We start from the raw sequence: 236,818 nt of genomic DNA on the forward strand, positions 1-236,818 counted from the left end.
CCTGGATGGCTTATTGGAAGAGCGTTTTATAGCTGGGCACAGGTTTAGTGACTCCCCACTGGCCACTTGTATTTTTCTGCACAGATAATTACAGGGCTAATACAAGTTATTAAAGAGATGGTGTTATTTCTGTCATAGCCATCAAAGCTGAGGTGTTGGTATTAACTAATACCCAATCTATTATGGCTTTCCTAGGGATTCTTAATGATTATGCTTTCAAAGGGGCACTATCTGCAGCCAGGATGGTGTCTCTTAATTGGGAGTAGTAACTGCAAGGAGCAGAAACCATGTGTCTATAAAGGGTGTGTTACTCTTTGCCAAACTGAGCTATAAGGCTCTGCACAGACCAAATACCCACAGGAGAGAAAGGGAAGGCTGGCATAAAAGTGGTACTTCATTAAGAATGAGCTTGGAGCAGCCATGTAACATCTTAGGAGGCTGAATGAATATGAGCCCATTGTGGGACATCTAGTGGGACAACTCCTGAAAGTTTTGGGAATTTTAAGTAAGACTTTGGGAAGGAAATTGCATATTCTCCCCTGAGGTGTCTCTCAGCTGAGTGATAGGCCCTTTGTGCTTGAAATAGCTGCAGTATCTCAGCCTGTGCCTTGGCCAGCTGTGTCTGTGCTGCAATACCTCACATAGTAATATATTACCCCTTTTTCTCTCCCTGGCTGCTGTGCCAAGCCTTCTCCCTGCACCAGCAGAGTAGCATTCCCAAGTAGCATTCCCTTCTCTTTGGAGAAGGTGGGCTCCCTCTGCACCCCCTGGCTTTGGAGCAATGTCCCTCAGCAGGTGATGTAGTCTGGCTGTAGTAGCCAAGCACTGAATTTTCCTCATGGCACCCCTGAAGTGTTTCTCAGGGCTCAGAAGCCCCAACCAGCACCAGAGGGGACACCACTCTCAGCAGTGCCTGGGTGACAGTGGCTGTGTGTTCTCTGCAGTGCAGGTCCCCAGTTCTGCTTGCTGGGCAGGAAAATGCTGTGTGGGAAGGCAGTAAGACACAGGGTCTACTTGTAACACAGATTCTGTACAAGCCATGCTGCAGCTGGGGGTCTGTTGCACCCTCTATCCTTTGGGCTGGGTGTATCACTGCCAGCCCCACGTTGGGCGCCAATTGCTGGGATGATCTGGAGCTTCCCTCCGGCTACTAGAAAGAAGCCCAGAGCCCTGCAGGAAGGAGGTAAAAGAAACAAAAGAGGCTCTTTGCCTTTCTTTATTGCATGGTGGTTGCAGGGCAAAAGAGGAAGAGCATCTCAGGTCTTGGCTTTTTCTAGGAAAGGGTCAGGGAGGGGATTTCTGGCTGTCTGCCAATAGGATAAGGACAGGAGGGACTGGTAAGACCTTTCTTATACCTCTGGTATCGGATTACAACATGTCAGCTCACACAAAGAAGCTTTCAGCTACTACAGGATGCACGGAAATGAGACACCCGTGGCTGGAGGTGTCAGTCAGACAGCACAGAGCCATTGCTGCTGGCAGGAAGCATGAAGGCCCCACTGGTGCTGGGCAGATCCATGGCAGCCCTTTGCTGCTTGCAGCTCCCTCCAAAGCTGGCTGATTCCGAGGGGGATGATGATACGCTTTACCAGGTGGAGGCAGTGATGTCAGTTATCAGATTCTGTTGTGGGGGCTGACAAGGCCAAGCTCAGCCATGCAGAAACCTGCCTTTACCATTGCTTGCTTCTAGCCTCTGCACCTGTGCTGGGCTAGAGAACAAAATCACCTCAAGACTCTCCACTAAATTACATGTAGAGTATCAGCTTGGATGTGACCCTAAATACGTGTTCCTCTATTTGAATGGAAGAGAGCTAATCAGTACATCTAGGTGCCTTGGAGGTGTGAGGATTTCTGGGTATACTTTAATGTAATTGACTGTAATGAGAAACAGCAAATCTGTCTGGCCCTTGAAAGCATTTTGTGTTTTCCAGTATGAATCTAAAGAGCTAGAGAAAAAACCCAAACAGAGCAGGGCAGTTGGAAATGAAGGTTGTGTTCATATTTGTGCTGGTATCCAGTGTGATGGGTGTCTCAAAATTGACTTTCAGCTGTGCATAATTTTGTGCCCTTGTGCCTTATTTCCAGTGTGTCTTGTACTCCAACAGACCCTGGCTAGGAGAAGAAATGGAGTGCTTAGCCTTGGTTAGCTGGCTGTGTCCAGATCAGCTTCTTGTGTTAGCATAGCCAGCAATGTGCTGGAGACAGCTCAAAGGTGGCTCTGGGTTCAAAACTGGTCATATGGCACAACAAACACAGGTTACTGGGTGACTGCAGATGAGACAAAGAAATGTGGCCTGTTGTTCCTCTGAAATGGAAATAAATGTTTTCTGTGCATAGTGACTGCCTCTGCCCTTTAACTCAGTAATGGTGATGTGTTGGTAATAGTGTTGATCCTTAGTCATGCTACTCATCCTCTGGGAATATTTGGTTGTGCGTGTGGTTGAGCTTATGGATGAAGTTCCTTCTCCTCAATTTCTTTGTACTGTTGCTAGTATTTTACAACTAATGGAAGTCAAATAGTCTCTCCTCTTGATCCAAGACAAGACCTTCCCTATGGGATCTAACCTGGTGAACCACTGGGAGATCTGTTTGGATGAATGTATGTTAAACCCACTCTTAAACTTGGGTAAATCTTGCAGGGACATCTTCCCAGCCTCTCTGCCAGCAGAGTTGGACCAGATCACAGTTTGTTTCTGGTGGAAACAATGCTGGCTGTGGCTGTAGCTCACCTTCATGTCCATCCATAAGGACTCTGAAGCAAGTGACCCTGTTGATTTCATAGAAACTCTCTTCCTCTTCTTTCTGACCCCCTTAAAATGACAACTCTTCTTAGTGTGCCTGGCTTTCTAAAAACCATGTTGTTGATTGGTGTTTAGTGACAGTACCATGTGTTAAATTGTCCTCTGTGCTGTCAGAGTGTTTCAGGTTCAGGCTGTGGCAGTGTTGCAGTGTTAGTGGAAGAGGGAAAGATTCATTCTGCTAATTAGCTTGGCTTTATCCCAGGGACAAGAATGCCACTGGCTCATTGAAGGTCCAGCAGAGTATGTCATAAAGGTAATAAAAAGAGAAGCTGCACTTAAACTTCTGCACTAAGAGCTGTTCAGGGGAGCAATTCAATACAATCCTGCCAGAAGCATCTGTGACGCACAAGACTGTAAATTGTAAAGTTTCCAGGTCACTGATTCTTTGCAGGGTATATTTTGTCAATTAGACATCACCTTCTAACTCCTGTATGGGAGGGCTGTGACTGTTGTAAGTGCTTGAAACTTGTAGCCACCAGGCTCATCTCAGAATAGCTTTTTCTTGAAGTCCAGCACAGGTCTGAGGGTAAAGGGAAGGTAGAGAGCATGTTGCAAACAATAGAATCTGCCTTTTTGTCAAGACAGTGTCAACCCCCCTCACAAACTACTCCTTATTCCATACCAAAGTGTCTGCTTCTGACTGTGCATGGGCTGTCTGATACTGCTTCCCCCTCCTAGTACCAGCATCTCTTAATTCCTATTAAGAGGTAAGTGAGGAGAGGCACCAGAAGCTGGGAGGGAGGGTGACCAGGGCAGCTGACCTGAACTGGCCAAAGGGATATTCCATACCATGGAATAGTGAGCCCAGTATATAAACTTGGGGGAGCTGGCTGGAAGCTGCTGATCACTGCTGAGGGATAGATTGAGCATTGGTCAGTGGTGGTGAGAAATTGCATTGTACATCACTTGTCTGTCTTGGGGTTTATTCCTCTCTCTGTTTTTCCTGTCTTTACTTTCATTGCAATTACTATTTTAATGTTTTATTTCAACTGTTCTTATCCACAGATTTTTTCCTTTATTTTTCCCCAATTCCCTCCCTCATCCCAGCAGAGGTGGGGAGAGGTGGTGGTGTGTGAGTGGCTGGCTGTGTGCTGATTAATTGCCTACTTTGGTTAACCCAGGATGCAATGTTAAATCTAGGGATGCTTGAGGATATGGAGACCTTTTCCTTGGTTTGCTGCTGCTCTGTTGCTGTGAGAACCTGCAGTCAGAATTAAAACCCAAATCAATGAATGAAAAATCAGGCACTTGCCATGCTTGGAGAAAAAGCTCTTGTAAGGATAGTCCAAAAGGGGTACTGACCTTTCATGGGTGCAAGGCATTGAGTGCTGCAGTAGATGACATCTAAAATGCCTTAAGACAAAGCTTAGGCTAGCACCATCCCCTGCAGACCTGTCTGTAGCCCTGCACAGGAAAGAACAGTCAGACTGAGATTGCCAGCAGACTGTTTGGATGAAAAATGTGGCATGCTCACCAAGGGAAGTCTTGCCCAAATACTTCCAAAATCTAGCTTTTCCCCAGCCCACAGTTAAGAAGTTTGTGTTTCCATCTTTAGAATCCCCTCTTTCTTGTGTACTTTGCAGCTGCAGCTTGAAAACCTTGCTGTGGAACTTAGCCTGGCTGCATTTATGATGCAGTTACTATTTATTGTGAGGAAGAAGAAAACCAGCTGTGTGAGCACTAATTGTTTCAGACTTGAATTAGCAATCCTGTGGAGACAGGCATGTTTTATCACCAAAACATGCTGTCTGGTAACATGGGACTCTGTACCTCTGGAGGGAATTCTGCAGCAGCCTTGAGTCCTTCTGCCTTGCCCATCACAATGGCCAGGTGTGCCATTGGCACAGAAGATCCCACACCCTGATCCAAGGTCTTGCTTTCCCATAAACAGCCTGCTGCCTTTGCAGGGCAGGGTGTGGGACCATGGCTCAGGTTCTGCTGTAGGGCCAGTGCAGTGCTCAGGTGTGTGCTGCTGGATCTGGCTTTGCTCTGCTTTGCTCTCTCCCAGCAGACTGCAAGAGAATCTTGCTCTGTCACTGGAAATGACAAATGTTCAAAGAAAGGCAGAGTGAAAGGGTGGTTCTGGGTGGGTGCTTAATCCTCCTGAAACGGATTCTTAATAAACTGAACTAATTCTGTTGGAAATTCATTAATGAAAAATTGCTGACCTGAGGCATCTCTTGCCCACCCTTTTAGAAGGAAATATTTTTTAACTTCTCACTTTAAATCTGCTTCAGTTTTATCAATATGGAAATCTTCAGTGAAAGAAATGTTCTTCACTTTCCTTTAATTTTTAATTTCTGTATTTCCAGATGTTCTTCCTACTTGGGTGAAAAAGCATATTGTAATAGCCTGGGGTTTTTTTCAAAAAACAACTTCTGCGTACCACTTTTACAGAGCCTGGTATTTATTCTCGAAGTGAAAAAGCAATCTTGTGCTCAGAAGTGAAAATATTTGGATTGAATTCTGGTTATCTCTTTACAGATCTGTATGTCAACCAGAAACCAGAGTAAAGTGATCAGGGGCTGGTGTTCTTTCCTTTTTACCAAATAAGCTGGATAAGTGGCTTGAACTGTCTTGGGCTTGCTATTAACAAGTGATCTTTGGCAAAGGGTTCTATGTTTTCCCTTTTTCTATTTTTCATTTGGTCTGTGTAAATCTGTTTTTTGGTGGTAATTTCGTTGCATGTGTTTACCAAGTGCTGCAAGAGTATTAGCACTACATTGCAAATGGAAATCTGGTTTCCATTGGAAAGTACTATTTAAGTGAGGGGGAAAAGGCTGAAAATTTTGGATCTGGAATCTTTCATGAGTGAGATTTCAGCATCCTGGAGTATTTCCCTTGATGCTTTCCAGCACAGCTTTGCCATCAGAAATTCAGATTCCTACAGGAAGGCTCCTCTGGAATAAAGTGCAATCTTCCTATCCAGCTGCAATTACAGGACTCTCAGATGTTCTGCAGACTGAATGCTCTCAATAGGAAGAAAAGTCTGGCAGCTGCTCTCCCTGTCCTTAACCTGGATATGCAGACTGTTCTAGAGAGACTTTGCTTGTGGTGGTGGCCAATTCAATTCTCAGGTGTGGTTTGGAGTTCTGTTTTGTGCAGAGGGACACTCAGCCTGTGTATTGAAGATTACTTGTAATTCCTCTATAAGAAAATTAGGATTGATTTTATGTATGTGTGGCATAACTATGGTAGATTAATTCTGACTGCTCTTGCTTTCTAAAAATCACCAAGTCTCTGGTTTGGGATTTTTTAGAAACCTAAATTAGCTAAATCCACAGGTGCTTACAGGATGATATTTCTCATCTTTAAAATACAGCTTCCTGTTCATTCCTGCAGGTAATCTCTGTGGATTCTCAGCTCCCAAACCAGTGCTGAATTCAGAGAATACCATGCTGGCACATCTTCAAAGTGATGAGGAGAACAGCTTCAGAGAGTTTAGAGCCTGGCTCACTTTTGTGCATTTGTTAGTAGAGATGCTTGCTCTGTCTGACAATTTCCACATCATCTGCAGCCATTCTTCAATACATGAGCTTATTTTTCTGGCTAATCTTGCTGCAATATGGAAAGTTAACTTTAAAACAGAATAGTCACTTGTAGCAGAGCTGCCTTTGCTGAATAAGGGAGATGAACCAAGTGCTTTTTTTCTTATTTTCACTGAGAAATGAGATTACTAACATCTGTTACCTGAAGCAAGTAGTCTTGTTATTTCTCTCTGTCTGATATTTCCTTTGAAAACCTCACTATAGAGGAGAGCCTTGATCCTGGGGACCAGTTTGCTATTGTTGATTCCTACTTTCATGAGTGTGTGCCAGCTGCTGCTTGAGGGGATGAGTAACTTTTACCTTCCAGAGTGGGACTTTGAGGGGACAAGCAAAACATATTGACTCAAGTCAGAGTTGACTCTTACAGAGAAGGCAAGAAGAGAAGGTTCAGGATTAACTGCACCAATGTTGCATTTGGAGGATGTCCTCTTAGGTAAAGAAATTAAATTTGGCTCAGTTGATTTGATCTGAAGCTCTTTCCTCTAACTTTTAAGAGAATTATGCACTGAGGCAGTTCAAGTCTCCTTTTGTGCACTTGTGTGGATGAAAAGTGATTCATAGCTACTCCATCACTCATATCCATACCTGTGGTGCATCCTCTCCATTCTGGTTGCCTGCACTTCCTACTGGGAGCAGGGAACCAGGATGAAGTGTGGGAGAGATCCTTTTTCAGTACCTGAGCCTCACTAGCTCCCTGAAGGAGCTCCTCCTTAGGATTCATGTTTTCATTTACTGTTTTTTTCCTACCCCCACTACTTCCAGACAGAGCAGACATTTTCTCTCTCCTACATCTTTGGCCTTGCTGCATCCAAGGAAAACAAGAAATTATATATCTAGGAAAACAAGAAATTTGCCTGTCAAGGTATGGAGAGTTTTCTGGCTCTGTTGCAGACACCTGTTTTTTTCCCCAGTGACTGTTCAAGCATGTCAGTGGGGCTGAGGAGGCTGTCCTCACTGCTGCCTGAAGCTGCTTGGAGATTGCCAGTGTGACAGGGATGTCATCAGCCACTGTGTGTAGCTGTGAGTGTGACCAGCATGTTCCCAGGCCCCCTCTGCTCCTCTCACCATGCTATGCACTCCCCTGCTCCTCCAGGCTGGGGGCACAGCTATAAATTATACTCACACCTTTTTGCCCTCTGCAAAACCTTTCTTCTGCCCTTTCTCCATGAACACTGATTTTTGAGATGGGAACAATTTGGTCTTCCTTGTAGGAGATCCATTAAATTTAATTGGACTATCTGAGCCAGAACTGATGCAACACAGTTGTCACAGTGAGAAGCTCTTGCTCAGCAGTCCTGGGAATAAGTGACTAATTAGAGAAGGGCCAGAAGGGATGTGTGCCTGCTGAATTAGGAAGCTCAATGGCTGGCTGTAAGTAGCTCCAATATGTTTGCTTTCATCATACAGGTCCAATAAACCCTGGCACTGGACTGTGGCAGCAGGAGACCATCTCATAGAGCTCTGAAAGAGTCAAGCAATACCATTAAATGTGCTGACTTTGGTGTATTTGACCCTGCAATGTTTCTCAAAACAGATCTGTATGTACAGATAAAAGTATTGGCAGCAAGACAAAATTACTGACAAATAGCACAGGTTAAAGAATGAGAAATGAAATCTAGTAACTCTGGTTTCATTCAGCTAACTTGCAGTGTAAGGAAGTATGCTTTATACCTGGTTCTTACTACTGGCAGTAAAAAGTCTTAACATCGAATAGAGATGACTGTATCCTCAACATCTTACAATATATCTGTTTATAAAAACCTTGCTGACTCCTGCTTCCTAATGGGGAAGAGGAAGAAATACATATGGGAAAGAAACTCAAGTGACTAGGCTTCTGCAAAGCCTTAGTGGCTTGTGTTTGCAGGGTGAAGCCTTCACTTTAGAATCAGGAGGTCCATGTAATCTGTCCCTCTAGTCTTCTCAGCCGAGTGGAGAGGTAGGGAATTTGTTTTTCAAAGTCCTTGCACCTTTTCAAAATTTCTTTTCATGACCTCTTTGGAGGTTGATCATAATTTGTGGGATTGTCTTCCCCTTTTGCTTTACAAGTATCCATTCAGGCTGCCCTTAAAAGGCAGCTTGTTCATCTTTGCCCTAGTCATATATAAGACAGGTGAGGACCACTGTGGTGCATTCCCACCCTGGCATGCTGAGTTATGACTTCAGCATTTCCCTCAATGCTGCTGAAATTACATTTCTCTCAAAAGCATTTTCTTCTTCTGCCCAGACCTACCCTCAAATTTATTTCCCAACCAGATGGGAGCCAAGATAGGTAGCTGCAGCAGACATGAGCACCTGTACTTGAGAATGAAGTCTGTGAGATAAATCACTACTTCAGTCACCCTGGAGGGATCACTGCCAGGATCCTCTGTGCTGGCTTTGTTTCTGTGGGAGGCCAGGATGCCTGTCAGGGGAAAAAATATTAGAGGTGAGTGTTCTTGAAAGTGTCTGCGCATGGATATCTGTGGATCACTTAGGGAAAGGGACTGGAAAGGACTTGTACTTCCCAAGACACATCTATGATCCCAGTGAAACAGTTCCCATTGTCACTTGCTTGGAACTCTTTTTCACAGCACTCTTTTGTCAAGGTAAACTATAACTTATATTGTTTTTATATAATTCTTGTAGCACTGTTGAAGAATTGACCAATCTTCTCTAAAATCACAAGGCAAGTCAGTAAGAGCAGCTGAGAAAATAAAAGGCAAAGTCATTCTGACTGAGGCATTGTCAAGTTAAAATGCAAGCTCTACTCAATACTGTAATCTTATGGTGGACTAATAAATTGTGTAATACTAAAGAGAACACTAATCATATTTTGTTTCAATCTGTGCTCAGTCCTCATTCAATGATAACCAAGCCTTTAAATCAGTCTCTTCATTGCAGGCTGCTGAGTTGCACCAGTAGCTCTATTCCCAGGTCCTGCAGGAGGGCTTTTCTGGGCAAATATGATTCCAGTAGTTCCTTTCTTACCTGCAGCAGTGCAGAGGCAATGAGATCACAGTCCTCTTGGTTCCTAGGATGGTTCTGCTGGCCCTTTGGTTTGCAACATGGGAAATGGACCATTTATACTTTACAGCATTTCAGATGGGGTGTTGGCAGGGCTAGCCCAAAGAAACCACAGGTCTATTCAAGGGCCAGGATTTTCCTGGACTGGATGGGTCTGCTGAAGAAAGGTGAGCTGTCTTTGGCTTTTTAAGACAATTTAAGATGAAGGAAAAAAGATCCAGGTGATTTCCTCCAGCAAGTCTCTACTTCTTTCTTTTCCTCCTAAGTTTCCCCTAAACAAAACTTCCACGAAATCAGGAATTTCAGAAGCATAAAACTTGTGTTTTACACTTCTGACTCTCAAATTGAGAATAAACCTTGGACAGATACTTTTCTTACTAAAAAGTTGCTGCTTGTAAAAATGCCTACCAGCCCCGTGCTTTGATGGGCAGGAGAGTTTGGGAAAATGCTCTAAACTGAACTTGTGCATTTATGTATCTAGATATAATTAGCACCACATTCAGAAGTCTGCAGGATAAATTTTGCCAGAGAAAGAGTAGCATTTGCTAGTGAATAAGCACTGATTGCATGAAAGTGATGGCATCTTACAAAAAGAAGAGGCCCCTGTTCTTAAACTGGAGGGCTCTCATACATAGAACTGGGGGGAAAAAACCTGTTTGAAGTACTCCACATGACCCCAGCATTGTCATACTGCTTCCCTGCACCAGCTCTCTCTCTCACTCCCCAAAAGTTTCTTTCCTTCTGAGCCTACACAGGTCAGGGTGAATTTGGCTTTTTGGTTTCACTGGCAAATGGAGAAATCCACCACTTCATTTTGTGTAATGTGATGGGATATCAGAAATGTTCTAGACACAGCTCCAAGTCTCTTTTTGAACATGTTAAATAAATTAATTAGTCATTCCAGAGAAATGTTTCCCTTTGGCTCAGAGTAGTTGCACTAAGAAACTGCTAATGCAAAACCTTTGTATTCCAGACTGTCACCCCTCTTCCTTCCCTGCATGTGCCCATGTGCACATATACAACCAGCTATGTTAATGAATAGGTGGGATTGTCTCTCCCCATTTCTTAAAAGGAAAAACCTTATCCTGGACAGAGTGTTTGTGTTTCTGCCCATCCTACATTTTATCTATTTCTGCCAGCAAAAAGTCGAAGACTTCAGCTGATAAGAATACATTTAATCTTTTTTCCCCTGCATGCTGAATAAAACATGCTGCAATTAGGAGCAGGAAATTAAAGTATATATTAAAGAAAAGAGCATGCTGTGGATCCACTCTCAGGTCAGATGAGCACTTGAACTCTCCTGTTTTGTGCTGCAGTTGCCTTTCTCCCTTGTGACATCTTCCTTAGTCCCAGACTGACCTAACAGAAATGTTAGTACAGATGCTAAGGAAGAATGTTCTCCTTAGCTAAAGCCAGTCACCAAAACAAGTAATCATTTTTATGGTAGGCAGGCCATCCCCACAGACAAGCTGGGAGCTGGCTGGACATCCCCTTGGGTCTGACACAATTGGCTGCTGACCACTGACTCTGAAATGGCTCTTGGCCAGGGAATTGCTCAGCTCTGTAGTGTAAATCTTTCTCAAGGGTGGAGGCTGTGGCAGCATACACAGCTCTCACGTGCTTTTGGTTCAAAGCCCTGAGTGTCCTCCAATTGAGATACTGACTCAAAGGTTCAGTGTACAGGTAGCTGGCCTCTTTAGCTGACCTTTATGTGATTGTCTTCCTGTTGTGGGAAGTAGAGGAGTAGAGATCTGTTACCACTGATGGTACAGATTTCCTGTGCACTTGGGTATGCTGCTTAATCTGTGTTCTCTCTCTCTCCCCCTTACCATCCTTGAAATATGGAAGATAAAAAAACAATACCTTGTTTTGGACTGAATCTCTTATACTTTGCTTAAACAGAGCTGTGGATTTGGATGGGACACTGTCAACTTGCTGTTCTTTCTAAAACACAGCAAACAGCTCTGTCCTACTAATGAGCCTCCTCCTGCCTATTAAGCATCTAAATGTTTCTCCACATCCAATACTGTGTAGGAGGAAGGATGATGAAAAGGCTGAAGTACCCCTGAGCTGCCAGCTGACATGAGCTTTGGCAACAAAGTGGAGCCTGCAGTTGCTCACAATTTAAAGAGCAATCTGTTCAGGAGGGACGTGCCCCCGGTGCTGCTCGCAGCCTTGTGCAGAGCCAGCTGGTTGGCAGGCAGGCAGTGTGTGCTTTCCTCCTCTTCCCACTGCCATCCACGCTGGAGCTCCACAACATCACACCAGTGAGGTGAAAGTAGGCCCCTGAACTGGTAAGCAGCAGGAGGTGGGGATAATTTCTCTCCCCAGGGAAGTGCAGCACATCCAACTGTGGGCACGTCATTAGCAGCTGGGGACTGGTTAGCAGAGGCTGGAACCATGCAAAAGGCTCTTGCTCACCCTGAAGCAGGCTTGTCTCAGCTGAGCTGCTCATCTCTGGATGAGGTAAAGCCATGACAAGCTCAGTAACCTGAATGCAAAAGCATCTACTAAAATGAACCTAGAGACGAGCTCTAAACCTGTTGGGCTTTATCATCTCCCAGCCTGCAGCCCCCACACTACACTGGTGTTCCCTGCCATCCCCTGATGCCAGCAGAGGGACCACATCCTCCAAAGGCTCTGGCTGTGAGCAGGAGCCCTTGTGTGAAACTGTGTGGTTGGCTCATTGCTTTTAACCCGGGCAGTGGTGGAAGAGCTTTGGATGTTTTTGAAGCCTTTCTCTGTAAGAAAGGGCACCTCCCCTGTAACTCAGCTGGGCTGAGCTCTCTTCCATGAGGGTTTAGGCACTGTGTGCTCCCTCTCTCAAATGCTGATGGGCAGAGCTGTTCACAGCACCTTCCCCAGGAGACAAATGTCCTTTACCTCCCTTCTGGACTGGAAGGATTTCCACCCAGCAGGAGGGCTCAGCCCTTCCCTCCCTGCACTGCTTCCCAGGCAGGTACACAGAGACATGGCATGGTGTCAGCATCCCATCTGAGCAGAGAGCTCATAAAACCTTGGTGTGGGAGGCAGCACACTTACACAGAATTTAAGCTGCTCTGCAGAGGGTATGACTTAAAAAATGGCTTCCTTGGGAGGCAAACAACCCCATTATGCTTGGTACTAAAGGGACACACAGTTCTCATTAGTGGTCTTGTTTTCTCTCCTCCTGCTCTGTTATAACCACCCAGATGCTTCCAAATATTTCCCTGTTGATTTAGTCTCTTATTTAACAAGTGTTGAATCAGAATGCACTGTGTGTACATGAAGCTATAGGCTAGCCCTGCTCTCCTGTGTTTCTGGAGAATCAGGGACTTCACAGACAAAAGTATAATACTTAACAACTCTTCTCAAGAGCTGGTCACAAGGTCAATTAAAAAAAACCTCACATTTCTTCCTCAGCAGTGAGTATTTGAGGTTGGTAGACCTTTTAGCCCAGGTGTGTGACCAACCTGGTATCTGTTTATCTCTTTCCCAGGCACTGATTTTAAGCACAGCTCAGAGCAAATTTACAAGCAAATCTGCTTTCCTCTAAGGCCCAGCAGCTCACCGCTTTGTGCTTCTAGCCTGTATCTCTGTCTGGGTCTCCAAGGTTAAGGTAACAGGGCTGCTGTGTGATCATGTACACTTTGAGAGCTCTTACAGACTTGCACCAGCTTGAATGCTGAGCCCTAAGAAATAGTGCAACTGATCAGAATGGGTTTTTAAATATTTTTAAATCTACAGAGAGAGAGATGATGTATATAGGTTAAGCTTTTTATCACTTTGGCCTTTCCAGTAAATAACTGTGCTCTTGCTAGTGATATCAGGATCTTCAGGCTTCCACCAAGTCCAGTAATACTGGGGCAGGGGAGGAATAGGTTTAAAAAATAAGAAAAGAAAACTAAATATTTGAAACCTATTTCACACTAACTTTATTGACTTGCTAGACTCTCTTCAATCATGGGCAGGGCTGCCAGGTTTTGTGGAAAGCTCTTACTGTCTTGTCTTAATGCTTTTATCACTGAAGCACACATTTATCCACAGAATGGGCATCAGAAGTGAAGCTAGAAGAGCCCCAGGGATTTATATCTGCTCCTTGCTCATCACGTTATGTGGGAAGCACAGAGTGCTCTTGGATACTCTGACTGTCTCTGAAGGGCATGGCAAAGATTACTGTAAAGTACCCATCAATAACATCATTGCTGAACTGCCAAGAGGAGTTTCTTGTGATTCATAGAGTCAGAGAGGAAGAGAAGTTCCAGGTAACAACAAACAATCCAGCTGAGGACATTCAGTCCTAGAAATTTCCCAGTTCCACTGGGGCCAGTTTCAGTTGCACAGCTCTGATGTGTTGGCAGCCTTTAAGTTAAGCTGCAGAGCCCAGGCTGTAAACTTGGCTGAAAACCTTAATCCCTCTGTCAGTGTGCTGCATTGATCCAGCAGGAAAGCAGCCCTCTCAGGGCCTCAGAGAACAGGGAAAGGGGCTACAGAAAAATAAGCTGTGGTGTTTGGGCACCCTTAGGGACACTTGGCCACATAAGTGACCTGTGACTTCCTGTATTGTCAGCTTCATTTGCAAAGGTGAGCCCCATGCTCCATATCCTCTGAGACAATGATGATGCTCAATTTTCCTCTTGGAGGTGGAATGGATGACACTGAGGGATCTGGTGTGAATCTTCATGCCAAAAAATGTATCAACTTTCATACAGAATGATCTGTTTTCCTTACCTTGGCCCTGCTGAGGTGCAGTCCCATCACTGAGACAGTAGTCAAGACAAACACAATTCACAAATTAAAAGAAAGCTAAATTAAAAAGAATGTGTGAACTTCAATGCTGTCTACTAGCAAATTTAAGTTTCTGGAGGCCTTTCTATCTGCATGTGTATGGGATGCTGTCCAGTTAAATAAAATTTCTTTGGAAATGCAGTGAGGAAGGAAGCAGGAGTACGTCAAGGTAATTTCCATTTTAAAATACATGGTGGAAATGCTTTTTGTTTCCTGCTTTAAAGGGTCTGTACACAGTGTAGGGGGAAAAGTGCTGTATCAAGTAGCAACTTGGAAACAAAAAGAATTAACTGGAACTTGTTGGCATAAAAGGTAAATGAGGAAGGAGGAAGTAATAGGAAAGGAGTGAGAAAAAACTCAAAGAACTTGATCTTGCAGAGATTTTATTTGGTGTGCTGAAGGTGTTCCTTCTCCCAGCATCAAACCATTTCACTCTGGGCTTTTTCCTTCCCTTCCCTCATCCCCGTTTATTCTGCCTCTGTGTGGATTTAGTATATTGTGTTTGCAGATGTCATACAGAAAAACTTCATCTCCATAGGCAGCCACACTGATTTGCTGGTAGGCAAACTGTGGTGGAGAATTCCACCAGCAGCCTTTGGGAGGACTGCGGGTGAATTTTGGTGTACGTGTTTCCCTAAATATTTTCAAAATTAAGTCATCCTGTTAGCATCACAGCAGTGGTGATGGCTACTGCTCTAGAGAAGAGGCCCTGTTTAACTTCTGAATGGGTGTGGTTGAAGGCCATGTGCATGTTCATTGCTCTCAGACGTGGGGAAGATGGTTTTTTCCCCGACACTTGAACATGAACACTTTTGTTGCCAAATACAGTAGTGGTGCTTCCTCCTGAAGACTATTAGGGTGATAGAACATGCTAGACATATTATTTTCATCAAGAAAACACCCACCACCCGCCAAATCTACAGTTTAGCAGGTCAGTTAACTCTGAGTTGGAAGTGAAAGGACAGGAGAGGGGAAAAAGAGAGGAGATGCTAAGGATCTCTTGAAGCACTCCACAGTTATCTTCCTCCAAGAGCTTATTTGTAAAAGCACACAAAAATTCTAAAATTGTATCTATTACAGCTGAGAACAGCAGTTTAGCTATCATAACTATTAACATGCAGTGTAGAGGAAAATGCTATCAGAAATGGGGCCATCACTCAACGTTTTGCCTCAACAGGAGTCTCACAGACAGCTCCCTGGAGCATCCCCCAGCACACAGGCTCACTGTATGTAATAGCATTTGTTATGGCTGGCAGTTTTTCAAGACTGGTTATATTAAACTAGATTCCAATGTCTATGTGCCAACATATTGAAACAGCCTGATTTCTCCTCCCCCCCCCCCCTTCTTCTCTAGAGCTGGTGAATAACAGAAGTTTGTAGTTGTCTGTCTCTAAAGCAAATTGCTTTTACCCAGCAGCTAAAACATAGAATTGGGCTTTAGTGTCAGAATGAGCTAGAACTTTAGGATGATGTTATGACAGGGGAAAAAGAGGCTGGGAAATTGAAAGAGTCAGAAATTAACCAGAAAACAATTTAGTGTGCATAACAAGGGAAGTACCTATCAGTGGAGATGCAGTAAAGGCAAAATGCTGAAGTCTGAAATGAGGCTGAAGTGAATTTGAGTTTTGTAGGATTATAATGAACAAGGCCTGGCCTAGTAACATAGGAATGTGGTAGTTTCCCTAATTGGTTTGCCATCTAATTGAACACATTTTTTTTCCCAGATGAACTTGTGGAATTAGTATTTTAGGATTTTGCTCTTTAGACTATCTTCAGCTGTGATCCATCTGTTTCAGTGAGGGTCATATATAGGAATTGTTCTAGTACCTGGTGAAAATCCTTTTAAAACTTAATATTAAAGCCGAATTTAATGCTCTACATTCCTATTCTTCCCTGGACAAAACCTATCAATGCCCCAAAAAACCCTGAGATGAGCTTGACATGGATAGCATCATTCCAGAATGGGAAGGAATCACGCAGTCACTGGGATACCCCTAAGGAGACACAAATGCCACCAAGTGAGCATTCAAGTTCTTCTAACTCCCCTGTGAAAATCTGCAAACATCTGTGGTGTCCTTCAGTGCCTGTTAGAAAACTGGGCACATTCCTCAGAGAGGGTTAGGAAAGCTGGTGGGTGCCAGTTATCTTCCTTCCAACAAACAGCAGACAACCTGGCTCCTCTAGGCAAAGCTCTCACCACAGAGCATGTCAGGGGTCTGAATGTGGCAGAGCTGAGGGGCTAAAATAGCAATGCTAACTATGCCACTAAAAAATCTTCTGGCACTTTCATCCATTTCCCTTATCATGTCTAGTTAGGGTAAGAGATAAATTTTCATTCATGTGGCAATACCTTAGACTTCTAAACCATATGAAAGATTAACTTCAGAAATAATGAATAATATGACCAAAATAGATTTGGACCAGTATCCCGTGTTTGATTTTTTTTCTTTTCTCTTTTTAAAGGGTATTACAATCCCTTTTGCCTTTGCTCACATTTTGATAGCTATCCCTAGGAAATAAGAGCCAATTGTTAAATATGCAGCATTGTGACTTTGTTCTTTGCTTTGTGCAGCTGCCACAGGAGAATTGTAGCCCCATTAAAATTCGTTACTCCCCCTGAAGTCCTGAACTTTCTGGACTGAAAGAAATCTGTCTAATTGTCATGGCCATCTGATGGTGTGCAAAGGATTTGGGCTAACCAAAGAGTTACTAAGTGGTGAGAGAGAGCTCACATTAATGCTGGGGTGAGAGAAATGGAGGAGCTTAACCAAGGTTTTTTTGCTGACAGATGAGGGGTTTTTACATGGCGCACTTCCATGTTCCTGGAGGGATTTCTGATAACACTTGGAGTTATGTCAGCTAGCCTAATACCTTTCCCTTCCTATAAATGCTTTTGCAATCAAACTTGTGTGATATGAAGTCCTAATCATAGCATGGCTGTGCCTTGGAACTCTGTGAGTCTGTGTAGGATACTCTTTCTCAGACTTCAACTTGCAGAAGGATAATTTGTGATGTGTGTCCAAAGCTGTTTGCCAGAGACAAGGCAGCAGGTCAAAAAGGGGGCCAAGAGGGAGAGAGCTTTTCCTACAGCTCTTCTGAGTGTGAGGAGGAACCTACCTGACTAAAGAATTGTTGATTATGTAGGACATTGTGAGGAAAGTGAAATTGTGCAAGTATCCTCTGTACATGGAAGAAAAAGCATAGACTGGAAATTTAAACTGTTAAAACACTTATGAAGGTTCTTCAGTGCCAGCTCTCAGTTATGTGAGACACTCCACATGATTTGTTCCCCTGAGGATATGGATGTCCTGCAATCCTGTGAGCATTGCTTGGTGTCTTGCACAAAGGAGCCTGAGGGAGGGGCTGCCTGTCAGGGCAGGGATTTCTGCTGAGCAGAGTGGTCCAGGCAGTGGGAATTTGCCACTAGTGACTTGTGGTGGTTACAGTGGGTGTCTGCAACCCTTGATCTGTTTGAGGAAGGCCACCATTCCAGTTACAAGTACAGCCAGTTCTCTTCTGGTCATGTCTGCAGCCTAATGCATATGCTCAAAGCTGAATGACATGATGATTTTGTGTTAAGGGGGTTTTAAAGAGGGAAATACTTTCTGACACTGCATTTTGAAAGACTATGCTTTACAGCTCTCAAGAGAAAAAGGTTCACATCCCATTCTGGTCTTTTTTACGGGCAACTTCTGTGGTGACACTCCTGTCTGTCCATAAAATTTTGAGGTTCAGCAGTGACAGTGACCTTCCTTCAAAGGGCTGTGGCAGCTATGAAAGGCTTTCTCTCAACTTGCACCAAGCAGTAAACATCATCTGGTAAGTCTATTAGGATGTTGGGGTGAGGATGGAGAAGTAAAGCTTAAAGTATGGCTAAAAAAATTAATCTGACTGTTCTGAAGAGAAATGGCCATTAACAAGACGAAACTTGTTTGCAATCTCAAGTATTGATGAATGCATGAGTAGTGATCTAATTACTGTACTCATTTCCCAGTGTAAACCTGTAAAAATGAGGTACTGTCTTAGCTATTGCTTTCCATGTGCCCCTTAGCATTCTGCTCTACAAAACCAGAACCCCCCTGCTCAGTCTGTTAATGCCTCTATAACCTCTCTTCTCCTGCTTCCCCCAGCTGGGCACTAATGCTGCTGGGTGCTGCTTTACCACTGCTCACCTCCCCAGCCTCCTCCTCTGCCACATGCCCAGTTAATTGGGCTCTGAGCTTAAAGACAAAAGGAAACCTCCCTGACTCCCTTGTTTCCCTGGCAAGGGCACAGCTGCTGACACAAGTGGACAGTTTTCTGTGTGAAGAGCAGAGCTGTCTTGGCACCATTAAGCAAATTAATACTTTGATCCCTCAGATCAGAGAAACTTGGAGTTTGGAAAGATGTGTCCAGTCTGTCTCTTCTGTTTTGTGGAAACAAGCTGTTTTGCCTTTCTAGAAATTTGAGCCATGTCTAATCTCCCCCCACCCCCCTTTCTTCTGTCTTACCTGTGTTCCTCACCTTTGTGTGAATGAGCACATCTGCTTGGGCAACTTGGGCTTCAAAAGTAAAACACAGCAATTAAATTTCTCAGATTAAAATGCATCAGACTTACAGCACCATCAGCATAAATCTGTTTGCTTTTTCACGCACACACATTTCTGAGGTGAATTTCAAACCCTAGTTCTGAAAATTATGAGATACCTTCTCCATTCACATATGTCACTGTGCTTCTTTTGGCTGGGGTTGAGTTAATTTTCTTCACTAGAAAGTAGCTAGTAAGGGGCTGTGGTTTGGATTTATGCTGGAAAGGGTAGTAGAGATGGTTGGTAATAGAGATGGTTTTGTTACTGCTGAGCAGGGCTTGCCCAGAGTCAAGCCCTTTCTGCTTCTCACAGCTCCCTGCCTGTGGGAGGAATGAGAAGCAGGAGTTGTGAGGGGACACATCCAGGACAGCTGATCCCAACTGACCCAAGGGATATCCCATATCTTGTGGCATCAAGCTGTGGGAAGAAGGAGGAAGTGGAAGAAGTGTTTGGAGTGGTGATGTTTGTCTTCCCAAGTAGCTGTTACCCATGATGGAGTCCTGCTGTTCTGGGATGACTGAATGCTTTCCTGGCCATGAGAAGCAGTGAATTAATTCCTTGTGTTACTTTGCTTGCATGCATGGCATTCGTTTTACCCATAAAACTGCCTTTATCTCAACCCACGTTTTCTCACTTTCACTCTTCCAATTCTGTTCCTGATCCTGCGGGTGGGGAAGCAAGCAAGTGGCTGCTGGGGCTTGGCTGCCAGCTGGGGTTACACCATGACTGCCACAAAGCAGTGCTGCTGTTATAAAAACGTTTATTTGCTGAATGTGCTTTGCCTTAAGATGCTATCTGAGATCATTCCAAGATACTCTTCCATGCTCTGATGTATCCAAACCTGTAGCAAGTTAATTCAGTGCTCACCCCAGGCACTCCACATAGGTGGTAGTCCTCTTACCTCTGCAGTTTGCACTGCCACCAAATCAATTACAGAAACATCCCTGAGGAATGATTGACTATTTAAACTCGGGGTTTTGTTGGCTTGGGTTTGTTTAAAGCAGGTGCTTATGGGGAGGGATGATTGGTCTCACCATGGAACTGACCTCTGATTAATTAATAACCACTGTCTGAAACCTGACACTAAATGGGAAGTAGAGAATAAACAACTTAAGCCATCTGTGTTAACTTCTGCTTGAGAGCTTGGCTGCTCTTATTAGATGATTGTGCTTTTTCCTGGGGCACACAGAAGGGGTAGAGGGAGCCCACTGTGAATAGGTCAGTTCCCATGACATGACCCAGAGTGCTACTGAAAAAGGGGAAGCAGAGGCATGTGCTGTACCTTAATATTCTCAGTAGATTTCTCTGAATCAGCTCTACCAATGACAATATTTTAGTGGATTAACTTTGCTAAACTTTATTTCCCCCTCCCCACCCAGATTCATCCTCTGCTTTACTAGCTTCTGAGGAAAGTAAATATTCCTCACTTCCAGGTTTGTTCCTTTCCTTTCTTATGCCTCTTGTGATCAGTGGAAGCTGGTGGGTGTGTGATACAGGCTATTTATGTACTGTTTAATTTGCTGTTGTTTCTGGAGGTGGTTTGAAACACTTTGGCAAACCAATTTTGGAAAATGAGGATTTACTGTAATGGAAACACTTTGTGAATACCACTTTGACTGAAAAAGCCAGGAAATTATTCTTATCCACAGAACCTGCTTCCCTGAAAAATCTGCGGAGAGCTGTTTACCCAGGACATGTTGCCAGCCTGTACACATCCTGCTAGCCTCCAAACAAGGGATGTTTCTAAGCCATCTTGTCAATCCTGGCAAACAGATGGGCTTACTGTTTCCCACAGGTCTACATGCATCCAGAGCTGCCCTCCAGCAGAATTAAACCATCCTGTGCTGCTGCAAGTGGTGGCAGCAGAGATGGAGTATGCACTTTGATGTGTACCTGGTAAATAATATTAGGTTGAGGCACCACATGCTTCTTTTGAACCTTTATCTCTGTTTTATGGGATACCTGAATGATGGTGGCATAGGTCTGGAATGTTTCATCAGGATCTGTAGATTTGATGTAGGCTCCATCTGTGTTGGGGTCTGGTGGCTGAGAAGGTGAGTGTCTGGTTCACCTCTGGACTCCCTGTGTTGATCACAGCAAAACTTTAGAGTACAAGTTAAGGCTCTCTGTCAGCACAGCACAAAGAGCACTGGGACCTCACTGGTATTCCCAAAAGTGTCCCTGTGATGTCAGGTTGCAAGTGTTGAAGCATGAGTGTTGTTTGGCAGCAGATGTTAAAAGGGAAATTTTGACTGTGCCTGTTGTCTGAATTATGAGGGGGTTTAGACAGAAAAAAATGTATCCATTTTCCTTCTTCCTTGCCCAATGTCAAACAGAACAGTTCTAGGGATAAAAAAGTATGTGTTGTCAAATGTGAAGGATGTCAACCCTCTGTTTGTGAAAGCTGTGTGCACACTGGTTTGGGTGGGTTTCCTCCTGGAAGTGGCCTGGCAGCCCTGGAGCTGCAGAAACCCATTGCAACAGGTGCCATTTGGAGCCCCACCACGTTCAGCTGTGCTAGGGTTAATGATTATAATAACACTCTGACAAGGGGCACAGCGCTTGTGTGTGATGCTAAGAGTGAAATGAACAGCAAGCCTTTGGGCAGGCTTCCTATTATCTGGTTAAAACACAGAGTGAGGGTCAGAAATGTGACTTTAAGGTATAGGTGTAGGCTAGACAAGACCTAGAGAACAGCAAAGATCACCTATTCTACCTGTATCCTCAACCTGTCAGAGCTGTGCTATGACATTAAAGTTAATGAGCCAGAAATGAGCAGGCATGTCCCTAGAGAGCTGTTCTTTTTCTTTTTCTTTTTCTTTTTTTTTTTTTTTTCCCTCCATAAAGACTGGTATGCACAGCACTAATACTATATGCACCTCTGTGCTGGTGGTAAATTATTGTCTGAGGTGGCAGGAGCTGGAATTTAAAAGAAAGCTTTTAAGTTGAACCTGTTGTCTAAACCCCAGGATACTCTTTTCTTCTGCAGCATTTAATTTAGATTTTGTATATATAAGATATATATATATGTGTGTGTGCGTATAAAGTGCAAAGGTTGGACAGAACTGAGAGAAGTTACTCATTTCAGTTTGTTGTGCAAGACTTGGGAGAAGGGAAGGAAAGAACTGAAGACAAACATTAAGCAGGGAGAAATGTGATCTAGACAGAGCCAGGGCATGAGCAAAGAGTGTGTGAATAAGGAGACTGTAAAGCACATGGATTTCACCATATTCTCCTGGAAAATTCCACAGTTCTTCTAAGAATTCTCTAACTATATGCACTGATGATGAGAGGCTTCTGCACTGAAGGAGTGATGTCCTGGGTCAGGCTTGCCTGAGGAAAGTGTCTTCCCTCAAGTCTCCAAATTCATGTCTCTTTGGAGGGTCTCATCTTCTTAAAAATAGCCTTCAAAATATGTTCCGTTTGACTGTGCTGTGGCCCCAAACAATGGGATTAGTAGAAAGCTGTTCTGATTCATTAAAACAGTGCTCTCAGGCATCCAGCAAGTACAGCAAGGGAATGTATACATTATTAAAGCTCTATTTCATCTGTTCTGCAGTGTTGATATGGGATATTTGGTGGGATGGAGAGATGAGGCAGTGAGCTAAGAAGCAAGAAAAGCAGTGGGCTGACAGAAGTAAGAGCAGGAAAGCTGTACCTGGGGTTGATGGGAATTTGCTTTCCAGCATGGGTAGATCTGTGACAAAACCCTGCTTGCAGGTGGTGGGGATGAAGCAAACACTGCTGTGAGATGCTTAACAGGATGGGGAGAGACAGGAGCTGGCAGTAAGTGTGGGTTACTCTGACATGGGAGAGTACCTGTGACTGATTGAGGGCAGTGACTGCTCAGCCTGGGAGCACTGCCAAGAGAGATTTCCCCTGCTCCCTGAATGTTGTCTGCAGTGTGTGGAATATTTTTCACCTGGAAGCCAGGCTGTCTCTTCTATCAGGAAGCTGGGAAACTTTGGTAAAGGCAGAGCCAAGATGGAGGCTAAGCAAAGGGCAATGAACTCAAGGGAGATGAGTTCACTCTTGTGGTATCTCAATGCCCATGTCACTCCTGCTGCTACTCAGAGCATGGTCGGGAACTCGTGGTGCCACTGTCTCCTTGGGGCACCTCAATGTCTGGAGGGGAGAAACCAGCACCTGTGCCAAGCTCTGGCCCTCTCCTTTTCCTTTTTCAGGGAGACTCTTGGTGTCCACACATCTGTTTGTTTGACAAGCATGACAAACTGGCCAGCAATTGCAGTCTGGGGCTTTTGTGCATTTTTCCTCAATGAAAAGGTTGTCATGTGTACTGGGTAAATGTTTGTGAATCAGGTTGCTTCCCTCCAAACCCTCCCTGGATGGAAGTCCATACTTGAGTACCCTGTTTCAGAAATCATCTTTTTACCACTGTAAACCTTGTTGTGCTGTAGTGCTCATATCTGTTCATTTCCTGAAATGTGCCCAGGAAATATCCTTCAGCATCTGGTTGCATGAGTAGTGTCAAGTCCTGTACACAAGTGGTACTCATCTGCCAAAGCAGAATTGATAGCCCTGTTCCTCTGGGATAACCTGATTGAACAGAGGAAAGTAGCTGCTGCAGTGGCACAGGGAGCTAAGATGGACTGCTCTGGCTGCAGTGTTATCTTGCTGGAAAGAAAGTGATCTGGAACTTGGTGTGCTGGCTTATCCATTGTAAATATGCCTTCAGGTTTCAGAGAGATTTATCTATGCCAAGTCTTATTCTTGTCTCTCACATTAGGGAGGCCAAACTGACACGATTCCAGTTGCCAAACAGTTGTTTTTTCTCTGTTTTAAGTGAAGGGCTTTAGATTTACCACCCTGGGGGAAGGAAGGGTGATGTCTGACTCAAAGTTTCCTGTGAACTGATGGCTAAAAATTAGACTTGGAAGTGAAGTGTATTTGTGAAGAAGGATTTTAATGCTCAGCCCTACATCAGCATGTATCAATCAATTACAAGCCAGGAAACCTCTGCCTGCATCCATCTCCTCTGGTTTCAGCACTTCTGTGCACTACATACCCATCCACTCTTTAAACAGAAGATGGCAAGCTGTTTTCCATCTCTGCTTATCATAGTCCATGTAAATACTGAAATATAAACATAGGAGTGTAGGTGATGAAGCAATGTCTGTCTCTAAAGCAAATTGCTTTTACCCAGCAGCTAAAACATAGAATTGGGCTTCAGTGTCAGAATGAGCTAGAACTTTAGGATGATGTTCTGACAGGGGAAAAAGAGGCTGGGGAATTGAAAGAGTCAGAAATTAACCAGAAAACAATTTAGTGTGCATAACAAGGGAAGTACCCATCAGTGTAGATGCAGAACCTGGCAACCATCTGCTGCTAAATGGCTGGAAAATTTCAGCCTGCCCTTACACCAGGTCCTTCTGGTGCAATGGTTAAAAGATCATGTGGGTAACTTTTGATTTATTAGATGTACCACATATTAGTGTTTTGTTGCTTAAAAGAAACCTTTCTTTCTTCTATCCTCATCTTATGCTGCTTTTGGAAAGAAAAGCTCATATTCTAGCACAACTCAGAAAACATCAGTCAATCCTTACCAAAATAATAGTTCCCCTAAACTAGCAGAGCTGTAAATTGCAGTATTTTGTCAGGCTGCTGTTGCTGATGACTGACATGTCGTGTTATAACCAAGTTTAAAAAACTGCTCTGCCATCATGACAACGAATGTGTTGGGGTTTTGGCTAAGAGATGTGATTTCCCCAATGTGTCTTCAGCTGTGCAAATAGAGCAGCTTAGTGTTTGTAATTTAGTGCTTTATCACAGACCAGGGAAGCTTCCTGTTGAGAAAATGTGTGTGGCATTAGGGGAATAACATCCTGACTGAAACCTTCCAAGAAGTGGGGGCAGGATGAGTTACCACGCCTGCTCCTGGTAGCAAGGAGCTAGGCAGAAGGAAACCTGTTCTCAGGGCTCCTGATGTGCCAGTCAACACTTCCTACATCTAGAAAGAGGATGTGCTACCCAGTGAAGTGACAGCCTCATCCTAGACATGGTCCTCCCCATGGCTTGGGATGTGGACAGAGCTGCAGGGTGAAACCAGGCTCCCAGGCATGCTTGTGCTGGTGACAGAACCCCCTGGCCTTCCACAGGGGACTTTATACCTTAAATTTCTGGAGGAAGAGGGTTAGGAAAGCTTCTGGAAAAGCTGAAGGACAGCAATTAATACTACTCTGAACATTGTTTTCTTTCGTGACCTAGAAATGGGCATCCAGGTGCAAGGGATGTAACTACTGAACTGCTAAGGAAAGTGTCATCACATAAAATAATTTGTACTTCCCTTGCAAAGCTAGAATTGAAATGCATGTAGGGTATCTGCTGTTTATTTTGTCCCTGAAGATCTGTTTCATGGTCTCCTTTTGGACCATCTGTTTGATACAGAGACATTTGGTAAGAAAAGAATCACACACAGTCCAGGCTGAGGTGCAGCACTTTGTGCAGAGGAGTTTTCCTTCTCCACCTTTGTACAGGTGAGTCTAGCTCTTATATTCTAAATATACCTGTGAGGGAAAGGGAACAGCAGAGCCAAGAATTATTTACATCTTTTGAAGGGAGAGGCACTGCAATACTGAGGAAGGAGTCATAGATGTTGAGGGAAATGAGGGTTGCATAATTTAAATGGGACAAGTAGTTCCCATTAGTGTGGGCTCTAATGAGCTCTTTTCTCTAGTTCTAGACTTGTTTGAAGCAAGGTTAAATCATAAATTAATCTGCACAGCGTTGCTGCTTTGTTTTTTTTGGTTTTTCAGAATAGGTCTTCACTGCAGCACAGCAGGTTTACCACACTGCAAATATTGCTCCTGATTCATCCCTTCAGGAATACCTCATGCACAGGTCCCACAGCACTGATGATTTTCAGCTTAAAGAGGGCACAGTAAGTGTTTATTGCACCAGCTGTAACTCTTGTATGCCATGTGACTGTAGTGTCAACACAGGAATTCAAAACCAGGAGGAGGATCTCCTGACCAGCAAATCCTCCACCAGCCCAAGCTGCAGTGCAAACTCACCTGGCTTTCTGGGTCCATAGTTTCTGGAGGTTATATACTGAAGTTGTGAGAGAGAAGAAGGGCTTCTGCCTGGCAATAGTTAGATTTGCTTAAATGCTGTGTGTGACTATTTCACAGCACAAGAAATGGGACTATGAAATCCCAAATAGACTTCTCATCACAGTTTCTCAAGTAGCCATCCTGGTGCTGCCAGAAATGTCCTTCTCTTTGCAGTTACTGCATCAAGATGGTTGTCCTACCAAAGGGGGAAGTTCTGCTTAATTGCAATAGAGATGTTCTCCTGATTATTTTTCTCTCTTTGTGGATTTTTTTCTCTTTGCTTAAAAGTAGCTTAGCAAGAAACTACAAGCTACTGATTTTATAAACAGGGATTTAAAAATTTTTAGCTAGTGCTAGATTAAGACGAGTGGTGTGAAATATCTTGTGTTTGATATTGGGGCTCAGATTTCTTCTTTTTTGTGCTTTAAGTAGCCTATCACATTTGTATGTGGACTGAGAGGCCTCCAAGAAGAGTCTGTAACACTGACATAACTAAAATCTTACAAACTCAAAAGCAGATCCGTATATCCTTGAAGTAAAATAGCCTGTGCTGGCTGGAAGCTGTGTTTAAGCATTTACATTTCCTTGCAAGAGTCATGAGTCATGTATGAATGGTGTTTTTGGAGGCAGAATGAATGCTCTCATACACCAACAAGGATCAGTTGCTATTTCCTTCACAGGACTGTACAGGGTTTGATCTATGCTGGCTGCACTCTCTGTTCTCCCTTAATTTAGTGGCACTGTTTATGTAATTGCAGCTTTCTGATTAAAGTGCATGAGTACTAGCTGAAGGTTTGACACAGGCAGTCCAAGTTTTTAATTGCCTTTAGCTCATTTCTAGCTGTGGCACATCTCTTTGAGTGCAGCTGACTCATGGGAAAGTCTGGGAAAGAAATGATACCCTTTTTATTTATGCTTTTTCTCTTGCAAAATTGCTCTGTGCATTTTTATCACCGAATGGTTTCTCTGACACCTTCTAAAACTGTTCAGCTTCTCACCAAGAGACTATTTTATATGAGACTTGGGCCAGTAAACCATTTCTGTGATCTGGGAAGTGCTATGCTTCCTTCACAGAGCAATCCATTTTGAAATTAGCTGGGCCTGCCTGCTCAAAAGGAACTCACAGTTGCTGGGTTGCTAGTCCTGAATGGACCTATTAAATGCCATATCTCTGTAAAAAACCAGAAAAATCTATTGCTGACTAGCAAGTCCTGAAATTCATGCATGTCAAGGGTAGCATAAATAATTTCATCATGCAGTTTTGGAGACAATAGTGGTTTCTGGCTTAGTAAATACTAACTTACATCCAGTCTATTGAAAAAGGTGTTTATATAAGGTGGAAATCAGCTGGGGCTTCAGCAGAGCTGGGAGGAACAGACTGCTCTTCCATTCAAAATGTCTTTTAAAATTCAAAGCACTTAGTGATATGGATGTTAGCTGACTTACCCTGTCCTAAGATATGTCCAGCCTTGTTTTGCTTCTCCCAGGTGGTTCCAAAGCACAGATAGATTGAAGGTCCAGCTCTTTTCACTTCCTTGTCTAAGACATCTTACAGAAATGCTATCACCCTGTATTGCTGCCATTTATGTACAAGGGTGATGGGTCATTGCTGCTGCCTCTGATCAGCCAGGTGGACTTGTGCCAGATTTAAGGACTTTGAATTTGAGTCCAGAAATCAGTGTGTTATGGGTAGGTGTCTTCTCACTACAGCAAATTATAATGGCACACTCCTGGCCCAAATTCCTTAGTAAATGTCCCTCTCCTCTCCCAGCAGCTGCTCAGGAAATACAGCTCCTGTGAAAAGCCTGAGGAGCTCCTTACTCTATCACTCCCTTCTCTAACTCAAGTGGAATTCAGTGCATTCTTTTCCTCCAACATAAAAGCATGAAAGTTAGCAAAAGTATATGCTGTATCCTGCTCCTCCCTTGTAACTCCCTGGGAGATCTGCTCACAGGTGACCTGGCTGGAAACATCCACCTGGCCCACTACCAGTGAGAAGTCTGGGGACTGCTGGGGGTCCAGGTTGGCTATGGGAACCTTTCTAAATGGTGAGGCAGAAGGAAGAATGCACTCATCCAGCTTGCAAGAGAGAAAGCAGAGATGCTAACTTTTTAAAAAATACAATAGACTCAGTTATACCACGTTTCTCAGACTACAAAACCGTGATTTGCTTGTTTGAAGGTTTTTCTTGTCCCCCTCTGTTTTTACTAATCTCATATTTCTTTATTCCTAACTGTGACAGATGAAATGGTTCTCCTGGGAGAGAGAAGGTGAGTGTGGGTGTGCACATGGTGAGGAGCTGGGGAGTAGCTGTTGTCCCAGCCTGTTGTGTGGAGGATGCTGGACAGTTTAGGTTTGCTCTGGACCACCCTTGTCTTGTGGCCTCCACATGAGGCTGTGAAGCCAAGCAGGTCCCTGCAGCACATTTTTTTTCCCCCATCAATTCTTCCATCCCTCTTGACCAAAGGCAGGTGAGCTGCAGGTTTCTCTAAAGTTGAGATTTTTATTTCCCAGAGTTACAAGCAATAACAGAGCCTCTTTAGGGGCAAATGCCACTTTGCTAATATATGTGGCAGGCTGCCCACCTCACTGTGTTTGTACCTCTGGCTACAGGTGAAAACCTTGGCAGGCCTTGCTGCCCTTTGCCTGCTCTTGCTGCTCAGTTGCCAGCTAAAATCTGTGCCTTGCTTCCAGGCACTGCTTGGGTGTTGGGGGAATCTGTGGGGTGCAGGAAGGAGAACCACTCATAGAATGGTTTGGAAACATTTAAACTCCATCTTGTTCCATGGTGTTCTGCAAACAGACTGCTGCTTTTCCTCTTTAAGGCAGCTTCACTCCCGAGTAGTGCCAGGTGAAGATGTGCTTGTTTATTGCAGTGGTGTTTAGACCTCACAGTCTTCCAGCAGGGTTTGGGCAGTCACGTTGGATCACAGCCCTAATTTTGAAGGTGCACACTTTTAGGTGTGCCTCTAACTAAGAAATGCTTCAGCTCGAGTTACTAATATTTGTCTTCCCGTAGCTGTTTCTCACTTTGCTCCTCTGCTGCCACCACGTGGGCACGTCTTGGTGTTCATTTAAGGTTTATATTAATCTTTCAGAAGAATACCCTCCATCCTTGATTGGGTTGCAGTTTTCATCTGTGCACGACATGTTTCTTCATTTGCCATGGAATTCAGCAGGGGTGAATCTGGCACGTTAGAGAATCTCGACCATGTTTTTCTTTCCCATCCTTCTACTGACAGACTTGCAGAAGGTGTACATTTTTCAGCTCTAGAAAAGGTTATGTAGAAGTAACTCAGTGTGCATGGCAAGTTACAAACCTCAGACAGAAGTTTCACAGGCATCTCAATCAAAAGCCAGGCTCAAGCCTTAGCAAATTTTATCCAAAGGGCTGTTCCTCAGGCAGTTGTATGGAGAAGACTCCGTGTCACTGAGGGCTGATTGAGCAGCTTTTATGTGCCATCCTGAAAAGTGCACTCGGGTCTCAACACCATTTATGCACTTCTGGAAATATTGTTTTGAGAGCAGAACTGTATTAATACTACCAAAATGGAGTTCTGGAGTGGAAGAGGGACTCTTGGAGATGTCCAGTGCAGTTCCATGACAGAATATCTTTGGAGCAGCAGTGTGACCTGGATGCTGCTCACCTTGGGGCTTAATCAGCCCACAGCCAAGTGGATAACTATATTTGAAACCGGGCACAGACAAGGATGATCTAATTTTAGTTTGAACTATAACTTATTTTCCTGTATTTGTCCATCAGTAACTTTCAACTGGTTTCATCAATAAATGAAACATTTATAATCTGCTGCTATATAAAAAAGCAACATACAGATGCAATTCTGTTAGAAGTGATACATTTTGCTGGAGCAGGGCCTGCAAATTCTGCTTTTGTGAGGTTAATTTGTATCACTATTGCACATGAGCAAACCACTCATGAGCTCCTCACTTTGCCAAGTGGTTGGGCTTCAGAACAGTACCTTTTCCCTCTGCCATCAAATGCTGAAAGCAATGAAAATTTTGGGTAAGGGGCTAATCTTCTCCCCTCTCCCCTTTTAGTCCAGGGATAGTTGCTGGATGTAAACACATGAGAGTGCTTTCTTTCTTTTTGTACCAGAGAAAATCCTTGTGAGTGCCTGGGCCACATTTGATTGTTTTACAGTCTTGTAAAACGAGGGGGGAAAGGTTTAAATGAAACACAGGCTTTAATGCAACAGATGCAGCTCTAGGGGTATGAAAAACTGTGCTGAGTCTAGTTTTCCAGAGTTATAGGTTAGCTGCCAGGACAGATTACAGCTGGATTCAGTCCTTGACATTAGCTACATAGCAGGATATTCCGTGTGGTTACAATATCTAAAAGAATAACTAAATATCATATGGTTTTATCTGTTACAACAGCTCTGAATAAGTTTGGCCCCAGGGCTGTCAAGTCCTGGTGCCTGTATGAGAGAGAATTGCTGTTCAGCCTCAGAGAATCAAGATTTTCCATTTTCTCTCTCATTTCTCCCTCTACTGGCTGACAGAGTAAGATCATAAAGCATTCAGAGCTTTCTTTTGGTTTTCAGAAACATCCTAATCTAGAATTCATCCAAACTTCCAGCTTTGACTCAACTTGAAGGTTGAATTAAATGAGCCAAAACAGCTGCATCAAAGACCTAGACAAGGTGATACACAATGTGCTGTTCTGGGGCTAACTTTGGTTTCAACCCTTGTCCAGCAACAATCACAGGAATATTCTGGAAAGCTCGGTGTCCATCAGTGCCTTAGAAAATGCCCTGGGAGTGAGACTGGGACTCCTGACTGCCTGGCTGACCATCATCATGCTGGCACTGCAGGGCACCAAGGTGTGAAGTCTCTGAAGTCTCCAGCCTGACCCCTGCTCAGGGCAGGGTCACCTGAAGCAGGTTTAAAGGGCTCTTTCTAATGAGATTTTGAATTTTTGGGGCTCCAAAACTACAGGCTTCCTGTTCCAGTGTCTGTCCACTATTGCGGTAAAAAATCTTTTACTTATGTTTCATTGGGATTTCCTATGTTTGTGCCCATTGCTTCTCATCCTTCCAGTCCAGCATGCCAAAGAGAACCTCACAAATGCCTCACAAATAAATGTTTTAACACCCCAGACTTCTAGCCTTTTTCTTCTAGATTGCCTACTTTACATTTTCTGAGAACCAGTCCCTGATTATGAAATGAGATGATATAGCAGCAAACACTTTTTAAAAGTCTGCTTCTCTGAAAGAAAACCTGTCCAGCTGCATTAAGAGAAATATGAGCCTCTTAAAGCTGCTCACCTCTCAGACAGAAGGAAGCTGTATTCTGCTCCACCTTAGACAATTTAGAGCAGCCATTTCAAAAACAGCCTTTAGCATCCTGAAAGCAAATATTCTCTCAACAAGGCTTCTAAAAAATAAATGGGACCCCAATAAAAAGCCTGAGTGATAAAAGAGATTTTCTTAAAATAGCTGGTGAAATAATGGGAGGTATCCTGGACTAGTGTTAAATTTTGCTATTTTTCTGACTACTGACGCCTCAGTACATGGGGTTTCTCTCTCTCCTGGACCGTGGAGGAATAATTTGGAACAGTCCTGCTTTAGATTTAGTACACTTTTTATACTGACACTGAGAAAAGCCATCTTTAACTATCTCTTTCACCCTCAGGAGGGCATTTTGTCTTTCTTCCCAGCTACTTGGAAGTTTTTAGTCTGTGGCAGCAAAATGTTTCACAGCTTTTCTGCTGAGAGACTCAGGAGTATCCTGTGTATTGTGCTAAGATGAAATCCTCTGTCTTGTAGGTTCACCCCACTGCTGAAAGCAGTTTTGGGGTTGTAACTTACAATATCTTTGGTAATATTTTATATGGTGATTCTAATATAGCACTTACTGCTCCTTCTCATCAAACTGCAGTTTTTCACAGACAATAGCCCTGACTCCATAGATCACAGGAAATCCTGTGTATGAAGTAGGAATATCCCATTCAGGCTACATAATTGTTTGGGACTGGGATACCTTTCACTGTTGAAATACTTTTTGCTCTGAGGTATTTTTAAAATTTCTGCAGAGGTTTGTGGGGGCACAGTTCAATCATCCCCTTGCCAAGATAAAAATTAAATATCTTAGTTCTGATCTGAAATGTTTGCAGTAAAGTTCTGCCAGTAGGATAATTAGTCAGAAGAATATAATGTGGATATTCATAAGCAATGATAACAAATTTGTTGGTCTTTTTTCCCAGTCAAGTATGAAATATAATTGCAATGTAACAGCAATGCAGAGGGCCCCTGAAACACTGGTTATTCTGCAGTGTCTGTTGTGGCTTCAGAAAGTTGAATCCTTTGGAAACTTTCTGCAGAAAAACGAGTACAAAGGATTTTAAGATGCTGCAGTGTCTGTCAGATGGCACACAATGAAAAATGCCAAAGTTCTATAGAAAGCTTTCAGGTTCATTTCTCTCCAAGCACATCATCCATCAGATGACTAGCTCAGAAGTTATGGACTGCCACGTTAAACATTGGAGAAGTAATCTCTGGAAAACAAAAGTCTGTTTCTTACCTAGAAAAGAGAATAGGAAATACTGTGTTTTCGAGTCATAGGGCTGGTGTGGTTCCCTTGCACTGAGATCCAAGGATATAATGAACTGTACTGGAAAAGCAGATTTGGCATTTTATTGGAATACCCAGGTGCAAAGTCTGGAACACCAGAAGAGTGATGAAACCTCCCTGTTTCTGGAAAGCATTGCACCTACCAGAGTGCTCCAGCCATGGGAAATACACAGTCTCCCATGTGTGGGACTTAGGAAGTTATTCTAATCAGCTCAGCAACAACCACTGCCTTCTTTTCTTTCTGTTTCTAGAGGTGTGGCCCACTGAGTCAAGCAAACCTGATTTGCTCTTCTTCAGGGTAAAAGCTCTTTACTTTTCCAGTCTCCACTAAGAACTGTGGGAAGAGAGGCTGTCATTGAAGACAGGTAAAAAAGTTGTTCAGTACCTCAGCCTTTTCCTGATCTCTTGTCACCAATTTTCCAGTGTTGTATATAGGTAAAACCTTATAAAAGAATGGCCTTAGAAAACCAGGCCTTGCTCAGCTAAATTAATACCTAGCCTGTTGAGTTCCCGTGAGAAATGAATTCCAAGAATGAAAATCTGTTTGCATAACTATCTGTTCTTGTGAGAAAAACAGGTTCCACCTGCAAGAACAAGAATTCTGTCTCATGAGAATCCACAGAGAAAAAAATGTAAACACCTGTGCAAAGAGAGAATCTTAGCACATACACACACAAGCACCTTCTAACCAATCAATTGAGTGGTAAGAAAGTTACTAGTCAATTTGAGTTAAACACGAGGTCTTTGGATAAAAGTGGGCTGTAACATTCAAGTGGGACATTCTCTTGGAACTTTGAAGTGTTGTGCCCATCATTATTTGCTGTTATTTTTAAATCTGGTGGCTGGCTGACGTGATAGCACTCAGCACCCTGCTGTGAGAATTGATGTGAAATGAGCCAAGCCAGCCTACAGAACTCAGTGGCCAACATACAAAGTCATGGAAGAGATGTGGCCACGGCCCAGCTGCCATCACAAAAACCAAAAAAACTCCCGGGAATGGCGGGTGGTGTGGAACATGAAACATAGACAACAGTCAGTCCTGAACCGTGGGGAGACAGCAATCACCAAATTGTGGAATGTAGACATGATCACCAAATCATGGGAAGACAACAGCCATTAAATCCTGAGAGAGAGCGATCCTGAACCATGGGAAGACAGGGATCACGGAGTCATGGAATGTAGATGTGATCACCGAATCACAGGAAGATAATGGCCATTGAGTCCTGGAAGAGAACAGTTACTGATCACAGGGAGACAGGGGCCAAAAAGAGTTCTGAAAAATACACCGTGGGAGACTTGGGACATGGAATGGCATGTGAAGGGATGCATGTGTGGAAGGGCACGGTCACAGGAAGAAGGTCCAAACTTTGACTTTAAAGAGGTAAAATGTTGGGAAAAATGGGGGCATGGATTTCTGCTGAGGAAGCCACCATAGTAAGTATATGGACACTTACATTGGGTGTATTGTATTGCCCCAGCATGGCACCAGCCCCTCTCTCAGAGTGAACCTATTCTAGGCTGCCCAGCCCTACACAGGGAGAAGACAACCCTCGCCAGGGGCTCCTGCCAGCTTATCCAGCCACTCTGGATTTGGGAATCTGAATTCAAACTCCCTTTCCTACAGTGTTGCAATATGCCAGAGGCTGTTCTCCTTGGAGACCTAGTGTGGATAAGGGTACTCTTCAGCACGAGCCATGACAGGCTGTTTTTCTGAATGCCTTAAAGACATATTGAAATGCTATTGTAAAGTTGACCTTATGTTTTTAGTGAACTGTGATTTTTTTTATGATTTTATAGTTTTTACAGTTTATACTGGAGAGATTAAAAATTGTCTGTGTGTACCATAACAAAGTTATAGTGCTGCTGGCTTTTTGCCACAACAATTAGAAAACACTATTCTTTAAACAGTCTTAGTAAACTTATGCTTATCAGGAAAAAACTTTACTATGGCTGACTATTTTCAATAATATTTGTAGCTACCATGAGCTTTTCTCAAAACTAAATTGCATAGAATCAACATACTTGTCACACCTTTTTAATCCTTCCAGTAAATTTATGTTGCTGCTATTTCAATAAAATATTGCTCACATTTTCAGTACCTTTTTGTGATAATAGGGTCAAAATAATTTATTTTGTTGTATCTAGAACTTTTAAACATATGAATTTATATTTGTTTATTTATCAATTTATATTTATATATTTACCCTTATGTTTCAATTTAATGAGACTTCAGTGTTGATAAGATTAAGCAAAGTTAAGCTTTAGTACTTTTAGATTTGAGTCATGTTAAGTTACATTCTATTCTGTTAAGGCTGAGTTCTAGTACATTAATTTTGTTAAAATATGCTTTTCTAAATTGCAAGATATAGTTATTTTCTTCTAGAGATAAGACTGATCTGACTGAAACAGCTGTGATGAAACATTAATAAATACCTGCTTATGAATATAAGAATATAGTTTGATTTCGTTGCAGATTCAACAGGTCAGTGCTTTGCAATAGCTACTTGACATAATAGTTTATTGCTATTGTTATGGCTTGATCTGGTACCATTTCATTATTTTGATGTATTTTCAGAGTTCCAGGAAAAGATATCTGGGCTTTGTCAAAAGCCTCATCTAAGCTGATGGTCTTGTGGTCCTTGTGAGAGAGAAGGAAGCACAGGATGCTGATGCAGTCCTGACAGTGGCCACATGACTGACACCAAAAACATCAAGCATCAGCAGTTTATTATCCTATAGTGAAGGTTTCATACCTTTTTTCTGTGAAATGCTACAGTCAGCAGCTCGCAACACAATTACCAAATAACTCTTTTATATCACACATCCTTATTAGACACAGCTGCCACCTATTGAGGGCAAGGCTGCTTCCACCTTTTGGTCAGATGCAATCTCACAGTCATTCTCACAGAAACACTCCAGCAGCTTGCTGTGTTCGGGGCATTTCCTAACTGCTATTATTAAGAGACTTTTTTTAGAGATACATTAGGGACGCCCTTCCAAGTAAACCCGGGGCTCTGGCCAAGCCTTGGATCTACCTGGCTGGGAAATATGCCAACAAACACAGGTGTTTTCTGCATAGAAACTATATTCAGCAATTTGAATTTATGACAGCTTGACTTTTTAAATGAACTTGGAAACCTTTCCCAGGAATAGTTATTCATGCCTTCTCTGAAAATGAGGTTTGCCAGCTGTTGCAGACTGGGTGGTGGTACAGTATTTTAAGGGACTGATAAGGGATTGCCTTGTTTTTAATTTCACATGTGCTGCTAATTATGTACATTACCTGATTTATTCCAGCCTAATCTAAGCTTGTTGTTTTACTAAATGTATTGTTTTGCTTTAATATTCCTTTCATGTTCATAACAAGAGACCTATATTATATTTTTAAAACTAAAAGAAGGGGTAATTGGCTCCTTAAGAACGTTTGAATAACGCAACATATTTACTAAAATTGTTTGAGGGTAGATCATTGTGTTTGGTCCCTAGCAGAATGAAGCTGCTCTGAGAAATTCTGCATGTGCTAAACCAACTTTGAAAAGCTCTTACATAAGGATCCCCAGTTGAGTGTGCAATGGCAAGGCCTAGCTGATTTACTAACCCAGGGAGAAGGTGCACACGTGTTGGGGCTCCAGGAGCAGCCAGAGTCCTGGCTGTTGGCAGCTTTGGTTTGGGAGAAATCCTGCAACACTCGTGATTTTACAAGTCAGACCCCAGTTCAGCCAGTGTGACTGGATGCTGAAATGGCTGGTGGCCAAAAAGGAAAACCTTATTCCCCCAGTGTCTCAGGGTCAGCTCTGAGGTGGCATTTTGAGTTCCAAGGGCAGCCAGAATTTGAGTTGCTGGCAGCTTTGTTTTGGGAGAAATCCTGCAGGAACACCTGCCAAATCAACCTCCAGGACCTGTGGAAAACATTTTCCAGCTGAATTGTGAGTCCATCTATTCCTGTCGTCCACTCACAGAACTTTCAGCAAAGGTCAGGAGCTGCTCTGAACAGAAGGTCCCCTCTTACTTATGGGATATATAGATAATTAGTACCTTTCCATGAATTGGAAATACTTCTTAGATACGAGAGACTTCAATTTAAAAAATTCTGTTAAAAATTTACTAAATATTACCTAATTCTGTGAGTTTATTTTGGAGATTTTTGTTGTTGTTGTATCAAGCAGAGCCTTCAGCAAGTGGTTTATTTAAATTTAGAGCACTTTTCCAGCAAGACTAAGTTGACAGTTAGAATAATAGAATCAGGCCCTGATGTGGTACTGTGCATAGAACATTGAAGAGACTCTGTGCCTCTCTGCTGTGTACATGTGTCATGAGAAAAAGACCTGGTTTTGCCTCTTACCTGCTGAGATCCTGCCTACCTGTCTTTGTCATAGGGTGGCACTGCACACTAAAATATAGTGGACACTCCCAAAAAATATTCAGTTATGTTTGCAGCAGGCCTTTGCCATAACTTCTGATTGTGTGGTGGATTTTTAGGCTTCCCAGAGTCTTTTTTGTTTGCTTGCTTGCTTTTTTTATATTGCTGTTGTCATCCTTGTTTAGTTTGGGTTTTTACAGAAAGTTTTTACTACCTGAAGAGAATTGCTTGTAAGTGATACCATCCCAGAAAAACATAAAACAGTAAAGAGAAGTTAAGGACCAGAACAAAATAGTGAGGGAGACCATTCTAGCAGCATAGATGTGAACAGTGCATACTACAGTAGCAGAGAGTTAAAAAAATAAAGAGGCACTGCCACCACAGCACTTGAAGTCTTAAAAATCCAACTTCACATTCAAGTTGTTCTCCGTGGAAAATGCTGAGGAGAGAAGAGTTCATCCAGTTACTCTGCATCTACTTACCTCTGCAGGAACTCTCTCTTTTTAAATAATCTGAGCCACCTTTCATTTTGTGGTCTTAAATATCACCCCAACAATTATCAGAAATCATCACTGCATTATGGTTTGAGAGACAAATTTTATCACTTCCATGCAGATGGTATTTGCACAAAAAGTTGAGGAAAGTACCATATCCTTTCAAGCTGCTATGGCAGCAACTGTATCTACTGCATGTATTTTTCCCCCTCTACTTCAATTCACCTAATGATTTTCCTTTTTTTTTTCAATATCTTGTATGCAGTGTCACTACTGATAGCACTAGAAGTAAAGAGTCTTCATCTCACTTCACAGGAAGGGTAGAAAACATCTGTTTATTCAGTCGTAAGAAGGGAAAGGTCCTTGAGAAATTTACCATTTGTCTATACAAATCATAGCTCTTATACGGTTCAGTTGCATTTTTTTTAATAATGGAAACAGTATGGAGAAGCAATCAACATCAAATGAAGCTCACAGGAAGTGACTGATTCCAGGGGGTTTATTTTTCTTTCCTACCCAATCCAACATCAAACGTTCGCTCTCATTTTACTTGCTAAAAAGGGGGAAAGAAAAAAATAGTACATAAAATTAATAAAATGCACATAAAACCTGACAGCAATGGAGAATAATGTGTTTGGATATATCCAAAAGGTCTCACTTCTGGCAGGCAACATCTGTGTTTGTAGGGATGGGTTTTTTGAAGTCTAGTTTGGAAGCCCTCATAAACTAGTTTGGTCAAACATCTGCCACACTCTAGACTGCTAAAGAATGTGGATTATTCTTAGCCTATGGTCTTGAGGTCAGACTGCAGAGTGGTGTGGCCATGCTGCTGCATGCCATGAAAATCTCCATGCCTGTATAGATGAATTTATTGGAATCACAGCACTGCTCACCACCCCCTCTAGTTAAACTGGTGTGATTAGCACATGGGACACTGCTAAATTTAAGTTTCCCCCTTAATCTCTGGGCTTAGTGATTGTTTTATAGGAAACAATGACCACAAGGGCTAAGCAGAGGCTCTTGCCTTGAATATGATTACGAAATTTCTTTGGCAGTTTAGGTGCTCCATGCATCTGCTGTCCTCTCTCCTCCCAGCACAGGGAGAGCAGAGCATGTACCTGCATCCTCGGGTCACAATTGGAGAGAGATGTAGAGGGTGGCTTGCACAAGCTAAAGCTCACACACTTACATGAAGTGGCTGGGGTTGGCAGTCTGGCTTGTTCTTTCACAAGAAACAGGTTTTGGACAACTGGGATAACAGTGCTGAAGCTGCTGCAGCAGCACTTTCCTGTGAGGCTTGTGCCTGTCAGGCTTGTGAAACCTCTGGAGAGCTGGGTTTGGATTCTGGCTGCATCATCCCCTACCAGCCCCTACCAGCCTTTAGATCCACAGGAGCTCTGGAGTGGTGGCACCCACCTGCAGGGCCCTGCCCTTGGTCTCGATGGGCAGTGTGACTGCAGAGATGGCACAGATGATGCACACAGAGGAGAAGAGACACAGGGCCCCCACGAAAGAAGCACTCATAAGAACCTACAGGCCAAAGAACATCAAACAGGAGCTCGCTGGTGTGGGGGGCTGGCACTTAATTAGCAATTAAGAGTGGACAAAAGGTGACAAATGACTGAGAGACTCCACAATAGAAAAAACAGTATCCTGTGAACCTTAAGAGCTTTCAGAAAATATCAAATACTAGTGAGCAGAACTCTGATGAGAGTTACTTAAAGCTAAGCAGAGACTAGCCAAGTACTCAGTATATAGAGTTGGGAGGTAATTGATTACATCCTCCCTTTTTTTTTTGGGATGAATTTCAGGGACATCTCTTTGTGTTTGATGGCAGTGTTCAGCACAATGTTTACCAACATTATCAAGCATGCTCTTACTTGTGATATAAATGGAGCCACCATTGCTCCCACACGGCACAATGACCCACTTATGCCCATCCCCAGTGCTCGCATTGTGGTGGGATAAACCTAAAACAGGCCAGAAAGAAACTGGATTAGTTCAGCAGCAAGCCACAATACCTCTACTTTTCTTTATAATTTTCAATTTTTTTTTTTTTTTTTTTTTTTTTTTTGTCAGAGAAACCCATTGCGTTAGCAAGGGCAGCTAGTCAGATAAGATATAAAAGGAAATAAAAGCTCCCTTGGGTCTTATTTGAGCCATTACAAATATGTCATTTTTTGCTCCAAGGAAAGTTTGAGGGCAAGTTAAAGCTGGATGTGATTCCCCTTTGTTTAGCATTTGTTTACCACCACTTCATCTCCTGGCTCTATGATCAAAATCACAGATATTAGGTTGGTTGCTAAAGAAAAAATTCTGTTTATACTGCTGGGCCCTGTATTTGGAAAGCAGGAAGAAAAAATATTATCTGTAGTGTTCAAGTCTGCCTATTCATTTTTATCAACAGCACCTTTGTTTAGAAGGAAGAAAAAGAAATACAGAAGAAATATCCAGGCTTAGAATAATGTGCTTAGTCTAGTTTATTTTTCTCGCCTCCCTAACACTTGTGCCAATGAAACAAATATGAATTTTACTGATCTTTAAGTCCTCTTAATATCAACATATTTTAGCAAGTATACTCATGTAAGCATTTGTTTAAATACTTTACTGGACCAAGCAAATTGAGTCAGTTAATTCAAGAACAGTCCAGGCACTTGACTTGAAAGATTTTGATCATTGATTGAATTGTGAATAGAATTGATTTATGGTATGGCTGTTACAACAGTGGTCTTTACATCAGCAGCAACTTATTCAAAACTACTAAAATTGTGGTATTAAAGACAGGTGCAAGTTTAAATATAACAGTGCACCATTAAAAGTGCAAGGGAGCTACTTCTGTTTGCTTTGGATCATTTTAGTCAATTAACAAGGAAATCCATTTCACTCCGTACAATTGGTTTTTTAAAAAAAAAGAACAAGTAGTTCTTCCATCTACTCCTGTCACCTCCAAGTTGGTTTCCTGATTCCTTCTCTTATCTAGAATATGAAAACACTGTGGCCAAGATGCCAGAGACACACAGTTCAAGGAAGGTGACTCTTAACTAGGTAATAAACTAGCAGGCAGCATTCCTGGGTATACACAAGTGGTATTTGAAGGCTCCAAGCAGCTCATCATACCTCAAGGAGAACCCACCTCTGCTGTGTAAATGTAGATGGTGTTGAAGTTGGCTGAAACCAAGGCACGCAGCATGAAGAGAAAGCCAACCATGCCTGCACTGGAGAGAGAGCCATGTGGAGCAGAGTTAGTGCCACTGAGCAGCACCAGCAGAGATGTCAGAAAGTAAGAAAGGAAGGGGGAAAACTGAATGAAAAATATAACTTATTTCCATTGCATGTTGTTCACACATTTTTAAATTTTCTGGACTGTGCTGGATTTTCTGGATGCTTAGGGGAAGCCATGTGGGCTCAGTAATACTAGTGAGTCCCTCTGCACACCACTGCACCACAGAATCTGCTGCCACAGCTTTCCCAGGAAAAGGAGAGCCAGTCAGAGGTTTTTCTCAGACCTACAAGAATTACTGGCCTGACAGACTGGTGACCTGAGAATACCAGAGGTCCTGCCCTCAGCATTGCATACTCTCAAACAAGACCCACAGTCTGAGCCACAGTACCTTGAGGTGCAGATATTAAGGAGAAGAAAGAATAGAGCTGTGCATGCCATGGTAATACACAGGCTTAGACGTCTTCCAAGGAGATTGATGCTGAGAATGTTCAGAGGATTTACTGGAAATAAAAAGGAAAACCATAAAACATGTGATGATCTAACTGCAATAATTGTCTGCCTTGACAGACCTTACACAGTGTGACTCAATGATACCTGTCTGCATCCCCAGTGCCTACCAAACATCCTGTGAAATGGACAAACCCTATCTACCTGCACCCAAAGCTTGTGATTTGACCCCATGCCCCTGGCTTTTTTTCACCTTTCCCTTCAGGTGATGAAGCCTGTGCTTCCCTGAAGCTGGCTGTGCTGAGGCAGGACACCAATGACTGTCCTGAGCCATGCAAGGAAGGCACAGCTGGGTGAGCAGCACAGGCTGGGTGGTTTTGCTCTCTGTGACCTCAACCCAGCCAAACACCAGGGCCTGAGGTGTGCCCCTCTGAGTGCCCTGCTGAGCCAGGAGCCACAGGCTCATGGCCTGCAGCCCAGAAGGTGCCAGCAGTGCCCAGTTCATGTTGGCCCCTGTCACCAAGGGCATGCACAGCTCAGAGCTCTGCAGTGAGAGCCGTGAGAGGGGAGCGGCAGGGCAAGCATGGGGAAGGTTACGTGCGATCTCCCCAGCTGTGCTGATGATCATGCTCTGGTAGGCAGCAGGCCCAAACAAGTGGCAGTGGCAGGGGCTGTGGCTCTCCTCAGAGTCATCACTGGAGTCCTGCAGTGCTGGGGCTGCAGAGCCACAGACAAGGTCCCGCTCCAGCAGCTCAGCACTGGCCAAGATGACGCCGTAGTAAGCGAAAGCTATTCCAAGCCTGCAGGGAGAAATGCTGCAGTGAGGTGCAGCTGTGATGGGGAAGGGCAGGAAACTAAAATGCACCAGGTTTTGGGTGCTCTGGAATCTCTGCTGCTGCTTGCACCAGCTCTGCATGATGGAACCCCTTAGCCTGAGCAGAGAGGTGGCTTAGGCATCCACCTGTCCCATGGCATTCTCCTCCTACCTATGTACCTAAGGCACTGCTCTTGCCCAGTAAACCTCTCCCCAGCATTGTTCAGCTTTGTATTGGGTTTGCATGGCCAGATTTTGGTACTGGCTGGGGGCGACAGGCATGGCTTCTGTGGGAAGCTTTTGGAGCTTCCTCCATGCCTGACAGAGCCCATGCCAGCTGACTCCTGCTGGGAGTGCCTAGGGCATAATATTTGTTAGAACCAGAAAAAATGTCCAAGAGCAACAGCAGCCAGAGAAAGAAGTGAGAACATGTGTGAGAAACATCTCTGCAAACACCCAAGCCAATAAAGAATGAAAGACAGAAGGTGCTCGAGGGTCCAAACAGAGATTCCCCTGCATCCCATGGTGCAGACCATGATGAGGCTGTTGTGCCCCTGCAGCCCATGGACATTCACCGTGGAGCAGAGATCCATCTGCAGCCTTTGGAGATTCCCATGCCAAAACAGATGGATGCCTGAAGGAGGCAGTGACCCCATGGGAAGCCCATGGTGGAGCAGGCTCCTGACAGGACCTGTGGGTCCACAGAGAGAGGAACCCATGCTGGAGCAGGTTTGCTGCAGGACTTGTGATTTCCTGGGGAACCCACACTGGAGCAGCTCAGTACTGCAGTCCATGGAAAGACCCACATTGGAGCAATTCATGGAGGACTGTTTCCCATGGGACCCCACACTGGGTCAGGGGAGGAGTGTGAATATCCTTATCCTTTCTACCCAGGGATTTTCAAGAGGAGTTTTCATTAACTGGCCAGAGAGGCTCACACTGCATCCTGGCTGACTGTCAAAAACACAGCATTGGTGATGACAGCCTTGCTTTGTCATTATCAAGTAATTCAGAATACACCTGATCACAAGCAGGCTGAAAAGTAATTTTCACTTTTTTCTCTGCCCTGGCAGTTTCAGTGAGCAGCAGAATTTGGGCCACCTGGGAAGGCAGGGAATGCTGGGGGGGGATGGGAATGCAGATCCCAGAAAATACCAGGAACTCCTGGGACGACTAAGAGATAAAGAAAGATAAAAACAACAAAGAAAATTTCATAAAATCCATAGAAATCAAGGGGAAAAAAACATTAAAAATTCAAGGCCTGACTTCACAACATTTTGGGTCAATACCTATTACTTATACATTTCCATTCCAGACAGCAGTGAATGAAACATGTATTACCCTTGCATAGAGCTACTGGGAACACTGCATATGAAACCTGTCTCCTCAATCTTACTTTCTCCCAGCCAGTAGTGCTGGTAATGGTGGAAGTGTTTCAGCCAGAGCCCTGTCTCACTGGTCCTTCAGCCATCCTTGGGGACAGCAAATGTACCCCAAGCAGGGAAGGAGAGCCACAGGCACACAGCTGATCCTACTGCAGTCAGGGGTGGGCTCTGCCCTGTGGCTCTCCCCTGGCTCCCAGGAGCCTCCCTGTCAATAGCACCATCCTGGAAGTCCAGCCTTTTCTGCCCAGGTTAACAGCAGCCAGTGTCTGAGATGTGGTCTGAAACAGGACCAGCCTATGGTGATCCATGTGCCTCCAGCTGCAGCCACCATCACAGGCAGAGTGGTGTCCTGTTAAAGTCAGAATCTGTGCAAGACTCCTCCCTGCACACTGTCAACCAAGAGAATGAGCTGATAAGCAAGAGAAAAAAAATATTTACCATATGATCCATATCTGCAAAGTGGTTCTGAGGTATTTAGGGTGGATAAGGTCCTTGAATCTTCCCCTTCTTTCCTGAAAATCATACAATAGAAATAGAAGTTTCTATAAATGCCTCTTTTATACAGAAGCAAGTGTTCTGGGAGAGCAGTTGGCACTCTGAGCCCTCCTGTCCCCAGGCTGCTTGTGGCACAGACAGAGTCACAGATGGTGCAACACAGCTCCCATCAAAACTCCAGAGAGCAAAGCCCTGCTTCCTAAAAGATATCCACAGGAAGCTGCACTGCAAAGGATGGAGGAGGGGAGGAGAGGACATCCTGAGCTCTCCTGGCCCCATGGGACCCCTCAGATCCAAGCAGTCTGGCCCCATTGTGACCATGATGGTGCCAGAGGGGCCCTGGTTGCTGCTGGGGGGGGCCAGCATTGCTGGGGCTTCTGTCAGCTCCACTGCCCTGCATGCTGCTCTGCCTGTGAAGCAAGCTTTTGGACACACACATCTTCCTGGGAGGCCTGAGGTGCCAGTGAGCAGAGACTGGCAGGCACTGGGGGCCCTGCCTGACCTGCTGTTCCCCAGGATCCCACTGCTGAGAGGAGACAAGTTCACAGGGATGGTGTGGATTGACTTCACTTTTATTTTCCTCATCATTGGTTAAGCCTGAGAGAGGGCAAAACTAACAAAAACCCCTTCCCACATCCAATGTGGTCCATTACATAAATTCAATTAAATTATAGGGAAGCTTTAATCCTAACTAATTCCAATACAATAGCACCATGTTACATGAATTGCTAAGGACAATACTTGGTGCCTGTGGGATTGAATATGCAGGAAAAAGATCCAGGAAAGGGATTTAAAAGAACTGGGTAATTTTGAGGCCCTGAATACTGGATTTGTCTAATCTTCCTGTTTTGCTGGTCTAAGGAACCACCTAAGTCCTCCCACCCACGGGTCAGCAGGGCCCAGACTGGGTGAGAGGGGGAGACTGCACCCCCTGCAGCACCCACTCATGTTTTTGGGCGTTTCAGTCCAGCAGAAATCCACTCCTGAGGTGCTCAGCTGCTCAAAGGAACAGGTGGTGATATCTCTGAAATGGTCTCTGCAGCTTTGACCCTCTTTTGCTGGTTTATGGCTCCACACTCAGGGATCTGGAGTCCTGGGACACAGTGGACAAGCCAGACCAGGGCTGGGAGAAGCCTCTGGGAGCACTGGGTTGACCTCATGGCAGGGATCCTTGCAATCTGCCCAGTCACAGCCCTGAGAGAGACCCCAATGGACAGACCTCATGGCATCTCATGTTCTCTGAGGGAACACCCCTGTAGGATAGGTGGGGATAAGGAACAGCATGCTTTGCCATGGTAAAGGAAGCAACCACAAACTGAGGAGCAAAAAAAATCAGAAAACTCCATTCCATTTTGAAGGCCAAGATGACTGTTTCTCCAAAACAAAACCAATATAGCTTTCAGCAGTTGTTTGGAAGAGAGGCAGAGCAAGATGTGTCTGGCAGTCCCTGGCTGGCTCCCTCCCTGAAGCTCAGGTGCCAGCAGCCCTGCCAGGGGTGGATGGCAGGACAGACTCACCTTGGCAGGCTCCCTCAGCTGCCCCTCGGGCACGGCTGCCCCGTTCATCCTGGCTATGCTGTGCAGCGTGGCCAGCGCAGCCCCCGTGTTCCCCGTGGACACGTTGTACCGCGCCGACTCTGGGATGAACTGAAAGCAGAGCAGCCTTTCTGCACCTCCCTTGTCCTACTCACAGCTTCACATCACACCCAGGAGCTGCTCAGGTGGGCACAGGGCACTCCATGAGCTGGAGCAGCCTTTTGCCTGTCCTTCTCCCCAGCCATGCCCCGTGTCCCCATGCTGGGGGCTCACCCATACCAACAAACACATTTGTTGGTCAAGCTCCCAGGGGTCTGCCACTGAGCCATCTGTGCCAAATGCTTACAAAAGTTGAAACCCAAATACACAGGTTTAACAAAAACAATCCTGAATTGATTGACATTCTAAAATGAGATGAGGCACGTATTACTTTCTCAAGCAAAAGTCTTGGAAGGCACAACAAGGCCATTTTAATAAAAAGGAAGAAGTGGCTGAAATCTAAATTATCATTAGCGTTTGGTGCTCTTTCCAAAATAAAATACTTTTTTTATTAAATGGTGGCTCTATTAAATTATAAACAGCTACATCTGTTTCACTCAAATATGAATTATAGACTCCTTTTTTAAAGGTATGTATACTAACTCTGTCTTTTTTTGTCCTGGATTACAAACTTTTGCTATCCAAATTTTCTAGTAAAAATAATCAGGGAAACTAAGAATCCAGGTTATATGAGTGTACATCACAGCCCTCTTACATTTGCCTGTCCAGGTAGCACCCCAGATGGACATGTGCATTAACTCAGCTGCAGGAAGAGCTTTTACACCTGCACAGCCTCCACCAGCCTCAACTCAGCACTGCAGTGCCCATGAGCACTGTAAGCAGGGATTTTCCACATCACCCTCCACAAATAATATAGCTGTCATGTCCAAGGCTGATTTTTCTGAAGTAGAAGGACACCTGGGGAAAGCTGTGGTTTACCCTGGCACCCTGTGAACAATTTACTGAGGATTCTTTCCTCAACCCTAGAAAATGCAAAGACTGAAGAGTGTGTGCTGTGCCCAGCATTAGACTGAAGGTGTTATTTGTCATTTTTTTCATATGCTAGCTAGCTTATCTTCCTCTTGATGCCTTGCCCATCACCACAATTCCTGGGTACTGCTGGCAGCCTGGACACTGGAACTTGAGCTGCTGCAGACCAGTAAAGCCAGGCCATCACCAGCAAGGCAGCATCTCCCCAGTAGCTGGTCTGCAGCCCCTCCAGGACTTCAGGATCTTACCAAGCTGCTGTGTGAGAAGGGGAGAAAGGAGGACACAAGAAGTGCCCTAGGATGAAGGGGATGGAGGGCCATGGTGACTGGGGAGACATCAGGGCAGTGGCAGTACAGCAGGGTGTGGGGAGTGGAGATCTTCCTACCTTGAACACCAGAATGAGAAGAATGCCAGGGATGGAGGCAATTCTGATCAACCACCTCCAGCCAATGGTTGGGTTCACCACTGATGCCAGGCCAATGATTAACAAGGATCCTGCCAACCAAAACACCTTCTCGAGGGAAAGAAAGTGGTTAGGACATGAACACATGGCAATTGTTTATCATCTTCCCTTCTGGTCTGGTTCTGTAGATAGATGGGGAACTGTGCTAGGGAATGCTGAGGTTCAAATGAGCCATCCTGTGGCTGCCTGAGGGCTGGGCTTGGGTGGGAGGAAAGAGGGGAAGACAAGAGTTTGGGGAGTGACAGTGAAGGTAGTCTTAATTAGCTCCAGGTAAAAAACAATAATTTGCTGTGTGTGCAATTGTACTTAAAGCCACCGCTTTTGTCCTTCCAGTCATGTCTCTGTTAATGCTCATGCCCCATGAATTTTCCTGTTGTCTAGGTCTCTGCAGGGAAGCAGCAGATTTACAAGCTCAGAAGGCAAAACCAGGCCAGATTTCCACGGCTGAAAGTTGGTAGCCCTCCAGTAGACTCAATGCCAAGCTATACCAACAGAGAATCTGGCCTCTGATCTGCAAGTATGTTCTTTTCTGAAGTTCACTTATTGCCATTAGGAGACACATCCCTTTCCTGGAATGGGAATGCCACTAGCTCCAGAGTCTGCCAGTCCATCAGCACTGGCCCCATTAGACCAGGTAGCCTGATTGCCAGTAGGACAACCAAGGGGCTGGGTGTCAGCCAACACTCAAAGTCCCTCTACAATGTTTGGAGCGTCAAATAATTTGAGAAGATATTGCCTCTCTCCTGTGCATGTCTTTAATAACACAGATGCCACACTCTGAGGCACAGGAGGAAGTGGACACTCGCTCAGACTCCAAGTGTGATTAGTCTGGGAGAAGTGGTGATGTGCTGGGGATGTGGCTTCCAAACTACAGTGGGACTAATCTCCTGGGACTCAGAGCTAGAAGAAACAGTGATGTTCTCACTTACCTGAGATAAGGGCAACATGTATCCCCGGTATTTGGTGGGCAAAAATTCCGTTTTTATGATAAGTCTAGCAAAAAAGGAAAGATAAAGCAGAAATAAGAGTTGAAATGAGAATTTCCATACAAATCAAGTAACAGTTCAGCTCAGCTCACAGAATTAATACCATCCCTCTTCCACCTTGAGCACCCAGAGACAAGGAATGCCTGTCCAATATGCCTCCCACTCCAGCACCAAATTACATGCAAGGGAAGCACGAGGCATGAATCCTTTTCAGCCCATGGCTGTGGGATACAAGCAAATAAACACTGCAGTCTATACATCAGGACACCTATGGGAAGGTCCTGTAGGGTGACTGAGGTGTCAGCATAGGCATAGATATGGTCATAGAAATTAACATTTTACTAAACAGATTTTTTCCATGAAATAAAGAAAACTGTTCCACTTTTTAAATGGCTGGAGTGCCTTTGGGGTAGGGGGCTCATGGCACAGGCATCTCAAGGTCCCACCAAAGTGAATTGTGTTTCTTTAGCTGGACAGAGAGAGAGAGGTGGGAAGAGACCCTCAGTGTCTCCTTCTGTCTCAGCCAGTGAAGTGCTTTAAAAAATGTCCAATTTCCTTCCATTCTCATGAGGGTCATGAGCAGCCTCCATGGCCAGGGAATGAGGGACTTCTCCCAACAGCACCTCTCTCTCCAGTGTCCTTTTCTTCAGCAAAGGGCTTTTGGGTGAATGTTTGTTCAGTTTGGGGCTTTCCTTTATGGGCAACAACCAGGCTTTGAGGAACCATGGAAGGTGCTGAAATGTTTTGTTTCATAAGACAATCAACCAAAAAAAATTATTTTTCCAGGTCCCTAGTGAAGTGGTTGCTAATATTGTGAATTTTTCCTCCCAAAATCCTCCTTTCTGCACCAACAAGACAAAAATATGATTTCAGTGGGAATGTTTTACATAATTCAAAAAGAATTTTCTATTTAAGCAGAATTGCTGGGACTTTTTTTTTTTAAGGAGTAAGCAGATTTTATTCATCTATTACCTGTCTAATTGTTTTTATATGTGGATGGCTTTTTTTTCCAAGATGAAGTGGGGATTTAGCCCCCTTTCCTGTTCCAGCCCTCCACCACATCCTTTGGGAAGGTGGCTTGCACAGCCTTACCCTTGCGCGTGGCCTGACACGCCACCTCCTACCATGGCCCGCAGGAACACAAACCAGATGTAGGACGGGGCAAACGAGGTCAGCAGGGAGAAATAGGCTGCCCAGAGGAAGGAGAGCAGCAGTATCTGCAATAGGGTAAGAATCAGGGTCATTGAAGCAGAGGCTCAGCAGGGTGCATGGCTCCTGTGGAGCGCAGGAAGAGGAGCCACCCCCGGCAGCCACTCACCTTCCAGCGCCCGTACCTGTCTGCCAGGAGCCCAAGCACTATGCTGAACACCATATAGCCAAAAAACACCATCTGAGGGGAATTGAAACACAGCTGTGGAGACCCCATTCCCAGGTAAATGGGGCAGCTCTGTTGTTTGAGTTGTGGGTGAGCTGTGTGTTCTCAGGGCAGCAGGATGAACTACAGCATCCAGAACCCCAACCGAGCAGCTTTCAGGGGATGGCTTCCTTTGTGTAGGCACTCACTGCTGAAACCCTCAAAGCTGGGGGTGCATACCAAGGTTTTCAAAATAAGAATGTGGAAGTGAGGATTTGCTTTGGCTTTGGCATTACTTCCTCTGTGCAAAACCAGCACATCTGGACATGGACATCTGCTCTCATCAGCTTCATTTCTGTTGTCTACAGTTGATGGCACAGCTCTCATCCCTGTAAGGTAGCCCTAGGAATTTCTTTGGTTTGCTGGCAAATGTCCTTTCCAAAACCCATGGTGGTGCCCATGACTATGACCACATGGTGGATGACCTGTCTGGGGGGAGCATGAGTCACTTACTGTTGTCACTAAAGCCACCTGCCAGTCTTGGAGCTGCCACTCGCATCGGATGAGAGGGGACACAACAGCGATCAGCATGATCTCCATGGCTTCAGCCACCTTTGGGAACAAGTGTGTGCATGAACAAGAAGGGAAACCATAAGCCTACAGTGAAAAGTCTCTCAGTCCTACAAGGCCTGCAGCCATGGCAGTTCCACCATGTCAAAACAGTCCTGTGAAGCCATGGTGCCTCCACAGTGGTCTGACCCCTGTGCCTGACCTGGAAGGTCTTGGTGACGGGGAGAGGAGGAGAGAAAGGTGCACCTAGAAAGCAGGCTCAGGTACACTGTACATCTGGGAAGTATGGAAAGAGTCATCCTTGGCAGAGAAAACTCTTACTCTGTTGTGTTAGTAGAAGATCTTCAACTATCTCTGGAAACCAAGAGTTGGTTGGGTATGTAGCTGTGGATTCAGGCATCTAACATGAACTCTTAAATCTGTTTTTGCCCTGAAATAGGTCTGATATCAATGGGGTCAAAATCTACTTTCACCAAAGATGACAATAGCAGAAATCCTGCTTGAGAAGGTATGTGTGGGATTAAATGGGCTGGCAGCAGTATGTACTTCTGGTTGTTATTACATGGTAATGAGAAAAATTAGAAGAAAGCTTTCTCAGACCAGCACAGATGGCTGCAGATACCTACCCCAGTGCTGCCCATGATGAGGAAAAGCATGATATGGAACCTCCCAAAACCAATGGTTTCCACAGCTTCTTCCACTGTAAATGTCTTTTGCACTAAACATGAAAAGAAAATTAAGACACAAAAACTGTCAGCAGCCAAATTGTACTGGTTCTTCATAAAAAATATTTTTCATGCTACTGTGGGACTGCACCAGGCAAAAGCCTGAAAACATCTACCAGTTTTATGTCCAGCCTCTGGATGTCCTGGTGACAAGACATAACAGGAGATTGCTGAAACAGCAGCCAGTGCAAACAGAGGTCAGCCTTGTACAATTTAAAATGCTTTTGAGACAGAGTAACATTAAAAAAATTCTCCCAAGTAAATGAATACTCAAATTACCAATATAATAAAATGTTTACACAAAGCAGAGGCCTGAGAAAAGCCAAGCCAGCCAGCTCTTCCCAGTGCCATAGGCAGCAGTCTCCAGCCTGGTAGGTGTGGTGGGAGGGGTGTAGGATGCTGAAGTTGTGACTCCATGTACAGAGGTTTTAGGTAGCTGGAGTGGCACAACTGAGGATCCTTCTTCTATGCCAGCTAAACAAGTACCCAGATTCCTAATCTTGTCAATACAAACCCACCTTTTGGTGGTTCTTTTCTCTCTTCATGGATTTCCTCCAAGCCAATAGCATTTTCTGCCTCTTTTGGTGCAGTGGCCATCTCAGCTCCTGCTGGGATCCACTGTAGGCAAGGCCAGGATTTACCCGTGAGACCTCACAACAGCCACAAAGTCACCTGAGCAGGAAAACAGCAAGGCAGTTTCTCACACTGGAGTGGAAACATTCAGATACAGTCAAATGTGAGTTTGTTTCACGCAGCTACAGGAAGATGTCCCTTCCCATTAGGGTTTTGGTGAAAAACACATAGAAACATCACAGGGTAAGTTAGTTGAACTGAGAGACATTGGTCATCACATCACACTAGCTGATTTTATGGAAAGTCTAGGGAATGTCTCAGGGAAGACTGGAGACCTGCTAAGATAAGAGAGCATGTGACAGCTTCCTCAGCCCAGAGGTCAGTGAAATGCAGTGCCAGTCTAAAAGATGCTGCATCTCCAGGAGCCAAGACATGAACAAGCAGTAGTTGTTGCCCCTGTTGGAGGCTCCCCAGTGGAGCTGGGTTTGAGTGGGCAGTAGAGGTACTGCACTCTGCAATAGCCTGGTGGGAGACCCCACTGAGGCAGAACTAGGTGACCCTAACCCCAGGATCTTGGGGGTGGCAGGGGTAGCATTGAGCTCCTCACCCAAGCATTACACAGCTTCCTGCTGCAAACCAGCCCCTCTGCCTCATCCCTTGCCAGGCTAATCAATATCCTCTCAGGGCATCCATAAACACAGACATGCAGTCTGCATTGCAACTGGAGGCTGGATTCCTCTGCCAGTGTTTCTGGCTTTCAGCACTAGATCTTTTGGCCTCACCACTGTCGCTTTTCCTCATCAGAAAATCTAATTTTAATGCCAGGGTAGGGATTAAGCACACGGCTTAAACCCACAAGCTTTCCTGTGGAGTGCATGCTCAGGCACTGCAGAGGAGGGCTCAACACCTCTGCACTATGCTGACACTCTCTCCTTTGATTACCTCCCTTCAGGAGTGCTGGGCTTGGCCCAGGCTGCGTTCACAGCCAACCAGCAGAGACTGGGGAGGCTGCAGAAGGGCGAGAGCTGGAGGGAATTTATGGCTGAGAGCATCTAATGAAAGATACACAGTACAGTTTGAGATAGAGGGCAGCGTGAACACAGAAAGCATGGAATTGCACTACTCCAGGATGGATACCTTGATCCTATACTGAGGCACAGCTAGAAGGAGGTCACTAAGGGCTAATGGCAGATTAGTCAGTCAGGTCACATACACTGACCTGGCTGTCACAGATCATTACAGTCCAGCATCCAAGAAGATGCAAAGCATGTTGGTTACATCTGTCTGTCAGCAATGTCCTCAGAGGCAGCAACAGCTGCCAGCAGCATGCAGTGCCACCAGCTGATTGTGATGCCCAGCAGCTAGGGACGATTTCCAAGTGGAACTGGCTCAACAGAAGCCAAACAAGGGGCTTGGAAGTGCCCACAGGAAAGGATTTACTGTGAAAAGCTAAAGACTTTGCAATAACAAAACCGGGACACCTGTTTTTTCTCCTTTTCTGTTCCTTTGTGACTAGCGACATGCAAACACATTCTGCCCTAAGCTGCCACATCACACCCTTGTGGGGTCTCCTCCAAAATGTCTGTGGCAGGCACAGCCCACAGTGCTGGCAGGAGAAGCGCTGAGCCCTGGGCCTTTGCCCACACATCCTGGTGCTGGAACACCCCGCTACTGCTTGCTGAGGGGTGTTGGAGCATTTCACTGGCATCCACTCTGGGCTACATGCCTTCCTTCTGGGCAGTGCCACGACTCTTCCACAAAAGGAGATGGAGCCCTGATCCCTGGTGCTGATGTACAGAACTCACAGCAAGGGTCTGGTGCTTAAGCAGAAGGCTGCAGAGCCACCTCCAGCACCCCACAATCGCCAACACCCTCAGAGGCTGCAGGATGGTGGACAGTGCCTAATGCAAGAACCACACTAGTCTCAAAGAGCAGCTGCTGAGCAGGTGGGATACACTCTCCAGCAGCTCAAATGACAATAGAAATCTGTGCAGGCATAGTAAACCTCCCAACATTTCCTACCAAACCCATGTGTTGCTCATCCCAACCCTTTGCAGCCCTGCTTGCCTTGATGGAGCAGCTAGTGTCTATCTTCAGGGAGTCACAAATTTCCCTCTATTTGTAAATCCAACTAAACACCAATTGCATGAGCTAAAAGAACAGCAGTAACAAAGCTGTTGCTGGCAGGGAAAATAAAAATCCTCCAGCTGAAGAGAATAACCAAGAGTACAGTGAAACTGCTGCTGGGACCCAGAATGATGCCATGTGACACCACCTGGGAAAACTTTGTCAGTAAGGTCAGAGACCTTCTCTGGCTGAGAATTTTCCTTGCAGGTGAGAGTGGGGGGTATCTGATCATACAAATGATCAGATGCACCCAATATTAAGCAATATTTTACTGAATATTTTTAATTTAGTGAAGCTTTCTTACCTCTGTGGTGTCTCAGGCTTGAAGGAGGAGACCTTTTCTCTTTTCTGACTGTTTCTCCTCTGCTATTTCCTTTTTGCAGTGTTGGTGGTGCTGTTTGTTTGGGATCTGGCACCCAGGAGTCAGGTTTCCTCCTTGCTGGTCACAGGCAAGTCTCTCTCCACCCACCTCCACCACCCAGAGGTGGGTGCTGCAGGCAGAGTGCCCAGGTGCTGACCTGTGCTCTCATTGCATCTGCAGGTTCTCCACAGGCACTGCCCACAGGGTGTTGGTACTTACCCATCCCTGCTTGTGAGGATGACTCCAAGCAGGTGGAAGGAGGTGCTGGGACACACTGTTATTGAAACACCAGCATGAGTTTCAGAGGTAGGTCCTGCAGCAGCTTGTGCCCATGTAAGGCACCTTTACCATCCCCTGCCTGGGCACTGCAGCCACCAGCTCATCTTATGCCAGATGAAGCCAACTCAGGCACCAGCATCATGAGAAAAATAAGATCTTCTTCATCCTTCTGGATTTCTTAATGAGGTAGCAAAACACAGGGAGCCACCATGGCTTTAAACTGCCACAGGAATCCCAACCTTGCTGTGCAGCAAATCTCAGAGCCATGGTAGCTGTGGGCTCTTTACTAGGAACATATGTGCTGACCTTTACTTCTCAGTGTTGGTATTGGTCTCACAAGGGTTTCTGAAATCCTTCTATTTTGAGTACATACACTGAGCTGGCAGCAGTGGCACCATAGTTTTATCAAAGTAACTCCTACACTGAATCTCATGCTTCCAAGCATCTGGAAGATACTTGCTACCAGCCAACAAATGCTATCTCACAGCTTTATTTTATATATCTTCTTCTTAATAATATCTAATATTCAGCTGTTATTGGCATCTGCTGAACAAGCTGCATGATCCAAGCTGCCAGATCCATACCATTTATGTTTTCATTGCAAAAACTCAGCATGTGTGCAATGACAGGAGGGCACAGAGGTTTCAGCATTCCTTGTCCCCAGCAAAGAATGTAATAAAATGACCAAAATTCCAGTGAGGTTCTAAGCCACAAAGATAAGCTTTCAGGCCCAGGTGTTGGGGATTGCACAAAGGGATACTATGTCTATTACGTTTTTTCAACCACCTCATGGTATTTTACATATTTGCCAAGGAAAGGCAAAGGCTGGTCAGAGTGAAGAACAAATGGAAATGCCTGCATGCATGAAAAGTCCAGGGGAAACAAAAGAGTGGGTTTTAAATGAATTCTTTAGAAGGACTCAGATGAAACCCAGGGTTTCTTTTCAAAGTGTGTCAGTGCAACCCTGCCTCTCAGTAATCTGAATATGTCCTGAATATTAGTGGGCTTGGTCCTCTTGTGGAGTGGGGAGTCACAAATGCTCAAGTGAGACACAGGCTGTGCTGTGTTATTTGGTTGCACACAGAAAGAGAGAGAACAGAATTCGGAATATAGAATTAAGCCCGAAATTTGAGTTGCTGTTTGGTACAATAAACAACAGACCATCCTGTCACCTGAGGTATTCACAGGATAACTTGTTTTTCTTGCTTAAAGTATAAACCTTACACAAAGAGCAAAATACCAATAAGCTCTGAAAGGAACAGATAATCTGCTTCTGGTAATTATCTTCTCAGTTACATTGCAATCACACGGAAGGTTGCAATTATGATAAAATATGTGTTTATGCAGAAAATTTAGCCACTGATTCATAACGCAAATTGTTTTCTCTGTGTTTGATAATGCATCAAACAGCTTTGGCTGCAAGATGGCTTTTCTCCTGAGTAGGAATAGACAAAACAGGCTGGAATGAAGAAACAAAGGTTATGTGCATATGCTGAGCAACTGTGACACCATCTGCAGTCATGTCTGTGTGGCTTTTCCCTGTACCCTGTACCACAGGTTTCTTATGCCCAAAGAGCTGCTGGCCTGGGAGCATGCCTGGGCCATGGACACGCCTGTGCCCATCTCTTCTCAGCTCCAGCTGCTGCTCCCAACCCAGGCTGTTGGAAAAGCCTCGTTGTAACTGCTGCCCAATGTCAGTATGGCTTCTTGAGGCCACAAGGGAAAACTTGGGACAACTGCTTGGCTTGGGGCTGTATTTTCTCCTGTATTGCCATAGCTGGAGGTGAGTCTCAAGCTGCCTACTGCAGAAACATAACCTGTGATGGCTGTAACAATGTGTGACCTGCTGGGAACACTCCCATGTGGGGCTTTTGGTGGAGCTGGATATCAAGGCAGTGAGTTTTGAAAATAAGGGTCATGCCTCTTGGAAGAGAGCACTGTCCACTCCAAATGCCTTGGTGTACTCTGTCCCCTTTACATAATTCAGGGTTAAAAAAAAGCATAGCCTGTTATGATTAACAGTATTCAGTTGGAAGGATTAGCAATTCATGAATATTTCAGAAGATCACAGTACATCACTACTTCAAATTCATGCCAACTGTTTTGATTCCACTTTTCTTTCTGTTCATTAGGTATTAGCATTTCTACACAATCTGCTTTAACAACCCATCTTGAAAAATAAAGCACAAGGGGAGTTATCTTGAGTCTTCAGCGACAAACAAGTCAATAGAGACAAATAAAATGGCTGTCAATGTGGAAACTTTGTTTACACAACTCAAAACTCACACTTTTGTTAAGTGATGATGTGTGTACATTTCTATAATCCAGTGCTGTCAAGCCCTGGAGCAAATTAGATAAAAAGGAAGTTATTCTAGTAAAGCATGCAGAAAATTGCAAGCCTGCAATACGATCTGTCTTTGAGATGGTTTGCATTGTGTGCTAAATGAAGGGCTGAAATCTTATAAGGGACTTAATCAAGTCATGTGATCAACCACAGACAAAACTTATTTTCCTTGGAAAGAAATATACCACAATGACGAGGTAGCAAACGGAGCAAAACACATGTGAGTTGACTGTTAATAACCAATTTAATTCCAAAGCTGCATCTCCTCTTTTCAGCCAAGCAGTAGGCAGCTGACCCCATCAAATGCTGAGGACCAGGTACTTGGCCAGGTCTCAGCCAAGGGTCCAGCCAGCCCAGCTGATATAGGTCAGCTCTTAGCTGATATAGCAGTATATTGGAACATAGCTAGGACATATTAATCTACAGCTCTTCTTTCAAGGGGCACATCCCATTCTCTTTCATCCCATGTACCCTACTGTGTGGGTGAGCCACCACAAGGAAACAGAGCCTGGTCTGAGGAGGAAGCATGATGCACTGGTTTTACTCTTCTGCAATGCCATTGATGATGTGATGGAAGGAGAACGGAGAAAATTTGTACCCAGCTCCCACGTAGAACTTGTTCTGAAATTCCACCCTAGGGATGAGCAGAGGGAGGCATCAGTGCTGCCTGTAGGCAGGACCTACAGCCAGCCAAAAGGCTGAAACGTGGTCCCCATGGGAAAAGAGAGGCCACAAGGTGCTGGAATCTAAGCTGGGAATGTGGTCCCTTTATGGGACCAGCCGTGAGACACAGGTAGCCCAGGGAGCAACGTGGCACACATCAGCTCTGACTTTCTATCAATCCAGGCTGGAAATGCTCATCATGAGGCCAATCAGCAGAACCTTGCTGGGTAACCTGCTTCTAGCACCTCTGAGAGCTGCACACTGGTGGGAGACAGACAACTCCTCCTCCCTGCACAGTGACAAGTACCTGCACCATGGTTTGCCTTGGCAGTGTTTATGACTTGTGCTGGGACATTTCTTGGTGGAAAAGACCACATCTTGGGGCTCAGGTAGGATGCTGAGTTACAGTGGTGGTGAAGGGTGCTTTGTCACCTTGGTCTTGCTCACATGCTGATGGTGTGTCCTTGCCTGGACTGATGATCAGTTAAGGCTGATGGGCTAATTTGGAGCTGGTTTGCCACAAAGCCTAAGCAGCCTGAAGCTCAACCTAGACTAATGACACAAGTACAGACCCTGTTTTTCATCAGGTTTTGCACTCCCAGCTGAATTTAGCTGTGGTGTTAGACCCTTGGGTGGGACACACAGTCAGTGGTGGGCCTGGTCATGCAGGTCAGAGAGCCCCAGTGGCTCTGCATGTTTACTGGGACAGAACTGCAGGCTGCCATTTGCCTCACGTGCTGACAACCACTACGGGTGCAGGAGGACAAGGAGGCTGCTCCAGGGAACAGGGCAGGGATCTCTCAGCTCCCTTTGGAAAAGTGTCTCTCACTTCATTTGCCAAAGGCAGCTAATGGTCCAAGGCACTGGCACAGCATGTCTAACACTGTGCCCACCTGCTCCCACAGCCTGCTCCATCCCAAAGGCTGATCTGGGAAAAGCTCCAGAGGACCACAGCACGTACCAGTGCAGGCGCAAGGCGTGGAGGAAGGCTGAGAGCCCCTCCATGACCAGCAGGATGGCCACTGTCAGCACTGCAAACGCTGCAAAGATGATGAAGATGGCGATGAGACCCGCCCAGCCGCTGCTGCTGAGCCCGTTGTGCATCACCATGGTCCAAAGGACCTCTGACAGCTCTGCAGAAGGAAATAAAGGGAAAACAGTGCTGAGCAGCAGCTATGGACAGATGCAGCATGTAGTCTGCCAGCTCGCCCATTTTTCCCAGTTTGTAGAATATGCATGTCCTTAGCTAAGTTTTTTTGTTGTTTTATTTTATTTAGGTATCTGTTCTCCATGTAAAGCTGATGTGTGCCAACTCCCACTCCACTCCTGCTAAGCTAATTTCTGTGCCAAGAAGTACATCTCACCCCTGTCAATCCATGGCACACCACATCACAGCCCCCTCCTTGCCCACTCCTTTCTGTTTTCCCTTTTTTGTGTGCAAAGTTCTTTAGGGCAAGTGCAACTCCTAGCCAGAGGCATTACAGCAATATTAATAAAAAGCATTTCAGAAAAATTAGAAACATTGAAAATCTAAGTTTCAGCCTGAGGCAATTTCTAGTATTTGAGCATCTGTTTTTATCACAAATCAAGACAAAAGACATTGAAATGCTGTACATTTCTCATGGATTGTGATGTTCCACTTAATGTTTCTGGGAAAAATCCCAGTGAAAATGACAAATTCCAGAAGCTCTTGAACCAGACATTTTCTTTCCCATTTGCTGAACAAAATAAAAAATAACAGTTTCAAGTAATGTTGGCATTCATCTGCATACCCTAAGGCCATAGCAAGTGCTTCTTAGGGAAAGCAGCTATGGCTCCTTCACCTTCTGCCTTCATCTCCACAGACTGGACTACACAAGTGGACTGCACCTCCCACTGTGCCATACACTATGAGGATTATTCCAGAGGGGTGGCTACAGAGCAATGCAGGAAAGGGGCCCCAGCGAGTGAACACAATCAGAGCTGCCAGAGATCACCTCTAAAAACTGACATTCCCACTATGAAACACTTGGAGCGGTCTAACCAGAAGCAAAACATCCTGACCTATAAATGTCCACAAGTAGAAACTTTGATTTCATGAATAAATTTGCAGGATTAGTCAAACACCATCTGAAGTCATGGCCAGCATGGTGAGGAGACTAAAGGGGGACAGTGACTCACGTGCATGGGCCAAGCTCAGTGCCCAGAGTCGCAGGTAGGAGGCTGTGTTGGAGATGCAGCCAAGGCAGTATTCAATGGTGTGGATAGCTTGGTGGACAAATATGTCTCCAAAATTGAACTGAAACAACATAAAACCAAAAAGGTTTTATTAGTTCTCACTTCAGGGATTTCTGGATAACAGAGCAACACTCCACCAAAGGCTCTTCATATTGCTTTCCTTGTTACATCCTGAGCAACACAAAGGTATTTCCCAGGAAAAGAGACTGCTCTGAAAAGTGTCAGCTCTGTATGATCTTCCCATATGTTCTCTCTGGAGAAATACAATTCCAGTGAAAACTAAATGTTTGGGGAGCAGCTCATGTTCCATTCTTATGATTTCAAATCGTTAAATGTCAATCCAGTAGCTGGCAATCTCTGTGGTTTCTTACAGAGACAGAAATTCTTATGTAAAATAGGGGCTTTCAGACTTCTGCCTATGGGCATACACATTTTGGGAAATATCACTGAATGACTGTATCTCATAATAACGAATAAGCAAATCTGTGAAGATTCCTTGTGACTGGAAACAGCCAGCCATATCCACACTCAATATTGTTGATACTCCCAACTGCTACAAATATTTTTGTCACTTTTTCCTGTGTTACTTCCTACTGTAGAAGCTTTTGACAATATCTGCCAAAGGAAGGATTTTCTCCCTAGTCAACAATTCTGGCTGCCAACTTTAAATGGTCCTTTGCAATTTAGAGGAAGGAAAGCTCACTGACTCTTGGGAAAGGGTTGACCTTCTCTAAGTGCAATGTGGAAGTGAAACAACCACCCCTGAGGAAACAAAAACTTGAGGTTTGTAAAAGCTTGAGATTTGCAAGAATGCCTGCCACCACCAGGCAAAACCAAAGGAAACATTTTGAGGAATTAATTTAATAAAAGTTCAAACCCTATTCTGTTTGAAAACACAAACTGTTATGACAGCATGTGATGGTATCTTAGAAAGAGGGGCTGACAACTCTGCAAAAGTCTTCTGCTTGACTTTGTTTCTTCTATTATTGCATTTATCTGAACAATTTTCTGTCCAGATTTTCTTACCTCTTCATCATCACCCTCATGTCCTTCATGGCCACTGCTGTGGTCTCTCTGGGAAGCTTTCTTGGAGTGGTTGGTCTCTGGGACATCTACCTCATTTTCACCTCCTGAGTTTCCTGAGATGGCTTGAGAACGGATCTTTCAGAAACAAAATGCAGCATGTTTGGTTGGTACCAAAATGAAGAAATCCATGGCACAGAACTCCCTCAATAACTCATGATGGGTAACACGTGAAGGATTATGTCATGAATATGAAAACATTTTCAACAATGGTTATCATGAACCACAAAAATCGAATAATCTCACCAAATGACTAATAATACCTAAATATTTTACATCCTAGAGTATTTTCCAGTGATTCCAATTATTTTGTAGCTGGTTTCTAGTGTCACAATGCACTCTTTGTTCCCACCATGAGAAGATCCACCATTTTTAGCAAATGAGAAGACTGAGGTACTTTTGAAGCTGATGATCCCAATTAGATGGGTGCAAATCAAAGGAATAAGTGTCAAGTGAAAAATGAAACCTGAGAGGATCATAAGACTTGATGAAGGTCACATAGCTCTTGGATACAGGCAGAAATAAAATTCAAAGCTCTTGATTAATTTTAAATTGACCAAAACCTCATAGCAACCTCTCTGCAATTATTATTTAGGGGATTTTTCTGGAGGCCTGAACAACCTGATTTAATAGTCCTATTTTACAGCATAGCCAAATAGAGACCTCATGGCTTCTGTCAGGTTCTGCCTTGTCACCCTTTATAGCCTCCAGCAGGTTTCATGAGAAAGGTCTCCTGACAACATGTTGTTTCCTATTGCAGCAGTAATGATTGTCACATCCACTTTATCTTTGCTTTACCTGAATGTCAGCATAGAAAACAGACTTTGCTGCAAACATATAAATTTAGGTGAATGTAGGATGTGATCAGACAGCTAACATATGAAAATTAGGAACAGAAATATGGGAACACAATAGGAGGTGGGTAAAACCTGTCAGATGTTCTTGGCATAAAAGCATGAGATGGAGTCAGCCATGTCAAGCCTTCACAGAAATCCCAGAAGAATGACAAAATAAGAAATTACAGTGTAGAGGCAGGGCTGAAAAGGTCTCCTAGGGACCTGGCTTTCAATTATAGGTCAGAAGTGACTGGGTTGGAAAAGGTCAAACAGCAAAACCAGCATCTCTTTCTTCAAATGGAAACATCTGTGCGCTATAAAAGGTACTCCAGGCACTAACTCTGACTATAAAGAGAAGTAAATCTTGATTGACAAGTAAAGTCCTGTTAGTGTAATAAAGGAGAGAATTAATGATCAACTGGGAAACTGCAGCTGCCGCAGTTGTGAGTTGAGATGCTGTGGGCAAACAACAGAGCCCATGGGAAGGAGGGCTCTGTTAATGTGAAGGCAATCACTTAAGGAAGAAAGAACAACTAGAAAGCAGGCAAAAGCTTTCAAATCAAGCCTCTCCTTCAAGCACTGTTACTCTTTCCAAGGCCAGGACTTTCACAGATACCCCATTTCTACAGAGCAGTAAACTAATGGTTAGTGGAGATTGTGTACTGACAGCTGAGGTCTTTTCCCTGTCTTGGCTTTACCAGCACTTCAATCTTTCTGAATCTTCTTTGGTTTTGGATAAAACAGGTGAAAGAGCTTGGTGTCAGCTTAACAAATAGGGTATTTGCCAGCAAAGCTCCTGCTTCAAGGGAATTGTTTCCTTCACTGGAGATGTTCAAAAGCTGTCTGGAGACAAACCTGAGTAACGAGCTCTAGGAGTACCCTGTCTGAGCAGGGAGTTTGGACCAGATGGCATTCAGTGATCCCTTCTAAATTTAGCCATTCTCTGATTCTAGTTTAGATGGTTTAGACATGTCTGTACACATGTCCTGGGCATGTGTGGCATAGAGCACACTTTGAAATTGTCAGAGAAAGCCTGGGGTCAGAGAAATACAGAATTACATCACTGCAAAGAGTTTTTGGGGTCTGTCTCCCCATACTGGGATCCACATCCCTTACCAGGTGCTGCACCTTCTGGTGGTTGGCTCGGAGGATGAAAGGTTTAATTAGCAGCATCCAGGGAACAGCAATCAGAGCAAATATGACCAAGAAACTCTGCACTTCTTTCTAAGAGACAACAACAAAAGCAGAAAGTTGTTTTACTTCCTTTAGCCAACAATGTTTATGGTTAGAAACCTGAATCTAAACAATGGTAATTTTTTTTTAATACGACAAATACAACTCCCTGTCATATTTGTTGTATTTAGCTGTGTATCCTCTGCTTGTGAGAACATGAAAATAAATGTGCTTTAGGCTCCAGAAAGCATGTTCAGCTAGAGATGGTTGAGACCTGGAGATGAAAGACTTCTATACTGAAAAGGGTTAATTTACCAAAATCCATGTGACTCACTTGAACCTGGCTACTCAGTGCCCAAGAGAATGTCCTAAGTGTGTGAGTCAGTCAGTCTGCCTTGCTTTGATCACTGTAGAAAGGCTGCATTAAGAGCCAGGTCATTCAAGCCTTGCCCTGGATTTACTCCTCATCTGCAATTCCAGAAGGAATTGAACCCTCATAGCTTAAGCTTGGTAACAGACTGTTCCCACAATATAAGGTGTTCTTATATTGCACTATGGCACCCCTATTGCTGTCCTGACATAACTGCTTGTACATTCAGAAAAGAACAACAACAAAAGAAGCAAAGAAAACCTTAAACCACAACTTCTACATTGTTTTAAAGCTGGCTCAGATGTCTGATCACATTATGATTGGTGATCATACAATATTTGCATTCAGACTACCCAGGCAGATGGCACATTCTGTTCCTGGTGGGGCAGAGGGATAGGAATATAAGAAAAAAGTTCCACCTTGGGAAAGCTTTGGGCTGTTACAAAGCACAATGTTATCTAAAGATTTTTTGAAGGCTGGGAAGACTGTGTTTTTCCAAACTCCCCTCTATTCTTAGCACAGTTACTTGGAGCTGATCAGGGCTCTCAACTAACTCTGACTCATCAGCTGTCCCTGAGTTCATGTTGGAGTGCTCAGTGTGTAGCTAGATGTGGGTGCACACGTGTGTCTGGATGTAGCACTTGCAGATTCTTCATTGATGCTGCTGATGTAAAATCAATCAAAGAAAAAATAATATTCTGAGAATATAAATAGAGATTACTTTAGAACAAATTTTCTCTTTGAGGAGATTTTATTTGCTTGCTTTTTGGTTTTTTTTTTTTTTAAGTGAATGCCCAAAAGGAGTTATTTCTGACAAAAAGCTGCCCAAAAGTCCTCTTGCTACTTCTACTATTTTAGGTGAACATGTAAAGTATTAAAGCTTTCCAAAGCTGGAATAGGAACTTTGCAAGAAAGGGAGATGTCTCTAGCATTGTGGCCAGACTGCAGGACAGCATGCTTGAAATATGCAGCTTTGTATCTCTAGTCACACTCTGATTTTTCCCCCTCAATAGTATCTTCAACTGCATCATTATTCTTGTAAGAATGACACCAGGAAAGAGATTTCCTCTGCATCACTGATGGACTGCTGCTCTCTCCTCCCTGTTGACAAGGCCAACACAAATACCAGAAGAATAAACTTTACTTCTGTGACTGACACTTGTGATTGAGCTTCTGAGCCCATATCTTTATGCCCACTCTCCACAACACCCACTGCAAATACAAAACTACAGTGGATTCAGGCTGCTTGATCCATACCTGATGCAAATACAATGGAGCATTTGAAGTGTCACTGTAATTGAACAGAAACATGTTGATAAAGTGGATGAGGATGCTTGGTGCACTCTGGGATGAATGGACATCAAAATGACACCATTTGAAAATAATCATGAAGACCAGGTAGCCAAAAAGAGAGATAATAAAAATCATCTCTGGAATGAACTGAAGGATAATGTTTATGTATTTCCTGAAGTAGCTGGAAAAAATCAGGAAAGAAAATTTCAGTTAATACATTAGATATTAATACAAGTTTGCACCTAAGTCCGGCAGCACTTAGTTTTTGGAAAATAACCTAACAAATTTACAACAATCACTAGCAAAGAAAGAAGTCCATTATTACAGGCTTTGTCAATAGCCATTGGTTAAAGCTCTGTTATACTGATTATCTTCAGATTTTTGTGCTTGATCTACCAGAATCTCAGCACCTCAAAAGATTATTACACTGAAATAACAGACAATTTTCAAAAAATATCTTGTTCACTAAGGTGAGCATTAAATGCCAAGAAAGGTCAGAACCAGGAGCATCAATCCTGTAGGGTCCTCTCTGTCCCCTCAGACACATTCTGTCCTTGAAGGTCACTACACACATTGCAGCTTTGGAGAGTCTCTCAAAATGATAGTGTCAGCCCTTGCATTCTATCACCATTTTATATTTGTTGTTGCTAAACACAGAGGCAGAGATATGGACAAGCACAGCCACAAGTCCTGACCAAGGGCTGCTAAGCTAGGTGAAATGCACATGCACACACTCTGCAAGATTTCAGTGTGTTTTGGTTTAGGTAAAAAAAGCTTGTCTTTTGAGAGAAAAGTTGTCAATAGGGGGAGGTGCTACACATTTTTAATTTAGTGTGCTTCAATATTTCTGCAGAATTGAGAATAAAGTAAGTCAAAAAGAAAGTCTATTGAAGAAAACACATGCAATGTCATAGCAGTCCTTTAGACTTAGCACTGTATGTCAATCATTGTGTGAGTCAATCAGTGTATGGGACATTTCTACTCACACCAGGGAAAGGTCAAAGTTCAAATCATCAGTCCAAAACATCAGGCTTTCTCTGAATCAAGGGCACCACCTTAGTGATGAGGACTTGTGTGCTGCTGAAGCTCTAGGCTTGGGGAAATGAACTTACATGTGGTTGAAGAGACTGAGTATCACACCAAAAATCATGTGCACAATCCCTATGACAACCGACATCTTCATTTTGTAGGAGTTCAGGAAAGTCAGCTTGTTTGAGGCAACATTCCAGATCTTTGGGTAAAGGAACAGGGAGAGAGAGAGGAAGACAAGATTTTCAGGTGTTTTATCAATAAAAGGCTTGTGAAAGTTGTTTCTTTGACACCATCAATTTACTCCCACCAGTTCTAGTAAGAGGGTAGCAAGGCACAGAAATCTAGATGTTCCTTTTATTACTTTTCACTTTTCCAAGATACTAATCTAAAATGAATAAAGTATTATACTTGTTTAACAAAGGAAATAACAAGGATGTAAAATGATCCAATGACTTTGTTTCAGTCCTCCAGAAACCACTGCAAAGGCTGGTAGCAGAACCCAGATCTTTTCTGTGTCATTTTCTGTCCTTAGGCTGAGTAATCTTCTTTAGCAAAAGTGGAAAGGCATGAGAAAATCCCTCCTGCTGCAACAAAATTAGTTCCACCCTCACCAGAGAAGTACTGAGGGTAGAGAGTTTTCAAACTTCTTGTTTGAAGAGAAAAACATATTTTCCACTCTTTGGCCATGAAGATCAGCTCATTGCCTGCCTCTCTACACTAATTTTTTAGTGATGTTAGAATATACATCCCTTCTTAGTCCTGTCTTTTATATGCTACAGAGCTTCAGGGTTGCTTCTCCTTTCTTCTCAAACTTCCTAGACCCCAAACTCTTCTGTCCTCTGAGACAGTGAGCAGACACCACTTTCCAGACACTAAGTATAGTACCTGAAGAGAAAGGAGGAAGACAGGAATATTTGGAGGGTGAAACACACTTTTGTGTGTTTGTTTGATGTGCTTTGCCTCTTCTCTGGATACCAAAGAGACTGCCTAGCTTCTTCATCTCAGGGTGACTTTTTCCCAAGATACACCTCAGTCACCCCAGCAGGATTTGCAAATTGCAAAGCCATCCATCCTTCAGGGCAGATGACAAAGATAATCTCAGAGAGGGCCACAGAGAGCTGGTGCTTCACCCCACCCTTCCCTGCCAGCACTTGTTCAGCCATTCTTCCCTCCCAGCCAGGGCTTTTATGCTCTTGAACAAAGAGAAGCCAGGTTGGAAGAGGTAGTCTAGGTCACCCTAAATTAGACATGTATCAGGGCAACAAGCAGAAAACTCAGCTGATTCTGATGTGATTTTCTGAACCAGACTGCCCACATCCTGGGCAGAGCTTTAGAGCTGAGTTTATTAAAAACTGACTGCAAGGTCAATGTCTCTGAAAACCAGGGGAGGACAGAGTTTCTTTGGGTTACCAATTGAAATGAGAGTGCAACCATCAGGGATGGGTTTTTTTGGAATTATATGAAAGCTTGATGTTAAAAAGTACATTCAATACATGATAAAGACAGAACAACAATTATATAGGATGCAGAGAAGAAAATGTGACTAAGTTAAATAATGCTGGCAGTTTTTACATTCCATGCAACAAATAGACTGCATGAAATTTGGCAGTTTGCCTTCAAGCTGGTGAGGTATCTCTGGAATGGGTTAAGTACTCAAATAAGGAAACACAGTCCAGGCAGATGTATGGTAGAAAAGAAGCTGTAGCACAAGACCACTATCCAGGAAAATCAAACTTCCTTCCTGCTTACCATTTTGCTGTTTACCTGTGCAGAACTGTTAGCAGTATATTAATTGCTAAAGGAAAGCATCAGAAGGACTGATGAGTAGGAGGGTGAGTGGTGGTTAATGAAGTGGTATTGATAGTGTGGCACCTGAGCACTATGTAAATGGTTTGGAATAAGGTGTGGAGTGTGATCATTTTGCATGGGTTAGAGATATTTTTCTTCATAGTGGCTGGATCGGGGCTGTATTTTGGATTTGTACTGAACACAGGGCTGATAGTGCAGAGATGTTTTAGCTATTGCTGAGCAGGGTTTACACAGAGCCAAGGCCCTTGCTGCTTTTCATGAGGCTGGTCAGGAATATGGGGGTGCACGGGAGCTTAGGAGGAGACAGAGCCAGTGCAGGTGCCCAAAACTGACCAAAGGAATGTTCCAGACCATGGGACATCATGCTCAGTGTGTAAAGTGGAGGGGAGAGGTGGGGAGAGGGGATGTTTGGAGTGATGGCATTTGTTTTCCCAAGGAATCCTTGGAAGTGACAGATCCCTGCTCTCCTGGAGATGGCTCAACTCCTGCCTGCCCATAAGAAGAGATTACTTAATTTTTTACTTTGCTTGTGTGCAGAGCTTTTGATTTTCCTGTTAAACTGTCTCTATCTCCACTGGCAACTTTTCCAGCTTTCACCCTTCCAATTCTCTCCCTGATTCCATTGGTGGGGGAGTGAATGAGGGGCTGTGCCGGGCTTGGCTGCTGGCTGGGGTTAAGCCACAACAACTATGTAAGGAACAAAGCAAAAGTGAAAAGCACAGCTTCAGGAGAGAGTGCAGAGAGCCACTGATGTACCTGATATGTACAAACAGGATTGAAATACAAATTATCTTAGAGCAATTTAATTTAATTACCGGATCTATTCCAAATGGATATGGATTTCCAGAGTAGACTCCTGGGACTGCTGGATCCAACTGCAGCACTGTATTGTCTAGAAGCACATCCTTACTACAAGAGAAAAGGGAAATGACCTTTGCAGCTTAATCTCTCCATGGAAGCCCACGGTATATTTATGTGAGGTGTGCTGAGGACTACCACAGGATATCTGTAGCTGTCTCCAGCCTTTCTGTGACCTGTTATCCTGCACTTGTGTGCATGTAAAAGGACCCCACACAATGGCAGTCTCCCTCACGCTGATAGTTCTCTATGCTTCAGTCCTGGACACCTGCAGATTTTTATGCCCACCAGTGCCTGAACAAACAGGCGTGTTCCCGGGGACTCTACATTTCCATTTCAATGGTGAGTTCATCTGTGTGTGTCAGACAAAACCTCTGATTCATTCATGACTGCATCCACAGCAGGGAGTCCTTCCCTTCCCCACACAGGCAGTCTCTATTTCCAAGCCTACGTGTGCCATTTGGAGTGTTTTTACTTCCTTCCTACGTTTAGCACTTACTTCCAAGTGTTATTTTTAAACATGGCGATGATGTGCCAGGAAGAACCAAAGAAGTTGAATGATTTGGAGAAGCAGTCATTGTAGATGAAGCCAGTGTACATGGAGAATATGCCCATGAGCAGGATCAGGTAGCGCCCGCTGAAAAAGGTGTTCCAGATCTGCAAGGAGAGAAGGCAGTGCCAGTGACCAAAGTACCTACAGTTGGTGGGCCTCAACCAACAGTGGACATGATTGTACTAATCTGTGTATATACAGCTATTCATGAAAATTTTGGGTCCCTTAGGCCCTCTGTGTATAAGTAGGTAGAATTGCTAAACCTCTTCCTCACAGTTATCCTTGTACCATCTCCACACAGCTTTTGGGACGCTGGATGTGCCCTTTATCAAATGGGACTGAGGAGCCTTTCCCTATGCTGATAGGGTGCACCAGTTCCCTGGTACTCACCTCATTAGCACTTTTCTGGGCCAGAAGGCTCTTCTCATTAATGACCATCCAGAGCGCAAAGCCCAGCATGACAGCGCCGTGGCCACAGTCCCCAAACATCACCGCAAACAAGAAGGGGAAAGTAATGATAGTGTAGGGAGCTGCAGGAGGGAAAGGTCAAGAAGCTCAGCTCCCTCTAAACAAAAAGGCCTCATCAAAGAAGCAGCCTAGCCCATCAGACCGTTCCTTACAGGTACTGCCCTTAAAGGCCACCTCAATCCCTCCCCTACAAACCAGGCAGTCAGAACTAGCTTTACCATCACAAAGAAGGTTCCTTGGTATGACCTGTACCTTCCTTGCAGTTTTATCCTTTGTTTCTTGCCTTACCATATTAAACACCATGTGTAGACGACTGCATTATGTTTTGCAACACAAAAATGTATTTGAAGGTTACTATCATGTTTCTCAATCTGCTCAGCCTCAACAATTGAGTGAATCTCAACCTTTCACACAGGTCCCCATTTCTAGGTTCCTATTAATTCTCAGTGGTCTAAAATTCTTTACCATTGTTTCAAACTTTTGACAGGTCCTTTTGGTCTTCTTTGCCTCAACACAGTGAGCTCAACTTACATTTCCCTTATGAGCTTAGTTCTTTTCCTCAAAACAACTACCTCACTATTTGTTCTCCATCCTGTATTTGTACAGTTCCTTATTTCCATCACAATCATTCACTGGAGACCAAGAGCCAAATTCTTTGCCTGAGAAAATCCATGTGTATGCATCAAACAGCTCCAATATGGTTCAGATTTCTCAGTCAGCAGTGAGGACATTTCTTAGGATTGTGAGAGAGCTCAAAGGCTTTACTTTGGTCATGCAAACCAGATGCATGTATTTGAGTGTTTCTCACCTGGGTTCATCTCCCTGTAGTTGCCCACACCATATGCATCCACGATGTTCTGAAATCCAGCTGTGAACTTGTTGGTCCTGTTGAAGGTGGGTGGTGCCATCCTGGTGTGTATGGCAGTGAGGATGGGGGCAATTGTGGAGCCACTACGTTCCTGCAAAGCCATTGACAAGGACAGACATGAAATAGATAGAAGAACTGGCCCCACAACACCACTTCTGGCTCCAGGGTCTGTCACAGACCTGCTAACATTTAATGCTGACCTTAATCTCTGTCAAAAGATGAAAGGTCAAATGACAATGGGACAACCTCAACTTAAAAGAGAAAAGGGAGCCCTACATTACAGTAACAGACCTGATTGAACATATGCTCAACATATAAAAAAATTCAGTGCAGGTGAGAGCTTCAAGGACCCAAAATGTTGCTCTCTTACCATTCCTTGATGGAGAGCTCTTTTTATCCTGTCAGCATCAGCCAGTGGGAACCATATCTCTGCAATGACACACTGCTGGGTGACGTCGATGTTACAGCAATTCAGGATGTGGTAGATGGCCTTGATTTTCTTCACCTTGATCCCCCAGGACCACAAGTTGGCCGCTGCCTCATGCAGCAGTCGTTGGCGGTGGGACTCAGTTTGTGTTATCACCTGTAAGCACACCGTGGGGCAACACTCCAGACAGGGAAGCACAGGGGGCACCATCTGCTCAGTTAACTGGACAGGGCAGGTGGAAGAGGGTTGATGAAAAGGAACTGTTTGTATGAATGCATGGGGTATCCCAGAGGGCGTGTGCAGGTGTGGACACAAGATCACTGGACACCAGGTGCTCAGTGCTGCTCACCAAGGAGAGTCCTTGCATGCTCCTGAGTTGCTCTAAGTGTAGAGGAGACCACTGGGAATTACTGAGCTCTGGGATTGGCTCCCTACCCAGTTACTTACAAACTAGCCTCATCTCACCACGTGCTCCCAAGCTGCCATTTCCTGCAGGCAGCTCTGTGCCACGAACTTGAGCACATCACACCCATGAGTGGAATTACAGCTCATGGTCTTGGGACCTCCATGCATCATGTGGCCACCACAGTGCTGCTGTGTAACTGAGTGGTGGAGATAATGAAATAAGGTGTCAAGAAGACAAGCTGTGTGGTCTGCAATGTGGTTTCAGACAGGACAAATTCCGGGTAGGTCCCACTTGTAGGGTTCAGTCTCAGTAAAGCCACTGCCACTTACCGCATTTAAATCCTCAATCCTTGTGTTGACTCCATCAAGCATTTCTCGGCGCTCGGTGGCAGACTCTGGACAAGGATAGACTGTGGCACGAAATCTAGCCTCAGTAAGAGAGAGTTGAGAAACACCTGTTATTTGTCAGACTCTTCTCAGCTCAAAGGCAGGGAAGCTGGATTTCATTCCTGACCCAGCAGTATACTCTTCTCACATGCCACAGAGTTGCACTTGGTCTTGCAGAAAGGTGCAAAGAGGTACATTTATCCCTTGATGAGAATAAGGGACCCCTTCACCTGTTCTAGCAGAAAACCCTCCATATCTTAAGTGATACACAGGCCCTGATGTCATACAGAGGTCAGCACCAACATGTAAGCACCTCCCTTCTGTCCACAAGCTGCTTGAATTGTGACAAGACTCAAGAAAAACCCACCCTGGCAAAGACAGCTTTGCTCACAGTAGCCAACAGATGTCCCTCTTGCACCGAGGCTGGAAAAATACCATGTCCCTGTGTCTGCACTACCCTCCTGCAGGCACTGGGAGAAGGCTTCAGCTGAGCTACTGCTGCACTGCGAGCAAACGCCCTTTGTGCGGGCAGGCTGCATTAGTAAATAACCCTGTACAAACAAACAGGCAAGCAAGCAAACAAACAAAAGGACTGTATTTCCAGGACAAAATAGGAGAATGGCTGTATGCTTCTGGTCCACCTGTTTGGTTGAGAACAAGGATGGGTGAAGGGTTTTAAACATCTGAGAGTGGTATCTGTTACATCAGCTTAGATAAACCAGGATAAAATCTTTTATAAGCTCACCCCCAAGACTGTGTTTGGGAGATTCAGCGGGTTTGTTTAGTGTGGTATTGGAAGGACTGACATAGGATTCTCATGTGAGTGAAAGTCTTAGCTCCATGCAGGTACTGCTTCAGGGATGGCTGGAAGCTGCACTTCTCTAGTACAGCTGCAGGTCACTGTGGTGTAAAAGGGCTTCCAGCAGCACACTGCACTGCAGTGTTGTGCAGCCACTATATCATCCCAGCACAGGCAATTAGAAATCAGCTGCATGTCTGTCTGAGAAGTCTGCAGCTACCTGTGCTGCCTGCTAAGCAAGTCCCAGAGTACTCTTAATGCACAACAGCAAATACAAGGGGTTCCCCCGGGACCTTACAGGCCACAGGGTGCACTGCTGCTGCTCTCTGCCTGCAGGCTGAACTGAGCTGGGGTGCTGCAGTAACTAAAATAGCAGACATGTCTCCTTTTTTTCCTGCTCAGCTTGTTCAGTGATATCTAGTGCATGTGCCACCCCTGCCACTTTGACACTGCCCATCAGATCTGCAGGAAGAGATCCCTCCTCTTTGCAGAGCAGAGATCTCCTGCCCCTGACCTGAGGCAACACATTTTCACCATCCTGTCGTGGATACACTGAGTTAGGGTTGCTAAAGGGCTGTCTTTCTGCACGTGAGATGAATTAAAAGATGTAACAGGGTCATAGGGGTCTATCCCTGCTTAAGAGACAAAAATGTGCAGGCTCTATGTACAGATAAGCATCATATTCTGGCTTTGTCTGAGCGCAGGATATTTCACCACCTGCTCTACAAAATCAGTTCCAGCACACATACAAGTGAGGACGGTTGCAAATTGAACAAAACATGCTGCAGTTTCCTAGAGATCAGCCCAGAGCTGTGTGTAATGACAGCACGTGCTCTTCAGCTAAACTTCCCTTTCCAGAATTGAATTTCTCCTCACTGAACACCTGGTATTCATTTCCAAAGGTTATTCACCCTACCTAATTATTTCCTACTTCTTATTCTTCACAGCCCTTAGTTCATCTTTAATAAGGATTTTTAATCAAACTTGAAAGCTTATTCCTCCATGCTGTACAGTTCCCCCATTCCCAATAACGTTATTGCAGCAGTGCTGCTTTGATCTTTTAACAGCCATTTTGCATACTGAGTATCAGTTTTGCCCTAATGGCACAGACATCTCTGAAAGCTCCAGGAGAATTCAGCAGGGAATCCTTACATTGATAAACCCAGTTTAGTATTCACATTAGTACTGAGGCAGCTGCAAGAAAAGGAGGAATAGAAAAATTCTTACGTTTTCCTCCTTCCTGCTCCCTCTACACCTTTCACTAATAAATTTGTGCATGGACTTAATGCTCATGAAATTGGCAGACTAATGTTACCAATTAGAGTCAAGCAGGGACTACAAGTGTAACCTGAAGCACACAGCTCTGCAAACAAATCTTAGCCTGCCTTGCAGGAGACTGGCTTAGACCAGTCCTATGATTTTTGCAGGATATTTACTTGTCATGAATGATGACTTAGTGCTAAGCAGAAATATCCTGCTGGGATTGGAATGACACTGCCATCTGCTTTAGGTATAGTCAACCCTGTCTTAAAAGTGGACCAGAATAAGATGTCTTGGCCTGGGTACCAGGGAAGGCTGATGGCCCACAGAGCACAAAAGGAGGGTCAGAGGATTTAGAAAAATATCCATATGCATGAGCATATTATCAACCAAAAAATGTGAAAGGAAGAAGGAACATAAAAGATGGCTTCATTAGCACTGCAAAGAGTGCCCTGTGAATTTGTTTTTGGTAGTTGTATTTTCCTTCAGTTACAGAGGCCTGACAGAAACCAGTCTAAGTTCCTTTCTACAAACCTACGACCATATACATCTGCAACACTAGCTCCTAGAAACTTTGCACATCACAACCTCCCTGCAGGGATCTGTTCACATTTCCAGCACTGTCTGACTCCTACCTGCAGAAAGTTGTGCCTGTGGTTTGGGTGGTTTTGGTGTCAATCAACAATTAGTATGTTGACAGGCACTGCATTGCTTGTTCTTTCACTCTCATGCCAGAAAATAGTCTTTGGCCTTTGAGTGCAGGGAACTTTAAATGCTGCAGGGGAAAAATATTACATCCAAAATGAAGAACTCTGTGCACTCTGTGGGCAACCCCAGCCAGTTCTAAATATTTGACCAGGTGACTTGCAAGGCCATAGGCAGAGGGCAAGATTCAATTGGAAGCATTCACCACCACTGACTGTCCATGCAGAAGGGGAGGACGATTCTGAGCAGCATTTAAAATCAGGCAAAGAAATGAGACATAAGAGGGATGTGGGCCTGATGAAGAAAGTCCAAAGGAGGGCCTGAAAATGATCCTGAAAATGATCAGAGGGATGAAGCACCTCTGCTATGAGGAAAGGATGAGAAACTTGTGATTGTTCAGCCTGGAGAAGGAAAGCTTCCAGAAAGACCTCACCACAGACTTCCAGTAGCTCAAGAGGCCTACAAAAAAGCTGGAGAGGGACTTTTTACAAGAGCATGTAGTGACAGGACATATGGGGGGATGGCTTTAAACTGATAGAGGTTTAGGTTGAGTATTAGGAAATTATTTACTGTGAGGGTGGTGAGGCACTGGTATGGGGTGCCACAGGGAAGTTGTGGATGTCCTGTCCTTGGCAGTGTTCAAGGCCAGGTTGGATGGGGCTTTCAGCAACCTGTGTGCTGCAAGGTGTCCCTGCCTATGGCAGGGGAGTTAGAATGAAATGATCTTTAAGGTTTCTTCCAACACAAACTGTCCTATGATTCTATTATATGCAGGAAATTTTAATCCGGTAAGAGAACGAGGCTTGCTGAAAACTCAAAGACCACTGGCAGCAGCAGTACAATGGCTGTGGCAGAACTGCCTGTATGTCTGAGCTTCAGGATCAGAAATCAGTGACTGAGACCTGGGAGTTTTCCCTCATGTCCCTGACTCCTTTATAGACAGATGCCCACCTCAGGAGGGCTGATTTTCTCTCTGGATGGGCATTACCCTTCGTTGCTCATAGGAGGTATCTTGGAAGGCCCCATTTCCAATGCAGGAACTGCTGACAGACCCCAGGGTTCTGCCACATCTTGGGACTGAAGCCAGTCATGCCAGCTGGATGAAAGATCTACCTGCTTTTATTCTGCTTAAAGGCAGGATATAAGGAAAGACCTGCCCTGAGTGCAGGTGTCAGGGAAGAGCAATGCTCAGCCTCTCCCTGCAGGCTCCTGGCTGGCCCTGCCTGGCTCAGGGGCTGTACCTGGAATGGGTTTGGTGACAGCAGACAGATCCTCTCACCAAATCTGATTTCCTCTGCAACAAAGCTCATTGGCCATCAGTGTTATGAAAGAGTAACAAAATATTCAACCTGAATTATCTTTTCAAGATGCTTAACAGGATGGAAACAAGTCAGGTTGTATGAAGCTTTCATTTCTGTCCTGGGCTCTGTCTCTGATTACACAGATATTGCTCAAAGACCTTGGGAAAGGGTTGAATAAACTACAGCATCACCTTTTCATGAAGAAATGCAGGAAGACTTGAGAGCAAGTTGAGGATTACCACATTTCCTGTCCTCAAGTTAGGGCCCCTGATTTTCAGGGGAAGAGTGCTGAGTATTTTTAAAACAACAATCCCCTTTTAGATGCCCCAAGTTTAAAACCTAGCAACTGAAGCTCTCAAGAGCTGTATGCCACTTTGGAAAATGTAGAATCTCGAGTTCCAAGTGCCAAGGTGATGGATGTCTTTCATGATTGGGAGCAGCAGAGCTGAGGAGCAGAAGGGAGGTTGGTTGCAGAGGTGACAGCTGGAGAGATGGAGATTGGATATCTAGCTCCAAATGCAGCCAGCCTGGACTGCAGTAACCACCTCTATGGGAGTCATTGTGGCTTGCCCACAGGCCTGTCTTACCCATCACAAATCTTCTTGATTTTTTGTTTAAGCTGTTCTCCTTGATAGAAGATAATGAACACATTCTTCTTCACCTCTTCTCTCTGCAACACACAATTCAAGCAGAATTTAACACACCCAGAATCCAGGACAGAAAAGCTGGTATTTTCCTTTTTCTTTGCAACCTCTCCGCTGGTTGCTTTTATCCCCCATCCCCAGTGTTTTCCCCAGATACTCTTCCAGGAAACAGGCATGGGCAGCAGCTCTGCATTATGGGGGAAGGAGCAATGTGGAGCAGAGGGGACAGAGTTCCACTAGGGCATGGGGCTTTCCCCAGAGACACCAAGGGGGATTGATCCTCCATGGCTGATTCCAGGCCACCTCCATGGTGGTCTCAGTAATACAGCTGCCCTGTGAGGCCTCATGTGCATCTTGACAGGCAGGAAAAGACAACCACCTCAACAGTGGCAAAAGGGCAAAGTAACATCCAAGAAACTTCTCCCATCCTCAAACTGTCCCACCTTTCCCCCACAGGCTGCCCTCAGACACCAGGACAGGCAGCCAGTGCTGCAGCACTGTCCAGGTCACCAATTCTGTGTCTGCAGGCCACCAGCATCCACACAGGGCAGAGGAAAGCACAACCAGGTTGGTACCTACTGTCACAGGGTCCTCCATGGGGGTGTCCATTTCTGTGTACCTCAGGTAGATGTTTCCCCTGCAGGCTCGCCACAGTAAACGCTCAAAGGGGATCATCCTTTCCCTCCTTATTACCCCTGCTGTGAATCTGAGCAGAGCCACAAGAAAAATAAATTACAAGCCTATTCTATGCCTTTTAGGACCTGCAGTACACATGATTTCACAAGCCCTTGTTTTCTAGTCTGCTGCAGGCGCTTCTAGAACCTTCCCTGCTCAAGCCTAGCTTTTATCTCAATCTACTGACTTTATCCTGTTGTTCTTTTTTTGAAAAAAACCCCACAAATATCTTTCCTAGATCAACAGGTGAAGTTGAAGAGAAAATTCTGGATAGAAACAAATGAGAATGGCTGAACGGCAGAGGCAGGAGGTAGAAATTTTGAAGTGGTGGTTTATCTTTACTCTCCTGTTTTCCTATTCTGAGAAAGCATCAGACTGCACTCCTGTGCAATAACATGGCTTTTTCTGTGGTTAGACATCCATCCAGGAGGACCAGGCTGGTAGCCAGGTGCCTGAATCCAGAAGTCATGGGTGAGATGCCTAAAGACAGCAATTTTCAGTCAATACCAACTAAGGGATCACTGGAATAGGTGGCCTGGAAGTAGAAGTCCATTTGTCCCACTGACCATAGTTTTGATGATAATTTCTGAGAACAGACACTCTCTTATCTTCACAAAATAGCTCTGCAGAGGAGGCTGGTGAGCACCCTCTGTTAAGAAGCTGAAGGAAGCTGTGCCAGTGTCACAGCAATGCAGCACAGGGGGGAAGTCTGGCCAAGATGGAGGCCATCACCAATACACACCCCAGCTTGGCAGCTGCAGCAGCAGGAGTGCTTCTCAGCTCCAGCAGTCCAGATGTGTCTTCACTGAAGAAATCATCTGGCAGATTGGTTTCTGCCTGGAAAACATCAGTTTTAATAAACACTCTTCAGCCAGGTTGAAAATTATTTTCAATTTTTTCTTTTAATAATTTTTCCCCAAAGGTAGCTATCCATGGAGATTTATAAGACTGAAGGAAAAACAATACAAACTATATCTTAGCAGTGGAAAAGCATAAATGCTATTTTCAAAGAGACCTTGTGAACTAAGTTTTTGAGCCCCACCAATTCACAGAGCAATGCAGGCTCCAAAGTGACTGAGGTGTTTTTGCAAACCTCATAATGGCATGTGATAAAGACCTCTAAAAGCACCATACACCAAATGGAAGTGCAAGTATTTTTAAGAACCTTCCACCTCTCTTTTGGAAGAGCAAAGAGGCCTCTCACCTCGAAGAAGTCCTGGGTTTTCTTCAGCAAATGTTTGAGCTCTGTCAGCTCAAGGAAATTCTGCTTCAGTGTTTGCTGGTTCTGGTTGGCTTCCAGCAGCTCAGCTTCAAGTTTCTCCAGCACTGTCTGTTTAGGGTCCAAGCACATCCAGAAAAATTCTGGAGTAGATCAGTGGCTTTTTCCCAAGCTGATACCAAATCTCAAACAACCGTTTTGTTTTGTTTTTTCAAGGGAGAATACAGAAATATTCAACAAACAGTTAAATAAACACTTTTTGCAGAGCGATATTCATCAATGCCAATGCATGGTTTTCCCATTGCAAACATTCCCTGATGAGTGTGTTGTGCTCTTCTGGCACTGAAGTTCTGATGCCCCTGACCCAAGCACAGGTAAGTAGGTGTGAGTGTGGTGTAGGTGTCTCAGCCTGCCCAGATATCTCTGTGGTTCCTCACAGACATCTCACACCCCAGGCTGACTGGCTGTCAGTTTACTGACTACAAAAGCAACCTTCCTTAATTTAGGTTCACTAGCTATAGGCCAAAAATTAGGTGATGATGTGGGGCCAGGAACACACCAGGAAACCAAATTGCTTGGAAGCTGAAATCAAGCTTGGAAAGCTTGATTTTCCTTTCTAGTCACCTCTGTATGCAGCATTTTAAAATTACTCTGTCAGTAAACTTTGCATCCAGCTGGGCTAGAATAAAACATCTCTCACACATCCAACAGCAAGGCCCAAGTGTTTGTGTCAGGACCCAGCATCACAATCCCAGCAGAACAGGCAGTGCTGGGTTTTTTATGCAGTGAAGTGGGTTCTAACATCAGGTCTCTTGGTAAAACACTTATTCTCTCCTATAGGATGATGGGGGGCATTCTGTGAAAGTAATACTTTTTCATTAATATGTGGGACCAGAGGGATATTTCACATCTTGATGATAAAAAGGTGATAAAAAGACTGGGCTCCTTTAGAAACATGCAGCAGGATCAGCCTCAACCCAAGTGCTGAGGCAGCAGCCCAGGGAGCACCTCCTCAGGCAGGGAGAGCTATGCCAGCCTCAGGCACAAGATTCCTCCTTGCAGGGAGGGCTTTTTGAGCACATTACAGACAGCCTGATGCACAGCCCTTCTCTCTCCTGGGTCCACTCCAAATTCTGTACCTCCATATCAATCATTTCCCGAGGCAGGGGGGTCTCTGGGTACTTTTCTCCTTTGACTATCTCAACATTATCTTCCATCTCATTTTCCAGAAAACCTGCAAGGAAAGGGCACAGAAGACTCAACGCAGAATCATCCTTGGTGCATCACCTGGTCAGGCTGTTGCTCAGCCAGGACCAAGGCATCCCAAGGAGATGTGACAAGATTAAGTGATATACAAGGGCCATCATCCCAGTGCATATACAAGGAATGAACACTTCCAGCCTCCTTTCTCAGTGGAGATGCTGTTTCCACTCCCATGTGGGCAGCTCTCAGCCCTGGCACAGGTGGCCACCATGGGCCCCTTTATTTAGGGCAGTGAGTAGGGCATGCAGAAGGCTCAGGTTCCATTGCTTTGCCCAACAATGCCAAGTGCTGCCACCATGGCTGCAGTGGGCCCTGGCTTTGTGGTGGGGGGAGTGCAGAGCTCCCAGGACACCTACCCACAGGACAGTGGGAATCATGAGCTCTGCTGCTTGGGTTTTAAGGACTTATCCCAAGGCTGAAGCCCTTGGTCACAAGAAGTGTGTGCCAGCAGCTGGTGCACTGGTGTAAAAGTCACGTTATCCGGACCAGCCTCCTGCCCATCGTCAGATTTATCTTGTAATTTTATAAAGGCGAATTAACATCCTCTCAGTTCAGTTAACCATTTTTAAAACAGGGGCAACAATTTATTGCCCATATGGGGTGAAGTGGTGATTAGCTGACGCATGGAAAACATTTCCAGGGGCTCAGATGAAAACATCACCATTTTGCCACTAATTCTGCTCCCCAGTGTGAGAGCACTTAAAGGAATAAATCCCACACCACAGTTGGCAGGAAGCCGATTGCATTTGACAGGCGTTTACTTACGCAGGATTCTCTCCAAGGATTCGCACCTTCTCACTTCATTCACAAACTTTCTCTGGAAGCTGTTGACATTCACATTCAGCTAAAAACAGGAGGGAAAACAAGCCTGGGGCTAAAGGCTGCTCTCATTTTTACCATCAGCAGAGAATGAGCGCCTTTGGTGCGGATGGCAAACACCACTGTGTCTGAGAGGGTCCTGCTGGCAGGGCAGCACCGTGGCCTGGGCTCCCACACAGCCTTGGTGTGACAGCAGGAGCCACAGAGGGACTCTCATGGAGACACTTCCTGTGTCCTGCTGATGCACAGGATTGCTCTAAGTTGTGCAGAGGGCATGCAGAGCACTGGGTGGGGACTCAGGGATGGATGGGGTCTTGGCATGATGTTTGGGTTTCAGGGCAGCCTTGGGGGGAATCCCGCTGTCACTGTGGACTTTTTGGCCTCCCTACAGGTGCATCTTTCCCTAGAGCTTTGGGGAAAGGACGAGCACAGCCTGTGGCACATCTCCAGCAGCTCAGGGTGCAGGCAGGCGCTACTCACGTCTCTGAACTGGACCAGCCCCAGCTCCCCGAGCTCAGCCACGCAGCAGTAGGCAGCCTCCACCTGCAGGAAGAGCTGCCTCAGGCTCATCTCCTCGCTCCGGAAGACAGAGGCCATCTCCCCCTTCTCCCTTGCCCTGGAAGGCCTGGGAGTCCTTGTGGCAGCAGCACTGTCCTCGCCTGAGCAGGTGCAGGAAGGTGCCAAGATCTGCAGGAACATTGGGGTCACCGAGTCAAAGTGCTGGAAGATGACCCAGTGCTGCCCACTGTCCTCCAAAAGGGTTCTTTCACCCCCCAAGAGCCTCCTTGAACCCACATGAGCCCTCATCCCACCAGAGCAGTGATAGATGCTAACTGTGTGTGCCACAGGACAAGGGGACAGTCACCAGTCTCCTGTGACAAAGGATGACCAAATACCCTGCCCTGTCCTCTGCTGGACCTCAGCACTTCAGACCACTGCACTCAGGCTCTGTATTTTGGTTTTGGATGCTGTGATTGGAAAGAACTCGATTTCTCTTTGCATTAAACACACAGACAAAAAAACCCCAACAAAAACAAATCTCAATAATTTCACCTTGGAATTAAACAAGTGAAAAAGGCCTGACTGGATTTTTATCACTTTCATTGATAGTGTGAACATTGCAAAACCATCTGGAGCATGTTATATGGGTGTGGGGAGAAGAGCAGACTATTCTCTTTAAATTAAAACAACCTTTAAGATTTCAAAATAATTTTCTCCTCGTAAAGAATTGCTTTCAAAATGAGATACATGAAATAACATGCATTGCACCAAATTTCCTCTCATACCTATGCTTATTATTATTTACTTTGAATAACCTGAACATAGAAATTGTCTTTAGTTGTTCTCACACAAAATTAACTGATCAGCATGCACAAGCACAGTAATTATCTTTTTCCAGAGAAAAACATGCAAGTAGATACACTTCTTGCATGCATTTAATTCTGTAGCAAGCCTATGTTTTACAAATAGCAAAACAAAAGCCCTTTATGACCTCACTTCTACTTGTTACAAGGGTAGCAAGTCAAATGTCTTTAACCCCTTCTCTGTGAGCCTTTTATTTCAGCCTTTTTTTTTTTTTAATAAATTGTGGATTCTATGAATTCTCCTTATAACATACAAAAGATTCACCTTAAATATAAGAAGAGCATTTAACAAGATATTAAATGCTTGTTTAACAGGAGTGTGATAGTCACAGGTCTCTATTTGCTGAGAATTTTCCTTCTCCTACCCTCTGTACCCATTCACTCGAAAATTTAAGATGCTGAAAATTCAATATATGATAACTAATGGCTTGTTAAAAGAAAACATCATGTGCCAGGTTAAATGGATTGTGTATATACATTTTAAATTTGGTTGGACATTTTTCAAACTATATTTTTCACAGGAGAAAAAGACAAAAGCTGCAAGAGACTCGCTATTCATGCAAAGTAACTCTGTAGTAAGTAAATTAAAAAGTTTAAGAGATCATCCAAATGTCTGATTTCTTTAGACTGAAAAGTGTGAAGAAACTATAATCTAAAGCAGTTTGTATTTCCAAACCTGCAGTTAGCTCCCATTTATAAAGTACTAAATCCTTAGAAGCAATAGAGCAAAACTCATATAAAATATTTAGAAATATCTTAATTAAGCCACTTCAAACCATCCAAAGCCAGGGTTCTACTCTTCCTTGGCAACCTGTCAGGGAAAGCTCCAAAAGCTCACTTCTGTTTTGATTTGGAATGAGAGAAGTACCTACTCCAAGGAAGGCAGAGCTTTCACCCCTCAATTAATCCTCCAGATGCAGGACGCTTGCACAAAAGCACCCGCTGGCCAGCAACACTTCTGTCGGAATCACCTCCCCCCTCCGTACTCTCCTTCACCCCAGATTTTGCTTTGGCAGAATAATAGTTAATTGAGCAATCCCTCTCATTTCCCCCGCCGCTATTTCCATTACAAGGCGTTAGAACGCGGCGGGTTTGAGCAGATCCCAGAGCTGCGGGTGGCCGGGCAGAAGGGGCAGGAGGTGACTCCGGGGTTTATTTACCTGCTCCTCTCGCCAGCCCTCTCAGGTGTCTCTGGGGTTTTACCTGCTCCTCTCGCCAGCCCTCTCAGGTGTCTCTGGGGTTTTACCTGCTCCTCTCGCCAGCCCCTGTCCCGGGGCAGGGCAGGGCTGTGCCCGGCTCCGTCCGCAGGTGACAATGACAGCAGCGCTCTGCAGCAGCGCCGCCCGGGCAGGGCAGGGCAGGGCAGGGGAGGCAGGGCAGCCCTGCCCGCTGTCCCGTCCCACACAGGGCACGGCAAGCCTTTGCTTTTAAGGTCAGAACTGGTCTGGGCCAGAGGAGGGACACCCTTTCTTGTCCCCAAAGATCCCCCAGGTGTACCGCACGCTTTCCGGCTCGGCCAGCGCCGTGCCAGGCGTGCTGTGGCAGCACGGGGCGTGTTGGCACTGGCAGCAGAGGGGACAGCCCGGCTGTCACCGCCCCGGGGACAGCGACAGCCTCCGGAGCTGCCGGTGCTGAGCGCCCCGTCGGCGAGCTCTGGATGCGGGATCAGCCGCCGGGGAGGGGGAAAACATTCCTGCGCTGCTCCTCGCTGGTTTTTCCTCGCTGAAGGCGGTCCGGGAAAGGACAGGGAAGGAACGGGAGATTAATGATTTTCCTGGCAGAGCGATAGAGCGGGGAGTGGGCTGGGAGGGCAGGGGCTCTGTTAACAGGGACAGTGCTGGCAGGGAGCTCCATTCCCACCTCTTGACATAACAAATGCTGGGGGAAAAGGGGCTTTATAGGCTCTCTGCCCCTTCAGCCGCTAAAGCAGGGGCTCCAGAGAGAAATATGACCCCTCACAACATCAATGTCTTAATTCCCACTGATGAGGCAGGGTTTCACTCTGTTGAAAAAGGCTGGCTGGAACACTACTAAATCTAGCACCCAGAAGAAAAAATTACTCTCAGAAGAAGAACTAACAAAAATGCATGGCTATATGCAAGCTGTAAAGTACCCTTAAAGAAATGCTTTCTCAGGCCTGCTCTTTTGGAGGTACCCAGTAACCCTGACCCAGCAAGCCAAAGAAGGGTTTAGTTAGTCCATGGGAACACTGCCAAAAAAAACCTCCAAAAACAACAACAACAAAAACAACAGCAAAGGGCTTCCCAGGGCTTCCCTTTCTATTCAAAAGGAACAAAGAGTTGCCCCACTTCTCAGGGTCAGCTTGGTGACAAGGATCCTGCTGCTTGCTCAAGTCCAGCAGTCTCAAGCTACATGACTCAAAAAGGAGATATTAAAAATTACAAGGTAATTTTGACAGGTGGGTCTAAAAGGTGCATTTTGCTGAACAAAGCACTCAGGTGAAGTGGCTGTGGGGCTCCCTGGGCTCCCACACACTTTGGCTGCATTGTGTTGCTTCTCCTGCAGCAGCCCATGGTCAGCGCTGCTTTTCTCTACCAGTGCTACCAAAGCAAGGGATTAAAGGCTGATGAAGATCAGCACCTTCTGCTGGGAAATTGGAAATTTCCTTGGCAAGGCAGATGTGAAGTCACTGCCATTGACCTCGTGAATTCCACGCAGGGCTGTGGAGAAGCTGGTGTGGCAAAGGAAGGACTTTGCCTTGCAGTGATACTAAACAACAGGAGTCATCGTTCAGTTCCAAACTTGTGCATATTGACACAACAATGAAACAGCTCCTCGGGCAACTCCCCTCACCTCTGAACCACAGCACATTCTTCCCCCTGCATCCATTGGATGGCAGCAGGTTTTGCTTCCTCTTTGCTCCTTTGCTGCTCTTACTCAGCCTACCCAGTTACACTCAGCTACTCCCCAAAAAGCTGTTGGGGCTGGGGGAGCAGAAAGGGTCCCCAAAGCACATTTTATCACAAAGCAAGCTGCACTAAGCTGGCTCCTCCACCCTGTTAGCCAAGGAGAGAGCAGGGATAAAGCTGTCTCTGCTGCCCTCCCCCCACTCTTCCCGGGTGAGAAGCAGAGAGGAGAGAAGAAAGCATATCCTATTTCATGCCTCTGGCATGTGGAAGTAAGAACATTATTTTATAATAATCCTATTACTGCAGATGAGATGATGATGGCTGGCCATGAGGCACCATTTGGAGAAGCCCCATCAGTGGGCTCTTTGTTGGTGCAGGCAGCTCTGCCCGGGTGAGCTGAAGGCATCCTTTCTCTGAGCCCTTCACTGCCTGGCTGGTCTTGAGCCCTCTCACTGGGGTCTCCAGAAATACAGCCTGGGGTCACAGTACGGCCACAGACTCAACATTTGTCTAATACCAGCCCCAGCCTGGACTGGAAAACACAAAGGGGCAGGGTTGTGCAGTTTTCCAAAATGCTGGACTTGCTTTCCTCTGTGTCATAGAAAGCACATCCCCTCTCCCCTTCTTTCATTGAAAGAGTAAAACCTTTGTGGTTTTGATATTTTTTTCTCTGAGTTTTAAAAATCAACCCCCCTATTCACAGGTAGCTTTATCTTAGATGGCTTTTGTTCACATCAATGAAGACAGCAAACAAATTGGCCCCCTCCCTGATGGACACATTATTGGCAGCAGGTTTAAGATTTTGGGCTTTTTTTGCAGCAACAATCAGATTTCATTTGGAATTAAAAATATAAACCAGTTGTTTATGAAAACAGAATATATAAACACACACACAGAGTGAGTGTGTATGTGTGTGATAAAGGTAATAACTTTCTGAGAGCCACACCTGCTGCTGTGTCAAGAGCAACACTTCGGTCACCAGAGAATCTTAGCCATGAATCTCTCTCTGGCACAAAATCTACCAAACAGTAGAAATTACCTCCTGATTTCCCCTGATTTTTCAGCCAGGGAAAAATCAGCTGTCTTTCCCTGATAACCATCAGGGAAAGCTGCCCAGCAGCCCTAAACACTGTGGGAGAATCTCCAAGAGTTGGGAAAGTCCCTAATTTTAGAATAAACAGTCTTGTCTTGAGAACTGCATGAAAATGGGAGGCAAGGAAAGGAAGCACCATCTCTGCAGGGCCTCACATGCCAGGGCACCCTCATGGAGGGAGATGGGAATAGAAATTAGGGGAAGGCTCTGGAGTGTCTTATCACTCTTTGGGCAGTCACAGCACTGAAATATAGATGTGCTACAAAGGAGAAATGAAACAAATCCAAATATGTTTCAGGAAATTATTTTTCAGGGTTCCCATTGTTGTCTGAACTTATCAAGCAAAGCCTTCGTTTCCAACCTGATCCAAAAATCACTGAAGCCAAGCACAGCCTGTTTGCTGCTTCGGGAGACTTTGGAGCAGCCCTTTCTGAACCACAGAGGGAACACATTTTGGAAAGGAAAAGAAACATGTTATGTTAATTGTGCAAATGCATTTTCAGCATCCCTTAGAAATGAGGACATTTGCCTACAAGCTGACAGTATTTAGTTAATAGTTAAAATTCAAAAGAGACTTCATTAAAAATTTAATCATTCATGCAATAGCAGAGCAGTTTTGTCTTCTTGTTTTCCCTCAAGCATTTTGTGCTGCACAGAACACTTGAATTAATTTACTTTTGCAAAACTAATTGCCAGGTCAATTTTCAGTGGGAATAAAAGGTGAGATATTCAGAAGGGAAAGGTGAATCTGGCAAATAGCAGAGGGCCTTTCCCACTTGAAGTGTTGAGGTTCAGTTCTTATGCAACAGGTAGCTCAGAAAAATACACAAGTTAAAGGCAACCTCCACAAAAGGACTGAGACACTGAAATGAGCCAGAGATGAAGGCTATCCCAGAGGTAAACCTCAGGCAGCTCTAAGCATTTCACAGCATCTCTCATGTGCTGTGCCTACTGAGGCCAAGGGCAGTGGCTGCTGGGGTCACATCCCCAGCCCAGCTGCCAGTGGAGCACAGCTCTCCTTGTGCCACAGCTCAGTGTCAGCTGAAGGACAGAAGGACAGGGTTATCCTGGCAGGAGCAGGAGGTGACTGTCACAGACCAGCCATCACAGCCCCGGCACCATTGCTGTGTTGACATGAAAACAGAGAGACAAGGTGGGTAACCACACCTGTCCCAGCTGACCTGCCCTCACCTTGGCTCTGTGTGCCCTTGTCCTGATGCATCATGGAAATATTCACAGCTGGGTGGGAGCAGAGCATTTTCCTGGAGAGGACAAATGGTTTCACCCCACAAAAACACTGTGCAGGGCTCAGCCTACGTGGGTTTTGCTGTCAAGGTTTTTCTTAAATGAATGGAGACCAAATCAATGTCATAGCTTTGCAGAGCTGTACCCTGCTGTGTGCCATTCATGTGGGGAGCCTGTCATGTCCCTCTCAGTGGGTTTCAGCCTTGTGGAAAAGAACAGAGAGAAAATGTTAAATGCTCTCCACCCTACATGGACTTTTGCCTCAAATGCCTTGCCCTGTGCCTCCTCTGAGATGTCTGCAAATCCACAGCAGGCCCCAGACAGGTTCCTTCTAACATGAGCACCCAAAGCCACGAGTGACTGCTGTAGAAGAGCATCAGCAACCTGCTCCCTGCAGAGCTCCCCTCTCCCAGCACCTTCCTGCCTGATTTTATGCCTGATATTTTCTCTAACAAGGACATCACCATGTCAAAGATGGGAGCAAGCACAGCCAACAGCCTGGGGAAGAACAGCAATGTGTGATGCTCATCAGACCAGGACAACAACACACACACTTCAACAGTGTGGCTTTTCCAGCCAGGATTGCAGAAAAATTCCTGCTCACCTTGTCAACCCTCCTGGTCTGCAGACACAGCTATGCTTGCAGGAAGGCTTAGCTTCTGGCTTTGCACATCTGAAGAAGGATGTGCAACCACCTCCAGAGAAGGAAGAGCAGCTTTTCCAGAATCACTTTGCAGAGGGTGATGGAGGCAGGGAGAGAGCTGTGCTCACAGGGAAAGAACAGCAGCAGATCTAAGGCTGCTGGTTTTTGGGATTCCACACAGCTATTCCAAAAAAGCATCACTACAGAAGTCAAGCCAAAAGGCAATAGTCAGTTGCAGTCAAGCAAAAAAAAAACAAACCCAAAAACAAACAACTGCCAGCCAGACTGGGAGACAAAGTCTCTGTTCCAATCCAGCTGTATTAAACCATCTTCACAGGACCAAAACAGAGACACAAAGACTGAAGCTGCCTGGGACCCTGTTGGGACGGGCTGGCTGTGAAGGCCTTTCCTCCTTCTAGCTGCAGCATATCCTGGGAACAAACCTTCAGGGGCCACCTCCTGGTATCCACCTCCCACTGAAGCTGTTTGGTCAGAGCCCTTCTCTTCCCTCACCTGGTTGTGGCAGGAAAGTTCAAGGTGTCCTGGCAGCAGGAAGCTCCCTTGCTCCACCCTCTGCCCAGCACAGCTCCCTGAGCTCATTGAGGATTTGCTGCACCAGATCAGCAGCCACAGCAACCTGCTCTGTGTGGACACTGGAGTGGGATCCTGGCCATGAAGAGCTTCTGTGAGCCCCGGGCAGCCCTCGCTCTGCTCCTCCTCACAGCCCTCTGGGATTCCAGCTCAGCAGGTATTTCTCTTCTCTCATGACCCAGTTTAGATACCCTGTCCTTTTCCCCACTCCTCTCAATACCTACATATACTGCCCACCGACAGCAATTTGTTCTTTAAAAATTAGGGGACACTCCCTTGCTTCACCTAAAAAGTATAAAGAGCTGGAATTAATTAATGCTAATGAGAATTGCTAGACATGACTGATCACAGCATCATTGTAAAGGGATGTTCTTTGTTCATTGTAAAGTGGCTATTTACAGAGCCACTGTAAATGTGACTGAGTTGCAGGTTGCTCCACTGAAGGGCAAGGAGACAGGAACCACAGTTACTTGGCCTTCTCCTGCTTGCTGAGGCAAAGGATCACCTGCAATGCCATTAGGATCACTGTAGTCCAATTTAGCTTTCATTACAAGTTTTTTTGCAGAAAATGTGGTTTATTTGTAGAAGTTGCTGAAACCAAAATGAAAATGAGACCTGCTCCTTCCCCATCAGGCTACTGCCTGCATTTGTATATCAGCACCAGATGAGACCTGTTTAAAGATGGGCTGGTTTTGACAGCCTGTTCTTTGGGCTGCAAGATCTATAAACACAAACCAGCACTTAGAATTCTGTTCTTCCTTTGACAGGTCATATGCAGATTTTAATGATTCTTCCCAATGCTTTCGTGAGGTACTTATTAACTGAGAAAACAAATTATGGGTTTGGCCAAGGTCATTCTGCAAATCCTATGAGAGTAAGACAGAAGAATGGGGAGTACTCAGACCCTTTCCTGAAGCAGGTTGCCCAGTGGCCCACTCTGAGCATGGCAGAGGCCATAGGGAAAGCTCTGGTATTGCTGGTGGGTGGTGGGTCACCTCAAAACACAGAGCTAGGCTACAGCAGGTGACCCCAAGGGGAACATGTCCCACAGGACAACCTCAGTTTACTTGCTGTTACTTGGAAAACACCAAATTCAAAGTAAATCTTTGTTCAAATGTCTCATTCTGGTTTGTTTTCCTCAGCTGAAACTAAACCTGAGCTATTATTTTGCGGTCTTTGGTGAAATCAAGCTGGAGCTGATTTTTTCTATTACATTCCAAATTACCAGCTCAGAGTGATGGCTTGACTGGGAATTCTTCTCTCATAGCTTCTGCCTGGTCTGTGGACCAGCAGCACATTAGTGCTCCTCCATGCAGCCACAGTCCTCACTGCTGGAGCCTCTGCAGGCCGTTTTTGATCTATCTGTGCAGGGGATGCTCTACCTGGCCAAACTTCAACTGTGCTGCTCATGGCAGGAAGAGATGTTTCTCCGACTCCCTTCCTTCTGCAGCAGGGGACAGACAGGTGCTGATGCACAGGGAGCAGTGCAGCTTGTGCTTTTACCCCTGCAGCTGCCCTGGTTTGACCCTGCAGTGCTGCAGGGAGCACGCTGAGGCTGAGGGGCAAGGCAGTGTTAGGAGGACTAAGGAGATTTGGTCTGTGACACCATGTGCAGATTTGGAGAGCTGGACACCAGCCACAGAGTTGTGTGTTTGTGTGTGTGTGTGTGCTGTTTCTGGGTAGGAAGCAGGATAAACAGGCAAAACCTTCAAAGCTCCAGACTCTCCCTCATTACTTATTTCTGGATGTTTTATTTTCCAACCTGATCTGGTTATCCTGCTGGTAAGAACCAGAGTCCAGCCAGATGCTCTGACCTGCAGCAAAGCCAAAGTTTCCCCTGGGGCCTTGGTGGACCTGCTGAGGCTCCACAAAGAAGGGCTCAGTCCTTGGCTCTGGCAGACTCATGTGCACCCTGGGATTTTTCTAAAGGCAAAAGGAGGCAGAGGTACAGCCTGCTGGCCATGGATCTCTCCATGCCACGGAATGGTGTCTCCCATTTCTGTGCTTGCTTGTTCTGCCCCTGTAGCCTGGGTTAAGAGGATGGCTCAGCCAGGGTCACACCACAGCAGAGGTACAGTGATTCACCTGAGGGATGCTGCTAGAAAAGTCTCTGGAGCCTGTGTTAAAAGTGGTGGGATAAGTAAGCACATCCTAATATGGCAATGTTTAGGGGCAGGAACTCACTTTCTTCAAGCTGTTTCCATCCTACAGACATCTACAAGGCCAATGGTTTCAGATTTTTCTGCTTGATTACTTTACTAATCTAACTTACCTTTTCTCCTGTGCTTTCCTTCTGGCAGCAGCTGAAGACATCTCCAATGTTTCAACAACTGAGTATGAACCACCATGTCTTAGTAAGTCTTCATAAATCCTTGCTACTTGTTAAAGTTACGTGATGAGCCTGCACTGGAAAGGAATTTATCTCAAGTCTTCCATTGTGGGTCAACCTCTAGGATGCATTTCTAAGACTTCTCCACTGTCATGATATGATATCTTAGTTATATTGAGACAGACTTATAGCTTTGAACAGACTAATTGATAGCTAATTTTTGCCCTCAAGCTCTCTGCCACACTGCCTGGCTGTGGGAATTACACAGGTTCCCAAGAGTGCCTCTTTTCCCAAACAGCCCCAAATAACCTGAGATCCCAGCACTACTCCAGAGTCATCCATCAGGTTTAGGGGAAAGATGCCAAGGCAGAGTGACAGGGCAGAAGTCACCTGCCCTCTCTAGTAAAGGAAACCTGTCAGTGACTCGGTGACTCACTGCATTTCTGTCCCCCAGGTGTGAATTACTGCCGGCAGGCGGCCGCCTGCTGCCCCTCGGGCATGGACGACTACGGCTGGATCGCAGCGGCCGTGGGCTGGAGCCTCTGGTTCCTCACCCTCATCCTGCTCTGCGTGGACAAGATCATGAAACTGCGCCCTGACGAGCCCAAGTACTTGGTGGCCTGAGGCAGAGCAAACTGGAGAGCAGCACTGGGGAGCAGCGAGTGCAGGCAGACCGACAAAGCGTTTCCAACACTTGCTAAGGCACAAAGAGGAAAGGGAAAACACCTTCCACCAAAAAAGGCCAGATCTAAGCAGGGCTGCTGCTGAGGCTTCACCCTCTCTGGCAGGCTGGAGCAGCCAAGTCCCTGCAAGTCACCAGCTATGTGCCACAGTGCAAAAATCCCCACTTTTCCCTGGCCCTCTCATGCTGAGGGACCAGTCACCAGCCTACAGCACATTGCCTCGAGACAACCTGGTGCATGACCTTTGAGTTTGACACAGAAAGTGGGCAAATAAAGCTATTTTCTGGAGAATCAGCATTATCAGAGCCATTACTAAGCTATAGGCCAGGTTACATCACTAAGTGGAAGTAATTGACTTTACAAAGTCCTTCTCACTCACTAACCTGAAATATTTAAAAGCCTATTAACCAATACATGGGAAGACTTTTAATGGAAACTTAGGGATTGTTTGGTCTGGTTTGAAACTCATTTTTCACATTTAGATGTGAACTGTGTTGCAGGAATTGAATGTTGGTTCTATTTATTCAGCTTGCACCTGCCCAAGCAACTAAGCCAAGCTGAACTGTGGCAAGCAGGTTTTAAACCAGAATATCCAATTCATGCCCAAAACTGTTCCATGTATTTATATGACAATAAACACTCTTATTGATTGAAAGACACTCACTGACTGGTTTAGATGGATAAAGCTTGTATCAGCAAGGAATTTCTCAACCCAAACTGTTAGAAACAGGATTCTAGGAGACATTCATCCAGGAGGGTTTGCCTCACTGCAGTCAAACTCTGATTTGGTGCAGTTGCACCAGTTTTATTTCTATATGTTATTAAAACAATAAATCAAAACTAAACCTACCTAGACCTACACAATATTAGCAAATCTACAAGAGATCAACTGAAATGAAACATAAAAGTTACTTTTAAATTTAAAAAGCGCCATTGGAGATCTTTATCTGCTAGAAATAATTGTACTCTCCCATCAGCTCATCAGGATGTGACTTCATGAGTGAAAAAAGACAGAAATCAGTTTAAGACTCTTCCAACTGATTCTGGCACAATTAACACTTCGATCAGGACAATTTGGCCACTTCAAAGTCATGGGCAGTTGTCCCTTATCAACTATCCTCCATCAAGAGAAACAGTGGAAGTTAAAGAAATACATCTTTTCCCTATCACTACTATCACTTAAGAAGTCTTTAAGGTTGAAATGCTCTACAAAGATGCTTATGTCAGGAAAGTTAAGTTTTGAAAGGGAAGGGCTTAATTCTCAACATTTCAATATACAGCAATTAAAATAAAAGTATTTTTCATAACAAATCTCAGTGTTAGAGACACTCAACTTCTTCCCACAAAAACCCAAACAACCAAGCAAAACAACAAAGTCCTTCTCACTTATGTACAAATTTAAAGAAACAAAGGGCTCTCAGTCTACACCAAAAGATACTGTGAAAAAAATCTGCAGTGCCTTCATGTCTGCCTGCTACAGATCTCTTCCTACAGCTCTCCAGACTTAGGAGCATTTTTCTCTCAGTTGGGAACACAGAAGTGCCTGCTGGACATGGCACTGCTCTTCATCTTTCAGGGGATATGTTTCACAGCTTTTGCATGTCTTTGAATTTTCAATACATGATGCAAGTGCTAAGTGTCCTATGAGAGCAACAGCCACAAAGAGCTTCATAACAACTGGGCAATTGTGGGGCTTCCTAAAGCCTGCCTTCAGAAGCACAGCTTGCTCATTCTTCACACTCTCCAAAATAGTGCAGCCACCTTCAAGGAACTGTAGTAGACTTAAACCTCAGGTTTTGCTTCTGGCAATTTCCTTTGAGGATTCCCACCTCAACCAAATGGGAGAAAAGGAAAAAAAAAAACATGTTTTGTCATTTAATATAGTGCCCTCAAGGATTTTGTGTGCCTGTGTTCAAAGGTGATACCCAAGTCTCCACAAAATCAGGTATAAAAACAGAGTACATTACAGATAATTTCTGCTGTGAAATGTATACTTTTTCTAGATCAGTGACCTGTAAACCTCTGATCTAATATGACAGGGCTGTTTCTTACTGCATCACCTACTCCAACATCTGACATTGTCAGGTTTTATCTACAGCTGCTTCTTTTCAAGTCATTTAATGGAGTCACTCAGAAAAACTCAGTCCTGTAATGAATCTCATGAAGGCACTGCTGTACCCAGATGTATCTGGGATCCCTAAACAAGGTGACAGTGTTCCACAGGCTGCAAGGCTATCAATGTAAACATGCTATCTGTTTCTACATAACACACTGCAAACCCCCAGAAAATTATTTTAAGGGGACTCTCCAAGTTATACACTATGTGCTGTACTGATCCTATGGGCAATCACAAATAAAGTGCAAAACAACCCACTCTGTAAAAGGAGGAAGAAAGCCTTAATGGTGCTGTCAGTGTTCCAGGGGCTTGTCCAGTTATGGAAAGCACTGAATTTAAAAATTGCATCTGAAAGACTTGAAAAACTGATATAAAGATAGAAATTAGTAGGCAGAAATGGATTATACACACCTGATTTCTAAAACATTATCTGTAGTCTGCTTTTACATTTCCTGGAATAATTTTAGCCAGGGAACACACAAGAGCAGAGGTTGTGGGTTATAACCCCTCATTTAAGAGCAATTAAAGGCTGTGGTCTGATTTTGATGCACAAATTAAACATACAAATGCATACATGAAATATACATGACTGTAGAGTACAATGCCTTATAAAAGGGGTCCATGAGCAGAGTTGCAGACTGATGTTCTCATTTATTGTGTACTATTTCATGCTCTTAAAAATATCACTCACAATTTAATACCTCTAATCACAGATCCCAGTGAGTACAATGCTGTCCAACCCCTGCTGACTTTAAGGGAGCTACTCAAAGACTCAGCACATGCCTTGTTCTCTTCTTTGGGTTTTTTTTTTCACTGTAATTCAGGAAGCCTGTCATTTTTGTTCCCAGGGGAAACCTTGGAAGCAAAGCATAACCACTGATTTATCAGCATGCATAAACAATTTTTGTGTTAAACCTTGGTGCCCCATCAGACTGCTACATACAAACTCAAGGCACTGAGTTGGTGTGGGCACTTGCACATCTCCAAACATGTAAAAAGTAAGATGATAGCTCCAAATGATGATGGAAATGTTAATGCTTCAGTCATTTGTAGTTATTGTCTGTCCAGGAACAAAAAGGTCCTCACTGGAATGAGATGGAAAAAATAAATCTATTCTATCTCTTATGATTTAGTCAAAAAAACCCAAGAAAACTGTTGAAACCTGGAAAAAAAACCATAAGTGTGACTAAAATTCGCAAGTTTGAACCTCAGCTGACCACATCAGCAGAGTTCTTCCTATTTTCTGCACTAAGTTTCTGAATCTCAGGCATGAAGACATGTAGTGCCTGGAAAGGGAGATGGAGATGGCACCTGGGAGAGCTGCTGGTCTGCAAATGTTTCAGAGAGACAAACAGAGCATTAGGGACATGTAACTGAGCAGCACTTTCAATAACAAAGGAGAAAAACAGCAGCAGCAGCACAGCATTGGCAGGGTAACTGCTTTAATTTGCTTGGACATAGTATCAATCACATCCAACTAGTGACTTACAAAATTCTTAATTCAAGATTAAATGGATTGGTACTTGAAGCATGACTCTTCATCTTTTCAGATGCCACTGCTCTGGTAATGACTCACATTACTCACTGCCTTGATCCTTGGGGTTTTTGTGAATGAGCTACATATTAAGCAATTGCACTTTACAATGATTACACTTTGCCAAGTCACTAGAGGAATGAAAACTGGCAAGCATCTGGGCTCCCTGCTCAATGAAACACACAGATCAGACAGAGGTTAAAATCACAAGAAAATGTGCTCTGTACTGGGACTCTGTAGGAATTTCGATAAAGTCATTACAAAAACTAGGATTTCAAAAACCTATTGACATTAATTACTGCCAAGGAATGGAATATAGGCATTTTTGGGAAGCAATCACCCTCTTTTATCCCTACACATGGGATTCTGCTTATTTTGTGGCATCTGTGGTACCAGTATCTGTTGTGGAATTCAAAGCTCACTGCAGGTTTCTGTCCCAAAATCAAACATATTCAGTGAGTTTTATATATATATATATATTTCCAACTCCTAGTTTGCAATAACCATCCAGAAATAAACCACTACATAAACGATGCAGTATTGTCTCCCAAGTCTGTAAACTGCTCACGAAAAAAAACCAAAAAAAAACAGCTGCAAGAGACTGGAGACTTTTCCTGTCCCTTTTGACAGTACAACCATGACAGTGACTTCTGGAGCAAAAATTAAAGTAGCTCTTCAGGTTTTCCACAGCTCTGTCTGCTTTGCCTAAATGGGAGAAGGGAGACACCTGCAAAGCCCCACCTCTACTAGACTGCTCCCCCTTCATGGCACTTCAACATATTGTGTATGTAAATTAGATTACTTAAAAAATATGCAAGTTCTAATGCAGCAGCTTTCTGGGCTCAAACATGTGTAAAAACCACTGTGCTTTAGCTGAGCAATACTAACATTCTATACAGATGTAACAATGTTAGGTAAGAGGGGTTAGCTCTCCTTTAGAAGACTAAATAATGCTCACTGGCCCTAGAATTGAGTGCTCTTTCAGCTGCAGGGAAGGGCAGACAGCTCCCTGGCAGATGAATATTATTGTAGGCAATGTTGTGTCAGTGATACCGTCTGCTGGAAGTGACAAAAAACTTCTCAAGCTTCATTGCAGTTCTACTCTGCAAAAGCAAGACCATTGTTTCAAGCACCCCAGCAAATTTTCTTCCACAGAACAGTGAAGTGCAGGAGGATTTAGCAGTAATGTAAATACGTGTCTGGACATCTACAAATCTTCTGAACAGGAGATTGCTGTGCCACCATCAAGCCTGAAGACAGACATAATTGTCAGGATCAAAATATTCCATGGAAATGCTTGACTGGGAGTTCCATGCAAAATACAAAGCAACTTATCTGAAATCATTTTATCCAGGACTGCATGGACACAAATCCAGCAATCAGTTCAGAAGTTTGTGGATACTCAGATCACTGCACTGAATATGAACTATTTCATATTTGGTGACTATGCTGAATTACTACTGACAGTGGCTAACCCACAACTCTTTCTCCTATTTCCTCAAGTCCAAGGATAAAAGCTTTCTGCTTTCTCATTATCACATATTTCTAAAATTTTTATTTCTTTAGTCTGGTTTCTTTCAGATTTGTGTTTCAGGACCAAAAAATGGTGTGCACTGCCAAATACAACCCAGCATTAAATCTCCTTGAATACAAAAATGTCATTCCTGAAACACAAACAATATGCAGCTACTGCTTTTAAATCTTGCACATCACTAAAACATTCCAACAGCCTAGATGAGGAAACCAATTTCCAAGAAGCCTTGGGATGGAAATATTTGAGAAGCTTTCCTGGGAACACTACAGAGCTCTTAAGCAGTGTGTACATTTGAATATATCTGGAAATGCAAACCAATAATTTTCATCTTAAAACTCTTTAGTTCTCATTTCATTTTACCTGCTCTACAGGTGGCAATAAGAGGATTTCTTCAAGTGAACCTGAAAACTACCATGTCAGAGATCCAAGGAGGTTTGGCATTTGTTTCAAAAGATTCTTCAGAGCATTTCAATCAGCAGTTCAAATGTGCCAATGCTTTATTCCAGTTTAGATGTAACAGCCTAAACACAAACTTCCAGTTATGGAGTAAGAACTAGTCAAAACTAAACAGAAGTGGCCATTACTAAGGAAAAAAATAAAATTGATATGTAAAAGGTACCAAGAAAATGTAATACAAAATAAGACAAAACATTATATATCTACAAACTACGAAGTGCAAAGAAATGTGTATTTTCCTAACACAAATGTAATTTCTTTTTTAATCTGTCTTTAGTGGGATTCATGGGACTGCAGCTCTACTCCAGAAAAGTCTCTTCAAAAAGTGCAGCTCCACGGGATTGTTGCTTCCTGAATTTCTTAAACTGTGTGAGTAAACTCACTCTGGGACTTGTATGTCAAAGCTAGAACATCTTGCCAAATGCATCCCAAACTTCACTGAAGATTCTGTAGGATGAATTCTTCCAAAGCATACATGTGACTACAGAGTTTTCAGTGGAAGTCGTGCAGATGTAGCCAGGGGCACCATGCAGAGCAATGTTTGGATCTGAACTGCCAATCCTATGTCACAAGCTGAGCATTCTCTGCCCTCACTGAAACATGTCTACTGGTGACAGCAGAATACAACCCCATCCTTTCTCCTCCATTTCTAAATAAAATTTAACAGGAAGAGAAAAACATACCCTCCACATAAGGGAAATGGATTTATATTCACATTTAAGCGATTCAAGCTGCTGCTTGTCTCTAGGCACATCTAAACAGTCCAGGAGAAACTCTACAGCCATGGTGAAGGGAGTCTTACAAAAGATTTTCCTCACTCATACAAACCAGAACTGCAAGTGGTGAAGGACTTCAAAGAGGGGCTGCCACAGACTCTGCTTGAGTAGGGCTAGGGGGAATCCCTAAGATTTCTTCTCTCTTTACAGAGCACTGTCATAGGTGATCCTGGAGACCTGGTTGCTGCCCTCTGCCTTCTGACAATCAGATGCTATCCTTTTTCTTTTTAATCAATTTCCAGCTTTCTATCCATATTCAGAACACACCAAACTGGTGCTATTAAAAAAAAAAAAAAAAAATTATTTCTTTGCATCTGCAAAAATATGGCCCACAACACATTCCCACCTCAAAGGCACAAATGTTCTTCATCCTGCCACTTAAAAGCTCTTGGCCAAAATAGGGGATTTTCATGGACTGGCACCTGTTTACAAGGAACTGCTAGTTAAGTCACACAACAGAAAACACATTTCTTCCTTGAGCTAAAAATTACGATAGCTGGAAAAGTGGGGAATGTACTGAGGGCAAAAGTTAAAAAAAGTGAGTTCAGCTGCCTACTGTCATCCACAACACAAATGGTGACTTCACCTGGGCTTGAATATGCACCCAGCTTCCTTATGCAATCCACCAAATGTGTTTTCAAGCATGAGTTAGCAACAACAGCATGAGCTGTTGTGGTTCCTGGGAAGTGACAATTGCTGTACAAGCCTCTTCCTAAGATAATGCCATAACCCTGCTGTTCAGGGTCTAATTTAGAGACACTGGCTCAGTAGGAACAAGTACTTTTGGGTGATCACTCTGTGTATTTACCTGTCCATAAATGTGCACCTTACTGGGGTAGCCAACACCAGACCAAGCTTTTGGTGCAGGGTGATGCATGCATTGTCTGACACTGCTGCTCCCCAACCACTAGGTAAGAAGCCTGATCCAAACCACTGCAAGTACTGTGCATGGCAAACAGTCACTCAGGTTCCACTTACTGCTCCAAAGTGCCATATTTAACATTACAGAACAGCACCTATGCAATCCATTCCTCCTAAACCAAGGTTTTCTTCCCTAAGTCAAAAGCCCACAGCCACTAGCATGACCATGTGTTACATTCTGGTGGAGAATATTTCACAGTACTGAAGCACGCCCCACCTTCCACACTGAGTGCATGAAAAATAACTGTAACATTTCATTTAGCTCCAAAAATAATCAAGCAGCAGGCTGGAGGTCAACAATTTGGCCACGAAAAGGAAACCAACCATGCTAAATTATGTAGCTCTCATCCTGCCAAGTTCTTTTATATGCCAAACTAAACACAGACTAAACACAAATGTCAAGGAAAATTGTGAAGAAAAGGAAGAGCCCAAGGTTCCATGAACCAGATGGTTTAGTCATGGAAATGGATGCAACAGTTGGCAACAGCTTTCTGTGCCTGTACCAACTTTTCATCTCATTGGTGTTTTCAGAAACTGGTGGATTCATTAAAAGATACTTAAGTACAGAATCCTTTAAGTTTCAGGGAAAATATGGTTTGTTTGGTTTTCCCCCTCCCGCCTTTTAATCAGTCAATTAAAAAAAATTGGCAAAAGAACTCAAGCACATGGAGATGCAGAAGCTTACAGATTTTCTCTTCCCAGGATTTCCAAGTGGAAACACACATTCTGGCACATGCATTCCAGAGAATCCTTTTGTAGCACACAACAAAATCAGCTTTTCCTGTAGCTGCAAAAAGCGTGGGTCTCCCTTGTTAAGGATCCTCTTGGAACTGGTGGCTGGTAATTGGTGTTACTTTTCCTCCTATATGAAGATACAGACTAGGCCATAACAATTTTTTGAATACTGGATCAGGTCTCTGGCCAATTGAGAACATAACTTCCAAACACAGCTTTCTGACTTCTTATATTTAACCATCCCACTGAAAGTTTTAAGAGGGTTTTCTTCGTCAGAAAACCCCTTCTATTTACAAGTACGTATTTGTCCTGTGTTCTTCATAAGATTAGGGACTGAAAAGAGAAATGATACACATCCAAATACAAAAAGATAGAATTTCACAATAGTATCACCATCACTAGCAAAAAAAAATGAATGAGAAGTGGCTTAAGCACCTGCAAATTTCAAAGCTCTTATTTCACAGAGAACATATTGTTCTTAAATAGCTGGAACCAGACAAAATTAATTTACTTCCTAGAAGACCTCATTTTTTTGAAATGAAGTTACAGTAATGGGCTAATATTATAAGCATTGGTCTCTGAGCTTACTACAGAATTAAACTAGAAAAGAACATGGGGTCTGAAAGAGAAGGTTTTAATGGGAACATTTAGCAACAGTCAGTCTTCAGTGCTGTCAAAACGACCAAATGAACACTGCCTGATACACTCTCCATTCTTCAAAACCTGGCATTTTGCAGAAATATTGGCAACATTCATGTTTACAATGTTGGCAGAAAACAAATGTTTATTTTTACCCTAGAATTATCACACAAAAAACTTAAAAAAATTCAAATCATAATGAACTGTTGGTACTGCTGTTACAACTGTGCTGGTGCTCTGATTCCTTTCAAACCTCAACCAGTGCCCAAGAGGGCTTTACACATAGGCCAGGGAACTGAAAATTAATTTACACTGCTTCATTACACTAAGTCCCTCAAAACAGTTTCATACAGCATTTTGATGATCATAAGTAAACAGAAAAATAACTGAGTTTCCTAGTGAAGAGGGACACATACCACCTTTTTTCCATATCAGCGAGCAGCTGAGGTTTTGGCTCTGGCCACGAGTATGATGCACACACTTCATGAGTAAGGTACAGAGGTGACTTCTTCCACCACGTCCTCCCAAGTGTTTTCACTTCAGTCTGAGCTAGTCCTGGTGCCATTACTGAACTGTGCACTGGAGTCAGCAGCAGATGTGGTGGCCAAAGACCACCACACCACTGTTAACACACCTGTACCTCAGCACTGCCATTTCTACCCCTGTAGGTGAGGCAAACACAACCCCTGCCCAGCTGCCAATGCTCTCTCTGGCAGATCTCTGCTCCTTAGACCCTTGAGCACTACCACCTGCTCTGTTTGAAACATCTACACTGTAGCATCTAATTCTTCTGCTGCCCATTGCCCTAAGGCAGGGCTACCAAGCCTCCTCACCAACACTGAGCCTGCCCTCCATCCCTGTGCCAGTTTAGTAGCTTTAGTTCACTCTGACCTGAAAATGAAAACACTTAAACCAATCATGACTTAAGCAAAATGTCCATATGTATTATGTCAGTTACAGCTATGCAATGGCCAATATTAGTAAATTCGTAGCTAATTTTAAATTAAAACTCTGAAAAAAACAGCGACAAACAGTTCCATGGCACGTACCATTCTTACCATGGGGATAATGCTTACCCTTTGTCCAAAGGGACAGTGGAAACAAATATAAATATAGAAACTGTCTCAAAACTGCAAATCTAAGCCTATGTTAATGCTCTAAACTGTCACTGACTTCCACTAAAATTATTCAGATCCAAACATAAGCAATGATTTAGGACATCAATTTATAACATAATGCTGGTGACCCTGTACCAGTCAGGCTGGATTGGTTTCTGTCCACAAAGCAAACTACAGAGTGGCAATAGTTTATCGCTGGCTTTGCAAGAGCATTTAGTATGCAAATCTGTCTTTTTAAAGATATACACACACATTTCCCCAAATTCAACTGTGGCTGAGTATTCCCCTTCCAGTTTTCAATAATTTTTAAACAAATTAGATAGCAAGCCCTTTCTGTTTGGATGCTTTGCTTTGTTTCTCCAGCCTGAATGAGTCTACAAATATTTTCTTAATTATACAAGGCCAATGTTTCACTTTGCAAACATTGAAGATGAAGGAACACTTGAAGCTTCAGCACCAGAAGGAAAACAAGGAAGAGTGCAGAGGGTAGCTCCATTTGGAACCACAGAGCTGTAACAATTATTGTTCCAGTTTGATACAAGTAACTCAAAGACTTTTATTCTAAGTAGTCCCATTGTTCCTGACAATCAAAGTGATTCTTGTGTGAGATCCGACCTTCAAGACCCTTGAATTGATACAGTTTGCAATCCTGCAGAACAGCAACACAAACTAGTTCCCCATAAGTGCTGGAGAGATGAGAATACTTGAAATCTATTGCAAAATGTCATCTCAGTTCATTCAAAACTTCACCTACTTCCTTAGAAAAAGGAGTCTATCATTCTTGGAGATTGTTCCTGTCTTTTTTGTTGTTGTTGTTGCTGAGTACTGAGTTCTTGACCTAAGGTTTTATTTATGTGTTAGCCCAAATGAGGGTAAGGAGAGAAGAGGAGCACCGTAATATTAGCAGGTTAATTAATATTACTTGTGATGACATTGATGATTTTCCCTATTTGTCTCCCATCTCTCCTTACTATTCTCATTTTGCTGCCTTTTTTGATTTTTCCAGAGTGCTGTCACGGAGCTGTGGAAGTTCCTTCCTTTGTGAGAACAACATTGCTGATTTAAGTCTTTGCTTCCATAGGAAGCAGATACCTGGCAGATTTGCAATGGAATGCTAAATCAACTATGGAAGTTCTGCACTGTTGTCTGTTTCTGAGAAAGTCGCAGGAGTTCTTCTCTAATTGCTTTGATAAGAGAGGCTGACGAGTGACCTGGCTGGAGGTCCTCAGTGGAACTGGTGGTGTAGCAAAGGCCCTGGCCCTGAAGGCTGTTGTGTGGAAGCTGAGCAGGAGGTGCTGAGGGCTGCCTGGCTGAAGTCCTCTGCATCTGGAATACTGGTGAGGAGGAATATTCTTGGTGTCCATGCATATGCGTCTGGAGAAAGGGAGAAAACATTACTGTACTTTCTGAATAAACATGATTATCCCAGAAAAGACAAGAAAGCAAAAAGGCAAACAGAGGGGAAAGCAACATGGAGATGCTTCTATCTGCTGCAACAGTTCTTCTGTTACGTGAATGAGTGATGTCTCTCATGGAGCACAAAACAAGTGTACACAAAATTGTTGGAGTGCCTCAAGTTCAGAGACCCCCTTTTCAATCTACAGTATGTTTAGGAACTGAAATGGAAGGAGGTGGGGAGAAACCCCACAAGACTGGAAATTAACAGAATTGTCTTATCTTACCATCCACTTCCATCAGCTTCCTAAAAGACAGCAGGCAAATCACTTTTTTCCTGGCTGTCATTTCTCCATACTATTTATAAGCAGAGATACTACAATTTCCACCTTCCCTTTTTCTGCCTGCTTTGCCTGTTCAGACTGTACACTTTTGAGGACCCTGTGACTGACCAGTGCCCAGGAAAACACTGTCAACAGAAGAAGCAGCAGAAGAAAACTACTTGGATTTGAAAGAACAGATTTTTCCATACCCAATATATGAGAAACACACTCCCAGCTTAGGTACAATCATTGTTTCAGGGCAGAAAGGGTTAATTCTGCCTTTGTTCAGTAACATACATTTTCTAACAAAACAAGAGAAACGGAGAACATAAATCTGAGTTTATGACTTGTCTTTCTGCAGACAATCTGCTTACACTAAAACAAAGCATGGATTTACAGTACACCAGATGACTGCACCAATTCCCAGCATGGACACAAACAAGGTACACTTTGCAGATCTAGATTCCAGCTGAACCCTGAAGCAAGTGTTTCCTCTTGCCTCGTATTGCTGAAGGCTGAGACAGCCTGAAGCAAACACTGGGCACAGAGGAGTCGAACGCACACGTGGGAACAAAGCAATGTGATCCCCTTTCAGGGGGAGCAGCAGATCCAGACCACAGCCATCACAAGCCAGGGAGCACTACCTTTCTCTGGGGACAAGCCTTAAGGAGTAGCAGAGAAAGCAGCCTGATGGGGAAGAAAGGACAGCAAGGTCAGCTAGAGGAGGATTTGGGAGCTAGGGGGAGAGGAATGAAGACATAACAAAGCAGAGCCTGGGAAGGATATGGGGACCTAGAGCATCAGTGGCAGTGAACACAAAAATGCATGGGAGCGAGTTCCTTAAAATCTCTCATAATACAAAAGAATACAACTTCAGCCATTTTGTATAAAGTAGAACTAATAATAGATTCTGAGCCTCCTGTGCAGCTCACATACAGCACTCCTCCTTTACACAGTTAATTTTGGGAGACAGATGAAGAGGAAAAGAGGCTTTAATAGAGGAATGATAGGTAAAGGGTTTCCAAGTAACATCCCGCCTTATTTCTTATAAAAGAAAGGTGATTTCAGTATCAGAAAGGAAAGAATGGGTCTCTTGATTGTTCAGAATTATTCATTTGGCAGTGAAACCTGAAACTAATTCATATGTGCAGTCTAGAGTTGGCAAACCTGACAAGTACTCTGTGGGTTTATAGAGAAGAGATGACAAAAAAATATTAAAAGGAAACACTCCTTGATACACGAGTCTTAACAGCAACCTAAATTATATTCAGGTTACTTTCACATCAAAACATACTATGTGATTCAGCTCCTATCTCATGCTGCACTAAATTACCACCATGAGAATGGTTTGTTAAGGGAAGTTAGGGAGTCAGATGACCATAGTGTCTAGTTTTTACACTAAGTTTATCACTGTTTTCTTAAATATCTCAGAAAAAGAAAAGGTTGTGTTTCTGCGATTTCATATATAGCACCAGAATTAAACAGATCTGTGAAATTTCAATACCACTTTGATTTAGAAACTTAACCTCTACTAATCACAGATACCAGGAGCAAAAAAGCTGAAATAATTTTTGCTGCTTTTTAAAAAAATTTAATAATAGAAACATACAAAGATATATTATGTAACATTATATATGCAAAAATATTTAGTTCTATATAATATCCATATATTTTTATCTAGAAATTTCTGGGTAACTAACAGTAGTATGAAACAATTGACAAACATATCTTTACTGAATCTTCCTTCTTAAGGAATGAAGATTTATTAGATGAAAGTGTAAATTTGTTTGTAATATTGAACTCTGGCCAATTTGAACTTGACTAGATATATAAATATATACACAGAAATACATGTGTATATGTGTGTGTATGAACAAATACATAAAATTCACAAAACCTGGTATCTAATTAGACATTACCTGATTTGTTATCACCTTATTTGCCATCATTGAATCAGCTTCTGAGGGGCTTCTGCCCCTGTCTGCTTCTTTCAAGCAGTCAATCTCTTAGCCAGCATGTATCTCACAGGGCCTAACTTGGGAACTTGAGAGACAACTAAGTTGGGTGAGATTTTTAGAGACACTAGAGTGGGCAGCTGAGTAGAAAAATAGAGTGAAATGATAGGAGTATCTTTGGGGAAACACTGGAAACCTAGAGGAAGGCTTGGAAGAAGAGTGCAAAGCTACAGGGAACTGTAGATGAGTAGGAGGAGAAGCCAGGTGCTGGAGGGGGGTGGAAATATGCAAGACACTGAACCTAGCTGTAAGAAGCCAGGCTTCATTTGTTCTGCTGCTCTGATGAGCACTTGCTCAGGATACTACTTTGTGTCAGCTAAGGAAATGCTGTCATTATTCTGGTTGCCCTGGGCCTTCTGAATGGAGAATTAAGGTGAATTGGTGGTACCCTGCACACTGGCTTTGGGCCAGGAGTTACAAATGAGATGTGATATTTCAGCAGAAAATCAGGTACTGACTTCAGGAAGAGAGGAGTGAGGATCCTGTGAGGAAAAGTGCTATTGCAGGAAGACAAATGCAGATCCCTCTCCAGTTTGTGTGCAAGAAGAATGGTCTACATTTCAATCTTCCTAAATGCAGAGTTTAATTTTAGAAACTTGCTCAGAATGAGGGAACAGTAAGACAAGGTTTGCATAGGATGAGTTGAATAGTGCACCATAAGGAACACGATTGTCAGCAAGTAAAGCCTCATTGTCAAAACAAGGAAAGATAAATGTGAGCTCTATCCTAGTGAAAAAAAATCCAAACTGTAAAGGCAATTATTTAACTACAGAAAGCTACAAGACCAAGGCTTTTTTTTTTTTTTTTTTTTTAATGAGAAGAATCCTTTAAAAAAAACCCAACTAATTGCTCACAGGAAAAAGAAAGTTCAGGCAATATGTGAGCTTTCCTACAATCAGATGACACCAAATTCAAACAAGTTTTAGTTCATGATCTCCTCATTTTGCCCTGTTGTTTTAATAACAAATTGAAAAAAATGACATTGCAGTAACATATGAACTGCAGCAACCACTGAGCAAAAAGTTCTGTCAAAGCCAAGGAAATATTTAAACTGAGATGGACTGAAATAAAAACAGCCTGGATTTAAATTACCTGAACAGGAACACACCAACAGATCTGGAAAAGCCATTTTCAAAAAAGAAGTACAAATGTAAAGAAAGGTCAGTAAAGGGTAACCCAGAGATATCTCTGAGATACTAAGATCACTCATGCAAGTGCTTTTTTTGATGCAAACTGAAATTATGATCTTGCAATCAAATGCCACAGTTTCAAGAACAGAAAACACATTAAATTAGGGAAAACAGATCTTTTGGCTTTGACAGTTGAAGTTTTTGAATAGTATCAAATAGTGCACCCAGTTCTCAAAAAATTTATTCTGCTTCTCTTGAGTTTATTTGGAGTGGAGGCAGCTCAATTTCACAAAAATCTAAAAATAAGGCCATCCTGTTGCATTTCCTTTCTGCAAAGTTATGCCATGATCATGCAATACTGCAAAGCCATGTCAAGTAGTGTGAACACACACTCTCCTAAATCTGCAAAAAGAGGAGATCCTGCCTTCTTCCCTCAAGGACAAAACCAGAAAAATATCGTTTAAACTAAGAATCAAAAGAAGAAGCATAAAGCTGTCACTCCCAAGAGTACTGCAATAAACCTGTCACAGGTCAGTCTGCTCCAGGATGCAAGTACACCAAAGAGGGACTGGTAGCAGGCAAGTGTCTCTCTCCTGGCAAGACCATATAGTATCTTCAGCCTCACACATCTGGCTGAATCAGAAATGTCAGCCTCTAGAAGTACTGCTGCCATGAAATCACCTTGGCTGCCTGGGCAACACAGGCAAATGAGTAGGTATTCATTTACCACATACTGCTGACTTAGGCCAGGAAAGTAACTTGTTTACAAACACCTCTAATGTTATGTGCAAGTATGTACCTTTTTCCCCTGCCCTGACTCCCACTGTTAGAACTGATACAGAAGATAAAAGAACTTTATGCATATAAAATAGGATGGTAACCTGGGACAATTTAATTCAATGCTTTCTAATGACAATGATCTCAAAATATAGAGGCATATTTCAAAGAAGGAATGGAAAGCAGTATCCACCTCTGCTGGAGCTCAGAAGCAGAACTGGATGAACTGCAATTAATGGGTGAAAGCCTCAAGTGAGAAAAAAAAAAAAGGTTAGGGTAAAATGAGAGAAAATATTTGGAGAAGCAAAGGTGAAAGAACAGCAAGCAGAAGTCAGAAGAGCTAACAAGGGTTTGAAGAGCAAAGCAAAGAATGTCAGAGAAGCAACTAAAAGTATTCCAGGGGGGAAAAGTTCCAAACAGTAATGCAAGAAAAAAATACCCAAACATATCACTACTTTGGAAACTATGCAAATGTGTAACAGTACTCACTGCATCTCGCCTAGCACATTCATCCTCTCCACGATACTGGGGCCACCCTGGCCCCCCCGGCTGGCCATGCCCTGCTCTGCCTGAGGGGATCTCCACTGGTTGGCCTCCGATCCTGCTAGCAATTCCCACCTGAGTGAGGTGCTGTATCTGAGAACCTTAAAAGCAAATATTGGTTTTTTTTCATCTTTATACACAGTCAAGTTTGCAGGGCAAGACACATGATAACATAAAACTTTGTTGGAAGCAGGAGACGAGAAAATGGAGCTCTGTTTCTGTGCAATTAATAAAAATCAGTAGGAAGAAGGCTGTCAGTGTGGAATAAAGACAGAAAAGTTATGTGCATTTTGTGCAGCTCATGTGAGTGTGATGCATTTCATGGTACTGCACTGAAAGAAGAGGTTGAGATACATGCATCTCTGTCATGGGCTACTCTCCATTCCAAAAAACATGCCAGCCTTTTCTAAACAGTGCTTACTGAAAGCTCTGGCAACGCTCTCATGTCAATTACTCAGCAGCAAAGAGAAGACATTTGCTCCAGTGGCACACCTCATTTGCATTACACTGGCAAGACCCTAACTCTGCAGACTGCCTCCTGTTCCAGGGCTGTGAAGAACAAAATAAATGGCCATGTAAGAGTGTGCTTCTCTCAGCTTTGCTTTGTGGTTAAATATTAAACGATGCTGTCATTAGCTAAGGAGAAGGTCAGAACACACTGTATCTCCTTCCAGCCCAAAAGCCAATCTCCTCCTTCTCTCTCCCTTCCCTCCCTCCCACTGCTTTCAAACGTATGCAAGGATAGCTGCCACCATTAATTGCAAGAGATGCAACAACATGCCAGCTTTCCTTCTTCCTTAATTTTCTCCCACAGGGAAATGTCATTTATATTTTTTTTCTTAGAATTACTAACAATACTTTATTATTCATCAGAAATGAAACACATTTAACCTAGAGATACATAAAACTGTGTGTATGTACAAAGGGGAGGAAAAGACAAAAACAACAGTGTGATTTACGTGATGGACAGTTAGATCACTTTCCTATTTTCTCTGAAAACCCCCCAATATTTGAGAAGTTCCATATTTACACATAATTATGCTGAGGGACAGAAACTAAGTATATGAAGTACCTCCAAACTTTAAACAGAATACGTAAGAACATTTAGACTATAGTGTGAATCAGAGAATAAAATAACCATCATTAAGCTGTAATAGTTACTCCATTCCTACTATTTTCATTCACTTAACATTTACAGGAAGATGAGAGCAACTATCAAAAGTGGGCTCCTGACGTAAGTATATGATCATATTTCCAGTCTTTTTCAAGGAAGAAAATATTTATCTGGGAGAAAATTAAGTGCAACATTTGCATAGCAATACAATATTTTATTCATAAAAGTGCTGCTTAGCTGCCATTTGATATTACCATCTTATTCATGATGGCATTGGTGACTGCTATCAAAATTACCTCAACCAAATCAGGAAAGGTGATTTCATGCGGGACAGCAGAAATAGATAATTCAATCTAAAACTAAGAGATACTGCTTCAATGCATACAATTCTACAAAGAGAAATAAGAAACACAGATGTAGAGATGTATTAAAAAATTTTGCTATTTAGCATGCTGATATGGGATGCATCAATTAGTTCATTTAGCACAGAAGGAGGAGTTAGAAATGAAAAGCTAGCATATATAGTAATCTCTAAAACAAGTAATTTTCCATTCTTAGAGAAGGGGGTTTTGAGAAAATACGCTTTGTGATAACCAGTGCTTTTAAGATACTAAAAAGGGGGCAAAGCACTTCCTTTTTCTGCAAGGTCCTATGAAAAGTAAAGTTAACATCACTCAATGATCTTTATCTTTTTTTTGGGCATTGAGGACAAATACCACATATCACATGTATCAGCTGAAGGAGAATGACATCTCAATGGTGACCTTGGCTAAGAACAGGCACGGAAGGGCTCAGTTATTTCCCTGCAGGTTCCCCTGGCGCGTACCTGCAGTGCTTCCCACCGGCCGCGGCCGTGCCACGGGGGGCATTTCCTCTGAGAACATCCCTCTGGAGGAGTACTGGACCTCAGGGGGCGGCTGCTCTCCGTGCATTAACTCTGCAGGCGCAAGGAAACCTGGCCCAAAGTTCTGCCTGTGGAAAAGGACTCGGGATTAAAATGAAACGATAATGCAGGTGTGCCTCGTGCAGCAGTTCTTCATGCCTTTTAATGTAATTGTAACCTTCAGTGTTGAGGAAAATATTTACATCTCAAGAGTATGTTTTAACAAAATTTTACACAAGTGTTTTTCACATGTTGCAGTCTCCTCAATGCAGAGAAAGAAGTTCACAGATCTTGAAATCTTGTTTTCCCCTGGGGGGAAAAAAAGTATCTTCAAAGAAAAAAAAAGAGAAAGACTTCAGCAGTGATGTAGCTGCTTACCTCAGCAACAAACCTGATTCTACTCGAAGAGTTTCTAGGCACACACTTTTGGTCTAAACCAAAACAAACTGCATGATGTGTATTTTGTGAACAATTACTACTTTATGAAGTATTCTGACAGTATTTCAGGAAGTTTTCAAAACTGTGTTCTTTAAGATTCATGAAACGACTCAAAGCTGTCATTAGCACATATGAAGAAATGCAATGCATATTGAAATTATTATTTCCTATCAATCAGGCTGGTGCTGGTGGTCACGGTTATATATTTTCTAAAAAGAGTTAACAACACAAACTGTAATCCATCTAACTTCACTAATTGTGTGAGTGTAAATGAAGAAAACTGAAACAAGCAGCCAAACTCAGGCACATGGAATGACACAAAGTGAGGGCTAGGGATGAGTTTTCCATGCCTTTTACCACAATGGCATCTTAGCCCTCCAAGGCTACATGGTATTCTATTCCTCAAGATCTTTTTTACACCCCTTTGTTTTACCACAAAATCCTGTGACTGCATCTAACTCAGACTATTCTTGATCTGTGCTTTATTTGGAAAACTATCCACCTTCATATGACAGCCAGATAGCAAAGAAAGTTGACATAATAAATTGCCTAATAAAGCACAAACAAGTAATTGTAAATAAAATACCAGCTACTAGGCATGAAGTGTTACTAAATGGAGGAGGTTTAAGGGCTTCAAGCTGTAACAATCCCATTGTAGAAGGGCAAGAATTTCCCCAGTTCCCTCATATACAACCCCCACCTGTCCACTCAGAAAATCCAGAGGAAACCATTTCCAGCCACATAACCTAGTGAAAATAAATGCTTCAGTGGGTAGGTAATGTTTAACAACATAACCTCTGTTATGTTAATCACTGTAATCAGTAAAGGATGTGATCTGGCCCTTTATGCCTGCAGTGTTGAGCTGGAATTTTGAAGCTGATGAATTACTAATTTTTTTATGCTGTTAAAAGAAAATATTTTCTCACTGTTACTGCAAATGTATTTTTTTCTGTGCCAATTTTTCAGAGGACAGGAAATAAACTCTATATTGCTGATGTGTTTGCACTTGAAAGGTTCACATTTAATAAGGCTTCACCTTCTCAATCTTCTTTATAATAGATAGTTATAGCTTCTCTCTAAAGTCAAAGATCAGGTAAGACTATAAAACCAGAATACAGCTCTGTATCTGTATCATACAGACTTTCCAGTGATCCTTCCCATTTCCAGACTGAAACTCAGCTTTCAATTTCTGCACATCCAAGAAAACCCCAAAATTATCTCTAGTCATTTAAGTCAGGAGATACCACTCCAAAAAGCATTTTTGACACTAGTAATCTACTATAGCTCAGTATACATATCTCTGTTGCATGATTCAATAACCATTTTCTGGCAAAAGCTGTCCATTGTGCCTTTATGACTGCCTAGATGTTATGTGACCTAGGTCTCTTACATTTAATTTTTTCCCCAGGTTGGTTCCACCCCATTAAAGATGCTGATGGTGTTATTACTACAGAGAACAGAACAGTATGCTCACCCAACTATTATTCCATGCATTGGATATTTAACCCAGTGGACTATGACATTGATACATGCTACCTAATCACACTGACCTCAGGTTATTTTTCCTTACTCTAACTGGTACACTGCTTCTATCAATTTGTTTATCATTATCTTTGGATTTTAAGAATAACTCCCACTGCACTGTGACAACTCCTTCCTTGTTTTCTATTGCCCAATCTTTAGGAATGCTTCAATTTTAACAAAAACTTAGAGGAACTTCTGTTCAAATCAATGACTTTGCAGATTGTCAACTTAATCTGTTGACACTGGCAAAGCCAGCATTTGAACTTTTTCAATTTACATGAATTCAGACTGCCTATGCCAAAGAATGATAAACTTCTGAACAAAAAATATGTTGTGAAGACACTATCTTGGTCAGGTGTATTAACACAGACTACAGCACTTTCATGATCAATTTATTACATTTTCCCTGAGTATATAACAGGCCAACACAGACAAAATCTCCTCAATAACAAACACTTGGTTATGCTTTACCCTGGCAGACTCAAAGCTCATAATCTTCAAGGTAACCTAAATTATAAAAAGGACACCACATGCCATACTGTGGGCCATTCCATGTATGCTCCACTCACACAAAATGTCACCTCCAGCCAAGAACTAAGCAAGATGCTTAGAAACTCCTCCTTTTCTATTTGGTCCTCTCAAAACCAGATTGCAGAACAATAAATAAAGTTCTTCACAGCCATTTTACCATCAAGTCTCCAAGGCAGTGAAGACTTCAGATGAAGTCTGATGAATGACATGAGAAGCTGTGGGATTTCATCTCATATAGTGAACTCTAATAAGGTAATGAGAGAGCAGCACAAGGCCACCATATTACCAGCCTGGCTGCAGTGGCTTGGAGAGGGTGAGACAAGTCTTATCCCAGTGGGTACTATGACTCAAGTGTCCAAATTCGTATGTGGTTAAAACACAGGAACCAAAAACTAAATTAACAATCACCTGGACAACTGTTTTCTCCCCTTTACACAATTCTCCCACAGCAAGGGCAGGAGAAGATGGAAAATTTGTTCTTCCCTGGATTTTATAATAATAGGGCTGCAAGGCAGACTTTCTCTGTGAGGGTCACTGCGCTCTGTCATTTATTCTCAACTCAGCTAAAAATAGAATGAATCTGTTAGTCATATGAAAGCTGTTGTGACTGAGTGTTGCCCTGAGGATACAGAAACAAGATGAAAGCAAGAGTACTGGGAGAATTACATGCATCTGAGTAACTGTTTCAGGCTCTCCAAAAGCTCAGACTCAGTGGTTTACTGAATATTGGAAGGCTATCTCTGCAGCTGAGGGGCGAGAAACATATTTCTTTTAAACAGAGGCTTGGATTCTATACAGCATGCATATGTCATTTATGTTTCATAAATAAATAACAGACTGGATTTGGACTCTTGTTACTTTTCATTTATACAGTACTTTGCATAATAAGATACCCGTGCCAGTGATAAATCTGGAGAAATTGCAAGGAAAATAATAAATTATAATTTTATCAGTAAAAAGCTACCTTGGTAGAAGACCTGGTGCTGTTGGCGGAGTCATTCCGAATTCCATGTATCTCTGTCAGAAGAATTAAAAAAAATTAAAATCAAAATGCATACCTTGGTAAGTCCACAGTCAGCTTTTTAAGTGATGAATGGCAGAGATCACTAAACCTGTATGTAGGATTTGATGGCAACCATAGCAAGTTTAGTTTGACAAAGGAGCACAAGAAGATCTGGGAATCACTGCTACAGCAGGTACAGTCTCTTCTGTGTGGTCGGAGCCTTAATTTAAAAACTTTCAGGAATACTTTTCTCACTTGCAGAAGATCATGAACCTGCTCCAATGTCTACTTAGCAAAAAAGCAAGCTTTGCATTTGGAAATCGCTTTTGACCTCAAACAGCATCAGACTGCAGCAGAAAGACTACAGGGTTCAGACTCATCAAAACTTGGGATGAGCTACGAGATTATCCAGGTGTTTCAGTGCTCCACCAAAAGTGATAAATAACACACACAAGCCCTGCTCCCCCATACCTTCTCCCTTCATGAAAGCTTTTGGATATCCTATTGAAAAATATGACCTATGCCAAATACATATTTTCTTTCATTGTCAAAATAGGAGCTACCACACATATTTAAAAAAGAAGAAATAAAAGTTTTACTCTCAGGCACAGCAAGACTAACTTGTGAAAGACCCTAACTGAGAAGAACTGAAATCATCCTTGTCTTGGGTTGCAATGCAGGATGTAACCAAAAGCATGTGTTCTATCATCACCTGTTAAAACCAGGTGGGGCAGTGTTTTTATCTTTTCCATGACCCATTCTTTCCCCAGGGAGACATCATCTGTTAAAGGGCCATTAAGTCCCACTGCATGACTGATAAAATTACATCACCCAGTGGCAGATGCTCCACCCAGGGGGAGGAGCCAAGCCTTTCCTACCTAGATAAAAACTGAGATTTGGAACATCAGAGCAGCCTTTTCCCACTGGATTCCAGAGGAAAACCACACCCTTCTACGGGAGCACTGCTTCAACAAAACCACACCTGCCTCTGCAGGAGGACTGCAGCCACCATTTAATCGTGGTTTAATGGATCAAATCCATTTAATCAGACTGCTACCAACACCCTGACACGGTGTCAGGTTGTATTCTGACTCGGTCAGTGTTTTGTTTTTTTGTATTACCGTAATTTTATTTTCATTTTCCTAGTAAAGAACTGTTATTCCTATTTGTGGTAAGCCCTGACAGCAAGGGCACAACAAGAGCGGCTGTGGCTCAGCGGGTGCTGTCTCCCTGCCCAGAGATGCCTTTTCATCACGCCTCTGCTCCCAGCCCTGCCCAGCAGCAGCTTACCGGCTGTCCTGCGGGGCCCGCGGGCGGCGGCACGGCTGCGGGAGCGGCCGCCTGGCTGCTGGGAGCCACCAGCGCGAAGGCATCGTCCAGCAGCGAGTGCATGGTCTGCCGAGCCTCCTCGATGGACGGCTGCGGGGGCACGTACTGCGGCACCGCGTGCGCGGGCAGCCCGCACAACTTGCCCGCCTCCGCGGAGGACGACGGCTGCGCTTCGGCGGGCAGGTCCGGGTCCGACTGCGGGAAACGCAGACAAGGTGAAGGGCGGGCACAGAGAGTATCTACCAGCTTCAAGCCCCGTGGGCATTCGGTCTGAGCGGCACTGTCTTTGCCAGCACCAGCATCTGCCCTCATCCTCCCTGCTTCTGCATGCACATACGTAACACCGGCAGCTCAAATACTTCATTCAGAGTGATTTGAAGGACTCTGATCTCAGGTAAGGCAGCAGAGCTTTGTGCAGGAGTTACTCAGCTATAACAGAAACCTTGTGGTTTGCAAGCATGTAATGAAGTCATGCAGAGAGCATTTCTCCACCCAGAAAAAACCCAATAATCTGTCTACATCTCTGACGACTTTGCAGCTTTAGCAGTTCTAAAAATTTAATTCAGTCTTTAGCTTATAACTGACCACATCAGCAGTAACATTAAACAATTATCACCTCCTAGAAAAAACACAGAAAGGATGCTGTTAAGGAACTAAGTGATTACCTGCATGGAACTTGAACTTGGGAGCATCACCTGAATGGGATTCATGTAAGTGCTTCATTGCAGCAATACCTTAGGCATGCATCATAATTACTACCTGGGATCTTACCACATGGGCCTATTGTTCATCAGTGAGAGGAAATTAAACGAGCTTTACAGCAGCAGGCTTATTATCAGAGCTCATTCTTACCACTGCATGCAGACTGCAAAATCAGTTGTCAAGAGGCACAAGCCTCTACTTTATTAGGAACTTAGCATTCTGAGCAGTCTCACTGCAGATGCCAAAGGGGCTGAGCCTGCTGTGTGCCATGTCTTAATTAAACAGCTTCAGATGATAATTCATTCTACTGCAGCATGACATTAAAATCTTCACACTCATGTTTGAAGGCAAAGGGAAACTGCAGAAATCGACATCAGAGTTGCCTGACCGCATATGCGGCTAACAGTGAAATTCTTAAAATTATTAAACTATCTTTAAAGAGAAGAACTGTCCAGGGGCTTCCAATATTAGCATTTGGCTTTATGAAATCTGCTTATAAGTGGTTAAAGATGCCTAAATACTGTTTGTGACACAGATATGATTGAACAGAAGTATTCTCCAGTGTCTTTCTTTTTTCAGATGTGAAACAAAATTTACTTTCAAGACATTGCACAAGAATTGTTTTAAGTTACTGTAGCACAAAGACACATTTCTCTATCATTAATAATTAATTTCCGCATTTGAAAGATGAGAAAATCTCTCATAAAAAGACCTGAGTCTTCCACTCTGTAAGAGCAAAGGATGAAATTTTCTGTAATATATGACTATATAACATCCAGCAAATTGGACTACAGCGGAACTATGTTTAAGATATTGTGGAACATGTCAAGCACACTTTCATGTGCATAACACAGTGGCATTAATGAAAACAAGGCTTTGGTTCTCAGCCTCCGTAAGATCAAGAAATACTTGGCAGATTTTTTTCTGCTTAATAATCAGAGACTGTCAATGAAATCCTTATTTCATTTTGATTTGGATGCTAACTACATGACTGAAACTAACCATATCATACGGATCATAAACAGAAGGCCAAAAACCTGCCAATGTCACAACTGTCATCATCATCAGAACATTCCTGCCATTCAAGAGACATACATACAATATATGCAGAATTATTGACTCCTGGAGGCCTCTTGTATGTCCCATCACTGTCAGTTGTGATTAACCTGTCCTTTTCGGCATCAATCGGACTCCCATTTATCTGATGGCGACGGCGCTGCTTGGGAGAACGTTTTGCACGAGAACTTAACAGGAAAAAAAGAAAAAGCAGAGAGAGAGAGAGAGAGAGATACAAAGGTAATCACATTTATTTTTGAAATTTTTCTTCTCAAGGTTGAACTCCTCTGCCCATTTCCTCCAAGTCATCCTTGCTTCAGCCCCATTTCTCTTGCATTTCCCAGTTTTCCATGCCAGTCCCACTAGGTAGCTCAAATGTCTTTCCTCAAGCTTCTCTTTAATAACATTCTCATTGGCAACTCTCCAAAGCATCTCATGCTTCCCTTAAATTCTCTCCAGTCACCTCCCTCCTATATTTATCTGTCCAAGTAGCCTGTGTTCCAGCTCCCCAGCCCAATGTGTGACACATCTGCAGCCACACAACAGACCATCCTGCCAACAAGGCTTTGTGCTTGCTACAGCGAGTTTAACCCCACCAGGCAAACCAGCGGAGGAACCCACACCACTGGAGAAAAGCTACTTTCTATCAGTGCAGAAGCACCCACTGGGAACCAGCACTCCAGGAATAGTGCCTGCATTCATAAGCCTGAAACAGAACCCAGGGAAAACTTTCTCTGCAAATACAAGGCCAGGAAGGCAGATCTGTGAGGCTGACAGATGTGCCTTATAAGCTTTTATGTACTCCCTCTGGGTAATCTTAATTGATTTGTGAATTTGCTTTTAACATTCAGAATCTTCATTCCTTTTAGGTTGTTCAAAGTTCTCCTTATTTTACATATTGCCCCCCCACCTTCTGCTTTATAAAAATATTACTACTTCCTGGTTATATTACTTGCATCTATATTACTTGAAGTTGGTTTTTTTTTTTGTGCTGATATTGAAATTTTGATCCCTCTACACCACACAAGAATTATCCAAACAAATGGCAGAGCAAATACTAAATTGTTTTAGGGCTGTTTTCATACATCTGGGCTTATTTATCAAGAATTTACTGCTGAGAACTTGCAAAAAATAATTTGAAATCAAAACATAGTGGCCTATACCGAAATAAATAGAAGTGTTTAGAACAATCCGTTCCTTTTCATCTAGATAACTCAAATTCAACTAAGTGATCAAAATTATTTTAAGCTCTGACAGTTAAAAAGCACAATTTTGATGTAGTTTGGGCACTGACCGTAAAAGAAAATTGTTTGTTGCATCTTTGAAATCCCTACCTCTTCCTGGGCTCTATGAAAACAGTAGGCACACTGCCTCCAGGGTCCAAGATCTTGTCAATCTGCATCTGTGCCTTGCGATATATTCTGTGCTGTTCTTTGGAGTCAACCACCACCACGTCATCCACCACTGGGAACTCGTAGTGCCCTTTACGCTTGGCGCGGAGCCGGATCTTATTGCGGTGATGCTCGATCTCGGACTTGTGCCTCAGGGCTGTCTGGATCTTAAGGAAGGAGAAGAAAAAAAATAAAGAAAAGGAATATTTTTTCAGTTGCATATTCTGCAAATTGGATTTTGTTGCTCTTCTGTAAACGTCTCCTCCTCGCCTCTCTGCCCCTGCCTCCCTCCCCCTAATCTCTGAAGGGCTAAAATAAGTCACACAATTTATGAACGCACATTCCTTCCTGGATATTTCACAGCCTCCCCATTGTCTCCCCAGGTAGATGTACTATTATACACAACACGATTGCCAGCACAGCAGGTGCAATTAGAGGGAAGTGGCAGTTTGTTAACAAAAGGCAGGAGGAACACAAAAAACTCCTGCTGTCTGCCAGACAAAATAAGAAAAATAAGACTGACTAGTCTGTAGTCAGCTATGCTAGGCAAACAGGTAGATATTTGATCAACAGTGTTAAAATTTGCCACCTTTTCCCTTTAATGACCTTCATCACACAAGAAGCAAGAACTTCAAGAGCTCATGAATCAGTGCCTCTGCTGTGCAGGAGAGGCTGCCATATGCTATGCAGGAACACAGCAGCAACACAAGGGCCCAGATCCCCAGATAAACATGGCACTATCAGCTCTACATCATCTTAGAGACTGAGTTTTCATGCCTCTGTCCTACCTTTTTTCAGATTTCATAGAGTACATCTCATTACCTGGGTAAAGCTGTTGTAACACCACACTTTATATAAAAAGTCATGGCCCAAAACCCACTGAAATGATTCTCATCACTGGTAAACACTTGAGCACCAGATTAGGTAGCAACAACTGCTCTGCCTGTGCTGGACTAGTTCTGGAACACATCTGCATCAGCAAATTAAGAACCAAATAAAAACTGTTTTTTTGTATTCTCTCATGAAAATCCAAAAAATAAAAGCATATATAGGACACAAGTCAGACTTGCTCTTTATGTTTACAGTTAGAAGCATATGTCTTATGCCCATACAGACAGATTTCTGTTTTCTGACTCCTCTTGCCTCTGTTCCTAGATATAGATATGGATATAGATATAGATTTTTGCCTCTCTTCAGTAAGGTACTGAGAAACATAGATTCTTAACTAGGTTCAGTTACAGGTTTGAGTAATCTTCCACTCTGAATTATGAAAAAATGTCATCTTACACCCAGTATCAAATCGGGATGCAGGTATGTGCTACTGTCAGGCTGTGTATGATGTGGTTTTACAGTGCATCACCTCTCCCCATGCCCCTGGCATGCTCATATACTGCTTACAATAGCATAAGCCTCAGAGAAAGCAAGAAATTTTGTATGGTTACTGCCAGGTAAACACATTAGGAGTTGAAAACAACGAACTGGGCTGCAAATTCACACCCCAGAATGTTTTGAGATAACTTTTTATAACGAACATCCTGAGTCCTGAAAAGCAAAAGAATGGTGTAGAATGAAAACCAAGGTGGGCCATATGTTCTAATTCTCATACATTAATTAGCACAACTCTAAGTCATGTCCTGCTGACTAGCAAAAGGGTGAAGGTATTGTGACCATCAAATCCTCTCTATGTTTAAATTTTGGTCTAGGCACCTCTTAAAAACATGTCAGACAACTTCTCTGGATGGAAACAGGATTATTCCTGTAACTTGTCAACATTTAACTCCTCAGGAATTTACAATGAACAATCAATAACAAGAAACTGGATACTTTTCACTTCCCCCTCAGCTAGGCATGCAATCCTCCAAAAACATTCCAAGCACTTTCCAAAATACCTCTTTATTAATTTTGTTGGTCTCTGCTACTCGATCAGAGAGCACAGAGTTCTGAACTGGAGGTGCTGCCATGGGCTGCATGGCAATCAGCTGGATCTTGCTTGGGACCCGTCTGCTGGCATCTGAGGAACGGGACATCCTGTCCACATGTTCAAAGATAGAGGCTGAGGAGTGCTGCTCGTTTCCACTGCTGGTCTGAGGAGGTCCTAAATCATCAGAATCAATACAGAGTGAAGCAATGCTACCATGGTTATCACAGTCAAATGTTAAGCTCTACAGATGCTGTGCTACAAAACTATACCCTGTTTTCCATCTGTGCCTAATTTGCCCTACAGGCCTTCCAGCTGACTCACATTTAGTGTACAATAAGTTTACCCTGTGGTTTGCAAATTATAAACATTTTCCCATTATATTTCCAGAAGGTGAGCTGTCATTCTTTATTTCTGTAAATCAAGCTCTTGGCACTTGCAAACCCCCAAAATCTCAATCTACTTTACTCCATAAAAAGCTGTTTAAGTGCATTCTGCTAATGAATTTCTCTTATCAGTACTTAAGGAGATGCAAATTGCTCAAATGGGGGTTCAAAGAGCAGTGAAAGATGTCTCAATGCAAAATGCATTTCTTAAGTGATAGTGATACTGGAACAAACAAAAAACCCTTTAGAAATCCGCACAAAACAAAAAGAATTTTACAGATATCTTACTGATTAACACTTTTAAAGCAGATGTTTTCCCTATGACATAATAATAGTTGACATAATAATAAGCAAGCTGCTTAAATACTATCAAGTTGTAATTTGTTGAAGAGGTTGAAGCAACTCAAATACAATCAGCAGAAGACATTAGGAAAATCAGGATGCACAGAAATGCACCCCAGGTCCTGCCAACAGTTAATTACTTAATAGAAATGGGTCATCTCCCTCAAAAGTCTTGAAATCTACAGGATCACCCCAGTGATTTGCAGACAAGCACAGATTTAGCAATCTTTGTTCTGAGTTAGACCTAAATCAGAAACTGTTATGCAGATGAGGCTTGCAAAAGCTATTGAAAACTTTGTATTATCCACAAAGCCACACATTCTCAAACTGCTTTTCACCATGAAATTCAAGCAATGAGAGATCAAGACTTGTGACTTTCCTTACGAAGGAACACAACAGTGTTGAGGGACATAGTTCCACATCTTTCCATAGACTTCTAATAAGAGGATGTGGTTCTCAATATTCAAACCAGGAAGAAAATCTAATTTGATTCTGATACAGAATAAATTGTTTATCAACATGATCCAACTACAACAAGGGATAGGCAGGGAAAAAAAATAGTCAATCCTGTTGCAACATGTGCTGGTAACACAGGATAGGGTTCAGAAGAGGAGTGAATCCTGTCTTCCATAGAAGGTCACAGTAGGTGACTTGCTCCTTTGCTTCCCTCTTCCAGTACAAGGGAGCAGGATAAGAAAGGAATAGTAAGTTTTATTATATTCACAGCATAGTACTTTTGAGCTGGAAAGTAATCTGGCCACAAGTTAAGTGAAATCACTATTCATATTTCTCAAAGTTGATCAAAGCATTGTCAAACATAAATGTTTATAAAAGGCATGAAGCATTTATAAATGTGATTTCTCTTTATAAGTGTTCTTAAAAAGAAAGTAAACAGTTCCCTTCAAGACCTCTGAGCCCAACATGTTTTGAAGGACATGGAGCCTAAATGAAACATATTCATCTCTCTTCTGTAGCTATTTGTATCACCTTAACCATTTGGCATTTTCACAGCCCCATCTTCATGCATCTCTCAGAAGTGTGCAAGCATTGCCTCTCAAAGAGAGTGGCACGAGATATATTAAGGAATTAGTGTGAACCCCTCAGAGCAATAGTGTAGTTAACAGAGATCTGAAATTCTGCATCCATATTCCCCATACAATAGTAGTTTTTTCCTCACCTTTTCACTCTATCATCCGTTCCCAAGCCCACTGACGTCCAACATAAAATTTTAAGGATATTTTCATATTTCTTGGTGAGCAAGGTCTAATATTTTCAGTTACAATGAGCATTCCCTCTGAATCTTTATCATTTCATCCATAACTTTCACTTGTACATACATAAACAAGGGCTTAGCAGGGGCCTCTTAGCTGAAAGGGCTCTTAAACTCATTTTGCAAAACAGAAGTCCCACTGACAATTTTTTGTAAGGCCCTACAGTAACACCATATGTTACTCCTTTTTGCAGAGAAGATACACACAAAAAACCCTCATAAGCTGCATCTGACCTTTAAATCCTCTCTGTGTGCCTACACTCAGGCATTTTGTCTATAAATACAAACCAAGATGGAAGTACAGAAAAGTAGATAAAGTCAGGAACAGCATAGCACTGTATACATACAACAAAAAGAGAAACAATTTCTAACTCAACACATGAATGAGATCCTGTAGAAGTTTTGACAGAGAGAATAAGCATATTTTCTCATTTCAAAGTTCTTACATTATACTATTATTATTCACATTTAGAAAATCTTCCCTATAAAGCTGTTGGATGGCACAACATGAATGAAATTTTGACTTCAGAATAATTCAGCTGAGGCTAAAAAATAATGGAAAGGTACTTAATACCCCAATACTGGTCAGATCATGTTTTAACAACCATTCCATAGAGGTCACATGCCAGGATTGATGTTCATCACTGAGTGGAAACCATTAATTGAGCTGAAATGTCAGGAAGCTATGATTTCATGTGAAAACCAATACAGTGGAGACAGAGAAAGGCTATTGCTTCCTGCACCCTTGAGAGACACAGCAAGCAAGGTGCATAAGGCCTCAAAATCAGAGTCAATGGGATTCTTCAGCTCATCCACTGGTACCTTAACTATGCCAGAATAAGCAATGAGAGACAAATTTCACACAGTTTGTTTGTATCCCAGGAGGTGACATTCCTAGGATGCAGCTGATGACTCACTGCACCTGCCAATAGAAAGCAGCATAATACAGAAGGATGGAAAAAGGTTGGGTACTATAAGATGGTCAGTGCTATCAGAGGACACAGCCCTTATTTTTTCACTAGATGTGTTACACATTATCAGATACAGCTTTGATCAGCTTTCTCCTGCCCTGTGTTTGCCATGTCTCAATCCCAGCAGAGAAAACACTAGTTCACAACAAACTATTTGTGTTTCTTTGCAGGTAGCTGGTGGGTTTTTTTGGGCTTTCAGTAAAGACATTAATTGTAATATCATTTACAACTTGTCTATAGAAAGCTGGTTTCAGGACCAATAGCTGCCTTAATTTTGCTTCTTTCACAGGAGGAAAAAAATTAGAAAAATGTGCTGGATTACTATAATTTGTGTTACTGAGACTTTTCATACTTCAACAGCTCAAAAGCAATTTTATTTTCTTAAACTCAGAAGACAAACTCTTCCATCCTTATTTTTAAGATATAATTGCAGCTACCCCAACACCCCTATTCATATTTGTACTCAACTATCATCTCTGGTTACTTACCCACTCTGTTTGCTCCTGACAACATAAAGGAAAAAGAAGAGACAACACAGTAATTATGACAAATAATTTAGTTAGAATGGCAACTGGAAAAAACCACAGCAGTAAGATGATTGCATTTACTTTTGAATGAAATGCATGAACTTGGATCAAACTGCCAAATCTCAGCTGCACAAAAAGGGAACTGAATCTCCCATTTAGCAGAGAGCTCTCTGCAGACAGTGCCTCCAATTCCAAGTGCTAAAAATAGTCCCTATGATTTGCAAACTAGAGGCACCAAATGCTGAAAAAATACTGTATTTTACCCAGTAAGGGCATGACAGGTCAAAAGGACACATTTTACACAGTCTCTTCACTGCCTTTACCAGGTAATTCAGATGCAGCAACACGTAACATTTCTACACCAAAAAGAAATGTTAAATGTTACATGAAGTTTTAATCCAGACAGAAGATGAAGAGATGAATTTGTAGTTCCCAGGTAAGAGGAAAGGGGAGAACACTAAAACAGTGCAACAGAATTCAAGTCAGATAGGTTGGAGGAGCTCAAACCCTCCTGAGATCTTTTCCTATAATTTCAAATACACAAACATACATATTTTAGAGTACCTCCAAGAAAAAGAGTGGCACTGGAAGCAAGAAGCATTCTTAACATAATAGCACTGAATTTTGATTGTTCTAATGTACAATAATGCAGGCATTTTGAAGTCTGAATTACAATTCATTTGTAAAATTTTCACCTGTCTGGTGCCTTTTTTTTTTTTCATATTACTTTTCCAAAGTTACTATTACAGACAACACCCCCTTGGTCTGAAGTCCTGCTGTGACCTCTACTGCTCGTTTAACTGTCTGCAATTCTGCTACCATGAAAGACACAATTAGGAGGATCCTAGCTGGCAAGAGTTTAGCTGGGGGTGTGTATGGGACAAAAGGAGGCAACATTCATTCCTGCTAAGCCATTTGTTTCAAAAGCTTGCTGGAATGAAAGGAATGTACAGCTCTTCAGTTTCAACAGAAGAAACTAAACCAAACATGAAGGGATTTTCTGCAGCAAGAAGCAGAAAAATCAAAAGCCAAAGATGAGTTTAGAAAAGTTACAGTACCAGAGTAACTCTTCAGCCTGAGCAAAGCACTAGAGCACACAAGAAGAAAAAAATAAATTAACAAACCCTTCTTCACTGCTCTTCGTGGCTTGCCCTCGTTTGCAACAGTTGATGGTCTTGCAGTTTCTTCTCCTGTCTCTCTCCCACTGGACTGTTCACTTGCTGTGGATTCAGCATCTGATGGTGAAATTCTGCCACAAACATTACAAAACAAGAAATCAACATGTGACACAAGTTTGCAAGGGGACATAATTCTCACACATAAATAATCCTCTGCTAAAATATCTTGTGATGTCTGCTAAAATTTTCCTCTGTTTATAAGTAAATTTATAATACATTATTTTAGCTAGATATTCATTGCCAAGATGTTACCATTGTTGTGTGTGAAAAATGACTGCAACACAATTCACATGTGACAATATTATTAAGTCATCTTTCCTTTAAAATACACTACAAGAAAAAGGTCTGCATTTGTAAAGCAGTTTACCTCTTAGAAAGAAAATAATTATAATTAGGAATATGAAACCCACATAGGTAACTAGTCTAACATTCAGCCTTGGTGCTCTCTTGCTAACAATACAAATCTATGTGAATATTTTCCTGACTAGTCAAACGTAAGGCAATTCAAAAATGCTTCTTTCAAGTATTTATTCCATGCAGTCACAAGATTCTTAATAACATTTGTTAACTAAAAAAATACAATCTCACTGCTTGCAGCTTTTGTAGGCAATATAGAAAAATAAAAACCACCATGATCTTTCCCAATAAAATACTTTAGCTGCAAAAGTTATTCTGATAGTATAAAAATAGAAAAAAATACAGGGCACACACCACTGCCTGACACCCCAGCCTGTCTTTTCACATGGGATCAGCCTTTGTGACAGTGTCTCCAGTGACCACTTTGTCTTGTGAACACTCCTCTTCTGGCAGGGAGTTAATAACGGAGAGTGCACACACGTCTGTGCATTAACATCATTAGTGCAGGATTTGCTTGGACTAGAGGGGTATCTGAACCAGCTACTGAGCCTCTTGGCTAAACATCAACCTGGCCTGAGCTCACACACTAAGATAACTATATGCAGCATGAGAAGTCCATTGAAGTTAAATCTACTCCTGAATTCAACTTCCCTTTTTCTCCTCCCCAGACAATGCCCTGATCTGCAGGACTATAATACTAATGTCACATCCCAATTAGCAGGGAAAAGAGCAGAAATGGTCCTCAATGATCTTAGAGATCTGCATCACTGCATCTTTTTCTTTGGGGGAGAGGATGTGCAGAGCTATCATCTCCATCACCTTTGTCCTGGTTCAGCAGAATATGAGGCTGGAGCTCTGTGTCAGATCTACTACTGACTTTTTGTTTCATCTCATTGTGCTCTGCATTCCCCTTCATACTCTTTTCTCAGCCTATCCAAATCATCACCAGGTTACAGGAACATAAATCATGTTGAGTCAACATCAGCCATCTCTTGTAAGTGCTGAAGAACATGCAGTTGTATACTCTCAAGTCAAAAGCACAGGTCCAACTCTCAGCTGGAGCCTAGGGTTGCTGAGCTTTCTGAACTCAGCTGCTCTTGTTTGTTGTTTCTGACAGATGTAGAACGTGTACTCACATCACCACTACATTTCCTGGAATGTAACATACAATTCTGAGCTGAACTGTGATGAACTGAGTTCTGTATTTCCTCACAAAACATCAAGCAGCTAAACTCAACACAACACAGTATGATACCATTTCACATTTCAACTTCTGCCTTGGGGAACAAATCTTTCAAATTGCAAGCTGACATGGGCACATCAGCATGGAAGGGAGATGATGGCAACATCTCCATAGTTAAGCCTCAAGGAAGATTTGTTCTGAAAGGAATATTAAGGAGAAAAGGGAGATTGTCTTTTGAAAACATTTCAAGCATCTGAACTACAGGTCAGTCACTCTCACCTCTGTGCCTAGGAAGATCACAGAGCAGATCATCCTGGAAACTCTGCTAAGGCACATGACAAATAAGGAGGAGCCTGGTGACAGCCAACATGGCTTTACTAAGGGGAAATCACACCTGAATTACTTGGTGGCCTTCTACAATAGGATCATGGCATATCATTAGAATATTGGCTTCTAAAATTTCTCCTGCCTAATTTTCTAAATTATTCTAGATGAAATATAGTAGTAACCTCAAATTTAAACATTTTTCATATGCTTATCTGCATATAAATATAGATGCTTTCCCCTCCCACATGTATCATCTTTGTCCTAGGTCACTTCTGGACTTATTAAAAGAAACACATAAACACTTGTCTTTCAGATTTGTATTACTTTGTTTTAAACTATGTAAGCTACATCAAAATTAATATAGCTCATTTTTCTTCCATTATTTTCTAGTTTTGCCCACCTTCCACTGTACCACTGCCAGTCTTCTACTTACAAGGCCTGTAGAGATTTAAGAAAACAAGCTTAGCATCTGGAAGGGGGAAACTGAGTTTTATGAAGCCCACATGGGGAAGATGAAGCAAGGATCTTAAGATAGCTGGGGCTTTAAAGCAAGCACAGAGGGCTGAACAGGTGAGCAAGCTGTGTTGCAGAGACCTGCAACTCAATCAGAATCACCATTAGCTTCTTTCTTAAGCTCATCCAACTCTGCCCTTGATGGTTTGCTTTTTTTTCCTCCCACTGTGCAGTATCATATAAGTATAAGCACAGGGAATGCAGAGCTGAAGACAGAGAAGTGTGAGAGTGAGGGAGAGGAGGAAGAATTACTGGAAAGCATAGTTCAGAGGGGGTCATCTCAGAGTTCCATTTTTTGCCCATGTGTTACCTTCTACATTTTTTTTTTGTGCAGCTCCAACTCTGTTACTCAGCTTTGCTACATCACCTATCCTACAAACACGATTTTTTCCAGCAAGGGACAGTCACATCATGTGATTATTGGAAAAGGTTAGGAAAATGCTGCTGGTGCTCCTTTGCCATTTGCACAGCTATGAATTACCATTCCTTTTTCTGAGTAAGGCTCATTTACTACAAGACTTCCTCCAGATAATCATAAATAACATTTCTGCATCTTCCCTGAAGTTTGGAGATATGGCTTAGTTTTGGAAATCCCAACTTTTCATATATGTATTGATCACTATCAATGTGATTGAAACACATTACTCTTTGTCAGTGGCTTTCATTTGTTTTTAACCACTTACTGGCTTAGGAGATGGAGACCACAAAGAGACTGCATTGAAAAACAAGCAATGACTTGACTCCAGTCAACTCAGCAGTGTCTTAAATACCCCTCTTAACTGGGGATGTTCCCTTTAAAAGAAAAATGAACACTAAACTGTCACAACCCTGCACTAATGAGTAGCAAGGTGTAGCAGTGCTGGCTCACTAGAAAATGCGAGTTCTGGAGCTCCAAAACAGTTTTTTCCACTGAAATTGCCCTAAAAATACAGCAATCCCTAGCCCTTAATACAGTGTTGTCTACTACAATTTGTTTTTATCTCTGTGAACTGACCTCCCTCTGTGTCGAACAGTCTTTGAAGGCTTTGTGGAAGTCTTGGATTTGGGGCTGGGCACATCTCCATTTTCAGATGGGGTAGTATCCTTAATAGGTCCTGGTAAAGGAGCTGGCTCATGGATAATCAGGACATCATCTTTATTGTGCTGGCCCAGATGCTGCTTAGCAAAATCAAAGCCTTTCACACTGGGGGCTTGTAGCTGTGAGAAAAGAACAAAGACAAGAAACAGGAACAGTAAGTGACAATGAGTACAAAGGCTTTGTTCAGATCTGCAAACAATGGCCACCGAGAGGAGAGTCAGGTTATGGTAGTCTCAGAAATGAACATGAGAGCAACAGGGAAAAGAAACTCCACAATTCTGCCACCTTCCTGCATATGATACACAGTTTATAATTCCAAATCAATAAATATTGTTTTAAAATATACTTCTGATGCTGCTATTTCTTTAGATTTAATCACTGTGTGAGGAGCTTTTTGTGTACTTGTGGGTGCAAGGCTGGAGACACCTATGTGCAGACTGAAATGGCTACTGCCACCAGGTCTTATTTTCATTTCTTTCAGCCAAAATGGTTGCAGGATTTTAAATAATTTGAATAATGTCACTGTTGACATTTCTCATTTTGAAATCCCCAAATCTAGGAGTGCTTGTACAAACACCTAGTTCATCTGATGAAAGACAAACACTCTGCAGATCTGAGTTATACAGCTGCCTGGCAAGGACTTGTCAGCTAGTATTGATGCCTCCAGAAAAAACCCTAAAAATCTCTTTGGAATTTCATACTGAACAGATAATATACAAAAGGCTTTGGAATTTAGAGAAATCATCCTGAGGATCTTATTCAATGGGCATCTTGCTTGAGAAAGACACAGAATGTAGCCTTTTACTTTCATAATTCTATTACTAAAAAAAAAGCTAATCTCATCAGTGACTTGATTCAGACTTAATTAAGGCTCCAAGTTTCAAGCTCTCTGCTGATTTTTTTTGGGGCTTTGGAGTAATTGGAAAATCTGAAGAACTAATTAAGAGAAAGTTTTTCTTCAAACCCCATTTAATTCTATGTAGTTTGGAAGTTGAAAGCAGAAAGGAATGTTGACAACTCCAGTTTTTGAAGCGCACACACACACACAACCTGCTGTACACCACACACACAAAATCTTCTGTGTGTTCCCAGAGCTGATTTCCTGCAAAGTGAAGCATGTGCTGGAGTGTATTCATGGGTGCATCAGGTTCCAGATGTTTAAATGAACCCCCTTTCATAAAGCTTGGCATGCCAACATAGCTGACTGCAAACAGACTTGACTGATATCATGCCAAGATAAGCTTGCCTAAGGAATATTCCGAAACAATCTCTTCAAAATATTTTCTCAGTAAGCAAACATTTTCCAAATGGTTCTTAGAAAGGGCAATGCAGTCGAGCAAGCTGCCCATTTAAGCCAGTAGATGGCAATAAAAGCTCTTCTGTAAAATCCAACCGTTTGTCTGTTGAGGTTTTGGAGCTAATTTCTCACAAAATGAGTAAGCTTATTATTTGAACAGATCTGGATGTCTTCTATGTCCATTCATCCTGGGCTTTGCAACAGTCCCTTCAGTTCAGCATTATGGGTGATTCAGTTATTGAATTTATGCAAATAACTGCAACCACTGATTCAAAAGGGCACTGGGGAGCTACACTAGGTGAAGGTGTAACTGTGTCTCAGTATTTTTTGTCACTGTCATCTAGTGAAGTCTTCCTGAAATTTCCTCCCCTTCAGATGCTAAACATTTCTCTTCAGGATCTTTTTTACTTAATAAAATCCCCACCCCTTCCCCCAAATACTTGTGAAGACAAACTTTTCACTTCTGCTGTCAGAGTTATCAGGCCAGTTCACACCACTTTGATTACTGAAACTTCTTAGTTACCCCATCTCACTTACAGCCTGTTAGAAGTTGTATCTATTCTCCTAGAAGATACTCCTCTGTATGACACTTCCTTTGACCCTTCAATGGCTTCCCTTCTTCTAACCCTTTCATATCCCTCCCTCCTGTCTGCACAGCCCTGCTGCTGCTTCCTGATGATCACATCCTCTATTTCACGACATTCCCCTCCACAGAATCCAGCCCCCTTAGCTCCAAAGATGACACTCTTCACCATGTGCTAGGCACAATTCTTCCACAAAAAAAACTGGTGGTGCTCTACCCTTTTCTTATAAACCTGCAAACTTACTACTGCTTTTTAATAGTGTGATGGGTGGGGTAAGGAAAAGCAACTGAAGAGACAAACATTTCAGGAATACTGGAGTAACCAGTATGGTTTTACTGAGACTGCTGCGTGTCTGAAGCATGAACTTCAACCTGTCTTAGAATCACTCTAGCAGACTGAGTTTGTAAACCTGTTTGGGAATAAAAAATCATACAAAAATATAACATTTTCAGCTTTAACTTTGAATAGTTTTAGTTGCAGTCCAACACAACCTTTTATCTAAGCACAGTCATGGAAACAGATATATTTATGTGTACATGCACATGTGCCACAGCATATGTATCCATGAATGTTTATCTGCAGACAGACCACACAGCAGCTGAATTAAAAGGCTGTTAGTGCTGCAAAGACCAGCACTCACACTGTAAGAAATGCCAGTTAACATTATCTTAAACAACCACAACCAGATCCCCTCAAACACAGCATTGCAATAAAGTCTTATGTTAGAACTTCATAAATTCAGGACTGTCACAGGAACCCTCTTGCTCTCTCCCACCCCGCTGGATCCTTGGCACAGAATGTTAGTTGCAAAAGCAGGATCCCCATCTCATTTCACACAGAAGCTGGCAAACACACACTGAAAGGAGAAGGGGATGCAAGATGAGTCTTTTATGCATGTCTACAATTAGGGTGGCTAAGACTTTAGGGTTTCATGGACACCTGCTGGCAACAGAGGACTGGCCAATCTCAGCTATCACCACCACAGAACCTACAGCTATATTTTCCTTAAGTGGGAGCCACGTAAACTCCTCAGCTGGTTTTACTCTTCCTTGACAGGCAGAACCATTCTCTCTGCCCCACTCTCTCTTGCCTCTCCCTCTTCCTGCCAGCTGCCAGTGCCAGCTTACAGCATCCAAGAACTCCAGGCTGTCAGTCTTTATACTTTTAACACCTGGTGTTGTAACATGCTCCGTGTGACAGAACAGAGAAAAAACCCTCTCAGCTCTACAACCTTATAAATGCAGAATTGGTGTAAAATCCTCTGACAATTTAACTTAAAATCTCTAAAAAGTATTTTTTGACCCCATGCAAACATTCTCCTAAAGTTTTAAACTTAAGCCAGAAACTGGCAGTTCCCCACAGAATCAGCAGAAGCATTTCCCTCATACCAATAACCCTCTTGTTCTCCTTCCCTCCACACCCTACAGCCCCTAAGGCTCAGAATGCAAACTAGAACTTCTCCATGACAATTTTCAAAATTTTCTCTAAACCTTGTTCTTTGGAAAACAAACTCTTCTCATCTTAAAAAATAGTTTTGGTATGAAACTGATACTTGAATGGAAATGGCCTGAATGCTTCAAGTCTTTTAAAGTTCTGTACAGCCAAACATTTCTGGATATCTCATGCCAAAAATCTTAAGTTGGCACTATCAGCTCCAGCCAATACAGAGACTGTATGCACATGTGCATATGTTTGTGCATATGAATGAAAAAAACAGAGAGAAAAACGTGACAATGCATACACACAAACATGATACATGACTGAATATGAAAAGTTGGTCCTCAAAAAAACCAATAAAATCACTTATTAAAAATTATATTTCTGGAAAAATAGGATACTAATAGGATTACTACTGTAGAAATAACATTGGCATAAGCCTGCTTTTTTTCTTAAAAACACATTCTAGGCATCTCATACCTCTCCTTGCAGACCATGGCAGCATTATGACTCCTAACTGAAAAATAATAGGAGCCAAAATCCACATTTTCAGTGAGAACTGCCTGAAGGGGACAGAACAATAACTGCTTTCTTCAAGACCAGACAGTCAGACCACTGACTCAGTGAAATTAATAGTGTTACTCTTGACTCAGTAAGTTTTCTAAGAAATTTCTGCATGCCATCTGCTAAATTCTTTATTTTCTTTGTATCAAGTTATGTAAAAAAGGTTGCATCACCTCTGCCCATCTTGGTACTGGTAGTCAGGATACCATGTGTGGATCAGTTATCTACTACTCATATATTAATCATCACCAAGAAAAGTATGAAATAAGAGCACTTTTTAAGTTGTGCTAGTATTGTTATTTGTTTAGGCATTGAAAATGACCATCTTTTCTCCAGCCTCAGGTGCCTTTACCCAGGACTGCACAAAACCAGTCTTGGCAAAGATTTCTTGTTTTAAATGTAAGTTGTTAGGAGTTTTCATTTATCTTTAATATTTGTGAAAGGGAAAGACATAAACTGCTCTGAAGCTTATCACTAAAATGAACATATCTAAATTACTGCACTCATAAGGAATTATATTGTTATACAAATACAGAACCTGCCAAAATCTCAGAGAAAGATGATTTCATATTGCACAGCCAAGAGAGTTTTTAATTCTATTGTTACATACTGAATGAAAAAAAAAAACACAAACCCAAACCATTATTTGAAGCTCAATTTATAGAAAAAAATCAAATAATTTCTGAAGAAGCCTACAAAATCTGTGCACCTCAGTCAGTTCTTGTTGCATAAAATCAGATAATACTTTCAGTGTTGTTCAAGCCACTGAAATACAAAATGTTTACCAATATATTGTTTTGTTGGATGCAGAGACTCACAGGAATGTCAACAACCTGTCTTCTCAAAAAAGCAAATGCTGCTTACAGGCCAGTGAATAATTTCAGCAGAAAGCAGAAGAAATACACTTAACTGAGCATTCTCCATGTAGTTCCTACAAGCAGCATTTGAATTTGGCCATAATATGAACAATAATGTCTTAAGACAATTTTCTACTGATTTTATGCCACGGTCTTGCCTTGTTTCTTGTAGAGCCAGCTGAATTGAGCAGAGGCTGTTAGCATACATTTCTCAGGAAACAAAGGAGCAAAGCATGTGCTTTAGAGTCAGTGCACAACCTGTGAACAGGACAAGAATCCCTATAAAGAAGTCCCACTGACTTACAACCTTACTATAATGTTAGCATATGGAATGTTACAGGATAAACAAACTTTTCAGAAAAAAAAAAGCAAGTCTACAAGCTTAAATATAGAAGATAATGAGACACACTGTTCTTAAAATTAAAGTGGGTCGAAGATAAAAATCAGTGTGATATAGGACAGCTTAGAGCTACTACACATTGCCTAGTGACTTCACAACCTGACATTCACACCCAGTAAACTTTTGTCCATATCCCCAGGGCACTATTAACATGTTAGTGTGAGTTCACTGTGGTAGTCTCCTGATGTATCAAAAAAGGATAATAATTTGTAATTGCTTGTGTGCTTGGTAGTGTCTTCTTAATTTTAACTCTTTTTTCATTTGACTATGTCTCTACTATCTCATCCAAGAAGTCATCTACACCTTCTTCCCACCAAGGATCATTCAACTGTATGGTTTGCACTCACTGTTCCACAAGATATTCAAAACACCTACCAGTCTACCAATAAGTAAGAATTTAGAAGTACTGAGGCATGTTCACCTTTCAGAGTCTCCTTTTCTTATGCAGCTCATTTTTCCATTATCATTCCTACCTATCTTACCAGGTAAGTACAACCTCTGTATTTTTGCATTTTTGTATTTTGAAATTGCTCTCCTTTGACATAAACCCCCCCCCTTTGGGATGATGACCAGAGACTGCCTGTAAAGAATGCACACAATTTGTGCATATGATTCAAGAGCAGTAATGCATATCTGATTTAAGACACAAAACCTCTTCATTCATGAAAATAGCATATTAAAAGATCTCGTAGAAGGAGAGTTCTGACTCCACAGCCACCTTCAAAATATTGAAAAAAGACCCACTTGCATCTCTTGAGGACTTTTTGTGCCATTGTGTCTCTTTTCTGACATGGGATATGATACAATTTACTTGCACCATAAGCCAAACTTCCAAGTCTACTTTAAAAAAACCCAACACTAACATCACTGAGGAATTGCATAGGGGTTCCTTCACTGTTGCTAGTTTAGAAAATATGTTTAGGGACCAAAACAAAAAGAAGTCTCTAATTTAAATACCTTCACTTCTTAATAGTGTTTGCAGGTAAAAAGAAGTGCAATGACAGTTCCCTGTATTTATTACATCTTACTTGGGATGCCACCACCCTCCCACTACAGTAGTGTGACAGCCTGTGCCCTCCATGGCAAGCCTCAAACCAGAAGCAAGATTTTGAGACCTGAGAGTCAAAAAAGAGGTTGCATGTACAAAATGCCACCCATTTTCTTATCTTAGACCAAGTATCTCTATACAAATTACATTTCCCACTTCACATCACAACAGCACTTTGGTCAAGTATTACCATTTCAGGGCAGAACAAGCTGGTGAACAGCCTCTGGTTCTCCTTCCCTCTGCTGTAAAGTCAGAACTGTGTTACTGCTTACCACCAAACAAATAGTAAGAAAAACAGGAATCCCACAGAAAATACCACCTCAGGAATTTTGCTTCAGGAGTAGGATTAAAAACAAATAAAGAAACCCCCAAACTTACAAAACTTTATAAAACCTGAGATTCTCAAGGCACCTGTCCTGAAATATTTTCTTAAGACAGATTCTTCTTGCGGATTTTCATCATCCCTCTTCTTCTCCTTTGTGCATTTCCTCCTGCCACACTAATATTACCATGACAGCTCAGTAAATTTCACAAAATACAAGAGGGATCATGTTGTTGAAAGCCCATAACTCTGAGTACATATATGCCCACAGGCTGCTGAGATAACTGCTGTAACAGGCAGAATTTTGTTCCTGAATTGCACACAGTTTTAGCTCTCCTTCTCAGACAGAAATGCTGCTGGGTGGATCCTATCCTAATCACAGTTTGGGAGGTTCCTTTGCACACTGGTTGGATGGAAGTGTCAGGAGGAAGTTAGATGAAGATTGGCAACTTCATCCAATAGACAGGTCACTGCTGTCTCAGTTCCACCAGGTTTTTGTCCCTAAGTTATGTTAAACAATTACTCATCTAAGGCCACGTACATAACTCCAACACCAACTGCAACCTCTAGGAGAGATAACACAACACATAAAAAAATTACAAATTAAGGGAATTCTTTCCTAACCTTGTAAAGCAAACAGTTACACTCTAACATGGCTTTCACTATCTGCACAGAGCATATAGATAACACAGTCCAAAAACACATCCTCTCTACAAATAATGAGAAAAGTGCTACCACATTTAACTAAAGACTTCCAAGATAGAGCACAAGTCAGAAATTTTCATTTATTTTTTTCACGCTGGTATTTTGTTGGGTTCAGTGATTCACACATTTATATACCCAAGAGGGGTTTGAAGTGCACAGAAAGTACATTCCCATATACTGCAGAAACATTCTGCTTGCTGAAATGAAACTGCAACTTTCAGTCACAAGTGGGTAGCACATTAAAACCTTAGACAATAATGATTTAATGTTGGTGCATTTCCATGCTCCCAAAGCAGCTAAATTCTACAGCAGACTCTCTATCATCTTTAGTTAGGAGAGAATAATTTACTTCCCCAGTACTAATCTTATTTAATATCAGAGGTTTATTATGTTTAAGATGGCACAACATTTACCTGTATCTTGAAAACAGATTCTTTATAACTCCTTTTGAAAAGTAACCACCATACAAACATGAGACTATAAATACACTGATCACCTACATTTTGAATGGCATATTCAATTCTACTCTCCCCCTCTCAAAACAGATAGAACAGAATTAGAAAATGTTCATGCTATTCAAAGGTTCAAATGCCAAGACAAAAGAAGGGATTGGAAAAAGAGATGACAGAGATAGCAATATGACAGAGGTCTGTAAAGTCAGGATTGGCAAAGATGAAATGCCTAGGTATCACTGCTCCCTGTCCTCTCCAATACAAGGGCTAAGAGGCATCACAGAAAACTTGGAACTAGCAAGATAAAAGCAGGGTGAAACAACATAATGTGGTTCTTCATGTAACATGCTGTGGGAATCCCTGTCAGCAGCTGAGTTCAGAATGACCAAACAAGTTCACGAAAAGAATGTTCAGGGTTGCTAAATATCATCACTTCTAGACACAGTTCTTGAGACACAAATAACTGGAGGCTGAAGAGTTACTCAAGGCAAAGCAATCCATACACTTGCCCTGTCCTTCTCCTCTCTAGGCTTTTCCTGGTGGCATCTGGGCTAGATGGCCCTTGGAATGATCTCAACACAGATAATCATATGTTTCTATAAAAGCAGATGGAGACCTTTTACTTTTTCTACCTATTTATATAGACAGCATCTCTAAGTGTGGTATTTTATTTCTACCATTTGTGAATGGTTAATCCTCATTACAGAAGAAGAGTTACTATAAAAGAGCTCTTTCAGAGGAACTGCCATCAGAGAAATGTATTGTTGAGAAGTAATTAAGATGTTGAATACTGCATCCCTTGTTAGAATCCAGCTATTGACTCTGAAGAAGATCCTGTATGTCATTCACAAAAAGATAACAGTTTGGATAGTTAGTCAAGGTAGCTATTAGAAATGAATGGTGTTTGTTATGCAAACATGATACTCTTGCATAAACTCATGTCAGTTTTCAAGCAGTTTTTATAAGATTGGTGTCAGCTGCCTTTCTTAACATGAGTCTCTTCTGACTGAATTTTTCTGCAATGCAGAGCTGTTGCCTCGACATTATACAGATTAACAAAAGGATTACAGGATGTCAAAACATCACAAGAATTCTCTGCATCAGGAGGAGAAGCCTAGTATTTAGCCTCCAGCAGAGCTGGCCTCTGATCTTGGGAACATCCAAGAGATACTCTACTGACTGCACAATAATAAGCAAAATTCTCAATTCAGAGGTGCAAAGTTACACCTGACACATGACATTTGGTTATCAGATATTCCTGCTTAGTTGGGGGGAAATGAAAATCCACACAAGTGCCTCTCAGACATCTTGCAGGAGGCATGACTCATTACCTGTGACCGTGAGCGGATTAGAGCAGACATGCAAGGGCTGGTGACAGTCCCCAGGTGATGATGACACTTCAGCTGAGCTGTGCTGGCACACGAGGCAAACTGGCAGCTCTCCAGCTCTGGCATTACCTGGGCTGCAGCTTTGGGAGAAGGTGCAGTGCTGTGTCCAAGGCTTTGTGGGGACCAACCCACTCCACCTCTGCCACATGTAAACACACACAGGAGGGACACTGAACCTGAAGGACATATTCAGTCTCTAAGAAGCACAGTGGTGTGAAGATGCCTCCAGAGAGGAGTGACATCCAACTGGAGAGGCAGGCGTTCTTCCCCATGCGTTTTAGGACGTGCCCTTGGCTAAACAACAAACTGAGCAAGCCATGCAAAGCTATCACTGCAAAAGGAATAACTTCAGCACACCCAGCAGTTACAGAACATCCAATCTTATAAAGAAACTGCCAATTAGCTTGTCCAGTTCTTGCCATTAGGGCAGGGAGACTTTTCCTGAAAAATTGTCTGTAGCTGAAATTATCTCTGAGAAGTCCTAGCAAGGGATCTTTTCTTTAAATGCTTGTACACAGAAGAGAAAGTGAAACCCCTAGAGAATCAGATTCCATTTTAATTTTTTAATGTCCCCAGAGAAAGAAATAATACTGCTGACTCTGCTTCTATTGTGGATAACATGCAAAATGAATTTTTGCTCACTGGGGAAGAGGAAAGGATTTTGCACAAAAACATCAGAGGCCCAGTACAGGTACAGAGCAAAATGATGGTTTGGGCATTAAAGAAATACACTGAGTTTTTCATGAAGAAAAATAACCAATGGCAAAAATTCAGTTGCCCATAAAAGGCACAGTTTCTTTGCAGGATAAAAAAGCTTGGGCCAAGCGAAAAGTGGGGACAATGTTATGGCAGATATAGGTAATGGCAAGAAAGAAAATCTTGTTCTTTAAACAAACCACTTGTGCATCTTTTTACTTCATAAGGCAAAGACATCTTAATCCAGTGCAACAACCCAGGTCACATCAAGGTGAATTTCCAGTAGGATGCTATGGCTTACAGAACAAGTCATGAATATTTGATGTGCCCTTTAAATATCTTCGTATCATCTCTTCAAAAGAATTATCCTTGCACAGACCAATGAATCTTGCATAGATTCACTGCTCTCCCCTGTTTCCTTAACTCTCAGTTTAAAAAGCATAAAAATAACTTTGATCTAAGCATGTTCTGCCATTTAATCTCCACAATGGAAAAGGAAACCTAGCATTTTACAGGTATTACTAATCCTGTTTTGACGCAAAGGGATAGATTAGCAAATCACAATCTCTTCAAGATCCTTTATTTTTTCTTACTTTATGATGGAAACTGGTTTTGCAAGCATCAGTTCCCACAGTTCCATCTTTCCCATGTATTTATGTTTATATTCACTGAGGCAGCAGTTAAGTAAAAAATCCCTTAATAACAGGCTCACTCTAGATACTCTTTGCAGGAAGTAATATTAGGAACCTTTTTAAGCAGGATCCTTGTGCCACCCTGTCTGCAAGACACTGATCCTGTAATGAAGCTGGAAGGCCAGAAGGAAAGAACACAAACTGGTGGTACATGCAATATGCAGAATAGGCCTTTGCTGTATACAGTCCACCTTGCCCATGTCATTATCTTAGAAGATGCATTATCTTTGCTATTATCTATACTACCTTTGAGAATGACCCAGCCTGAAGGGAGGGGCCAAGCAGCACATCTGGACTCAAGCCCAGCTTCAAGGCTGCTGTGACACATAAGTATTAATGCAATCTTGGGTACTTCTGTGGACTTGTCACCACAGGATCTGGGTACTTTTCAACAACAGCCCTGTCCACTCAAGTGGGAAATCTGCTACTACTGACCAGCACAAGTGAGGGACTGTGACCCAACTATTTTAAAGGGGTGTCCACAGAGTATTTAAGGGACCAAAGCCAGTTAGCTGTGCTGGCATGAATGCTGGCAGCATGACTGTGTAGAACAACTACCTTGTGACCTTCACCTCACCAAGGTGTACCCAAGAAGCCATACTCCAAACACCCAAAAGTCATGTAGGGCCTAATTGCCAGCAGATAATAGTACTGTGTTTCCTTCATCAGAAGACAGACTGTGAGGTTATGAAGCTTATGATTTCATGGTGGCCACAGGAACACAGAAATCACACCTACTCTGTAGAAGTAAACCTTTACATATAAAAGATTAAAACTTATATTATTTGAGTGAATACCAAAACATTCCAGGAAAATCCAGGCACTTCAAAGCAGAATGAAACAATTATATGAAAGAAAAGGAAAAAGGAAACATATGACTAACACATGGGGCTATAGAATCCAGTAAAATTTGTAGGTCTAAGAATCTCTCTGAAGAGGATAATGCAACTTTGTAAGAGAGATTCTAATTAAGAATAAAAAGTTTCTGCACAACCTATAGCTTACTTATGCAATCTGCATTTACAGTACATTTACAGAGTTCTGTCTCTTGACTTTTAAGTCACAGGTAACATAATTTACTATCAGCTGCTACTGAAAATTCAAATGGGTTATTATGCTGCCCACTGAACTGCTCTGCTAAAGTAGCTAATTGAAGACACAGAAGAAAGACTGGTGACACTCCTGGAGACCCACCAGTGCAGTATGATACATGGTATCAGCTGAAAAGGAAACTGGTGTCTCAGTTTCTTATCTTCCAATCAATACACAAAACATATCACAGACTTATTACAAGGTTGAAAAGTATTGTCTTCTGTTTCCACTATGGATATGCCAGACATATGCTAATGAAAAATTCTATACTTAAATGAATTTTTTGTTAAATATTAATGGAAGTGAGAAGAGCTAGCACACGATAAATGCATCTTTACATTTTTTAATAATGAAATATAGATTCCAAGAGAAAAACTCAGATCTTTAACCTAAATGTCTTTCTATTTATAAATACAGTGCAGGCTTTCACCTTCCTTCAGTACCAAGGTCAAGCCCTGAAAATAGAGAATGGAAAGAATTGTGGCTGTGGTAAGGAAGAGGAAACCTAGTCCAATTTTGTGGGGTTTATTTACAGACATAAATCCCTGACCACATGACAACACTCCTTTGATCACTTCTTTGCATTTACTCTAATAAAAGGTATAAAATACATGGACAATTTTAGGGGGCAGGATCAGAAAAGATGTCCCTAATAATTTGTATGTTGTTTTGACTGTCTGGAGGTTTTTGGTGGTGGTTAAGTATGCCCTATTCTGATCTGGAATTCCAACCCACTGTCTGAAAACATGAAATCCCAATGACAGCCTGATAGCAAGAAAGCCAGAGTACTGCTTTTATGCTGGGGAAAGGAGGATATGGTTTGCAAAGTAGGTTCTTCCAGTTGCTTGATGTGCAAAGTGATAAAAATTTAAGACACTTTTTATTGCTTTACCTCCAGTGGCACAAGGATTGAACTAGATGTCCTTACTGGTTCTTTCTAGTTTGCTTACAGCAACTTCCCCTAAGAAGGCAAAGTGACAGGTTCCCTAGGCAATCCAAAATGAGACTTGCAAATAAACAAGTTTGAGGCTTCTGACTCATGAATGATTAAGATGAAGAACGTTGTGAAAGCAGTGGGGAAAAGCAACTGAGCCATTTTCTCAAAAGGAAATAATTATATGAAAGATGTTTCTGGTCCTACAGCCAATACAACCCAACTGCTTCCTCACAAAAAAAAAAGCTTGTGATAGCAGAGAGGTACTGAAAATGTGATCAAACAGTGTAACAAGGGTAATGGTCCTCTCTTGCCTTTTTTGTATGACCCTTCTCAATTTAGTGAAAACTACTGTGGGGAACTTCCTCAGTCAAAAATGTGCATTACATTACACACTACCACAGCAGAGGTGAAACAAAGTACCAGGGGGTGGTGTTCATCAAAGGGTACCACTTGTTGCCAGCCTGGATTCTGACACACAACTTGCAGTTGCAAGACAAGTGGAAGTTACTATTGATTTGTTCTGACTGCTTTGGAAGTGCAAGTGCTTTCTGTTTCTCTCATCTTTCACATCATTAATTATCTTGAAAGAGAGCATGGTGTACAGACAAAGCTTGTTATGGAGAAAACTGTGTGACTGAACATGAGGTCACAGTGCAGAACATGACTGCAGTACCACAGGACTAGCAAAGGCAGATTATTTTGCCTTTATTAATGCCTCTGAAGATATAGTCAGTAACAAGCATTTCTGACACACATAGGTTCTCTTTGGTTGTAAAAATAAAGTAACCTTTCAGGCACATCATCATCCTTTTTACTGAATACATCCTTTGTGAAAAATCTGGATCACAAATTTTTTGGTTTACACTCTTGGGCAATAAAAAGAAAAGAGTACTGAATTTCTCACTATCCTAAGCAACAGTGGCCAATAAGCTCACTTATGCAGGCACATATAGATTCACTAATTGATGTTCTAGTACTGCAACAGGTTCTCACAATTGCAACAAAAAGAGCCCTGGCAAAACATGAAGCAGCCAGGACAGGTTCCAGCAAATTCTAGTTCCAGTGTGAGGTATGATGGGTGGTGCACTTTAGCTGTCATGTTTGGTTAGCAGAAGCTCTCCAAAGAAAAATTCAGCCTTCTGGGGAAAACAAGGTCAGTGATTCAAGACTCAGTACATTTCTTCTTATTCAGTCCCATCCACAGCCTTGAAATGAAGTGATAAAGAAAGGTTCCTTTCAGCATCAGTGCCCACATTTCAGAAGGATGGATATATCTAATGGAGTATCAAATACCCAGGAGAATAAATAAAACACTATGGGATTCTTGACTTCAACTATCATTAGACAACTTCCCTCAATTTTTTTTCCTCTTGAAACTGGAAGTTGCTGAAACTGTGTTTACACATGCTAGTTAAGGATGCCAGGTGTTCCCCAGAGTGTCACATTTGTTTGTTCTCAGAATACTCAAGCTCCTCTCAGCACAGCTTCCCCTTTTACCTTCTGTCTCTGCTGAATGTTGCTCACTGTGTCTGGCTGAAACTCCAGCTTGTCTGTTCTGCAGAGTTTCCAGTATAAAATAATAACAATCAGGAGCACCACGGTCACCGGGACTGCCACCCCGACGATAATCCAGAGGTTGCTATTCTGTGTCTCTGAAGTGGATTCCTTCAGCTTCTCCACAGCTGTAAAGTTAAAAAGAAGACAGCAGTATTATTATGTGGTGATGGTTTAAACTGAGGACACTTCAAGGTTATGTACACTTGTACATAACTATGTAAATGCTAGTTAAGGAATTTATCAACAACCAGCTGCACATCACAGGAGATGTCTTGCCACTGTAAGTTAGGGTATGCCATGCTCAGGAAGCAAGGGGCAAGAGACCAAGTGTCCTGGCCCACCTTCTGAAGACCTGTGCTTAAAATACTAATAAAAAGGGTACTTCTGCCACATCATCCTGTAATCCAAAACTAAGCTGTCATAGTGAAATGGGTCTAAAAAAATTACCACCAGCAAAGCTAAGATAGACTTTCCAACATTGCTGCCTGTTTCCTGCTTTAGGCAGTGCTACCAGGCTGCCTTTTCTCTTTAACATTTTATTATAAAAAAAAACTTGAACCCTCTCCACAAGGTGTATAGTTTTGTACTGGTGATTACTTTTTTTTCTTCTCTCTCTTTCATTGTCAGTGTGTGAGATCCTTTAGCCCCAAGCAGAAAACAAAACTGCTGGAAAGTGTAATCAAATAAGTCATTTATGTAAAAGGTAAACTGAAATAAATGGTAAAAATTTTATTTGCTAATTTTGTATACTGGTTAATTATGGGACTAAAACCCATAGAAATAATACATTTCTAGTCAAATTGAGGCACTTTCTAAAAGTTATGCTTCCAAGTTCGAGAGTATTTCTATCTTTTCTAGATATCATTTTATTAGTAGCCATTCCAATGATGAGCCTAGAACTTAAGGAAACATAAAATTCTTATATTTTATATATCTAACAGCTCATTTCTGGCATTATATTTTCTGTTATAAAAACAACCTTTTTTGGTCTAGTTTCTTCCAATAGAAGCATTTAAAGATTTTTATGACTGTGACTCTTAGAAGATCTTTCTAATGACAGGTCAAGGATAACAAGTTTCAACATGCACAATAAGCTATGAATAGTTTATGAAGTTAGGTCAACATTTACCATTTTTGTAAAGAGAATTTATTCTTTCAACTTTTTCACTTGTGTCTAACCACCATTACAGTCCCTTAATGGATAATGAGTAGATGTATATGAGCTACTGGCCTATCTGTACACAACTGTTTTAATGAGGGACAAAATTTAGAAACACATACAAATGGTGCAATTATTACTATTTTCTTTCTTTTCTTTCTGCAGAGAATTTTAAATATCAGACACATGCTTGATCTGTTGGCAAAATACCCTGTGGTACCATGTAACTCATGCCTCCATATTGCACATAGATGAGAAAAGGTAATTAAGCATTCATACCAATGAGGTATTTTGCAGATCATACTTGTCAGTTCCTAAGATACCTTTAAGTTTCTTTCCTAATTGTAACACAGAATTTTGAGTAGGTATTCTGTCTCACTACTAACTGAAAATTACTTATATATCAAGCCTCCTGAATAAAGTAATTATATGACTTTACGTGACCTATCTATTTATTTTGATGTGCATCTAGTAAAAAATCACATTACTTTTATATTATTAAAATATCATATTACTTACATATGACTGGTGGACCATATTACTTATATATTACTGATGGACAAACAAAACCAAGGTGAATCATATTCAATGGAAAAAATAAATGCCCCAACTACTCTTGCTGTGCATCTTTCATGGAAAAAATAACACAGACAAAAAAGCAGTGACTTGTGTTAAACCACACTGCCATTACTCAGCTAAAGGAAACACACACTTCATACTGACACCCTCCCATCCCACAACTGTGAGGTTTGAACAAGCTCTTGGACAAGATAAACTGTAAAGAAATACTGGACGAGCAGGATCTGATGAAAATGGCAGGAAGGTCTTTAGTCAGCTCAGCACTTTTCCAGCACAAGCAAGGAGTGAATGCAGTGAGGCTGGACTTAAGGACTCTGCTGCAACCCTGTGCTCAGCAGGGTCTTCAAGAGGCAAAACAAAGCATAGCTCACTGGAAGGCTGCTAAAACTGATTTCCTCAGGAGTGTCAAGGCTGCAGCACTCCAAAAAAACCCCACTACAACAGTGGGCACCATGCAGTGCCAAAGACAGCCTTCCTGCCTGCCTTGGCTGGTGTGGATTTGACAGGGCTTACGCTGCGCAACGCTGCCTTCGATGCGGTACCCAAGGATGATGGCAGCCCGCTGGATATCGACTCTGTTCATCAGGTCTGAGCACTTCAGAGCACTCAGTCTCTCCCCATCCTGGTCCTCCACAAAATAGATCAGCTCCACGGGGTTATCGACACCAACTAGGCGTGACACGTTCACAATCTGAAAAGAAATTGCAAAACTTTTACATTTTAAGTTGGATTTATTTGGAGATCCCATACATTTGGTCTTACAGTTCGTACTCTCTCCTGTTGTAACTGAAAGGAAAATTTCAAGGGAAGTGATCCCTTATAAAATACATTTTTATGGCAAACCTTTCCTTTCCCCCTACCCACTTGTATCGTAACAATGTGCACATCTGGTAAGTTAGAGAACTGCTTTCACTCTAAAGTGCCACCCTGAAAACCTCTACTGCCTTTAGCAATTGCTGCTTAGAAGAAGTGTGGCTGCACTTTTCCCTTCTCTAAATATCCTTCTAAATATCTACTCTAACTTTGATTTGTTATTCATAACTCATACACCTCTTTGCTCCAGTTTTTCTAAATGTCAAGCAGCTACACGGGCGAATATTCTGTTAGCATCAAATAAAACTGTTTGCTCTGTTTCAACTTAAGCACTTGCACAGTCACCTTCATCCTCCAAACAGCTCCCCTTGGCATCCACCTTTCTTCTGGAAGGAATGTATTTGAGCTGTGGGAAGCAATTCTTCCTACCTACATCTAAAGACATTAATAATCAAAAGAATGCATGCTATGAGGAAGCCCTGTAGATACTCTAGCCACCAAACATCTACATTGCATATTAGAACCACATAACTTTGAATTCCTATAAAATTACATCTTTTTATATAACAACTCTCCCTGTTTAACCATTTACCATGTAATGGTGAGCTCAAACAAGACTTAGGACAAAAAATAGTAGGGGGTATTCTGTCATGACTTTTTTTTTAAGAATTTGAAGGGCTCTAGAAGGAATAAATAGAGCAATGTATTTTGCTTACTTCAGAATTATCATTCTGCTACAAAGTACATATTTAATAAATTATAATCTCAGAAACTGCCCACAGACCTTGAGTAAAGCAAACACACCAATGTTTGCATGTCTGAGTTTTACAAAAGCATATCTTCTATTGTTTTCTTTCCTAGTTCCCAACTAAACAAATCACGCTGAAGGAAAGAAGTACAATTTCCACCTCAACAGGAATGATGTTCTGATCTTGGGGACAGCAACTAAAAAACATGCCCTAAATAAACAATTCCCAGGAATGGTAACAGCAAGATGCATACATACATTAAAAAAAAAAAAAAAAAAAAAAAAAAGAGGGGAGAAAAATGAAACAAGAGAAAGCACAATTGTCATAAATCTTGTAAAACAAATTAACTGTAAGCAAATAATAATAATGTTCAATGTCGGCCACATTTGATGCAAGAAACATAATATCTACAAATAGAGAAAAAAAAAAAAAAGTGTAGATCTCTGAAACACAGCAAGAGCTGCTAACAGGACTTATTAAATGATGCTGCTGCTCACCTGAACACCATTCCCTCTTCTACCAGCTAAGGGAAAACAATCCCTGACTGAAGGTAACAAAACAGCATCAATAAATCAGGTTTCAACACAAATATTTGGCAGCTGTAAAGCTAAATCTGACTTCATGGACCTCTAATATGCAGTTAGTTAACAAATACCCACAGCTTTATATTATGCCTGCTTCAGGTGGGTTGCCACAGCCTGGTCTCAGTGCACAGAGCAGCAGAGTATACTGCTGGGATCTGCTTCCAGCACAGATGAAACCTTCCCAAATAGCATTTAACTCACATGGAGGGTGAGGGAGTGAAAGGCCATGTGGGACTGAAAATCAATGTGTTCTTTGTTTTAATTTTATGAAGCCCCTCTGTGCACAGCAAAGCCACAGAATCAGAGAAAATTAGAAAATTCTTAAACTGAACTGTCATGTATTTTATGATCTGTGAAGAATCCAAGAAGGACTATAATTATGTGTTACAAACATCAGGTAATGGTCCCAAGCTGACTGAATGGGTTAACAAAGGAACTTCTCCACAGCTGCCTTTAGAAAAGGCAGGGGGTAAGAAGGACAACATTCCAGTGTAAGTTGTCACAACTGAAATTGTGTAAATTTTAACAGAGAATTAAAAAGAGCATATGGCTCCCTATGCTGAAGAATAGGGATGAATGAGAGTGGAAATAGGAATAAGTAGCTGGAGATATTTCAGCACAGTATAGAGAACACAGGAACAAGCACAAAATAGCTCAGTGGAAGTGCAGGCTAGTGCTGATGAACTAAGTTTACTGTTTAAAGCTAAGTTTTATCTGAATCAATTCTGTATTTTATGACTGTTCACACCATAGAGAAAAAGAAGTTTCACAGAGAGAAGCTGCAGACAAAATTTCAAAACCATGGGGAGATGGTTATGGATTTCTATTCTGGGAAAGCTGATGACTAGCAGGGTTGTCTGGAAGCAAAGATAGTAAGACAATCAGACTTGTACATAAACACAGTACCTGTGACCATATCAGTACCTCAGTTTTCACTTCTCACACTGATTCACTAAATTTTACTTGTTGATTTTTATAACTAGCCCCTGAGTTTGCTGAAACACAGGAAATGGCATAATGGGTCTGAATAGTTTTAGATCTGCTCATGGAATTGAGGTACACAGTCACTGCGCCTGTTTTTCATAGAGTTTCTGTATTCTAAGTTTTGTGACACATGGTTCCAAATTATACTCTTTGTGCAGCTTCAGACTGGCTTAGTCCCTGTCCCTGAGAATGCTAAGAATGCAAGCAGAGACAAATACTATTTGCCAGGCATCCAGCAAAGCAGCCCACATGTAAGGAAAGCATTTAAGCATTTTACATTTATGCTTTGGCAGTGAGGGATGACATAGGGAGAGATGAGATAGAAGAATTTTAAACACAGAAGGCAGAAAGTGGGGGGAAAGGAAAGAAAATAAAAGAAGAAAAAACTAATTCAACTTCTGTGTACATAAATGATACCATCTTTGTTGATACTAGACATGCATTTAACCTCCACAGCAGAAAGGCTTAACTGTGTTCAGGTGTCAGTAAATTTAATTTAAAAAGTGTTTTCAAGTGAATATCATAGGTCAGTGAACAGAGTTGCCTTGGTAACAAAATCTAGTCCACAATTTCAAGCCCAGAAATACAAGTGATGGGGAAGCCTGCAAAGCATTCTTAGAGTCCCAGCCAGCCAGTGGGATGCCTGGTCAGCAATCCCCACAAGAGCAAGAAACTCCTGGGTGAACTGTTTCAGGGTCTGGAAGGCATGAGTGCTACTTAGAAGCAGATATGCACACACAATCTCCAGTGCTCATGCATGAGGATTATTCACCTTTCTCTCCTTCCCTCATCACATTGGGAAAAAATAATCAAAAAAGATCCTCTGTCTGTCTTTTTAAAAGTAGGATTTTTAGTGTCTGGGCAATTAATTCAAGCTGTACTGTGGTCAGCACACAGAGGTACAAACAGACTGTAAACATGACAAGAGGGGCCAGTTGCTGCCTGGGACAGCTGCTGGAGGGGCCAAAAGCCTCAGAGGAAAAGGTGAAGCAGCAGCAGTGCCCAAAGGCTTTATTTATAAACCTAAAAACTCACAGCAAGACAGGCTTTCCTCAAACAGGAGAGACACAAAGCTGTCAGGAGAAAAACAAGACAAGGAATTTTTGCCTTAATAAAAAGCTCAATTCAGTCATTACATTCTGTCATAAACTGCTACTCCTCACACACACTGGAACTAAAATGCTGCCTAACATGTTCTTTAAATCAGAACATTCCTCTTACTTTAATTTACTAGGATCATTTTTTCACTTTCTACTAGGTTCAAAGGACCAAGCATGTAAAAATGAAGGAAAAATAATTTCCTTTTATTAGCTACTGGTGTATTTTTAAACTACACTTAAGCCATTTAATTCCTAAAAAATGTAATGAGAATAATTACAGTAAACCATTGACAAAATACAGCACAGGTCTCTGCAGATGCAATGCAAACCACAGTAAGCATATGCCTTCAAATTTGCAGCAACAGAAAATGCATATTGAAAATATGTATGACTCTGTGAAACATTAATACAAAGTCACACAACAATCAGTGGAATTACCAGAAGTATAACAACCAGGTGTGAGGCTTCAGAGAGGCTTTTGTACATAATGGTTACAGGCTTTTTTCTCTTTTTATCATGGAGTCCCACCTGTTAACAGCACAGTCAGTCAAACAGGGGGGAAGGCCAGCTATTGGGTACCCTCCAAAGCTCCTCTTCTGAGTGTCTAGGTTTAAAGCATAATTTTTAACATTCTTAGGTACTAACACATGCCTTTAGAAATGAAATCTAAACCTCACAAGGTATCGCTTCCATTTCCTGAGCATGTGAAAGGAAACTAATATGCCTGCAGTAACATTCACAAATAATTGCTTCACCTCTTGACCTGCAGTCCTGATTTTCCACAGAGCTTAGAAATGTCACATTTCAATATACTATAAATATATTTCACCTCAGGAAAAGCTCTGGTCTATAGGGTCACAACACAAGTGAAATGTGAGCCTAGTCTTTAATGGATATGTACACGTGCTCTGTTAATAAAACTATGCAACACTCTTGGTGCTGGCAGTTTTTGTTCTTATTTTCACTTCATTGTGCTCTACTATCATAGCAGTCACTGATTTGTGTGCAAGAAATACATATGGGAAAATCTGAATATAAAGCACAAGAAACATTATTAGCTCTCCCAGAAGACACACAAACACTTCAGAGCTTATAAATCTGGCTATGAGGAACAGAATTGACAGCAGCAAAAGGTTCATAGCAGATGCCTATGGACAAGACCCTTAGCTAAGAGAGGAACATCCTTGAAAGAAACTGATCATCGTGCCAAGGAAGCTAGCAAGGTGCTGTGGCACCTGCAGGTACCTGCTGTTCTCATCCAGGAAAGCAGAACAGCCAGCACACACACCTTGCTGCAAGGTCTCTCTTCAGCCTCCCTTCTTCCATATCACCTTTATTACAACTCTAATCCTACTTGAAAGTGTGGGCTGGGAGCACCTGGAGAAGCCCTATGATGGTGAGATGTGCTGACTGTAATGAATAGAATCCTCTTCTCCCAAAGACAGTTGGCAGGCTCTTTGTACTAATTAAGTGGCATAAATGAGCAGCACTGCTGTCTGGAACATGAGCACCAAACCTCATCTCATATCCCAATATGTAACACAAAGTCAAATGAAAAATGCTGTATTTTCACTTTTCAAAATACTACTCCTTATCTAAAAAGGATGTGCCCATAATTTTGTGCATGAAAAAATACATTACCTGAGCTTTATTGTGCAAAGCCATAAAACTGTAATCTAAACATACACATTTTATAGGCTGTGGTATCTTTGCTAGCAACATAAGGAATATTTCTTTAATTTATATGCAAAGGAAGGACAAAGGCATAATGAACAAAATGCAGTAAGAGGTGTTGGGAATAGGAGATCTGAAGCAGACACCTATTTGCAGCAATTCAAAGCTGTACAGAAGAAAAATAAAATAAAATCTCTATTACTGGAACAGATGTTTCTGGGACAGGAAAGCAGAAGTAAGAATATCCCAACATCTGGAAATTTAAGTGGTAGCAAAAACTGTAGGATTAAATTGAAGACAATAGGTCTGAAATGCAAAAAGGGCATCTGGGAGGCAAACCAGCTGTCAATGAATTAGCTGGAAAGGGTAATTTTTAAGAAGATGAGCTATTAAAAAAGTACTTTGACTTTAGATTGTTGAATTGACTAAAAAGAACACATTAGAATTTAAAACTTTAAATTAAATATCCAAGTCTTCTTGGACTTTATGTGAATAAATCCACCTGTGACTCTAGAATGCTATATCTGCACTGGAATCCAGACAACAGAAGTTGCTATGTGTGCAAAATTAGGCATGATTAATCATTTTTACCTGAAATCCAACCCTGTGACCAGGAGTACTGTGAGAAATAAGAAGGGGTAGAATGTATTACTATACTGCTGCATCAAGCTACACATTACCCTACTTTGTATTTCTATACCACTGCCAAAACATCACAGAGAGCTGTGAAGTAGCTGTCCCAGGAGATGGATGATCATCCTGTCTCCTTTTGCTAGGCACCTCATGTAAGTCAAACAAGTAGAAGATTTTAAAAATGAGATGTTGGTAAAATAATTTCAATGTTGCTTCTAAGAAACCATCAGAAATTTTTAGTAGGGCACTTAATCAGTTATTTGCATTTGTTATGTTTAGTTTAAAAGATATATGTGATGCTTAAAAGATGAACCATATTTTAGGTGCAAAACACAAGCATCACCAACTAGCTAAAGGTGACACATGCTTTTGAGTTATATTTCTCAACTCAAAATCTGAACACTTTGTTAACTGATGTTAACTTATATTCAGTAATTTATCATCCTGTATTTTTCATCCTCTGATTTTGAGCTCTTAATACCTGCACAATGTTGCTGCCTGCAAAGCTGGCCCGTCTCCAAATGCGCCCTCTGAGCAAAGCCTCGTTCAACAGGTGAGCGAGTTTCCGCTCCATCTCAGCCCGAAACACTTCCTCCTGAACTCGCTGGTCCACGACACCCAGGAGAACTGCAGTGCACAGAAAGCAACCCAAGAAAACAAATTCATTAGTTAAACTTCTCAGTTTCTTCTCCACAACTTCAATTACCAGCTTTGAGTCGCCCTGTGACAGGTCAGGGACAATTCGAGAGCACCTGTATTTAAATGACAATTCTGACCTGTTCAGCTGGAGGTTGTATGTTGGAAAAAGAGTGACATTTGGTGGGAAAAAGTAAAAATAAGCAATTTTGGGGAAAAGAAATTCAGGCAAAGGATTGCTTTTGAACCTTAATCAGGCTAGACAGATCCAGGATAATAAGGAAACTATTTCAATTCTAAAAATGCATAAAATCATGAGCATTCAATCAATTTTCAAAAACTACAAAAGAGAAAACTCAGTCTGAATTGTCTGCTTCAACTAATTGCAGTCAAAATTGTTGTGTTCAGAAGTGATACAGAGTTGGAGATGGGGAGGGCAAGGGTTCAGAGTCATGGAGAAAAAGTAGAACAGCAGCACCTGAATGAAGCTGTGTATTCAAGTGAACTTCCCCCATAAGATTAACAAGTATGCCAATCACAGCACAAAAAAATGGTTTGCAGCCCTGCTCACTTGGCAACCAGGTATCCTGGGTCACTGGGGCAGCTAATGCTGAGAAGAACCCCAGAAGGAAAATGAGAAAAAAGGGTGGATTTTACTAGCACGAAGGCATCCAGTTAGAGAAATGTGGAGTGAATGGAACAACAGTAACTCAAATGATCCAACTGAACAATCCTCCAGGACAGCAAACCAACTCACTGCTGACTGCATCAAATACATTCAGTTTTGATTGTCCACTAAAAATGCTTGTCTTTTTCAGAAGCTGCTTTTCCTGTGTTTCCACAGCTTTTTTTAAGTGTGGTGCTTAATAAAAAACCACCAATTAGATAAAAATAAATATAATTTTAACTTTTTAAATTTTTAAACCAAATACAAAGTCACTTTTTCAATTTTAAGCTTTTCACTGCAGATGTCAGAAAAAGGAAATATTTTCATGATTTCTCACTGAGATCAACAGTATCTGTCTTGTAAATTCAATCACAGACTAAGTATCTCACAATTAAATAGCAAAATAGACAGTGACCTAAGGCTATTACATACACCAAGCAGAAAACTGTTCTTGCCTGTGTATTGGATTTCAGTATCAATAAATTATGTTTAATAGCATGAATTGTATTCTACAACAGAGGGGGAACACCACATATCTCAGCTTTTTATGACTATTGGGATGCATGCACATATATCTGGGTAATTTGATACTGAAAATCTTTACATGCATAGATTGTATAATTTTCCCATGTCATGATTCATTACCCTTACAATACAAAACACTGACTGAAAGCACTGACCCAGCCAAAGTCTACTTTTCCCAGAATACTGCAAGAACTGAGACAACAAAAAATTCCACTACAGCTAGGGAGAAAAAAAATTGCTGCAATTGGCCTTCAAAATCTTACAGGCAGGAAGTTTATCAAAACCCAAGGGAACATAACTTCAGAGCTGGAAGAACACTTTTTACACTGCAGGAGCTAAGGGAATTTAGGAGAATTTTCAGCAGCAATGGACAAACCTAAGGCTGTGCAAAAGATAGAGCAGGTATAGTAAAAAAAGCCAACAAAAATCTCTCAGGAAGAATGCCACTGGTTAAGAGACATACATAGGAGCTTCTCCCACACTAGTGAGCAAATTCTGAAATTCTAAATCCTTCTCCTCTGGAACAAACCATATGGGCTTTAGGAATTTAGGTGCAATTTGGTTTCCCACTAAAAGAGCAAAGTAATGAGTGGTGGGAGACAGGGAAACCTGGAAAAAGAAAACCAAGTCTATACAACAGGTGAACTTTAGGTGATACAAGCTGTGGGAAGACAAGAGTGTATCCAGTGGGGCACCTGCATCCTAATAACAAGTTTGGTAGGCAAAGCCTTCTCACCACTCAGGCTTAAAAGCAGCAGGTAAGATCTACAGCAGGTAGGCAACCTTGACAGCCTTTTAGCACCTAAATGTGACAGCTCAACCACATCCATAAATTACAGAATAAAACATTCAGAAGACTTTGGTGGGAGGGGTCTTCTGTGAATGAATCAGAAGAGGTCAATGAAATGTGATGAAACTCTTTAGCATACTCGGAATTAATCTATTTTCACTCTGTTTTATTCTGGCATGTTTTGGTAGAAAACATCACACAAATAAAACTTTAATTTTGACTTAAAATATATACTTAAAAACCAACGTGGCATATTGACAACACGCAGAGTAGACACTTTATGCCTGACAGGCTGAGTTGCTTCACTAAGAATGAACTGCCTTATACACAAAAAGTGCTTTGCGTGCATTATCAAGGAATTTCAGTAGTTAATTCTAGACCAGGGATTTATGTTTCCCAGATATTCCAGGTCACTGGGCCTTTGGTTTTAGAATTTATTCCGTTCAGACATGTTATTACCTCATAAAAAGGCAGCACCCCTAAGCTATCGATATTTATGCAGGCTGATTATCCCACTGACACAACTAATTACACTTTTACTCACAGAGACCATACGTACCTGTTCTCACCCAGGAAGATTTCATCAACTGGGACACATTAAGCTTAGGATAATGAAAGGCTGAAGGAAAAACAGAATGGAGGGAAAACATCCGTAAGAACAGCATTCTGAACAACATACACAAAACCAGAAGTCACTACATAATTTATACTGTCAGCAAGCATCTTATTTACACAGATGCATTACTGCTCCTGAGGCAATGCAGACACAATGGCAAGGGAAGAGCTCTGAACACACACTGCTGAGTTTGTCTCCAACAGAAAGAAGCTAACTGAAACAGTCAGATTTATTACGTGAAAGACTTCAAGCTGCTGCACCGAGGTCATTGCTCCCAGGAATTTAAAAGCTCACTGTCTGCATTGTGACTCTTACAGAGCTAGCTGCAGGATCAGACTCTTGCTTGAAGGGCAGTGAGTGTGTCAGGATGAAAATAAGACCTTCTCTGAGGCAGAAACTACAAGGAAACAATAAATGTAAACCAGAGAACTAAACACATATGATTTGTGTTCCAGAATTGTGCAGGGGGAAGCATTTAAAAAAAACACCACCTTCATAATTTTTTTTTTTTTTTTTACAAAACCTACAAATAACTGCACATAGAAACACTGCTGTAGACAAATCTCATAGTTTTTCTGTTTGGCTTGGTGGCTCCAAGCTTTCTTAATTTCTAAATTTAAAAAAAACAAAAAAGAAAAAAAATCTGCTCCAGAGGGAAATCCTTTCCCCAGTAAGGGAAGTCTACTTTCTACTGACAGTAGACATTAAGTCTAGACAGTAGAAGTAAGACAGAAAGTCTATTTCCACTGACTTCAGTATAGATAAGATTTTTCCCAAGGTTTCCACTGGAGAGCAGTAAAGACATGTTGGGAAAGAAGCAAAGATGGGGGCTGGGCCAACAGTTTCCTCAAGGGAAGTCTTAAGGTTCACTATGGCAATAAGGAAAAGGAATGGTCTTAACTTTCTCAAAATATTTAATCCAGATGCAGTTTGCTAAGCATTATACAAAGGTTAATTTTTAAACCATTTCATGGACAGAAAGAATGTAGCACGTAACAATTAAATGACCTGGCCCATGCTGGATCAATTTAGAATAAAGATGTCTACAATTGTGGAATAGTTTGCCACTACTCCACATTTCAGAGTAGTAGAAAATTAAAGTTTTTCAAATTGAATGATGCAAGAATCTGTAGACAAGTTGTTCTCTGTCAGTGTACCAACAATGGGATTCCTTTGCCCTTTAAAAGCTTAGGGATTTTCTGGTTAAGGTAAAAGCAAAAGAATCATTAGTTACATTTTACCTTTTATTTTCACAGATCTATAACTAACTCCTATGGGGGGAAAAAAACCAACCAAACAAGAAAATCTGGTTATTCCACCTGTATTTCAATAATAGCCCCACTAGCTTAAAGATGACCACCTGGCTGGTACTTTGTGCCTCACTACTCAGAACAGTGTTAGAACTTTTTTTCTGAACAGGAAACACTGGCCCTCTATGTCCATGATCAGGATGAACTAAATTTCCAAAATTCTCAGACAAGCACAAATGGACCTCAGAGTCCATTTAAACACACCCTTTTATTTTTGGCATTGCTACTCAACTCTTCTGATTGTAGCTTTTAGATTGAAATTCTATTTACTCCAGTCATGCAATTGTTTACTTCAATTTAGAAACGGAAGCTGAACAAAAAAAGCATAAACTAAACTGAAAACTGATTCTGTTGTTTTCCAATGCATGGAAAGAGCATGATAAGGAAATAAAAAACCATAATGCTCTGAACTCCTAGCAATTTTGACTTTTTTCTTCTTTAACCCAAAATCATGTTTTGCTTCAATACTTAATGCGCTCTTCACACTTTTTCTAATTAGTACTTGAAAATGATCTAATTCATGCAAATTGTTGGGTGACTATTCATTTAAACTTTCCATGGAATTAACGCAACTTAAAAATAAACCAACTTGAGCAGAAAATCTTGACATTGAAAAGGAAGATGTGCTGTGATCATTGCCAACTAAGGCAAGGTTCTAGAATCTGACAAAGAATGCTAAAAATTGTCAGAAGTCAGCAAATGAAGGTTCCAATTCTTATACCACAGCTCACTCAAGCGTCTCACTGACAAACTGATCTTGAGCTTATCTGGAGTCTCAGCACTGCAGCAAGATGATATTTGCAAGATTTCTAATGTCCTAACTAACAATTATAAACAGTACTGACTGATTGTTATTCTGAGGGGGAAGCCGGATAGACAAAATACAATTATCAGCTAGATTGCAGCTGGTCTGCTAATGACTCTGGCTGCATTAATGAAGTAGAGGCTGGCATCATTAGAAGTTTCTAACATGCAGCCCTGGAGCACCATACCGTGTAACAGCATCGATTTGACACTGAATGAAAAGGGAAAGGGTCACCTGGTCACCCAGAGACCTACTGACAGCACTCTAAAGCACATCACTCAGGCAGCGTGGCCACTGCCAGATGTCCTTAGGATCTCTGACTCTCTCCTACAGACATGGGATCATGCAGGATAGAACTGGTATCACAATGAAAATGCTTATTTCTGATTAATGAAGAACAGTAGTAGAAAGCATGGTGGGAATGCAGAATTTGAAATGAGTAGGCATTAAATGAAAAATAAGACTCCAAGCAAATACTGAGGTGTGGGCAATAGCAACAGTGTCTGTTTAAAATCTGATGCAAAATCAGTACAGAAAAAAAATCAAATATTTCTGCAGTCCTTGGACCATATAATACAATATTATATTTATCCTATTGGCCTTGCAACATCTCCAAGACAGCCAAAATAGATGACATGCATCAAAGTGCTGCTTAGCACTGAAAATACATCAAATCCCAAGGCAACTCTCTCTACTTAAAGTCCCAAGAAAAACAAAGAGCGTTATTTGGGGTAAGTTCATGAAGGCAAATACTGACATCTACTCCACACCTAGCCTTTACCTGTCCTCCAAGAAATCTGCTAGCCATAGAGAGATACTAAATATATAGTTTCCTGTTATGTTTAATGAACTAGCTCCCAAACCCTGTACTTAGATTTGGTTTTCTTTCTGCAGATATGTAGGTCACATCTGAAATACGAGCTGTAAGGTGGACAATGAAAAATAAGCATGGGAAAGGTGTGAACTGGACATTTGAATAGAAACATGTTGCTGAAGTCACCTAGAAGTCTTGTGAGGAAAAAAAGTCTGGAAGTCTCCAGTTTTGGCCATTTTCACAGCTCTACTCCTGCAAAGAACAGTCCAAATCCATCAAACAACTTCCACTCCAGGTCCTGACTCTACGTGAGTGGGGAAAAACTGACAAAGAATTCCTGGTGCTAATGACACACTGCAGAGTGTACTGCACAGGGACAAACCACACAGTTAAAACCATAAACAGGACATGTTATTTATTTGAACAAAAACTGTGAGAGCACAGCGTGCAAAAGGCAAGGCAAAGTGAGCAAGTGGCAAGGCACAAATACATTCTTTGGAACAAGACTCGTATTTGGGATATTCATGTCAAGCTCTCACTTAACACTGTCGAGATGCATAAGTAGCTCTTCTTGGGTATGGTCAACTTCAACACCCAAAACTGGGGGTTGAGCCCTGGCACTTAGCTCACCCACAAATCATTTCTTCAGATGCAACTCTAAAACTTACAAGATCATGCACGGAGTTCTTAAGGGAAAAAGAAAAGTCACTACCAAGAGTATTTATTGCAAGCATCCTGATAAACTAAGGATCAAATGGCACAGGACAGTATGGCATGGAACATTTCATATTTACATATAAACACTAACATACATAGTTTACATGTAAATAGCTAATATTCCTAGAAAAGGCACACTGGAAGCAGAGGTTTGTACATTAATTTGCACAGACCAAAGCAGCTATATCAATCTAAGGTGTTGTAACACCTTCCCTGCTACAGTAGCTCTGTAGTGCCAGGCAAAGCATGAATGCAGAGTTCAGGGCCTAGAAAACAAAAACATTTAGGCATCTCCCTACCAAAGTAGCTTTGAGGATCTGGCTGCTGGTCACCCTCAACAGTCTGTTGAATATGTTTCAGGAAGGATCTGCCCAGTGCTGCTGAGCCTTTGGACAAGATATTTGGCTCTGAATCCGAAGATCTAAAACCTTTAAGCTCAAAATCCAGTCACAGCATCAGCAGTGTAAAAAACTGTAGGAACAGCTAAAAATAACTGGCTGTGGTTGTCTCACTGATAAATGAGACTGAACTACATTCATAATTTCTGTGCTTTTTGACAGAAGGACCCACAGCTCTAGTAATCTGGGAAACTATGTTCCCACTTTGCCAACGTACCAAATAGCACCATAGCTGGCATTCCAGAACAGTGACTATTAAAGCACTACTGAGACCAGACCACTGAAACATAAATGTGCTGTCCTGGAATGGCTCGATCGACAGTAAAAAAAGTTCCTCTAATAGCAAGCAAGTCAGATGCTGACACAACATTCCTTAATTTAGGACACCTTATCCACAATCCTCATGTTTTCTACATTGCAGTCTTTGGGAAGATCTCATAGTTCCTAAAAATCCTGTCCTCTCCACTCCTTCTACTTTTCTTGGTTATGTAAGTGATGTGAGTGTCCACAGTGCTGCACTGGGACTGGCCTGGAATCAGCCCCACTGACTGGGCACTGCACACACACACAGGTAACACAGGGACAGCTCCTGATATGAGCATTAAATTCATTTCATATTTCCTAAGTACCATCAGGAAAGGAAAACAGAATCATAGAATTGTTGGTTTGGAAGGGACCCTAGAGTACATCTACTTCCAACTGTGAACCATGTAGGAATGTCTTCCCCCTAGGACCAGCCTCTCTTCCAGGATACACCAGCCTGGGTAGAAATTCTGTTATCACTTAATTGCACAATCCAGAAGATGGAATCTCAGCAAGGAGCAACCTGTAAATGCACTACAAGTATTATTTACAATATGTGGGCAAAACTAAAAGCTGTAAGAGACAATGTAGTACATCATAGAAAAAAATGCAACACCAAGAATATTACCAGAGACTAAAAGCTACCTAAACTCAAGTGCAAATGCATAAAAGAGATGACACAGAGTAAAAATAAGTGTCTTTCAAGAAATCAAGGCAAGAGCAACATTTAATTTTAATTTAGTGAGCAATAAAGAGATGAGATGAATCCAGCCACAACATGAGATTTTCTGTGGCTTCCAAGAAAAAAAGAAATGCTAGTCACCTATGGACAGGGACTCTCCAGACTTCTGGTCCTGGCTCCACTAAGTAGACCTACCACTGCATAGAGCTCACACTGTGTGAATCCAAATGATTACAGAAATGCTTAACAGAAATGAGTGAACAACCTCATACATTTTTTCATTGATTATGGGAGGGCTCAAAAATGCTGAAAAAAGTTAAATAAAAAGCTTCAAAAAATGAATATGTTTAAACTGCTCCAGTAAAAAGGGAAGTATCCTGTGCAACCATCTTACCTAGATCGAAAGCTGCTAAGGAGAGCAACTTTTCTGTTGACAGTGACTCTCTTTACGGTATTTTCACTAACATACACAGCTGCATAATGAACACCAGCTACTATCAGACCTCATATTCCACTAGATGTTTAACTATATTGCAAAACTTACTGTGTCAGATATTATGCATCTCTACAGCTCACAGGAGTAACTCTGAAAATTAAACAGCACACTGAGATAGGAGAAATGGGGAATTAATGGACTGAGTCAACAACACCCATCAGCAGGGAAAGGCAAGTACTATTCTCTCATGATCTTTCTTATGTTCATGACCCATCTGAAAAATCTAACAAAACTTAAGTTGTCAAGGCCAAGTGTCAAGCAGGCTCTGTTATGCAGGCATCTACCTTTAAGATGATGGTGGTCTGAGAAAAATGACTTGCTGTACAAATATACATTACAAGTGAGAAAGGTAATACCTTAAAACATAACAGACTGCATAGAGAAGTTAATTTAGACTATATGGGCAAAAAAATAAAGCATATAAAGCTTTTGTAGCCGGTGTACCAGGCTTTCTAGAATTCAGAGACACAGTTAAGAGCAGCACAATGGAGAAAGCAGTGAACCCTCCTGAGAATTAGCAAATGCCTCTGCAGACATAAGTAGAGACACACACCTTGGATTGCACTTCACAGCACTACTAAGCAATAGTCTTATTTATTATTAAATTTAATTTAATTTTTCTTATTTTTAGATCTGGACTAAGATCAATGGACTGATGAAGCCAGGTTAAGTACAACTGACCTAGCACAAAAGAAAGTATGATGATAAAAGCAGCAAGGTGCTGTAACACCAAAATGTGAGCAGAAACAGGCACAGGTTTGCTCTGCAGACCTCATGATACAAGTTAGGCACTTGAAGCTGCATTATCACTTCTGCAAAAAATTATTTAAAAATTGCAGAGAGGGGAGATACTAGACAAAAATATCTTGCAGTATTGGATAACAGCAAATACTCACGTTCAGCAATCTGCTGCACAGGAAAGCCCAGATAGAAGCTGAATTCCACCACAGACAAGTTTCTGAGCTGCTCACTGACTTCGGACCCATTGAGAAAACCGCTCCTATCTCGGATGGCAAAAACAATGCTCACAGGGCCCTGCCGAAATGCCAGCCCAGGCCTGCTTACAGTTACATTCAGTATCTGAAAAGACAGCATTGAAGGAGGCTCAGCAACATCAAATCACTGCCATCTCCATCCCTTCCTTGACAGACTTTTCTTTTTCCTCTAATATGAAAAGGGGGGCAATTCGCAGCCAGCTGAGTCTCAGAAGAGGCAAAGTTACATGTGAATTCCTCTTTCAAAGAGTTATCCTTTAAGGTCAATCATAATCCAGAATGATCTGAAAGCTACAGCCCAGAAAATGATGAGGAAAACACCTAGCAAGACAGTCAGCAAAATAATCTAGTCAAAAATAAGCCTTACATGAATGCCAAATTGCATGCAACAGAAGAAAGGGATTGATTATGGGAAAAAAACGTTCTGAAAATGGATATTCTCTTGGTTAAAATCTCCTACACCATGCACACCCAAAACCAATCACTGGTCAGAAGCCTTTTTTTGGCATAGTATACACAGCAACTGCATTCATGTAGATAAACATCATCCAAAAATTAAGAAGCCTTTAAAATAAGCTGGCTAAGCTGACAGTCCAATAAATTGTTTAGCATGTTCTGTCTTCAGTCTATGCAATGACACTGTGTTTGAAGTCCTGAGCACTTTTCTATATGTACTATATAATACTTTAGGTATTCTGAAATTTTTGTCATTTTTCTTCCTGATTTTATTTTAAGGTACCACAGATGGGTATTTATGGTGTCAGTTAAACAACATAATAAAATTTTTATTGAGTTTGATATTACAACAAAGTTAGATTAAATTTAAGAATTCAAAGAGAAGAGGGAGTTGGTCTCATTAAATTGAATTACTGACTTACCAGGGAGTTCTAAGCTCTGCTGTGAGATTCAGGGCTCTGCACATGTGCAATACCTTTCATGTGTGAAGTTCCAGTAGCAGCTGTCACAGACATCATATCCCCTAAGTATTTCTAGACCTCAGAAGCAACTAGCATGTTTGCTGACATGATAGCAGGATCATTAACTCCTATATTCCCTAACAGGGTCTCCAGCATGGCAATGAGACCTGAAAGCTTTCTTCCAACAAAAAACTTTTTAACAGCACCGTACTCTTCTATAGTAAACTATGATGGGAGTAACTCCAATAAGGGTTGGAACAGTTTATATTTGAGAAATTATAAACCCTATCATACTCAGTAATGCTTTTGGATATAAATCATCACCTTGGATCATTATTTTTAAAAAAGCTTGTAATATGTAGTGCCATACTATTTTGTAGAGGAAAAAGCCCAACTGACTTCATGACAAAGCCTCATAGCTCTACATGACCTAGACTACAAGTCACAGCCAGCGAACACCTAACTCATCTCACTGTCTGGATAAAACACAGGACAAGCAAAGGTGAGGGGGGAAAAAGGTACAGACACAAAACATGTTCATCTTCTCACCTGCACAGTGAAGTTGTAGAACTCCTGGTGTTTGTTCACCTCCAGGAATGCCATTGTCAGCCCCCTCTCAATGCGCTGGCTGAAGGTGCAGAATCCAATATCCACGTTTCGAGGTACAAACTGAAGCACTGAAAGCAAAGGGCAATTATCCCTACAGAAAAGTACTCCAATGAGACAGAACAGAACAAACAACAGAATTCACAGGGCTATCACTTTCTTCTTTCATGAAGCTCAGGACACGTTCAGTGAAACACCAGATAAAAATATATTAAGAATACATTTTGTGTTACTACAGTAAATTCTCTACTCACTAATACTGGTTGCAGCAGTAATTAGATCTCTGAAAGATACTAGTGACAAAATACTCACTGTTTCCTCTTGTATACTAAAAGACCTTCACTTTATACGTGGCTAACTTCACCTGACCTGACCACTGGATTGGCCACACTGAAATACTGAGTACCCAACCAATTCATTAAAATCTTCAGAAAAAAAGGAAACAAATATCTCTTTCTTGTAGCCTGAAATGCAGTATTTAGCTTCTCTAAAATACTACATATTGGATCAGTTAATGCACATTAGTGTTGGTCTAAGACTTTCAAGACACTTAGCAAGCTATTTGTTAAATTTAGATACAGACATCTTTAAGTTCAGAAGAGGGAAAGAGCACAAGATAGAAAGAGTGAGTGCAGAGGAATGTGATCAGGCACATAGACCATAACTATATGCACATCTGTGGATTTCCAGATGTAATCTTATCCAAAGAAGTGCAACAGTTAGCTTACAGACCCTAATAGCAATATTATACAAGGTTCAAAAACAAAAAATACATCTCCTGTCTATCTATATAACCACATTAAGCAGTGGAAAAAGACATCACATTTGCACAGTTATAGTGATGTCTTGCCATACAATTATTAACAGAGCATAACAACACACAAAGCATACCTGAACAGAAGTACCATGTTGACATTTATTAACCCTGCTTGTATGCTCAGTCCCTGTCACTGCCTCATTACACAACCAAACAGGCAAGCAGTTTCATCATGCAAACAGGGCATGATAAAGATTTTAAATGACAGCACTGACTCTCAAAATCTATTACATGGGTACTATTTTGCTTTAGATTATTAGCAGTCAAACTTTGCATAAACTACTGCAATACAGCAGCCAAGGAAAGCTGAATACTGCATAAGCAATCCTCCTGTTCATACTATACATGAGCAATCAATCCTCCTGCTCACCAATTCTTCTACATTATGTCAACACAAAAAGGCAGCTTTTAATACAAATTTAATCTGAAATTGATACAAGCATTACAAAGTAGCTGCACTGTGATTTTAAGAATGTTTCATGGATTTTTTTTTTCCATTTTCTAACCTTTAGAAACAAGAGAAAGAGTACACCCATTTTGCAATGTACCAAAAAAAAATTCCTGGAAAAATCATGAAGTGATGGGGTTAACCATTTACAATTTATCACCTCTCTGCCACAGACCTGCAAATTATGTCATTAACAAAAGATTTAAAATTCACAGTAGAAAACAGGATTTCCACTCAACCTTGCATCACAAGTGAAGAAGTGTGAATCAGTAGGAAGCTACTTTTTCCCCTCTGTGTCAGGAAGAACTCACCTGTCTGAACTTGGAATCTGTTGTCTGGCACAGTAAAAGAAGGATGCAGTGAGAGGATCATGGGGGTCTCCCCACGAAGAAGACTGCTGTTCACAAGCACATTTATGACAGCTATTGCTGTGTAAACAAAGGGACCGGATGTCACCAAGAAAGCAAATCTGGGGGACATTTTATAAACCTGCAAAAAAAGAAAAAATCAGAAATTAAAAAAAACCCCAGACATGTCAAAGTTAAATTTGGCAGCATTTTAGACCTACACAGTCTCATGAAGTTCAAAGCCACCTCATCAAAGAGGTAGAAAATGCAGTCTTTATTTTTCAAAGAGCTGCAGAAGCACAAACACAAGTGCTGTGCCTTGCAGCCTCAGCTCCAGTGCATCAGAGGCAACTCTCCTGTGCCAGGGGCACCTACTGGAACCTCTTCAGTACAACACACCAATCTCAGCACTTCTTGATTTATCACATTCCCACATATTAGCACCCCCCTTGCCTACATTCCCCTGGTGTACGTAGCATTTCCCATATAAAATTCCTGTTTGCTTACTGAACTGCTTGCATAGCTTCTGCATTTCAGTCATACATCCCATAGTGAATACATCCTATACCATTCATATGTGGCACACAAGGAGTAAAATACACACAACCAACATTCTTTAGATATAATTTTCACACTCCAGAAAACTTTTTTCCAGGGAACACTTCTATTTTCTTGTTTCAACACAGTTACCACATTTCAATCTCCTCTTTCAATCCATGTCCTGAGTCTTCTTAAAAACCCTGAGGTTTTTTTTAGGCATACTTTAAAATAAATGAGACTGCAAGTTAAATATAAACCTTGAACCATGTAGACACTCTTATACACCATTTCTCAGCCCCCTATGTAAGAACAAACTGAAGGGTTTTATTTATTTAAACATATTGCAGTGTCTTACCTCCTTCAGAGGAACTCTCTCAATATTAATATAATCACCTGTTTCCCCACCATTTTTTTCTTCCTTTTTGGTTTACTCCTCCAGTTTGCCTTATTTGCCTGTGGCAGTCACACTTTGAAAGTATTTTGGGATATCCACCATGATGGCCTCACAGATAAATAATGTAAACCAGAGACCTGAAGTTTCTGATAAATGTAGACCTCTTCTCTGAATGGATCACCTTGCAGATGCCAAGCTGGTGAAGGGATATGTTCAGCTTCAGGAACAGCCTTATAGAAAACCACAGTGCCACTTAAATTGCAACCCACATACTCCTTATTGGCATCTTTGTTGTAGTGTAAAGTGATGGCAACTGCTGTTGAGATGAGACAGCAAGCAGCTCTTTCCTGTCCTCTAAAATGCTGCATTTCAGAGAGCTCATCTTCACCAGAAGAACTACCTCAGCAGCAGAAGGGAATGAGAAAAATAATCTATGCTGCTCATTATACCTTTCTTCTTTCTTAGCCCACAAATATATGCAACATCTAACTTTTATTTTAAATGGATTTGGATCCATAAAACTCAAATTTGTTTGATATGAATAACGTGCACAGCTCTTTTCAGTTCATCTTATCTGAAATTTTATTCTTTTATCTCATGATGAAATAATCTCTGCAGCTTCACTTTGTCAAATGGAAACAGCAGTTAAAATGGATAACACATGCCAAAAGAAAGTTGCCCATTACTTGCAAATGAGACTACTTAAAAGGCAAGAAAAAGAAGAATTAGAATTACAAATCTCAGTGACAATTTGCTGTGATTTCTGAAGCAATATATGCTGAGGAAGGGAGGCTTACTGCAGCCAGCATGTACTTATGCACTCCAGTTGGGTATTACATGAAAGCTGTAACCAACCCAGCTGCCTCCACCTCTGACAGTCTGTGCTGCACCACAGACAACCAGGAAAGCAATCCATGCTAGAATTAACTTTTTTGGCTCAACGTCTTACACTGGTTCCCTCTTGTGCTTCACTGCATCAGAAAAGCAACAGCAGAACAATAGCAGTTGCAACAGCAACTCCAGAATGGACATCCAAAACAAAAATCCACTTTTAACAGTAATTTTGAAGTAGGAAGATTAGAGCCACCACAAGTCAAAACAATAGCTATTTCTGCTTGAGATATTGCAGGGTTGTCTAGAATGAATTCTCTTCAGCCTAATCCATATGACAGAAATAAAAGACCCATGACAGCATGATGCTGTCTACAAGCTAATTCACAGAGAAGTCCACAAAGTTATCTAGGATAGATGAGGACAGCTCATGATTCTGGAATCATGATTCATGAATGAGAATAGCTGCTCTCAGCATAGCTCTAATGGTTCACAAACCCAGCCTTCCATCCAACTCCCTCCTGGAAGTTTCACCTCTACTGCCAGGACAGCTAGATGCTAACAAATTAGCTGGCTGAGCCATCACATTTTAGAGTGTCACTATTAAAGTACACAAGCATGGACTTCTTATATTAAAATGTACAAATATTTTAACTTTAACACCTTGGGCCAGAAAGCCAAAGAATCACACTGAACTCCATGTACAATTTGGAGCCACCTCCACTGCAAAAGCAGACACCTTTAGCAGAAACAGAGAGCTATTACAACACCTGGAGTTAAGCTATCCCTGCTCCAAAGTGCAATGACTAACCCAACTCTGCTGTTTCCAGGACATAGCTTCTCCTTCCAAGCTACTCACAAGAGAGAGTACATACAGTACAGGAAGTTTTTAAGCCTCAATTTACTAGAGACTAGGAGAGTATTGAGGAAAAACATGACTGTATTCTTTCTTTGTCCCTTATGCTGCTATTGATTATTGTCTGCTAAAATACTTGATCAGCTGCACCTTTGCCACAGCCTAATCCATGCCTTCGCTCCACTGTATTATGCTGTGTAAACATCTGGCAGAAAGCATTAACAACTGATATTCTCACCACTACCTTATTAAGAGTCCTATAAAGAGCCTGCAGAGGGTGTTTAACTTCCTGAAGATGGACTACAAAGGCTCACAGGCCTTAAAAATAAAATAAAGCTTCTGCTCCTACACTCTTCAGGATCCTGAGGCAACAGTTCTCACTCTACAGTACCAGCCAGAACTTCAGCAGTGATGAAACCAGTGCAAGTCCACAAGGTGGCACCTTTGAAAGAAGCATTTACCTGGAAATGACCTGAACTCCACTCCTTGGAGGCAGAGTTCCCTGATTTGGGACAACAGGAACCAGTAGGTTAAGGACACATCCCCAAAACCACATTAAATACAACAACAAAGTGACTAAGGTAAAAATGCTAAAATGCATGATAAAATTTCCAAGCACAAATGAGGCTGGCAAAAACCCTTTTCCTGTTGGCATGAATTTATTGGCACTACTTTATTTCACACCTTAGTGCAAGTCAAGCCAAGAGAACTTTGTCTAACAGATCCTACCCAAGTGTCATAAGCTTTATATTACAGAGTGTTGACTAAAATTACTCAGACAATGGTGTCTTATTATTTTGTATATGCAGTATGTTGAGACAAACTAGTAAAAACTTTGACATTTTTAGCTATTTCCACTTTGTTTAAGGATTTTTCTAGGAAGAAAATGACAGAAGTCTTTTTCATTTGGCAGGATTCTCCCTCCTCTTTTTTTCCACTTCAGCATTCACAACGTTTGAAATAAAGTAGCAGAGACCAAAGTTTCAACTGAAAATGTTGAGGGCAAAAAATGTTTTAATTCTCCTTTCACTGCTAAAGTTCCTTCTTATTTACAGCAAGCAGCAGTTATAGTCATCACTGCCATGGATTTTATTTTTAAAGCATACATTATTACAAAGTTAAATTTAAAAAAGAACCCCAACAAAAACATGACTACCAATAAGTTAAAATAAAGCTCTCTCAGATACAGTATCTACGGTCTGTTTGAATGACTGTTTCAGCTTGTAAACTAAACTCCTATTGTATTACATTGATCAAAGTGTACACACCTCATACCACTTACCTCTAGCTCTACTGATCTCCTGAACTGAGCTCTGAGCACTTCTTTGATGGATTCACTGACATTTCGTAGAACAGCTCTTCGGGCCAGCACTAGAAATTAATGTCAGTCAGAAAATACATTTCAGTTTCATCTCAAAGCTGCATTTTCAATTGTGCAGTGCATGAAAAAGCAGTGATATCAGCTGCATCAAACAGGTAAGATGAAGGAGGACGAGAGAAGGTGTGACTATATACTAAAAAGTGACCATCTATAAATTTTAAGGAACTGTAAGTTTATTTTCTCTTGTTTTGACCACAGCTAAAGTGTTTAGCATTATGATAAAAAACATCTAAAGAGCCACTGAGGCATTTAAATGGGAAAGTAGTAGCCTATGTGGTCTGACTTGTGACTGAGTCTGTTGTCACAACACAGTTAAAAGTTTTGTAGGCAATGCATGGAATGTAGATGAGGTCAGAAAAAAGCCACAGAAAATATGCATCTACTTTTCTCTTAAATAAAAAGTAAACAAACATGGCATTAATTAATGAAAGGGATATACAGAGAGTAAGATAGAGCTTTAAAATCCCCACATCCCAATGGATGTCATGTTTGTTACAGTCAGACTTGACACTGTGACTATGGGTTAAGCAAACAACTCAAAAGTGCTGTGTTGTTGTCCTTCATTTACTTTCCATCAGTAACTTGCCTATAAAAATACTCAAATTACATTTACAAAAAGCCTTCCTCATCACTAGCATAGCTAGATCACCTGCACATCTGGAGGATGATATTATGCTCTCATTCTGCTTTATTTCTTGCAACTAAGTCTTAAGAGAAAAATATTGCTCACCATAAAAATGCAGCACTTCTGCAGCTGCCCTGGATTAGTTTGCTGGCACTGTTTTGTTAACAAGCTAGGAAGAGGCAGGAAAACACCAGAAAAGCAAACACAGATGCTAAGACAATTAATTTTCAAACACACTAATGTCACTTTTTCTGGTTACAAACACACCAAATCCAATTGAAAGTAAGTATGGGAGGAGGTAAAATACAAACACAAGCTAGTAAGGTAAAATTATAAACATGGTTGCAAAACCCAAACGTTTTTTAAACCAATTCTCCTCTTACATATTACAACATTACCTCACATGCAGGTGTTTTTTTAATAAACAGCAGCAACAACTGAAAGGAGAAACTTACTCAGTCAGAACATTAAACAGTTTGGCAGAACAGTACCATGACAGCAACTTTCATTTACAACCAATGAAATGATACAGCAGCCTCTAACTCAGCACACTTGTACATGTGCATCAGCAATTTTTAACAATTTAATTCTCTGTGCAGTGTAATGTATTTGTAACTCTCTCTCACAATGGACTGTGTTCAAGTGAACTCTATTATTTTTAACAGCAAATGATAAATCAATGCTTTTACAGCTCTTTGTCTGAATTGATGCCATGTTTCCTTGAAAGGTTCACTTAGCTAATCCAGAAACTGCAATTTAGCTAGGGGGTCATATTACAATGGCTTCTGAAAAGCAGAATGAAAATGTTGTGAGTATCTTACCCGCAGTAACTAAGTAGGCATCGGGAACGGTGATGTCGCACACGTACGGCTGCCTGGTGGTAGCCACAGCAGAGGTTCCAGCCACTTCAGATGGGGTAGTGGTCCTCAGAGGGGGGGAGGAGAATGTCCCTGGGCTGCCTGTAGCACTGGTGGCAGTGGTGGAAGGGACTGATGCACCAGCACCAGCAGTTACACTGCTTCCTGATGGAACTTCATATCCAGGGGGAGGGCTAGCAGTCAGAGGAAATTGTGTGGGAGCAAACGACGAGGTCACAGACAGAGATGCTGTAGGAAAGGGAATTACACTGATGGTGTCAGCATCTGATGTGAGGTTGTCAAGGTCTGTGGGAGGAAGGGCTGTGGGGGCACTGCCACTGCTGCCAGATGTTAAAAGCAGCGTGGGGTTAACTGTAGCACCAATATCCTCATCAGAACCCAGAGCAGTTGAAAGTAGAGATGAAGATATGTTTAAGACAGGAGTAGCTGAAAAGGTAGTTAATGAAGAGATCAGATTTGTCTCAGTGAGCAAGATGCTGCTGGTAACAGACTGGGTGTCAGAAGTGGGCAGCACCAGGGTAGGAGCCACAGAGAGAGAGGTGGAGAGTGAAGGCTCCAACTGAGAGGTAGCTCCTGTGGCAGCTGAGGTAAACACAACTTCAGAGCCCACTGGCAGTACCGAGGATGCTTCCAGAAACACAGACGACTCTGAGTGAAAATCTGATGATGGCATTATTTCAGGAACCTGTGCATCTGGAAGGACTGACGCATTTGGATAGAAGTATGATGTTTGGCCAAGATGTAACTGAGAAACCTCGGTGTCAATGGCAGAGCTGACAGTGGTAGCTAAGTCCCAGCTGGTAGCATCCTCAGAAAGTACTGATGTCCCCATCAACAAGGTCTGAGGTAAGAGTGTTGATAAATCACTTTGCAGGACAGAGTAAGAATTTAGCACGGTCGGTAATAAAGAAGAGTAGCTAGATTCAATAAGAAATGATGTTGATAAAAGACTGGATGGAAAATCTGAAATATTTAAAGACAGTTCATCCCTTGTAGATGTCTTGCCAAACAAAACCACAGATTCTGATGGCATTAATTCTGGGAATTCCAGCAAGGTTGTCTGACTGATTGCAAGCGATGCTACTGGCTCACTCGAGATGACAGAGTCCAACAGAACAGTGGTGGCACCAGGAAGTTCTATATGACTGCTTGGAGTCAATGAAATTGTTTCCAGAACAAGAAGGGTCTGGGAAACAGAGATGATCAGTGATGTTTCCCCAGGGAGCTGATGGTAGGAGGGAGATATTTTTATAGGTGTTCTCGTGTCTGTAGTGCTTAATAAAAACATGCTTGAGTCAGGGATTTCTGCGACTCTTGAAGAAAGTGAAACAACTGGCCTTGATGGAAAAGAAGTATCAAAAATCTCAGGTGTAGGTTCTTCTAATTCATACCCATCAGTAATTATAGTTGTAAATGCAGTTATGCCTTGTACTTCAGAGGCTTTGATGGACAAAGTTTCAACATAATCACCTGAGCCCACATCATGTTCTGGGGCAAAGCCTGCTTCTGGCAGAAGTGAAACTGAGTCGCAATACAGACAGTAGCTGTACGATCTCGTGAAAGGCACTGGACTCTTGAGCTCACTGACAAGCTCTGATTGACTCGGCATTTCTGAACCAGCAGGCAAATTTGGTGCTGTAGTGGAGATATCGTGCGTAAACAGGCTGGCATTAAGAATTGTATTAGAGTTCACGGAAATGGCAGCTGAATCAAGAGGGAAAGACACAAGTGGAAGACTAATAGGAAAAAAAGTGGGCTCAGCACTGGCTGCTGAAGCTGGCGTGGCCCAGGGAATGCTTGGAGTGGGGTAAGTCCTTGGACTGAGAGATTCTGCTTCCCTGCTGCTCACATGGGTGTAAACATCACCATACAGGTCTGCACCTTGTGCTGTGGCATCCGGGGCCCCAGGGCTGGCTTCACCCAGCAGCTTGCGATGAAGAGCTGATCCTTCTGAAGCAGACCCAAAAGGCAGAGCTGTTAAACTTGCATTAATATTTTCCTGTGCCACAACTCCCTCGGCAGAAGGAATGGAAGTGAAAGGAACAGTTGTATTTGGAGGGTACAACAGCAAGTCTCTGCTTGCTGTCAGCATTTCACGATCTGGTACAAAAGGCTTTAGTTCCATAGGAGTGTTGCTGTGCTCAGGGACAGCACTCAACGGAGTCTTCTGCTGTGCTGTTTCTGAGATATCATACAGTGAAGAACGGACAGATAATGAAGGTGTTAGCAACACAGTTTCTAACATTTCTCTTGATGGCTCTACTGTATTAACTGAGTGATGATCTGTTAAAACTGCAAAAGACTTCACGGGAGGAGTCCACTGTGCCTTTGAAAAGGAGCTAATAAATTCATCATCACTTAGGAATGCCTCATTGCTCCTTACAGAGACATCTACCAATGGCGTACTTCTCCCTTCTGAAATCCTGGCTGCTTCTTCTTGGCTAAGTGAAGTCCCATCAAAGGAAGTGGTAACTGATGATAAAACTGTTCGAAGCAAACTACTTTCTTGGGACTCCAAAGTACTTTTTGCTAAGGCTGTTTGTGTCCTGCTGCCTGATATGCTTTCATGCACCGTTGAGAAAAAGGAAAAATTCTGCTGTTCCAAGGATCTCTCATCTAAATCAAGAGGGAGAGAAAAACAAAAGCCAAAACACAACAGATCAGCACAAGTAGAAAGATTGCTATGAGCAAACCTCACAGAGTATTTCTGGAGACAACTGCCCAGAATTCAAGGGCAAAGACAAAGCCTCCCAGTAAGTAAAAACCCTCCACAAGCAAGTCAGGACAAATAATAAGATTGCTTGTGAAACTCCATTCCCTGGAAATGAGCAGGACAGCACAAACTCCTCTGAATGCACTGACACGTGTCTCTACAGCAGCACCCCAGTCAACCCCATGGAAAAGCAGAAAGTGGCTCCCTCTTACCTGTGCAAGGCTACACCGCATGGCAACTAATGGTCTCACAAAGCAAACACACCAAAAAGGGTAACAAGCAACAATGCAGGGGGAAAACGACACAATTTTAGGTGTTTTGTTTTCCTTTACTATCCCCTAAATTCCTCTGATTTTATGGTTTCTTAATATTAAGGTCACTAGCAGATCCTCCCTCTCATATCAGAAATGAGTGACACAAGATGAAGAGGGATTCCCTTTTTCATAAGGCAAATGTGGACCTGGTATCAACAAGAATTTGCTAACATGTTGTGACATGTCTGTAACATGTTATGTTTACATTGTCCAACCATTTATCTGAAGTCTGGCCTGTTAGCAGTCACTGACAAATTGTTTCATTACACAATTGTTGTATTTATTCACAGCCCTCTACAGGACTGCTCTCTTTATAGGCCACCTGCAGAAAAGCTTTCACTCCTCTAGTTTGAAGAATTCAAGTAGTAATGACCATGTTCAAACACAAAGAAGAAACAGTCGAGAATTCACCACATATTTCAACAAACAAAATACTCCCCTCTCTCACAAAAGCATTCCTGGGTTATAGAGAAGATCTGTATATAAGCTTTTCCAAGCACAGATGAGTTTGGCAGACAAAAGGCTGATTATTTCCCTGACATTGAGACTGGATTAATAGCATTCAGAGCTGAATTATTAAAGGAAATCACAGAATATTGCAGCAGAATAGTTTTCAAGGGTACACACAAAGCATTTAAGTTATCTATGACGCCTGATCACCCTGTTTTCATATGGGAGTGTCCAGGCAGTGCTGCTGGAACCTACTGGCAACACACATTAACAAGGCTGGGGGGACAGGAACCATATCCAGTTAAACCACGAGGGACCAGTTTAAAACAAAAACTAGCATACCCAGTACAAAGCGCTGGACAAATGATACAATGTACAGCTTAACTGCAACTACATTTGCAACCCTTCAGAAGATGCCTTGAACTCTGCAACCCATGGGAAGTCCTACAGGAATAGCTCACCTCTGTTTCCCAGTGCCCAACACCATTTTCCACAGGTGATAAACTGGTACTAATCCCCTTCTCCCTGGTCTGTTTGCTAAACTCCTTGCCACAACTTTTCAAGTGCTGACACACTGGCTTCATAAATTTTGAAGGTGCTGATCTGAAAAGCACAACTAGGAGAGTTAATGCTTACTGTAACACTGATCACACCTAACCAAGTGCTGTAATTATATCCTTTATATCACAAATTCCATGCACAATGTTTTGCAGCATAACAGGTGCTATTCTCTCAAGCAGTCCCAATCCATTTTTTCCTCCTCAAACTCACTGTAGGTATTACAAGCTTTATGATGCTTAACTGGGGTATGATGATAAAACATACTGCCTTACTATGCTCTCAGGTGTAAAAAAAAAAACAAAAAAAACAAAAAAAACAAAAAAAAAAAAACAAAAACAAAAAAAAAGACAAGAAAAAACACCCTTGTAGAAGTTGTGTAAGACAAGTAAATAAGTCCATTCTCAGCCTCTTCAACCGAGGTCATATGCTTGAACATGACTGTGCAGAACAGTGCAGGTACCATGGAATACGAGCTATCACAAGGAGATAACATGAGAACCAGACAAAGCAGCGTCCAAGAAGCACAGAACCAAAATGCACCATGACACTGCTTTGCTAGCTGACCAAAAGTTGCTCAACATTTTTTTTAGAAGTCTCCCTGTCCTCATTCTTTTCTTTGACTTACACTCCTAACCTTTACTTTTCTCTTTGTGACATTTTGAGTAAGCAGGGAATTACTAAAGGAAGACTTACAAGGCTATGAAACAAACACTGTCAAAATGAATCACTTCTCTCCCTTATGCATGTGCATTTCCTTTTAGGCAGCCCTGTAAAATCCTGCCCAACTTGGTACTTCAGACACCCAAGTTGCTCACAGTGAATTCCACATTGCAGACAAACATGGTAACAGAGAAGGTTCACCTTGTTCACCACAGCTTCATGTTGCAAATCTCTGCAGCTGTTCACAAGGCAGCTGAGACAGCTTCAACATAATGAGTGTGGTAAACATGGAGCTGATACAGCTGACAGCTAACATGACCAGGCTGAGCTGAATACTAATACTACTTACTAACTGCACATTTGGTCAGCTATCTCCACAAATCTTTGATTCAAAGCTAGAGGTGATTCCACAAAAACAACTCTATCTATGCCTATGCTGTGTATCTCTTCTTCCTTCACCCACCGACAGCCACTTTATTTTTGTTCAGCTTGACAGGGAAGCTGGCAAAGGGCAAGATCCTGCTGGAAGTAAGGAAATGTCACAGAAAATATCCTCTGAAGAGTTAAGTGCATAACCCTAAGCTGTCCAACAGACATATAAAACATGTCCTTCTGACTTTAGAATATGCTTTTTAACATTTTTTTCAATGGTCTAATAATATTTTTTACTTAAAAGACAAAGGAATAGTAAATAATAATTTCATCACACACTTGTGCCTTGCCTCTTAATGTAAAGAATTTTGCCACTGATGCCAGGAAGGAAAGAACACGACTTCTGAAATAAATGTTTAATTTTTTTAAGAAAAATACACTGTGTCTTGAAAAAGTTACAAGCTTTAAGACAAAATAAGAGCAGTGTTACTTATGGTAAAAGGAATGGGACAAATTCACCTAGGCATGTAAGATTTTGAAAAAACCCACCGGCAAGTTCACAAGTTGATGTTCCACCCTATTTACTTTGCTTAGTGTTTTAGAAGCAGGGAGCATTAGTGATACGCCATTAATAATACAAATTAGTGTTTTCTGTCAACTCCACAGAACAGTGCACCGCTTGAATAGCGCTTGTCAGGACTGAGCGTGCCTCTCAGGGAGAGCAGATGGGACGCGTGGCAGATGTGTTTGGAGCAGCCAGACAGCCCACAAAGAGGCAGGAAAAGCAAAGGGAAAAGAGGAAGGAGAAGGCACAGCACGGCATGACAATCGGCCTCATCAGCGCCGGTCGGCTGTGCGGCGGGACAAAGGAGCAGACAGACTGCACATGTTCTGGTGCATCCCAATGCCAGAGTGCACAAAGCCACTGATGAGGACCAACGCCGACTTGTTTGTCTGCACAGCTGTTACTGTCGGGGGACGGTTCCGCTCCCTTCAGAAGCGACGGTGATGGGCTCACATCAGACAAGCCAAACTCGGCCGGCTGATAACATTGTGAGAAAGAATAGATAGCTTAGGGAACAAAGCTGTGATCCCAAGCTACAGCAAAGGCGAGCCCAGAGGAGGGGCCCCAGGAGTCACAGATGGCACCGCTACAATGCCACAGCTCAGACAATGACACTGGGACATGGGAGGAGAAATAACATAGGAAATCTGCCGGTGGCCTTGGGGTGGCAAGTTCTGTGCTGCTCCTGCTGCCCCCCAAAACTAGTAGGAGTCACCAGCAATTCACAAATAATGGAACCTGTCACTGAACAGAACGATCCCTGAAACTGTCAAATCCGTATTTACAGAAGCACAGACGTGCCCTGCCAAGGCTGCTGCAAACACACGTGAATTTGGGAAGGAAAGAACTTTCTCACAACCACAGCAAACGACTGCTGCAGTCCATAAACTTATTTGGTGACAAAAATATACCAGGTCTGCATGCCAAAAAACTACACAAGTTCATAAACCAGGAACTAGACTAGTCATTTTCCCAGAAAGCAATTAGAGGGATGCAGATTGCATCCTTCCTGTAGCTGCAGTGCTAAAAAGTAATGCCTGCTCTATAACCTGCAATAAAGAAAACATGTTTTAAATATATATTTGTAATAGATATTGTATACTGACATGCTTTTCTATTTTCTTCATTTATAACAAATATGTAGATTTTAAATGCAGGATCCAGATGTAATCTCACCTCTGCCGCTGATATCTCATGTGACTTCAAAAAAGCTGCATCACTTTTCTGCACTCTGTTATTAAGATGTGGCAATTGTTTACTACCATAATTCCCAGTATTTACTAAAAAGTCAGTAATTTTCTGTATATCAAGATGTTAAATCAGGCACAGGCATGACAACAAACACAGGAAATCTTTTAATAAAAATTAAACCTTAACAATAGAACCAGTAATTTTTGTTCTACTATTTTTATGAACTAAGATATGACTAATAAAGTTTACAACAACAGAAAATGCCAGCAGACTAGCAGCAAAACAGTTCACAACATGTATCACTTAAAAAAAAAATCTTCTGTGTACTAGCAGAATGACCAACAAAATTAAATTTTAGAAGCTATGTTTTTTAGGCAAGAAGAAAAATTGCTCTTTTATTTCTGCCCATTGTTTCAAACAGATGCATTTTGGGTAGAAAGGCAATCAATACTACATGCATTCCAAATATTACAGTAGAATTCCTGACTAACTAGACAATGGCAGCTCCCAAATCATTAAAATTAAAGCTATGAGGTCACTAGGAATATTCACCACTTGAAACATCTCCCTGATTATGGGATGGAGCAGAATATCCCATTAAAGGGAAGTTTTTGATAACATATATTTTAACTTTTTCTTCAAGAAATAGGAAGCAGGAAGTTGAATACCGTGTAGGACTCATGACCACCCAAGGGTAGAAAGAATGATACATGTAAATGCATCTGAAAAATATCTTAACTCTTCCTCCTACAGCTTAACACTTAATAACTTCCTAATTTATTTAACAGCATTAGTTCAGCTTCCACCAAAAGAGCTTCTATGTATTAGGTCATTGCAAAAAATTTATATAGCTCCCTTGTGTAGGCCTCTAACTAAATTTCTTATGTGTCTGGCTTGCAGGAAAATACCAGTCACAGAAGCATGTGCAGTAGAAAAGCTGTCTGCTTTCTTCTCTGGGAGGCATTCAGCATGGATTGAACAGCGACAATAATTACCCCTGGCACACAAAAGCCAGGGAAAGGAGGGGATGGGACCCTGAACCATCCCTCCCTTCCCAATCTCCAGCTCACAGATCCTCTGTGGGGCTCCTTGCAGATTTTGGAAGATTCTATTCCCTGAAATATATGCTGCACCCCTGCCCAGAGCACTCTCAGGGCAGCAAGAGACAGAGACTGTTTTAAGTTCCAACAGTTCCTTCTCAAAGATGTTGATTTTCTTATTGTAAAATAATCTCTCATCATTTACCAGATGCACACATGAATTTTAACTAATTAACTGCTTGTACCACCTGAAAGGTTAAAAGAAAGTAACAAAATTGAAGAATTTTGCTGTCTCAGCGCTCTTTCTCACTACAGTTGATGAAAAAAAATTTGTGACAGAAAAACCTGTATTATGAGGAAAATAAGTTTTACTAGGAAGCAGGAGGCAAACTGAGTGCCTAGGTATACCCATGCCCACTTTTACATATTTCAGGTTTGAATACACAGCCAAAAGAGAAGAGGAACATCTTAAAGTCATTCTTTACCCACTTGCACAGCTGTGGCTCAGCTGCTGCCCAGGTGCAAGCAGACAAGAACCTCCCCCTGCTGCACAGCAAATAAGCACAGGCTTCCTCCTCTGTATGAAGAGAAAACATGCACCAATGCACAAAGGGGCAAAGACAAACCTGTGCCTGCTGGTCAGCACGGCTAGGAAGACTGTGTAAAGAGAGAGTTTTAGCAGAAGGCAGCCTAACTGCATTTCATACTCCAGTCAAAAATACACTACAAAATGATCTCTTGTGTTTGGCAAGCAATAAACCTGCAATACCAGGCACTGGCATTGACATTTTCTTCCTACTCCAACATTAAAGCTACCTCTAAACTTCCTTTAGGACTTTTGCTGGTAACCATCACATTAAAGACCTGTATGCAGATTCGAACTTCCACTATATGGCCAATGGAAGAGCTCAGGACAAAACTTGTGATCTGTGCTCTCATTCAGGAATCTTCCTAACATATCCACTGCTGAACAGAACAGGACTCTGTAGTAGTTTACAGTAAATGGCAGACTGAAAGAAAAGAACCCACAGCTTCTCTTTATTTCCTACCACTGTAACACATACTGTTTTGCACGAAAAAGATCAAAAACCATGCAACCCAAGGAAAGCTATCTGTAACAAAAGGTAACAAGCAGGCCACCAGATCGGGCAGGAAGTGCAGGAGAACATACAGAGGGGGTCAGAGCGAGCCACCCCACCACCCATTCCATAAACACAAGCACAAAGTGAGATCCACCTCCCAAACGTTATTACAACCTTTGGCAAACCATGACTCAGCCAAGAAGTGGGCTGGGAACAAAGCCCATGCACAGAACAGTTTGTTATGCCTACACAACACCTGCAAACCCCAAGGATACAGAAATGCTCCCTTGTGGAGCTGCACGAAGCTCTCACAGCACCAAGGCGCCTCGAGCTGACAGTCCCTCTCTAAAACCCCTGTGAAGGAAATTAGTCGTGATAACTCACACCCTTTCCATCATCTAAGAGGGGAGAGAAGTAGATGTTCATGACACAGAAGCCTTCCATGGCCACTGTGCCTTCCTGCAGAGCATTCCCCAGAGCTGGGGAAAGCAGTGGCTTCTTGCAGAGCTCAGTGCTCTAACGTGACCAGCTGCCTGGCCACGCACACACAGGCACAGAAACCGCAAATCAAATCCCAGTTCAAAGTGTAGCTTTTGCTGGGAGCATTCACGCTTTTTTTGGCACTTAGTTATACATGACATCATTGAGTGGGAAGCCATATGTTAAAGTACACAAACTTGAATTGACTTTAGAAATGTTAATTCTAAGAAAAAACTCATCAGATTTGATCATCGGGATAACCAGGTCAAATTTTTAAAATGGGAAAGCTTTCCTTCCCTCAACTTCCTTTTTTTTTTTTTTTTTCCCCTTTTTAATTGCTCTCTGCACAGCAACTTGATTTTTAGTCTCTAAGCAGCCAGTGTCAGTTTTCATCCAACTGAATGACTAGTGAAAAGCTTTATGTTTATATTCAACACTGCTGTGTCCACCAAAACGCAGATCCTGGAAGCTTTTGAAAAGATCAATTAAATTTCCATTAGCCTTTTTTTGACAGATTAGTGAGTAGCATTTTGCACACAATCAAAAAAAACATCCTTAAAACAAAATAATTTTACTTCTTACACTGCTTTATCACTATAAAATCTCTACAAGCAATGAAGTGACAGAGAGCCTGAAGACAAGAGTAACTGTCTAATTAAAACAGAACATACGCTGTATCCTAGAAACCCAGTTATCCACAGGGACTCTTCATTGACACATATCCTTAACTGTGCTGTGCTACCAACAGAGCAAAAATACCCTTGACTGAGCTTTAACTTGCTCAGGTCAGCAGGCTTGTTGCTGCAAAATCCTGTTACTTCAAGGAATAAATGGAAGTCCTAACCTGCAGCACCTAAAAGCAGCTCTTATGAGAGGCTAATTCATCAAGCTTCCGGTACAGACACAAAAGCATGATGAAAAATCTGAAGATGAGATTTTCAGCTGGCAGGGTACCATCACTCTGTATTGAACTCAGAACAACAACTTCATTGCTCCAGGGCCAGGTCACAACAATATGCCTGTACATGCTTAATTTTTCAAACAGTTGTATATGAATAAGCAAATAATACCAAAATCTCCTGCACAGTTGGATATGAAGGCATTTAGTGGTACTCACAGCATGTATCACTTGGCAAATCAAGGCACATGAGAGAGAATCTGTCAGCACATTTTCACAGGAAAAGGAGATTTCAAAGAAAAGCTGGGAAAGAGAGCAGAACAGTCCCAGCTATCCCAGCCTTTGAGGCTGAAAATAAGCGTTTCACCAAAAGAGTGCTGAAAACATGGAAAGAAAAGGCACATTCAAAGAGATGGAATAGAAATTCAAGAAGCACTCATGTACATTTAAGCACATTTAAGTAGAGGTTACCTAAGCTTTTTCTTTACAATGTGCAATTGTTATTGACCTTGACCTCACTTGGAAAAAGAGAAATTAAAAAAAAAAAACAAAACCCAACCCAAAACTGTAATAAATACAGCAACAGCTTAACACCAAAGATCAAACTTGTTATAATTCGTACCCATAGAATTTCCAGAAGACAATTTCCTGGCAAAATTTCTAGAAAAGAAGAAAGAAGGCAACAGAAGTATTATTTCAAACAATACAACCGATACAAAAACTTAACCAAAACAAATGAAAATGACCTCCTCTATAGGCTGTCAAGCTTAGGCATGCATATACAACATAGATAAATTCAAGCAGATATCTTTAATTGAGATTGTGGAACTGGACTGTCTTTAAAAATAACTATGGTATCAAGCAGTATGTTTTCCTGCACAAGTATCTCAAGATTTAGCAACTCATTCTCATCTTTTTTTCCTTTTCTCCTTAGCAACATACTCAAAAGATGACAAGTAAAGAAATTGCAGTAGCTCACATCTAAAGAGAAATGAAACTTGCCCAAAGCCTTTTCTTCCACATCCTTAATGCAATCCAACAGCCCTAATCAGTGCTCTCAGAGCACTCTGCTGGAAACATGTTACCCTGAGCTACTGCTGCCTAAGCTTTCAGACCTGGGACCAACTTTGTGACCAACACAAATGAGCTCAGCTCTGCCAGCTCCAGCCAGGCTAGACCCTCTTTTCCCAGTACAGAAACTGGTGAAGCTGTGACACCACCAGTTATCAGGCATGCTTACTAAGATACCCAGGATTCTAAAGTGTGACTCTTCTATTTACCCTACTCTTATTTGTGTTACAGACATGTGGCACTCCAAACTTAGCATAAAGAAGGCAAGGATACTGAAGTCTCCAAGTCATGGCAGTAAGACTAGCCTGTAATAAGAACTACAGTTTCTCTATGGCCCTAGAAATGTCATAGTTTCAGTTAACAACAGAAAAAAAGAAAAATGAGTAAACATTATGTTATTAAGAGTAGCAGATATAAACAATAAAAAGATCTGCTGGAGGAAACAATAAATATATATATAATCAAAAAAGAGAATAGAAGCACAAATTATGTATTTCTTACCAGAATATGTACAGAAGAACCAGCAAGGTAACAAAACAACTGTCAAGAGAAGTATATAGGAATGGAAAGCACTTAATAATCCTACTTTATGGGGTCTGCTCACAGCATGTTCGACAGGAACATCTTTCAGGAACATCACAAAGTAAAACTTTCTAATTCATATATTGGGAAATAGACCACAAAAACAACAATAAAAAGGGCAGGCAAGAAATCTCCCCTTATCAAAACTTCCCACACACCAGCCAAATGAGAAACAATATTGGTAAACAGATCCATTCATGTGAAAGACTACCAGCAGAGCAACTGAAACACATTTTAGAACAACTGAGCATTAAAAAAACCAAGAAGCAACAGCATAGCTTGAGAAGATGTTTTTGTTATAACTGACATTTGCTAGAGGCATGCCAGAAAATATATTTACCTTAAGCAGCAAGGAGAAAAAAAAGGGGCAAGGCATCATGCACAGGTGGATAAAAAAAGCCAGACTGACACATTCAGTAATAATCACTGCACATTTGTCACCTTGGCTGATAACAACTACTCAAGATCCTGTAGTACAGCACCATACTAGCTTGGCTGGGAATTGGTACCAAGGCAAATGATGACAGTGAAGAAATGATCCTTCTAAGTCCTTAACAGGACCTTTCCTGGCCCTTAAGCTCCCTTGGTCATCTCATCCCTCCATTTTTCTGCTGTGCAAGACTACATAAGGTTCCCTCCATTGCTGCTCAGTAAAGCTACAGACATGAGACAGTGAGAACTGGAAATAGCACACATTGATCAAGCACAGATCCACAGGCACCACTCCATGTACCACTCATAGCATTGTAAAAAAAAAACACAAAACAAAACAAAGAAAAAACACTTCTATTGAAAAAAAACTGGGCCACGTTTAAAAGCTACTTAGGTGAATCTCACATCTGGTTAAAACCGCCCGGATTCCCAAGCACACTGGAGAAAGTAACTGGGAAACAGGACTGAGTTGCATTCTGCTGCACAGTCTGCAAGACAAAGACAAGTAAAAAGAATAATATCCAGACCAGTAAGCATGGGTGTCATGAGAAGAATACAGACTTCTCTTCAATTCAGACCTTGGTATCTGTTTTGACACAATCTGATCTACATTTTAGAAAGTTTAAACCAGTGAAGTGTTATGAGTTCCTTCATTATGTGTGACCTATCAGAACAGTACACAATGTTTTTAGAAGCCAAAATACAAACACCTGAGATTCCAAAGAAACTTAGAAACATGGAGTTTTTCAGTTTATAATGTGGTCAACCTAATTCAATCTATCTGCTTTAAAAAATATTGTGACATTGACCCTGATGAATTAACAGGTTCCTTTCATGTGTGGCACACCTCAGGACAACATACTATGTTTAGAAGCTGAAACAGCTACCCATTGGATTCTAAACTGAATTTAGAAGTTGGGGGTAGATGTCACAAATAGCTACAAAAGCTTTTCTACTTAAAAAATACCACTGCATTGAAACTGGGGCTGCCAGTGCTCTCCACAAGGTACCACAGATTCAAAGCGTTTCTCTTCCCTTTCCAAAATTTTCCCAGAGAAAGGAAGTAAAGTCAGTTACATCTGTAATGAGACAGAACTATGGGAAAGCAAAAGCTCAGTTTTATGGGGAATAATGACCTGAGTTTCAAGAGTAAGAACACATAGAGACAAGACTGATGCATATTTGATAATTTGCAAATAGGTATATTTTTCAAGATAAAGAACAGATCCCTGTCTGATCACAAACAGCTATTCTGCTTTACTGTATGCTTAATACAATTCAAAGTAATTGCAGGCTTCCTCTGTTGATTTTTCAAAAAATATGGCTCATCAATGTGATGTGTCCAAACAAAAATGAAATTAAATTACTGCACATATTATTAACTACTTCCACTTTTATTCAAGATAATGCTAAAATACACAGTATCACAGATCAGAAGAGTCCTATTTGAACCTGAAATGGGTTTGAAAGAAAGGGGAAAAATACACTAATATTCTCTAGTAAGTTATCAGTTGTTTGTGATACAGTATTTACAATGTACTTTTAAATACTCTCTCATACATCCCTTAGAAAGCTGGAAAATCAGACCTGCCTTTAAGGACAGAGGCTGCTAGACTGAGAGCACATCAGGCATAACCAAACATTCTCTTAAGAGCCAACCCCAGCTCCTGTACATTGGAATCCTTCCCTTTCTTAGGTGGAAGGGCTAAATTGAAGATCCTTGTTGACTGTTGATCCATTTTTTTCTAATAACCTAATACCAAAAAATAACATTACACATAATAACTATATGCCCACACCTTTGAAACCACTAAAAGTGCTGAGACATCCCAAATGAATTTTTTGAAGCAACTACTTAAAATGCAGTTAAATAAATAAAATTATCTCATGAGGAAATACTTTCCTATGGAGAAGTGCAGCCCAATCAATAAAGTTTTCTGTATGAAGCTGATTTCAATTATTTAAGAGGCTACACCATGCACATGGCTATCTTTTTCCCTTTACCAATGCTTGGCTTTTTGCAAGTCATAATACCCAAGTATCCATGTTCAAAAAAGGCCAGTGTTTATGGATCACAGCACACCCACTCTGTACTACTCTGTCCTGTATAGTCAAAACAGCATAAAATTTTCATTTATGCTAAAGGAAAGCAGGTCAGTCTTACTCAAGTTATGAGTTACAATTTACTCTGTTACATTCCCTGTGCTTTCAATTCCCCCCACAACAAACAGCCATTTGGGAGTGGACATTTAGCCTAATTCTCTTTAACTGCAATATTCCTACTATCCCATGAATATATAACAATATCTTGTCATAAACTGGCCTAATATAGAGACTGCACAAGGATAGTTACCATACACTTAAGACATAATTTCTCCTAACCCTGGATAGAAAAAAAGACTTTAGCAAGAGGTTTTTTCCCCAAAGAATAATTAAAATAAATTCTTCTGAAAACACAGGGAAGTTTCTATATTCTTTTAAAGTGGACCAGATAGGGCTCAAAATGGTTTAAAGAAAATGCTTTGGAATAGATGAGCTCAGTTACCCCTTTGCTTTTAACCTTACACACAGTTATTCACACATTTGCCATGTTATCCTAACCTGGGGGAGTTTGCACACAGAATTTAAACTACACAGAGAATTCAGTTCATTAACTGGACTCATCCAGGAAAGGATGTAGACGAGATAAAGTCTGCTAATTAAAATGAAAAGAGAAAAAGCACTGCAAATATGATGATATTTGAGCTTTGCTTTCAAATGCATGATATTTATAACCATTTCCATTTGCAATTATCTGAGCCTTATTCAAAATCTGGAGTAAGAATTTTCTTCTCTGTGCAGATTTTCTCCTGCAGGGCCAACATTACATGGCACCCACCACAGTTGTAAAACTCAGCTTAGGAGTCCTAAGCAAAACCCCTTGAGTGCTTTAAGAAACAGTGTCTCTTATCCAGATGACTGCACAATATTCTTTAGGAAAGGATGCAAACCCAAGTACATAGCTCCATGCTATGATACTAGAAAAGAAATTAAATTAGCTTTTTGTGTGACTTTGTCTAGTTTTAAATGCTGCACTTAAAGAAAAATGTAATCTAATTACAAAGAATCCAAAGAAAAGTGCATAAGTGCAGGGACAGAGATGCTCCAATGAGGAAACAACTGGGATAAAGTTGCGATTAATAATCCTAAAAGAAAAATTATTACTGTCTAAAGAGAAGGTGCAGAATAAAACATGCCAATTGTTTTCAAGCTTATGGAAAATTAGAGAAAGGAGGAATAATCTCTTTTCCACATCTATACTGGACAGCTCAGCAATTTGCTAATAGCCATGAGGATGTTTTCCAAAGGTCACTGTGTATCAGAAAGGATTGCTCCAGATGGTCCAGGAGCTTCCATCACTACAGGTCTTTAAGAACAGTCAAAACAATCACATGAGGAATTATAATTTCAGCTGATTCTTGCTTTGAGACTTCTTTCATACCTATTTCCTCTGATCTAGGCTGTTCAGAAGCACTGTAGACAGAAATCAATGTCACATTTTAAAATTGCATGGCTAAACATTCTGTCCAGTTTTTCATATACAGCAAACCTGTTTAAAACAAAATAAACCAATAGGTTGTGCTTAACAACATCCAAACTTTCCTGCTACTTGAGAAAGGAACCTCTCCAAGATATGTGAAAACAAAAGTATTACCTTATATATAGAGAGATATATAGACATATAGATACAAATATATATATATATTTACCATAAACATGAATTTGCCAAGAAAAAAAGAAGCTAACACACTTAAAGGTACACTGAGCAGGGATTTTAATTAGTGATTATAGGGAATTCCCTAATCCTAACCAGCAATTAGTTGCCTGTGGGCAGGAAGCAAAATGCATAGAACATAGAATGCATAAGAGCAACAGAACAATATGTTCTGTATTCAGCTGGAAAAAGCATATACAAACAACTTCACACCACTGAGGACTTGGCAGTGAAAGGGACCAGTGTTTGAAAGCAGTATGTGTAGGACTTAGTCCCCAGTTGTGCATCCTTTGTGGTGAATGTGTTATTTACAGCATCTCTAAACAACCACAGAAACTCATTATAGAAGCACAACTTGTCTAGCTGTGCTGTCAGGGACCTTTCCCAAGTGAGGCAAGCCTCCAAATTCTCTTTCTTGCCTTCCAGCATTGCCCATTCCTTTTCAAAGGCCACACTGTTCAGTCCTTGATTGCAACTGGAATAAAAAGTCAAATGTTATGAAAGACTCAAACCAAGTAGCATTTCCACCTGTAAGCAAATCACAGCTGATGTTCAGCTCATCAAAATTTATTCCCATATTTTCTTACAAACATAAGAAAGGAGAAAGAAATTACAACCAGTTTCTTAGCTATAAACACAAACATTTTAAAAGTATTCAGTACAAACCTCTATACAATTGTAAAGTCAAAAAAACCATCCCCATCACAACACACCACTCTTTACTTCATGAGGCTATTTCACCCTCTCATTTCCTCCCCTGCTGCTTCCCACAATACCTACAGTAAGGACAAAACCAAAGTAATGAAAAATGTATTTTGAGCTGCTTTGGACTCCTACAGTTAGCAAAGAAGTTTCTTCAGCAGCCTAGGCTGTGGTTATCCTCAGCTGCACTCCCAAGACCTGCCTGGGCCTCCAAAACTACACACATTTTAGTAACTAGTGCTGCCCTGCTAACAGATTAAGAGCACAGTAGGACAGTTCCTGCTGCTGGGGAATGCTTCAAATTCCTATCACTGCTGACAAAAATGGTGTGAGATAAATTTCCAAGCATATACTGCACACTGCATTGAAAGTCACGCTCCCCTCTCCCAAACTTATACTGCAGGATGCTTACACCTGAAAAACTCAGATGAAAAATGGACATGGACAGTCACACTTCTGTGCTGTAGGGTCAAGGCCCTGGCACCTGCAGCAGTAGTGGTTATTCCAGACTCAGCTGGGAAGGCAAGAGAGACTGCTCTTTAGTGGAAGTAAAACTGGAAGAAAATCTATACATGTCTTGCCCTTAGAGGTAATGCTGTTCTGACACTGATCCTCAGATCAAAGTAGTGACGTCTGCCTCCACTGGGACAATGGCCCCCAACAGGAAGAATAATTAAAATGGGAATCCTTGGTGACGTTTCAAGCTATAGCAGGTGAAAACTATTTTGCTGTTACTTGCTGGTTTGTAGGACCATGAACAGGGCCCCAACAGAGATCCAGACTCCAGGCCTCGCCAATACCTGCTCCATGAAAGTTACACTAAGCGCTGGTAAGAGTTCTGTCTCATTCATAATATAATAAATTAAATGTATTCTGAACTACTGAAACTAGACCAAAACCAATATTTTTTCTCTAGCTTCTTATTCTCCCCTCTTGCAAAGTTAACTACCTGGCACCATTTCAACTTGAGAAGATCCGATGCACACACACACACACACACATATTCATTCTTTATTAATTAGGATTTGGAAAAAGCTAAAAGCATATGGCCACGTAAGCTTTCTACAGATTCAACAGTAACATCTGAGATTATTTCCAGCAATATTTTCCATTCTGGTCCATCGAATCATTAAATCATTTAACCCACAAGTGGTTTTGCTTATTATTTCCTCAAAATGAATGATATTAAAAGACTGGAATACTCAGTACCAAACTCAGCTGGGAGATGCAAGCAGTAAAGTTTCCATCCAAGAAAACTTCATATAAATAGTACACATTTCAGTCAAACCACAACCTGCTTAATAAGGTAACAAAAAGCATCCAGAAAAACAGCCATATTACCACAAGTATATACAAAGCCAGAGTACCATCATCTTCACAGACTATGTCACTAAAGCACCCATTCAGCTTCTAAAAAGCTTCCTTGAGACTCTCAGGGTCCAGCATCCCCATAATTATCCCCAAAATCTTCTTACGTGCTCAGAAGTCCCTGCTAACACTAGTTGTGGGAAAAAAAAAAAAAAAAAACCACCCTGAAAAAATCACTTCCCCCTATCTTGCAGCACTAGCTCAAAGAACAGTAAGCACACTTGGTGGTAAAGGACCAGTCATCCTTTTAAGAGACAGAAGAAAAATGCTGACACTCAATGTACTACCTGCAGTTACCAGTTCTAGTTTTAGCAGTTTCCATGCCAAGATACAGGAGATGAGGCTTCCTGTTTGCCAGGTCTCTGAAATGTCACATTATACAAACCACCATGAAGATGAATGCAAATGGAAGGCATCTCATGCCATGACAATATGAACAGCTAAAGGCCTTGGAAAAAGCAGGTGAAGAGAACATTAAACATATATATATATGTTAGCTCTAGTGTGTTCCAGGTAATTTCTAAGGGTCCTCTCCCCTACAAAGCTGAGCTTAAAGCTGTGATCTTTCCCAGTTTCAAAGCCTGAGACTCAGCTCTTATTTCAGTAATATATTCTTCCCTCTGTCTTCACACCAGAGATCAAAGTACAGGGAATCACTTAAAGCAGGTAACCAAACTCTGCCATGATTTCATGGAGACTTAACTCCTCACCTCCATCTCTCTTCCCTCTCCAGTTTCCAATTTTCACTCAGCAACTTAAGTCAAGATGAAGATCTTAATACTCTTGTGAAGATTTATAACATCCTGACCTACCTCTAAACATTCTAAGGGCCTTCAGCATAATAAGTGAAATTATCACCTTAAGGAAGGCTACAAGAAAACCAGCCAGCAGTAACAACCAAAGGCACATAAACAAAACATGTTGCTCCTCCTGTCAGAAGGCAGCACTGGAAATGGGCAATTTGAGGAACAGGATTCGCAGCCCAGTCTCTGGAAGATACTGCAGGAGCCTCCTTGGCAGATCTGTTTCTAATAGCTGCCAACGATGCACAGACCATAATCTAAAAATTGCTATACTAAGCTTGCTTTCCTAAGCAAGTATGGAGTAAGTTATTCTACTTCTGCCTTCTACAGTAACTTCTGAATCCAACAGCCAATTCAAAATATACTCAACAGAAGTCTAAAAACTCAGAAATAACTACTTTCATATTTCATGAACATAAGCATCTGATATGAGGAAAGCATAAATTAATCATTCATCTGCCCTTCTCCCCAGTGAGCAAGGCTCAAGCAGAAATGATGCTTTTAAGATGCCTTCTGGGAGCAGCTGGATAGCAAACTTGCATATCCCCAGTTCCACACATAGCACCACATGTACTGTTTGCTGCCTAGTTCAAATATCTCTTTGACACTGATCTGCTGTGACTGCCCTGGTTGGACAGAGATAAAGAGAGGAGAGGGAAACAGAACACTACTGTCAAGGTCCTGTCAAATTCATAAATTCTGCCCATCATGGAATATATTTGAGGTCACAGTACCCTTCCATCCACCCACCTAGCTCTGTCCTGTGCAGAAATCCCAAATCCACCTAGTCATGACAGTTTCGCAACTAGCTGCACAAAACACTGAACCTAATCACTTCAGAAAATGAATCCTACTTACAAGTTACTTCTGCACATGGTTTGAGCAGCCAAAATCCTGAACCTTCCCTTGAAGCCACCATTTTCTCTTGTCCTGTCACTTGTTACTTGTGAGAAGAGACAAGGTGATGAGGTGCCTCCTTTTCTCTGGGATAAATATCTGCAGTTCCCTCAGCTCTTAAAACTTCTGCCCCAGCCCCTGCTCCAGCTTCACTGTCCTTCTTTGGAGAGGCTCAAGGTCTTTTTAGTTCAGAGGTTTATTGCCAAAGTCAGTTCATTCAAGACAGGTGAGAGAAGGAAAAACTGCACAGGTTCAACCTATAGTGTTTGGATCACTCCAGGGTGCCCAAAGACAGCCAAATGCCCAACACAAACAATGGCTTTTCATCCAATGAGAAAAGAGGCAATCTTGTTTTCCCCAAATAATTATTCGCTTGCTAGATAAGTGAAAAGATTAAAACAATTGCTTGACAACAATGACGATGATGACATTATGAAACTTACAATATTCCAATTCTGACTCCTGCTCCCATTACAGAAAGAATCCTCATTTCATGTAGGCAGTCCTACAGCAGATTCCACATTACTCAAAACCAAAATTTTCATTGAAAATTATTATTGATAGTCCCCTCTTCCACTAAAATGAATTCCTGTATCTCTCAGAAATCTGACCTTTTCCAAGTTCTTTTTCCAGCTCTAACTACTGCAAAAACTCAACAGTAAGCAGGGTTCCTTTTTTGGTTTAATAGAGGAACAGTAATGCACAGCTCCAGCATGGCGTGCACTTCAGTCTGCAACTTGAAGCCCTCTGAAGAATGATTTCCTTTCTCATTCCTATTGAATATTTTGTTCACTTCACAAAAGAAATAATTTGATTGATACAAAAATGCAAAATGAGCATCCTACATGACATGTATAAAAGAAAATTAATTGGAAAGAATATGGTTATAAACTAAAAACTAAAGCAGACTGAACTACAAGTGTAAGTTGGACTAAGGGCTGGAGTTACAAGATAGATGCTCTCTTGAGATTTACAGAGATCAAGAGTCAGATTTAAGTAAGAGCTGGGAATTGAACACATCACTGTGCACTAGTCAGAGCACTAAATTCAGCATCACTCAGGACAGGAGGCAAGGATAGAGAATATGCATCTTCATTACTCTCCAAAGCCTTCTGGCCCTAATTTATGTGCACAATTAAATTCTGTGTATATTAATGCATTAATGTTATTTAATAACTTGACTTGGAAAATCTGTAATTAGGCTTAGCAGTCCTCATTGGAGAATTGTTATTTCTGGATATTTAAATACTGTATTTATTTGCACATTTGGAATCTAGTCAGTCCTCTCAGCATCTGAGAATTAGAAATTTTACTTCTATTTCCAAACCATAAGCTAAATTCTGCACAATCTGTTACTGGATCTTGATAAATCACAGAATCCTTTAGTTTGGAAAAGACCTCCAAAACCATTGACTCCCACCATTACCCAACACTGCCAAGTCCATCACCAAACCATGGCCCTAAGTGTCCATGTTTTAAAAAACATGGTTTGTAACACTTCCAGAAAGGGCAACTCCACCACTGCCCTGGGCAGCCTGTTCCAATGGCTGACCACTCTTTCAGTAAGGAATTTTTTTCTAATATCCAATTTAAGTCTCCTCTGGCACAATTTGAAGCTACCCGCTCTTGTCCTACCCCTTATTACATGGGAGAAGGGCCTGACCCCCATGCCATGACAATCTCCTTTCAGGAGGTGGTAGAGAGTGATAGGGTCTCCCTTGAGCCTCCTTTTCTTCTTGTTAAACATTCCCAGCTCTCTCAGCTGCTCTGCACCAGACTTATCCTCCAGACCCTTCCCCAGCTCCAGTGCCCTTCTCTGGACACCACCTCAATGTCTTCCTTGTAGTGAGAGGCCCCAAACTGAACACAGCACAGTGTGAGCTCACCAGAACCAAGAAGAGAGGGACCAGCACTGCCCTGCTCCTGCTGGCCACACTGTTTCTGGTACAAGCCAGGATGCCACTGGCCTTCTTGCCCACCTGGGCACACACTGGCTCATGTTCAGCTGCTGTCAAACCAGCATCACAGATCCTTTTCCACTGGGCAGCTTTCCAGCCACTCTGCCCCAAGACTGTAGCACTGCAGGGGTTGTTGTGACCCCAGGGCAGGACCTGGCACTGGGCCTTGTTGAACTTCACACACAGTTGGCATCTGCCCATTGAGCAGATCAACATTCCCAAAAAAATGGTGCTGCCTACAAACTGAGGGTGCACCCGATCCTCTTATCCAGATCATCAATAAAGATATTAAACAGGACATCAAGAGGCCAGACCTGGCCTAAAGGCATGGCATTCAGCTTTCCTGCTCAGGTTACATTCCAGCTAAACATCCTGAACTTTAAAATGCACAGGTTAGACTCTGGAACTGATAGAGACAGCTGTGCGGGGGGCAAAAATCTAAAATCTATGGGCTATTTTCCCAAATCAAGTCACATACCTACAAAACATTTATCTGTAAGCTACATAAAAACAAAATTGCCACCATCACTTTACCCATGTCATGTCAGGAACCAGACTGTCAATATACCAAGCAGCAAAATTAAATTAGCCCTTATAGAGAATGTGCTAAGAAAGCAAAGAAAGCATACCAAACCTCTGCTAAGTGTCTGTGAAAAAAAAAAAAAAAAATATATATATATATATATAAAACAAGACCCTACCAGGAGAAGATACAGTAGGCTATTTTATTTCCAATTACTCAGAAAATTATGTTGGTGCAGTACTGTGACTAAGCAGGGCAATGATCTTTTCTGTCAAAAAGTATACGATTTGGGAGACCCAAGTTGTGTGCCAGCTTTGATTAGCATGGCATTCCAGAATCCCATTGTGGTGTACCCTTCCTTTCCAACAGGAATTTAATTCCCATAAGGAACCAGAAAGGCTAATGAAGTAACCAGCTGCACAGCACTAATTTCTGCATTCTCAGTGCACGGTTCTAATGCTGCTTCTGATCTCAACAGGAGGAAGAGGAGCAGGAGGCTGAACAAGAAATTCAGAATTTGTCTGCTGCACCTTGGCCTAAGAGAAAATGAAATTAAGTGAAAATCCAATTATATGTCGAACGCTATAGTGACAGGAACCAGATAAAAAAAATCCTAGATACTCTAACATTCTATGGTTTGAACTTCTGAAATAAAACAAAACTATTTTGCATTAGTAACAGTTTAGGATTCAAGTTTTTCTTTAAAACACATGAAAAAAAGCATCAACTCTCAAAATGTAAGCAGACAGAAATTTCTACAACATAGCTTATTACCTTCAATTAATACCACTACTATGCTTACACTTAAAGAAGAATAGAAAAAAAGACCACGGTGCTTAACACTCTACACATCCACTTTTAGCACCTTAAAACCATAGGTGTAACCAAAAATGAAGACACTAATTCTTTCTCAAGATATAATAAAGAGTAAGACCCAGTACAAGACAGAAGTCAAGGAAAAACATGCCCCCTTTTACATCATGGACTAGCAACATAAGACGAAATCCCAGGAGAGAACAAGAATGAAAATATGCTCTGTCACTTAATTATGCAACTAAATAACTAGCTAAACATAAGGATAATTTCTGACTTGATATTCGCCCAATAAACAACAACAGCAATTAAAGACAAATTGGATGTAATTTCTTCCTCATTTCCTTACACACAGTGGTCTAGAAAATATACGAGATGGAGAGGGAAGATCACAAAATGTGCATTGAAGTGCCAGGAACGGAAGTACTGAAGCACTGCAAATACAATAAATGTAAAGTCTGAAACTGCACAGCATTTCAGATGACAGTAACCAGGAGGACACCAGCCTCAGTCTGGCTAAGCTCAGTTATGAATGTGAAATAAACACAATTGGTGCTTGACTGATTAAAAACATCTCCATCTCAAGCCTGCTTTTTCTGCATTTGATTTCAGAAACTGAGGAGCAAAATAATGTGGGGGCTTTGATTTATTTTAGCATACCTGTAGCTGTTAACTCCCAATCTTCAATTTTCTTCCTTTTTCTGGTGCTCAATTTTTAAAATCTAAAAGCAGTACACTAATTTGTACAATTCAACAGCAAATTCCACTTGTGCTGGGTGATCTGCAGTGCTCCTCAAAGGTCAGTATAACTACTGCAAATTCTGAAATTCTGTAAAATAGATTTAATGTCCTGTCTCTGAAAGTGGCAACAACATGCAGCAAAAGATAGGATATCTTTATTTCAGTAAAATCCTTTGAAAGGTATTAACCATTTCCAACAACAGAGCCAGTTTATCCAGTGAGCAGCCTACAAACAGCATAGACCTGGCAAAAGCAAAATGGTTTTGCTGCATTAGTTGGATGAACTGGCTCAGTGGAGAGCCCACAGTACACTAGAACCACTGAAAAAGTGAAGCTGGCCAACAGTCAGGACACTGGGAAGGAGAAAGTCAAGTGAGATGTCCTGTTTCAGCAACAATAAACAAATTCAGCCAGCTCAGTACCCTGGCACCAACAGAAAGCTAACACCAAAAAGAGAAAAAAGCTAAAAAGGGAAAATTAAATGAGACCAGGTTCAGATCATGTAGTTGAGCAGACAAAATCTGTTTAGCTTATGCTCTACCTCTAGAGAAATGCAAGTTAGAATGTCTGATCCTAATAGTAGCAAAACTGAGCTGTTGGCGCTGAATGATTTATAAGTAAATTAAGTATTAAATTTGTCCTGCCTTTTGGGTTCTTCTATATGCTAACAGCACAAATCTAAACATCTCAGCCACTGGGTATTGTTTATTTCAGAGGAGATCCTTTTTCATATTTTATTTAAAAACAAATCATTGACATCAGAGTGAGATTTATTAGGACCACTGCCACAATAAAACATTATCTGGCCTCCACAATAAGGAAAACCATGAAGGAAACTGAATTAGACCCAAAACACTAGTACTTAAATTGCACAGGAGAACATGCAGTTTTGTTTTTAAATCTGCAAAAGTCCACTTTGATGATTTCACATTTTTTGGTAGGTTGATTCATTGTGCAGTTTCTTCTCTTTTTAATCCCATTAGCTCAATGTTTGACATACTTTGCCTGTTCTACAACTAAATTCTGCCAACCAATACAACCTTTAAGTGCTACATGGCTCAGCACTGACCTGGTTATCAACACAGCTCTATCACAGCATCTTCCTGCAGTTCTCATGTCAGGCATGAAAACTCCACATCATTTACAATTTGCTGGTTTCTAAGTAAAAATTCAAACCACAGTCTTCAGGGTATTGCTCTTGGCTAGCGCAGCAATCCAGCTGAGAGTGCACCACATACAAGTCTGCTTTCAGGAACACAGGCTTGAAGTTCATTAGCAAAACCCAAACCACTTAAATCCAGTAGATTTATCAGTACCTTGAAATCAAAACCTTGCAACAAAGGCGTATGAATAAAATCTCTGCATTTTTTTGACTTGCAACTCTCAGTACTCCTAGGTTCCTTGAACCCCACACACCTGGCAGTACAAAAAAAAAACACATCCTGAATTTACACCCCTGCACTTCCTCCTCTTTCTCCATGTGCCTCCATCCTGTCTTCAGAACACTCTCCTTTAACTCATCTCTTAACTGGGATACTTCCTTTCATTCCCTACTTAAGTTCAAGAATGAAATCCCGTTTTGGGTGATGCCAGCTCATTAAATCTTCTCTCAACAACTGACAACATAGCAAATGTTATTTTAGCCACTCTAAAGCAAAGGTCCTGCTCATCTTCACTACCATTTTCTTTTCTAGCCTTCCTAAAGTCTCCAGCACTGCATCATGAAAACAAGAAAAACCCACATGATAATAAAATACCACCATTTCTTTTTTGTCCAGTTTGTTGTAATAATCCCAGAAGAGCTTAGAAATCTTTCTCAAGTCAGAAGTGCCACATAGGCTTCTCTAACACCAGATTAACTTCTGTACATCCTACACTTAGTGCTCTGCAAATTGTGAACATTTTATTTTGGGTTCTCATATTCCCCTCACTAATTAAGGCCGCAATGTAAATATTAAACAGCTATTCTTTTTCATTTACATTTATTTATAGGTACTTAAATTTTAGTTATTTTATTTATATTTAAAGCTGCAACATGTTTTAAAACAGAATGTTAAACCCTTGAGAGCTTAAAGGATCACTTGATTTAATTCTTTTTCCCTTCCTGTAAAATGTAATCATGACACAGTATTGCAAATAACAGCTGTGTTGATGATACAAGATGCAATCCCCAAGACTGCACAAAAACTACTATGTACTTTTCCTTAATAGCCTCCAATCTTACACTACAGTTTAGACAAAAAAGGGAGGGAGAAAATTGTTTTCTGAAGTCTCAAATCTTGAGACTTCCTGCCATCGCCCTTTTCTTTACTCTTCCACATGAGCAAGAATAGATCTGTTTAAATCTAAGACAGTCACCACTCAGATGTGTTTACTTACATCTATCTAGATATTCAACAATGCAGCACTTCATGTTTTGCAACAGCTTGTCAGCTTTATAGCATTTAAGAGTATGATTTTTATCTATTTTTTTTAAGTTTTAAAGACTTTATCAGCTTAAGTGTAGCATAATTAAAGAGGTTCCAGAAGAATCTTACACCAAAACAAAATAAAAAACCACCATCCTTGGCTACCACAGTAAAGAATATCCTGAGCATTAGATAAATATCAAATATGTACATAATTCTAATGAATATATTAAATGGAGCTTTCACTTTAGTACTAGGTAACGTTTTCAAATTAAAGGTTCCTTACAGTCATTCAGCTGGGAAGACACAGCCATCTAAACAGAATTAACATACAGCTTGTTACCACTCTGTGAAACCTGCAATAGCTCCTACTCAAAAAGATCCAATTATTAGTGGGTCATATACCAAGCAAGTGCCACTGTGCTTACAAAAAACAAACTAATCACTGCCTAGAGTGCAAACTGTTTCCTTTGGAGCTAATCAAGGTAAAACCTGATTGCTCTTCCCCACCTACATGATTATTTCATGACTTCACAGTAATATTTGATATTTGTGTAGTCCAAAGGGCTTTGGTTTTAACAGGCAGGTTTAATTTACAGATCACAGCATCTCATGGTTACAAGTTCAGCAATCTGGCATTCTCCGAGTCCTTTCTATTCTTCTATTCTCCAGAAAAAAAAAGAAGTCTTAAAATGGGATTAAGGAGATGATGAACATTTTGTTTCTTGATTTTTAGGTAGTTATATATGTTAAAGAAAGAATTCAACATCTGGAGAACTATACAATGAAAACCACATGTTATTTCACAAAATGTTTTAAGTGAGAAAAAAATAAACAAAATTAATTCTGTATTTGAGCTCCACATGCAAAGTATTTGTTCAAGGCAGAGTTTTTTAGTACATGAAATTTACTTGCACCCCTCTCCCTCCAACAACAATGGTTTGCACAACCAGATGTTCTTACACACTGCAGTTTAAAGCTGCCCCATATGGAACTGCAACAGTAAATATGCATAACTATGGAAACCAAAGCAAAGGTCAGAAAAAAAGTCAGCAGTTTAGTAACCTGATACTACAATTTTAAGTTACTCGGGACACATCTTCCCCAAATGAACCTGATTACAAAATATGTCAAATGCACTTTGCATTCAAATGCCTCTCTATTCTTAAAATCTAAAGATTACTTATATTTTACTTGGAAAAATGTGATTTGGTTTAAGACTGAACTTCTTCCTACAAGCTTCCAAGTGCTCTCTGCCAGAAAAAATTGCATTACTGATTGAACACAGTAAAACACCTCAAAACCAAGATCTCCAAGACTATTCCCAGATCTTACTGAGCTACATCTTCCTTTTAATAACATGATGTATATCTAGTCCATAAAGAAAAGACTTTGGTGAGTATCACTTACTTTTCTTCATTTCAAACCATCCCTCTCTTTTGGTTACAGAACAAGAAGAGGAAAGTAGTGCTAATAGTTCAGTAACACTACAAACATAAGCTCTCTTACCTTTAAAGTTACATGAAATGTTAAACAGAATATTTGCACATGTAAACACAATCTTTTAGTGAGGAATAAAAGTAAAGCACACCTGCAAGAGCATGTACAAATAGTTGGTTTATTTCCTAAATACGCAAAACCTGTGATTTATCCTAAGCTAACAAAGAATCTAATATGTGCCACCAGAAATATGTACAAATTCCCTTTCTTGTTATTGGCAGGAGATAACATGAGGAGAAATAGTTTACTACAAAAATACTCTGCTCTTAGCATGGCTCATGATTTCAAAAGTAGGACTGCCAGATACTGTCAAGTTGAAATTGTGAAGAATTATTTATTTTTAGGCTAACTGTAGTTATCTCAGCTCTGGTGCACATTACAGAATTAGCAAATAGCTAACTGAGAAAGGCTTTTAATTCTGAAACCTGTAAGGCAATTGAACCACTTTACACAAAAACTAAGTGTTTTGTAAGAGGTCCTGCCCAACACAAATGACAAACTTTAAACACTGGCGTTCTTCTTGCAACAATAAAGTTGGGGCACAATGGAGAACTTTAAATATTTAATTTAGACTGAGCTGAAAGCCATTAATTTTTTATTGATGCAAATCTGCAATTCATCTAGAGCTAGACAGTTGCAACCCATTCTGGCTGAAAGCAGAGAGAATTTTTCCAACACAGAATAGGATAGAAGTCCCCTCTTTCCAACACCATCATCTGCTTTTCCATGGAGAACTCAGGCCATGTCAGAGTCAGAACAGCATCTGGGCCTGGACAAAGGTGCATCTGCTGCTCATCATTTTGCTCACTATTCAAAAAACATGTCTTGGTCATGCATCTGAAGTATGCAATTACAGCATTAATTTACACAACACTGCTAAGAACACTCTGTGCTTTGAGAATGCCACGGGTTATCAGAAGATACTTTGCACTTAGTCCTTGTTGTCACCACTTAGTCCTTGTTGATGGTGGCATTATTCATCCAAGTCAAACATTGAGGAAGTAGTGATATTAATACTGAAAAATTAAATATATCTACATTTCTTTATGCACAGCAAGAGAGAGATTTGAGCTGCTAGCACATCTACAACTAGAAGCAGTGTGCTGAAAGCAGTTAAGGTTCATGAATTCAACCAATGTGCCAAAAATGAGAAAATTCTAACCTCTTCCAAGTCCAGCCATTATTGAAAGCAAATTATTCTTTCATTTTCCTTTTTAGTGATTTGTAAATATTCTGATGAAAGTTTATGTTTTAAATTTAAGTCAGGCTTGCTGCAAAATTCTAACAAGTCTTGACATTACATATACTTCATAAAATTTACTTCTTTTCTGGGAAGCAATGGGAGACCTGATACCTGGTTACACTTTTTCAAACTAAGTCTTGTTCCAAGTTCAAAAGCTCAGCACTTTTGTCTAGATCAAGATTAGGTCAGACTGGTCATGCAGTCAGTAGTGAAAACCTGAACTGATGACATATGGCATGCTGTTATGCAATTTTTTTTGTCTCAAGTCCTTCTACAGAGAAAACTACTATGAGACTGCAATGATGCACATGAGAGTATATCAAAGGTGCAGAGGAAACAGCAAGTGTAGCACTGGTAAATGAATTTCAACTAACCAGAGAGGAAAAAGTGAAACTATTAAAGCAAGATGCCTGAGATAACTTCTAGAACTTAATCTTTTAAATATTGAAGGTTACTTACTTACAAAAAAACCTGGAAACATTTTCAATTTAAATTTTCTGTAGGCATATAGAGACAAGAAATATCTGGACAAACAAAATCTGAGCCATAGGTAGAAGTAAAACTAACAGAATTTTCTGAGTAACTTTTTTTGTCAGAATGACCTTTATACTTTGGGGATTCCATCTCAAAAGTGACTTGATTGGGGGCAAGTCATTAGATACTTCTAGTAGCATTTCACATTTATTGCTAAACTAGAAGCTACAACGGGACATGTGAAGCATGCTGCTGAGAAGAGGTGACCTGATTTATTTTCTAATGTATATGGGCCTACCACCCACTGGAAACAGAAAAAATAGGTCAGTTTTTCAAAGTTCAGCTAGACAAGACTGAACTTTCTGCCCTGAAATCAGAACTCAGAAAGTGAAAATTATTTTATTCATAAATGTTTGGGTTTTTAAAAACATTTTATATCATTATTTTAAAAACAGATTGCATCACAAATGAAAAGCAATTTTAAATATTTACCATGACTTAAAAAAAAAAAAAAAAAAAGAAAAAACCAAAAACCTTAATCCCTGAGGGGTAGCAAGATTTCCCTAGTTAGTAAAAAAGAGCAAAGCTTAAAAAAGTTTAAGATTCAGTAACAATAAAAAAAAAAAAAAAAATCACATGAAGCTAGCCATATGAATGAGAACAATAAAAGATGATGCAGCAATATTTGCACCAAAATACAAGTCAGTTTCTCACTAAGACACACTCATCACTTCTGAGGTATGATTCTGTGGTCAGCAGTCCTGCCTAACCAGTGGGGCCCTGGGTAACCAGAGGTTCAGCAAATGTGCTATCTGTCTATAAGAAGGGCCAGATTTATTTCAAACCAAACTCCTCTAAGATTAAACTGTACATTGTGGTATAAAACCAGATTTGCTAGCTTTAAATGATAAAAAAAATAGGCCACAAGCATTGAGAAGCTACATATGCAGTAATCCTCTTTTCCTTCAAGACTTTAAGATTGCTATTTTCCGCGTGGTATTTTTTCCGCATACGTAAAATGTATTCCCAAGCATTTCGCTCCCAATGCAAATGAACTGACAGAGACATCCACAATGCTGCTGAGTTGCTACAAAAGCCATTCTGCCTCCTCTGCAGCCCCAGCTCTCACCACAGACATGACAGACTTTTTAGAACTCAGTGTTTATTATCTCTTCCTTCCTCGCTACTGTGACAGTCTGAATTTAAAAGCACAGTGGGAACAATGCTGGATTGAGTCACCTCTTCACTGAGACCTCTCCACTGGGATGAGAAGGCGATCAGGAGCTGTCAGCACACGTTCACTGAAGGCAAATCACACTTCACCAATCTGATTTCCTCTGTGATCAGCTACCTGGATAGATGAGGGAGAGTGGATATTGTCTGCCTCGACTCCAGCACAGCGTTCAGCACAGCGTTCAGCACTGTCTCTCACAATGTGGTCGCAGACAGCTCTGCAGAGAGGGGCCTGGGGGTCATGCTGGACAGCAAGCTGCCTCTGAGTCAGCAGTGTCCTTGTGGCCAAGAAAGCCAATGGTATCCATTGGGAAGAGCTCTGCCAGCAGGTTGAGAGAGGGGATCCTGCCCTCTGCTCAGCCCTGGTAAGGCACCTGGGGTGCTGTGTGCAGCTCTGGGCTCCTCAGGACAAGACACACAGAGCTCCTGGAGCAGGTCCAGCAGAGGGTGACAGAGATGATGATGAGACTGGAACATCTCTCTTGCAAGGAAAGACAGAGTTGGGCCCATTCAGCCTTGAGGAGAGATGACAGAGGGACATCATCAATGTCTCTCAGTACCTGAGGGCAAGGTGTCAAGACGACAGACCAGACTCTGCTCCACAGTACTGAGCAACAGGACAAGAGGCAATGTGAAGAAACTGATGCACAGGAAATTTCACCTGAACACGAGGAAGAACTTTACTGTGAAAGTGACCGGAAAGTGGAACAGATGGTCCAGAGACAATGTGGACTCCCCATCACTGGAGATATCCAAGCACTATTTGGACACAATCCTAAGCCATGTGCTCTAGGATGCCTCTACTTGAGCAGATGATCCACTGTCAGTCAGCCTGACCCATTCTGTGATACCATAACAACATTAGAGAATGAAGCAAACAATATTTCAGGGGTCCAATTCACCTCTGGACTTGTAAAGTTACTGTTCCTTGTACCTGCACTTATAAAAATACCTTATGAAAAAGACCCGTACAAAAATACACTGATGAATCAGTAAACTACTTTAGTGTTAATACCATGGCAGACAGATTGCATCATTTGCCAGTAAGTAGCTGCTTTTCTGTCAGTAGGTCAACTCTACTTTGTTCATGCACAGACTACCTAAGTTAGCAGTGTTGGGAGGGAAGAGGGAATACAGCCTGCACAAACCTTGTTCTGGATACCACAGGCCCAGCAGGACACATGAGCTCAGCAGAAGGACAATGAAAAGAGAAGTGCTGGTTTTGGAACCAGCAGCACAGCAGCTTTGCAAAGCTAATAAACCCTTTCAGACATCCAAGACTGCTTTGCACGGAGCCGTCTTGGACAACCAAAATTCTCAAATTTTTAAACACAGCTTTTGCCAAATTCCTCTCACAGATGGGAAAAGAGAAAGGTAAAAACCCTAACAGGAAAACCATAACAGGAAGACCATAATGGTCAAAGTGACTAGCAAGAAATGCTGTCTTCGAGGTTTTCCACACCTTGGACAGTCAGGAGAGACATCCCACACTATTTTTTTGGCACCTCTCTCTGTCACCCAATTTCTCAACAAAATGTCAATCTTGGCAAAAGTGAACCTCCAGAATCAACTCAAAATGACTTACAGATGACCTCTAAACAAATTTCCTAAAATGAAGCACCATAGCCACCTCCATAAAGAGCTCAATAATTAATACCTGTAGATGAAAACCAGGAAATTAGGAAACAAGAAATTAAATAAGATCTTTCATTGCTAATGCAAAGCTCTAGAGAGTGGTTTGTATTTAACATAATTAAAACTGTGAGCCCCACCCTGCAGCAAGGGAAATAATGGAGAGGCTTCTCTCCATTGCATTTAAAAACCAAGAAAGCATTATGTAAATCATCAAAGCTCTAATTGTTTGTACACAAAACCCCAAGTATTAAAATCTGTATCTCTTCCTTCTTTGCAGACTCAAGAGAACTTCTCTCAATCCAATTACTAATGGAATAACAATCACATTAATAAAAAGCCTTTTTGAATAACCAATCTACAGAACCCATTTTCTGCCTAATTAAATGGGTAAAGTGTTTGTGGGGGCAGTTTTTCTTCCCCTGCTAATAAATCAAGTGTCATCTTTCAGTGCCATTATTATTTATTCAATATTTTCAGCCAAGCAGACACTTTGGGAAGATGTGACTATTGATTAAAGCAACAGATATAAATCAGGGGTTTGTAAAAGGCATCTCTGTAAAGCCATTTTTGGAATCAAAAGACCCAGAAGAAGTATTGACTGAGGCATGCTGCTATGAAAACCTAACCACAATTTCTTCTCCCAAGATTATTACTTCCCTTGAGTCTCTTTCGTGAATTCCAAATGTAAAACAAGCTAAAAGACATGAGGACAACAGGCTCTTCTTGGGGGATACCAAATGTTTCTCTCACCTAAGCCAAGATGCTCACCAGTGTCAAATATTGCACAAAGGCCTCAGTTCCACCTCACTGGGAAAAGTGGTTTAGCTCATGCTTCGTGGAGCAGCATCAGAACTTCTTCATGTGTTTTACTTTAAAAGTGCTATTGGTCGACATCAATTCTTGTTCCCTCTCAGGTCTTCCAAAATATCACTGTTGGCCAACTAAGGTTCAAAATCACTGCCCACGCATCTTCAACACGTCACTGCTCAGAAGAATTTTCTGTACAAGTAGGACAAACGAGTCACATCAAGTGAAATACAACCTACTATTTAGAACAGCACTGCCTCAAGAGCAAAGTCAGATGGAGTCACACAGCCTTCATGTCAAGGCATTTGTAACACTAAACTTTACTGCACAAAGAAACAACTTTTGCTCCAACGCTGAATCTTTCACAAGATTCAAAGTTTAAATCAAGGATCTTCAGCTAGATTAAGTTGTGGTATGAGCAATCTCCAACAATTTGAAAAGTACAAAGCAAGGCCTGAAAAACCTAAGAGTCCTAGCACTGATGTCTTCCAGACACTCAGAAGACCTAAGAAATGTTAGTTGTGCTAAGATGCCTAAGTCTCCATCATGGGTAAGGATGACTCATCGTTTCCCATTTCCTATAATGCTTGGGTATTCCAGGAGCAATACAGTTACAGGCATACAGACTTCCCAAAAGACAGCATTATTTGGGAAAACTTCCTATTTTATAAACCACCATTTTCATTAAATTAATTCATTTAGTACCTGAAAGTCCATTTTTGCCACTAGCTCCATGACAAGAGAAGTGAGCCAGCATTGTTTAAATACAATAAGTTGATGAGAAAGGGAGCTAAACCAACCCCACCCTCCCCTCCAGATTCCCCCGAGATAACATTGTGCCAAAATCCTATCAGATGTACTTTGATCATTCTTAATTCTTCAGTGTTTCAGGCAGCTTGAACTCGGGCACATCTGCATTTCTTTATTGTCAGAATAATGACAGGATAATGGTGCTGGCATTAGGCCAGCCACTTTTTTGGAACATTGTTGGCAGAGACCATATTTGCAGTACAGAGAGTAAATGGTCTTGCCTGACAGTTATAGAACAAGTCAAGGAAATATTGTAAAACAAACTTATCCCTAAGTTTCCTGCATTTGTAAGTAACTCCTTATTAGTTAAATCTTTGTTATTAAGTTGTCCACATAACTGTTTTAAGACTTTTCTGGAAAGTGAGGCCTCCTGTATATAGAGCTAGCAGTCCTGTGAAAAGAGAAAATGGGCCTCAACTTCCAACATTTAAAGCTGTACCTGCAGAAATACTTGAACAAACTCCCAAAACACTTTTGAACTGACTTAGTATCAATGTATTTTTGAGCTGTGTGAGAAAAAAGTTGAAAAAATTTTCAGTTAGATACAGAACATGTCCTTGCAATGCACTGACAGCCAATAAATACATGCAATAAACTACGAAGTAGAAGTCATTCTTTCTTCCCTCACCATTTCAAGGAAGCACTTGTGTATTTCAAGTTTCCTTAGTTTTCCCTCTGAAATAAGTGTCTATTGAAGAGGAAATGGCAAGTAAGTTAAGTTCAAATCAATACCTACTTGAAAGGCCACGGAGCTCTGAAATAAGAAAGCAACTGTGTCAAGGCTATTTGTGAAATTAAGAAAGTGACAGCCAGGCAAAGCTGATGCTTTTAGCACCACATGGCCTTCAGACTTCCTGTATATGAAATTATTTCTTATTCATATAAAGGCTTTTAGCAAGTTATGGAGATATGCAACCTAAATAGGTTTGAGAGACATTCACCTCCAGATGCTTCTATCTCTAACAGGTTTCTGCTCCATCCCATACTCCAGTGCTTAAATAAGGCTGTCATGGGAAAGTGTACAAGTCTTACTTCATTGCTGCTCAGGCAGATTATAAGTGTATAAGTGATTTGTTTTTTAAAATTAGATATTTAGAAGAAATTTAGCATCTTATGGGTTCAGATGACATTACAAATATTACTGTGTTTAAGATACAAAGTCTGACATCTGATTTAACATAAGTGTACTTAATTAAATAGTATTTACTTGATTTATGTTTGTCTATACAGTCATGCCAAAACTACCTGTTTGTTATAAATTTCCTCAATAGACTTCAGCAGAAGTAGTTTCAGAAGCCATATGAGCTCTCCTCACCTCTTGAAATAAACAAGGATAAAGATTTCCTGAAATAAATAAGCTTACAAATTTTAACAAAAATTCCCTATGAACTCTCCACAGCCACCATACTGAGAGCTGCAGACATAAGAATTGGCTGGAATAAAAACCCAACAGGAATCAAGGAGAGAGGAAAAAAACACCAACAACAAACAACAATAACTAGCATAGAGGATCAAGTGCCATTCAGTCAGAAATATCAATACCATTGAACACACTTCAGTCTCTGTCTGGGAAGGTGCAAAAACCACATTTTGTGGAAGTTTCTCCAATTTAGGCAGTGCAGAGTAGTACCTAGGAACTACTCCTGAAGCAAATGTATTCACTATTCCCTATCTTGCTAGTCTGAACAGAGTGAAAAAACAAGCCGCATCCAGCTTCCTCTCTGTGTCACCATCCACACAAAAGTATAGATTACAGAAATTTCTGGTCTCAGAGCACATAACTGACCCTTAATATAAAGGGGATAGGAATGGCCAAGGCCAACTTCCACAACACAGAAATTATATCTAGCTGTGACTTTTGACTGCCCTTGAGCCTGGAACCTGCTTGGCCTGGTTCTGCCAAAGCACATCTTGAGCATCCTGCACAAGCACTTCTGAGGAGAACAGACAGGCACCTGCTCTCTTCAAAAGCAGATAAAGGCCTTCCTCAGACTTACCTTTCAACCTGATAATAAACCATTTATGTGCTGCATGGCTCATGCACTCAGCTCTTCCAAATAAACTTAGGACCTTCATTAGGTTCCAAAATGTCCTGTCTAGTTTTGAATGCAACTTCATGTTGATTCTGAAGACAACTAAGCTGCTTGTTGAGTACCTAGAGCTGGATTTGATTCTCTAAAGAATTACTGGTGAACTGGCAGTACCAGGGACAGATACAATCCTCCTATGAATGGCCACCATTACTTTCAAACACAAAGTAGTGTTTACTTACAAATGCTCTCAAGAATTTTATCAAGATGAAGAGCCTGAAGACTTAGGACTAGTTGGAGCCATACTTGAGGCAGTACTGCAAGGTATTTCTAACTTATTCCACCCTCTCAATGCATTCCAATACAAGAAACTTCCCACTGCAATGACTTTTGGTGGTTCACATCTTCAGATCACTGCTTAGGACAGGGAACAGGGAGAGGGCCTGTAAGACAATGATAGAAAGATGTCCCACCATACCTAAAGCATACTGGTGGGTCTCAGCTCAATTCCTAGAGCTCTGCTGACTGCTAGCCACAATCTTGTTTTGTTTTTTGGTTTTTTTTTTATTAGTACTTGCAGTTGAAAACCTGAATAACAAATCTACAGAGAACAAGGAGGCCTAGCACTACCACTCTCTCCCACCCATCACCTAAGGCAAAATTCCCATCAGCAATGTCTTGCATGGGGGCATTTTCCATCCCCACTATACTGCAGCTAACTAGGAAACATACTCTTTATTAATAAGAACACTTATTGTAAAGAATTTACAGAAAAGTCAAAGTTAAATGCACGTAAGTGTACATTTAAAAATACACTAGTTGCTTTAGAATTTATTTTGTTGTTCTATGAAGCAAGTGCAAGCTTCCATTTAAATAATGCACTTCCAAGAAAGAGCAGTGAAATGTAGTTCTTCACTCAGAAAACTTTTATTGTACAGAGCTTTTGATGCATTTTCCTACTCAAAAGTACTTCAGAGTAGAGCTCTCAGGATGAAGAGGGAGACACCCTATCAAAGCATTTATTCATGCAACTGTGACAAACATGAACTCAACACTGACAAAGTGATATTGAATTGCTGGGAGGCACAGAAAACTGCAGGTCTTCAATCCCTCAGCACTTTTATGGTGAGAATGTTATTTTCAATATAGTCCTTACAGACAAAATCATGGCAAATCCAGGAAATGAACTGTTGAGAAAAAAAACCTCTGAAGAAGTACCTAGAAGTTATCACAGTTACCCAACTAAGTGTACATGAAAACGCAAACACCTTTATCAACAAAAGCCATGATAAATGCCTGATATTTATTTAAATAAATCCATTACTGGAGAATCTTTTTTGGAAGAAGGTAGGATGCTTATTTTTAGTGAGGAGCAAGATGACTGAAGAAGATGTAGTTTATGAATATAGTTTAAATAGTCTTTAAGAGTTTAAAACATTAATTGCTTAGCCCCATGGAACATACTGCTGATGGGAACTTCACCTCATAATGGGTGGGAGAGAGTGTTAGTGTCAGGCCTCCTTGCACTCCATAGATCTTCTATTTAGGTTTTCAACTGCAAATACCAATTGAAAAAGATTGTGGCTAGCAGTCAGCCGAGGTCTAGGAACTGAGATGAGACCACCAGTATGCTTCAGGTAGGATGGGACATTGATAAATTAATTGCTCATTCAAGGCTTAGTCATGTAACAGCAGGATTCCTCCTCCCCACCATCTGAGTTAGAACAAACCATGAATTTAGATAGAATGATGAAAATAAAATTAATCTTTTTTTTATAGAGATATTTTAGTTTTTGAAAAACAAACTTGGACCAATTTACAGAAGCAATGGTAGAGTTAAAATAAAGGCACATGTCAAAAGGAACAGAACTGTGATTTTTGTTTAGTTTCTGGCGGAGATTGAGCTGACAAATTTAGAGAGCCAGAAGAATGTAAAAGGCACCACTGGGAATTGCAGCTGAACAGAGAGCACTAAGAATCCATTGCCTACCTCGGAAATATATATGTTATATCAAGCAATATCTCAATTAACCTCTCCAGCAATAGACAAGTAGGAAGTCACAGTTCCACAGCACTGCCTGCTCCAGAAGCCCAAAAGACAATTTACCTTATATTTTCCTATGTGTTAGGGTATGTGCATTAGTCCCCCTGTAACTATAACATAGTCACAGGAGAATCAAGCTCTCTCTGGCAGATGAGTTTAGTGAAGTTTCATATATAATATGGGCCATTCTAATAGTCACCATTTCCAGAATGGATACTCAGTCCTAAAGCAGTTTCTACAAAAATTTGTTTTCTGTATATCAAGGTTTGATTTTGGGTTTGTGACCATTTCATTTTCCCATGTTTTATTTCCCATGTTGCTAATCAGAAGACATTTTAGCAGACAATTTTTAGAGGCAGGTTACACCCTGATGCAGAACACATACTCAACAGGCAAATATAGAGTCAAAATTGTTCAAAACTCTCACCAGGAATGATGAAATACAGTGCTTCAGGCACAGAAGAATGACTTGCCACTTAGCTTCCACATCCTTCCTATAACATGCTGTTTATTGCAATGCTGTAGTAGTGTTAAACATAGTTTGCATTATTCAAACTACACCTAGTAAGTGACTAGAACTCACTGCAGCTCAGGTTTCAAAACATTTCTAGAGTGCCAGAGAAACATATTAAGAGGAAAAGCAGGCAAAGAAGGGAAGCACATAGGTAACAATCTCCCCCCACCCTGCTTTTAGATCAGGTCACAAAGAGCTACAGTCCTTTTCTCCTTTTTGAACTTCTATGACAAGGCAAAGGAAGGAAAAAACCTTACCAATATGACAGGTCTCTTTTCTTTACACCATAAAACTGAGCAAGTAAGTATTAGTGTAGACTCACTTCTCATTATTTCCCAGAGAGCTGAAGTCAAAATAATGCTGCTCAGCCTGAACAAACAAGCACTCATATGCACCCTTATCCAGTTCTAACCAAACCAGAAATTTTAGTTTATAGCACACATCTCACAGGAAGAAAAAAAAAAAAAAAAAAGGCACAAAAAAATTCAAATATTTCCATCTATCTCAACATTTCAGGAAGTTCTTAACTAAAATACTCCTTTGCCTTATGAGACAAGGCTCTGTGGAGCTGTCAGTACACCCACTACCACCACTCCCTCTCAGAGCTCTAAAGAAACACTGGGATACATGAGATCAAATACTTGAAAATACCACACCTGGTTTTACTTCCCCCTCTTTGGTACTCTCAGATCTAGAGCTGGCAATCCTATCCATACTGGAATCACACATTAATTAGAAGACTCCTCTTTTAAAAAAGGAGCATAATTTCACATGGCATAACCTTGGATTAGGCCAAATATGGTATTTCAAGGTTTTAAAAAGCAGAAGTGAATAAAAAGAAGATATTAGTTCTCTTCATAGGAAAGCTATCACTCCTTCAAGATTGTGTTTGTTGCCTTGAACAACAACAGAATGACAAACCTCTCCTTGTTTAATGGTTCAGTTTAACTGACACTAAATGCACCTGATAATCACAGTATAGTTGAGGTTGGACAAGACCTCAGAAGACCATCTCATCCAGCCTCCCTCCCCTCAAGCAGGTTACCCAGGACCATGTTCAGGCTATTGAGTATCTCTGAGGATGGAGACTCCACAGACATCCCAGGCACTCCATCACCATCAGGATGCAGAAAGCACTTCCTGATGCTGGCAATTTTTTCAATTAAAGGAATTTATGCCATATACAGTGAAGTAATACTCAAATGAAAGTGATTTGCAACAGATGACCACAAAATTACCTTTGAACAGTCACCCTGGCTTTCATTTTGAAAAAAACAGGAATAAATAGCAAGTGTTTACTCCTAAAATAATCTTTTCCTATTTAAAAAAAAAAAAAAAAAAGGGAACAGAAAACACCTTTGGCAAATCCTTTCTCAGACTCAAATTTTCCATTAATTTGAAAATGCTAATGTTTAGCAAATACTTGGACAAGAACAAATGACAGCTTTAACTTACTAGCTAAGGTTTTAAACAAACAAAAGTGGCAAAATATGTCTCATATCCTGTGTGTTCCACCCGTACACGTACTCCTTTTCACTGTAGGTCACTGTGATGCTTTTATCCCCACATCTTTTACTGCTTGTTTGTTCATTTTAATTTTATAAATGGACTGTTGTGCTTCAGCTAATTCCTTCAAGGCCAGCCACAAGCTAAGGACATTTTCCTTGTTCCACCCCATCTCTCTATTTCAATGGACCACTCTTGCATATGAGCAGTGCTACGTGAGGGAAAGCCTCCACAACTTTGGTGTTTAAAACTTGTCAATTTTTGTGAATTATTAGCTTCTGTTTAGCCAAGCCATGCACATGGCATTTAGTCACTGTATTTAAAAAACAAATCCCTGAAATTATTACCCTGGAATTAAGCAAATGCAAAATTCTTTCACAGGAGTGAATTTAAAAAAAAGTAACAAAAGCCTGGTTCAAAAGCAACCTGGGGCTGTGACAGCTGACACTGTAAACAAGCCTGCCATTAAAATGGACTGTTAGAGCTGCCAAGCCATGAACAATGGAGAAACATTTATTAAAGTACTACCTACAACTGGATGCATTTTTCTTTACCACAGTGTCGTGCTTCTCCACTCCCATCAGAAGGAGAAACTGGACAGGAACAGGGTAATATAGTGTCAAGAGTCTTGTCTGATATGCCTTATCATCCAATGTGTAACAGATACACAAGACAACTGTCTTTGTGTTGATAATTTGCCCCAAAGTGGCATATTTAATACTCTACAGAATAACCTGTTATGTAACATGTCTTTCAGTCAAATCTTCCAAAGCAACATTATGTCTTGTTCCAAAGTACTAAATAATTTGCTTTTTGCATACATCTCCTGTCACATTCAGCAGATCTACTTAAGGTTTCTGCCTGTGCTACAGGAAATTGCCTTAACTCACGCATTCCATTAAAGCAGACAGCCAGTGCTCGGCTTTCAATTGCGCCTTTGTAAAACGTCTATGGAACGCTAAAATCAAACTCTACTGTATCCACACGCACTCTGCAGGCTAAAGGAAGTCAGATTTAAGCAGATGACTCATGATAAAGTGATATCCTATCAGGTCTGCTTTGCAAAGAAAAATACAATTTAAAGATTGCTTTAGCAATTTTATATAAACATGTATGTATGTAGGCAGCTGTTGAACTACTTTGGGTCTACAAGAGCCCTGTTATGCCACATCCATTAAGGCTTATTTTTACTGCTCAGAAATCCTGAGGACCCCAGAAAGCCATTTTCAAATAGCAGATGGAAACAAAATTTCAAAAAGACTTCAAAAACTTAAAAAAACTTCGAAAACAAATATCGTTCTTTATGTGTAATAAACTCTTGCATTTAATATAACCATACCTCAAATTCATTATAGAATCAAAACACCTATTCTCTTCCTAGAGCACAAGCAAGACAATCACTTGGTTTATACTGTCCTACCATACCCCAAATGCCCTTTAGCTCAAACTCACAGTTTGCATAGGCACATGAAATGGCTCTTGGTAATTTTCTGGTCTTAGCTTTTTACACTTTAGAGTCCTGCATTTTTGGATGTAACTCTTAAACCACATTTCACAAAATACGAATTAAAGGTTTTACTACTCTCTGTCTTTTATGCTGGTAAGATTTCCTTTTCAATCAGATTTGATAACCATAGATTCTTTGGCCCAGCATTTCAATGTATTATGCAAATCAGTTTTTGCTGAGAACACAGCTTGTTCAGTACTTAAAATTTACGTAACTCAAGTAACATCACCAGCCAAGACCTGAATAGGTTTGTAGGAAGGTTGTACCCAGAAACTCACAGCCTACCAGCTCTGCAGCACACATGTCCCTTCTGAAGTTTCATTAATAGTAGCATAATATATTGTATACAGCAATATGAACAACCATTCTCCAAAATTCAGAATATTCTGTTTCTTTAATAAGTCTGTTAAAATTAGGAAATTTAAGACATTAAGGGACTTCAGTGAGTGTTCCATAGGGAACACATGAGGAGGTTAATAGCAGTTCTTAGGTTCCAGCTTAAATGTAAAGACAATTCTTCAATTCTTAATTCAAATGACATGGCTCACTAAGTAGTTTACAAGCAAATGTCAATTTAAGAAGAGAATCATATACTTCATATAAGCCTATATATGCTTCCTAATTTCAAAAGTTTATGATAGACCTGAAAAAAAAAAAAAACCACTCAATTCCCTCCCTATACATACAACCACTGCCCCTTTTTAATATTGCTTTTAGCCAGACACAGTCCCCTTCCTCTTTCATTCCAAGAACTGGAAAGTACATTTCCAGACACTACAGTGTTTCACAGAAGCAATGTTTTGCAATTGCTTATGCTACCCCAGCATTCAGATACACTGACTTATACAAGAAATCTTAGCCAGTGTCTTCTGTTCTTCCAAACACACATGTATATTAACATCAAAATATTTTGACTGAAACATTACCTGTTTTCACTCATGACTCAGTTACCACATCTCACTAAGTATAGTGTGATTTGCATAACAATGTGCAGACAGTTCACACCAGCTATACAGAATATATAAACAATGGCTAAATTCAAGTCAAATTAGTTTGCCCTTGCAAATACCCCCAACTCCCCAAGTGCTTCAGGTTCACTGACTCAGGATAACTCATGAAGCCACAAGGTCTGGAAACATTCAGTATAAAGACACATGATCAATCTGTTGACTCCATGCCTCATCAGAAAACAGCTTCATTTTAAGAAGGTATAATCTAATATTTTGCCTGATGCAAAGTACCAACTGTTGTAGCTGAGCCTTTGATACGAGCAAGGCAACCATCAGGAACACCAGCAGGCAACAGTTTGCAATCTCCAAATCACTCCCAGCTCTCACCTCTGCTAAACAAAAAACATACACTTGGATCTTTCAAAATTCACATATTGCAAATCTGTGACACACTCAAATCTATTTGCTCTACTAATCAACAAGGAAACTCTCAGTAAGACTCTTTCCAATTGCTATCTTTTGTTCTAACTCTCCAGAGGATGCAGATCTGTGCTCTTGACTGTACAGGGACACAACACAGCATGTTTCGGTCTCTAGAAGCTGCCACCACACACTCAGCTAACAGATTCATGAAACTCTGCACACAGTAAGCAACAGTTGGGCAACCAGCCCAGCCAACAGATTTTTAAGCCTTCAGCAGTTGAGGCAGCCTTATACTGGGGCAATTCAATTCTTCCAAAACTTGGTGGTTTATAATTCAAGTTCTGGGAGAGCCAGCTTTCCCTAGGCAGCTGAAGTTATACATGGCCTTCAAAGTAAGAAACCATGGCAGCACAGCCCATGTGCTCCCTGCAACACCAAAGGTAGTGAGAGGAGACATCTATCTGGGACCTTGGTAAAGTCAGGACACTGTCACATGTGATCAGAAGAAAAAGTTAATTTAGAAAGCACATACACAGAAGAACAAACATTAAAACTGCTGCTGCTCTGCATGTTCCCAGCATCATTATAAGGCCGTACTTTAAACAGCTGGATAGCCTGGAATGTATGCAGAGCTCTTAACTACATTCCATAAGCTAGCAGGCAACCTAACTAAAGAGATTTCCATCAACACATTTTTGCTCCCAATTCTACAGTCACTATTTATGCAAATAATCTTATCAGCTGCTCTAATGGAAGTCATTGTGAGACAGAAGCAAGTGTTATGCAACTTAAACAAAGGTCCCACTTAGGTATCTCCCATATTAAGGATACAGAACAATATAGATAGGGAACCTGTGCAACTAAACACAGCTGGGAAATGGTAATTTCTCCTTGATCAGGGGTTACAAAGAAAATAGCACAGGGTAATTATTACACAGTATACACTATATATTACATAGTTAAGAACTATATATTACGTTGTTAAGAAAATTAAGAACCCTGTCATCAACAATGTGATGAGAAAGCAAGTAGAATGGCACCTTTGCAGAAGCTTAATGAAAAAAGCTACTCTAAGTCAATGCTTTAGGTAACACTGAAGTTTCATTTTACTGTCCAATTAAACAGCAACAATCATGGCCCTAGTAAGACTCATAATATTTATACAGAGCAGCGAGCTCATTCCCAGCTGAGATAAAGTTCCATTTATACCAATGAAAAATTAACCTTAATATTTAAATTCTAGTATAGTAGGATTCATTATGCACTCAGGGAGAGTCGAAGAGATTCTTAGCACAATACCTTTCTGATCTATGTACTTTCATCAAGAAACACAGGAACATGTAGATGGTGCATGGCACCCTGCTGGGCTGCTGTCTTAAAGAACATTTACCAACCTAAACCAAAAGGAATGTTCTCTGTATCCTAAGTGGAAATTTCTCTAGTAACCTAAATGCAGACAGTTAAAAATATTACTTTTAAAAAGCACTTTCCCATTAGGATGGACATGTTTGAAAAGCTTTTACAAACATTATGCAATACTTCCACAGTAAGTGAGGGATAAGGAACAACAACTTCTTAAGGTTTCCAAAATGCAGGGCAGTAAACACAGCTAACAAGTGTACAGTCACATTACAGTTTCTGATGGGTGATGTTTGCCCAGTCCTATTTCTTCTACAAAACCAGTTGCTGTCTGCTGCCCTTGAGAACTATAGGATTTGGTTTCACATCAACAGAGGAGGGTCAATACAATCATGTTGTTTCCAAACAACACACAACTCTTGTAGAAATAACTTGTAGGAATAACTCAGACCAGTCCTACTACACACTACGTATGTTGACTTTACCACTAACGATGAATACACCTGCCATTAGAAAATGGCATCAATTCTATTTTCTTTTTTACTTCCAAAATCACAGACTGCAAGAGTTGAGGATGGATATGTCACCTCTTCCAGTATCGATTGCTCCCACAAACCACCTATGGAATCTTTCATTCCACTGAAGAAACCACTGGAAAATTTAAAATTTCAGGTATGTGATTTAAATAGGGACTGTACTATAACATCCCCCTTATTTCAGGCAGTCAGGGCACAGCACACATGAAAAATATCTTCAGGCACTGACTCCCTGCACCAGAATTTTAAGGCTCCATTTGGCTGCTATGTGGAAACTGGAAAAAAATAATGACAAACTGTACTATTCAATTAATCTTTCTTCTAGTAACCGGATTATATTCTTTGACACAGTTCACAGCCCTGTAAGAACAAGGTCTTGAAGACAGAGCAACAGAATACCTCTGATAGTTTGAGGACATTTTGTCTGGATCAGTGTGCATTCTCCCATGTACTATCTAAGTTTACAGAAACTAAAATTTGAGTTTTATATAGACAGGCTCTGCAAAACTGTGCGCAAATGCGATACTAAAAAACAACCAAGATCACAACCAAAAAGACATTCAATATGCAAATTATTTTAAGAAAACAATTTTAAGTGTATTGCAAAGCAAGTTTTTTTAAATGAACTTAATGTGTTAAGTGTTTTCTTACTCCCAGTCTTCTCCATAATACAAGTATGAGTCAGAATAGAAAAAAACTTTGACATGATCACACATTTTCTTCCATTGTCTGGCATCTCAAAAAAAGCAGAATTCTTCTCAATTAGCAAACATGGCAAGAAAAAAAAAATTGAGAATTTTGTATATTAAGTACTTCAAGAAAAACAGGGAATTCCTAGTTTCAGCTCTCTCTACAGTATCAACCCACAAACTCTAAGGTCAGACTTAATTTCAAAGCCCTAACTGAAATAAAAGCCTGCCTTAGCCAGCTGCATGGCTTATCAGCCTGCTGTCATCTGCAAGGATTGTAAACATCAGTTGGGATGTTGTGTATGGTTTGTAAGGAAATTATATGACCCTGAACATAACTTCCTCTGAGGATTTCAAGAGGTCACCATTTATACTGCTCTCCCAATCTTTGTTAATAAGCAAGAACACATGAAAGTGACAGCTAAGTTTATTATATATGACCTTGTTCATAAGTGGCCTTGACAATGAAAATACTCAGTCTTTTCAGCAACCTTTCTGGTGCCTTCATGATTGAGATTATGGCTTACACAAGCTTCATAACTGCTTTGCATATTGTCTTCACCTTTGGCATATCTCTAGCTGATTTGGCATGACAATCCAGTACCTACTTACCTTCACATTTGCAGCAAGCCTTCCACGAGTTTTTGTTGCTAACTGCAACTACATGTGAATAAAGCAAGACCTCCCCACTCCAAAGGCTACAGTAAACCATGTACAGCCAAAAATAATTAATCTAATAATGATGCAAAAATGTTACGTACACCATTCTGGAACAGATAACAAATCATGGCTTCACTGCTTCCAGATATCCCCTCCTAAAAACTCTCCCACAGCAACAGTTGGCAAGGTTTGGATGCTATGTATGAACATATGCTGCATATCTGAGACAAACGAGTTTTCTATATCAAGAGCCCACTCGAAAGTTGCAGAAAACTATACCCCCTTCATTTTTAAGACATTGCTTTCCCAGGAGAACATCCACCACTTAGGATGATCTGACAAATTACATCAACTCAGCACCTTGAGGCCAGACTGAAAGGTTATTAAACACTTACACACTGCTTGATTTCAAGCAATGAGTCAAAAATTTGCCAAAAATGCATGGGTTTTCAGATAAGCTTTATTTTATGGGATCTTAAATTTATGGGTCATGCTGCCTACTACCATACAATCCTTAAGGTCACTAATAAACATTTATATCAGAGAACCATGAGAAAATCAATGACAGGATACGGTGAGTTCAGATACCATATGGTATCTTGAAGTCCAACTATTTGCTTTTAAGTAATTTTAGCAAAATTCTCAGCCCCCCTTGGAACTGGTATAATAAACACCAATTCTTCATTTCTTTTATTTAATGGCTGTACATACACATAGAAAAAGAAACTAAAACATTTTCATTCACATAGATCTTCTCCAGAGGTAATAATTCCAAATTGCTTACCAACTGAATGCAAATAGGTATAGCATAAACCCAAATATAAAAGATTTTTTAAATTGCTGATCCCCAAGAAAGTGAAAGGAATCAGTAAAATTGCTTTTCTTTCCATTGATAGCAGCCAAACACTTCAAAGGTAAATCTCACAAGATGCACTGCTTATAGACCCAAGTGCTGGGTGTGTAACAGCAATGACACACAGCCTCCTCTTGGAGCTGGGTTTTACTGCCAGCAGACAGCCCCCAAGCTCATGCTGAGAGTACCTCCAAAAATACCTACTTTTTTAATAAAATCACTTAAAGATTACTCTTGTTCAGCTGATCGTTTCAATAGAATAGAGCTCCCTATAATCTATCCACATTTCTATCTTGTATCTGCTACCTAATTGTGTTGCACACATGGACTAAGGACAATGATCTGTCAAAGAGTTAATAGTTGTAGTCTCAGAGGTTCCCAAAAAATTTCAGTAGGAGTAAATTGTCTCTCATTTGTCAGTGACAGTACTGTGAAGAGCAGTCTGTACACCATCTTAATCCACCAAAAATAACTTAAACTAGATTTTCAGAGTCTTTAGCGAGGCTCTTAGTCAAAACTTAAATTTAACTACTATGGAGTAAGTTCAAGGTGTCAGCAGGAACCAATTAAAAGCTTTAGAATGTAAAATATATTTCCAGCAGAGGTGCAGTTACGATGCTAACTAAATGTCCTCAAAATACGATCAGGAGCAAAGAGGCAAAGTTGACACCATTTACCAACAGTGTTTCAGGAAAAGTCCCAACTGGAAACTGACACTGAAGAAAAGTGGAAGGCTCTTCTAATGCCATGGGTCTATGTCAAATTCAGTAAAATACAAGACTGGTGAAGGAGAAATATAGAAAGGGATCAAAATAACCTGACCTACAGATGCAACAATAACTCAAATTAGCTACTACTAACTTGGGAAAAGAGATTGTAAAGAATGATCCACCATGATCTCAAAATGTCCATTCAGTACTCATCAGAAATTAAAGATATAAAGCAGAATACTAATGACTCCTAGGAAAGGAACAGAGAATGAGAAAAGAAACGTGCTATTATGCCACACTATATGCAAACATTGTGATCTCATCTCTAATGCTGCATGGTTATAATTATCACACCCAGAAAAGAACAGAGAAGCAGAGGTGTCACAGAGAAAATTAAGGATAAAGTGTAGGTACAGGCTGACTCCATCGTAAGATTTTTCAGACTGTAGAAGAGACAACAGAAGTGAAATTAGGAGAATGAGGCTTCTACAGCCACAAGCAGGACAGATGTGATGAATTTAAAATAAAAATTATGATGCTTCAGAATAAATTGTTAAAAAATTCAATTAAGGTATCAACTGGAGTAAGTTTAAGAGCAAGAAATCAGATTCTCCTAAACATAATGAAATTGTGAAACTCAATGCCATAGGATGTTAAGAGTCTAGAGAATATACAAGTTAAGAAAATACCTAGACAAATACTTGAAAAAATACTGCATTCGTACTGCATTCAATTGCAGAAAATTAGGATAAATCATCAGAGAAATTAATACTACAAGCTTGCTCTGTTAGTTACTAGTAACAAGAATTAATTTGACCTTTGCTACAAAACAGCAGAGACTAGAGTAATGTAGAAACAGATTCCAGGATCTGCCATGTGGATAAAGCACACTAAACACACAGCCCCAGACATGAAAGTACATGGGCATGTTGTCAAAACATATGGTGCTTTTAAAACTGTTCATTAAAACACTTCTAACACTCCCTGGGAATTAAAGTTTTGCTGGTAAAATGGTATCTCCTCCTAGAACTCTTTTCAGAAATTAATCTGAACCTTTACAGTAGCATGAATATAAAACACAAAATGGCTTAAGAAATGTGCAGCTGATTGATGGAAGTCAACTTTCTCCTCATGTGACCACCCAAGATTTGAGAACTTTCATTCAATAACTTTATCTAAATACTTGCTTGAAAACTTGCCCCACAACCTCCATTTATTTCAACATTATGAATCTTTACACAATACATATTCTGTGATTTCACATTACTTTAGAATATGCTGTTCTGCATATAACATATTGCAATGCAAATTGCAGCCCTCACTTTAACAGGAATTCAGGTTTCACTAAGTCATGAACTCACCGCATACCTTTAGAGGTTTGTCAGGTTCTAACTGACAATTAAGTTCTTTGTCATTTTAAGAGAAACATAAGGGACACAGACTTGTCTTGGTTTCTTCCACACTGACAGTTTTTCTCATTAAATGCACCTATAAATGGCAATACTTTTTTGGTCAGATAATTCTTGTACACTAATGTATTTGGGTGTAGGAGTGGAGCTTTTGAATAATTTTAATGAAACGTACCACCACCTATAGAAATGGAGGCTTTTAATTTAGTTTCAAGGGAACACAGATTCCTAGACAAGATGGTTTTGAAGATCCTATTTTTATTCTGTTCTTTCTTCTGTTGCTCTGTTCTAGTTGCACCTTTATTTGCCATGCCTTTTTCAAGTCTCTCCTCCTATGCTCTCTCTTCTCAGAACACCACCCTGTTCAATCACACCATCAGCCATCTTTCCCCTCCCACTTTTTACATTCTTGTCCAGCACTCACATTTTCTGTCAACTGTGAATAAAGGCCACCAGCAATAAAACACCCTTTTTGAGACACATTTCATTTCTCCAAGGAAAAGCCATAAAAGTTGCCTCATTTTCATTCAGCTGGTCTTTCCCCCCATCACTGTTTTTAATGGTCAACCACTGCACTAAGTTTGAAATCTGATGTAAAACTGGATTCACAAACCCCCAGAAGTCCTTACAGCAAGATTTTTCAACCATTATTCCTAGTCTCCTGGGAGAGAGAAGGGGAAGACCATAAAACACTCACAAAAGCAAACTCAGAAAGGAAAACCCATCACCAACAACTTTTCCCAGCTACTGGAAGTCTACAAGCTAAAAAGTCACAGCTCTGCTGCATATGACCTGTAGAGCAGTAAATTCAGTAATGATTTCTGAACATGGCAGAAATTCAGCAGTAAACAGCTGAGCTGAACAAATGCAAATGAGTTTAGCAAGCAAACAGTAAATGAGCTTGGCCTGAAGGGTGCAGGTCATATGATGCCATCTTCAGCACAGCAACTACGAGATGAATAGGACCTCTCCTCAGAACAGCACAGAAAGACCCTATGCTACTATTCAACTTCGCAGAGACCTTAAAAGTCACAGCTGAAAACCACACAAAACTACTGAGATGTTGCTGTACCCGTCCAATCACAGATGAAAATGACAAATACTCCTGTTAAACAGCTAACAGAGCAATGAAGCAAGACAGAAACATTAAAATGATTGAGATTGTTCACCAGAGATATCAGCTTCCATAGAGCTGCACTGAATTATTTATTAATAAGTTTCCATTGCTACAGAAGTGTCAGCTGAACTCACTCCAGCTTCACCACTCTGTGCACACTAACAGCTGCCAGTGAGCAAAATATAGTTGAGAGAGGCCTTCTACAAATAATACTGGCCAGTAACACGTAACCCTTGGGTTTTTTTAGAAATACTACAAATATTCCAAGCAAATAAAACCTTTGCTATAGAAGAGTCACTCAGTAAGGGAAGAAAATGCTGTTGTTGTCTGGGATACTTCCAGTTTTATTTCTAGAGCTACCTCTGACTTGTGGTGGCACAGATCTCTGGGGAATTTCTTGTTTGGTGGAAAAGTTGACACCAAGACTTCTTTTCCTTTCCTTCTTTCTTCTTGCCTCTCCATATAAATTTAGAATACGATCCAAACACAACCATCTGCATTCTACGCCCACAGAACCTTTCCTAGCCCGGCTACACAACAGCCTGTGTAACACCTCTACTCCTCTCTGGCACCTCCCAGAAAGAAGGGAGGGGTACAGGGAACCTGGCTAAGAGGGACCCAACTCACCTGCAGCTTCCTGCTGCTGAGAGGGACATGGCACCCACCACCAGCATCCTCCATGGCGTGCCTTGTCACTCTCCAGAACACTGTATGCTCCCGAGTGACACTGCAAACTGCTACCTAAGCCAGTGTTTTGTTTATCCAAATGCATGTTTTATGCTTCAACGTCATGTTCTGTAAGTTCAGTGCAATTTGTTACCATCTTAACATTTCTTGGTACACAAATGAATATTTCCAAACTGCTGAAACTGAAAATCTCCTCTAAATCCCAGCCAAGGAAGGCAAACACAAGCAACATCACCTCACAATGCTCTTGGACAGAGCAAGTTTTGTCATTTATTCCAATAGAAGGTGACTGGAGTCAAGGGAAAGGAGAATTATCTTCCATGCTACATGATTAGACTCCATAATGTCACTTTTACAGCACACAGCCAGAGGTTTATAACAACAGAAAGTGACGATGTGGTCTTCCATCCCCATCTCTGGCCTAATAAGTTCATAAATCTTGCCTAAATTAACTCTTGCTTTTCCAAGTTTCCAACACAATAAGTTGCTCTACAGATAATTATTCCTCATGGTTACAAATCCTGTAGCTTCCACTCTAATGTTCTTAAGATTCAATTTCCCCTCACTGAAAATCTCTCCTATCTGGTCCAAGAGTCCTTCCACTACAAATTAGTATTTTCCACATTGCAGAATTTAAATCACATCTCTACTGCTTCTAAACCATGGTAACTAGACTTCTATTTTTGGCATTTTCACCTGGAAACATCCTTTCCAAAGCATCACAGGGATATTCTCTGAACCATTCCCACTTAGACAGTCAATCTCCTTCCTGAGCAGTTGACATTCATAGCTACCACACAGCTGACACACAGGTGGGAAAACTTCCCAGCTTCCACTCATACATTTAAACTGTTTTCCCAACCATACCACTACACAGTGAGCTCCTTCTCAGCCCACCAAACTCTTATTCCCCCTGACACATTCCCCTCCAGCCTCACACGACTGTTTGCAGTTTTTGCCATCTTATCAATACAAAACTTCACTGTTTATCTCTAGAAAAAAGTTCAGACTCCCTGTGCTGTTCATACAAAAACCTACCCACAAAAGTAATCAAAATGAAATTTCTTACACATATTTTATTCAAAATATTAGTGAACAAAGCTTGGTATACCATGCTGATGTCTGTTCCATTGCATCTTTAAACAAATGGCTTTAATAAGCTTTTTAATCTAAAGCTAATACCTTATCACACCAGATATACCTTTGTGGAGTATGCTTCTAAGGACTCAGCTCCCATGAGACAGGTTATTCCCAACTCCCAATAACATCTCTGCAATCCAGAAAGTCACCTCATCTATCTTTTACACTGCCAGACAAACCAACATTTCTGACACACTTAATGAACCCTAAATCAGCAACATCCCTCTCGTGTTTGCAAGCAGTGTCCTACATTTATCATGCACTGGCCTGCTACCTTGCATGATAATTTGTAATAGTTTATGACAGAACTGCAGCAACACTGTGTAAATGGCAATGCACTGAACACCACCTGTAAAATGCTACTCAAGGATTAATCTCACAGAAACTGGTGGAGCTGCAATGGTAGGTCTTTCCATAGTCATAAGACAAGAGGACAGACTCCAAATATTAAATTGTCCATTCATTAAGCTGGGCTAAAACTAATACAAATGCAGATGCCACCGTAATCTAAAAACTGAATGCTCCTCTCCCCGCAGCTGAAGAATAAAAGGGGAAACATACTCAGTAATGTTTTTCACTATCAGTAATCCAGCTGTGGTAAACGAAAATGTTTGTGGTATCTTTCATTACACATAGTTAACAATTGTTCCTCACAGCAAATATGAAATTGGATAATGCCAACAATGCCAACAGAGACCTGCAAAGAATTCCTTCCCTCTCCTCACCATCCTTTTATTTTATCAACTTTGGTTACTGGGGAATAAAATCACTTAAATAGGGTTTTAAACAAGTTAGGGGAAAAAAAGCCTTCCTTCCTCAGTCATTAGGGATCTAAAATAGTCCAAACCACATGACTAAATATATTTAACATTATTTATCCTACTGAATGCCAAGATTCAAGCATGGTCCATGCACATTCTAGTAAGTTTAGCTAATCAACAAAATGTTTCATTTCCTCTGCCCTGCCTCCCCTCTTACTCAGTACACTTTCAGGTTTAACAAACTAGAGGATTTTAGAAACATGGCCTTCTCCCCTTCATCAAGAAACATTTCCCTACATGCATCAGATATATTCATGAGATCCAGTTCAACAAGGACACTAGACCTTTGCACGCAAGACAGCTTCCAAGAGCTCTAAGCTGGATAATATACTGGAGATTATTTCATTTTAAGCATTTCTGGGGTAAATTATATTGCTTGGAGCATTAATCTCATCATAAACTGAAGTATATGCAAAGTGAAATAAACTTTTGTATTTAACCAAGCCAAAATTACACTCTCAAGACATTAAGAAGTAGTACCAGTTATCAAATGCCAGTACTATGTCAGCATCTCCATTGTGGGTGCCATAAAGTGATGGTGCTGACAGAAGAATGAAGTTTATCTGAACAGTCAGCACCTGTGTTTTTGACTCAAGCTTGGTCTCAGAAGAAGAAAAAACTATATATTAAAAGACAAACTACTGATACAATTTTTTCACTAAACATCTGGGACATCTCATAGCATCCTTGCTTTCATGCCTGCTCTGTACAGCTCAAGTGACAAATGAAAAGCACTTTGCCACATCAAGCTTATGACAAAGTTTCCTTACAGGAATCTAGTAAATACTCCTTCTTCAATTTTGTGTCACACACCACTATTTCTACAACAGATATGGGAACATGCCTGGGATTAAAAATAAAAGCTATGAACATCTGAATATTCACTACAGTACCTCTTTTCAGCAAAGACTCTTTTTGGTGTTTCCTTTACTGTGAAAAAGGTTCCTGTAAAGTCCATCTAACCCACAAAAATTTAATAAAGCCTGGCATTTCCAACACTTGCAGTTTCCTTTAAAATGTCAGCACATTCAGATTTGTATGGTGCTCTTGAACTCTCTGGGTTGGTTTTTTTTTCCCCTCCTGTCTCTGCAAGGGATGAAGAAAACTGAGAACTTGTCAGTTCCCAAACTGGTTTACATAAACCAGTCCTAATTAGAGCCTAAATCTGCTAGAGTCAGCATCATGAGAGATTCTCCACCATTTCCCTGAGTGTCTCAAAGACTACACCACCAGACAGTATGGGCAGAGAAACACCTATTACTTATCTTCAAATAGTTATTGAACAGAGCCCATGAAAATTCTCAGTGTGAATGAAATTAAATTTGACTGAGATTCTATGTTGAAATATATACCTCTGGAAATTTTTCCTGCATTAGTTCTTAGTGGCAGCACAAAATTTTATTATTGAAGTTAACTGTGGAATACAGCAAAAGGTCTAAATCTTTTACACCGTTATGGAGGGACATATCAAGAAGTCTGTTTTTTCAAAGAAAGCCTATTCGGAAAAAAAGCCCTCCTCCATTTTAGGCACCACTGAGAACTGCCATCATTATATTTTTAATTGGGTGCCAGAGATGTTTTAGAATTTTTAACATTTTACATCCATATGATAATATTTAAATCACTATAAAGAAACCACAAAGGCAACACTTCCAGCTTCACGCAAGTCTCTCTAAAGTGACCTATAATATGTACTGCCTCAACTCACTTTTATTAGTTTTTCTCTGATGAAGCTTCCTCTCCCCAAGACACTGTACCATCATTAAGCCAATACACAAATTTAGCAAAATACTGAGTTCTGTATCTCTTGGCTTTAAAAAGACCACAAAGACAAAAATAAAAACCACTTACACTGTAGTAAGCAACATGATGGCTTGTTCTTTTCTCCACAATATTTCAGTATTCTTTTCTGCTCCCAACCCTCCACACTACCATAACCTTCAGGAAGACTCATGCATTTTCTCTTGTAAAATACATTACTTTCCATCAAAAGGGGCTGAGAACTGACCATGCTGCCTGTCAGTGTCCCTGCTGCCCCACACCACTAATTCAACTCTTCTGCTCACAGGAAAGTTGCCACCAGCAGCCACTGCCAGCAAGATCCTGCTGAAAATACTCTGCAAAGTCTGCTGGAATTGATGAGTGTATTCATTACAAAATATTTTGTCTCCGCTATTGACAGTGTTTTCAAATCCTGTCTCTCACACGGCAACATTGAGTCAGGCAGGAAAACAAACATTTCCACTACCTACTTAAAGCCGAAGCTCACTAATTGGAATCTTGCTCTCTTGGATGATGTAGAAAACATCCTAAGCAGTAGCAGGCAGACCACAATGATGTATGACTGAATACCTAATTTCAGTCAGGTGTTAGACTTTTTCCATTTCATGCTGAGTCACCCAAATCCACAGTCCCAACATTTTCTTGCTTTTCACATGGCCCTGGACAGCCTAGCTTGCTGAATTAGGAGCAGTGAGATCTCTAAAGATGTGCTTGATTCACCTCAGAACAGCCAGGCATGTGTTTGCTGCCTTACTTACAAGTTTGGCTCGTTAGACCAGAACAAATTTCTAGCAATGGCCTGATTTGCACACACAGTAATACAGGTGTAACTACAAGGTGGTTTCCTATTTGATAACCAAGTGTACAGAAAGAGAAGAGAGCCAAAAATGCAAAATCAGCACTGGTTTAGCCAGTAGCCCAGCTAGTCCTCCAGGACCACAAGGCAGGAGCAGTGCAATTGCTCAGGGCAGCAAGCAGATGGAGGGAAGCTGAGCATTTTGGCAAAGCTCTGGGCCCATGGGGCTACACAGGGAGAGCACATGCAGAAACAGTGTGAAGAAAGGAACTGTCACATGGGGACTGAACAGTAAATAATTCTGAGGCTAGAACAAGTGTTGAAGTCAGGCCTAAAAACAGAAGGCATCAACTGTAAAAAAGGATGTACCAAAATCCATTAGCAAGAACACTGGTTCTCTATACCTGTCAGTTAAAAAAAGGGAAAATTCTTTATCTAGACAATTTATGGAGCTTAAACTTTCCATGCAAATTATAATATGACTGAGGACCAAGAAGACATTTTAATTCAATAATTGACAGGAATGCTTCCTTAAAGAGAAGTTTTTTTACTATGTACTCTGAGTCAAACAGAGATCCACTGTCCTTCCAGCCAATAAAATTTTCACAAAGACCAACAATTCATAAAAATTACTAGTAAGTTATGCAGCTCAAATGAGAAAGGAGTTGCTGTTAAAATGATGGTCTCTCAATAGGAGAAGCTATTTAAGATCAAGCAACTTCAAATTCAGTTGCTCCTTAACAAATTCATTTCAGAGCAAAAGAGAGCCGTGGTGCCATTCTGCCAGTGGCAGCTGTGTTCTGAAAGGTTATTGCCACTCCCTTCTGTCCCCTGACACTCACTGCTGCACTCAGGGGTGCCAGTACAACTGTCTGCATGACTGTGCTCTATTCAGAGTTTTAAGATCTATCCCATTTAAAGGGGAAAAGACAATACCAAAACAGTAAAAATATCACAATAAAGTACTTTAAAACAAATACAGCCTGTACAGCAATCATTAAAAAAAATCCCCAAACCAAACAAAAAAAAACCAAAAACCTGACGAGACAAGTGAAGACACAAGTAACAGAAACAAATTGAATCATTCATGTCTGGCAAGTGACTACACTCCTCCTTCTTTCTCCTCCCCTTTTTTCTCTTCCCCAAGAAGATAAAACCCCACCCATGCCTAACAAGTTCTGCTGTTAAGAGTTTGGAAGAACAACACAGAATGCAAAAATAAACACAAGATGGAATCAGGTAATTTTTCCTGGTCTTCAGTAAGAGGTAAGATGGAACTCCCTGCAACTTTCACTCTAAGACACAAGATGTAGCAAATAGAAAAAAAAAAAAAAAAAAAAAAAAATTGAAGTTTACTGTATTATGTTAGAAGAAACCATATGACCACGTTTGTGTGGCAAAATCTCTTGGTCTTATGTCTCTATTTGAATAGGCACATTTTATAATTCAACATTCCAGACAAACATAAAAAATTGATATGAAACAAGGCTGAGCTCAAACAACTAGCTTTGACTATTATTGCTATGTCTTCTGATTAAATATACATAACACCTGCTGCAATGTGTAAAAACAGGAAAATCTAGTTTAAAACCCTTGTTTAAAATAGAAATTGATTGCTTCATGAACAGCCACTAACAAAGCATGATTTTTATTTAGGAATGTGCCATTTTCCAAAATCACCAACAGAGCATAGTATGAGGAAGCCTGCAAGATTTTTTGGATGGGAAACAAGACCATTGATATAACTATCAGAGACTACATCGTCACAAGTCATGCTTCTCTTAACTCAATTACATGGTCACTGAACAACTTCTGCATGAACATAAGTGTTTAATTAAAACTAAAGTACACTTAGCATGTCCTTTTCAACTGCTCAATATAAAAAAAAATCCTACGCATTTAGGAAAAACCCCACCTGTTCCCCCAGGAGATTATGAACACAAGTTTGAGACATGCACAACATTTATTGTTAATAACATATTCCACTGGCTTTGATATTCTTTCATGAAAGCAAACCAGAAAAAAAAAAAAAAAAAACAACTAAATGTTCTTTTAAAATATTTAGGTTTCAAACAAAACTTCGACTTCAATATTTTTCACCTAGCTTGAGACAATAGAGCTCCAATTTAAAGGCTCTACATTCTTTAGTGTGGAAGAGAAAAATGAAATTCCTGCCTCAACAGTTTTGAAGCAGTAAGGAAACCATTCCCACAAGTTACAAAGGATGTAATAATGCCATTTCTCTTACACTGCAGAAAGAAATCAGGAAGCATTAACAAGCTTATGACCTTACAGAGTTCCCAAGCAAGATGAACCACACCAAAGTTCACACAATAAATACACCATGGGTTTTAGAGACAGCCCAAAGGGATCTTTAGTCACTGGGGCTCCCCATCTCATCAACTTCACATGGCTCCCTCTTCTTTCCTGCTGATGGACTGTGTTCATGCCCCTTCCCACTGCAGTAGAAGAAACTCAAAGAAGGCACTGCAGAATTACCAGAGTAAACTGCTATCAGGTTTCTGTATGAGGTAGCTCCCAAGGTGAGCACAACAGAAACAGAATTTGAGACAGTGGTTCCAGTTAAACCTTGGGAGAGTTGATACAGCCAAACTAACACATAGTTAACTAACATAACAGATAGCCTCCAACCTTTATGCACTATTCAGCCATGAAAATAAACTACCTGATCCCTTATCTCCCAAGGGAGGGGGAAACCCCCAAAAACAAACAAACAAACCAAAACACACACAGGTTAATGAATTATGAGCATAACTAAGCACTACATGTCTCAGCCTATACGAGTGTTTCACAAACACCTGCTGTTTTGGGTGTTTGCTTTCCCTGTCTATGACAAACTACACTTAACATGCACCTGTGCTTTTCACCTGTCCTCCAAAAAAACCCCCATCCAAAAGCCTTGATCTTAAACATGCTGAAGAATCCAAATAGCTGCCATTTAATTTTATTAATTACTTTCATTCTACTGGTCATATTATCAATTTTCCCAGCTCTCTCAAAAGTAAAAGCATCAAATCTCAACATACATTTTCATAAACCCCAAGTCCACTAATTCATTAGGAATGCAATTTCTGATTATGAGAAATGGAAGAGCTATAAGTATTCACTCAATTCAGCATACTTGGCTTCATAAAGCATATTAACTGTTGCACCTGCATTTGGAAGATGTAAAATACTTAGTTCTGCTTTAGAAAATATCTAGAAAGCTACTTAGCATTATATTTACACAGAGCAAGTTTTAGATGTGGCCTTCAAGGCTGATACTATTTAAGAATTAAGGAAAGTTCTGGAGCATATTTCTGAAGTTTCTTCCCTAAGTCCCATAGATGTTTTTACTTCATATATAATCCAACATAAGGATGAATTCTATTCTTCAAGGGCTGAGTTCTATTTCCAAGTATAAAATAATAGAACCATTCTAAATTTTTAGTGCAATTTCACACATCAATAGCATGTTTCAATTATGGCTTTGGCTCATTGTCATTTGCATGCTATTTTAGAAAAAATCTGAAAGAACCTCTTCAAGGTTTCTAGACCTATCTTCATCTGACTTCTCCAATTAAACTTTAGACATGGTAGAAGTAGCAGCAAATAATAAAGAATTGTAAGAAAACATCAGTACAGAAACTACATTCAGTTTTGTTTCTAAGTTTCTAATACTCCCAGGATGTTAAGAAGATTATACCTTCAAGTGTCTGCTTGGAATCCAGTCAATTTAAAAAGAAAGAAACTGGATTTACTTTCATTTCACATTCCTCAGCCTTCCTAATCCTTCTGACAAATTTTGCAGTTTTAAGAGGTAGAAGCAGCAAAGTAACTACTCACAGAGGCAAACAAAGTAAACAGACTAATACAATTTATTTTCTTGAGATTTCCTTGCTTGTATTCATATTGGATAAAATATTTATTCAGAAAACTTTGATTACCATGTTGATAAGTGTTTATGTAACTTTTTAAACCAAGTTACTATAAAAAGCACACGCGCTATGGAATGACAAAGGAAAATTTCTTTTTTTGTTCTTTCAGAATGGAACAAATTACATCTTCTAAAAATTGATTGTCAGTGGCTGGAAGCCCAAATCTGTTTCATCTTTCACCATAAGCACAGGAAGTAAGGTCACTGACAGATTTTAATTGAAAACATCTCCAAACCAGACTTCTGCTCTAGATCAGGATTTTGTTCTGCAATGTGCAATTGCTATCCTAATGTACCACACAAGTTAGTCCCAATCTAGCAGCAGCTTCAGTTTTAAATACAGCCACCTCTGGAGAAGCTACCCAACCAGAATCCAGTGCAGCAGACAAAAAAACCATCCGTCTCCCATTCAAAAAGTAACCTGATACGAGCCCAGAGGGGTCTGCTACATAAATGCTTGGAGCTTTGTCTCCAAATAATGCTCAGCTGTATCCTTGTGGCTTTGTGGCTGGGCAGGGCTCACTGCAATCTGCATAGATTTGGAGGTGCTTATTTAAAAGAGAATTAGGAGCCGCAGGAAAAGGTGAGACAGGCTCAACATCTAATCAAGCGGACACCCAGCTAGAAGAATAAATGCTTCCTCTACCACCCTGCAGCATCAGACAGCTGCCTTTAAATGAGGAAAGAACTTTAGAGACTCTCCATGAACTAGTTCAATACACTACTGGCTGGGGAGCAAAAAAGGGAGATCCTTTTCTTATAAGAATTCATACCAGTTTAATTTTCTTATTCAGTATCAAAAGATTAAGAAACTCAGTCCAATAGAGTGTAAATTAAGAAAAAAGAAGCTGAAAACAAAATCTGTAAATTTTATCAGCACTACTTAAGAAAAAAGATCTTTACCTGTGCTATCCACCATATGACCATTTAGGTTCAGGTGCATTTAGAGTTCTTGAATTTATCTTACCAGACATCTGAGAGCTTTCTATTAAAACTGAGACCAGCTACCCATTTAGATAATGCCCTTCTCCACAGCTAAGGCAAGCTCTAAAGCGAGGATGCTCAGGTCAGATATTCAGGGAAGCCACAAAAATCTCTCCAAATCTGCAATATCAAGCAGTGCTCCTCTTACCACAAGATTTTTCAACTCAGCTTTCCATTATCAATATCCTAACCTACATTCCTAATTTCACCCACTCACCACAGCTCCAGCCCTGGTGTCATCTCTGCTGCTCCTTATTTCAGTATCCTCCTGAACAAAGTTTGTATCTCCCCCTTGCTCTCACCCTGCCACCCCAACTGACTTCAGACAGAAGGCACAAAGACAGCTCCACACTGCCTTAACTGTCCAGAAAAGCTTTGTCAGAACATGTTCACTGCAGAGCTGAGAACTGCACACATCTCAACTGAGCCCAGCAAGCTCACAGCTCCAGCAGGACACCCCTGCTGCTATCCTAGCAGTTCTTGCTCCATTCAGGACACCAGCTGGGAGATCCAATGTCTCTCAGCTACTGAAGAACCAAAGATTTGTCTTTTCCCTTTGAAACAGACTCACAGCTGGCAGCACAAGGAATGCAGCAACTGGAAGGTTTAGTCTAGTGCCATTTATTTGCCCAGTCTCCAATTGCCTTGCATCACTTAGGACTTCTTGCTTTCACCATCACTCCCTTTGCTAAGGACAAGGGCAAATCCTACATTCTGTGCCAAGATGAATAAGTTTCTAAATTGTCCAACTACACGTTTTATAGAAATACCAATAAAGTGTTTTGAGCACAATACTCTCTCTATCCCACCACTGAGATATAAAAATGCTAGTAATAATTCAGTTGATGAATAAAGACATGCAGACTCACATCCATACCACTTACTTGTAGCTGTTGCCTCAGTGATAACTTATGCAGCATTCTAAAATGCTTCTCAAACTGAACTTGCACAGAGAACAAGCTACAAAGTTAGTGTGTTTATCCTGCCTATTAGTACCATGGATAAAATCACTATAGCAAGGGTTACAAAATGTTCTTTAAAACCTTAAAGATGATAATCCTAAAAATCAACCAACATAAAATCCACAGATCGTCTCTTCACTTGATCAGTACACCAAGGTTCTCCGTAATGAATAATATTAGCCCAAATGCTTCCGTCTGAACACAAATTACATTATTTGTACTATCTCACAAAAACAGAACAGCAAAGTATTTTGTATCACTGTTGCAATCCTCTTCCGTTAAATCATTATACAAGCCCATCTGTCAACTGCAGTGACACATTACATTATTGCCCCAAACCACACAATTCACCGTTTCATTATCCCCACTGTTAAGAAGATCAGCAGTTAGAAAACGTCTTGTCCACTTGAATTCATGTCTTCTTTTCTTCCTCAACATAGACAACTAATTATTACATTTCCCTTTAAGCTTAATCTTTTATATGTTTGAATAAAGTCCTGTCCACCTGGCATTTTTTTCTAGATTAGACGGTCAGTCCCAACAGTTCTGAGAACTGAACTGTCTCTAGTAGCCTGTCTCTTCCTTGAAGAACAAGGCCCTTTACTAGACACAGCATTGCAGCTGGAGCTCTTCAGCTACTGCAGAAAACAAATGACTTATTACACAGGATATGCACAAGTTCAAAACCAATGTGTTCACCAGGTCCAGTACCACTGTTATCCTGTTGAATCCCATTCTGTCTGCAATCCCTGATAAACACCAGGCCTCTTCATACAACACTACTACATTGTCTAGTCCCCATCCTAGAGCTATGCAGGTTTTCAAGTCCTTCAGTATGACACTTATGCATGTTCCTTACTGAAAAGCATGGATTTCAGGCCCCTGATTTACTGTGCTTCCACCACTCCTCCCTCCTCTTCCCCTTACCTGTGGGTGAATTTTACCCTCTTATCTACTTCCAACTGCAAGACCTGACTTGCTGTCTTGACCAGATGGCTAAAGCCAAATCAAAAATTCGATACAGGATATTAATTCACAGAAGAGAAGCCGCTTTAAATCAGAGGGGAGAATGGAAGAGGACTAAAAGGATTAGAAAATAGTTTGCAAATTAAGAGCAAACAGGTAGGGGATATAAGCTGAAACTGCTAAAACCAAAAGTGAGCAAACATCAGTAACCATAATTTCTTTCAAAGAATATTTGATTTATTAAAAAACCCTAACATCACAAGTCCCACTGCACTTTGATACAGCATAGTACATTTTCCCATCTCTAAGGCTAATTAACTAACTAAAAACGTCCTAATATTGTAAAAACATGGTATACCACCACCTGTTACTTTCTATTTGTTTACAACTAGTTTATTTCTTATATTTGTTTTCTGCAGAGTCAAGTTCTGCAGACAGGTTTATAATCTACTGGAGCTTTACTGTTCTCAAGACAAAAGTCTGGTTTTCTGATCAACTTTTTTGCTCACTGTTACTGCATCTGGACATTCCTTAGGATCTCAAAAATCAAATGAGGAGCTGCATCTGAGAAATCACATTTTACAAATGGCAAAACTAAGAAACAAGGCCAAATTATGAGAGCCTAACTTGAAAGATTAATTAATATTTAGAATTTCAGACAGATCTATTTAAGAACAGCTTCCATGACTTCTTTGGCAGCTGGAAGCGCTCAACATTCCTGCAACACAGATCCCAGAGGTCTGACATCCAGTAAATGAGGAACACACAGCTAGTGACCACCTGTGGGAAGCCTGGTTTAAGCAACTTGAGCATCACTGAAACTCTGCAACAGCATCACAACTCAATTGTCTAGGACAGTATTTAATTACATTAACAGCAAAACCTTTATTCAAACTGCCCTGTTTCTCCCTTCATGTCACACCTCAAACATCTGCTACAAAAGGAGCAAGAGTCCTGCAGGTAACTTCTTCATTTGCTACCCAGTTCCCATTTTTCCCCAGAGGAGGATCAGCCATTGAGCACAATGATGGTTCTGTCTCCATGTAGGTGTGTGCATGTGCAGATAGTTAAATGCAGGTGCCTCTACAGCTATAAATATTGTCTATGTGGATACACACTTTGTGACATATGACCACAGCTGTACAACAGCTTACAGGTATAGAAGTTTAAAACTGTATGGGTTATTAGTTTATTTTAATGTCAGTGTTTCCAACTTGCTGATTTTTGCCTCGGCAGTCTTCATATGCTGCCACAATTTTTGTGGAGGAATTCTTCCAGTTCTTAAAACAAACTTAGAAAAACACTTGTGTCACAAGGCTGATTCATGCACACTCATGAAATGTTCCAAGGAGCAGCAGCAGATTATCATGCTTCTGGCTAAGAGGAGAAAAGGACCAGCACTCGGAAGCCCTGAATTCTGTGCCAGGTTCTGAAGAAAGTGTCCCAGAGCAGCAGGCATACATTATCCCAAAAGCTTCATGCTTTTGATCACATCTCCAGCCTTGTCCCAGTCCCTTGTCTTCCCCACTTCTGATTCATCCTTTCAACACTATTTTTTAATGTTTATTTTCCTTTTTTAGACCGAGTCCATCTGTGTCCCAGTGTGCTTATCCTACTATCAGACTGCATTGCTTTCTTCATCTAGGACTAATTTCTGCATTGCAGTTTCCCTCATCTACAGATCTGTTTTACACTCCTGACCTACTGTGCTGCATCCTGCTGTTTGTGTCCAGCCAGTTAGAGCTTCTTCCATCGGACAAACCCTCTTGCAATTTGTGTCTCTTCCCCTCCTACAACTTCCAGGATTCTGGACACATCTCATCAACAAGCAGAGGAGTAATTGGAAAGATCCTCAGACCCTTACTCCAAACTAAATCTAAATCCCCTGTTGGCTCCTTCTAAAGCCTTCTTTCTGTTTGCTCTCTTGGCCCTGATGCAGTCAAACCACACAACAGTACACCAGAAGGCAGATGCCAAAGATGCCTTAATTTAAGTAAGGCAGTACATAGCAGAGACATGTCCTTAAACACAAGGCAGGCAGGTGCCCTGTGGTCAGTCCTGAAGCTCAATCCAGTCCCACTTCTGGAGCAGTTTAGATAGACTTTCACAGCAAAATTTAATCTTTCAAGTAACTTTTTGGGCTATGGGAAGAGTGCTGAGTACATCTGCCCGGGCAGACATGTAATCCTGATCAGTACTGACAGGTAAGTAAGGTCCCATGAGAACATTCAAGCTTCAGCTGACAAAGAAAAAGGTCATCTTCTCTATCATAGCCATGTCTACCTAAATTCAGACATTACAAGCTTTCAAAAACGAAAAATCACTTTGGAAGCAGGAGTGGACAAAACATCCCTGCCAGAGCAGACACAATCCAGCAAAGTTTAACTGCATGCTCCAAAGCATAAGGGTATTAAAGCTGTTCAGAAAAGAAGCTGGCAGAATTCAAAGCAGAAGCCATTGTTTTCCTCTTGCCTCAGTTTAAGAAGCTGCTGAACTATTTCAACTGATATTTTGCAAAGAAGAAAAATCTTCAGCCCATAGCCAAATGCAGGCTTTGCAAAATTTCAGTTGAAATATTTAAGTTTGTTCTCAACTCCACTGCAAAGCACAAATATTTCTTAGACACATCTTAGGTAAGATTTTGCACAATCAGGCTAATTTTCCAATATTTTTGGGCATTTTGCATGCCACTGAGGAATGAGTGATGTGAGTACTGATGGTCAATTTTATCTTTTTCTTTCCCTAATCTCATGTGTTAGGAGAAAAGACACCACTAATGAATTGCTCTTATAAAGGCTTTCCCTTAGTCTTCCAAAAAAACTGTCTCTCCAGTAACAGCACAGCTGAAAACACAGTACATATAGGGAGAATCAGTCAAATTTGTTATTGAGCTCATGTGTTTTTGGCAATCACTGCAGAAAAGCATAAAAATATATGACTTTTCAAGAGATAGAAAGGCATCATATCACATAACTCCAGAGTGAAAAACTGCCCATACTTACAAGGACTCCATGAGAATGGGACTCTTATACACGAGCCAAAATAGAAATTGTCTGCATAACTAAGTTTATTTAATGCTACTGTTTTACTAAACTATGGGATTCTAAGACAAAATGTAAAGGATAAACATTTCCTTGCAGCTCTTTTTCTTTATATCCATGTTCCCAGGACACATTGTATTTAATAACTCTTTTGCAATTAGCATTCATCCTGCTGTATGCCACAACAGGCCAGGCTGGAGACACACTGGTACTTAAGGACATCATCCATAATAACTCTTACACAACCAGTATTATTCATACTGTCTACCACAATGGGCAGAGCTGGAGACTCTCTGGTAGTTTAGGACTTCAGCCACAAGCAGATTTACTTTCAAATGAAGGAAAGCCATGTCTCCCACAGATGAAGTGAGACTGTATTATTAAGAAGTCTATTCTGCTTCACTTCTCTCCCAAGCAACTCCCACACATGCACACACATTCTGAACAGACAAGCAAGAACTGGGATGTCAGAACCTGCCATGGACCACAATCACCAGCTTCCCAAGAGTTCTTGAAAAAGACCTGTGCTGCAGCAAGAGTCACTGCTTTTTAATGTGCCCAGCTCCTGAAACCTGTCACCTAAGGTAGGCCAAAGCTGTTAGAGCCTGCTTTGCTGAAATCATGCTGTATTTCAAATCCTAGCCCCGCCTGAGAAGTCTAAGACCTTGCTTCACAAAAAAGCACTCACAAAACAGACACCACTGAACAAAAAGCTGCACTGTCCACTAACTTGTTTAGCATTCTTACTTCTTGAAAGAACATGCAAACAAAAAACACATTTCCTCTGGCAGGACTACAAGTGTAGCTTGTAGACACGAGGCTGACATAAATAAAGCTAGCACAGCATAGAAAGCAGTCAAAAAGAGAATCCTCCAACCATATGGGTCTTCTGTGAAAATGAACTGGAAGCAAGCTTGACAAGCTCAACTGGCCACAAGAGACATGATGCCAACTAAAGTGTTTGCAACAGACTAATGCAATTAAGTTGCATAAACAATATCCTGCAACTGTCCCATAAGACAGCTACATCTGGTTCCTTGCTTGACCACCACAACTTGCCTTTGGTCCCTGAGTCTCTGAGACTCACTGCAGTCTTTTCAAAGTCTACAACATAGAGCTCTCCTCCCTCTCATGAAAACAGCACAGTGAGACAAGATAAATCCTCCTGATTGTCAGTGCAGGAGTTGTACAGATTGTGCAATGGAACAAAATCAAAAACACAGGCTGTGCTCAACAGCGAGACATTCAAATAGCCTGGCCAAGGCCCTGCCTCACAGAGGTGCTCAAAGGCAAACCCACCTTCAGCACACAGGCAGTCCAACCACACACTAGAGTCCAGCATCTGCTTAACTGGGGAAATTGAAGCCCTGATTCAGCAACAGCGACTTTTGTGGAAGCTGGATCAAGCATTCCAAAATCCAAGTCGTTTAACTACTAAATTTTCTTAAGTATTGTCTTTGCTATTTCAACTGCAATTAAGTGGCCATTCTACTCTTAGTGTATGTTTCTTCTGTGTAACCAGAGCTGCAGGAGTTAGAGCTCTTGCTGTCCCTAGACTGGTCAAAACCATAGGCACTGAAAGGCAAATGAACTGCACCATAGCGAAATTTACAAGAGTTGTAAATCTGTTGATCGCTTAAATGAATGCTGCCCAAACCTATGGCATTTGGTCAGTATACAGCCTTTCTGTTTCACACCTCCCAAACATTTCAAGACTAAAGACAAAATTCAGAAAAAGATTGCATTTTGTAAACTTTATGGGCCCTAGATGGAGAAATCAGACTCCTGTCATGCTTTTAAATAAAGCATTTCACCTTAACAAAAAGGAACAAAATATTCTTGTTCTCTTCAACTGGCAGACTTTAAATCTCTGCAATCAATGGACCATTTCTGAGATGCCAATAAAAAAGCATCCTCTGAAGAGGAAGTTTACTCTTAGTATCCTCAAGTTCATTGCACATGATTCACATGCCCAGTGGAAATTGAAACCATAGAGGATTCTCAAATCAAAACAGCTTAAAGGCTCCTGCCCTAGACTGAGCAGGAAAGCATTGCTTTGGGCAAGATCTGCTGTCTCCTAAGTACTCTCTTCCAGCAGCTCAAACACTAGCTGAGTTACATAATGTTTCTACTGCTGTTTTTAAGTTATACAAGAATGCACAACAATCACACAAATGTTTACAGAAATTCACAGCCATGTTTAATGAAAAGCTACTATGTATCAGAGAAACAAACAACAGCCTTCACAGACTTACTATGAAAATACAAAAGAAACCCAGCCATTCTCAGAGGCAAAAAAAAACCACAAGTAAATTTCCAACTTATGAACCTAGAGCTTTGCCTTCAATTTGCATGCAAAGTCTGATCTATTCAAGAAAAATCGCTGAAGTTTACTATGGACTATCAATTTTCATATAGCTTGGAACAGAACATCACTCCTAGGCTAGGACGGGAGCTGGAAGAGAGTAGAACTTCCCTGAAAAGCTAGCTAGTCACCCCCAAAACACAAACTACTTTCTGAAGTGGAATAAAGGATTATTATAAAGAGATAAGCATGTTTTATAACACCAAGGGTTCTTAAGCACACAAAAATAATCACCACAATTCCTGTGTTTGAACAAAAGAGCCAACACACTAGCTAGTCCGCTTCATGAAACAGGTTACTGCAGGTTCTTATCACTTCTTGCCACTTATCAACAACTTTCTGATGTTGATTAAAATGTATTACTTTATATCTGTTATTTACCAAAAACCTAATCACAGCAAAACTGTACCTTTCCATGAAATGATAATTCTTACGATTTTTTAAAGTATTAAGGATGAACCAAGAAGTGCTATGGGACCAGAACCAAATAAGACATCTTTGTGATTAAACTGTCTGCTTAACTACAGACTAATTTTGATACCTGGAGCCACAAGAGAAAAGACGAGAGAAAAAAAGGGGTCACTGATTCATGTTTTTTTCCGAAACACCTACTGAACACACCACCCTCTGGAGCCCGAACCGCTCTCTCCACACAGTCGTGCCACGGCGCTGCTCAGAAAGTCGTACTGGGCGTTTCGAGAGCTGCGAACGCCTCCTCAGCCGAAAGGTGAAGGAGAGCCAGGCTGCCGTGCGTGTGCCCCGCAGGTGCTACCGCAGCCCGGCACGGGGCACTCCAGACGCCCCGGGCGCCGAGCCCACGACGCGGGGTGACCACTGCCCGGCACAGGACACCCTACGAGTCCGAAACACCGTGTGTCCCTTTGCCTCGCACCGCTTCTCCCCTTCGCTTCCCCGGCTCGGGTCCCAGCCCCCGAGCCCGGAGCGTTCGCGGTCTGGCCGCGAACAATGCGCGCCTCTTCTGGCGGAGCTCCCCGGCCGCGCCGCGCCGGCCCCCGGCCCCCGCCCGCCGGCACCGCCGCATTGTTACCGGCGCTGCCGCCCCCCGCGCCGCCCCGCTGCCGGCGCGGCCCCGGCCCCGCACACCTGCCCCCCGGGCCCTCTTTGTTCCCCTACCTGCGGCGGGAGAGCCCCGCAGCGCCGGCACGGCGAGCAGCAGCGGCAGCAGGGCGGGCAGCGCCGGCCGCCACCGCGCCGCGGCCACCGCGAAGCGTGTCATCCCCTCCATGGCACGGCACGGCCCGGCCCGGCGTCAAGTCATCGCGGCGGCCCCCGCGTCCCCCCCCGCGGAGGGCTGGAAGGGCTGGGCGGGCTCGGCGGCTCCTCCCGGGCGCATCCACCGCCAGCGGGGCTGGGACGCCCGCGGACGGGAGGCCGCCGCGGCACCCACCCTTCCCCACGCCCACCCCGTGGGGAGCGCTCACGGGGACAGCGCCGCGGCGCCTCCCAAGAGCGGCGGAGCGGGGGCGAGCGGTGCGGCTCGGCGCCCGGAGGGCAGGCGGAGGGGAACCCCCGCACTGCGGGGTAGCGGTGCTCCTCGGCGGGGCGGCTACGGCCCTTCACGTGTGGGAAGGCGGCGGTGGCGGCGGCAGCCCGGACCCGACACCCGCTCGCTCCCCGCCCGCCGGCGACGCGCTGCCCCCGGCGGAACCCGGCGCGCGGCGGCGCGCACAGCCGACCCGCCCGCCACCTGCGCGCTCCCGGCCGCGGCCGCGTCTGCGCGGGGGCGCGCCCGGCCCGCCCCTGCGAGGGGCGGTGGGAGCGGAGGGGCGGGGCCGGGGGCGCGCCCCGCGGGAGCCGCGAGGGCCGGGCAGGCCGCGGCTCCGCCCGGCGCCTCCCGCCCGCCCACCGCTCCCGGGAAGGCGCCTGGAAGTGCCCGGGGTGCCTGGAGGCTGCCGCTGCCCACTCCAGACCGCTGCGCTCTCCCCATGGCACAGCGAGGTTGGGAAGCTGGTAGTCCCGTCCCTCAGTCCTCAGGGCAGGCAGACTGATGCCTGGGGCTTCCCCCGGGATGTGCACGGAGTTTTGAGAGCTGAAACAGTAACAAACGTCCCAGCGGGAAGGGGAAGGCGCAGCAGTGAGGGTAGAGCTATGTGGCAGGACATCCACGGAGCATTAGTGTTGCTCCGGGAGATTGCAGGCGTGAGGGCAGGGGATCCTTTCACCACGGGTTTTGTCCTGAGCCCCGCCCTCATCAGGAGCAGTGAGTCCAACACTGAGAGTCACAGAACATAGTGAGCTGGGAGGGGAACCCTGCACAGGGCAGCCCCAAGAACGGCACCGTGTGCTTGGGAACCTTGTCCAAACACTCCTTCGGCTCTGTCGGGCTTGGTGCTGTGACCA

General features: G+C 41.6%; 4 protein-coding genes across 8 annotated transcripts; 1 reads left to right on the plus strand and 3 right to left on the minus strand.

Annotated features, from left to right (window-relative positions):
* Positions 1-37,518: 37,518 nt before the first annotated feature.
* SVOPL (SVOP like) lies at positions 37,519-53,273 on the minus strand. Its single transcript, XM_079305165.1, has 16 exons — positions 53,235-53,273; positions 50,749-50,902; positions 50,132-50,223; positions 49,449-49,547; positions 48,900-48,971; positions 48,674-48,798; positions 47,525-47,588; positions 46,518-46,643; positions 45,086-45,214; positions 43,512-43,585; positions 41,472-41,674; positions 40,816-40,927; positions 40,338-40,419; positions 39,085-39,174; positions 38,621-38,734; positions 37,519-37,757 (listed from the first exon to the last, which is right to left on the minus strand). The coding sequence occupies exons 2-16, from the start codon at positions 50,825-50,827 to the stop codon at positions 37,746-37,748; spliced, it is 1,473 nt and encodes a 490-aa protein (XP_079161291.1). The 5' UTR covers positions 50,828-50,902; positions 53,235-53,273; the 3' UTR covers positions 37,519-37,745.
* Positions 53,274-56,141: 2,868 nt separating this feature from the next.
* Positions 56,142-81,741, minus strand: ATP6V0A4 (ATPase H+ transporting V0 subunit a4). 2 transcript variants are annotated; one of them, XM_079303432.1, is made up of 21 exons: positions 81,652-81,741; positions 79,522-79,728; positions 78,988-79,066; positions 78,099-78,193; positions 76,945-77,070; positions 76,483-76,577; positions 75,645-75,771; positions 75,009-75,091; positions 70,300-70,393; positions 69,508-69,720; positions 69,078-69,228; positions 68,192-68,331; positions 67,748-67,905; positions 67,206-67,299; positions 64,662-64,780; positions 63,514-63,730; positions 61,830-61,937; positions 59,821-59,955; positions 58,738-58,855; positions 57,539-57,710; positions 56,142-56,548 (listed from the first exon to the last, which is right to left on the minus strand). In XM_079303432.1, exons 2-21 carry the CDS (start codon positions 79,636-79,638, stop codon positions 56,455-56,457), a joined length of 2,535 nt encoding a protein of 844 aa, XP_079159558.1. In that variant the 5' UTR covers positions 79,639-79,728; positions 81,652-81,741; the 3' UTR covers positions 56,142-56,454. The 2 variants fall into 2 exon arrangements, with proteins under 2 accessions (XP_079159558.1, XP_079159557.1); XM_079303431.1 differs by lacking the exon at positions 81,652-81,741 and having other exon boundaries at positions 79,522-80,821.
* A 5,187-nt stretch (positions 81,742-86,928) lies between these two features.
* Positions 86,929-90,317, plus strand: TMEM213 (transmembrane protein 213; the record flags this gene model as incomplete). The annotated part of the gene is made up of 3 exons (XM_079304620.1): positions 86,929-87,004; positions 89,148-89,201; positions 89,631-90,317. The coding sequence occupies 3 exons, from the start codon at positions 86,929-86,931 to the stop codon at positions 89,798-89,800; spliced, it is 300 nt and encodes a 99-aa protein (XP_079160746.1). The 3' UTR covers positions 89,801-90,317.
* Positions 90,318-98,697: 8,380 nt separating this feature from the next.
* On the minus strand, positions 98,698-236,167 carry KIAA1549. 4 transcript variants are annotated; one of them, XR_013773944.1, is made up of 20 exons: positions 235,592-236,167; positions 166,533-169,205; positions 164,988-165,076; positions 161,049-161,226; positions 159,416-159,543; positions 157,851-158,034; positions 151,373-151,432; positions 148,677-148,822; positions 142,172-142,349; positions 139,861-140,045; positions 125,809-126,011; positions 122,381-122,505; positions 117,732-117,937; positions 115,786-116,009; positions 114,491-114,639; positions 112,655-112,888; positions 111,326-111,378; positions 107,812-107,957; positions 105,818-105,972; positions 98,698-101,062 (listed from the first exon to the last, which is right to left on the minus strand). XR_013773944.1 is itself a non-coding variant. In XM_079303414.1 (20 exons), the coding sequence occupies exons 1-20, from the start codon at positions 235,701-235,703 to the stop codon at positions 100,808-100,810; spliced, it is 5,679 nt and encodes a 1,892-aa protein (XP_079159540.1). In that variant the 5' UTR covers positions 235,704-236,167; the 3' UTR covers positions 98,698-100,807. The 4 variants fall into 4 exon arrangements, 2 of the variants coding, with proteins under 2 accessions (XP_079159540.1, XP_079159541.1); XM_079303414.1 differs by having other exon boundaries at positions 114,495-114,639; XM_079303415.1 differs by lacking the exon at positions 105,818-105,972 and having other exon boundaries at positions 114,495-114,639.
* Positions 236,168-236,818: the final 651 nt, after the last annotated feature.

Source organism: Erithacus rubecula (assembly GCF_903797595.1).
Source record: "Erithacus rubecula genome assembly, chromosome: 4".
In the NCBI taxonomy this organism is placed as follows: domain Eukaryota; kingdom Metazoa; phylum Chordata; class Aves; order Passeriformes; family Muscicapidae; genus Erithacus; species Erithacus rubecula.

What these genes read in the sequence shown, in the direction of transcription:
- SVOPL (XM_079305165.1), bottom strand. Translation starts at nt 50,827, where the DNA reads ATGGCCACTGCACCAAAAGAGGCAGAAAATGCTATTGGCTTGGAGGAA. An exon ending in GAGAAAAGAACCACCAAAAG is followed by an intron (nt 50,224 to 50,748) that starts GTGGGTTTGTAT and finishes TTTCATGTTTAG; the next exon opens with TGCAAAAGACATTTACAGTG. An exon ending in TTGCAGATATGGATCATATG is followed by an intron (nt 41,675 to 43,511) that starts GTAAATATTTTT and finishes TTCTCCCTGCAG; the next exon opens with GCTTGGAATAGCTTTCGCTT.
- ATP6V0A4 (XM_079303431.1), bottom strand. Translation starts at nt 79,848, where the DNA reads ATGAGGGCTCATGTGGGTTCAAGGAGGCTCTTGGGGGGTGAAAGAACC. An exon ending in CCATGGAGGACCCTGTGACA is followed by an intron (nt 75,092 to 75,644) that starts GTAGGTACCAAC and finishes TGTGTGTTGCAG; the next exon opens with AGAGAAGAGGTGAAGAAGAA. An exon ending in CTCAGTCTCTTCAACCACAT is followed by an intron (nt 63,731 to 64,661) that starts GTAAGTTCATTT and finishes GATTTTTTCCAG; the next exon opens with CTACTTCAGGAAATACATAA.
- KIAA1549 (XM_079303414.1), bottom strand. Translation starts at nt 235,703, where the DNA reads ATGGAGGGGATGACACGCTTCGCGGTGGCCGCGGCGCGGTGGCGGCCG. An exon ending in GCGGGGCTCTCCCGCCGCAG is followed by an intron (nt 169,206 to 235,591) that starts GTAGGGGAACAA and finishes CTCTTGATTTAG; the next exon opens with ATGAGAGATCCTTGGAACAG. An exon ending in TGTGCAGCAGATTGCTGAAC is followed by an intron (nt 151,433 to 157,850) that starts GTGAGTATTTGC and finishes TTTTTCCTTCAG; the next exon opens with CCTTTCATTATCCTAAGCTT.